A 264,229-nucleotide genomic window follows, 5' to 3' on the forward strand; every position below is an offset into this window, starting at 1 on the left:
CTAAATAACTGGCCTTGTGGTGTGAACAGAAGTGGTTTCCCATGCAATCTGAGAACATCTTCTGAGGTTCCATGTCCCGTGGTATTGCCTTTTAAATGATGAAGAAATAAATCATGTTAAAGATTTGAATTTCCGTGGCTGTTTGGTTCAGGTGTAATGATCCAGGCAGGGAATTGAGGCCGACCAGGTAAAGGGTTACAGTATTTTCTGCAGAGAGATCTGTCCCTTCCACTGTGTGTGTGTGTGCAGTCCAGGTCAGTGCAATTTGCTCAGTAGGTGAGTTCATTTCAGATGGTATTAAAATGCATAGGCGTGCTCCACCACACATCGCCTGAGGTTTGTTTCCTCTCTCTCTCCTGTCTCTAACCTTTTTGCATGATACAATTACAAAAAAAAGAAATAAATTGGCCCTGATAATTAATCCTTGTGAAATGGCTCCTTAATATCCATAAACTGCACATAACAGGCTTTAACTTAAGACCACTCTCTCAAATCTAATCACCGTACGTGGCTAGGGCTTCAAAAACAGGGGTCAGTGTGTGCCAGTGGCATTAAAACAGGAATATACCTGCTCCTCCTCATTTAACTATTAACCGAATATTTATTTCAAAATACTGATATGTAAGAACTCAGCACACACGGAACATTCCGGAGTACTCAGTAACACATTTGATGTTGTTTGTTTTACTAAAGTTACCAACAGTTACCTTACCATAATCTTTCAGACAAACCTGATCTAAATCAGCGCTGTAGAGCAGAAGAGTTTACACAGAACCAACCAAGAACTGAAAGAAAAGGACAAAATTAGTATGGACTGAATCTGTATCAATAACATGGAGCTGTTACCAAATATATTATTATTATTATTATTATTATTATTATTATTATTATTATTAATAATAATAATAATAATAATAACAACAACAATAATAATAATAAAGGCTCAATCATAAGTGGCAAGATGCAACATTGCTTTTGACAGTTGGGGACAAATGCATTTATTTGCATTATTGCATTTACCATAAAGCTCTTTGAGAGTGGTGAAGCATCAAAAGGGCCTTCTATGCTGACAAACACCACAAATCCCAGCATCTCCAACCCGAACCCCCATCTGTCGACTCATCCACATTATCTCACTCATTGCAACATGCGATAACTATACCTCTAATTTTCCAAGTCCTTTAAATGCTATCATTTGACTTTGATCTAGTTTTTCTTTTTTTCGACCAACGGGTGTAGTTTGAGGAATCAAATTGTATTTGTAGCGCAGAGAGGCTTTCAGTTGCAATCGGAGTTGTTAATTATGATAGGTGTGTTATTGCTCGCCAGAGCATAACAAATCGCCATTATGTTGTTTTGCTGAGTCTAATTTAATTGGCACATTGTCACAAAAGTAATTATCTCTCATTTATATTGATGCCATAAGCACAAGTAAGAGTGCACCTGCTGCCACCAGGCACTGCTAAAATTAAACCAGGGACATGAGTCCTGCTTTCACACTCTGGCGAGGATCTGAGACCAGGCTGTTCTTCCACTGTTCCTCTCCTTGTGTGTAAGGAAAGTCGTCATTATTGTTTCAAGAATTTTAACCAAAGCACATGCCTTCTGGCAAGGTTAAGAGGTCTGATACGCAATATGCTGTCTGAAAAGGTTAGAAACTCATCTTTCCATTTTACAGACTTTTTAAAAGTTATCCTTCAAGGTTTAACGCCCTTACTTCAAGCAGCGACGGTTAAGTTGTCCGCCTTAGGAGTAGTGGTTTTATGAAGGAGACACTCGTACACAAGAATAATAAAATGACGGCATGAGAGGTTAGACTAAACAGTGTTTTCTAACCTGTTTAATGAGATGGCTTCATGTCCTTGAGATGTCGTATAAAATTTTGTTCTGTCGCTCGACTAAATCCTCACTGTCAAGCGATCACAAAGGTCTTTATTAGTACCATGATGGTACAGAAATCAGGTGAAAAGGCCGGAAAGGACTAAGGAAGTCTCTCTGAGTCGGTATCGCTATGTACAAGAACTCTTACAAAGTTAAGCGAATGACTTAAATAATGTACTTTTGCACAGTTGTGAACTTTAATCCATTTGTTTGCCACACATGTCGTAGCTGTCAAAATATTACTTCAAACAGTTGATGCTAATGAACACAAAGACTGTTGCTTGACTCTGTACTGTCACTCAAGGCTATTTTACTGAGTGTTTCCTTTATGTTCACACTTTCCTTCATGTGAACACTTCTCATTACCTGTATAGTCTCTCAGGCAAAATAACAATTAAAAAAAAACATACTTGAGTGTGTCACTGCATGAATCATGAGTTCTTTCTCACCTCCTATAGAGGATACCAAATAACCTTTACATACCTGATGCCACCATGAAATCTCTTTGGTGTTATCTGAGGTTTTGTGATGAAATTCAGAGGGTTTGGAAACTGAACCGCATAGAATTTTCCTGTATATTTTTTTTTCTTTTTAAACAATGTCATTGGATTTAGATTAAAGTTGCATACACAAGGAAATAACATTTTATGTAAAATCTACATGACTTGTGAATTACCAGATTCTATGTGCACATTTCTTTTTATTAAAAAACTGCTGCAAAAGTTTTTTTGTTTTAAGGCCAAATACAATAATAATAACAAGAACATCATTTGAAACACAAATGGTGTCATCTTAACCATATTGTTTACTGATCTAACCATCAGTACCCAGAACAGTGCTCCGTTCTACTACCTGAGCTAATCAATAACTACCATCATGATTTATTCTCTTAATTTTTATGCTCTAGAGTGGAACTGTATCATCCATGTTGACTGGTTAGATTGGAGTGTCTATGCTGTGTTTTTGGTCACAACCGAATGTTTTTATCATTCATTTCTGGATTAAAAATGACTGGAAAGGAGGTTGGAGTTACTGAGGCCAGGTAGGAAGGGAAATTTTCAGCCATGGCCTTGGACAGTTTCAGAGATTAAGTGAATAACATAACCCCATTTGAGCCTTTTCCCTTCCACTTATTAGGCTTCTCATTAGACATACACTCTTCCAGAGCACAGTCACACTCACCCTATCATTACTGCACATAAATGCCACTGTCAGACACTGGATATCAATGAAACCCTGACTCTCTTTTCTAGGTTTCTCCTCAACTGGAAAAATTCCCCTCGACACTCCTCTTAGACAGGTACTTCTCTTCAGGGGACAGAAAAATACCTTTTGCCAGGCAATTCTTCGCATTCATCTGCCCGTAACCCCCACCCCAACCCCCAAACAACAACAACAACCAAATAATTTGCATTCACTGTCTTGACTAATATCTCGGCACTAATGGCAGGAGAGGATTCAGATGGGACTAACCTTGCCCAGAGGAGAGTTTTAAGATAGTGAATCGTGTAACGGAGCATTCTTTTCATTCCCCCACCCCCCCGTCATATTTCTAGTCAGCGCAATGACGAAGGCCAAGGTATTATCATAAACCCTCATGGCTACATCTGAAACAGACAATTTTGCCACCCACGAAGACCTGTCAATAACAGGCTCCGCTCTCCCAATAGCCAGCCCAGCCCTTGACGCGTTTACTGCGGACGCGTCTCTCAACGCTCATTCCACATTAATGTTTGTCAAGAGCGATTCGGTGGCGGTCCGTCTCAGGCGGGGATTGACTGAAGACACTTGGAGGGCCGCGTAATGAGAATCTTAAATATCGCTTGTCTCACTCGACTGCCGATGAGATTGTTCGGCCTAAACTCAAGAATGCGCTAAAATACTATTTATTTTCTGACGGGTATCTTTTTCCCCCCGGTCTGTTCTAACAACTCACTTGGCCACAAGACCTCGGTACCCTTGTGAAAACTTAGCATCTCTGGGGAGAGAAGGGGAAAATAACCTTGGGAGAGTAATTTGGCTCCGTCACTCGTCTCCGTCTGGCAGGAGAAGCGATTATAAGGCTGTGCTCTCGGCACACTTGAGTGTTTGCAAATACAGTACTCACATACAGTTGAGAGGACAGATGCGTAATCAGCTCAAAAGTAATGCGACGCTCCTTTACCGCGGTAATAAGGAGAGGAGATTTCATTTTTCCCCCTCTCGTCCCCATGAATAACATTAAAAATGGAAACCGTGCCGAAGACTGTGATAAAGCTCCCTCTTATTAATTATACCTTTAAATAAATAATGAGGTCTCGTCTCAATCTATTCTCTGTCGTTCTGTGCCCCCGCCACAAGAATTCACCACCTCTGAATCCTTCAAGGACAACGGAAGATTTGGTCAGTAAGATCAGCTTTAGCTTGTAGATTCAAGAAATAGCCTACCATTTCAACGATTCTTTGATACTTTCTTAGGCTCCACTAATTTTTCATTTTCTAAACGTGTTTTTACCTTATAAACAAAAAAACGTACAGATGAGGGTTGGTCCCCGATCCACAGAATGTGGGAGTATGAAATTCCTGGATTTAAGGAAGATATATCTAAACACGAGAGCCTAACATGCCAAAACAACGAGGCCAATCCAGTAACTGTCAGGTTCGTTCCATGGTGTTTTCTGCATTTAGGCCCACTCCATTACAGATAAAAGTCAAGGAAATTTCTGCACTATTTCTTGTTTAAAATATTTCTCACTTTTACTGGTGTGCATTTGCAAATAAAGAAGCCTTGGCTACTTTTTTACTAGTTAACATTTGTTGTTTGCTTCCGTCGCTCTAAAAGATTAAGATTATTAATCAACCTTTGTTGTATCCCAATAACAAGACCCGACACATCGGTGTTCGCAGACAAATTAAAAAGCAGAGGGCTTCTTCTTCGCGTAACCATGAGCTCATTATTTCCCTCACACGCCGTCCATCAAAATGAACATCAGAAAAACGTGAAATTAAGCACCTCCACCAATGTGTTCCGCACCCTAAAAGTGACAGCGACCGAGTCCATTTTAACCCATCAACTCGTCTTGACAGAAGCGTGGAGCCGAGATGACACTGTTCCTTAGGAGTGCTCCCTATCAAACAGATATATATATATATATATATTGATCAGACTCGTCGACACTTTTATGACAATATCTATGGACATTGTCACGATAGTATCCGCAGATGACAGGAAAAAAGGGGGGCAACCCTGCTCTACGCACTTTGATTTCTTGGGCGCTGATGCCGATAACATATGTCGCCGACAAAAACAGAAGAAGAATGTCTTACAGATCGGACGTGGGCAATGCTTTATAAGACACAGAGGAGACGAAAACTAAGGGAAAGAGGTGAAAAAACCCTGCCTCTTGTTGTCCTCTTGCAAGCTAAAAGACTGACCTAAATTCAGTGCATGTTCTTACCTCTTCTTAATGACTTTTGTGTGTACCAAACAAACTATGATTGGGGCCGGCCACCCAGCATCAAATCACTAGCAAGCCATGATTAAGTGGCAGGTTTACGGCCCACCTCGCTTAAACGAACGTCAATCTAAAGCGTTTAACACGCATCTGCTTCCTCTGTTTTCACATTTTTCACCTTTCGCCCTTCTCTCATATAACTCTTCTTTAGGCATTGATGTTAAGCTTTAAATCTTCCAGATTTACTGTCAGATAAAGTTGCTCAGGCTTTGTGCGTGGCTGTCACTGTCTCTAGTCAGATGAGTAGACCTGCCTTGACATATTGGGCTTTAAACAGCAACGTTTAGCGCTGAGAAGGAAGAAAGACGGGAAAATGCAGGCCGTGGACACAGGGAATAAACTATGGGGGAAAAAAGGAGATTAATAAAAGCGTAACACCCTTTTCCTTTCTTCCCCTCGCAACATCCAAGTTGAGGTTGTCTGTGATAATCTTATCGGGCTATGATGGGTGGAAGAATAGGACAAAGGAGGCTGAGGCACGTTGAAGGTCTGATGGGCCACCGATTGCCGAGCTGTCCGGTCGCGCGACAGTTTCCATGGAAATGATGAATGACAAGTGTCCCGCCCGATACCCTGAGCCATCGGGAGAGTGACAAATAGGAACGTCTCGGCTCCAAAGATGATGGAGAGCCCGAGGACAGCACATGTGACACGCCACACATTCAGTCATTTCGGAGAAACGCGGTGGTTTTTATATGTGTCCTGTTGTGTGAAGGTCCCTCTCTCTTCGCAACTGCTTCACGCCAAAATACAGCGATGCTTAGTTAGATCACAGCATTCACAGAAACGGATTTATCAAACCGTTATCCATCCATCGCTCCTGTGGAAAGAACAATGGAGTAATGAAGTTATTGATGCGTAATAAAAATTTGATTTAACGTGGCACTTTGACAGAAATCATTGCTGAAATGAAAAATGTAATGGGAATGATGGGAAGAATAAATGAGAATATACTGTATTTTTATGGCATTACCAGAAAAAAAACAGCAAAAGCGTCATAAATCTTGACTAATACTAAAATCAATACCAAATTTACACATAACATTCTGATAGTGTTAGTTTACTTTGGCATTAGTTGACCTATACTTGTAAGTCTTGGCTTGAAATAAACTCAAATTCTATAGTTTTAACAGACAAGTACCAAATGGTATGACTTGCATACCAATGTGATATTTGCTGCAAGGTTGGATATTTTCACAATTAACTCTTCATTATGTAACCATAAGGATAAGAGCAGAGAAAACTGGAAGGGAGGATAAAAGATAAAAAAAGACAATAAGCTGCACTATGAGTGTGTTTGCTAATACAACAGACACCCCTCTGCCTCTGGCTTCTAATTCATCTCTGACTATGATAAATGAGAGCAGCAAAACGTGGAGCTGCACAGAAAACTCAGTCACAGCTGCAGTTCAAGGAGGAGTATTCAGGTATTTTTGGAGAGCCAGTGATTTCTCCTCTCCAGACATTCTTCTTGTAATGCATTACAAGACAATTTATCATTAGGCCCGCTACCAGTTTCCAGGGATAAATATTCCTTTCTTACAAACCGTACATAATCAAATTCTGACCCTTATAAAGGAAGTGTTTTCATCATTACAAGAGCTAATCTGTGCTGTTTATCTCTCTCTCTCTCTCTCTCTCCCTCTCTCTCTCTGATTGCTATCCCATTTTGAGTGCTTCAGGGGTTTGGGCTCACTGTACCATCCTGAGAGTCTTTGATAGTGAGATTAGCTTCGGGAGAGAGGGAGGCCCAATCCAAAATCATCTCTTAGGCCTAACCACCTTCTAGCAGTTTGAAAATGACTGAGTCAATTTAAAAAAAGAGACAGGGAGCATTTAATCAAGCAGAGGAATGATGTGGAGGTATGACCATAGGAGTGATGGGGAGGTATAACGGGGTGGGGGGGGGGGGGCGTCTAGTGAGATAGTTTGGATTGGATCTGATTTTGGGCTTAACAGCAAGTGTAACTTAGAGATCTCTCTGTCCGCATGAATTCAAACCAACCTTTAAAAAACAGTTCTATAAGGTGCTTGGAGTGGTTCTGATCATGCTTTTAATCTAATTTGGTGGGCGTTTTTGGGCCAGTGTGCATTACTAATGTCAAACATAAAAGAAAGGATGAAGACATACCAGTAATGGCATAACTGACCTGATACAACTCTCTTGACATAACTAGTTTCCTGATAAAGCACATCATTTTTTTTTTTGTTTTTTACGGGTAGCGACACCCGTGTCTTGCTGTGTCACTGTTTGACACCACAGTAAAAGACTGTCATGTATATTACCATCTGTCTCCAGAAATCCCACCAGCCCCTGTGTCCGGCCCTCCTGCCATATACATCATGTGGTTGTAGACAGTGGCTCAGAGCAGAGCTGCCAAAGACCGGCTTATTGAGTATCTTCAGGGTTGATCAATATTTCATGGAGCCTTTAACGAGATCAGATTTAGCAGGTTGTTTCGACTCTCTGCCCTCTTTCCTGAACATAGCTAGCATGGCCTTGGGTGAAAATGTGTGCAGAAGAGCCAGAGTCTTTTTTGAGTGTTACTAATATAAGTACTTGACCTGTGTCTGGTCCCCTCTCTCGACATTCCCTGTGATATGAGGATGGTGCTATTATTTGGGGAGCTTGTGGATCTCATGAGGGTTTTTTTTGTTTTGTTATGTTTTTTTTTTTAGCTGAGATACAGGTTTTATACAAGGAAGGGAAACTGTCTTCATTTTCAGCCTAAACCCTCGTTCACCCAAAGCCAAAGTGCTTGTAAATCGGCTGTGCATTTAGTAAGCGTTTTGGTGTGCTCAGTTCACTCAACCAATAAAGTGGATATTTAACTATTAATCTATTTTTAGGTGCAGTGAGTCAATGGGTTCCACATTTCAATTAAGGTGCCAACTGCTCAAAACTGAGTCAGCAGCCTCTACGCGAGCGCACACCACAGTTACAATGTTACAACATGTTAAATAAAAACACAAAGAAGCATAACTAGGGCTCAGCTAACAATCTTATCACAATACATTTTTGTGTATTATTTTCGCACTGATAATTGTGGCATTTAACAATGACCCATTAAAATTTAAAGAGGATTTGGGTTTGGGCCTTTGATGATTTAAATTCCGAAGATCGATATCAGCTGCACAGCAGCACTGTGAAATAAAATGCCTCTTGTTTCTTTGTTAATACACAAAATGAGGTTACAAATGACTTTTAACAGGAAAACAACCGCTGATCTGTGATTGCTGCCACAGGAAGCCTCTTTTCCACAGAGGTCAGTTTCTTCGTTTTTTTGTCTTCTCAGTCGCTGGTGCTATTGCTTTTGCCCTGGAGCTGTATGGTCTGTTTTATCCCAACACTTTACAATATCGTTGTTTCACCCAGCCAGTGAATCAAAATCAAATCTCTACTTTATTCCCATATGTTTCTCCTCAGAAGCAGTATAGGACTCACAGTGGCCTCCAAAATGAATCACACCATCAGTAAAGATGAACGGCAAAAAGGACTTTTCTCAATAAATAATGCCGGACTACAATTTCATTTTCAAACTTGTGGAAAATACACTGCTTAAAGATTAACAAAATCAACAATAATAAAATCAACAACCAAGTAACTCAGCAACTGGGAAAAAAGAATTACAGATATGCTCTTGCCTGTTTTGAACGAATACCCCTTAATGTCTTATCATGTCTTGTAAAGCTACATCTTTGATCATTCCTCCATGAAAAAACAAAATTTTCAGGATGCTGTATAGAGTTTTTGAGCATTCTCTAACTATAGGACTTAGTTCCAGTTACATTTCCTATATCATTTAGCAAAACACAGACATTTCATTTTCATTTCGCTTCCATTTGGACCCATCCATCTGCCTGGAGAAGGCATTTGGTGCTGGACTTAGAGACTTCGAGTCCTCACGATGAGGATTCCTTTTCCTTTCAGTACCATCAGTATCACTGCATACAGGGACAAAATACGCTCAGATCTACTCTTAGAGGGAGATACCACTGTTACAGTGTATATAAACGTCTGAATTATTGACCAAATAGTGGAAAATGGTGTCTTCTTCTTCCTCTTCTTCTTAATGTATTCATGAATTTTTGTAATTTTGTGAGGGCCAGCACCATGAGTATTCTGTCTTACGAAGGTCCTTTTCTCCATACAGATGAATGACAAACAGATTTTACATCAAATGCATTTCACACAGTCAATCAGAAGGCCATGGTAGGATATGAAACATCACCCCCAGCCTAACACAAACATCAGAAATTAGCATGTTATTTCATTTCATTTAAAGAGTAATTAGTCATATGAACAATTGTGCTACATATTTTTGGCACTTGTTAAATGTGTAATTTGTTTGCAATTCTTTCATAAATTATTATTTACTTATCAAACAATGTCATAGCTTTTCAGGAATGAACAATATTGGTGGTCAATGTCTATGAAAGAACAGCACAGAGTATGAGAGCAGACGGATGTTTGTTTGTGTGTGTGTGTGTGTGTGGCAGGCAAGCAATGATAGGGGTGATCAAATTTTACCACGGCTGACTGATGTCCCCTATTAAAACGAATCTGCTATGTTGATCTGACTAGCCTCGTCCACAACAAGACATCCCTCAACTTATCATTCCCCCTGCCCTCTTTTACCGCTTCCCTCTCGCCCTCCGGCGCTCAATAGCCTCAGGCTTCAAGATTTGATCATCTGGCTCCATATTCAATAAAGCTCATCTCCGAGGTAGGGGCCTCCGCCTTCGTCCACCCCCACCCCCTCCACCCCCCCTAAACCGTTACCCACAAACCACCCCCCCCATCCCTTCATTTCAGCGATAATTACCTGAGTTCACACAGCCGAAGCCCTCCACCAGAATGCAATCTGTGCCATCACCCTGCAGTAAATCTGACCCAAGGCATAAATAATGAGGAGTGTGCAAATGAAATGCCAAAGATTACATTTGGTCACATGAAAGGTGGTGTGTGCGTGTGCGTATCTGTGTGTGTGTGTGTGTGTGTGTGTGTGTGTCGGGGGGGGGGGGGGGGGGTGGTGGATCTAGCCAACCGTCTTGGAGTCTGTCTCAGATCGAAAAAATATCTGAAGGTTAATTTGTTTTGATGCCTCCAGCCCACCCCCCACCCCCAACACCCCCCTCGAAAAAAAAAACAAAACACAGCATTACAAAGAATCTTTCAGAGCCATCTTATCGCTCCCAAGGTTCCCGTTGTCGTCACAGAGGTCGTGGAGACAGTCAGTAAGGTTAATAACCGCGATGCACAATCAACAGAAATCAGATTTAAGTGGCCCTGCGCCAATGGCCGAGGCCAGATGTGGCGCTAATGGTGTAAAGGTTGTAAGACTGTGGCTAATGGGTGTAATTCTATAGGAAGGGGTCAGAGAAACAAGGTAATTAGATGAAGAAATCACATCAACTGTGTTTAATGCTGATGTTTAAGAACATGATATAAGAGTGTCTAATTATTCCCTTTTTTTTTTTTTTTTTTCTGTGAAGTTCTGTGAACAAAATTTGTGAGTCACTACATTTGCTTTCAGAGCTCCCAAGTATGCCATTAACCATCAGTATTGACTCACTGAACATTCGTGGACCCTAAATGTGTTACGGAAGCGTTAAGTTAAGGGGCTTAGAGTAATTGTCCTCTCCCAAAGTTAGCGCTTTAATTGAATTTTCACAAAATAAAGAACTGAGGTCAGATGAATGTGTAGTTCCTGGGACAGAACAGAAGCTTGCCAGACAAACATTTTTTTCCCTAAAGACTGTCCAGATGTTGGCCCTCTGGCAGGCGGTCCGTTATTTTTTTTCTGTTCGCCATTTTTCACCTCTGCCAAATGATAAACCCACAACTCAGTGAACTTGTCCACGTCTAAGATTTAAACACAGCTCCTAGTTCTCTCTCTCTCTCACACACACACACACACACACACACACACACACACACACACACACACACACACACACACACACACACAACACAAACAGGTCTCTCTGTTACTTACATACATACATAAGAATGCAAGCAATCTCTCTTTTTTCTTACACACACACACACACACACACACACACACACACACACACTAAACGCCCTGTTATGTTCATGTGGCTTATTCCTTGAGGGTATGACCATAACTGATTGCATTACAGATTTATACTTTGCATTATCAGCCTAAACTAATTCAAAACTCAGTGATAAATGTCTAATTCAATTTGTTCATATTTGTATCTGTCTCATAAACATTGTCTATGATTTCATTGTCTTTGCCAAGAATGACAGATACTTTAACATGAGTCCTGTCTGTGGCTCACGAGAGCGGACTGGGCCGATAGACTCCACTGTTTGATTTATTATGCTGCCAGCCTGTAAAAGCAGTTTTGTGAAAGGCAGAAATCACCCAGGAGAGAGCTGTTAAGGAAACTCCGTCTAAAAATAGCTGCATTACACCCATCATGAGACAATTGCTTTTTATATCTACAACTCGCTTTATGCATGCCTCACACATTTACCACATCAGGATGTAGCCTGATTTCTTTCAGACAAAGTAAATTCTCCCACTCAAGGCAAGAGGGAATAAGACAGACAACACTTCTTCAAATATGTAACAATCAGACGTCATGTTTTGACACAATGTAATCCACTGGTGTTTACATCGGTGATCATTGTATCAGTCTGTTGTTTAAGCCAATTATCATTGTACACACGTCCTTTAATTTAGTTTAATTAGCTTTTTGGGGATTATGCATACTCTCATTCTAAGATGATGAGCAAGAATGAGACTCACATGAAAGGCAACTTGGATATGTGAACAGGTTCAAAACCAGGAAGACAATGAACTCTGACTGTGATGGAAATATGGAAGCAGTGGAAATATTGCTTACAGAGGAAAAATCTAATTAACAATCCCAGCAGCTGTGTAAGTAAACAAATTTAAGTGTTATTTCTTTTTAACAACACAAGGCAAAAAAACCCCCCAAAAAAACAGGACAAACAGCTAGATCTTATGCAGTGCTCCCATGCCACAATGACTCACTGACTTACAGTCCCAATGACAGGGAGAGAGAGAGAGAGAATTAGAGAGGAAAGGAGAGGGTGTGAGCAAGAGAGAGTGAGAGAGAGAGAGGAAGAGAGAGAGAGAGAGAAAGAGAGAGAGCATTAGAGAGGAAAGGAGAGGGTGTGAGCAAGAGAGAGAGAGGAAGAGAGAGAGAAGAGAGAGAGAATTACAGAGGAGAGGAGAGGGTGTGGGCAAGAGAGAGTGAGAGTGAGGGAGAGAGAGAGTGAGAGAGTGTTCAGGGTATTTTACTTGAGGGACAATTGAGGTCTATTCAAGAGGCAATGCTGGATTAGTTGAAAAAGCGTTTAATTAACAGTGACACAATGCAACCTGTTCCATACGAGCAGAATACCAAATATTTAACCCTCTGATCTTAGTATGGGAATAAACACACAATGTGTGTGTGTGTGTATGTGTATGTGTGTGTGCGCGTGTGCGTGCGGACCTGCAGTGACTGCTAGCTGTGCCAGGTAAATGGCCAAACAAAAGCTCTATTTTCCAGTTGGCAACCCTTGCACCCCCTCCCCCCCCCCTTCATATGCCCTCACACTTCGTGACTAGTGCTGTCCAAACTCATTTACCCACTATAGGAACAAATAAAGCTGCCTTCCCTTTCCTCCTGAATCTCCTCTAAAATGGGACTGATTGCTAGACTTATTTTATTGCAGCTGAAACAAATGTGAGTGTGAAACCCTGTCCTCAGGCAATAGAATTGTTTCTATTTACACAGGCTGGTAAATACAGTACCCAGTGACAAAACATCTGAATCCGGTCATTGTGACATATGTAAATTGACATCTCTGTTCCTTTCAGATCACAGAGCATTGACTGCCCAACTGGATAACATTAGCATCACTCATGGCTTGCCAAAGATTACTGTCCAACTGTCTCAGTTTTTAAGGTTTATGTCTAAAATTAGAGAGGTTCACTTGACACCCCCCCCCCCCCCCACCGCCAACACACACACACACACACTCACAAAAAATGGATTCAGTTTTTATGGCCATGACAACCACACACTGTAAGAGATATTTCATCAATGAAGACTTGCTTTCGCTGCACTCTTTCCTCAAAACTTCAATTCCACCTCTCTCTCTTACTCTCTCTCTCTCTTGCTCTCTCTCTCAGGATGAGTATCATCTATTTCCTGTTCTTTATATAGTTCCAGTGCCTTTTCCAGCTGGGTTAATTGGGCCAGTCCATCAAGGCCAGACAAACGTCTAAATGACAGTGTGAGGGCTTTGGCATGGTCTCGCTCCTCAATTTGAACCCAGATGACGCTCTTGTGCCCGTGTATTTTTGGTCATAATTACATAGTGTTGTGGTAGACGTCACCAATAGGGCCAGTAACACCAGCATCTAAACAGCCTCTCAAAACAATGCCAGTCCATAGAGGGGATGAGTCCTACTCACAGCTTCCACTCACTAGGACACGCTAAAACACCCCAAAACATCCTAAAATACACTAAAATACACCTTCTAATATAAGGAAAATGCTGGCATTACATGACTTTTTTTTTTTTTTCATCAGAGACGTTAATCAGTACCTAACTAGTCATAACATGTTATGCCATACAAAAATTTCTCTGCATGGAAAGCAATGCAATCACCTTATCATTTCAGTCACCTCGATTTATATATATATATATATATATATATATATATATATATATATAAAAATTAGCTTTAAAATTAAAGTGTTGGTTTGAAAGTTCACTGGTAGATTTCCAAACACACACAAAAACAGTTTCTGCTTGTATACGTCTTCATGTAAATATAATTGATAAACTCCACACAATTAACATGGTGACATGGCTATGAAAGACAGATAAGGTTTAGTACGAGGGCAAGGTTCAGATTTTAGTACGCTTTGCACAAAAAGCCTTGTTATAAGAGCTGACTACACAGTGGGGAGAGGGGGACAGAAACAAACATAATTTTTTATACTGCTATATACAGTTATATATCCACAGTGACACCATCAACCATCAGTCCTTCCTCTGGACAGCTCACCAGTTCAGAAGTCATGTTTTGACCTTGGAACAAAAGCAGGTTTTTGGTGTAATAGCAGTAAACTGCTTTATCAGAATTGTTTTTTTCCCCCTCCTCTCTTTTCTACATACTAACAGCTAATATAGGGTTTAAATAAAATATTCAAAAGTTCTGTCTCTACAGTGTGGGGTCAGAGTAACAGAAAAAGGGCAAAGAACACTGTTTTACCATTTCACAGAGTGAGAAGTGGAAAGAGAGGAGCGGATCACTGCTACAGGACCTGTTGGGAACACAATCAGGGTTTACTGGGAGGGAGGTCAAGAGTATGACATCACTAAATCACATCCTGTCGATGTCATAAATACACGTTCTCATGTCATGACAGACTTCTGTCAAATAGTGAAATCAATTTATTTACCAAATGTCAGTGTTCATTCTTACATTACCTTGACATGATCTGTGTGTGATAAAATTTATATTTAGCAAATGTTTTGATCATAAACGATAAAAAAATTGCTACTTACGTTTGATAAATAGATAAATGGAGATGTGGTTGTCACTGAGTGATAAAGAAAGGTGAATCAAGTTAAGACACCAGAGAACAAAGTTTCACCTGCTGTTCACTTCGACCAAGATCATGTAATATCATACATTATCAACGTCTGTTTTTATTTTGTCCCACATAAAACCAGCTTATATTGATGTAATTTAGTTCGCATTGATTTTATGTCATATCCAGGCAGTGTGGCGCTCAGCCTGCGGCCTGTGTTGGATTTAACCCCTTCTCTGAGGTGGAGTGTAACTGGCTGTCCCACTCTCTGTAGTTTGTAGCTTGTCAATGACTGCTTTAACTGCTCTTTAATGACTGCTGTATCAGGGAATCACAGAGACAGTGTGTGATGATAAAAAACGCTGGCTGTTCCAACATATTATTCATCTAACTCCAATATTCTTTTCCTATTTAAGTGCAAGCCAAAAACTGATTTCTCTTCGCTGCTTGTGTTATGTGTATTTTAAACTTTAAACAGAAGTATTTCACTGTGTTCTACAGCGCACGCAGCAAAAAACCCTGCCCTGCCATCTGAACAGATGTAGCCAGACACGACGGTTTGGTTTAAAGAAATCTCAATTCATGAATACAGTGGGCTTTCTTGCAGTGTCACTTCAACAGCTTTATTGTTATACGACTTAAAAATTCAATTCTTTTGTGATTTATAAAAATTTTCTCCACTATATTCTCATCACAAAATGTTTTAAACTATTGTTTAACATCCTGAGTTGAACTACCCAGAGCTCCACTCATCCAGCTGCATTGTTTAACAGTGAAATGCAGTGTAATGAGTTTTGGAGAGTGGACATTTCAATAGCTTTGGGCTTTTACTGAGGAACTGTTGGTGAAATGCAAGAGCACACAAGCCCACGCCTCTTGGGCTGTAATACATTGTGTGAGATTTTCATACAGTGATGTGTGTTTGAGGACTCTCCAGAGATGGCAGTTCCACACAGCCTGGATGAACAAATACTGCTGTCACTCAGACTGACTGCACTGGCATCTTCTCATCACATCCTCTGAAATACTTTGCCGTGATGCGGATTTCTCTGTTTTTAAATTTACCACATCATCAACTCATAATCCAAACTTCACATAAACGTGTCAGTGGCAGATTGCAGCAGGAAAAAGAAAAACATGACTGTTCTAAGGTATGGGGACATCCATCAGAACTAGTTCCATTTGCAGTCAACATACTTACGTTTCCAAACGTAACAGGTTGCAGGTGGTTACTGAGAAAAACAGAGAGAAACAAACAAAAGCACACAGAGCTTAATAGTGTTTGTTTCAGTACCAAGACGTTTTACATATTTCTACTGGCATGCAATCGTACTCTCACTCCTGCTTCACTCTCACACCAAAATCACATTTCAGTCAAACTCTTCAGGGACGGCGACTCTCTAAAAATAGCTCGGCTCACTTTCATGCACATCTAAAATATGTTTAATTGACAATTAAGCTTGCCTGAACATCAACCTGCTATTTCATTGCGGTTAATGAGCACTGAAGAGAGGCAGTGGGGTACGCGAGGGGCCTGCCATGCTAACTGCCGAATATGCAAACAAGGCCGAGCTAAAAGTGCAACGGATTGGCCACACACACACACACACACACGCGCACACGCACACGCACACGCACACGCACACGCACACGCACACACACACACACACACACACACGCACGCGCGCACACACACACACACACGCGCGCGCGCATGTTGAATAAGCATCCAAACCCAGACACGGTTTCTCCTGAGCTGTTGCCTGCCGCTGCTGGGCCCTCGCACTCCCAGCGAGTCAATGTAGCTTGATTACACTTCACACTCGCCAAATTATAATGCAAATAACGTTCCACCCATTAACCATGCAAGCGGTTTGGAATGTGCACACGTCCCTACGGCTTGTGATGTAAATTGCTATGTCACATTAGAATTGACACCGGTAATTCTGTGCATTGTGAAGTTATTGGGTTCCGGATAAGATGAGGCATTGTGACAGCTATGCAGATGAGTGCATTTTGCTTTTACTGAGTCAATTTGACACAGTCACAGTAGAGAGATCGCCCCCCTCCTCCTTTTTTTCCTATTTTTTTTTTTCCTTTTTTAAAGACATAATGAAACCTCACAAATGAAGAAATTTCCTTTGAGCACACAAATCTGTATTTCTCCAGCAGTGTGAGCTTTTCAATGGTGAAAATAGCTTATTTTAGATTCACGTTCATACATTGCTCTGTAAAAAAGACCCTTAGTACTAAAACACTATGAGAGTGAAGCCAATGGACAAGCTGTATGATTTGCGTATGCTTTTAAATGGGCTACCATAGAGCAGAGGAGAAAAGCAAATAAAGGTTACACAGAGAGCAAAAACGTTTCCCAGTTATGGTTCACAGCAATTGTGTATACTTTTGAAAACTGGAATTCAAATGTAGGACATTCAACTGGCAATAAATTGTTGATGGAAAAAAAAAAGACTTCCAAGAGTTATTTGATCTTTCTTTACGAAAAGAACAGTAAATTGAACAGCATCTTTATGAAAGATTTCAGGTTAAAATACACAGTTGTATGGGTACTACCCTAGAGCAGCATGAAAATGAATGAGGAAAAAAAAGAAAGAAAAATGAATACTGCTATAATTTCAACAACCGGAATACCACCAAAAGACCACCACAGTTTTAGGCTTATTCAGAATATGATGAAAGCAAGAAAGGACCTCAGTTCAACGGATTACACATTAGTAAAACAGAACACTAGCTTTTGTATGAAGTTCGAGGAGTAATGTTCTACAAATCTTCTAAATTAAAGCAATTGGCCCATTTCCTCCAAAATTCAAATATTAGTCTTCCAGAACCATGTTATTAAAAAGGTGATAATTCAAGATAAATAATGTTTGAATTAATAATAATATTTACAGCATACATATTCTAAATATATAATAATATTTGAATGAAGTTATTTTAGGCTACAAAATTGACATTGACGGAATACATTACTCTCAAACAAAACCATGGTACAAAACAACTGGTGTGGAAAATCTCTAATTTAATTGGTTTTAATTGAAATAACTGATTACAAATATCAATATGTGAAAACATATGGAGCTAATTAAGCCCGGGCTGAACTTTCATAAACAGATTTAATACAGATTTTAGAGGCCAACATGATGTCTTTTTCTTAATGACATTTTCTGAGGAACATTAATCCTTTCCTGGCACAAAGAGGTTCTTGGTGCAGTCATGGGCTTCTTAAGAAATCTGCTTTTCAGATAACCCACTGGTATTTCAATATTTCCACTACCTCAGACTCAAATGTTTTAATAGGTAGTTACTCCTGGAGAACCGACTTCAAATAACTGACTTTAGCTAAGTAGGCTCTTCCTGTGAATTACATTCATATTTTAACTCTATGGAATATGTAGTACTCCCACTGTGGTATTTCTCTTCCTTTTAACCTTCTTGTAGATTTTTTTTCCCTCAGCTTGAACCAAAAAAAGAAAAAAAGCTGTTATTTTACAACTTGTTATATTTTTGGATCCAGTATGTTCTTCTTTTTGAACTAGGATCCTTTCAGAAATTTGGTAACAGCCAGTTCAAAACCATTGTCTGGCCAGCAGCAAAATGTGAAGGGTTTTGACGTTCCTGTGAGAGACACATTGTGTGTGTTTCTGGCAGGGTGAAAGTGAAACATTATTAGCTTTGTTTGTGTTTTTTTATGGTTTTATGATCTGCTCCGATTAAATAAGTCTCTCAGGGACTCATGGTCAAAGTATTTATTTCATATTTGGTCTGATATGCTCATTGGGAAAGCAATGATATGCATTGGCTCAAGTGTGAGTCTCTCACAAATGCATTCTAAAATACTCTCTCAGGTGACATATTCCATTACAGTTGACAAGACAATCTCTGAAAAAAAAGTCACTTTTATTCTGAGAAAAGAAACTGAAGAACAATCCAAAGAGGCAGAGTGAGAAAAAGAGAGAGAAAGGGAGAGAAAGAAGAACACATTTCTGTGCCCAAAGACATTTAAGAAAAATTACTTCAGGTATGGAATACTCTACAAAGTACAGCTGTTGTCCTATGTTGGCTGTACTCTCACTTTTCAGGACAACAAACGCTGTTCTGTATCACAGTTCAACAAAAGTCGCTTTACGACAGAACAGAGCAGGAATAAGAGGTCAAAACAATTTGAGACGTTGATGAATCATAGAATGTTCTTATGAAACCATGGCAAACATAGGGTAAAACAAGTCCTGCATGTTCTGTCAATGATCTAAGGAATAATACAGGTTTCTCTACTGCTCCAATAAGTCAGTGAGAAAGAGTACACCTGGACTGAAGGAAATTTTATTTTTCGACACTAATGGTGAGAAAAATGTCATGCAGAACAATCAAGGTGAAAGATTTGTCAATGTTTGTGATCTTTCGATCTTTATATGTTATGAGTGGGCAAGTCAGTTATGTAAACAAGCACCTGGTTAGCGAGAGAATGTTCTCCTGCTCCAGTTATTAGATTCCACCTGTAGAGTTTAGATATACATACTGAATTATATTAACATTTAATAGTGAAACACAACTCTCTGTCCCGGCTTCACTCGAGGACGGAAAACTATTTTATAATGCGGCCCATGGAGAAAGACGTCATCTTTGAAACCATATCTCTTGGTGCTTCAGACACTCATGAGCCTTAAGAGAAGCAAAAGGGCGACATAGTCCCACCAGTGTGACCAGTTTCCCCCAGTGTGAAAAGCAGATCATCTCCCCAGGACCTCTCTCTCAGGCCAGGCATGAAAACAATAACACAAGGCCAAAGGAAGCTAATTGCTACTTAAGTGATATCCAAATGGAGGTTACTCTTCAGAGAGACCATAAAAATGTTATAACTGGTCTGAAAAGACCTACCCAGCATGAAGAACCATGGAGGGCCCTGACAGAGCTGGAAATTGATTATGGAGATGATAAACAAATCACAAGATGCCTGAGACTGCCCCGTCGAAAAAAACAAAAAACAAAAGCAAAAGCAAAACAGTGGCCAAACCTGAGAGGAGAGGCTTTCAAAAGAGTGTATTAAAACCCATTCAGAGAAATTACTGTGGGACAAGCGAAGACCTTACTTAACAACCTCAGTATGTTACTTCAACCATAAAACAGAATGACTCACTTGAATGGTTTAACAAGGTTTTTGGAAATGACCCAGTCTCATTCTTTGTTGCGTTAAATACAATGAAATTTCAGTATCATCAGACAGTCAAACAGTATGACAACTACGACAACAATATAAAAAAAATCTATTTTGAATAATCGGTCTTAAAGTGAGGAAAGGTAAAAGCAGACAGTTCAATTTAAACAAAACAAAAAAAAAAAAAACAACAAAAAAAAGAAAAGACAAAATTCTCCCTCACGCCTGTAAATGAAATCTGTCTGTTTTCGTCGAGGTAAAACAGCTGTAAAATACAGAACTCAGCAGGGGGCTTCAAAAAGCATCACAAGGGGCTGTCAATTTTCGTCCATCAGTCATAGTACGAACAAACTCCAGGGGTTAGAGAGCTGCTCTCTCCACTCCACCATGTCTGCAATTGGAGTTGCTCCCATCCACCAGTGCTTAAAAAGTGTAGTAGTTTGGAGAGGCCTCCTGAGAGAGCTGATTGGGTCCTAATTAGAGAGCTTTGTTAATGACAGGTAGTGTCAGATGCTAATGAGAGGTTGATTGGAGTGTGGGGGAGCGTGGATGATTGGGATGTCTTGCAGCTAAAAGTCGAATCCTCATCAGCACAGCCAGCGAGACATAACCGTTTTCTTTCTCAAACTTTCTCGAGTGAAGACACGTCAAGAGTGAGCAAGGTTCAGGTCTTACAGTGTCACAATACATGAATGGGATCTGTCTAACATCCTAAACTCTTGTGGATTTAGTTGCCGTGATGGTCGAGGAAAGTTATACTTTCTCATTCAGTCAAAACTGACAACCATGTCAGATTAGTTTTCTAAGATATCAGTTGACCGAGCGTTTAGCTATCATTCATGGTTTAAGAGAAATACACTCACAGCCATTTCACAACAAGTGACAAGAATAACATGGTTCTTTTTCAACCAAGTAACAGTGCTTGGAGTTTGTCTGTCTGTTTATTTATTTTAAATTACTCTTTCACTACCTCTATATCACTTTTTGATAGCCATGACATAAGCCTCACCTAGCTACTTTATTAAAAAGGTCATTAAGAAGAACTTATAGCCATCTGCTTCCTGCAGCCAATCACTGTTTCTCTGATAGAAATACACGGGGCATGTCACGATGATAAAATGGCACTTACACAAACCTAACTGACCCTCCTCTTTTCCACAGAATGCTGTTTTTGTTTTTTGTTTGTTTGGAATTTTTTGGTCAGAGTCAGTGCTGCTCGTGAGTTAGGTTTGACTACGACTCATCACTAGAGATACTTTGAGATGAAGGAAAGAAAGGAGGTTGGGAGCCAGTGATATTTCAAAGCGCGTACAAACACAACAGCAGACCTTAAAGGTAGGGCAACTCAGTCTTAAACAGACACCAGAGAACTCACAGCTCCCTCAAATGAGTTCTCCAGAGACAGCCCTCTACACACGCAGTCATTTTTCAAACAGTATAATTGGTTTACTTAAGTCAGCTGATACCTACGGCACTGCTTTGTTGCTTGTCAAAGTGACATGAAGGTCTCCAGATACAATTAACCTCGCTCTGACTCGCTGTATGGAGTGTCTTCTTGGGAAGGAGCAATAAGGCAAACATTACCTGTCATGTGATTGAATTAATACAGTAACAACGTATGTGGGACTCACCTGAGGAATGCGGACGAAGATGTTCATATTTGTCTGGAAACATATCGTCGTCTTCCTGTAAAAATAATTGATCATTAAAGATAACCTCTGCCAAGAGGTGCTGATTAGTCGTTTCCTCACAGGAAACAAGGTGAGGAATTTGGGGATTCATTATGCAATAAATACCCTTTAGTGATGGAATTTGACAAATTAGAGGGTGTGTAACGCTGTGGATGAGACAGATTAGTATTCTGCAGTGCTGAGGCCTTGTCTCTACCTGGCTAAAAGTGGTCTCTTGACTGAAATTCCTCCCAGCTTTTCTCTGCTGGCAAACAGCAACCCCAATGAGTCATGACACCTTCCAAAGGCTCGTCAGTGCAGCGTGGGTGGACAGGTGGTCTGATGGAGAAGTATATGAAGAGAGCTCCCACGGCCAAGAGACAAGGGCCAAGGCAAAAGAGTGAGAGGGAAAGAAAGAAAGAGGGAGGGAGGGAGAGAGAGGCAGCAAGAGAAAGAGAGAGCGAGCAGGAGAGAGAAAAGAGAAGGAGCAAGAGGGAGTGAGAAAGAGAGAGAGAGGCAATGAAAGAGGAAGAGGGGGAGAGAGAGAGAGAGAGAGAGAGAGAGAGGAGGATGGATTTCCACACATTTATAATAGCTGTCACACCTTAAATTCTCCAAAGCAATTTCCCATTTGAAAATGGGACAGCGGCTCAAATTAAAAATGACATTAATTTCTGCTGGCCCCACACATTGCATTTTTCATCTCAGGTTTAAAAAAAAAAAAAGGCTAGATAAAGCTGAGGGACAGGCCAGTGCTGCCCTGCTGAAAAATGGTGAATGTTGGCTACTGTATCCACTCTAGGTGTCCATTAACGTGTCATCCCAGAGTGTGACCTATTCCATTTCAACATGTCCATTTCACCTCTCTCAAAATCTCACCAAAATCTCCCCTGTTTTTCATTTTTTTCCCTTTGTTTCTCTCTAAACACAGAGACACTGAAATATTCCAAGCCACTGTGAAAAGTAAAACGTGTGTTAAGCTAATGAAGACACCTATGCGAGGTGATAGGATCCAGTCACGTAAAACCAGACAAGCTTGGAACAAATGACAGGTCACTGCGGACTGATTCACACTGCTAGCATGAGAGTGCTGATGAGAAACCGAGCTCTGTAGAAACGGGCCGATAAGAGAATGAAAACGAATAAAAAGGCAGGATTCCATCACGGTGCACACACAGGGCTTTGGATCATCTGTGGTGTGAGGCTGCCTTCACCGGCTCCCCCCATTCAAGCTTAGCATGGAAAAGCATTTCTTTCTACCAAACAGAGTTGTGACAGGCAATCATGTTTTTTTTTTTTATTATTGGTTTGTTTCTTTAACTCTCATTAATATCACAATAAACTCCACGACCTGTCAGTACTGGATAAAGGGATCTGACTTTTGGAAATGTTTCTACCTCTTACACCAATTCAAGAAAAAAACAAAAACAAAAATAAAAGCAAAAACGAAAAACAAAACAGTGAAACAACCTATACTTACATCAAGTCGTTTTATTGCATTTGAACGTTTGGAGGTGTTAAGAGACATCTAGCATGTGCGGCCCGGCAGTTTTGGAGAACTGTTTGCATACGGTCAAGTGCATGTTACCATCTCCTATTTGACATTAAGCACACGTTCTTATTTACCATATTCTTGCCTGTGCTAAAGACTGTTTACATCCAATCAAAGTACAACGTGTCTCCACGGCCAAGTTCGTTAACGGCAAACAAAAGGTCCTTGTTGACTTTGTTTCTAGCTTTCATTATATTAATGAATAAATTATCCCTCTGCACACAAGAGGCTCTTTTTTTTGTTTTGAATGGTGTGTTAATGCAGTGGAAAATGTCTTCACACTTTCATTTCCATGTAATTGCTGCTGCTCACTGTCCATCTGAACAAAGATGAACCAAACTTTTGGACTGACTAGCCGTTCTCTCATTGTTCAGGACACTGGATAGGATTCTCACAAGTCCAGGTTAGAAGATGGACACAGAGTAACATCTACGGCAAAGCTCCAGGGACAAAAACAAACTTAGACAAGCGTTAAGCTATGGATTCAGTTTTGTGCATTTTAATTTTTGTGCATCTTCTGGCATACAGTCTTTTTTCATGGATATTCAGGAGTTGTTGAATCACACACCATTTTTCTCGAAAAAATGGAAAAAAGCAAACAAACAAACAATCAAAGAAACAAACAAAAATCACCTAAAATAAAAACCATGAGTGAAATGGTTCAAAACAGTTTATTTTATTTGATCTTTTTCCAGACAAACACATTTATTTCTGGACCACAGTAGAGGATGGAAACCTTTCACAAACATTTTTTATTATTATCATTATAATTATTTGAAAATACAAATATAAAATTATACTTTCCACATCTGAGATGTGAGAGACCCCCATCCACTTTAGTTTATTTTACAACAGGGCTTGAGCAAGCCATACAAGAGGACCTGAAAGATGCTTTCAAACATCAGTCCTTTCTGTCAGTTCTGGCGGTAAAAAGTCTGGTAAGGTTATAAAATGGGCAAGTGATAGGAATGGACAAGGCAATCAGTGACACTAAACCTTAAGGAGAACATATGAAGACATATCGTTGTCTGAGACGATGTCAAAAACAAAACCATCCCTTCTGTGTTATGCAGCCCATTTTCACCATACTGCTCTTTAAAAAAAACAAAACAAAAAAAACTCAAATGCGCGCTCGCAAAAATAAAATAAAGTAAAATGCCCCTGTCCACCACGCCATCAGCTGGTTTTCCGGACACGGCGTGTTCTAGAAAACTACTCACTCACTCTCCTCACTTTTACGCCTGCTCCAGCACTGCCCTGTCATTACACAGCTCCTTATACGACAAATCGACGCAGCAAATTCAAACAGCTCCACAGCAAAGAGAGACAAACAGTGTTAGCTACTAATGTGAACCACATTACGGTAGAGCAGTTCATCTACACGAAAATGATTTATTACCACTGAGGCAGCTTAAAACAATTGAACAAAGATATATATATATACACTTTACATATATATCCTGTAGCTGTATACAAGTATATACATATGTAATTACAATATGAGTGCAGAGTTGGTTTTTATCAATGGGGTGGGGGGAGGGTGTGTGTGTGTGTGTGTGTGGGGGGGGGGGTGATCGTGTTGGCCATTCCCGAACACTTGCCTCCATATTCAAGTTTACATGGATACCGTAGTACACTCCCAACATCACCCTACACCTTCCAGGTCTTTTTTTTTTTCTTTTTCTTTTTTTTTAAACCAACATTGAACCAATAATTCAGCTAGTCTAGCAAGATGTGTGACATTCATCTGCTGTAAATTGCTGTTCAGAAAAAAAAAAAAAAGTAGAAAGAAAGGAAGAAACAAAATGGCGGCAATACGGCCATGCTACCTTAAAGTCCAAGCTACAATTATGAATTCAAAAAACAAAGCTAAATTTGTGTCAGAGATGGAACAGACTACTCAAAAAGGGTTACCAGCCTTTGCCTTAATCAAGAGCTAAAGCATAAAGTGTGCTTTATGTGTTGGTTTAGACCAAAGTCAACTATTTCCTTTCTGTTCACAAACACAATCGACTCCTATTGGCTCCTTTTCTCCAAACACCAGCATCTGAGGCGTTCCTAATCTGTCACTAACATACCACAGACGGATAAACCACATGTTCACGATGCTGACACACACACACACACACACACAACGGCAAACAGTGTGACTACACAAGGTGCCATTGAGTGAGTTCTTACAAGCTAGAAACAGAATACAGAAGAAGGCACACCACTGAATGTTGAGATGCACTGAAACCTAAGAGCAGTCAACACAGGCCCCTCTATGATACAACTGACACTGAAGAGCAGTTAACATAAGCCCCTCTAGGATACAACTGACACTGAAGAGCAGTTAACATAAGCCCCTCTAGGATACAACTGACACTGAAGAGCAGCTAACATAAGCCCCTCTATGATACAACTGACACTGAAGAGCAGTAAACATAAGCCCTTCTATGATACAACTGACACCAAAGAGGAGTTAACATATGCCCCTCTATGATACAACTGATACTGAAGAGCAGTTAACATAAGCCCCTCTATGATACAACTGACACCAAAGAGGAGTTAACATAAGCCCCTCTATGATACAACTGATACTGAAGAGCAGTTAACATAAGCCCCTCTATGATACAACTGACACCAAAGAGGAGTTAACACAGGCCCCTCTATGATACAACTGACACTGAAGAGCAGTTAACATAAGCCCCTCTATGATACAACTGAGGGAAGAACTTCAGACTCACCAGGCTAATGCTAGCTTCTCCTTTTTTTTTTTTTACCTTATTTGGGTAAATGTTTAAGAAACAGGTTTAACTTTGATTAAGAGAAAGAGCTGGTAATGTGTCTGAGGAGTACAAAAATAATCACATAGTCTCTTAATGTTTTCAATGACTGAGAGAACTAAAATATTGAATAATCTAGGTCAACCTATTGAGAAAAAAAAATCAGTATTCAAAAATAGTAGAGCCATGGGCCACCGGGATATTTTTAAGAGTACAAACATCAAAATCTATTAGAGTTTTATTGATATCTATAATTATTATGTTATTATTATCCTAATAATTATTTAGTTTGAACATATTAAAAAAATATGATTTTTTTTCATGCGTGTAATAAAATCATTCTCTTCATAATTATAGTTTGTGTCCCTCTTGGAAAAAGAATAAAAAATAAGAATTTGCATATCTAGCAATAGCATTTAAGGTAGTATGGCACACCCCCTGTAAAACATTCAAGGGTGGAGATCCAATTAATGCCTTGTTTACAATTCTCTCTTACACCAAGTTCTTTTTATCAGTGAGAGCTTTGGTTAGCTGAAACCATATGACAAAAGAAAAATGAAGGAAAAACAATGACTCTGAAAACAAATGTCAGCAATTTTTTTTTCCTTTTTTTTTGGTCTTTTTTTTTTCTTTTTTTGCTGCAACCGATTAATAAGAGAAAGTCTTATCCTTACTGGTCCTAAAATTGTCTAATCTCTACATCTATGTCTTAACTATATCTACATAAGACCTATCACTACTTCCTAAGAGAGAGAGAGAGAGAGAGGAGAGAGACTGATATAGAGAGAAAGAGAGAGAGACAAAAGGAGAGTGAAGGTGAGGGCAGGAAAGGTTGGAAAAAGACCCCGATGAAGAAGTGTGAAGAACAGTACATCAAAGTGGCATCAAAGACAGCACTCTTTACAAGGTTTTTTTTTTTTTTTCTTTTTTTTTTCCTTTTTCTTTTCTTTTCTTTTTTTTTTGGTACACACACTACTGAGATACAATGATTAACATAATATTACTGCATGAGGTGATAGGGAATGGAGAGAGAATCAAATAATAAAATTACTTTACATAATCAGAGTATTCATAGTTTAGTTTTATAATTAGTATAATCAATAACATCCACAAAAATATTGATAAAACACCCCGATTCAAATTGCCAAGGAGTTCCTCTTTGTGTGTGTGTCTACTATTGTCTTGTGCACTTGCATGGACAGTTAGTACAATGTTTTCTTTATCATTACATATGTCAGTACTTTGTCAAGTCTCCATTTCTAGAATAATCCAGCATTTTGCCTAACTTGCTAGTCAAAACAGTGAAATAATGAAACAAAATGAAACCAAACTGAAAATGAAACAAAAACAAACAAAAAAAATCATCACAAATATACATTTTCAGCAAGGATGAACATCCAAGCATACATCAGTCAGTTTATATATTCTTAAATACCATCTCCACTTCTTTTAAATAAATCTGAAATGCCATTTCTCTGTCTAAACCCATCCACTCCCCCCAACGCACAATCAAAGAGCGCAGCAGCAAAGGTTGAAAATCGTTTTCTTTCAGTGTTTCTGAGAATTTTGTATGCTCTATTGCTACTAATGAACTACATGGTCACATCTGATGCTAGCAAATTATCCCCATAAGAGATTATTCTCTGTGTTTGGCTGGGTGAAAACAAGTCTATGGTTATCTGGTGTTAAGAAATATAAACCTGTCGAAAACAATCCTTCATGTAACTCTTTTTTTTTTTTAAATGACCTTCATTTAACATGTGCAAATAGGAAATGATAATATTCTTTCTCACAGTGCAATGATTTACTTAATTTCAAAACAATCCATTGATTCTTTCATCATTTAAACCTTAAAATAAGTTAATTTGCTATCTGCTCTAAAACACACCACAGGTCTGAGGTAATGGTAGAAAATGTTTTTTTTTCTTCCTAATTAAACCACTTAAAAACCTAAACTGTAAAATATTGCCGTTGTTACGTTGAAATCAGGTATTTTTTGTGTAAAAAGATTTTGTATGAATACAAGGGAAAACACAAAATTACAAACAAATGAAAAGAAAAAAAAAACATTTTAAAAACATCAATGAGTACATAACATGACATTTCTCAATTTCTCAACACAGTTCATAATTAGGTATCTTGTAACTGATAAAATGTGAATGTGTGCTTTGGATTTCATGTTCTCTTCTTACCATGTTAGTTGTGGAGCTCTACATCACCAGGTATTACGTCTTAATAATTCTTCTTCTTCTTTTAGTTTTTAAGCTGTGCACATTTGAACTCACTACCTAATCAGTATGCTGGTATGACATATGCTGAATTATATAGTCAAAGTTATGTACAGAGCAGGTTTACCAGTGTCTTTATAGGATAACGTTTTCACTGGGGGTATTCATGGGTTTTGTGCTACAAATGGATTGGATTTACAGCGTAGAGCCTCCAAAAAAATCTTTTTGCTTAAAGCATTTCAGATCATGAACAGTACAACCTTAAGAACACCATCACAAAAATATGATTCTCTTTCAGAAACGGTTTGATGCAATGACTGGAATAGTATGTACAGTTTCTTTCTTTCTTTTCTTTTTTTTTTTTAAAATCTCATTTCACAAAGTATTAAAAGGAAAGTTATTTCTTTTTTTTTCTTTTCCTGACAACAAAAATGACATTTATAAAAAAGGACTGTGAAAATACTGGAGTCCTCTTATTGCCCCAAATAGGTTAATAGGGAAAACAAGACATTACAAGAAACAAACAGCTACTAAGATTTATTAGTTAATTACCCTCTTGTCTTTTTTCTTTTTCTTTTAATGTTGTATTAAAAACGTCTCCTTTTTCAAGTTAAGTCATTTCATTTTTTTTTGTTTGTTTTTTTTTGTTTTTCTTGCATGTGCAAAATGACACCTGAAAAAGTGACAGCCGAGGAGCGTTCCCAGCAGAGAAAAGAAAGAATGAGCAACACTGAAATATTCAAACAGAAAGGAGGGAGAAAAGAAACCAGAGAAAAGTCAGTGTATGTCGACATAGTTTCTCTCAGGAGAGAAAACACATGTACAATAGAAATTATTTCATAGACCATAATCAGGCTGAAGTCTTAATCCAAAGATTATGTGATAAAAGATGGTGAGAGAAACCAACAAAGGGAAATAAATCAATAAAAAGAGAAAAACAACAAACAAACAAACAAAAAAACAACATTAGAATCCTACATCAAGTTATGGGATTACAGTAGGATACGAAGGATCCAAAAGACAGGGTTCAGTTATAATACAGCAGATTGGTTTTTAAATATTATTATTATTATTATTATTATTAATATTATTATTATTATTATTTCTGTCTTTCTTTTTTCTGAGATGATTTTTCATTTTTTTTCTTTTTCTCTTTGTTCTTCACGTGCCATCTCAAACATCTTTCTCTCCTTTTGGAGGCTGTAGTGTCTGAAGCTTTGTGGCTGTTACCTGTACACAGAACCAATTAGAAACTCCGACCTGCTTTCCCCGCGCCTCCTGACACAGTCTGCTGGACCAAACACACAGAAATCACAAGCCAGTTGAATGAACCAACTCTGCTGGAGGCTGGAAACACATACACTGCATCTGAGCTTTGTTTGCCTCTACCTGCCCACAAGATTTCTGTCAGAACTAAAATGCAGATGTGCTTCAGATTAAACATTTATATATCCTATGCTATATAGCCCTGCAGAAAGTCGTCCGTGCCCCACCCCCCCCCCCCCCCCCCCCCCCCGGATTGCCATTGTATAATTCACACTCTGTCAAAATGTTCTCATTAATTTATGAATCCTTTTCACTCTTTTTTTCAACTTTATATCTTGTTAAATTCTTAACTTCAGACGTGTCCCACTGGGGCTCTACTGATCACCAGTGATTACTTCATATCAATAAACTATAACTAATGCAAACTCACATTCAAGCATGTATTTCATAACTGATATACTTTTATGAAAAGCAAAGCCAACAAATGAAAAAGTCCCAGAGTATTACTGATTTCCCTCAAAGCACTAAGAATTTGGAAATTGTTTGTCTAGTCATCACACAGTTATATCTGACTCAGAAACATTGTTAATTAAAAGGCATAAAAAGGCACATTTTTTTTTTTAAACAGACGCTCAGACACAAAACACATGACACAATAACACTATAACATGAGTTTGATATACACAAAAGAGGAGAAACAGATGGGATGTATGTGTTAGTGTAGCATGCAACAAACAACACAGACCCATTTTCCTTTGGATATTTATCTTCATGGAAAATGAGGGGTTAAAAAAGGCTGGTTTACAGAAACTGCTCAAAACTGTTGCTTTCTCTGCTGTCTTACTGTGCAACAAAGTCAGTGTCTCTAAGTGACAGCACTGTTTCTCTCTCAGACAACGGTCACTTGTCAACACCAGCTAGAAAGAATCAACTCAAGAACTTAAGTTTGTTTCTCAGAAGACGTTGAACTTGATGGGAGAAAAACCCATGATGCTGAACAAATGACTCAAGTTTCTGAATGTGAGTCTCAAACCCACAGCACACTATGAAACCATGTCAGAGGAGAGTCTTTAGGCAGGTGGCAGGCAAATGGAACAGTGGAAGCAGTAGTTTAGTTCATTCACAAGGAATTTCAAAGTTTGAGGATGACTGAGAAGACAGAAGATCGATGAGACTATATATTCAACACAGTCCTTGGGCCAAACACACACACACACGCACGCACACACAAAATACCTGTCTAAATATTATCGAGCCCAGAGCAGTTAAATTTATGAAAATGTAAACACTTCCATGGATTATTGAATAAAATCAAACTGTATCACTTTAATGGAACTGGAAAAGAACTCTATATCACTAATGTGTCAAAATCAAGCTAGCTTAATCTATCTCATGACAGGTACAGACATCACGCTAACAAAACGACAGGACTCTCGCACCCCCACAGTTCAGCTTTCTCTACTCATGACTACAAGGATCGATATATCATCACTCACATATCCATATTAAACTTTACTGTATACTTCCACTTCCACTTTAACCTGATAACTATACTGTAGAGGATTACTTCCAATGGACATAAAAGGGCCGTAAAGATTTGTACATAAAAAGGACTCAAAGTATACTAATATATACCAAACTACACAGCAGTCTGATGAGGTACTGTCTGGTTGAATAAGGACACTGAGAAGGGGGGGGGGGGCACACATTACATAAGCAATACCTGACATAATACACAAGAGATGACTAAACGATACTGTTAAGAGTTGGTGGTGGGGGGGGGGGGGTATTCTCTCATCCCAGATACATCTTGATAAAATACCCAGAAGGTTCCGGAGGCCTGAATCCACAGGGCACCGAATCAAAGACACAGAGTATGGTTCACGAAAGCCCACAGACAGCACTGGGGAGCAGAGCACAAGGCTAGACTCTCACATTAGATTTATAAGTACTGTCTGTATAAGAGAGCAACAGCTCAGATTAATAAGTATAGTCTGTATAAGAAAGCAACAGCTCAGTTTGGGTAGACCAAACAGAAACACATGCTTAAGAGAGTAGTCTAGTCAAAGACAAGCGGAAAAACGAAACGGTGGTTATTCAAGACAATAAAGCACAAGATTTAAACCAGCATGTTTTTTTTATGTTTTGTTTTGTTCAAATGAGAAATGGAAACAGAACAAAACAGGATTAAAAGTCAAAAACTCTTAAAGGGTTTCTGGGTGGTATGAATCATAAGAGAAACACACCATAGTATTGCAAATATAGAGACTAGGCTGCCGAGGTGTACTCTGTGTGTTATTAAAGAGTCGATATTTGGTGTGCGCTATTCAGAAACCCTGTAAAAGCTTTTCATTGTGTCTTTGTAAGGGGGGAAAAAAGGCTATATACAATGTGATGGGGGGAAAAAAAGGGAGAAGGGAGAAAGAGGCAGACAAAATGAGATGAAACTAAAATGGGATAAACGAATGATAATAAAAGGGAAAACTATTACATTTTATAAATGGTACAAAATATCTACCTCAAATGAGATGGCAACCAACCACCTGTTTGATTTTCAATGGTATCCATTTGTGAAAGCTGTGGCAATCAGGGGACCCTAAAAGTGTACAGTTAGTGACTGTGTCAGTATGCATTGTGGGTAAAAAAACTCTAATACAGCTATTACTGGTCAGTAAATTTTTATTCATAATGTCTGTTGCCAGCATGAATGGAGCGACGTTTACTCTTTGAAATCCAGATTTGTTTTGACAATAGCAATGTAACACAAAGCGCACATTTGAGAATATCAGAGGCGTAATCTGAGCCAAATACCAAGAAACATTTACTGAAGGGGAAAGATATAATGGATGGGTCTTCATTGCATATAGCTGTGATTCTTGATACATTATAATATTATAAATTATTGGCAGAGGCAAAGACAGTAAAGAGAAAAAAAAACTGATATGAAAAGATTTTCATGCCAGCTGCATCTTATCATAAGGGTTTCCAAAATTCAGTTCAAGTTTTGCACATTCATGCTGGCATTAACAACAACCCCCATAAATATCAGCAGTAATCACAGATCATGCATCAAAATATCACTGGTCATCACAGTTCATGCGCCGAATTCTACAGCAATCACGGCAAGATGAGCACCATTGAAAGGCAAAGATAAAATTTGGTCTTCTAAAGCTAAACATTGGCATCAGCCATTTCTTTTCTAACAGTTCCAGCAGTTGGTGTTTTGTCACTGTAAATCACCAAAAGACGGGAAAAGGTTACTGAGCGGGAAATAGTAAGCAAGTTTGGTTTTTTTTAAATGCTATGACTATGGTGTAGCTATCCTGTATTCAGCCTTGAATTTAAATATAACATACAGTCACCTCCAACATTTCTGACACTCTTGATAAAGATGAACAAAAAAAAGAGACTCGTTTTTTTATCATTTGCATTGTGCTTTAATGACGCTGACGTCAGTAAGCACAACCGCTGTTTTTCATGGTCTGTCGCACTAAGCTGAGGAGCAGGACACAAGGGGTTCCCATGTTACCCTGGAGTGACCTGGGGTCAAGGGCCTTGCTCATGGGCATGACGGCGACAACCGGAGGGACAGCAGAGATGTTAAGACCAGTATTAAGGCAACTCGCACCTCTGCCTGGACTGGGTTTGAACCTGCAACCCCCTGGTTCCCAGTGTGACCCAAACTGTAGTGCTTTCCCCAACACAAATAATAGAATCCTAGTCCCGACTGCCCTCCTCAACTGAAAACACAAATTTTCAGAGGCATCAACTAACCATTTCTAATCATTTCATATCTTACATATCTAGGGTCACTGGCTTGAAGACGATCCACTTATATCTAAGTTTAAGTCTTCTGGCAAGAGGCTACTAAGTGTTTAATTAAAATGTCCTGGTCTTTGGTAGAGATCATAAGGTCATTACCATTAACAAGAACCCCAGGACCAATCACTGGAAATCAGCCAGACATCAAAGACCAATCACCAGCACTGTATTATATGAGGTATTTGAGATTATTTTCACTCACTTTCCTCCACTGATGCCAGATATAACAGTAGCATGCATGGCCAAAGAGATCCATTCCTGACCCTGGCATCTGCTTCCAATCCCTTTGTTGGTTTCTCCCAATAAAGGATGCTTTTCCAACACACCTTTCCAAAACATCTGCTAGCGCTGAGGTGATATCTGCTAGTCGATTTGGAAACTTGGCACGTCCAAATTTGATCATTTTTCTTTTCTTTGGCTGCTAAACTTTTTCTTTGCCTCAAAAACTCTCTTCCTGACTGTGTGTAGTAATGAGATTGCACACCACTGTTTCTGAAGCGTTGAATGAATGTGGGGTTTTTAGCTTTCTTTTCACTTGCTCTATTATTTAAAAAGCTCAACAAACATTTGTCTCTTTTCATTCGGCAGGTTCTTTGCTTTTGCTGAAAGTGAGGAAAAAGTTAATGAATACATGGATGGGTGGACAAAAAAGCCACATTTTCTTTAATTTTATTTACAACAAAGTTTATGGCTGGCAGAAATGTGGTCTTTTCTGGACAGAACACCCTGTGAATAAAATAAAATTCTAATTTTCCCAACACTTATCCTCACATTTTTCAGCAGAGTTCCGTTGCCTGTGTATTTTTTGCTTATCTTTATCAAAGGTTTGGAGATGACTATGTTTCGGTGATCCTATTACAATGTAAATCAACTCTTAATCATATAAAGAAAAGATGAAGCACACACCATTGTTACTTTTTGTCTAAGAGCCTACACACTACCACTCTCTAATAGCTAGGGTCTCTGTTTAAGATGAATGGCTTGCAGCTAGTAACAAAACTAGTTAGAGCTATCTCATAACAAAGGCAAAGGTGACACACCCTGAGTAAATTAGGACTGGGTCAACCAATCAGATCACAGGGATTCATGATTGACACAGTAAAGATTTAAAAAGTACTTAGGGAGCTATAATGCAAAGTCAAATGCAGTGTGAAAGATGGTTTAGCTCCATTAACACACTGTAATATTAATAGTTTCAGAAACGTTATGTTCACCAAAAAAAAAAAAAAAAAAAGAGAAAAACCCAAACTGAAATTATCAGTGCACTGAGGTTCAGCAGCTGGATTATTAAGGATAACTTTCAGTATTCACAATGATATGAAACATAAATCAAGTTAAACGTAGAGGAAGAAAAAATATCTTCCCTTACTGTCGTCAGTTACACTGAAAATTTTCAGTCAAACTACATTTGGTTATATTTAGGTTAAAACTCAATTTGAAAGTCAAGGGTAAGGTCAAATTGTTATTCAGAACATTCATTGAAGAATTAATGAATAACCACTCTAACTTCTCCCTCAAAAGCCAGTGATTTATGGGCTTTTCACAGCTGTCCAAAAGAACGAATTTGAGGTGTGCGCGCAGACACAATAAACTCTTATTCATTTTTCAACAGACCTTGATGTTCACTTTTTTGCAACGGCGTTAAGAAAAGCAAGAGCCAGGGACTCTCCTGCCAGTATTTCTGTCCTACATTCTGCATTCCTAGCTGGCCAGTGTTCCTCACCACCACCCCCCCCTCACTCCCCACTCCAAACTACACTCATCCACTCTGCAAAAGGTTAAAAACCAAAAGCATAGAAAAATAACAAATGCAGATGGCCTTAAAGGGCAGGACAACACGTTGTGAAGGTGGGGATCCTCACGAGTGCCTATAATGTCCTCGCTGATTTACATATGCACTTTACAGCTGAGGATCTTTCAACTGCTGAACCATCTGAAATCTGCATTGCTTGCCTTCAGGAAAAAACCCCCAGCTGTAGTACAAGTGAAACCAAACACTGTTTGAAAACTGAAAATTAATTTGCGCTGTATATGTTGATTTGCCCTGTATATGTTGACCCTGACAGTGTAAGTTCACAGTTTGTTATATCCAAACTGACAGGAGAAGGGAGTCTGACTGAGAGAGGGAGCAAAGAAATGTTGGCAATGCACCTTTCTCCTCCTGCACCACCCGCCACCACCCAGACCCACCCAAAATACCTCAAACTGTTTGCCAGAACACCTGCCCAGTAACCAGTGAGAGAGAGCGACCTCACATTTCAAGGCCCGATGTTAGATATTCAACAAAATTAAGGACGCATTCAGTGCATTGTTCTCACAGGTACCAGTAATTAGGCACAGTGGAACATGCACATCTATCAAAAACTCTCAGACTGCATTTTTCAGGTTTTTTTTTTTTTGCATTCTTTCTTTCTTCTCCTTTTTTTCTTTTTCTTTGGCTTGGTTCATATCATTGACATTTTCACAAGGTCTAATTAGGGGAGGAATCCTCTCTTTGTCGGTGCGTGTCTGAGATAACTCTGTCACTGGATGGCATTTATTTAGTCTGAGGGACTCAGAGCAAATCTACAGGCAAATTCATCTCATTTTTTCATGTTTTGCAAATATTCTAAGTGAAACAATATCTGCTGAAATAATGAAAAAAAAAAGAAAAAAAGAACTGAGGTTTATATTTAGAAGCTTACATTCTATCGAATTGTTAAACCAAATATTCAACATTCTGGAAGCAAAAGAAAAACAGCTCTAAAGTACCCCATATTTTGATGTGTTTTTGACACTTTTCTAAATTTCAACAAACTATCTCAGCACCACTTAGATTTATCTTATTAAACACTGTCATAACTATGAGGAATTAATTGTAGGCATGAAGGAAGAACATTAGGAACAATATCATGCAACACTAATATAGGCATAAAATTTTAAATTTTAAAACATTTAAAAATTTAAACTTAAAATTCGTATTCCAGCACCTTATTTAAGGGGAAATCACCCCAAAGACTCATTGGTAACGTATGATGTAAAAGTACATACAATGGAAACTTGAACCAAAGAAATTAAATCGTGCTTCTGTATCCATTATTAAATAGGCAAGCTTCATCTACATTATTCTTTTACTTGTTTAAAAATTCTAAAAAAAAAAAAAAAAGAAAAAGAAAAAAAAAAAAAGAAAAAAAAAAAAAGAAAAGAAAAATAACATTATGTATCATCACTCGGTCTGTGTTAATGGAGAAAAGGCAGTTAAAACCGTATGGTGAGAAAGCATTATCATCAGGTAGGGTGAAAGCATGTGGGGGTCCGGTGTACTTACAGCAATGCTGTGGCCAAAGCCCGATCCGGGCTGGGGACTGGCGGCGCTGATGTAGTTGCCCACTCCGGAGTCCTGACTGGCCGGGCCGTACAGGTCAGCCACGGGGCCCGGGCTGTTGGCGCCGGGGAACCCGCCGGGCCGGGCTGGGTTGGAGCCTGCCGAGGAAGCGGGGGCGCCAAAATTCGGATGAGCAGTGTAGCTATTCAGGACTGGTGTGCAGAGGTAAGAGCTGAGTATGAGTCTTGCATGCATGTGAACACGTGACCAAAAAAATAAAAAATAATCACATCCAACAGCAATACACGTCAATAATATACACCCCACTAAAGACCAGAAAGGAGACAAGACACATTCAGAGGAGAAGTTACATGTATATATCTACAGGATTAGAATACATTTATGTTAAAAGTCTGATAAAAATGAATGATCCTAGGCATAAAAATGCACTCAGTACTCTACTTACTGTCATAACGCTGAATAGATATATACATATAAACAGAATGTACAGGACAAGCAAATTAACACATCTTAAAAATCTGAGATTACAGTTGCTCATTTTTTCCACTGGATTTTCTGTATATAAACAAACAAAAAAAAAAAAATACAAAAAGTATGTATGTGTGCATGTATGTATGTATGTATGTATGTATGTATGTATGTATGTATGTATGTATCTGTTTCAGTACATATCTTTCAGTGCTCATGCAGATTAAACAAATCGACTAATGTCAGACACAGCATTCACGTTCCATGCACAGTCACAAAAGAAATAACATTGAGTGTGTAGTATGCAGACGGCAAAGGTAAGCGACAGGGGTGAGTTTTTTTGTTTTGTTTTTTTGAGAGGGCCCTCGAGGTTCCCCAGTGGGGCTCTTCTCATGTTAAGGCATTCCAGTGAGAGCGAGCTCCTTCCCAGGTCTCAGTTATTTTTATAACCTCTTTCCTGTCATTTCTCCCCCCTCCCTCCCTCCCCATCCACGGCTTCATCACACCCAATGCTCTGTGCTTGCTGTCCTCGAATTTTGACTGCCAGCTCTCTCTTTCTCCCTCTCTCTCTCTCAAAAAAACAGGCCTTTGAAATTGCACAGGGGATTTTGCCACAACACACCCTATCTAATCAACACCTGTCATTTGGAGAGTGGTCTCTCCCACTACTCCTTCTTTAAATATATGATAGTGATTATCTCGCCGTTAGCGTCAGGGGTATCAGGCCCAGCCACTGCCTGGCAGCCAGGAAATTACTGCCGGGGTGTCTTGGGTAATGTGTGTTAAAAAACTGCACCGTCGAGTTCCACCTCCAACACAGAGTGAGGAGCACCGTCTCCTCCAAAGATAGAAACACAAGCTCTGCGTGTCGGTGAAATGGAGTCCGACGAATTTGGTAGGCAAAAGTCTGAACACTCGACCTTCACTTTTTGACCTTGCAAACGTACTTTGGACAGGACAGGCGGAAAAAAAGACGGTGGGTGTGAGGGTGTACGTAAGGGGGAGGAGCTAAAGAAAGGAGTTGGGGAAGGAAAGAGAACTAGAGAGTTGAGAGAGAAACTTCTGAAAAGTAGAAAACTAGAAGACCTGATGGATATCCCAGTCCAGGAATGGAGACAATTAAAAGACAGATATCACAGTGGGGGAGGCAGAAAGTAAAGAATCCTGGGGTTTTATTAAATCGCTCTAATTGCGACAGAGCGCGTGACCCATTGCCTCTGTCATCCGCAGGTGACCTCCTGCTTCAACTGTACCGCAAGACAAATGAAAACAAACAAAAATAAGATCACAGATTCAATTAAATTAAAGCAAAAAGAAATCTATGTGTCCCCATCCTAAGCCAGCCTCATTCTTCTCTCCGCACAGTCCTATAATGACACTCCCATTAATACATGAATATTAAATTAGATTCCTCAGAAACTATGGTTTAGTCTTTTGCTTCAGCTTTCACTGAACGGCAAGTCAGTTAATGAGCAAGATCTGAGTGTTCACGATGCAGAACCAGATTACATTCCACATTACATGTACATAGACAGCACTGACGCAGATCAGCAACATTAAAATGACTGAAATACGGAGAATAAAGATTTGGGTTTTTCCACACAGACACTGGCTATATCAGGACGAGATGACGAGGCTTGAAAAGTCTGTCACTCAAACTTCTCACCAAAACATGACACAGTACCAAAACAGAGCCAACAACTACAGCTTCCTCAGCTTTTTGCAGAGAAAAGAGAGGGGGAAAAAACAAGCTTTTCAAATAAATAAACACGTTCACTGGTGAATCTACGTGCCAGAAGAAGATAAGTATCTCTCTCTCACACACACACACACACACTGATACTGGTATGTAACAGCAGAGAAATGACGCTACGTTTGACACTTGGCAGTGAGATCTGCTTTAGCTAACAGCCCCCTTTGCCAAAAGAATAAACAGATTGTACAAATGCCTTCAAAGAGGAGTGTAAACGTGGAGACGACTGCCAGCACGTAAAGAAAATAGCAGTGTAGTCGACAAGTCATGGGACACTCTGGGGATTACGATTAGGCACTGGAAAAGAGACAATATCCCATTAGACAATAATGCTCAGAGGATGCTAACGCATGCTAATGAACTATTCCACTCCACAGTCACACATGTGTACACAAGCCTGCAATAACAGATCAAATTTGTTCACATCAGAGCTGATAAGAGTTCCCAGTTGAGCTAATAACTGCTCTGGCTTTTCTTTGCCCTCTCTGTGTTCACAGAAAACCAAATCGTTTCCCAAAACGAGTATAAGCAGCAGGGGGAGTGGGGGTGGGGGGGTACCATAGGGTTTGTCTCATGTAAGTGAGAGTACATTCGGATATCAAGCTTCTCTCATGATTTCTGCTTTTGTTGCTCCCATGGGAGCGGTGCTAATAAGACTGTCTGAAGTCCAAACAAACCGTCGTTCAAACAGCAAATCACGGCCCATAAAGCTAGTCCGTTTCGCTGATTGGTGAGATTCAAGCCCAGTTTTTTATGAAAACAGGGTGATAATTTTATTTCCATGTCAACAGCTGTTTAAAGTGCTCAGGCAATTGAAGCAGGTAGCCTGCTAATCTTTGGATTACAGGTAATCTGAGCAGTGAAAACCGTCTGCAATTTACTTACAGTGTAATTTGTTACACTTCAACCTCTCAGACCCGTTTTTTTCCCCCCACTCAAATTTGAGTCCCCTGAGTCACTATCACATCCTGGGTGTCTTTCACCCCTTGATGAACTAATATTGTTTGTGCTCTTTCGGGTTATCCTTCCACAGGCACGACTCTTAAACTCTTTCTTGTCGTGATGCATCTTGATTACGTTTACATACTAAGCACTTTTTGCTCTACAGACATAGTACTGTATTACTATAGCAGCAGTCTGCCATTTTTAGTTTAGGAGATTAGGAGATCATTATCCGGGTGAACTAGGACAACACCGATATCACGGCAGAACTACAGCCCCACTGTGTGTACAGTCTCCTTTTACTGGCTGCCTGGATACAGGCAGAAAAAAACAGTCTGTGGATGTCTGGAGAAATGAGAAATGAGGGGAAATCATATATTTCTTCCAGCAAACGGTGGACAAAGGACATTGTTCAGGATCTAGAAACTTCTGTAGAGACCAAGGCTTTAGACGACCTTCCAAATGCTTTCACCAATGAAGAGAAAAGGAGGATGCTAAAGAACAGTGATAGACTTTTTGTGGAAATAAATGCATAATTTGAGTTTCATTTTGTTTCAGTTGTTAATAAAGTAAAATCTATTCTGCACGTTTGGGAATCTACAGTGTAGTATGATTTTATATAGAGTGGATAGTATGGATTTCATATGACAGTTTTTGTTTTAAATCAGAGTTGCCAATAACTTCAGACAAAAGTTTAGCAGGTGAGATTGGCTTTCATTTCAGTAAACTGTAATTAACTGTCAGCAACTATCAATCCTAACTCCAAAAAGACAGCCATACAAATATGATTACTAAACAAATGCAATAAATCTACGACACACACACAAAAAACAAACAGACGAACGAACAAACAAATAAACAGTGCTACCGAGGTTCACTTTGCTACAAATACATTTAAAATAAATAAATAAACTGTGAGGTACCGACAGAATCAACAAATGAGTTTCAATCAAAGATGAACGACATATTAGATACCCATAATCATTAACTCCAGAGCTTCATCATGCCAAATAGAAAAGCATAAATGATGTTTTGTTCTTGCAAACCAGACAGAGAGTCATAACTGCAGTGTGATAACTCAAACTAATGGAATGTATGTAATACATATACATGTATGATTATATATGTGCTATACTGAGCATGTGCACATTTTGTGTGAAGAGAACCAAAGATCTCGATGTGAAACATCAATTTAGACACGAACGTTAAGAGTCAGTGCACTCTGCAGTACAGTACATATGTGAAAAAGAAAAAAACAACAACAAAAAAACCAAAAAACTCATACATGTATATCTGCCTTCTAGCAGCATAGCCTTGAAAGAAAACAAAAAACCAACAAAACAGCATCTGAATACGGCAGCAATCAACATGCAGGAAAAGTCAGGCAAAGTGCCAGAGAGTGCTCCACGCTCTTCTCTCCTCTCTCTCATCCAAATACTCCCTCTTTCTCTCTCTCTTTTTTATCCCTTCTTTTATACATTTTTTTTATAAAACCTAATGAATGGCTGAGTGATGAATCAACTTGCATGAATCAAATCAATCATTCAGTGAAAGAGACGCGGTACACACCTGGGCTCTTAAACTGATCCGGGCTCTGCAGGTGCTGGAGGGGGGAGGTGCAGGCGGAGGAGGCGGGCTCGCCCTGCAGCATCTGAGCCGCCTGGGGCCCCAGGGAGCCATAGTCCGCAAAGGAGAAGGGGGGCCCCCGTTGGTCGCTTGGTGAAGAATAGAAACCGTAATCGGGGAAGCCTGGGAGATACAGTATAGGGGTGGGGGAGGAAGGAAGGAGGAGGGGGGAGGTGGGGTTGGAGGTGGTTCTCCATCATTGTGGATACTTCATGTACAGTAATGTCAAGACTTGATGTGTCTTTTTGGTTTTTTTGGATGCCGTTATGATACCGAATGAGACAAGTGTTACACGAATTCGCTTTTCTGACATTTTCTCTGGAGCATTGCTATCCTCTGTGTGTGTGTGTGTGTGTGTGTGTGTATGTGTGCGTGTGTGAGTGTGTGTATGTACAAGGAGTACACATGCCTTTGGTCTAGCCTTTCTCTGTATTTGACACAGCACTGAGAAAAACACTGAACAGATGAAACTCAGTACAGGTTACATCAGGAGAAGCAAAGGCAGGCTAACAGGTTTTTTTTTTTTTTTTTAAGAGTTTCCATTTTCCAAAGAGGATACCCACCGTCAGCACACATCTCTTCAAAAGGACCTGACCTCATCTGACCGTAAGAGCAAGAGTAGCAACTCATTCAGCAGCTGAGCTTGGTGTATCTTAACATAGGTTTAGAATTAGCTCCACCTCTGATCTTAGTGTATGTTAACATAGGTTTAGAACTAAGCTCCACTTCTGAGCTCGGTGTATGTTTAAAAACAAAAACAAAAACAAAAACAAAAAACAAACAAAAAGAAAAAACAGATGCAGCACAATGTTTCAGACGGATCATTTCAAAAGTCAGATCAGAAGGTAACAGCTGGAATACTGTTGTTTCGCGCACATTAAAGGTTGAGACACAATTTCTGTGGGCCTTACGGGAAACAGAACAAACCTCACGCTCACAAACTACAGAGCGCAGCATGAATTAAACAGTTCTTTGCACCACTGCGGTCAACGTATTTTGGGATAGGGGCTTTCTGTAGTATTAGATGAGTTACATATGCAATGAGCGTAAAACGTCTGTGTTTGTTCTGTTGTGTCAATGTTAACCAAACAGACCACGTCATGCTTCACAGAACCGTAATAAGCCTGCCAAAAAAGACCAAAAACAAAACGACGGCAATAAACTCTTTATGTGTTGTCACAGCAGTTAGACACCTGGTCAACTCTTTACACTTCTGATTTCACTGCCACATGACAAAGACCCCGTACCCCCAGATGACAAGGTGCAACAAATGACAGCTTTGTCATATTCCACACGCCAAGCGTCTGGTTGAGTGTCATAACCAGACACTTAATATCTCATTTAATTCAGAGAAAGAAAAAAACAAACTTAAGTTAAACTAATCAAAACTAAAGAATATAGAGTAACACATACATGTGCATAGAGGATTTGGCATTTACGCTGAATGACTTAGAGACGTGATCACATGGTCTGGACATGAATTCCACCCTTCATAAAGTTCCATTTGGCTGACTGTTGGTCCCCATGGTGAAGGCAAGAGGCAGAGAAAACTGCTAAACATCACATTGAGTGATCTTGGAGGAATACAAGTCTTGGTTTTTCTGCTCTCTCTCTCTCTCTCTCTCTCTCTCAGCTTTACACAGTTAATTAGTTTCAGAGGATCTGGGATGTAAACAACAGAATAAAAAAAGGTCTTCAACCTTCAATATTTAAGATACAGAGCTGAGAAAAGGAAGGGACAACACAAACGAAAACACTGGAAACTTAATCGTTCATCTTTGCCTAGTCCCCAGAGTAAAGGTGATGTTTTCTCCTCTAATTTTCACACATTCATTGGTAATTACAGTCGCTCCAGGAGGTCGACAGTCTGCCTCCCCTCTGAAAGCTTTTTCAGAGTTTCCAGTCAGAAGTCATCAAACAGAATGTGATGCTGTCTGCTGTCGTTTCTCTCACGGTACGACGTGTATGAAGCTCATCGGAGATGACATGACCTGTACATCGCTCACATGCCGCCACCCCCCCCCCCCCCCCCCCCCCCCTCCTAACTGTGACTCCAAAAACAAACCACTCACATTATACCGCTCACCACTGAGCAAATGCATGAAACTCGCAATGTCTCCAAGTGAAAGTCTGCTCAAAGAGAACTCTCACTTCCCAGAGATAGAGAGAGGGAGAGAGAGAGAGAGAGAGAGAGAGAGAGAGAGTGTGTCACAAACACTTTGTGTTTGTGGAATTACAAGCAGCTAAACTGATGATGATGATGGTAATATGATGATGTTGATGATGATGTTGATGATGACTGTGAATCTCTTGCCAGACTGTACACAGAATATGACTCAGCGATCGAGCTGTGCATGGTCACATGATCAGAAAGCGGTGAGCTGTTGTCGTTTTCTAGGCCGTGTCCCCCAAAGTAACACACAGTCATTTCTCATCGGCACGGTTTGTCATCGAGACTAAACTCTCAGCACTGGGTGTTACATCTCGTTTACTGAGTCGTTCTGATAAATCTCATTAACACTTAGTGTTTTCCTCTCTTTAACACATACGACGGCTTTGGTCTGTGGTTACGGTAAAGCGAAAATTTATCCACAGAGGAGCAGAAATTTGCATAGCACTAAGTACTTTAAAAACCCACTGTTTTTTACTTTTCTTTGTTAAATATCTTGCACTAATTTTAACTTTATCTTTCTTTTTTTTTATTATTTGATTTTTTTTATTATTGTTAATATGCTGCTGTAACTGACATGTTAACATGTAGAGAACATATGATGTGTGTTCTTTGTGTGTTCTACCCTGTCTGTAACAGTTTTCTTGCTGAGAGACAATATAGATGAACTCAACTGCACAAGCATCTCACTAACTTTTTTTTGTAAGATGAAATGAAGGTTCAACTTGCGTGCTGTCATATAGTAAGACCATTTGTTAAAGTGGAAGACAAAAGACGTGAATTCACACCAACTTTGTCGTTTATCGCCCGTCACCTGAATAACAACACGCTGTCACTCCACGCATTCCCAAATGTAACTCAATGACACATCAATGCATTTTCGCGTCTACCATCGGGCTTGTTTTGAAAATGGTGGGGGGGGGGGGTTGCAGGTGAAAGAGAAGGACAAGGGACTCTCTGAATCCTAAAGTGTTTAAATCACAGAAAGGTCTGGATGCCCAGTCCAAACCACCAGCCCTGAGTCTTGCGCCATTTAAAAGGAAAGAAATCCAAAAATGCACTACAAATTTAATCCATTTTTGATGTGCATCAGCAAGTTGTCCTTGAGGTTCAAAGTGAGTCCCCCGTCTGCTCGCCAATTAGACAACATGGCATTCCATTCGCTACCCCCACATCCACCCTAATTAGATCTTAAACAACAAACAAAACGAAGGCTTCGACAAAGCCCACGGTTCTGTGTCCCCATTAGCCTGACAGTGGAGGGAGGCTATGGAGGTCCCAGCCCCCCTCCCCCCTTTTTTTGTCTGTCACTCCATCCTTACAACGCACAACAATGCCATACAGACCCACAGGCTTCTGAATAATGCACCCACAATTTGGACCTGTATGGGGTGATGGTACACACAAAATGCAATATCAACACTCATATACACACACACACACACACAGAACAAATACACCTGGCTGTTTTGTTTTGCTGTGACACAAAAATCATCCCACCCCCCCACCCCCACCCCTCCCCAATCACAGCTCCCGTGTTGAAGCCCTAAAGGCCTATTCTAATAAAGCGAAAGCAAAATTACTTTTATTATTCTAGTAGATCCTATCTAATGATAGTGCTATCTGAGAAAAATGTGGAACAAAACATGGTTTAAAAGCTCCCATTTACAGCCTACAGAGACAGACATCTGGCAGAATGGGACTGCTTGATTATCTTCTGTGGCTAAATCTCTGTTCAGTGCATGCAAATGATTCACTTTGACCAAGTTCAAGCAAAAGGGAGGGGAAAATAGAGCTGAATTAAACACTGTCGTTTTAAACATCAAAGATCCCGAAATAATCGCTCACCTCTGATGTTCCACTCATGTCCTCTGTGAGTTAGTTAGAGAACAGCATTCTGGGTGTTTAATATACTGCTGTGGCTGTATAACACTCTGTGTGTGTGCATGCGTGTGTGTATGTGTGTGTGTGTCTTAATGTCTAGGTTTATCTGGGCATATTAGAATTTATCGCAAACAAAAGAAAGCACACATTTTATTTCTGCCTATATCTCAGCCTTGCCCCCCACCCCCAAACCTTTTTTAGTGAACAGATAATTTGCTGCATTTTGTATAACTGATGTTTGAAGCCAGCCCCCACCGCCACCCCACCCCCTCCAAAACCTCCCCAGCCCCAGCCTCCAATCCCCATTACTCCAGGATGGCAGACTGCGCGAGCGGTTGTGTCGTCAACAGGAGATGGATGCCCAGACTCACTTTCCCTGACTTGATAAATAGCAGTGTGGAGACGAGTGTGGCGATCGCTCTTTCGTCCCACCGCATCTATTCATCATTCGGCTTAGTGCCACGCCGCCCGAAGAGGAGCGTCCGACTCCGGGTCGTGTTCCGAAACAGCTGCGATTAGGTTGCCCAGATGTGTGGGAACATCTGCACGATCCGCTCGCAGCCCCAGTGTGGATGGAAAGCGTGGGGGCAGCTGACACCCACCTCAACCACACTCTGGAATGCTGTCAGCAGCCCCATTATGGACCCCATCTGGATGCTTCAAACCCATTGCAGAGATGAAAGAGGCTTTGCTCTCCCTCTCCCCCTCTCTCTCCCTCTCTCCCTCTGTGTCATTATATATAATGTTTGACAAAAAGCATCACTGATGCAAAATAAATAAATAAATAAAGCATGTGAATAAAAATAAATAAATAAATAAATAAACAGGCTCTTTTATCAGCTGTTAGGAGGAACTGAGAGGGGCAATTTGTCACCACGACGCGTGTCCTTTTGGAGGTTTCGAAACCCTCTCGTCTCTCTCCTTGCTTTAAAGTCTATCAGTGTCCTCTTTGACTAACTGTACCAAAGAGGTAGCATGCCTGGCATGAATGAGGCCTCACAGACACAGACACAGACACACACACACACACACACACAGGTGCCAACAGCACACGCTGCCTCTCTGAATTTTGTCATGCTAATAAAGATGGGACACCGTGGCTATATTCCTGATGCATTCTACACACAGACTTCAGACAGAGCTGAAAACAAAACAAAGCATTTCCTCTCTGGTTCAGATTGCATAGGCTGCACTGGGACCCAAAGATACCATCAGGGGCCCCAACAGTCAGACAGTGTCTCCTAATTCCCACAGCTCCGCACACACAAGCTCTCTCACTCTCTCTCTGTCTCACGCTCTCTCTCTCTCTACAGGGTTCTCTGCTACGGTTACTTATCAAACCAGGCCTCTGCATGGTTCCTCTGTGCTTCGGGCCGCCGGCGGTTTCCTCTGGAGCATCAGTGTACACAGTTGCGCGTTGTTTAAATTGACTTTATCAGGCTCTTTCAGAGTGCTGAACTTTGAAGAAGACTACTAATGTGCACTTCAGTCACTGACGTGCTTCTCACTCTGAACTGGGAACTTAGTAATACGGGCTCAGAGAGTTTCCATACTTAGCGTATCAAAGTCAGTAAGTACTACACAGGGCTGTGTTACTGCATTTATTCTACCTATACATGTGTATATATGTTCTTTGATTATTTATTGTGATTAATTAACAGATGATTTATACATTCATATCTTGTTGTCTCAATAAAATAAAACAAAGCAAAGAATTGTTCTTCAGAAATGACTTGACTAGACTGCTACACCAGATCAACAGTGTCTGTTCTCATGCAGCCCTAAAAACCAAAGTGGTCACGTGTCACGTGTCACAGAGGACACTCTGCTTTCAGTACTCTTTTTCTCTCCGTTTCAAGAGAGCTCACTTTCTTCTATTTTTATTTATTATCTTTTAAGTTTAACTTTCATTTGTCCAAAATTTACACTCATTTTGATTAGTCATTATGCTTACAGGATGAACAAAGGAGAGTCTGGAGATCCGACAGAGTGAACATGCACAGAAGTGCTGTTTAGTAGCAAAGGAACATTAATGAAAGGAGCTAATTAATCGCGGCCTTTTGTGATTCGTTAACCGTGGAGGCCAAAATCATGATTACGCAATTAATTGTGCAGGCCTGCTGTCACAGAAGATGTGACCATAAGAAGAACTAATATTTAACAAAATGATTTAATACACAAGATAGACAGGAACAAAGAATAGTGTGTCACATCTGCCGCTGTGTTAGACCACCTCAGTGTAATAGCCAGCCCTTAATTCTATGGATAAACTGTGACTCATCCCAAAATATAAAATAAACTATTACACTCACCAACACTGTATGTAATAGTGTTGGCATGTCCTGCATGAACAGCAGAATTGTTAGTGTTGGTTTGTGTCATAAAGAGTAAAGGTGTTAGTGAGGGCTACATGCATTATACGAAGAGCAGAGCATGTGGCTGTATGGGCAGAAGAGATGCGAGTATGTGTTATATGAAGTGTAGAGATGTTAGTATGTGTTATATGAAGTGTAGAGATGTTAGTGTGTGTTATATGAAGTGTAGAGATGTTAGTGTGTGTTATATGAAGTGTAGAGATGTTAGTATGTGTTATATGAAGTGTAGAGATGTTAGTGTGTGTTATATGAAGTGTAGAGATGTTAGTGTGTGTTATATGAAGTGTAGAGATGTTAGTGTGTGTTATATGAAGTGTAGAGATGTTAGTATGTGTTATATGAAGTGTAGAGATGTTAGTGTGTGTTATATGAAGTGCAGAGATGTTAGTGTGTGTTATATGAAGTGTAGAGATGTTAGTGTGTGTTATATGAAGTTTAGAGATGTTAGTGTGTGTTATATGAAGTGTAGAGATGTTAGTGTGTGTTATATGAAGTGTAGAGATGTTAGTGTGTGTTATATGAAGTGTAGAGATGTTAGTATGTGTTATATGAAGTGTAGATATGTTAGTGTGTGTTATATGAAGTGTAGAGATGTTAGTATGTGTTATATGAAGTGTAGAGATGTTAGTGTGTGTTATATGAAGTGTAGAGATGTTAGTATGTGTTATATGAAGTGTAGAGATGTTAGTGTGTGTTATATGAAGTGTAGAGATGTTAGTGTGTGTTATATGAAGTGCAGAGATGTTAGTGTGTGTTATATGAAGTGCAGAGATGTTAGTGTGTGTTATATGAAGTGTAGAGATGTTAGTGTGTGTTATATGAAGTGTAGAGATGTTAGTATGTGTTATATGAAGTGTAGAGATGTTAGTGTGTGTTATATGAAGTGTAGATATGTTAGTGTGTGTTATATGAAGTGTAGAGATGTTAGTGTGTGTTATATGAAGTGTAGAGATGTTAGCATGTGGCTATAGGGACTTCAGAGACGTTAGTGTGTGTTATATGAAGTATAGAGATATTACAGTTTGGGATGTTATTGTGTGTTATGTGAAGTGGAGATATTAGTATTTGGCTATTTGGACAGAAGAGATGCTAGTATGTGTTATATAAAGTGTAGAGATGTTAGCATTTGGCTATATGGTCATTAGAGATGCTAGTGAATGTTATATAAACTAGAGGTGGTGATACATCCTGGTTTTATGGCCAGTAGCAGATTCCATATTTTTTTGAGTTGGAATAACAAGAGAATTATGTTTTCTTCTATGACTGACAGAATGACTTCTCTCAGTAACGACAGTAAAGAAACATGGCCATGAACAATGCTCCTGTTTGCTCAGAATAAAACATGAACACACATAAACCCCTCCCCCCAGAATAAGTCCCTTTCTCCTCCAAACTCCTCATATAGTCCTGTTCTATGATTGGTAATCAAACATCCAAGCAAACAAACAAATAAAAACAACGAGCATGCTTCGTTTTCCATGGGGACTGATCCCAGAACAAAGGTCAGCATGACATTTGCATGAATCGTGTTGACCAATGTTTGATTTTTGGGCCATTCAAAACAGGAATAACGCCCCCCCCCCCCCCCCCCACCCCCCAAGAAAAAAAAAATCATATGGTGTCACAGAAGCTGGTTATTGAACATGCCCTATTTCATATATGTAGGTATGAACTGAGGCAGGTGAGGAAATGTGATGGCTTGCAGGGTATTCACACAATAAGTTTGTTGATGCAGCTAAAATACCACTGTTTAAAAAAAAAGGCCTTTTCCCCCCCTTAGAACCGCAGGTAAAGCTGACATTTTGTACTGACACTTTAAGAACCGTGAGGAGCACGGCAGAGCTCCGAAAAGAACATTTCACACAATCATCTACTGGAGACAGAAATGTCAGACGCTGTAAATATATAAAAGAAAACCGCAGAAAGATTCAGTACACAAAATTCCATTTACCTTTTTTTTCCCTAGAAAGAACACATAGTTCCACATATGGAAATGTGCAGCTTTATTCCATGTTCATTTCCGTGTAACTATTATTCTGTCTCTCTCTCTCTCTCTCTCTCTACCATAGAGAGGGAGAGGGTAAACTCTTTGAACAAGCTTCGAAATTAGCCGTGAATCAGTAATTAGCCACCCCATTTCCACCTATGTCATCCCTTTTAAAAAATGACGTGCTGCCTTCACTGCCTCGAGTGGCAGTTCTCTTCCCAGCCAGAATAGGTCTTTACGAAGCGAGTGGGTGACTAATTAACGGTACCAGATCCTTCTTCTCAGCCAAAGGCGGCATCTCATCAATAATCTATAGATAATGGCTCTTCACTGGCTGCTCAGATACTGTAGGCTTAGAAAATGATATTTAATAGAGGAAATATCCTGGATATTGCATGTGAGACATTAACGTCCTTCCACTGACCAATCCCCCTTTGTCTCCTGCACACACTCACATACACTGTCTCTCACACACACACACACACACACACACACACACACACACAGGTGGAGAGAGGGACCGAACGATGACTTGCGCGAGATGCCAGAAAAACACACATCTGTCTTCATCACAGCGAACGACAGACGCGTATGAGGTCCATTTCACATTTCCAGCTCCGGCAGCCTGTCGGCAAGGAGACGGCCTGGCCTACTTTGCACCTGCGGCCGTTGCGCTCCGTGCCGCGTTGGCACAGCTGCGGGCCGGGCCCCTGTCTGTCAGCACCGGCGCGGCTAATGGAGAATGACAGAGCCTCTCCTCACTCATACTCTCTAACTCCTGCCTGCCTGTTACAAGACAGCAACTCATCCTCAGAGAGAGAGAGAGAGAGAGAGAGAGAGAGAGAGAGAGAGATGGGGGAAAAGAATGGAAAAAGAAGGAAAGGTGTATAAATAGGATAGGGAGGAGAGGAGAGGAGAGGAGAGAAGAGGGAATCACAGAGTGCTGGACACACAAAGGAAAGGACAGGAGAAGAAAGAGAGAGAGAGACAGAGAGAGAGAGAGAGAGAGAGAAAAAAAGAGCAGAGAGTGGAAAGGTGAGTGGAAGAGGAAGAAGAAAGGGAAGAACAGAGAGAAAGGAGAGAGAGAGAGAGAAAGATGAAAGGCTTGAGGAGAGGGGTGAGGGAGGTGTAGAGCCAGTGAGGAGGCCAGATGGCCAGTTTCTGCCGTGAGGAGTATTGCTTTGAGCACAACACAGCCTTCAGCTCTGTCTAGGTGAGTCAAGATGCTGAGGTGACCTGTCTTCTACAAGGCCTCCAAAGTGATTTTGCTTTTTCCACAGTGTCGGGTACATGTGAGTCATCCATCTCTTGCCGCAGCATTGGCAGGGATGGAAGGAGAAAAAAGGAGAGAACAGAAGAAGAGTCACTTTCTCTCTCTGCTGTTCATCATGTAAGATCCCTACATATCTGCATCAAAGATCACCACTGCAGTGACACCTAATCTGTGTTTAAGATTAACAAGACTCGGGAGTCCAGCCAGGCATGCATCAACAGTAAAATAATCAAACAAACAAACAACCAAAAACAAAAAACAAAAATGAGGTCTTGATAGGTACAGAGCTGCCTCACTGCTATAGCACTGCAAATCTAACCCCTGTCTTACTCACAGCACTCCCCTCTAGAGGGGCAAACAGGGGACAGCATTCACACGGATCCCTCTATTTCCATCAAGAAAAGATGGTAAAAGTGAACAATAGCACTCGTCTAGACAGTGATGAGCTACACACACACAAGGCACAAGTCAAGGAACAGTCTGAGATGCCATATGTCCAATGGATGGATGCGGGTTGGGGTGTAGCAAGTGGTTCCAAAGTTGTATAGTGAATGGCCAGATTATTAGGCATGCCAAACCTTTGGATGAAAATTGATTTAGCAGTGACAGACCTTGAGTTATCTGGCTTGCTTGTTTGTTATATAAGGCAGGTACACAGACGTGGAGGGATCTAGTTACTGTTCGACTGAACATTAGACTGAACATTAGAATGGCAAAACCGGTGCAGTTAAGGGACTGATGGTATGATCACTGTCAGCAGGTACATCTGTTCAGAGTTTTTCAGAAACCAGTTTCTCAAACACAAAGGTTTTACCGAGAACCGTGCAGTAAACAACACAAGCATCCAGTCAACGACAACTCCAGCGATGACAACAGCTCGTCTATGAGACAGAATAAAGACGAAGAATTGTGCAAGCCAGCGGGCAGGCTACAAACAGAATGCATTACTCCTCTGTCCATATCATCTGATCCTTTACGCCAGCGGACCACCAAACTGGGTTCCAGTCTCGTCTGCCGAAAAACAAAAAGAGGTGTCTCCAGTGGGCACATGATCATCAGCAGTGGAGGAAAAAACGATGGAGGTAAAAAGAAAACAAAACAAAACAAAAAAAACCAATCACCTGCTCTAACCGAACATTGTTCCCATTGCTGATGATGGAATCAGAGCGAAATGGTGTAAATCATTATGACTCATTCAGCGCAGGGTCAACGGGTCAAAGTGTCACTGACAGCATTGCGGCAGTGGTGTTAGCGGCATATGGTTTTCCTCAGCGTATTTGAACAATGTATCTGACCTGCCACGTCCAGCCATGGTAAGAGTTTGGCTTTTGTCACGTGGATATCTTCAGACAGGACAATGCACGATGCGTTATAAGGGAATGGATCCAGGAACATGGCAGTGAGTTCACCTTATGCAAACTGCCCACATACTCAGCACACCTGAACCTGACACAGTGTCCTTCGGGATGGGATGGATCAGGCTGTTTACAGTATGAATGTACTGCCTTTCAAGCCTGTGGAAACTGTGCGAGACCACTGGATTGCCACCTCTGGATTGTTACCAGCAGTTTGTGCTATTCTGCCTGTACTGGAGACAAAAGGGATTTGATCTGGTACTAGACAGCTGTACCTAATAAACTGGCCTTTGAGTTTGTGTAGTCGTCATTTTAGAGGCCTTATCCAAAAGCAAACATCGTAAGTGAAATGAAGAAGAAAAATGTATCTAAAATGCCAAATACGGGTGGGAAAAAAAAAAATCTGTATGTTTCTCTGCCGATCAGCAGCGACTCTGGTTCAGAGATACAACAAGAAAACAAACCTCAGTCAACAAGAAGTGAATGAGTAGAAAACAAGAGGAAGAAATGAACACAAAAAGAAAAATCAAAGGAATGGTCCTGACAAAATGGGTTGGAAATAAAAAGTGAGGAAGAAAGAAGACAATTAAAAAAAATAAATAAATAAAGACAGGAACAGAGGAAAGCGGGCAGAGGAATTAAAGAGGCTGGTGAGGACCAGTGTGGGCTGAAGCGTGGCCAGGGAGGACTGTCTGGGGTGTAATCGTACAGTCCGACTCTCAAAAAGACCAAATCGAGCAAGAGAGAGACAACACATATGTGACTGTTTAGGCTCCATCACTGGACCAGGGGTGGTGTCCTAATCTAACTACCCACGTCTCCTCTCAGCTCCTCTGGCCAAGAGGCTGCCTCTTGTCCCTGCCTTACACTTCCACTGGGGCCTACACCGCACTCTACACTGGATTTGATTTGATTCGATTTGATTCAATTCATAGGCCTGTCTTACTTCAGGATAACAGTTAATCAAATATTACGGAACCATGAAAGCACAAACTGCATTAGTCAGGGATTTGATTCTGATTTAAAAGGAACATTCGTGAAAACTTAGCGGCGTAATTTTAAAGAGCAGCACAGATGAATGGCAGGCAAAATGGGTTGTGATGCACCAAACATTTCAGATTGTTCAAAAAGAAAAATAATGCCATCTCAAGAAGACAGAGACGCAACTGGGCTGCAGTCTCAGGTGCCCAGAATAAAATTTATTAGATTAGGAGATTAATAATCTTACGTTTTTCTTAACCACCATAAAATGTTCCTCTAAGGTTCAAAGCCAGGCTGGCAGAGAGTTAGAGACAAGCCTGTTTTCTAAAGGGTACAGTGAACATCCGTCTTGTTTTACTTAAGCTTTATGGAAGAACAGATCAAAGAAAATGTCTCTCTTTTCTACTGTTCTTTATTCCATTCCCCCCCATTCATTCCCACTGCTCTTCTTCACGGCAACAGAAAAACGACATGACTGAGGGGCTCGTGAGAAACACAACACACATACATCATAAACACAAACTTACACCACAAACAACATGTTCATCCTAAAATATATATGAATTAATGGGACCACATAAAGATATACTATGAATTATGACTATGATCTCATATATTATTATCACATGACTATGATTCATAAGCAGACTATGAATCAAGATAATTCATTCTCAAGGCTCCTGCTGTGAAAGTTTTATGTGATATGAAAGTGGCCTTTAGTCTCTGAGTGAAAAGTCCAGTGTCATTTAACACTGTAAGTCAGTGACTGCTCCTGCAGACGACTAAATCCTACAGTCAGACCAAAGGCCTCTCCCTGACTGACGCAGCCTCCACCCTGGGCCACTGATAGTCCAAAATCTGCGTCCATTTATGTCCCCCCTTTGTCCTCTTGCCTCTCCAAATCCAAGGACAGTCACAGAGTTGACATGCGACACGTTACGATATAACCCGACCTTATGAGTAAACTATAAACTAATGGCTCCGCATCCCATAAAAAAAAAAAAAAAAGAAAAGAAAAAGGAAAACAGCCGACCTGTCTCTCCGTTCTCCACAGGCCTTTAATTTCCCTTGTAAGTGATTCAGAGCTACATACAGGTGTGCTGATGAATGATTTCCTACCTTCGTTAAGGGCCATTCTGATTACTCTGATGGGGAGAGTGCTGGGTACGATGTACATTACACAGCTCCAGAAAACTAACCAAATTTCATGGTCCATTTCACCAGGCTATAGCTTTTACATCGTTTGTTTTGTGAGCACATGTCATGTAAATTATCATAAAGAGGAGACTACTTAGAGACATTGGAAAATTGTGAACAAGGAACATCTAAAGGATCTAAAACAGAAATCTAACTGCAAAAATAAAGGAAACGATGGCGGTGGAAAATGGTGTTTCAGGTGGCATTCCAGAATGTTCCATAAGTGACCAGTTGGACGGAGATCTGACCGAGACGGCCAAGGCACACGGCGCATGTCGTTTTCCTGCTCAGCAGACCACTTCAGCGTCCGCTCATGTTCTGCTGATGGGGACTTGCTAATCCGACAAGAGATTCTCATTAGGACAGAAATGATGCTTCCTGAGATGAAATCATCACATAGAATTGCTTTGTATTTACCTGTGTTTCCCCATGGGAACTGAGTGGACTTGAACCACACCAGCAAAATGCACCCTACACTAAATATCAGAGCTCTCAGGGCACTTCACTGTAAGAAACAAGCACCAAACTTGTACGTTTCTTTTGGTGTCCAGCCCACACGCCCTCACATAAATGTTTAGGTGTAAGAACAGGTCTCCACCCTGCAGTCCAGTACACCCTCTGCTCCTCTGTGAGGCTGTTGAGAGTCTGTTGTTGATGAGGCTGCAGGCTTGTCTGTCATGACTTTTATCTAGAAAACAAACGCACGGACCCCACAGTCGTGGTTCTGACCACAGTTCATATCTGTCTTTCCCTCACACTTCCACGCCAGCATCATCCTCGTACAAAAAAAAAAAAAGTCTTTCCTTTGTGTGGATAGTTACCTGTACTACGTGCAAGGGAAGCACACTACATTAGAACACATACCAGAACGTAATACAAGCTCACGGACCTATTGGAAAGAGGCCAGAGGCCTGTTGGCTTTGTGAGCATTACTGGTTCGACGGTAAAATCTGAGTGTTTCTATGACATTAAGTCTGAGTAGTGTGTGTCAGCCCTGACAGCACTATGCCTGATATCCCCATCTTCTGCTCCTCTCACCTCCCTTCTCCTGCTCTATTAGCTCCCCCAAGCATCTCACACACTTTAAAATGCAGCCAAAACAGAAAGAAGAAAAAAGAAGAAGAAAAAAAACACTTCCTCTCTCTAGGCATAACAGCTAAATGTATGCGTGGCAGGAGTGTGTAAATTCATTGGCAGAAGCACCATGCTGAGGAGATCAGTTGGGTAATAGATTATGAGGTTCCAAGGAAAGGTCATGTTTAAATGTCAGTGCACTGTCTCAATGGCTTTCCGCTCCATTCCTGTCATAAACGCGGCCCTGAAGTGACTAGATCATTCAGGACAGAGAGAGAGAGAGAGAGAGAGAGACAGAAAGAGAGAGAGAGAGAGAGAGAGTAGGCTCCATGTTGGCTGAGTAAAGAGTGATAAGTGACAGCTAGAAAAAATGACCTGGTATGACTGTCATGCCGTCGCAACTCTGTAGCTGGATGTTCCTTTATTTCTAATTAAAAAACTATTGAATTGACTTGAATGCAATCAAAATAGTTTAAAATGAAAACTTGCATCTTGCTGAGGGTGGTACTTTTGACACATTTCAGGGTAAACTTTGCTTGTTGAAAGTGGATCAGAGTATACCACTGCGTGTGTGTGTGTGTGTGTGTGTGTGTGTGTGGCAGCTGGATCAGGCTTCAAGATGATAGGTGTGTATTCAGCTAATTGAATGCTGCCCCTTCCCCTCACTTTGCCCAGTCTGACCACAGCCTGTGAGCCCCCAGTACCAATATCACTCACGTTAAAGTGAGTTCTCAAGCAAAGTCCCTCAAGCTACACACTGGTGCCAAATTTGAATCAACCTGTGGTCAAAAACACTGCAATTAGGGGAAACCCAATAGACACTTTAAACTCGGTGACTGGAATCCATTTAGCCAGAACCAACTAGTTTCCAAACCAACAAACTGCGGGGAAAAGTACACCACATAATGAATTCTCACTGAAGCAGCGTTTAACACGCATGCATTTATGTGCTCTAAAAGATCCCCTCGATGTTCATACCTGAGACATGAATATGAAGAGATTTCTTTTGGGCTAAGCAGGTTTCTGTAGTGGAGCGTAAGTGAGAGTCAGAGAGGGCTGGTTAAAGTGGAGAAGCGTAACGGATCGGGCCACGCTTCACCTACGCTACTTTCTGCATGCCTCAAATGGACTGCTTAACACTGTTTTAACGCCTGTCTTGGAATCAAACTTGGGTGGATGGCTGCCTGTGTGAGAGAGCAGGTGTGAGTGTGAGTGTGAGTGTGTATGTGCGTGTGCGGAAGTGAATCCAAGCTGATGTCAAACATTCACTCTGGGGCTGGCTTTCTGATGACCAATTAGACATAGCCTATTTAAATCCCCACAAAGTGAAATACCAGGCATCAATTAAAAGCAGAGGAGCTGTTTCTCACAGCTTGTTTACTCATTTAAGTATGCCTGCGTCCACAGACAAAGTCAGATTGATTGATTAAGCCGTCTGGCTCCTGAATTGATAAGCACAGGGCAGGATTTGGGGGGGGGGGGGGGGGGGGGCAGAGGGAACTAAACCTTCACTCTTATGTATAGTCCTGGTTAGACGTTCTGACTCTGACGACCAACTGGGGCAAATTGCTTTTGCCAAGCGTTATTAATAATAACACAAGCGATTAAAAGTCTGTGTGAGCGAGTAACCATAAACGCAAAGACTACCCGGCCAGCAGCCAATCACACAACGCCAGCCTCTGAGACTGAAGACGGGTGAAGGCTCGGGAACTCCCATCTTTACTCCTACACAGTGTGTGTGTGTGCGTGTGTGTGTGTGCGCGCGTGTGTGTGGTGTGTGTATGTGAGCGTGTGTGTGACGGAGAAGAGTGAGTGGACAGAGGCGACCAGTTAAGCAGCAGAGAGAGCAGCAGCAGACACAGATCACACACCACCACAGCCAGAGAGTTTACCTGGCCCTGGCCCTGGTTCTGTGTTCTGCGCGTATGCCATGTGGCCGCCTCTTCCACGGGCCCCCCTACCTGAGCCGCGTGCTGCCGCCACCGCCGCCGCTGCCACCGGTCCGTACGCCGTCGCCGGGAAACCTGATTGCAGAGCAGAGAGGGGAAAAAAAACCCCCACATGTCTTAGTATTAGTCATATTACATCACAGAAAACATGTCTCACTAACATATTCAGATCACAGGAAAAAATGTCTCACTCAGAAATATCATCACAGCCAATTGTGTGTGTGTGTGAGAGAGAGAGAGAGAGAGAGAGAGAGAGAGACAGAAAGAGAGAAAGATAGGGTGGAAAAGTGGAAGAGAGGAGAAGACAAGATAAGAGAGAAAAGAAAAGAAAAAGAAAAGAAAAGAAAAGAAAAGAAAAGAAAAGAAAAGAAAAAAGAGTTTCTACATCATTATCATGCAGCTTTTTTTTATTTGCCTCTCAAACGTTCTCAAACCTCTGTCAACAAAAGCATCTGTAACCCCGTTACATCATAATGGGTGAGCTCTCTGTATCTATGGGAACAGGCCACAGTAGGTGGCTGCAATATCTGCAGGAGGTTTCAGTGGTCCTCATGCACTCTCAGTCTTTCTGCCTGGCTGGTGATGTCTTGATTCTCTGCTTATCAGCCCAAAACACACAGCGGGAGAGCCCTGGAACTGGGGCGAAAGCATGAGATATGACAGCCTGCTTATACGGCCATTTACCATCATAAATTAATTAGGCCTTTAGTATCATGAGAATCAGGGTGACACTAGCATGGCTCTTCCAGGCATTAGGAGACAGGCAGGGGGCAGACATAAAACACTCTTACAGACCCTCCGTTACACAGCGCTCCACAACTGACTTGTCTCACTGGTGGCACTGGTGTGACAAACCTTCCCAGTTTGCTTTTTCCAACACGTGGCAGTTTAGAGTAGAAATTATATGCCAGGTGGGCTGTTAATTAGAAACATAATGAATTGCTTATTGCACAAGAAAGTTCGAGACTTGTGCAAAAATCACGAGAGAAAATTTTCAATCTATGAAATGAGATAAAAAAAAGTTATGCACAGGTGTCAGGTTTACATTGAACATTCATAAATACATATAATAATAATAATAATAATAATAATAATACATTTGAATTTCTGGTGCTGCTGAGAGCCTGGAGGTGACAGTCTAGCCTAATAATGAACAGAAATGCAGAAAAACAGTTATGCACAGTCAACACAGACTTTGCTCAGTGAAAGCAGATGGTTTGAGATGGGAGCTCACGTGAGCGTGTCAAAAAAAAGCATCTTCAGCCCTGTTTTATGGAAGTCTTTGTGTCGTTATGATGAGATTAGACATGTGGGATTAATTGCTTGATGTTCAAGAGTCCTTTAATTCACTTCACGCAGAATGCAGAGGAAACCACTATGCCCCCAAAGGCACAGAGAGATCAGACTTGTGTGTGTGTGGGTGGATGGATGGCCTATGTGCATATTTGTGTGTGTGACTGTGCGTGTGTGTGTGTGGATGGGTGGCCTGTGTGTGTATTTGTGTGTGTGTGAGTGTGTGCATGGATGGATGGTGTATGTGTGTACTTGTGTATGCATATGTGTATTTGTGTGTGCGTTTGAATGAATGGTGTATGTGTGTACTTGTGTATGCATATGTGTATTTGTGTGTGTGTGTGGATGGGTGGTGTGTGTGTGCGTGCGTGTATTTGTGTATGTGTCTGATACTTGAGGCAGTCACATTTGTGTTCAGTGAGATTTTTATATTTGGCTCACAAGCTCTGGCACCTCATAAGCAAAGAAGTGAACAGCTCTTTTCAGCCAGCTGCCTTCTGTTACTGCCACAGACACAAACGATTATGACACAACAGAGCAACACCAGAGAATAACACTTTTTTTTACCAAAAAATGACAAAAAGCAGAGTCATATTCCGTGTGTGTGTGTGTGTGTGTGTGTGACACACACTTACACACACACACACAGATGCAAAAACAGTTACTCTGACTTAAATCTGTAGTGTTAAAACATCATAATTAAATATTATCATTCTTGTGAACAATGTAGGACATCCACTCAAAGAACAGTGTCTGAGTCATTATTATAATATAAATATAATTACAGACTAGAGCTCTAATTAAACACACACACACACACACACACACACATCTCTGGGCTGCAGTCGTCTATTCATGATTGAAACCCAATAGACAATACACTCCTGACACGGGCAGATGGTTGAGTTCAGATACAGAGATGGCGTGTAATTAGCCCTTTCTCTAATCCACTCCCTCCTACCCTTTAACAAAGACATATCCCCCACCCTAACCCCCCATCCCACCATCATATTAGTACTCTTAATAACCTTTTTACGTTCTGCTTAATGTGTAATCAAAAATGAGTCGTTACCACAAAGATTACGGGCAGGATGGAACAATAAGGCTAACGTTCGAGTTGAAATGAACTACAGGAAATGGCACAAGCTGAATATTTTAGCACAGATGCACACCCTGCCAAAGCCTATTCATCTGAAGAAGAAGGGGAAAAAAAGAGAGAAAAAGGACATTTCAAAGCAAAAGTTCGAATGAGTACTTTCACTTCCCTTGTTCTGTTGTTTGACCCAGCCTGCAGACAATGCCCTTAGACTGTACGTTCAGTCAATCTAGTACTGCCTGCTCCACCACACGACTGCGTCTGCATTTGCGTCTGCGTCTGCAGACTGTTTAATGTAAGTCACAGCTTGGCACAGTATGGTACAGTGTGCAGAGCCAGGTAAATACCAGTTAAATCAAACTCTTTCACTTTATTCACTTTTTTCCCCTTTATTAAGCATAACCTCCTGCAGAGTCATGTCACATGCCTGCTTTCCCACCAGAAAGGGTTAAGAAAACAAACAAACAGACCAACAAAAAATAATCAAAGGGAAAAGAACAAAAAGTTGTGGTGCAGCTCAGGTGAACAGTTCACAGAAGAACAAACATCCACTGTGTCAGTAAGTATGGGGCGAAGAAACTGGAGATACTTTGTTCTCTTCTGTACAGGCAGCGCGGATCTTTGAGTTTTAACTGTGTTGACAGAAAGCCACTGGATCCAGGCTGGCTGTGGAGTGTGGGGTCATTGGAGGCCCAGGGACTACACACTGGGCTCAGGCCAAAAAGGGCAGCATGACTGCCTGCCCTGCTGGGTGAGCGAAGAACTGGCTGGACTGCCGACAGAAAGTCTCATAGAAACCTGGGAGGCAGGAGGCACCTGAGCAGCTAGTGGTCTGTACGGTAAAACGATAGGAAAACCACGTCAATACGAAGATTACATAAGGCTGTATCGGTGTCTGACATCCTAAAAAAACACGAAAAGATGTTTCATGTCCCGCATCCAACACCAAATGCTCTCATGCATTTTCGACATTTCCTTTATTCCTAAAAGAGCTCCCATTTCCTTAATTCCTAAAAGAACATCCTCTTGCACGAGGATCTCTAGACAACGAACAGGCCTGGCACCCATAGCTTACCCTAAGTATTCCTTTAGATCCCATAAAAAAATATTACACTACAGTTTCCTTGCAGACACGTAATCAATCTCACTGCTGGTAAATATTTGATTTAGCTCTCCAGCTCCTAAATCTCTACAGAAAGAAAAAAAAAACAAAAAAAAAACACGGAATCCTTGACGCGAGTCAAATATTTAGCAGTCGATGGTGAACGTGTGCATCTGCCTCTTGTCAATGTCATTGTTCCCTGTTTGTTCGGCTTAACCGCTCGGCAGTCTAAAGGGACAACCCATTTCCCTTCCCCATGGCTGTCTGCTGGACTCCATCGCTTTTGTTAGAGGGCATCCAATGGACAACAGGCCTTCTAAAGTTAGAGAGATGGGCAAAGTTCTTGTGAGAGAGATTAACTTTGCGGGATTAGGTGAGTTAATTAATGGAACTTGCTGGCTCATTGTTTTGCCTTCACAAGGGTAAGACACAGCCCAGGAGAGATTCTGCTGCTATAAAATCAATTTCATGGACCTTTCATTACTGGAGAGATAAAGCCAATATTTAGCTTTCAATTTTTCTCCATTTTTCCGCCCTGTTCAGTGGCTGTGCTCTGTGAGGCCGTGGTGGGCTGGAGAGGGGACAAGGACACATCTGTTCCAAACTGCTGCCCGGGGGGCCGTCCTCTCTCGCTCTCGCTCTTGCTCTCTCTCTCTCTCTCTCTCTCTCAGTTTTCTTCTAGTTCTCAATCAAACAAACTCACTCTCTAACTCAATCATCCTTCCAAATACTCCCACTTTTTTCTCTCTGACTCATTCTCTTTTTCATTCTCTCCTACTATAGCCATCTTTCATTTGTTCCACCCCCCCTCCCTCTCTCTCTCTCTCTCTCTCTGTGTACTGTACTGTTTCTTTTCAGCCCAACAATCATGAGGATTTTTTGACTCTTGCACAGAAAATGAGAATGAATGAGGCTGAGTTGCACTGTAGGAACATTCTGGAACATTACTAATGCTATGCTATCTTTCTGATGAATAAATCTCAGACAGTGAGGGAGCTTCTGCTGAACCAGGACTCCTAACAACAGGAAATGACATGAACGTGTCCAAGTAAAAGGAGATTTTGAATGATAGTAATGAAACGAATGAATACATTTAATAACAAACTTTTTCCAAAAGAAAAACAAAACAATATCACTACTGAACGAACCTTTTACTGACCATATTTTAAGTTTCTTTCTGAGCAACTGTTTTTGCTTTCATTTTGCAATGTGTAGTTACGGCTATGGTGTGTGTCTGTGCATGCGTGGGCCTGTGTGTGAGTGTGTGTGCGTGCACGCATGTGAAGGAGAGCACCTTGGGTACTGCAGAAAAAAAAGAGAAAAGAAAAAAGAAAGAGCAGTCACTCAACACAGAGAGAAGCCCACTTCATTTTTTTTGATGAAATATCTCTTCTGCTACTCTTCTTCAGTCTCTCTCAACTCCTCTCTTCCTCCTTCATGTACTTCTCCGCCCATCTCCACACTCTCCTGTCCTCCCTCTGCTCCCCAGCTCCCCCCAGTCACTCCACACATCTCTCTCCCTCTCTCTCTCTCCATCCTCCACACACACACAGATAGCTCATTCTTTCCATCTCCTAACATGACCTGGGCAGATTACAAAAACATATACAAGCACCTTAAAAAAAAAATCAAATATGCACAAATGAATGATCCTGATCTGGTCTGTACTTTCAAATCTCTCAAGTCCAGAGTCTTACGGACATCATTTTGCTTTACCGTTCCAGGCACGGTCAATGAGAACAGCATTACAAAATCACTGTGTCTGTCTCAGTCAAGGTCAAGATGACACGAGCTACAAGGTGTCACATCACAATACAACGGCTATGAAAAACTCACCACATAGCATAACAATCTCTCCCTTTTCTTTCTCTCTCCCTCTCTATTCTCTGAGTCTTGATCTCATTTTCATTTCGTGTCATCGTAACTTGTCATTAAAAGAACCATGTGAAGACAGTTAAAGATGTGTCACAGTGAAAAAAATATTTAATTATCTATGAACATATCGATAGAGATTACTAAGAATTACGAAGAATCAAAAAAGAAATAGTAGAATTATCAGAGCACTGGCCAAGCGTGGTATTTACACTATGTGTGAGAGGAAACAGAAAGAATGTCAGACATTCCGTCTCTACGTTCAATCCATTTCATTTCCCTTAACAGCACTCGAGAAACTGCCATTAGTCATTAGGGAAAAAATGTGTAAAGGGATGGATTGAAAACGCCAGTGTTCAAAGTGAGCATTAGAGAGGGAAGGTAGATTAAAAAGAAAAACAGAAAGAAGAGAGTGCAATCTCCCCCAACAATCTTTTTATCTGTGGAGAGAGAGAGAGAGACAGAGAGAGAGAGAGAGAGAGAGAGGAAAGGGTGAGTCATCCTACTCTAACAGAGGCCCTTGACTTGCATTGCTTTCAAAAGGTCTCTTTGCAAAGCTATCAAAGAATGACTCCATCTGTGTGGTGAAGGTTCTGAGACACATGGGACTAGGGTGGTATTCACAAGAACTGTACTCTTACACTGAAAACAAACCTTTTGCTTCTTGCTCTAATGAGTCTGCTCTTTGATAGTGAAAGACACACAGAACACCAGGCAATTTGGCTCATCACAGAACCACAACTGTCAATTCCCAGGAGAGAGACAGCGTAAGAATTCAGGACCGACGTATCAGCACAACAACCGTTTTTATTTCTGCAGCAGTGAGAGATTTAACAACCTTCTAGGTGACGATTCCCCCGTGAGTCACATACTCGCCGTCATTTAAACCATCACCGAAAACAGAACCCTGCAAAGTGAATGAAGGTTTTTTTTTTTTTTATTACGTCTGTAACTCAGTAATTGTTCTGATCTTAAAGAAATTTGTGATCCATCATGGGCGTTTCTAGAAAATTCTCTGTTATGTTTAGCGGCGTTCTCGGCAGGCAAGGAGAGAGAAGGCGGTGTGTGTGAGGAGAGTCTGAGAGGATCAGAGGGGTATAATAAAGTGTCTGACTAATAGTGTGTTTCACAAAGCTATTTTAGAGGGCATTAGCCATAAGCAGACGCCAACAGTGCATCCATCATCTTCAATGCATTTTCCATCAGGTCAGCGGACTCTGTACTTGTCTCCATGGTACATGTCTACAACAACAACAAATACAATGCAGAAGAAGAAGAAGAAGAAGAACAACAACAACAACAGCAACAACAACAACAACAACAACCACAACAACAAGATGCATGACGAGAAATACTTCCAAAGGAATTATTGGAAAAAAAGCTGAGCTATGTTTCACAGCAGCTTGGATAATGTCAAACACAAAACATTATGTACATACAGCAAAACAGATAGTCGGTATCGGGCCAAGCTGGGTACATATCACAGTACCTGTCAGAGTTTGCTAAATGACCGGTCCATAGGACGGTAAGAACAAGTCGTGCCCAAAACAGAGGACACGGGCGCCCGCCGAGGAGCCTTTTTTCACACAGAGCCCCTGGCAAAAAACTCCACTGCACCGCCATCAATTTAAGACGTGTGTCCCAAAGCACCAGGGCTTTGGCTCTTCCCAAGCAACATGACTCAGGACAACGGTGAGCTGGCAGGCTGTGTGGGGGTGAGAGAAAGGAGAGGCTGGAGGCTCCAGGCTGGACCTCTGAGAGGAATAAAGGGAACGAAGAGAAGAGAGTCAAACCCAGGCCCCCGTACATTACACTGGGCCTCTTTTTAAGAGTCAATAAAAGTGTTCTTTGGACACCAGAGCTTTGCTCTACGCGTTCGACATAGATGTGTGTGCCACGTGTTTGCACATAAACCTGAGCTGTGGTAGCTTATAAAGTCTGAAAAAGACTTGGTAATCTGTCACAGATGTGGAATTCCTCTAGGCCTTTACTACAAGACTGAGTTTGGTCCATATGTGAGGTGGTTAGCGACTATGCTGGCAGTAATTAGCTTTGGTTCACCAAATTATGTATTATGGTAATAAAGTGTTGTGTGTGACGTGGCAAAGGGCTGATGGGAACCCTTGGCCAAGAGACTTCATTGCGTGCTCCAGGAAAGGTAAGATATTAAATGAACCATTTCTCTCTTCAGTCCAACTACAGCCTGTCTCCCCACTACTGCAAATCGCCACAACTCCCAAGACACTTGGGTTAAAGATATTGCTATGGCAACAGGTCACACTGACAGAGGGGAGAGGCGCCACCCCAACAACAGTCAGGACATCCCACCGGCCGCCCTCCACTGCCCTCCTTCATTAGCCCAATCACCAGGGGAGGAACCTCATCTCCCTACAACTAACAGATCAGACCGGGCCAGGACAAGTGGTCTAATCTGTTGGCCTGTTAGCCCAAAGTGTGTGTGTGTGGGGGAGAGAGAGACAGAGAGAGAGAAAGAAGGAGGGACAAGGTCTCACAGATTCAGTGCTTGAGATGAAATGAATGTGATCTTAGCTCTTTGCATGGCCCTGCACCGCAGGAAATTAAAACGTCATCAACGAAGATGAGACGAGAGGCTGAGTAGGTATTTAAGGCAGAACAGAGCTGAAGTATCTGTGTGTGTATGTGTGTGTGTGTGTGTGTGTGAGAGAGAGAAAGAGAGACAGAGAGAAAGAGTCATTTCAATCATTACTGTAGGCTGGGGAACTGACAGCAGCATTTAACTCCATGAAATGACCCTTCCGTTGACCTGTGCTTGGAGTCACACTGTCTGCTCAATAAACACACACAGACATCTGCCTCCGGTTTTCCATGCCATTCAAAATGAACTATAAATGTGCCAACAGGCATCATTCTGAAACAGGCATGTGTGTGTGCTTTGTGTGTGTGTGCGCTTTGTGTGTGTGTGCGCGTTGTGTGTGTGTGTGCACGCGTTTGTGTGGGTGTGTGTGCGTGTGCATGTGTGTGTGTTCGTGGGTGTGTGTGTGCACGCGTTTGTGTGTGTGTGTGTGCGTGTGCATGTGTGTGTGTTCGTGGGTGTGTGTGTGTGCATGTGTGTGTGTTCGTGGGTGTGTGTGTGTGTGTGCTTGTGCTTGTCCGCCACCGCAGTCTCTCTTTTTTTTTTTTTTTAAGCCCATAACATGCTGAACGCATTTGCCTCTGTACGCCTACTGGGTTAATAAGCAGGCTTTTCAATTAGAGGTAATTTGGGCAAAGAGCTGGATGAGGTGCCACATCTGCTGGAGGGACCACTACTCTCTCCTTCTCTCTCATTCTCTCACACACAAGCCCCTCCTGCAAGGGTGATAAGCTTTTTTTTCACTTCTTAATTTTTTCTCCTTCCTTCTACTGACAATCAGCAAAAAGCACAAAAAGTCCTGCTTGTTAAGGCAAATATTGTAAAAGGTTAAATGTAAAAATGTATAAATGTATTTTGATACATTACATTGTTATGTCTAACAGTCATAACTACCATAACAATGCTAACATTGCCATTAATAAATCTGAGTCAAGAACAACAACTATAACTTGGTCCTTCTCTCTCTCTCTCTCATACACACTTTAGCCTCTTCTTCTCTCAGAACTCCACATCCACATCCAGAGAGAGTCTAACAGGGGTGTCCTTATTTGTGTGTGTATTGTGCTCTAATTTGGGTGAGGCTTGCTGTGTGAACCGTCTGGCAGGCAGAGTTCGGGGCCGGGCCGTGGCGGCAGGCTGACATGCCTCTGTTTGCATAACTGATTGGGCCTTAATCAAAAGTGAAGCATCAATTCCCTCTTCAAACCTCCCTCAGAAAGAGCCGGAGTAATGGAGGAAGAGACGTAAAAGGGCCCGTCATTACAGATGCTCCGCTCTCTGCCACGGGTGGGCTGTGCGGAGCAGTGACCTTGGGCGAGCGGGCGAGGGGGAGGGGCTCTAATGAGTCACGTCCTTCAATTTCCATCAACACTACCTGCATGAAATGCCGGAAAATTGGTGTAGAAAGGGAAAGGAAAAGACAATTGGTCTGTGTTGAAATGAAGATGGAAAAGGAAGCCAGTGATGTCACAGCGGGGTTAAGAGTGTGTTCTGTGAGCAGGTATTTTCGAGACGTGTCATCACAGAGGCAACGCTCTGACACGCAGCATGTGACTGGTGCAATAACGACATCTTCATCTGACTAATTAAGATGCATCACCAAGTCTTCCTCCTCAAATTACTGTTACCACAATACCGGTGCAATGTCAGAAAGTCAAAGGCAGCTCAGTTACAGAATCAGCTATAGAATGGGCTATACAACGAGTCATGCCGAATGGGCTTTAGAATGTGTTACACAGAATAGGCTATACAACGAGTCATACCAAATGGGCTTTAGAATGTGTCACACAGAATGGGCTATAATGGTTTATACAGAGTGGTCTATAGACTGAGTTATAGAATGAGCTATAGCATTAGTTATAGAACATGCTATCCAGAATGGGCAAGAGAAAGAATAACATAGTGGGTTTGCAACTTCCGAAAAAGTGAGTGAGCTTGTTGTTTTAACTTAATCATGTAAGAATCTACCATGTGTTAAGGGAATTTTTAAGAACTGACAGAAGAGGAATTTCTGTGAACATGAGAAACAAGAGAAGAAAAACAAGAAAAACCAGAGATCCTCAGGGGTACCATATACAGAACTGCTATAGGCAGAATCAAACTGCTCACCACTGATTCACAGATGCCTCATTCCTGATTTGTTACTGTTTTTACCTGTTAGTGGCCCTGCAGCTTGGCAATGTCTAGTTTGGAGGCATTAAAGCATCTGTGTGTTCACGTCTCCCTCTGCTGTATTATAACAGTCGACTAGAATGTGTTTTTTTAAACTGAGATGCTAAACTTCTCTCTGGGACTTGCTGGAGATGCTGCATCTGGATATACAGCCACACAAAAGATGAGTGTCTCTCCCATTAACATGAGGCAGAGCTTTGTGTTTGTAAGTCTGCAGCTGAGTGAGAAGCTTTTGAAGTGGAGAAAATGGACAAAGCAGTGGAGAGGAGCGACTGTTTTCACCGTTTCCTTACTAACCAATGAACTGATGAAGGTTTTGATATATAATTAAGAAGAGACTTGGCTGACATTAACGATAATTTAAAAAAAATAATCAGCTCCCTATACAAGGAACTATCACAGGTCACTGTACTGAAAATGCAGAATAAGTAATTGATGGATATTGATGGTGGGAGACTATTTTGTTTGCACAAATGTTATGTAGGACACAGCAAATATGAAAGATGGAAGAAAGTAGGGACAAAACCAGGCTGTGTAATATCGAAGCAAAAGATTACATTTTCTCTGCTGTGCTGTTGCACAAAGAGTACCAAACACAGGCATCCGTACACACGAATGTATACACGCGCATGCGTGCACACTTATACGCACACAGACACACACCCACACACACACAGGCACAGACAGACCGACACACACACACACACACACAGGCACAGACACACAGAACTCCCATGTGACCCCTTTCAAATCCAGTCACCCGTGTGGATTACAAGAGGTACCTTGAAAAAAATTACCTTCTTTCTTTCCAACAGTCAATTTTTAACCTTCGTTGCAACTGAGCTTATAGTAAATCCCTGGATGCTGAAAAAAAGCTTTTTCACCCAATGTGTTCAACGGCAAGGTCATTGACAACATCTGAAATGGAAAGAGAGAGGAGGCGGCGAGGGGCAGCAGCACTGAGAGGGGTGTAGGAGAAGATCATTTTACAGGGAAAGCCGGAGGATTAAGTAGGAGCAAAAAAGCCACCTTTCCTAACAGTTAAACTTGACTGGTATGCATCTCACTGTCAACAGCGAATATGTGACAGACCAGAAAAAAAAAGAAAAAAAAAGAGGAGGAAGAAGAGGAAGAAAAAAGGACCACACACACACACACACACACACACACACACACCCCTGCAATATTTGTTATGTCATTGATGTCCATGTTATGAAGTGTAACTGACTGGGAACGCAGAACAGATTGAACATTTAAATTTCCATATGGAAGAAGTGTTGCAAAATTCAATGTATGTCCATACAGAGTAGCATGGAGTCACATTCAAGCTGTGGACCAGCTGTGTACAGATGGTGCCAGTTACACAATAGGAATAATGGTCGTGTCTAAAGCCATATAGAGGGCACAACGAAGGGGCGGGGCCAAACTCCGCTCCTGCGTCTGTTACATGGTGGCACATGAGTGTCTAATAAACATTAGCTCGATGCTAATTGCTGATGTAGAGAACAAACCCGCGCTATATGTGTCTCAGTCTTTTCTCGTCCAGCCCAGTCACACCAGTAGGCTCTAAAAAACCACTCCCTCACTTGATGCTCTAGTTATTCATCTGTATATTTGAGACACATTTGAGTTTTGTCTGTATTAAAGATTTGCTGTGTGCTTTCAATGTGTCAGGTGTATTACCATCGAACATGGCAAAGTTGCTCTGAGTATCTGTATACCGCAGCAATGTGCTTGAAAGTCGTTGATAAGCCACACTCAACATAAACTGATGTGATGTGTTATTGTGATTGGATGCAACTTGACACATTTTATTCCTTGTGAAAGTGTCTCTATTACTTTGGGAAGGAAAAAATCAAAACCATGCAAATATTTCATAGTACATGTTCTTGCAAGTGGTCATCTAATGGGGCTGAGGGCTAACGTACGATTTACATAATAAACAAACACTGGTAACGTGTTCTGAGTAATAACCTGTTATTCCACGTTTAATCTATGCTTAACTATATGGATTCATTTAAGTTAAAATAGTGACAGTTAACCTCTGTGCGCAAATACAAGTTATACAGTGTTTTGTGCTTAACTGGCATTGCAGTGATAATACAGTGCAGTTGAGACATTAACTTTAATAAAAATGAACCTGACTGTAGCTGTATCATCTTTGGCCGCAGCCTTTCTCCTCCTCTTTAGTATAACCATGACAGATTAATTAGCCTATCCAATGTGAGTGTAATTCAGCTGGCCTATGGCCAAGGCATGTTAGATTACATACTGATGATGTGGCCTGAGGAGAGCACTTCAGTGGTGTTGGCAGCCCCTGGATCTGACTCAAAGCATCTGAGTAAGTGAGTCATCATAATAAAACATGGTTATAGTGTTGAATAATTTTTGGTTAATAGTTCTCTATGACTCATTTGGCAGTCGGCTGATGTTCTGTCATTAGGTCAAAATCTACATGAAATGAGGCTTTCACTCCAGGCTTAATTAAGAGAGGAATCAAGTGATGGGTTTGTGTGTGTGTGTGTGTGTGTGTGTGCGTGTGTGTGTGTGAGTGTGCGTCTGTAATGCTATCCAAGAGCTCCTCAGCATGATGCAAGACCAGGTTTGTGTGTGTTTATGCAGAAAGTTAGTTCAGCATTGGTATAGGTATGTCTGCATCCATACACACTTTGTATATGTGTGGGTGTTTGAGAGAGTGAGAGAGAGGGAGAGACAGAGAGAGAGAGAGAGAGGGAGAGAGTCTGTCTATCTCCAAGTAAGAACTCTATGCCTTAAAGCAGTGATATCAGGCAGTGTTCAGTGGCGTGTGTGTGTGCACGTGTACACACACAATTCCACCTAAGTTTTCCCCATTGTGATGCTCCTGAGTGGGGCAGGGTAATGCTGTGTATGCATAGACGCAACCCTTATTTGTGTGTGTGTGTGTGTGGGTTGTGTGTGAGAGCTCTCCAGCGTGGGGCTCCAGTAGGAGGCAGGGCCAGGGTGTGTGTGTGTGTCTGATGGCCAGCAGGGAGGCCATTACACCACAGCAGTGGGAGAGAGAGGACACACACAGAGACTAACAAGATGGAACTTACCAGGGAATTGGTAGCTGTAGCTAGGAGCAAAGCCAGTGTATCCACGGCCATACGTTGCAACAATGTTTGGGTAACCTTGGGGGAAAAAGAGAGAGAAATGTGTTAAATTGTCCCCGGGCCTCCCAGTGTTTCTCTATTACACAAATAAAGCATAACATAACATGCAATTACACACACACACACATACAGCCCAAAACATCTACTCACACTCCAACTCAGGGATCAACATCTATTCACGTACACACACCCCCAAAACATCTACACACACATACACACACACACACAAAGACATACACACACCTGCAGCTTCAAGATAGCAGATTAACACTCGATTAAAACTCAGTCTTTTGTGATGTGCCACAAACACATCTATAATGTAGAATCTGTGGAATTTTTTTCTCAGGAAGTCAGTTGTCTCTGCTTTGTCTAGCAAAGTGAGAACAGACATGTCTAGCAGTAGCATCTCTCTCTCTCACTCGCTCTCTCTCTCTCTCGCTGTCTTTCTTTCCTCCCTTCCGCTGTCATTGATCGATAACCTTTCTTTTATAGCCTGGTCTAATCGATCACAAAACACACGACAGGGGGAGACAATGACTGGCTGATAGTTGTGGCAGGACGTCAAGGATTATAGTGGAGTAGTGCAGCGTTTTCAATGCTACAGAGCTTTACCTCACTGCGGACAGACACCACCACGAACAAAACACACAGCTTTAGACTCAACTGCAAGAGCACAGGAGACAGACCAGTGCTAGCTCCACAAACGGATGTTATTTGGGAATTTCCTCGCAATCTGTTTTCTTTTCTTTTCTTTTTTTTTTTTTCCGCCGTCTTTGCTGAGGCAGAACTTTTTAATGACGGTCGGGCTGAGAGTAGTTCCTTGGCTTCCAGTCTTCTATTTGAGTCTCTCCGGTGTTCTCTCTGACAGATTCACAAAAGAGGTCCACCAATCTAAACACCTATTCAGCATTGTTTGCCACTCTGCCTCTTCCTCCGCTGGAGCGCATCCTGGTGCCAGCCGAAACAGCCTGGGACCAAGTACACACACACACACACACACACACACACACACACAAGCTCAGTTTTGTCCCAGTGCCAGTGCAGGCAAACACGCCACCAAATGCGTCTCCGAGCGAACCGAGAGTTCGACGAGCTATTGTTCTTATCCTGTCATATGCAGTATTAGATCCACGCCCCTGTGTTAATTATCTGGACAGCGTTCAAACAGCAGCGCTTTTTGTTTAAGCCATATGTGCTAACGCGAACTGCTGGGAAAATGCGTCGGGATACGAAACCAAACAAGGTTACGCCAGAGGACAGTCAATCGGCAGCCCACACAGTTAGCCTCGGCTAACGGAATATTTACTAAAGCCTGTACCATAAGCTAAAGGTGTTACAGTGTTAAAACAAATGAGAAGAAAACACAAAGATACAGACTGGTGAACAACATCTCCTTTGACCTATCATTGACTACATTTATAAGAGTTCAGCTGCAAAAGCTAGAAACCTCAGCGCACACATTTTTAGCTTCACTAAACTAGGCCCACAGACATCAAGGCAAAGAGGCGGTCTCCCCTTTCTATCCTTTCTTTTCATATATTTATTTGATCTCTCCATTTATAGCACTTGCTTCTTATCTTTCCTCTCACACGGGAAAGATCTGAAAAATCTGAGAAATTGGCTCTGGCTGTTCGCACCACGAATCTAAAATATGACAGATTGCCTGTGTCCTTTCCATCCATTTCACTTTCGTTAGGTGAAGAGCAAAAAAAAAAAAAAAAAAAAGAAAGAAAGAAAGAAAAGAATAAGAAAAAACATGTCACTGTATGTGAGACTGGACTTGTCTTACATGAACGGAGTCTGACAATCCAGAGGTGCTTTTGAGAGAAGCTTTCTGCCAGGAGAAACTGAATGTGTCCAAGCTCCCTCTGAGAAAGCCTTGTACACACAGTAACAGCTTCTTACAAGCAGTAAGTTGTTTTTCTGGTGTCTTCTTCCTGTTTTCCTCGGTATGAAAAATAATGGTATAGATATCTGGTGTATTAAATGGTTAAGCCTGTATTTTGAGAGCTCTGTCAGCGAGGAACGGGAAGATAAAGACGGTGTTAAGGTGCACTAGTTTTAGTCCTTCTCACTCATGATGTTTCTGAACGTGACACATTTGGAGAATTGTCGCAGTAGTTCACTTGATGAATGTAGTTGCGATATGAGAGGGTTTTTTTATGATAATCCCACAGATTTCGTGTAAATATGTATCTTGACAGTTTGAACTTTCTGAAATCAGCAAAGGGACAGTTTCAGTCTTGTAAAAGTATGACTCTCCTTTGAGTGGTATTCTAGTTTGACAGAAAAAAAATGATTTTAGCTTTTGGTGCTTAACTGAGTTTTTTTTTCTTTTGTAATTGTCAGAAACGTATGGCTAATATAAAATAAATGTACATGAGGTACGTCATTTATCAAAGAAACTGACTGTTTTCCTGCTTTTCAGATGCTTAATATCTTTTAATCACACATCACAGCTTACAGTTGAATTGATAACTGTCCACTGAATGGATTTACAACATGACTTTAATTCCATGCTGAAGTAAACTATATATAGTGCAGACGTTAGTAGTTGACGTTAGTGGTTGATTAGGCCGTGCTAAAGTGCAGGTTGCAGTACATGAGCCTTAAACAGTTGCTGTTTCAGAGTGCCGCACTGTTTCTTTACAGAGGCTTGTCCATCTAGCCTGGCCCTTCACCATAGAGGAAATAGCAGCTCTGTGTACTTTCTCTCCTAAAGAGGAGCAAATGCCAGATGCTGAAGCTAAACACACACGACACGCGCTTTTTTCCCTCTGACATTTAAAGAGCTTACTTTGAATGTACTGTGCTGTGCTTCTGTTGACGCTGGGAGATTAGCGCGCTGGCGGGGGATGGCTCTTGATGGGGAGGGACACAGGCAACAGCCAGTCAGCATAAACGACAGAGCGACACACACACACACCCAGGTCTCAGCCATGCCCAGTCTTTTAAAGAGTTAGTGATGCAATGAAAACTAACATCATTTACTGAAAGCAGAGGGCTGAGGGGTTAAATGAAGAGCACATATGGTGTACACATTCTGTAGGCGAACAGGTGGAGAATTCTGTATTGTGAACATAAACACATCTTGGGTGCACGCCACACGCCCGTAACCACACACAAACAGAGATGTTTGTCTCAGTCACATCCCTACCTCTCTGGTAAGTGAACAGATGAACACAGTAATTGTATCTAAGCACTCTGGTTTTGTTTTCTTTTTCTTTTTCTTTTTTTGTACTAGCATGAGGGTGCACACAGACAAACACAAACATGAAACAAACAAGTCAACCTATTTATGCTGTTTTTTTTTTCTCCCAAGCTCATCTTAATTGCTATACAACACGCAACAGTAAGAGAGAGGACTGTGGCCCAGAGTTCCTTTTTAATTACACAACTGAACGTTGATGAGTTCTGGGGTCAAAATGTGAATGTATGCTAGATGGGAGAGGGCCACACGAGAAAGAGAGAGAGTGAGACACAAAGAGATGGAGAGAGAGAGAGAGAGAGAGAGAGAGAGAGAGAGAGACAGCTGTAGCTAGTTGTGCATGCTAACAGGTAAGTGCCTTGGGGGTGAGCGGCCATCACATCCCCCCTGAAGCGAAACAAGGCTAAACGAGATGGCGTGAGACGCTCGAGATGCAAGTGAGACCTTGTGGAGATAGGAGAAGAGCCTCATTAAGCGCTGCCATTGCACGGCATCCTGTGTGTGTGTGTGTGTGTGAGAGTGTGTGTGTGTGTGTGTGTAGCAGCACTGTAAATAAAGCCTGTCATTTTATCTGTTGCTCGCCTTGCTACCTCGCCCTCTTATTCGGTTTATTAATACGCATACTAATCTACCCATTTTATGGCTCAACAGTTTGGATTCACTTTAAAATCAATTACGCATCAAGGCTCACTTTGCATGAGCTTAAATGTGTATTAATTTCTGCAAACATACATGGAGCTTAAGACTATAAAGATAAATAGCTCGATTAGGTGCAGTAAACAAAAGGAGCTGAGAGTGCAGGGCTTAATGAGATTTTGGCAAATAAGAAATTGCAGTTCCTTAAATAACGAACCCTGATTTCATTTATTTATTTTAAATGTAAATTACCAAGAAGATCATTTCACTGCCCTCTGCTTCTTAATTCGTTTAGATAAGAGTGTGAGGAGATGAAGGTGGAGTTTGACCTGTACACTCCTCTTTCACTACCTCACTCCATCCCTAACTCCTATCCCTCCACCTCACTCCATGCCTAACTCACTCCATGCCTACCTCACTCCATACCTACCTCACTTCATGCCTAACTCACTCCATGCCTAACCCCTATCCTGCCTACCTCACTCCGTGCCTACCTCACTCCATACCTACCTCACTCCATACCTACTTCACTTCATGCCTAACTCACTCCATGCCTAACCCCTATCCCTCCTAACTCACTCCATGCCTACCTCACTCCATGCCTACCTCACTCCATACCTACCTCACTCCATACCTACCTCACTCCGTGCCTAACTCACTCCATGCCTAACCCCTATCCCTCCTAACTCACTCCATGCCTAACCCCCATCCCTCCTCACCCCATGCCTACCTCACTCCATCCCTAACTCCTATCCCTCCTAACTCACTCTATGCCTAACTCACTCCATGCCTAACCTCTATCCCACCTACTGCTGTCCCCATAAATTATGTCTCTTGGGTTTAGCACACACACACACACACACACACATAAAGACGTGGTGACATCGATACCCCTAACACTGGGACACCTTGAGGTCAGTCAGATGAAATCACACGTTTATAATTTAACATTAGTTCGATTTTCCTCTTCATTTCGTGCTTTAATGCATAGCCGTGTTCTGGTGGATTAGGGCCGTGAGAGAGTGGCGGACAGGCTAGCAGGACTGGCTGCATATCAATAGCATATTTCACACAGGGCCCTATGAGGACGCTTCATCAAACCAAATTACGGGCGGGACGAACTATCCCGCGGCTTCCATTAGCCGACACTCACATGCTGCACTAGGCGTCAAACCATTTATTTGCTTCACTTACTTTAAGCAGACGATCAATCTCGCAGTAATTATCTCTCATCACTAAAGCTGGGCAAAGAGCTAGAAAAGGGGGTGGTGGCGTGGGGAGGGGGAATCCTTCTAAGACTGCATCTGTCTTTTCTTGAGATCCCTGTGTCAAATTCTATAGAAGATGAAGAAACTTTCCAAAATTGGAGGGGTGGGGGGTGGGGGTAACTGGCTGTGTGATGGGTGGTGTGTTAAGTGTGTGTGTGTGTCATGCACACACCTCATCTCTCCGTCTCTGCCTGTGCTCTCAGATGAAGCTACAGGCCTAAGGACTGCGGTTTTACCAGAGCGATGCAGCATTAGCCTCAGTGTCAGCAAGTAACTCGCAGCTCAAGTCAGAGCAGCACGTTCGCCTGGCCGATGACTTCCCGTGTCTGACCAGTCAGTCATTTCACTGGGATATGTAAAACGACCCTCTCGACCTTTTCCAACACATCAAATCCAGTTCAGCGATCAGCACTCTTTAATGTGGTCCCCATAAACTCAGATATGTCTCAGATATATACTCCTCTGCTTTTCAGTCACTTACGAAAAGCGAAAAACTTCACTTTGGCACTAGATCAAGCTCTATTATCAAAATGTTACAGTTGTGGAGCCAGTAATTGGGCAATAATGGTGGTGTGTGAAAGACTGATGCAATGATAGTCATTCTGCCAAAGGTTGTTTTTCTTTTCCAAGGTTTCAGAGGAAAAAAAAAAAGATACTTAAGGGAACTCAGTCAATAACTTAACGCTTGCAGACTTCACCTTAACGCCGTCCATCAATCCTAACAGTGTATTTCACTCAGCTCTTAGAGGCAGTGACAGCGTCGGTGTGGAAACCGAGCACAAAAAGTCAGTGAAGGGGTGTCAGTGCAGTGCGGGGCTGTTGTCAGAGATACAGCCAGAACATTGACATGCTGTGTCAAAGTTAAAACAGGAGACTTACTCAGCATTCCCATCCCTAACATGAAGGCGTCCATTGTGTAGGGCAGACTCCGTCCCCGTCCCCGTGTCCCCGGAGGAAACATCACTTCCTTCGGTTGCGCCTTCTTGCATTCTACCTGTGAACCAATCACAAAAAAGGGGAAAAAAAAGAAAAAAAAAAAAAAAGAGAAGAGGAAACGTAATTACAGATGTGTGATTGGTTTGGTTTTCAGTGTTTGGAGAGATGACAGTTTTCCCCGTGGTTTCGGCCCATCAACTCCATGTCACCTGGTGAGCCAATGCCATTAGAGTCTCTCCGCAGACAGCACATCATTCATTTCAGGAAAGAAAAGGAAAACAATGGAAAAAACAAACACACGCCCGCTTTCCGTTGGCGGCATTGCTCTGTTGATGTTCCTCTGTTGTTAATACAAGGCCCCTGCGTTACCATGTCAGTTTTTTTTTGTCTGTTTTTTTTTTCTCTCCATGTCTTTCTGTTAGCTGGAGCATGGCAAGCTTGTGTCTCCAGGCAAACTTTTTTATTATTATTATTTATATATTTATGCCCCCCCCTTTGTTTCACACACACACACACACACACGCACACACTCCCATCTCTCTTCGTCTCGGTGCTTTCTCGTCCGGGCCTCATCACCGTTCCAATTCCACCCAGGGAGCTTTCATTCCTCCCTCCCTCCCTCCCTCCGTCTGTGCCTGCCTCCATCACACGCTCATTTTCCTGCCGCGCTGATTGCCGTTTTGCCCTCCTACACAATGCATAGCTAAGCGACTGCTGCGCCAAAAAAGATTGTGACAAACCCAAAACACGGCGACGTCAAGACAAGCGCTGCTGCCGTCCGTCGCCATGCAACCGCCTCCCCTGTCTCTGTTGCTGAGCACCATATCACCATGGATACACCCTCATTTGAACATACTGTACATTTACAACGCCAATACAGGTATTTATTTAGTTGAAAATTAAGACGCAGCAACTAATATATAGACTGGTATCCAAAGAATAGCCTGTTTGTATTTGTGAAGCCCTGCGTTGTCCACTTGTCCAAAAGTCGTCCTCCACACCTTAATGGTTGACATGGAAGAGGTCCTATCAGATCAGCTATGTTATAGCCACGTCTGCTCCTTGCCGCAGCTGCTAATACTGTGAGATAATATGAATTGCTGTTAGTCTAGCGCTTCTGCCATTAGCACAGCTGTCAGTCTCTACATCGCCCCCGTTAGCCAAGTTCCCTGCCTTTCTTCTGTACATTGCTTAAGAACACTTTTTGTCTTTCCTGTGTTTGCGAGCTTCTCTCTCTATGTCCTTCCAGCTTTAAACTTGGTGTCTTTGGGTTTATTGCTGTTGAAAGCCTGGCTCTCTACTTCTATTTCTACTGCCTTAGCCTAGTTCTCCCACCGCCGCTAACAACCCCAGTCCCTGTCTCTGCTGCTTATGGCGTTACTTTACTCCTTGCTTCGCTCTTTGACTTCATCACAGTTTGCTTCTCCCACTGTAAGCCCAGTTTTCTAACTCTACCTCTGCCAAGCCCACCATCTCTGCCTTTCTCCGAGATCATTGTTATAAACCAGCATTTCGCAGCGCTGCTGTCATTGTAAACAAGCTGTAGTGTGCTGTCTTCCCACTAGCATGTGGCAGGTTGGCCTTTCACTGCACTCCTGCAAACACACAGTCAAACAACCTTCACTGATAACTACAGCACAGAGCTGGCACCATTCATTTCCCCACACACTCAGACTTACACAACCAAGCCTCTCACATCGAGGTGTACATAAAGGGACAACACTCTTATTTGAGGACAGGAGCTCTAAACCCAAAAAGACACAAACTGCATTAAGAAAGAAGAGTATTCACTTTTTTTTTTTTTTTAGATGAACATAAAAGGTCATAGGGCTTTGAGGTCTTCACATGGTTCTGAAGCCTAACTGAAAATGAGGTAATGAGGGTAAAGTGAGGGTAATCTCAAAAACAAGGTGTCCCCCAAGAGGGATTAAGTAAATGACAAAACATTTTAATCTCATATCAGCAAGAATGTGCTCAGAAACGAGAGGTCCAAAACAGGTCCAGCACCCAACCATCCAACCAACTAACCAACTTAACAATCTTTTCTGACACATAACTCAAAGTGAAGCAAATAATAATGTCACAGTGGTTCTCCACACAGAAGAGGAGCTCGCATTTTGTCTCTTCCAGGAGCAGAGTATCAGCGCCGGTGGAGCTGTCACCGCCGCGCTGCTAAGAGCCATGTCAGGAGCTCCCTATTATTACTTAACTAATTACATGGACGGCTAAGGTACACCGCTGATGAGCTCCTTCAGATCTGAATGAAAACACGAAGCTCTTTGCTAATGACCCTGAGAGAAAGAGTCCATGCGCTGTTATCAGGCACATGCAGCAGGGGAAAAAATGGAGAGATGGGAAAATGAAGAGAGAGAGTGAGAGAAAGAGAGGGAGAGCAAGCGGGAATAGCGGTGATCTGAGTGGGTCATGAGTGGGTCTCTTCAACGTGGACCCCTCTCATTAAAAACAGTTGCCGCCGGGGAACCATTCTTATAAAGCGTGGTTTAAAAACAAGTCAACAGGAACCAAACTCCAGAATGGGTCTCCATTATTGAGGAGTGGAGGGGGAAAAAGCATTTGAGCTTGAGTAAAATAAGCCCTTTTAACATTACAAACAGGAGGGTTAGCATGGCATCGATGACGGGCTGGAGCTGCCTTAAAGCGTGCGACTGCGCTTAGCACAACTCATTGACGTGATTTATGTTAATAAATGTGAAATAATCACCATCCAATTACCAAGACCATAAAAAGAAGCCATAAGGTAAATCTTGCTGTGTAAAGAGACGTTTTACTCAACAGGACAGTAGGCCGGTCATCCAGATGGTTAATTTAGAGTAATAAAGACTGAATGTCTTTGCTAATGTTTAGGAGGTGTTTTTTTTTTTTTAACATACGGGTGTACAGTATGTCTTGCAGTGACAGGTGTGAAAGAACCTTAAACTTTTGACCCGTAATGTCTCAGTTTGCATCACATATCCACAGTAAACTCAGGACAGAATAATTAGGATTGTGAGAGTTACAAAACACGTGAAGAGCAGGCTGACCCCAGCCGTTCAACGACCGGTGTTGTCATAAAAACATGGCGTCCTCTAATGCCTGCTCAAACGCATTTGTCACGTGTCCGGCGCCACGTTAACGTCAGGCGTGAGAAATGAGCGGTGCCCAGAGTGGCACTGTTTCCAGGTTAAGTCACCGTGGAAGTCTCGGCAGGAAGGGGGGAAGATGACGACCAGAGAGGTCTTTGCTGACTCTCTAATTGTCGGGAGATGACAGGCCGTGTGGCGCCGACAAGTCGGAACAAATGTGGCCATTAGGGCGTCTGTGTCCGCAGCCGACACGGGCTGGACCCGCAGTGCCAGACAGCGGCATCTGAGATGGATCAGCTCTGGAGAACACATGGCTTATTACCAGGCTGGTTAGTTATGTATTAGCTCCAATCTGCTAATCTGTATCTCCAAAGTGACCTTGTGACGCACGCCGAACGCTCACAGCAAAAAGTTTGATAAAATGAGACAGCTGTTTTTGGCAAGGCTGCTCCGTTCAGTTTTTAGCGTGACACGCTGGTGGGAACGTTTTTAGATGGGGAAGAGGCTTTTTTCACTGCTGACTAATATGTAATATTATTTGGTGAGAAGTCTCAACATGTTTAGAGACGGCCCTGAGAGTTTGACACACGAGTTGTCTGCCATGTCCTCCCTAAACCTGAGATCCAGAATCACCTGCGTCCTATGAACAGTCTAATCGTGTCCTCTGCCCAAATAGGAGAACACCAGCTGACGGGACAGAACAAACTGATAACCAAAAATGTTTTGATTCATTATTTTATTTTATTTATGGAAGATTGGGAAAGCGGGAAAATGTTACCTCAGTAACCTTACTGAGTAACACTAGGAAATCTGGAGCTATTTTTTTTTTCTTTTGCACATTTGCCTGTCTTTTATGGTTCTTCTGACGGAGACGATAAAGCCACGGAGCTTCAGAGCACTTCTTCATTCTTGCGTCCTCTCTTTGAGAACTGCAGCGCAGCAAAATGTGCCACAGAGGCCTCGCGCAGGAAAACTCAAAATCTCATAATGCAAGGAAGGGGGACATGAAAGGTGCTCTAACCAAACCCAATGAATAAATATGCATGCTAAACAGGCAACCTACAAAAAAAAAATATATGAATAAATAAATATATAAACAGGTTTGGTCGCCAGACCCTTGTATTGAGCTGAAACTGTGACAAAGGAGGACGTCGCCTATCTGTAGTGTGCCTGGTCGCGTGAGACTGTCTACAGAAGGTTTCTTACCGAAGATCCCAGCGCTGTTTGAGAAGCAGGCACAGGAAAACTAGAGGGAAGCTCTCAAGAAATACTTTCATTAATTCACCAGCGTTATCACTCAAACCAGTTCTGTTGAGGCACACATTCACAAACCAAACTGACTGGCAGCAAACAAGCACAGGTGGCTAACGGGGCCATACGGAGAACTCGTCGTGCCAGGAAAAAGAAAAAAATCATTGCATGACCTCCATATGGCTGTGCTTTCCCTTCTCATTTCATTGTGTGGCCCTGCCATTCCCAGGTCAGCGCACTGTAGGGGGGTCCTGTCTCATTGGCTAGGGTGAGAACAAATTCCAAACCAATGAACTAGCCCTGCTACTAATGATCACTCAGTTATTCCTTTCAGCTTGACTGGCCAACCCCACTACGTTCAACAGGCTGACCGTAATCGCCTTCAAATTCACGGTTCAAAATAGACGCACAGGCAGGCTTGGTATGGACTCTGCAAAAGGGTGTCTTTTTTTTTTGACCCAGTGCTTTTACATTAAACATAAACAACAATAACAAAAAAGAGTAATGTACACATTGCATCGTATCTCATTAACAAAACTGGTCATTAAATCATTCAGATTTTTGTACCAAAATAAGAACTGACTAACTCGAGCTGGTGATTCGTGTTCCATTGGACAGGCTGTGGCTGTAAATTATGTTATACTGACAGTGATAGCGATAATCCCAGTAACTGTATTAATCTCTGGACCTCCTATTTATTTCCCTCTGGTTCTGTATGCTACGTCTCAATAACTCTCAAACTCTCAAACATTTATTTGTAAACCTTTAAGAAGTCACAAGTGAACACTGTTCTGTCTAGTTTGTAAGATGCCCACAGATAAAACAGATAAAGCAGAGAGAGAGACAGAGAGAGAGAGAGAGAGAGAGAGAGAGAGAGAGAGAAAATCTCTCCACTCTTTTGCCCCGAGGCAGTAGAATTCTCGGTTTAACACAGAAGCATAATTCATCGCAACTGGAATTAAATTACATTGGAGACTTAGGGACCCCTGTGCATTATTGATACACTTACAGCGATTTCGCCTGACACAGAAATCTATATTCGCTGAACAAAAAAGAAACGCTGTCAGAGGCTATTTATGCTTGCTAAACAGAACAGCTGTTTCACTCAGCACTGTAGCAACGAACAAACCAAGTTTTTTTTGTTTTTTTTTTTATTTAAGAACCATGAGGGAATCCTTTCATCAGAGCTGTGGTAGATGAGTGTGTATGCTGTCCATGTGTCGTGGGGCAGTGTTTTATCACACTTTCTCCCTCTGAAAGATCATGCCCGCTCTGATTTCGCTGCTTTTCTTTGTTTATGTGCGACATCAGTCACTGTTAGGAGGCCATAAAATCCAGTTAACTTTATAAGGCTATTTTCTTCAAGTGTTTTCCCGCTTCGGCAAGGTCAGTTCTATGGAGTGCTTCTGTACTCTCTCTCTTTCTCTCTGCCCCTTTTTCATTTTTCCACCTAGCTATTTAAGGAGTAAATGCATTGAATCTTGTCTTACTTTGTGTTTTGACATTTTCCAGGCTAAAAGAGCACTTTTGGCATGCTCCATTACAGCACGACTGAATTACTGTAATCTTTTCAAATATCACAATTCCCCCTCCATTGGCTCAACCTACACCATAGACACTGCAAAAGCAGTGTGTTAATGTACCTCCGGTCACCACGCTGGCAGTGGCCAGAGACTGCCAATAGTGTAAAATTCAGATAAATTTACACACTATGAAACAGGGACACAAACACAATTCCAACGCCCTTGACTGATAACAATTTTGCTTGGCTTTGAACGGCTCTTTTTGAGATTTTGGGATTGTTCGATTCTGTACGAGGGTCTTGGAACTCATTTCAGGACAAGACTCCTTTTGAAGGAAAACGGGGATGAGAAAAGGGCTCATCTTTCCCCCTGCCCCAAAAAACTGCAACCACATTTTTTTTCTCTCTCTCTCTCTCTCTCTCTCTCGCTCTCTCTCTCTTTCTTTTTTTTGTCGCCTTTTTCTCACAGCGGTAGATTATCTGCCGCTGATATTGTAGGCCCCAAAGCTTCAGCGTGGCAGACTTCTAAATTGGCCCACTGATACATCAGGCTCTTATCGTACATGCTAATGGGCCCACACGCGGCAGGGAAGCACCAGGCGCCACTGGCTGGGAGACTGGAGCAAGCTGGGAAAGGAAAAAAGCGGCAGAGGGGTTTATGGTGGGGGAGATGGTGTCAGAAATAAGCCAAGAGACCTCTGAGCACTCCAGCAGGAGGGAAGGGCAGCTCTGGGGGGGTACAAAATAAAAAAGAGAGAGAGAGAGAGAGAGAGAGAGAGAGAGGGAGGGAGGGAGAGAGAGAATTCAAATCACCCAGCTGCAAGCACTGATAGGGAAGAAGCCACTGTGTCCTTTATTCTGCATAGGTCAAGATTGTGAATTGCTGGTGAAATGGCTTTACTTAAAGCACCTCTGTTGAGGTCTGTTCCGCATCTGAAATAGCGCATGGAATCGTAAACGGATAAGCACAGAAGGCCGAATGTTTTCTCAGTCGCTTTAGACAATTACTTTGCCTTAGGACTGGGTTTCAAAAACTTTTTTTTTTTAAACTTGAGACCCAAATAAAAAAAATTCAGTGCCTTCCTGGGACCCAATTTTCCAAAATCATACAACTACATCAGTGAACAGCATTGCGCAAGTAAGCTTTGTAGTGATAAAAACAAACATACACACAGAGACTTGAACTGAATAAGTTATTCTGGAGTTCTAAACAGAATGTACGCAAACAGCAGAAGTGCTCAGAGATCCGCTGAAGGACAAGTACGCTCTCAGCCTTAAGTATCTAAATATCCATCTTCAGTGACAACTGTAAAAAGTCCACACTAAATAAAAATTCCTGTGAGAGCTAATCTAAAGTGTGGTTTTTTGGTAGAAGCAGCTAGCTCAACTCTTCAAGTCTTTTATAGTTAGACTCTTCAACAACAAATACATCAACTTTTCAGTGGACTAAAGGCCAAGTTCAACGTTTATTTTGCAATAATAACCGCCACACTGTACATTATCTCGCTTACTACATGGCTACCCACTAAAGAAATCAATATACACAAAATATTGGTTTAAAAAGGATTTTATTGCTTCCGCTAAAAAAAAAAATAAAAATAAAAAAATCAGTCTGTTAGATTCAGAACTGCGTCCATAAAAACAGTCTATTATTCATTTCAGCGGTCTGCTATTCAGAAATAACAGACTATAGAATGCCATAATTGACCAATCAGAATCGAGTATTCAACAAAGCCGTGTCATAAAAGACAATAATTACATCTAAATTCAAAAACTATTCCATCTACAAAGCAACACAGCAGTCATAATGTAACAAAAAAAAACCCATAAAGACATCAAAATATCAGATGCTACAGAGGGGTTTTTTCCATCGCTATTTCTTCACCCATATTTTTCATGAACTGAAATGACAAAACTCTGACAGCCAATCAAAAACAGACATCCTACAAAACACGAAACAGCTTCACCATCTGTAGACCATTACAGTTCATAATTTCGGTTTCCACACCAGGTATGAACGGGCATTAATGACAGCCGCTCTCAAAAGCACAGAGCATGTTCGGTGGTTACCAGCTAACTGGTATGAAATGAATGAGCGATTTCAGACAAACGTCTCCTGACATCTTGCCTGGAGTCTTGATGGGAAGTTTAGTGCAGTTATAACTGGCTTTATTTGCCTGTTGTGAGGAACCAGTACCGTCGGACCCGGGCCAGACTCCCTGCCCTCATAGGCTGTGTGGGGAGCGGACCGACCTGCCACAAAATGGCAAATTTGCATGGAAGGGAAATAATTTCTAGTCGATCCAGGTACCGAGCAGCAAGCATCATAATATACCTATGGCAGGTTCACACCACTAAGGTCAAGTGAATTCATAACACATGATAATAAAAACTGTACTCTCAGTCAATCATCCACTCTGAGTTATGACTCACAGTTTTAATAAATGTCAGCCCTCCTCATGCAGGTCCGGCTGCCATGTATGATTTGGTACCAGTCCCACTCTCACTGGCTTGGTTCTGCTAAAGAGATGTGTATGTAAAGACTGTAATGGTCTTTGTATTCTAAATATCCGGATTTGTTGTGTGGGGTGAGTTGGGGGGGGGGGGGGGTTGTAGTTATGGTGGTGGAGATGCAGGTGAGGGGAACAGTGAGAGAGAGAGAGAGAGAGAGAGAGAGAGAGAGAGAGAGAGAGACGGATGTAATCCTGTGGCCAAGGGGATCTCCCACAGAGCTGGGGTTTTAAATGGAGTCTGGAAGCATTCACTTCCTTCCACGATGGCCTATATATAGCAGTTCCTGAGTGTTGGGGCCAGGCCAGCGTTCACTGCCTCTTCCACAATTCAAAAGCATTTTCCTCTGATCACAGTGTATGGGACATCCAGCCAAGCTGCAGTGGCCTTAGCTTAGCCCAGGGGACAGGGACCTTTCAGCCAGTCTCAGGGACCAGGCTTGGGCATATTTAGTCTCATGCTATACAGAGGGAAAAAGGGAGATGGGGGGAAAAAGGTATTAAAATTGTAAGAATGTCTGGCGTGCGACTGCAGAACGTCTGCAACGAGCTTTGCAAAAAAAAAAAAAAAGAGCACAGCATACTAGAGATAGCGAGTGAGAAAAGGAAATATCAAAATTAGCATGTGAGGTTTGTGAGGAGGCCAAGGATGGGAATTTGGAATTTAAGCCTGAGCTAATTCAAATTCATGCAGTTTTTATGCTTCAAACTGACAATATGATGTCTAATACCTGCGTATTTTTCACAAGTTATTTGCATGGAAGCACGCTGTACCACAGAGCTTCGCTTAGCTATTGATAAGTTCAAGAGCAATGTGGCCTGAAAATCTTTTAATAATCTGTTACCACTGACATGTTACATTATTTGCATTATTTTATTCATTTAGCAGACACTTTTATCCAAAGAGACTTCCAAGTCAGGCAGACAACAAACCAAGCATGTAGTCATTAAGGAGCTGTCCGTGTCATAAGTGTTGCCACTAAGTTCACTCTTAGACTTGATACAAATGCAAGAAAAACTGAAGGAAGGAAAAGTGAACTACAGACAGACACAGGTAGTCACAGTGGTAATGTGCCGGGCTACAAGTAATTATATATATGATTATGTGCACTTTATAATTACTGAAGCAATATCTGTGTAAAAACATAAGTGCTTCCTTTGTATGGAGAGAGACAGTTAGAACCTCTGCTATCTCAGGCTGCTCCGCACACTGTGCCTTGTTGCTTTCCTCTTCTCGCTGAGGCTCCGTCCGCTCCGTCAACATACCTGCTTGTCAAGTGTCTGTTGGGGGCAGGGGCGGGGCAAGCTTAACTGGAGCAGGTGGGGAGGATGAGAGATCTGGACTCCAACCTCTTTGCGAAAGAGGTTATCTGCTGAATATTTAATGATGGCCTATTCGCCCCAAGCAGGTATCAAAAGGCTCTGTGGGCGGGCCCCGAGGTCTGAGGAGACCTGGAGCGCTCCGAGCTTTTTCCTACTGCTTGGCTTCAACTGGAGCCATTTATGGACTCACAGGAGTCCCAACAGCACTGCAGCTGAGCTGCTGGGTCAGATTTGTCCTTTGAAAACAGCCAGTGCGGTTGGCTCCTCTATCCTCCATGGCTTAGGGTTGAAGGTCACAGATGGTGCTTTGAAGAGATCGCTCCAAAAAATAAAAAAAGAGGGGAAGATAGCAGTCTACCATAGCAGGCTCACACACACATCCAAAAACTGGAGGGACACATCACTGAAATTTAATGTCCATTTCTGCAATAACACTAAAAAAAAAAAAGACCCTTAAATTTTTGATTATGTAATGATGATGAAAAATTCTGCAAGTCTATTACGCACACAGGCTGTGAACAGATGATGCATCAGAGAACTTTGATCTTGCTGGTTAAATCAGTCCAACAACAGCACAGGAAATGAAAACGCACAGAAGAAAAGGCAGTGGGATTTGGTTAAACACTCGATTCTCTTCCAACCAATTATTACTCATATCTAATTCACTTTTTCCTACATTTTATTTTTCTGGCATCTATTCACTCTGAAATACCTCAAACAGCCCTGGTATTGATTATGAGATGTAGAGACAGACAACGCCTGACTATCTCCAAAGGGAGGGGAAAACACACCGTAGTTTTCCAAACTCCTGCTCCCCTTTCACCTCTTTGCACAAATCTAGCCATGCATGTCATCATTCTCGTGTGACCCAGTTTAATCCCATCGGCTGACGGACAGGCAGGGCGCTCCTACGACAGATCAACGAAAATAAAGAAATTACGGTCCCCCTGAGCGATAACAGCGTTTGATGCAGCTATTGTATAAAAATCAATAACGTGGCAGGGAGTCTCACAGAGCTGAGGTCAGGAGCTGCGTTCGGGACAGGCCCGTCTTGACACGTCGCCCATCTCCAACCGAAATAACCAGGAGCGACTCTAGGGCCCATTTGACTTCTTCCAGCTCTCGTAGGAGTGCACTGAGATTCCAATCCTGACCGGCCGGTGTCGGGCTCACGATGGTAAACGTTATAGGACGTTTTTGTTTGTGAGTTTTGGAGTGTGTAAGACAAATGTCTTTTCCTGACCAGACCCTCAACAAAGGGAAGGCTTCAGGTTTTTGAGTACATTTGGCAGGAATTTCATTGATGTGTTGATTGTGAACCAGCAGACTGGGTGAATCTCTGACAGGATGTTGTAACCTAATCCACAAGTCATCTCCTAACCTTCTACCCATAACCAACAGTGATGTCTCTGAAATTTAAAATTTAACAGCAAACACATCCAACAGCTTGAACTGCCCTTTACATCACAATGCACCAAGTCCTACCATTCCCCATATAGCATTCCTGAGCCCTGTGCACTCTGGAGGGAATCAGGGCCATGAGGAGACAGTGGGTGCCTGGCGGACAGGCCTCCAAGACACAATTTCATGGTCTATGGCCAGTGCACACCAGCGACTCCTCATCCCTCTGAAACCAAGATGGAAGGAAATGGGAGGACACCCTGACCCCCCCCCCCCCCCCCCCCCCCCCCACCCCGACACACACACACACACACACACACACCTCCATGCTCTCAGCCAGCTCTCTCAGCGCTGTCACACGCGGCCGTAACGATCACCCACCTGGCTTGTAGCAAGAAGGATTAAACCTGGCAGGATTGGGGTGAAAAAAAAAAAATTCAAGAAGTGAAACCAACTCACCATTTTATTATTGATTTCGTGGAAATGAATCTCGCAGACTTTCTCGACGACGTCCTCATTCTCGAAAGTTACAAAGCCGAATCCTGCCGAGTGGGTGGCAAGGGGGGAAAAGAGAGAGAGAGAGGAGAGAGAGGGAGAGAGGAGAGAAAGAGGGGAGATAAGAGAAAAGAGGGAAGGGGGAGAGTGAAAGAGAGGGGGAGAGAGAAAAAGAAAAACAGTTCGTGATTGAAGTGAACTTCCATAGAATCGGTTAAATGGACAGGAAAAGCAACAAATATCTGCTGATTGCCATTATCATATAGCACAGGCCTTAAATGAGCCGTCCAGTCAGGCAGCCAGCCATCTCTGCTTTATCAGCTCCTAATGATGTGCAAATTATGTATCTGGTACAGAGCAGAACCTCTTTTTGCTCTTAGAGAGATGAAGTCTGGGGCATTTAATAAAACGACGGTGAGTCTGCTCCTCTGAGAGGGAAAACGCTCAGAGCTTGTTTAATGAGATTCATAGAGCACTGCCTTCCTTTGGAATTCCATTACAAACACATGGATATTTTGTATTTCCATGCCAGTATTTCACTGCATATAACATGCAACTTTATTTTTTAAAGAACCTGAGAGATTCAGCTATGGATGATATTTTTCTCCCTATAACTGAAACAGAATGTCACCTAAATGACACTGTGCAACTGTGAAAAAAACAACTGTTGAGCTGGATGGACATTGTTAAGGATAAAGTATAAGTTGATCAGATCAAAAACGAGATTCTACATACATAAAACAGATGCTTAGACCATCGGACACAAAGACAGTCTCTCAAATGCACACACCCCCACACACACCCACCCACACACATACTCACCCACCCCCCCCCCACACACACACACACACACACACACACACACACACACACACCCACACACACACACACACAAGCACACTGCCGACAGCTTAACGCTAGTGAGTTGGTAGTGAGTTAATCAGTACACACTGATAACTGATGGACAAACAGAGAAACAGACAGCCCAACAACTTGCATGCCCTCTCTGCTTTTAGACAAAGCTTTTGGCTTTTAAGAGAGTGTGCGATAAGCCAGGAAGAGGTCAGTAGGTCACCAGAGTTTACAGAGAGCCTGAAACAGGAAACTGAAGTGCCCCCTCTCTTTTTCTCTGCTCTGGCTGTGATAAGATGAGATAAAGAGGTGGGAGGGATGATAAGAAGCCTGCAGATAAACAATCCTGTGACCTCCAGCCTGGCCCCGCTCAACCTTTGAGTGATTATTCGCAGAGTCCACTTTGTTTAGACATGAAAACATAGACCGCTACATACGCCACGTGGCAACATGACTGAGAAACAGTACTTCATCTCTGTTCATTCTTCCTGGCCAAGGCAAACAGTCAAGTTTTCTCCTATGATTTAAAAAGAAAAAAAATAGCAGAGGCCACTAGTCAGACTGAAAAGATCACTGGTTAACAGTGAACCAGAGTAAAGGGGCTGAGAAGATCACTGCTTAACACTGAACCAGAGTAAAGGGGCTGAGAAGATCACTGGTTCACACTGAACCAGAGTAATGAGACAGGAAACACCACCAGTTAAGACTGATCCAGTGTACTGCCTGACTTGGGCCAGGATTTGGCTCTCTCATTCAGTGCTGTTGGGATGGTTTTCAGGATTGAGACTGGGTCAAATGTATGCCCAGAGTACAGGTCCGTCAGTGGGCATTACCCTCTGTTAATCTATAGAGCCAAGCCCTGAAGCCTGTGAGTGGTCCGCTAACATCTCGTCCTGGTGAGGGTGAGGCAAAGTGTCAGATTTCCAGTGACTTCACAGCAGTGATGAGAGTAATCAGAGCCTCTGCCCTTGGCCTCTCTCTGGGGGATTTCCTGCAGAGGATCTGAAGCCAATTACCCAATGACCTGCCCTCTTACAATGGTTTCCTCTTTTGCCCCATTAGGAGCTCCTGGTACTGCCCTGGGTTCGTGCTTTTGGCCGGACGCCTGGTCTGACTTGGTTTCCTCCCCATCCTCCAACAGCCTCTCTCTCGACTCTGCTGTCTTTCCTGAGAGAGAGCGTCAGCTGGTGGATATTTGGGCCTGAAATTAGGGCTAATATTAAAACACACCGTTCTGTCTATGCCCTTCTCTTCTTTCACTTTGACAGGGTTGGCAATTCCATTCCCATAGCTACATCCACAATCACCGCTTTTATTCTGTTAAACAGCACAGAGCTAGCATGCTGTGTCAGCTAATCAAAAAAGATGTTAGTGTTTTTGTATCTGAACATGCAGTTGCACTCTCTCTCTTTGGGCCTGATTATCACCGGCTTACGTCCTTTGTTCTTCTTTTGTTCTCAATTAAAAGGATTCAGCGAGATCCATTTTAATGCATGCAAATAAGGACAGGCAAACAAATATACGTAAGCTAATAATTAATACGTCCAAATGTGTTTGAAAGTAGAAGCTTTCCAAGATTCTGCTTCTAGAACACTGTCCAAGCAGGCTTCAATGGAGAAAAAAAAAACCTCCTAGATGTGGGTAGAACATGAATGCAAAGAGCTTCAAAAAAAAAAAAAAAAAAAACCCTTTGGTTAAGCCTACGCAAAAGAAGGTCCTTTTTAAACAGCATCCCATATGGATGAGGAAACGTCCCCTGTGATTTCTGCAGAGAGACATTTACATGTGTATGCAGTTCCTGGGCATGATGGCCGTGCCTTTGAAAATCATGAGAGGCAGTTCGTTTTCCCATCTCAGGCCCCCGCGCCCTTATCAGCCGCCCGGCGACCACTTCTGACAACCAACAAATCAGCTGTCAGGAGCAATTTCTCACCAGCCGCGCCGGAGCCGGGAGTGCATGCTGGGTGGCTGGAGAAGCCCGGGGGCTGGAGCGAGGGGTTAACGCGTCTAGCCTGAGGCGGGAGGCTCCAACACATCCACGCTCCTCAACCACAGTTAGACGTGGAGCCGACAGCACCGGCGGAGGAGAAAGTTAAGACTGCCGTCTTGCTGAGCAGACGAAGAATAAAAACAGAATAAAAACAGATGTCTGAGAAACGTGAATGTAACCGTCACCGACCAAAGGCAACGCGGGGAAAACAGCAGACTATGTTTCGATCCACTTCACACTGTCTCACACACACACACACACACACACACACACACACACACACACGTAATGGTGGTCGAAGGGAAGTGTGGATGTGTGTTTCCTGACGTATCAACATCTCAGGGTTCTTTTCACACCCCTCGATGACAGTGTAACTTGAACACTGACAAAGAGCTGATTATCCCTTTAACGAAAGTTCTCCAGAGCTGTGGCTAGCACAGAGAAAAGTTGTGTTTCGTTTAAGACAGCCTGTGTCAGGCAATGGCCCGTTAGCTCTTATAAAACCCAGGCAAGATGGATGGGTTAACGATCACGCCCCATGTCTCTGTCAGAGTTCACAGCACTATTGGCAAAGTGAGCTCATGTCTGGGTATCGGAGGAGGCAGCCAATCAAACTGCTCCGCACCGCTCAATGATGAGCCTGGTTTTCGTAGCGGCTAATAGGACCTTCTTAATGAAGAGCCCTGCTTCTAAGTGCCTGCTCTATAGGCCTCATAAAGCCAGGAGAGAGATGCAAAAGAACCTGAGGAACAGACCCATACACACACACACACACACACACACGTGCGCAGACGCCTACACACACACAAACACCCATACATACACCTTGACGCAAACGCGAACGCGAACGCACATGCACACGCGCACGCGCACACACACACACACACACACACACACAAAAGACAACAGCTGTCCAGTGCTTGTGCAGACATCATGTTTTCTGCCTCCACTCCCCAAAGTTCCATTCCGTTCATTTAGTTGCCTAACAACGCCGAAACAAGACATTTCTCCCCCTCGAATGAAAACACTCGTCTTACAACCCCCGCCCCCCCACACTGACAGAGTGCTAGAAGAGCATGTGAAGGGAAAAAAAAAAACACAACAACTGGAGAAAAAAAACAAGAAACACCTCTTCTTCAAGTCTGAACGACTGTTTTTTCTTGTTCCCTTTTTTCTTGTCTTTTCCCTTCTTTAACTTTTCTTGCAATCCCTCAATGACAACACATGGGTTTTCAATCTCTGGCACGATAATAAGTGTTAGTAGCTATTACAGAGGCGTCTGGACGGCTACTCACACTTATTAGCCCGTCGGCAGGTCGGGTCTGGTCCCGGCAGACAGTCCCCGACATTCACAGCCTCTTACAAAAAACAAAGAGCCCTGCGCTGTTGCCTAATGCCAGTCCCCTTCGGAGCTGAGCACAAATAAAATTAAAATGCTAAATCAATGGGTCTTCCACTGACCTTTGCTTAAAAAGGCGAGAGGGCCCGAGGCTGTTGGACGTATTTAAGGGGAAGAGATACAAGACTGAAATCAGATATTATTACCGACGCGCCGTTTCCTTTCCAGACGGGATAGTAAATAGATTGTGCGTTGAATATTAACACGAGGAGGGATGAAAAAAGTCTTCTCCTGACCTGATGGGTGTGCGCACGTCCTCACGCACACGCACACGCACACACACACACACACACACACACACACACACACTCACACACACACACATATAAATGGATGAAAAAAGTCTTTTCCTGACCTGATGGGTGTGCGCACACACGCACGCACGCGCACACACACACACACACACACACACACGTATATATATATGGATGAAAAAAGTCTTTTCCTGACCTGATGGGTGTGCGCACACACACACACGCACGCACGCACGTCCTCACGCACATGCACACACACACACACACCTATATATATATATACACACACACATATGCACGTAGACACAAACAAAGACATATCCATCATAACTGAGTGTTACATACATTCACACGAGATTTCACAGTTTTGAACAATAAATGGTTTTCCAATTTTCCAATTTGAATATGGCTATCTGCTTGGCTCCAGACAAAAACACTCTATTACCCAGGAAAATCCTGGTATTTTTTGCTTATTTTTCTCTGTTTTCAGAGAGTAAAAAACCTGCAAAATCATAACTACAAACTATGTCTTTTAATAGGTTCTTAGAAGCTATGATAAACACAGTACATATGGTCATTAATTCAGTTTCACTATGAGATGCAAAATTTCACAAAGTCTTACTTCTGCTATATAACAACATCCTAACACACTCCTAAAACACACACACACACGCACACCTCTTTCCACATGAAGGACTATGACAATGCAGACACAGCTGCCCCGGCAGCGTCTGTTTAATTCCATTAGCGTGTGTGGCTGCCTTTGGTAGAGCTCACCTAGATCTCTCATCTATAATGAATGCACTGAATGCTAAAAAGCACTAACTCACATTCCTGTTTCTTTAAGACTTAAAGAATGATGTGCGAGGAGGTCCCTGAGGGCCACGGAGTTCATACTGCCACTGTGAGGGGAAATGTCGCGGAAATGTTTCTGCACCTCAGTAATTTTCTCCCTCTCTCTCTCTCTCTCTCTCCCCTGATCATTTTGAGAACATCTCTATCCAACCTTGCATCAAACTGCAATCAAACACTTCTAAGAGAGGTTTAAGGGAAAAAAAGAAACAGACAGTTGTGGATACAATAAAATCAAAGACTGTGTCCATTAATTTCACCCCTTGCTTTGATAAATATACCCACTTCTCCCATCCATTAATAACAGTAGTTGAAAGCAGTGGAAGAGAACCAATCAATGACCCTTATATTTCTTTACTGCTGTCAGACAGATGGGTGTCTGTGTTTAACACTGGAGATGAGCCGAAAGAGCAGATCTCTTTCTCTCCTCAGAGGACGAGGAGGGGGGTGCAGACTGGCGGACAGATTCTTTCCGCTCGATAAATAGATTGGCACGCATCAATACAGAGTTTGCCGTCTTATTTACACCTGCTCCAAAAAAATAAAAAATAAAAAAACAAAAAACAAAGGAGAGAGAGGGAGAAGGAAGGGGTGAAAAAAAGGAATGCCCTCTCTGTAAGCTCTTTGGAACTTGGGAACTCCTTGTAAACTAAATGAGACTGGACAGCGTGATCGATAACAGTACCAGCCGCCCCTCCCAACATTAGAACGATTCCAGTGAAGGGGTCGAGAGAGAGAATATCTTTTCAGACAGAAAGAAAGAGAGAGAGAGATAGAGAGCGAGAGAGAGAGAAAGACAGACAGAGATGACTACTGTTATTTCCACTATATGAAACTTTCTTTTTAATAGCCCTGTGTCTTTATGGCTCACTCCAGTGTTTGCAAAAAAAGTGCTTCAGGTAGAAACAGTCTGAACTACAAACTCATACACTGACTTCAAAGGTTTATACTTTGTCTTTTTTTTCTTCTCTTTTTTAAATCAAGAGATGTTAAATGACCCACTGACTGTGTGGTTTTGCGAGTGTAAAAATGAGTGCTTTTCCCACTAAACAAATAACTCAGCCTATGGCTCAACTATTTTTTTTTGTTTGTTTGCACATTAAGGTCAACATCTAACCCACAAATCCTACATGGCATCTTATAAGATTTATGCCAGCATTAAGCAAACCCAAAGCCGCTCTGCAAATTCAAACAGCACATGTCTCAAACCAAGCCATCCCTCCACTGCTGCTAACGATCCAGGCCTGGCCTCCTTCATTAGAGGAGACGGATGAGCGGGACGGTACGGTGCATGCTGATTCAGCAGGGCTTCTCCTCTTTTAGAATGGATTAGGAGGAGCACTTCCACTCCTCCTCCTCTCTAAATGAGTCTAAGGTTCACCTGAGGGAACTCCGCTCCCCCAGTCTGAAGTGACCTCTGACCTCCTTCACTCTGAGCATTGCCTTCTATCTCAATGACTAACACGAATCTGCCCCACTCACAACTCACAGGAGTTGCTGTGGCCCCAATACGTCAGGAAATATGGACATAACGTCTGAATACTCTGTTGCTACAACTCGTCCGTCAAGGGATTCCAGGAATAGAAAAGAATAGAATAGAATAGACCAGAGTAGAAATGTAATTTAAGCCATACTTTTAGAATGGAACACAATACAATCGATACAGTATGCTATTTGATCCATACTTTCAGAATAGAATAGAATAGAATAGAATACAATAGAATAGAACGGAGCAGAACAGAATAGATTAATATATTTAATCCATTTTTTAGGGCAGAATAGAACAGCACAGAACAGCATAGAATAGAATAGAATAGAATAGAATAGAATAGAATAGAATGGAGCACAACAGAGAAGATGAATTATTTAATCCATTACTTTTAGAATAGAACAGAATAGAATAGAATGATAGAATAGTATAGAAATTTGCATGAGCATTGAACAAAATGTGAAAACCTCTGTCATAATTCATGTAGTCACTTTACTGACTAGTTCTGATATTTCAGCAGTAACGTGTACTTAGTGGGATTGATAATTACTGATCACCTTGTCACAGCCACCTCTCCCAAACACAAACCAGCGTGTACGTAAAAGAATGAGCGGTTGACTTGTTCTGTGTTTAGACAGCTCCACATTAAGCCCGCTGTAACCGGACTCCTCAGTCAGAGGCCTGCAGGAGTGTGACACTGTAGTGAGTGCATTACACCATCTATGGATCAGACACACTACCCCATTCAAACAGCAGGGAAATCATTAATATAACTGTCAAATGGCTCTCAGAGATTCTTCCATTTACTGACCAGAACAGAGAATGGTCTGATTCACAAAGATCTCATTATAAGGTAAAGGTTGATGGCGTAACCTCTGTAAGAATAAGACAAGGCCAGCCGACGGCTTCTCTGAGAGCCTCCTCTTGTTATTAAATAAAACACAGAACTGCTAATTCAGAAGCACTGAGAATCAATGACACCTGAGACATGCCTTCACTTGTCTGCACGGGCACTGCAGAGTAACATGCATGATGAGAAGAGAAAGCTAATCATATCACTAATGAAACCGTGGACTCAATACACAGTCAAAAGACAAGAAAAACAAAAACAAAAAATGATGAAACAGAAATGAACTCCTCACCATAGGCATACAATTGAGCCATCTTTTCATATTGTCGCAACACTGATGATATTTTAGGCTTTAACCGGCAGAATGACTGGGTTATTGTGTTTGTGGTTCTCTGACTGTCTCTAACAGGTTAGGTAATCAAATAGCATATGGATAGGCCAGCTGAGGATGATTCTTTGTGACACTTCTTTGTTCAGAATGCATAAGTTTGTACGAGACAGCCACTGAGCCCGTTGGCGACTCAAACAACAGGCCCAATTTCACCCCTCTCCCGTGAAAAATAAATAAATAAATAAACAAACAAAACAGAAAAAAACAGTCTAATATGATTACACTCGCATCAAAACAATTTAGGCTTTAATTACACGAGACACATCAAGGCGAAAGGCATGATGGAGAATTCACAAAGGGAGCAATTGGCATGACAAATTAAGATGGGGGGGTGAAGGGGGGCAGTATCGGATAAACTGATGGTTTGCCGCTGTGAAAGGCATCGGTGCCAGCAGAGACAGTGAGCTTGTCATCACGGTGTAACCCAGGCAGAAAGAAAAAAACAACAACAAAAAAAGAAAAACAAAAATCAAATACGTCTAGATGAGGCCACGGACATTATGGAACAAAAGCAGTCTTCATACGATATGTTCCCTATGGATTATGACAACGCAGGCGACTGTTTTGAGCTTTCTGTTATTGTCACATCATACATAGACATTTGGCTATTATGTGAAATGATGTCAAGAAAACAGTAGATTCCTGTATTCAGTATTAACTTGAGAAACAGATGACAAGATGGAATTGTAGGTGGACTCCGTTAAGCACCACCTCATTCTTCAGAAAGCTGAAGGTCAGCCAAGGTCAGCGGACTGGCTTCCATTGCCAGCTGTGCAGTCACTTTCTTTTTTTCAATCTTATTCAAGGCTTTCACCTGCTCTTAGTCTCGCCTCAACCAATCATTGCATCTAATTAGCCATGTCAAACTACCTCCCAACACAGCAACGAAAAACACCCCCATACAAAACTGATGAGATAAAAGCAACTGTCCTTGAGTTGGACAGCAGAGCAGTGCAGCTTAGCAAGAGCTAACTCAGCATGTTGTACAGACGAGAACAGAGAGAAGGCTCTGAGACACTCACATCATCCCTATGGGGGGGCAACCATAGATACTGGCCAAAGACGGAAAAACAGCATCTCTCTTCTCCTTCTTCCTTTTTTTCATCCAGTCAATCACGGTTAGCAATAGGAACAAAAATGTACTGAACTTTTTCTCTCTCCAACAGCAGGTTAGCATATAATGGCTTTTATATGCAACATTTCTGAAGTTGCATTTATATGTGCGTTATACACATATAAGTGTGCTATTACATGGTTGTTACACATTTAGCATGTAATTAATATCTTTTTACATCAGCATTACAAGGTAATAGAAAATAGACCACTGAAAATGTCATTTGTGCAGAATTTTGATAGTGATATAAAAGACAGATAACTTTTTTTCCCCCCTCCCTGCCAAACATGCTCTTGTCTCTGCAGGTGTCCCGCCTCAAACCACATGAGGCAACAGTGCAGGCTGACGTCTTTATCTCAGCCATTTTAAAAACATCAGCGTTTGTGTGTGCTGTCTGCCTCTGCTGAGTTTCACAGCTACAGCTCCATTTGTGTGGGTTCTGCGAGTCTATTTTGTCCACACTTGTGTATGTAGGTCACCTAGTACAGGGCCATCAATTTTGCTGTCCTACTTAGAGAGACATACGGTACGCCTGAGAAAGTGGGATTTTTCACTCCGAGTGGCGAAACACCAACCTAGCATCCCTCCTTTAGCTAATTCCTCATTCTCTGCTCCGGAAACTTTGTCCACATTAGTGACAAAACAGAAAAACTAATAACTTTAGTGGGGGGGTTTGAGATAAAGAGGCGCAACACATAAAAACAAAGCCAATTTAAAGCAGCTTCAGCATAAAAAAAAAAAGACAGAAAACAAGACAAAAGGTCCAGCTGTGATCTTATAATGAGGGACCCCTTCGAGTGAGTTTGCCGTTGCAAACTTACTTACCCAGTCAAAACTGCAGTTTCTACTAATCAGTAAACACACAAACGCTAGCAGCAAAACACACAAAAGCTAGCAACACAAGAGAACGGGCATATGGCAACGCTGAAACAGCCCCGTTTTTCTCAGGCAGAACTTTGAAGTGCTTCACCAAACATAGTCTATCAAATGGCTCTGTTATAGTTTTAAAAAATTAGTAATAATAACAATAATCAGAAACGGGAGAGCTCTTTTTTGTGCAGAGCTAGTCATTGCTTACACAGACCAAGTACATCTTTGATGAAGGAGTTTTCGTAAACTTGGCATTTTAATGACACTTACTACAAAGACAGCTGTTTTTAACTGAAGGCTTATTTTTCGGAAGCAAAGATCACAGAGCCAATGAGCCAATCAGAATCCAGAGATTTAAATGGATGATCAATGTACTCACTGACAAAACTAAACGATGAAAATCTTAACGTATACAAGGTTACAGGCAAAGTGTTCAAATCACACAGACCATTTACAAGAGGAAGGAAAAACAAAACCAAACCAAAACAAAACAAAAAAAAAAAAGAAAAAAAAAAAGAGAAAAAAAGCAGCATGCCTTCTTAAGGGCAATCACACACAACATTAGCCACATTACAATCTTAGGAAATCTTCCGAAATGACTGTGTGGGCATGACTGATGGCAGTGACAGGGAAGGGAAAGAGAAGAAAGCCACACTCAGTGTTCCTTTAGGAGATGAATATCACTGCATGTAAATGGGCCACTCTGCTACCAGTGTGACCAGACTGTTTATATTAGCACACATATGGTATACTCAAAGTCGCCATGAAGGGAACAGCTCACGCATAATCAGCCATGCCAACCATGGAGACCGTGTGGAATACCCCTTCACCATAGATGCACTCACTACACTTTCCCTGGCCTTCAAAAAGGCTTTAGATCTCTCCTAATATCTATTCCAAACCACTAAGAGCATGTATAACTGGAAACACCATACTACACACACACATTCTGTTGTATGTACACTGTAGCTTGGCTTCTGACACGGTTATGACTGTCAGAGCATTGAACATAACTCACGTGAGTTTCTGGGGTTTTTTTTTTTTGTAATCCATTATTTATTTCCCTGGGGAACGAGTAATCTGCTTTTCTTTTCTCACAACAGTAGATGTATGACGCTCTGTAATAGCGAACAATATGACAAAGACATTATGGACCAGCAGTTGTCTGTAGGGCAAACCTTGATGACTTGGGCGAAGAGATGAACTGGAAAGGCAGAATGAATTCAGAGGAGAACCAGCACTTCCAGTAAGTATAGCAGAGGCGGGAGGGGGGAGGAGGTGAGCGAGAGAGGGGAGGGGCTTTACTTTACATAATATTTGCATATTCTGCATATGCGCCGTGTTCTGTTCACAGCCTCTTGAGCTCATTTGGAAATTTTATTAAGTGCAGCATAATTGCTTGTATAATCAAATGTGAAAATGTACATTATGGAGCCATTCCGACACATTGCCAATCTTTTAATCGCTGCATTTTGGGACGAGTGCCAAGGTGGATTAGACAAAATTAAAAGCTCAGCTGCCTAGTGAGCATCTCGCACTTCTTCTTCTTCTGTGCATCTTTTTTTCTGTTCTTCTCTCTCTCTCTCGCCCAGTTTCCGTATAGAGACACGGGGCATGTTTGTGGCTTTCCAGTCTGAGGAGCATTGCCGGAGTAAGCCAATCAACTGGAGGAAAACTAGCAAAAACCAGGCATTAAAACTACGTGGTAGAGAGAGTGAGGGTGAAAAAAAAAAAGAAAGAAAAAGAAAAGAAAAAGATGTGTTTATAGCGCAGCTAAGGAATTGTGTTCATTATGTAAAAAACTGAGGGACAGTTTAAATAGAAATGTTGAAAAGTAAGATGGCAGAATCTGAAAGGGGTCAAAGCAAAACAGATTTTGCTATTCAAATGAGAGAGTGTGTCCGAAAGAGTATACAACAGTGTTTATAAACCTCAAAAATAGCTATGATACAAATGCTTAGGACCTGGTCCACTGAAAGCTAACTCATAGAACACAAGTTAAAAACAGTACGTCTCTGAACTTTTGAACAGCAAGTGTTCCCACGCACAATGTGTGACTGATCCCAAACGCAGTCCCTTTGATACGTTAGGTCATTGGATGCCAGTGTGTGTACTTTAGAATGCTTCCCTGTCCTCACACACACACACACACACACACACACACTCCTCCTTTCCCATTCATTCGACGGAGCGATGCTTACACAAGAGCTCCTTCCCTGAAGGGTCTCTGCTTTACACGGCTCCTCAGGACCATCACTCCCCTTTTTTTAATTAACTGGCTCTGTTTGTTAGAGCTCATTTCAGGCTCAAAGCCCCACATCTGTGAAGGCAAAACACACTTTTAAACCAGTGAAGTTAATCCCCTGCCACAGGGGAGCACCCGAGGGTTCCAGCAGGGAGAGAGAGAGAGAGAAAGAGAGAGAGAGAGAGAGAGAGAGAGAGAAGCACAGAGGAGCAGTGTTTGTTCTATGGATAGGGCTATGGCAGACTTTGACACAACATTTAGAAGTATGGACTAAAGACCAAGGAAACAGAGGAGGGAGGTGCTCCCTGACCTCAAGCATGTACAGCATGGGGTACCAGCACTGTTCCGGGATCTGTCGTGCTGCCGAAGATGAGGCCAACCTGAACATGGCTCGAAGCTTAACACATCATCACAAGTATGTGGTCCACCTGGCATATATGGTACGTCTGCACCATAACCCGGGCCAGCCCAACATGACTGTGTGAAGACTATACAGAGTATTGACTATCATAAAAAAGAAAACCCACAGCGGAGTTTCATTGCCTTGTCACGCTTCATTAGTTTGCCATAATGAGCTACTAGTGTCCTATGGTGATCTCCCAAGAGAACAAAAAGATGCAGATGCGTTTAAATGGAAAAAAAAGTCAAAGGGGAAGACAACAGCACGCTGTCATTGTTATCATTATCATTATTATTACTATTATTGCTATTATTATTATTATTATTATTATTACTATTATTATTGTTATTATTATTACTAAGTTATTTCTCTGCTGATTCTGGGCCCCTAAAGCGACTAAAAAAAGAGCAAAAAGAAATCTTTTGCAGTGAGTGAGTGAATAAATTATCAATAAAGAAGCAGTGCCATCACATAAGGACCATAAGGATTAATCATTTCTCCAGTCTTAAATCAAGCTCTGATTGCCATGGGTCAGCACATACAGGAGGAAGAAAACCGCCCAACCCCCTTCCAGTTTACTCAGGGAGTTTTATCCGTCTTTAATTGCCCTTTGGGATAGGTCTGATCAATTCCGTGGCCTGGCCCTCCAGCTGTGTGCTACTATTAGACAACCTTTGAACATGCACTCTGAGGGGGTCTCACAGTCGGCATCCCGCCCCTCTACTTCATCTAAAGGTTATTCAGATAGGCCGTCCGCCGGATGCCCCCACAACTTTATGTACTGCTTCGTTTTATTTTTTCCCCCTTTTCCTCTAAATAAATAAATAAATAAACAAACAAACAGATTCCAGCTCGGCGCTGCACAGGGCCTATTAAAGAGGCAGTGAGATAGAGGCCAGATCTTTATGGCATCGGATGTTAGGGCTGGAGGCACCCGCGGCGGAGGCTAATGGTGTCGCTAAAAAGAAGCCAGCTGTTATCGCGGCCGTACAGAGGCGCTTAGCGGAGGTCAGCGCCTGGACGTCAGGAAGGGACAAACAACCCCCCCCCCCCCCCCCTTCTCTCTCTCTTTCTCTCTCTTTCGCTCTTTCTCTCTCTTCAGCTCAGATAAATATCCAAGACGACAGGACCCCGGTAAACCCGCTGACGCTCGGTTTCTGAATGAGCCGAGTATCCTCGCCAATCGACTTTCACACCTTCCCGAAGAGGACGAGTCCTTCAGCATCCTGCGCGGTGCAGGGTACAGCTTTTGATTTTTGACCCTCAGCAGGAGAAGGAAACGGGTTGGGGGGGAAACCGGTGCGCGAGCTAAAAATAGGGCTTGGCTCATCGCTTTCTTCCCGCCTGAGATAAAATATGGAGAAATGTCGGCCCGTGTCCGTCACAAATTCCAGCCCCGAGAGCCGAGCGCATCTCATTTCTGTTCCCATTCGATGAGAGTCTCGTCTGAACCCCTGGGTCATACTGCAAGCCAAGCCGTCTCATTAGGCTCAGACAACAGATGCCAAAGAACAGTCAGTACAGCTCAGGTGACTTGGTGACATCATAAATCATAGAATGACCTGCACCCAATAAAGAGGTTATGTCCTAATTTGTAATATAATTTGACACATTAGACACTAGCCAGGGTGGCATAACTACTGTGAATGACACCAGACACACCAGTTCAGTGGTACATTGTACCACCAGAGTTCAGTGGTGCATTTCTGAGTGACATGGAGAGATTCTGATACATTCCTGTGGTCTGAAGAGCTCTGAGAGACTGAAAAGACTTCAGTACATTAAACTGTACTGAACACTGGGGTTGTGTCAGATTTTGTGTATTTTTACGGTTTGTGACTAACATGTTTATTGAGTTTTGACAAACATTGGCATTTCTGCTGGAGAGAAAAAAAAACAACAATGAAAGCAAAAACAGCTACAGCACTGCCTTCTGAAAACAGTAGGATTGAAGAAACACAGAAACATACACAAAAAATAAATATAACTGAATCCAAAAGCAGACAACAGGAGAATAAATGCTGTCAGAGAACTGCTGAAGAACCATATGAGTCATCACTCTAACTCTGGTCTCCAGGCTTCGTCAAACACTCCGAGTGTAAAAGCCATCTCATATCCCACATTCTCAACACGCTGGATTTCACCAAGTCCCCGGAGCCCCATCTCAAAGGTACGAGTGAAACTGATTTAACACACCTGTAAAGTCTATTTGGTGGCCATACTATTACCGTGCTCAGAAAGAGCAGCCCATTTTTACTCTCATTCACTTAGTGATTGTTTCTTTCAGACAGAATGGCCTCTTGATTGCAGGATTCCCATGGCTTTTCACATTTTTGGGGGAGGGGGGTGCAAAGGTTGAAATATAAAGACTTGGTGGTGTGGGGTGGTAGCGGTGTGGTAGGATGGACTGTAAGGAGGTTTTCTTTGTTTTATTTTACTTTGTTGGGGGGGGGGGGGGTTCTCCTCATTACTGTATTGATGACATAGTACTGAAACACCACATCTTACTCACTCATTCCGACCTGTATACACTGAAAAATGACAATACATCTCCAATATATCCCTCTATACCCATGGCTGAGGGAAAGGTGTACGCTCCCTGCATCCTTCACCATCTTAACTGATCACTGCTGCGTAGACCTGACTCAAGTTCAGGTTGTCTCTGCTCACGCTGATGGCAGGAAGACAAGGTTCTGACTCAGCACTCTTGAACACCGAGTTATTTTTAATATCAGAGTTGAAGACTAATGTTGTCAAACCACGAGCAGAGATGAAGGAAAAGTTTGTCGTGGGAGTTAAGTCCGAACGAGCCAGTCGACAGGTTGAGAGTGTGTGTGTGTGTGTGTGTGTGTGTGTCTGCCATGACAAAAGCAGCTCAGAGTTTCAATTTAGTACAGCTGGAACTGTTAGAAACTGAAAAGAAAGAAACTGAATCTAAAATGCACAAAACTCATTCCAAAAAAAAAAATAATAAAAAATAATAATAATAATTTAATACGGGCACTGTACTGGCTGTGGTTGACCGTCGATTGATTTGTTTCATTGTAAAGCAATTAAGCTTTTAATTTTTCCCCCCAGTGGTGCACACTAACTCTAAATAGCTCAGAATAGCTATAAAGTATTAAGCTGAAGTACCTCCAATTCATCCAACACACACAACGCATCCTCACTGGTCAAAAAAATAAGGTTGAGTTCCCCCCCCCCCACTCAGAATCTCAGGCATGCAAAGGAAGTCAACAAAAACGCTGTCTGTCAGATCTAAATAAATAAATAAATCAATAAAATCCATGATGGCATGTAAGAAATGGGCCTTCCATTAGCTGTATGCGGAGGGCATTAGCTGAGCAGTGGGAGAAAGCCACTCCAGACGGTCTAAGGGAGGCTAGCTTTCAGACAGAACCCTTATCCCCACTCCGACACTCTCTCTCACCTCACACACCTCCTGGAGAAAGGAGGTCTGGAGTGCATGGCAGAGAAAATTACACCCTCATACATACATATCATACGCCCAATCAGACGCGGCTTTCAGTGCTATCAGGTCCTTGTAATGCCCTGAAAAGAAGCTGCCCTTAACAAGGTTTATTGCCTCTGAAAGCCAACGCAACCTTAATAACCCATAGAAGATAGCAGAGGATGGACTGGACGGGGGGGGGGGGGGGGGGGGGGGGGGGCAGAGGGCATGTAGCGGAGTCGAACTCTGGTTCACTGGGGCTTGTGTAGAAACTGCCCCGTCAGAGACGGAGAGCACTACAGGGAGCACTTCACATGATTCATCAGGGCCTAACTCAGCACACATGCTTAACACTCTCTCTCCATGTCTGTGTTCAGGTATTTCTCAACCCACATACTTATTACTGTCTCTCCATGTCTGTGTTCAGGTATTCCTGTCTCTCTCCACATATGATGCACTCACAGAGTCTCTACTGTAAAAGAACACAATCCTAAACATCCACAGGTTCACTTTCACTTCAGTTCTGTCTAAGTCTCTCTCTCTCTATCTCTCTCTCTCTCGCTGACACATATACTTTCTCTGTACCTATGGATCTATCGCTCTTTCTTTTTTTTCGTGATATGTTCTCTGAAATATCTAAAAGTCACTAAAAGTCACAGGTGCCTAGACAGGAATGAGTTTACTTTCATTACACATCTGTGAGTTGTCAGAAGAGATGGGTTGAATGTAAATGTGTGGAGATGAGAAAGTGTGCATGAAAGTGTGAAAGTGTGTCCTTGTGTAACAAGTTTGCTCATAAAAGACAAGGGGAAAAAACCCAAAAAGGAAACGAAACCTAAAACGAACACATGGACACACAGAGTCGTTACATACAGACCAACACTGAAGCTCAACCTACAAGTAATCACATTTTTATATTTCAGGCTCTCTACCCGAAATATAAACATCTGTCTGGAGAGAAAAACAAAAAACAAAAGAGAGGCACATGTACCAGTCCAGAATAAACTGTCATTTAGACATATCTTAATGTATGAAAGTTATTCAAATTTTGCCTGCTATCACTGTTGTGATGACTGTGACATGAGCTGTGTTCTCATTGAAGTGACATAGGTTATGTTACCATTTGACCTTTGACAACATCCACTGTGGCAGGTTAGTTAATGTGCTCCGTTATCTGGGCCATACGTTTTAACCATTTCATATGCGGTTTATTGATGACTGTTTCATGCCTGTCAGTCCTCTGAGATGGAGAGGAAATGAATGTTTGTGGACTGTCACTATACCTCACTTTACCACCGGGTGTCCAAAAAAAAGTAGCCTCCAGTACTGACTGGATTGAATAGATTTCTCTGCTTTGGTTATGGTTATCATGGTTGTTATAATCTTTAGCAGCAGAAAACTAGAAGTCAAAGTCCACACTAAGGTAAAAGGACAAAATATTGTGATTGTGAGTGTGTGTGCGTGTGTGTGTGTGTGACACTCTGGACAACACTGTCCCATGTCCACTGTCTACAGTGACACTCTGGACAACACTGTCTCACGTCCACAGTCTACTGTCTACAGTGACACACTGGACAACACTGTCTCACGTCCACAGTCTACTGTCTACAGTGACACTCTGGACAACACTGTCTCACATCCGCAGTCTACTGTCTACAGTGACACTCTGGACAACACTGTCTCACATCCACAGTCTACTGTCTACAGTGACATTCTGGACAACACTGTCTCACATCCACAGTCTACTGTCTACAGTGACACACTGGACAACACTGTCTCACATCCACAGTCTACTGTCTACAGTGACACTCTGGACAACACTGTCTCACATCCACAGTCTACTGTCTACAGTGACACACTGGACAACACTGTCTCACATCCACAGTCTACTGTCTACAGTGACACACTGGACAGCACTGTCTCATGTCCACAGTCTACTGTCTACAGAGACACTCTGGACAACACTGTCTCACATCCACAGTCTACTGTCTACAGTGACACTTTGGACAATAGTGTCTCACATTCACAAGCAACTGGCAACTGACAAGCACTGTCTCTCTTTGTCTGTCCAGCCCTCAGCCCCACTCATGCAGAGAGAAGGAAAAGGAGGCATTTGAAAGGTGCTCTTCAACACACCCTCTGTCTGTATCTCTCTCTCTCTCTCTCACTGTCTCCCTTTCTCTCCATCTCACGAGTGCTGGGATTGTTCATTGGAAATGTCACTGGCTGTCATTTTTATAATTTGATTTATACCTTGTCAGGAAATCTCCTTACGCTTCCGCAAGCTGCCAGAGTCAAAGAGCCGCCCAGAGTGGCTAGAGGTTAAACACATCACTGTACATATTCCTCTCACACTTTCCTTTAATAACCCTTTCTGAGCGCAAGGAGAAAAGGAAATGGAATTTTAATGATATCCTGACCCCCCTCCCCCCTACACACACACACACACACACACATACAGACACACACAGACAGCATGCATACTTTAGCTAGTTTTGTGCTGAAATTTTTAGAAAAGTACCAAAGTACCATTCATAATGTCCTTCTTTCTGGCCTTTACTTTTATTGCGCAAATACATTTCCCTAACTAACAATTGAACCAGCGGGCAATTCAGCTCATTCTGGTAAAAACTTTGCCATTTTCACACATTTGAAATGCAGAGCAGTAGTGGTTAATGAATGAAGCACTTTTACAGCAAACGGCCTGGCGTAACAAGGATCGTTCTCCTTCTCACCACAGCTGAGGGACAGATGAATTCAATTAAGTCTTATTTTATTTGCATAGTGCTTTTCACAATAGAAGTGGCCACAAAGCGGCTTTTTACACGATACCAGCTTTGGGCCGTTTGCTCATGGAAGGCCGAGGCTTTCAAAGGCAAATTCTCACGGGCTCACTCAAAAGCCCTCTCATTTTACTTCTCACTGACACCAGTTTCCCCAGTGCTGTAACCACTCATAACACACCCACATAAACTGGCCCACTGGCACGTACATGTCTTATCTTTTTACTAAAATAAAACGTCACAACGTACATCAGACAGGTTGTGAAAAGGACAGCTAGTTAAAGACTATGAGTGATAATAATTAAAGTGTTTTTTGTTTTTTTTTATTATTATTATTATTAATGAAATGCCAGTAATGCAACTGTATTATTCATAACATTTCAGTCCATTTCACAACACTACAAACACTCAGCCTTCACTCCACTTTGGATGAAATTAACCATGAAGAAAAGAAAGAAAAAGAATTAGCGGGCAGTGCTGTTGCAGAACGAATCCGTCCACAGTCCTCCGGAGAAACTCTGAGGTAAGTCTCTGCAATCCATCTCTCTGGAGAAAACAAGACGCGTTCCCAAACTGCAGCCAGGTATCCGGCACACTTTTCCCCATGCTCCCCCCACACATACCTCCCCCTCCCAATGAAATCACCCTCCACAGAAACTGTCTTTCTCTCTCACCCTCTCACTCTCTCTCTCTCTCTCTCTTCCAGGCCTTACTGGGAATTGTGCCTTCCCTGATCACTCGGATCCAGTACAAAGCTGAGGGAGATCACTTCTTCTTTAAAGAACAGAGGCGGCAGCAGCAGGGGGGCAGAGGCGTGGACTGAATCAGAGGTTTGGGGGTACGGGGAAGCTCTGTCGTAGACAGGCGCTCATACTTGGCAGAGTAAACTCTGAGTGCCATGCCTCTGTCTTACGTGATACCCAGAGGAGACGAGGGAGAGAAGCTATAGCACATAACAAACGGAAAGCAGGGCATGACTGTCCATTTGTTTGTTTGTTTGTTTTTGGTTGCTTTGTTTGCATTTCATTTCCAGAGGCCTGATTTCATCCAAACTCTCTCTCTCTCTCTCTCTCTCTCTGTCACTCACATGATTTGCCAGATAGACAACACAGATATTAAATTAAAAGGGAAAAAAAAAGGTTTCTGTGCCTGAAAACTTTAGAGTATGCTGCTCTAACTGCAGAGCAGAGAGAAGCACCGGCCTGCTCTAGTCTGCTATGGGAGTATGTACTGAGTGTGTACAGCGTACAGGGCTAGAATGTACTAGCTCTCTATGGGGTGAGTGGTGAGTACTAAACATGGTCATATTGAGTAGATTTCTGTTAAGACACTGTGCGGAGAAAGTGGGACGGTGAAAGTCCAGAGGACAGTGCTGCTATGGGCCCAGAACACCCTCAGCATCCTCATCTCCTCTGATCTGATCCGGTCCGGTCCGGTCCCGGCTGCGTCTTGGTGGCAGTGCTAGCATGGAGAGTGAAGCTGGTACATTGGTGGGAATGGTGGAGTTTGACTACGGCCTAATTTACCTGACTGAATACACCACCACGTCATATCACAACAAAGACACAGTGGAAAACTGGTCAAATATACATCTTTCCTTCTTCTTTTTCCTTCTGTTTGAAATGAGAAGACCACACAGACGCTTACACATACCAAGAATGACCTGAAAACCTCCCCCATCTCTCTCTCTCTCTCTGCCTGTCTGTCTGTCTGTCTGTCTCGCCTCCTCCCCTTCTCTCTGTATCTCTCTAAAGTGCTTTACTGGAATGACTGTCCCTTCCGCAACACTGCCGAAGCACTAATGACATGATGATATTAAAATTATAATAATAGTAATCATCATAATAATAATAATTGAATAAACAAAAAAACACAGCGATGGATGATAATAATCTCTTTCTTTCTCCCGTTCCCCACACTGATTGATTCAGAAGCCGGCAGAGTCCTTATCTCCGTGCCTGCTAACGAGGCCCGTCATTAAGCGTTGAGATTGCCTCAGTCACCATGGCGACTTCGCCGCGTTGTCATTCAGCCCTGGACGTCTTTATCGGGCTAAAAGTGACAACGAGTATTCTTTGGCTAGCTCCTCACATCACTGGCTCTTAAACAAGTCCTCACGCTGTGAAATCAAGCTATTCTGAGATTTCAGACTAATTGGTGCGTTTTTTTCCCCCCTCTTATGGACGCTGGATTTTGTATTAATCCAAACGGCGTAGGTGTAAATGCTGGCAGTCTCTGAGCAAAGCCAATATGCTCGAGGATTCAAACTGATCAAATGAAACATAGAGAGACCTGACATTTTGCTGAAAACATGCCAGTCACATACACACTCTGTCTCTCGAGAACAGAAACACACACACACACACAATATATGGCATAACTACGATGGACAGATATTCTTGATTATATCGCTATCTTCATGTTTCTATATCAGGACCACGATCTCAACACTGACTAGAAGGGAATGATTTTTAGCCTAACCAATAACATTCCAACAAGCTGAACATTAATACAGTCTCAACACTGACTAGAAGGGAATGATTTTTAGCCTAACCAATAACATTCCAACAAGCTGAACATTAATACAGTCTCAACACTGCGAGGGGGAAAAAAGAAAAAAGAAAAAAAAAAACCTCGCTGAATGTGTGTGTTTACTCGTTCTTCCATCCTTCTTCTCGTACCTGCCGTTCTCATTAATCTCACTCAGAAAGTGCATATCAGCAGGGTGGTCTGGAGCCTGAGAGATGGAGAGAGAGCTGAAAGTGAGCTATATCTGCTTCTCATTGAAAGTGACACTGTGTAAGAGAAGCCCCGGTAAACACCACAAAAAAGTATTTCAGACGCACAGCCTCCGTGATTATTCACAGAGTCCACACAAATAAACAAACAAAACTAACTAATGTACCGTCCACCAGGATAACAAAGCTTCGTCCTGTTCTCGCCACCATGGAAATCAGCCCGCGGCAATGCTAAGAGGCTGCGAGATTACTTTTCTGTTTCAAAGGAGAATGGGGGAAGACGTGACAGCGAGACATGGGAGAAATGTACCTCTCATTTATACTAATGTTCTCTCATGCTCGCTCGCACACACAAACACACACACGCACGCACACACACACACACGCACGCACACACACACACACACACAGACACACAGACACACACACACACACACACACAAAGATGCGAACACATAGTCAGCGTGTGAGGTTCCAGATTTAGTTCTCATAAACACCATGGCGGTCTGATAAACAAGTAAAGAGTGAGTATTTCCGAAAGGTCAGCTCCGTGTCCTACCCACATATAGAAGACTGAGTCAAACAACCTGTCGACCCCTACACCCAAAACAGCCAATAAAGCAAAGACTGTCTGACACAACTAACTGGACATAACCATCACAGAAAATCACCACTTCCTTCTGTGCATCCTTCTGTTTCACTGACATGAGTAGCAAAGATGTAATTTCATGTTTAACCTGGAGAGTCTGTTTAATTTACTCATTTAGGGTCATATTCTGAACAAAAAGGCCTTAGCCTAAAAAAAAACCCCAAAATGCCCCTCTGCAGCACCCCTGCCTGTTCCACAAGGTGCCCCCACAAATCAGACATAAGAACCATTCAAACCCAAAAAGCATGAACTTCACCGAAGGCCGGCTTCTTCATTTCTTTCCGTCCAAGCGGCGGAACAATAGCCGGAATGTAATGCGCGTTCTGTCCCTGCCTTTAAAAAAGCCAAGCACTTAACATACTTAACGTACAGTAAACACACAAAAGGTGCCATGTCAACACATGCTAATAAAGGCGGGGGGGGGGGTGTCGGAGCAGAGCGGGTGCACACGGCGTTTCAGTCCAGCTCATCTCTGCAGGGAAGAGGCCCTTCCTTTCTCTGACCACTCCTGATAAGCCTCCCTACAGTCATTGTGTCTCAGGTGATAATGCTAAAAGAAATGAAATCTAAAGGCTCCAAAGAGTCTATTCCTTCTCTTTTCTTTCTCTTCCCCCCTCCTCTTCTCCTTTGGCTTCCCCTCTTACTTCGAGCTTATCTGTCTGGAAGACAGAGGAAAATGGGCAAGGGGGGGAGGTGGAGGAAGAAGAAGAAGAAGAAGAAGAAGAGGAGAAAATTCACTCCATTCTCCATTGCTCTAGCCTTTAGAAGACTGGCCACTGTCACTCACTGAGTATCTCACAGGGACAAGCTTTCCGTGCACCCCCCCCCCCAACCCCGTCATAATCATGCAGCACGGCCTTAAGAACAGCTGAAAGCAGCGGACAAAGCCCCAGTTATCCCAGACGAGGGGCTTCACGCGATAATGCGGAGCAAGAACGACAATTTCCAAAAAGACTTTCCAGACCCTTTCAGCCAACAGGTTTGACTTCTGAAAAGAGTTTTTATTAAAAGCTCTCTCATCCCCGCATCTTTAAACTGTTTACAAATGTGAAAAAAGAGTGAATAACTTTAACCTAACGTGTTGATCAGTTGCTTTTCATCATCCTAGACTGTGAATGTACTTGGGATGTGGGTGGGGAGGGGTTGAGTACTAGTGGTAGGTAAATCAGGCAGTAAATCAGTCTCTCTCTTTTCAAACTGCCGTCCTCTTTCTCTTGTTTTCTTCATTCTATATTGCCTTCCCTTCAGCTCTTGCCACCTGGGAGAGTTGTTCTCATTAACCTGTGCACCTGTACTCAGCAGCCTTTAAAGGCAGAAAGAGAGAGAGAGAGAGGGAGAGAGAGAAAGAGAGAGAGAGAAAAGAATTCACCCCGTGTCAAATCGATTCTTTCATGTGCTTATGTTGCTTACAGCTGATTCAAGCTGAACGAGCCTTTTTTTTCTTTCTTTCTCTCTCTCTCTCTCCCACCCACTTCCACTTCACCTGAAGGAAAAAGGACTAGCTCAATTTTTCCTCTCAGCTTTTTCAGCTTTTCTCCGGTTCAATTGCAAAGCACTATTCAACATTTCTTTCTGCTGCTGGATTACAGGGAGTGCTGCTGACGGCAGGCAGCTGGCCGAGACGCTTCAGGGCTAAGGTGATGCAATTATGCTAACAAACACGCTGCTCGAACAATTGGTCCTGGGACAGGCTTAAAGGTGAAGAGGAAGAGAGGGAGGAAGAGGAGGAGAGCGAGGGAGAGAGATATATAAAGCACATTACCTTTGGGATAGGCCTCCTTAGCTATCAGGTGTTAAGGGAAGCTCTCGGCCATGAAGACGGTATAGATAAGTGGGGCATTACAACATTAGAACACTAGAACATTAGAGCATGCTAACATTAAAAAACTGTCTCGAGTTCACAGGACGCGAAAGCTTATTCTTGCAAAGAGAGGCAAATGGGTTAACTTTTATGTTGAACACACACACACACACACACACACACAGAAGGAGAAGTGCCTTTGAGTGGTGTGTCCATACAGTGATGCATGACACTGGGCTGGATGGACGAGAGAAGAACTCCCTGGGGAGAGCAGCAGGCAGCAGCTTCACTCTGAGCATGGACACATACACTGACAGATGGGAAATAACTCTGGGCCTATTAATTACCCTCGCCTTTCCCACAAGTCTCCCATCTCTGATAGCGCCGCTGATGTATCGGCAGACAAGGGAATCTATTTTTTTTTTTTTTTTCCATATCGGACCCTGCACAAAGATTCACAGAAAAGTCCAGTCAAAAGATATAATTAGACTCAGTGCAGGAGGTATTGATACTCACACACGCGGCCTCAGGCCCTGCTGACATCCACATCTGCAGATGACAGCAAAGTCAATTGCTACTTGTTTCTGGCAAATGGTTACTTCAAGGTTATTACTTTGAGCTGTGAAAAAAAAATGTAGAATTTCTTTCTTTCCTTTTTTTTTTTTTAAGACTCTGGAGGCCTGGAGGTCAGAATCTGCAGAAAACACCACGAGCCATTTTGTCACTTGCGCACCCTGGACACCACAAAGAAAAAAAAAAAAAAGAAAGAAAAAAGAAGAAACATATTCAGAGAAGAATGAAAGAAACCAACAAAAGCACAGTCCCTCTTACTCACAGCCCCAGTCGCATTTTCTGAATGTCATTTGCTGAAGAAATGAGGACCATAGAAAAAAAGAAAAGGAAGAAAGCATAAAGTAAATAAATAATGTATACTGTTTATTATAAAAAGGGGGGGGGGGCACTAAACAACAAACTACTGCTGCCACGGCAACCGTCTAGCAATTTGTTTCCCTTTCATTTCTGTAATTGTAATTAAAAAGGAGTTTGAGTGAGAGCCGGGGTGCACGCACTAGCTGCCAGCGCTAGCCCCTTCCATCTTTCTCGTCTTATCAATTAGTGCTACAATAATATCTCTCCCCTGTTGCAAGCGCCATTAGCATTTTGATTGAACATCTCAAAACACAAAGTGCTACGGTGTTTTTAATGCCAGCGGATTGTCTTCTGCTGCGCGGCGGTTCCTTCCCTCTTTTCCGTCGGGGCCTGTCACTTTCATCTGACAAAAGCGACAGAAGGGGAGGAGGGAGAGATGGAGTGACAAAAGGCAGAGGGAGGAGGGGGAAGTGCGAGGGGTGGGGGGGTGGACCCTTGAAGTAGAAAAAGGCTGAAGTGGGAGACTCAGTTAACTGTTTCTATCTCTTCTCTCTCTCCCTCTGTGTGTGTGTGTGTGTGCGTTTGTGTGTGTGTGCGTGCGTGCGTCCGTGAGCAAGTGAGAGCGAGAGCAAGAGAGAGAGAGAGAGAGAGAGAGAGAGAGAGAGCATGTGTTTTTATGTATGAGAGAAAGTGTGTGTTATTTATGGATGAGAGTCAGAAAGAAAAATTGTGTGTGTGTACATATGCATGTAGGAGTGGAGAGAGAATGTATGTTTTTATCTAGCAGTATGGATTCTGCTCCTCCGCTCCTTTTACAGGACTGTAGTGAAGAGAGAAAGAAGAGTGAATATAAAAAAGAAGAGGGGAAAAAGCGAAGACAAAACCCTCTGCATCCCTGCAGTACCAGACCCAGCTGGTGTCAGAGCAACTCAACTGGGTCTTCAAAATATCCACTTCAAACGAACATCTACAAAATAACACCACCTCCAGCTCAGGTCTGGGGCCTACAAATAATCCCAACAGGCCAGCACAGAAAGCGAGAGAGGAGAGAGAGAGAGAGAGAGAGAGAGAGAGAGGGAGGGAAGGGGGGGGGAGAGAGAGAGAGAGAGAGAGAGAGAGAGAGAGAGAGCGCACAAACAAGTCCCTCCACTTCAAGTGCTTCAAATTAAAGTCTTTTAAGTCAATTTGTCTGACGGTAAAGTTAAGTTAACCATTTAATTTATGCACCGGGGGACCAGTCTGCAGTCTTCACCTTTGGAGCCTGAATTTCACAGACGTAGTGATTTAAGCGCTCCGGTGTAACTGTCGCATCATTAACGTCTCCTTCACCACGGCGCCGGCTCCTGGTTTGACACAGCCGCTTCCTCAGAAAGCTTACAAGCCTCTGTGGGTGACAACATGAAAGTGGCTGCCACTCCAGGCAGTCTGAAACACATAGGCTCCTAAACGACATGAATCCTGCCAAAAAACCTCACAGAAAACTCCCTAAGAGCTGTCTGCCAGGGCTACACCTCGCCTCTCCGCCCTAAACTGATTCTCTTTCACAAATCACAGTCTTATTAAAGCTACATATAGCTTTACAGTCAAAGCAAAGGATTTTTTTTTTAATTCTTCCCAAAAAGAAGTTGTGCGCTGTTCTTAGTATTTTTTTTTCCAGTGAAGCAGATAAAATCAGGAGAAGCTAGGGCATTGTGGATTCAGGGCGGCAACTGAAGGTGACAGGAATCGATGTGGAGAAGTGGGGGTGTAAACTTGCGGAATAAAGCGCTAAAGAGGAATCCATACCGTGACGCCCCGTCCACAGTTCACCACATTGTCACCAAACTGGTGACAATGGGACAACGTCTGTCATTTATTGACAGCTTCAGTAATTGCTGGACAACCGTTAAAGCCTCCAGTAACTTCACACAAAACAAAGCGTAAACATTCGAAAATATTACTGTTATAATACAAAACTGCTTTTTAAAGGATCCACCGCACTCAGAACGGACTCTAATTCCAGATGACGGAGAAACTGGCTCATCGGGCGAGGCTGTCCACTTTTTGATTTTATGCTTTATACGTTAATGTTAAATTATTTTTCATCTGACAGTTTGCCAAGCAAAATCAATACAATATCGACGGTACTAAATATCAAGTTTCTTTTATTTATTTATTTTTAAATGACTATAAGATTGTAAGTGACAGATGCTTCAGTCATTTCTCTGTTATGGTTTTTATTCAAATACACAGACACCCTGTAAGGTCTAATGCTACACATCATCGGGTTAATAAGTATTTGTCTGTAGTGGGATATGAGTAGAGCTACAGTGAGTCTGTGTACAGTGCCCGTCCAAAGACACTGAAAAAGCCTTAGATTCTCCCCATGGTCCCTCTTTAACATTACAACAAGTCAAGCCAGAGATTCTCAGTTCTCTGAATGCCCTTGTCTAAACAAGAGGAGTGAACATATGCCAATGCAGGCACGCAGACTACAAGCTCAGACAGTAGACAAACGGCAGCACCCTCATTAGGACCGAGAGACAAATCTTCACCGGTGCCGCCCCACTCCGGCTTCCTGCACCGGATACAATAACCTGCCACTCTCTGCTCCCCGCAGGGGAGAGGGACGGGAGGAGGCGCGGGTCAGGGGAAGAGGAAAAAAAAAAAAAAAAAGAAGAAGAAGAAGTAGAAGGGGAAAAAAAAGCAAATGATATTTGGATCATCAGGGAGGACACCTGTGGCTCTGTTGCGAGGTGGACCTAAAGGAGGTTGGGGGTTGGCCTAAATAATGTATGAGCCAATCACGTTGCCGGTAAGTCATTATTTGCATGACGGGTGTGCCGGAAGGTCACATGACCTTGGAAGCAGCTGGTTATTACCAGTGTTTTATTATTTATCAAAACCATTTCCAGATCTAAGCGGCAGGACCCTCTGATGCAGCTGCTCCCCTGCACCCCCCTGTGCAGCCAGAGAGAGACCCCCTGCCAGTCCAGCCCCACCTGCCAATCAGCTAAAGGCAAATCACAACCAGAGGCAGCCAATCACCAGAGGGGAGAACTTTTCACTCAGCCAATCCCCTGAACAGAAAGGTCAGAGATGTCAATCAGTCACGGATATTCTTAGGAAAATTGCTTAATGCAGTTTTTGTAAATAAAAAAAAAAAAATTGAGGGGTGAAGTCTCTTGAGAAAAGATACTCTGATAACATCACGGATGCTGTGCTGGCATTTAAACAGACCAGCCTCTTAATGTTGCAGACACAGAGTCAACGGATGGAAAAATACGCGTGTTCTCTAAAGGGAGCTAAAAAAAAAAGAATGATCTGCTTTAAGAATAAGGATAAAAACATTCTCAGTGAATGCCTCTGAGCTGTCGCATTCTGGGCAAAATACTCTCGGTATTTTTAGCCCCTGGCTTCACTGCTTATGATTATGAATGATAATTGTGCAGTGGATAGCCGCACACTCTCTAAGATGGTGGCTCTGAAGAGTCATCAGGACTAGTTAGAGACGAGGGGAGAAAGTGACAAAAACGAATAAAGCCACATTTACAAGTCTAATGTTTGCCCTTTTCCTGAGCGAGTGAGTGGATGTGAAGGGAGAGCGGAGACCTGGGGCATTGTGAGGGTATTTCCAGGGCTGTGCGCTCCCTGAGACCACAGCAAAGCAGTCAATGCTCATTTAGTGGTCTTAATTCACTGTGTGTATGAGTCAGTGGCAGCAAAGCCAAGACAAGAGTTTTCATAACTGTCGAAATCATTAGGAACTGCATCTGGTTATGTGCACTTCTCCATTTCCCTGCACCGTAACTTAAGTTTATTTATATGTGTATGTATGTTCTAGGGCTGGCCCCGACCAAAGATTTTCCAAGTCGGCTAGCAGTCGTTAGTCCAAACCACTAGTTGATTAGTCACTGCACGTTTATGATATTAATTTAATTGTTGAAATATATATTTTTCAGTGTGATTAACCTAATTTTATCAGTGTTGTAGCCAGTGCAACTCTTGCAAGCCAGCTCCTGGGCTGGCTGGCCGGAAGCCAGAGTGTTAAGTTCCGTTAGTGAGCAGCTGGCCAGCTCTTTTTCGTAACTACCTAATGTACACAAATGCTTAAAAATGGACAATATCCCGCTTGTCTTCTTAAAAACTGTACACACCATGGTTAAGTATAGGGATTGAAGTATCTGAGTGGGAACGACATCCGACAGGTTTTCCCAGGTCACCACACAATTAGGCCATTGATTATTTAGCATAATGGAATAATAGTGTTAGGCTACTTGCGTGTTTCAGATGATAAGTCAGGTTTGAGGTCGACGAATGACAGGTGAATTTTTGCATGCAGAGTTTACATGTCACCTACTTGGGGTTGTCGTTTACACGCTCAAAAAGATCCCACACTTTGAATGATTTCCTGCCTGACACAGTCTAATAACTTTTTTATAACCTAAAAACGTTTTAATAGTCTAATAATTTTTTATTATTATTATTATTATTATTAATTTTTCTGCGACTAACTGACCGATGCAAACTTGGTCAACTGAGACTCTTCTCATCAACTAACGGTTTGGTCGACTATCAGGGGCAGCCCTACTATATACAGTATGCATGTATGTATGTAGGAATATATGTATGTATGTATGTATGTATTTACTTATTTATGTAATGATTTATTTATTTGGGAGGTGGGGGAGGGCATTATTTCAACCAGCCACTTTAACAGTTAGAAGCACTTTATACAGACATCACTTTGCTGGAGATAGTCACGCACGGCTCAGGGAGCGCGTTCTTGGAAAGCTGGAAAGCTCCATCTTTAATTTGCCAGCAGAGGGAATTTTATTTACACCTCAAGCCAGCTGATGATTTACACAGTGTATCAAGACCAGGAGGAGGAGGAGGGGCAAAAAACACAGCGCCGAGAAATACCGCCGATGCCGAAAGCTACAGCGCAATCTGTCAAGTTAACTCACTCACACGCATAGTCATAGTAGTATTATCAGTCAACTATAAAAGTAATTCACAAAACACACACGCATTCACACACACACACAGACACACACACACACACACACTCTCCAGACAGCAGCGGGCTTCCTGTTTCCTCCTTCTGAGTGTGTATCCTAGTCCCCCACAGCGCTTAACCTCTGGGGAAAAAAAAAAGAAAGAAAAAAGGAAAAAAGAAAAGAAAAAAAACTGTGATGGAGACTCTATGAATTCTGATATGGCAAGCAGTTCGTTCTTCTCCCACCCACTGCGCCCGCTCTGGGTTTCTCTCTCTCTCTCTCTCTGACTGCAGCGTTTTGCCATGCCACGAACGGAGAAGCTGTGTGTATTGAAAGGTCAGCGATTGCGTAATGCCCCATCCAGTGACACTTGAGTTGGCGCCAGTCTCATTTCCTGAAGGGTTTCTCTCCACTCTCCCTCTCCTCCTCTCGTCTTAGCATCGCCCACTGCTACTTACTCATTTTCCGTTAACCTGCTACAATATCTGAATATAAAGGAGAGACCGGCCTCACAGCAGAGGAGGGAAAGGCATGGGTAAGCCAAAGGAAAAGGCTTTGTGTCAATGAAGTAAGTTCTAAAGAAGCACTCCACACCTGGACCAACACGCTCTGAACTCATTTTCATCCTTGGTAATCTGCCTGACCGTGGGATGTGTATACACACCTAAATAATACTGCAGTCTTCCTCTTCACTGACAGCACTTCTGCATCTTTTACTTCTATTTTACAAGCAAGTAAGGAACTTTCTAAAGGCAAACATGTTCCACTTGATATTTGAGAGGATTTTTCCTTTTATGCAGAAAGAGAGCCAGGGAGTGACCTAACCTTCTCCCATAACAGCGCGGTGTCGCATTCTGTTTTTCCAAGTCAGTTTCAGAAACATCTACTTTCTTATCTGTGATGTGTTTGGGTTGAATTCAAATGTGGGAAGTGATTCATTTTTCCTTTCTCCTCCTCCCTTTCTTTCTTTGTTTTATTCTTCTCCTCCGGCTCATAATGGATGACATTTTGTAAATGTTGTATTTGGGAGAGTCTGGTTCTGCAGCTTTTGGGCTTGTGTATGCAGCCATATGTTCTGCCCAAGTCTGACCCCACGGCAGAGAGCAGCTGACTCCCTGACCTCCCCTCTGGTCTAACCTATTTACTATTAGCAACTGCACCTGAGCTGAGCTCCACTGGTGAAGTTTCTCGAAGATTTCCTTTACAATCTGTAGCACTCAATGTGTAAGTCTAGATCTAGGAGGCAACCCTGCAGGTTAACAGGGCTGTCTGACTGCTTGGTGTCTACAGCAGCAGCATGAGGACAGTCACTGTATGGGTAGAAGACTGAGTTAAAGATGTGTGTGTGTGTGTGTGTGTGTGTGTGTGTGTGTGCGCTGGAGGGGTCGGCGGTCACCGTGGTGAGTCTGGAATGGCTGGACTACGCATACAAGTTAACTGCAGCTTTATGGTTTTACATTCATCTGCCTTAGTTTATGAGACATGATAAATACACACACACACACACACACATATGTATATATATATGCATATGTATATGTATATACATAAGTAATACATATAAAATATATACGTATACATGTGTGATTGGGTATATCAAGAAAGAAGCTGGTGATACATGACTTCACCTTGAGGAGTCCAATCTGTAATTGTAGATCACTGTGCACGCACGCACGCACACGCACACGCACACACACACACACACACACACACACACACCACATGGTCCTAACAGCCTCACAATCTGAGAGCCAGCTTACCAAAACTCAACACATTATTTCCTTGTCACTGTAATTAGCACGGCTGTGAGCGTCCCATTAGACGGGTCGGGGAAGGGAAAACGTGTGTGATTAGGTATGATATTTTCAATGACATTCCGTACCGAATGTTAATATCGGGACAAAGGAGACGGAATATATCTCCGCTCCATCCATCGAGGATATTAAAAGCTAATGTAGCCGGGAAGGGACGCGGCCCTTTTGAAAGCGTGCCAGAGGAGGTGAAGGTGTATCTAATTAGATTTACTCTCAGATCTCCGTCAGAGGAGAAGAGGGAGCATTGTGGACTCGGTAGAAATTGCAGCCATTACAGCGCGAAAGGCCAGAGTAAACCCGGCTCACCTTTGGCGGGTTTTAAAAGGCGTTGAGCGGATCAGCGCCTCTCATATTGTTTGCGCACTCGCCACAACATTATTGCTCCGCTCCGTTCTCTCTCAGTCAGCAGAACCGCGATACTGCCAGGAGAGGAGACGGATGATATGAAGACGACCGCCCGACGTACGCTCTTGTCGGAAACCGAAGTCAAACAGAAGCCTCTTTGCCGAGTACACTACTGGTGACACGCCTGAGGTCAAGAGCACTGTATGAGCACGCAGACGGAATACCTTAAGCCCAGAATATTCCAGGAAAAAAATAGGGTAGCCATGTTTAATCACAGAGTGGGCCTGACAATTAGTATGGTGTGCTGTGCTTAAACAAAGGCAACGACTTAAGGTGTGACAAAGTGACTGTCATCTTTCTATCTGTATTTCTTGCTTTTTTCTTTTTTAAAAACAGACTATTTTTCTTTCCGGTGTGGTAATACAGAGCGTAAGTAAGTTGAGATAACACTGAACGGGGTCTGCCCCCACAGAATGTTCCATGATGTTCCGTGAGATCTGTGGCAGTGTAAGGGAAACAATAACATTCACCAGATACAATAAAATGTCAATTTCCAGGCTCTCTTCAGAAAAATTCACACACACACACACACACACACACATAATCATTATCATCATTATTATTATTATCGTTGTTATTATTATTACTTGAATTGGTGCAAGGCTTTCGCTGAGAGACATCAGTTTTTGGGGGGGGGGGGGGGGGGGGGGGGTTTCGTGCCTGTGTCAGGTATGCGCAGGTTACAAGGTGGAATGTAAACTTGACTAAAGTGATGATGTCATCACAGTTGTTACCCTACATGTGCAATGCTGCAGCTGTCTTCATTATGGTCCGACTGGAACAGGAGGCTCTCCATCAGGTTATTCATCACAGAACACACTGTATGTACCAAGGCTGAGGCACCGTGCCTCTTCTGTGCTGTTAGAGTGTCCCATTCCGTTTTATTGAGATTACAGCAGCAAGGGATAATGTAAGGAAGAGAAAAATGAAGACTGGTAGCCTATTTATAGCGTCTCAGGGGTACACAAAAAACTAGTTTACCAGAGGGAGCTGGAGGGAAAACTAGTTTATGGGATGTGTTGACGACAGAAAGAGCGTGAGTCTGCCTGAGCTGTCAGAAAACGCCTGCCGCTCCTGGATCGTGTTTATTGATGTTATTTTATCTTTGCTTTTTTTTGCTGTTGTTGTTGGAAGCCCATGCTAAAACATCACTACAAAATGGTCCAGATTTAAAAGAGGATCAAGATTGACTTCTTCATGGCAAAAAAAAAGAAAAGAAACACATATGAACGAACGCCCTTCTGACGGTGACACTGGTCGTTGCTATGGAGATGTCACTCTTCAGGGACATCTTCATTAGGTTCAAGTGCAGCAGTTAGTTTTCAGCCACTGGGACCCAACGAGCTGACTCAGAGGTATAATTCAGTGGATTCTCCAGAACTGTTTCCACCTATTTTTGCATCATATTCATCAGTGAGGCTAATTGGGTCTCATCCCAAGATCTGGACATGACCCACGTCAGACAGGACATCTGTAAGAGACTGAAATGATAGAACTTATTCTCAAATAAGGGTTTATTTTCCACCCGGCTCCTTCATTACTGTTCTGTAGAAAATGGGGTTCTGATTACAAATATGGAGGGCAAAGGTCAAAAAGCTATTGTTTCGGCAAGCAGGATAACCCTCAGGAGCTGAGATGAACTGCTGGAAACACACAGACACACACATACACACACAAAGCATCTCTCCCAATCATCCCCCAGCTGTTAGCCAAGAGACTCCACTGACAATCAAACTCTTACCCTGCTCTATCTCTCTCTCTCTCTCTCTCTCTCTCTCTCTCTCTCTCTCTCTCTCCTCTCCAAAGTTTGTTGTAATCATAATCAAAGAGTAAACAGAGAGCGACAGCAGTTAAGAGGAGAAGATTTCTCACCTGCTGTTCGTAAATACATCTTCAACAATCAAGTCTCAAATTCTTTATTTTTTCTCCCCACAAGTTTGCTGAAAAGTTTAAGCTCAAAGTTGTTTAACATACACATGTGCCATTGCATATTTCCCTTAAAATGCAGTTGGCTGGACAAGCAGTGGGCCCATGGGATCAGATCTGGTGGTTAATCTGACACCCAAATAATCCTGTATACGGGTGATACTGCAATATGGACAGCATCCAGGGTGTTCCCATGGCAACACAGAACACACGCAAGCACAAACAGGCTGTGTGATTGGTTGGCAGATGAGAAAAGCCGTGACACTGACTAGGTCCTTGCAGCCGGTAGGAGCAGTGGTTTGTCCCTGATCCAGCGGTCTGTGGAAGGTAAGTGACCCGTCAGCTAAACACTGTAACCTTCAGTGTGCCCATGCTAGACAAAAATACCTGTGCCAGTCGACCTTTATAACACACAGCCTTCTGCAAAAGTCCTGCTGCACTCAGCCAAAGTCAGCAGGGAATCCAGCTTTACCCTGCTGTGATCGTTACCATCAGCGACAACACTGCCATCATCATCATCATCATCATCATCAGCATTATCATCATCATCATCATCATCAGCCTCAGCATCGTCATCACGGTGTGAACTGTTTAAGATTCTCCTTTAATACTGTAGGGTTTGAAGTGCTGTGAGACTCCTCTGGGCCGGTTTGCTGTCCTGATGTCCGTGGGCAGTCATTGATTACTGAGTGAAATGCATCAGCTGTTTAGTTACATCACAACTGGACCATCAAACCCTCATAGCATTGTCAATGCACTGTGTCACTCTGCCTTTACTCACATTACAGAGATGCAGAAAGGCACTTTTCCTTTTTAGTTCCACTGTAGAGTGGCCAAAAAATTAAATAAACAATAACGATAATGTAAGCTTTTCAAATGATGTTTATTAACTTCTCATGATTTTGAATAATAGTGAATAATATCTTCATGCATCAATAAATACTCAGCTTAAACGAAACATTTGTTATTGATGGTTAGCACAAATCAAAAAATAAATGAAAATCATAATGATCCACCATATAAATTACTCAAAAATGCTGAGTATGAAAGATTACACATACACAATCATTTCCTTTAAAAGCAGTTCATTCATGCACAAGAATACTCACACACTGAAACACACACACACACACACACACACACACAGATAAAAACATATATCAAATGTCCCCACTGTTACTTACACACACACACACAGACACACACACACACAGCAAGCACTGGTCAACTATGCAGGGGGGGAAAAGGCATTTTCCTGCGAGAGGAAGCTCTGCTTACACAGCCTATTAAATAACAGTCAGACAGGGCATTAGCCGATGGGTGGTCGAATGTGTCCAACCACACTGTGCCACTCTCTCTCGTTTTATTCCACTAAACCACCCCACAGAGAACTGGGGGCCCATCTCTCTTTATGACAGATGGAAAAAAAAAACAACAAAAAAAAACAAACGCTATAATACAAAGCTTATTTAACAGATACACAAGGTTAAGATATTTAATGTTAAAAGCGTCAAACGTCAAAAACAGCACTGTTGTGAGGTCCTGTGAGCCACTGTTGTGGAGAGATGGTATTTATATGTGGATTGTGCCTTTAAGGGTATTTGAACTCACTGAGGGGAATTGGTTCTTTCACTAAAATCTAAAAGGTGTCTGTCTGAAGAGAAGAGTAACTATTGGAACAGATCAGAAGAGAATTGTGTTATCTGGTGTACAACCAGCTTCTCACACAAAGATGCTATTCTTCCTCCCTGCATGTAGCACAGATGTGAGAATATTCACTAGAGAGTTCCTCAGCTACAGGACAAAGACACAGAGAGAGAGAGAGATAGTGAATACGAGAGAGAGATAGAGAGAGAGAGCGAGAGAGAGTGAACGAGAAAGAGAGAGAGAGAGAGAGAGAGAGAGAGAGAGAGAGAGAGAGAGAGAGAGAGAGCGCACAAGAAAACCTGGTAATTCATGGGGAGGGAAGAGAGAGAGAGAGACAGACAGACAGACAGGTAGTATGTGTGCAGTTCCACTCTGAAGTAATGTTGAGCTTACACTATGACCCCACCCACTCTAATTTATGGTCATACGACAACTCTCAGGCTTCCTCCAATCAGCTCCATTTCAACTCCAATCACTCTTATTTGCCATTGTAAACACCACCCTTCCCTTCCAAAAGCTATCCCAACAACCCCAGCAAAGACAATCCCAGTATGGTTTAGACTGCATCAGAGAGAAAGAGGGCAAAAAAGATTGAAAAAAAACCATCCTCTGTTTTTTTCTCGTTTCTCTGGCCTTCTGCCTTTCTCAGTACAACAGATATTTGCCATCCAAACCATTCACTGGAGTGACACAAGCTATTAAAGTCACGACCTTGAACGACCTTGTTCAGCGGCAGCTGAAATTCAAAAGCGGATTGAGCTGCTTGACAATGGTACCCAGTTGTGTGTATTTAAACTGCTAAATAAACAGAGTCAAACCCTTCCACAAACAGTAATGAGATTTGCTGTTATGAATCACTATTGTAAGGTTGACTTTGGTGTCTTTGGTGGACTCTGGCCATTTTGCTTTTCTTTTGTGAGCATATTTACCAGTTATATTATTAATACCACTGAGAACTCCTGACCTTGCTGCACACATCTGGTGTATGATAAAAATAAGGAAACAAACCAAGCAAAAGCTGAGCAATGAAAACTCCTTAACTGTAGTTCAAACTTTCTCCTGATTCAAACAAAAGTCTGGTTTCTCCAAAAACAAATAAACATATTAATAAAATGTTAGTGCGTTGTTTCCGTAGACACGGATGCGTTGCCCTCGGGGAGTATTTACAACCTCTGTTCGTGCAGGCATAACGGAGGCTATGGAACGGGAGGGAACTCATCTTGGATAGTGTGGGGAAAACGCTGAGGGACTTTAGCTCTGCGAGCATGTTTGCACGATGCAGCTCAAATCCCCGTGGCCTGCCTGACACCATCCTTCTCTACAAAGCTAATCACAAAGAGAGAACGAAAACATATTCAAACATAGCCTTTACTTCATAAAACCTGTTCCAAAGAAATTGAAAAAGTTCAACTTAATTTAACTTGATCTTTTGTGACAACTATGAATGTTTAACAAACATTTTAGGGAGTGGAGCCCCCACCCGTTTTAATACAATGTGTGTTAAAATACAATTGGCCATGATTGGGAGAACTGTCCTTTACACAGCTGCTGGTACAGAAAAGAGAGGAAAAGAGAGGAAGCAAGTGTGAGCATGTATTTTTTTGTGTGCAATTGTGTGTGTGTGTGTGTGTACATGTTTGTGGGTGTGCATGTGTGTATATGTGTGTGTGTACACGTGTGTGTGTGTGTGTGTGAGCCAAGGAGCAGACAGTCTTCTCTATCTGTTACTCTCTATGACTGACAGGTGTTCCAAGACTGACTGAACACTACCAGAAGCTCTTGACACACACACACACACACACAAACACACATATACCTCCCTCAGCCGGGGAATCACATACACACACACACCACATACAAACACACATATACCTCCCTCAGCCAGGGATTCACACACACATAAACACGCATGTACCTCCCTCAGCTAGGGAATATATCTTTTCTCTCTCTGTCTCTCTCACACACGCAACATATGCGCACACGCACACACACACACACACACACACACACAAACACACAACAGCCTCCATAAGATCAGACTGTACACAAACTGTCTCCAGTCACACAAAGCACTCTGCACTGCCGTTACATTCCCTGTCTCCAGTCACACAAAGCACTCTGCACTGCCGTTACATTCCCTGTCTCCAGTCACACAAAGCACTCTGCACTGCCGTTACATTCCCTGTCTCCAGTCACACAAAGCACTCTGCACTGCCGTTACATTCCCTGTCTCCAGTCACACAAAGACCAGCTCTTACACACCAGGCACTGAATCACGCTCAGGTCCTTGAGGCTGGGAACCAGGTACCTTCAGCTGAGACCTCACTTGTTTAAAACCTGCTAACTGTTCAAGGCTCAACTGGTGCTCTTTTCATTTCTTTTTTCTTTCTCCTTTTTTGCTCTCTCTCTCTCTATCCTGAACCAGCGCTTGGCTTTGCAAAGTCCTCCTCTTTGGAAAGAAGCCTCCCCTCGGAGCCAGATTAAGAGCTGATAAAAAAACCCCAGAAACACCTGCTATGACGTAGATTGTTATCAGCTCTTATTAAGAGAAAAGAGCTCTGGAACCCTTTCGCCCAGTTAATTCCACTGGCAAAGGACAACACAAACAACAACAACAACAAGAACAGGAATAGGTGGTCCAATCATTATGGCTCTGAGCGCATCGCGTGCCTTCCCAAGATTCCACAGGCACGGGAATGTGAGATTGCAAAACATCCCGCATAGAGTAAGAGAGCGGGATAATCAAATTTAGAGAGAGCGGATTGGTTGTCGCGGAATTTCTCTGCGCCTTTATTGGGCGAGATTCAATTTGACCTTCCGGGGGTAGAGTGAGACGTGTAATGTAATGATACAATATAGCAATGAGAGGCAACGGTCTTGTGTATCCTAAGAGACACTGCTCCGCTCTGACATACAGACTTCTCCAACAGGCCTCCCTCTCTCTCTCCCTCCTCAGCACATCCCGTTCTGTTCCCATCCATAAAAACACAGCAGCTTCACAGCACAGACATCCTCACAGCCGACCCCGCTGGGCACTGAAGATCAATATTCAAATGCCGCATTTTTCACTTCTTTTTTATTTAGCATGTCTTTATACTTCTTTGTTTCTCAAACCATTTGTTCATTTTTAAGTCCTTACATTTTTAATATTTCGAAAATTATGTTATTTTGACTCCACAACATTTTCAGACTTTGCAAAAAGTATGGTTAGCTTTTCACCATTGTAGAATGTGTTGTCAAACAAAAAAAATGAATTGAGGAGTTTAAGCTCCTCAATTCATGAAGTTTAAGCTCTCAAAAATGAATCAAAACACTCTACAAAGACTGTTTTGAATAAAACATAAGCACTGTAAAAACTAAAGTAATTTTTAAAAGGTGATACATTGAAATATTTATATTCATTGTCCACTCCTGCAAACACGCACAAAAAGACAGAATGTTCTCTTACCTCTGTGTCTGTTTGTAGTTTTATCAAACATAAGCATGGCATCTTCTACCTGTAAGAGAACACAGAGATATGTTTTAAGTGCCTTCAGATGGGTAGAGGCAGCAGGCCAGCACACACACACACACACACACACACACACACACGCACGCACGCACGCACGGACACACACGTGCGCGTGCACGGATATGAGATGCTGTCCCTGGTACTGTCTCTGGAATCCCAAGGTGAACATACACTGACCCTGAGAAACGACCTCAAACCGAGAGGGAACACACACAGAGTCTGTAAGGACACCTGTCAGGGCATACTCAACCATGACCATCATATTCTCTCTCTTACACACACACGCACACGCACACACTCTTCAGAGGTTCCTGCTCTCTAGAGATTAGAGTCCTTGTGCAAGCTGCTGTCACAGAAACACAGTCCTTTTACAAAAGAATCCATTCCTCTGCTTCAGCAGGAACACCACCACCCATCACTATTCATCTGTGTCCATTACATACATTATGGCTACTATCTGCCTAATGCACACACACACACACACACACCCTTTACCCATGCCCAACGCTAGAGAGCAGCACCCTAATCCTGAATTAATGTCCACCTATCACAGCGGAGCGTTAATGCTTGAGGTTAGGACAAGGGATATTATATTAACACCTTCAAAGATCAAGCAAATGGTTTCATTAATCAGCGATACAATGGTACCATGCATTCTTATCATGGCGTCATCTTATAAGGAAGTCATAGACTGGGCCATTGTCTTTCTCCATATCTAGGTAACCATCCAGGGACCGGGGAAGATACAGAGAAACAGGGAGGAATCACGGGTGTTGTTTCTGAAACAGGGTATGATGGGAAGAGACAGCCCCTGAGCTAGGCTCATATGTAACTGTCCATCCTCATTAAAAACCGCCGCGGCCAGGCTAGCATAGCGTCATCTGCTCCTCGGTCCTCAAACGTTGTCTAAGCCTCCACCGTCAACCGTCAATGTCCCTGTAATATTACTCCTACACTACAGCCAGGCAACCTCATTTCTCTTTCTTTTCTCTACCTGTCTCTCCCTCTGATTTTTTTCCTTCTCTCTACCTCATGTCGTGGTCAGCGGTGGTAGAGCCCTTCCCTCCGAGGAGCTGTCTCTCCCCTTTCCCTCTCCCACCATCTCTCTATATTTTGCACTAGCGCTCTCATTCGCTCTGTCTCGCTTTCTCTCCCCTTACTCCTCCCTTTGTGTGTCTACCCCTGACTCGGGTTTTTTATTCATTTACTTTTTTTTTAAAAATGAAAGTGCCAATTCTATTCATACTGCTGGCTATAAATAGTGGCTTTATCTTTTCATTGTCACCTTTAACAGTCCTAACAAAGACATGTTATTGAAGGAATAGCCATGTTTCCATAAAGCACTGGTCTTTCCTCCCGAGGGCTTCACATAGAATGGCAGAGAGTGCAAACGCATGCAGACGTCACGCTTCAATTTCTCCTCCGCTGGGCTCTGGACCACCGCTGTCCATTCAGCCCTTTCAATGGGGAGAAAAAAAAGAAAGGAAAAGAAAAAAGAAAAAAAAAATCAGGGAGGCATTCTTTCCAGAGTGAACCTAACCTCTCAGCCTTCATCAGATCTTTGGATAAGGAGCTCTTCTTCAGGGCACACAGACACACACACACACACACACACAAACATAACGGCACACAAAGGTAAGCGAAGTCCCTCACTGAGGCTGAGACAAATCTCTAACCCCTTTCTCTTTTCTCCTCCTTTTCTGAAGAGAGAGAAAGGCTCAAAGGATAATGGATGTCTCTTTGGCATGTAAGGGGGCAGGTGGCCCAGACAGATAACTCCGTCTTTTTCATATGGAGATGGAAGAGAGAGAGAGAGAGAGAGAAAGGTAAGAGAGGAAAAAACTGATACTTGGAGAGCATAAAAAGCCTTCTCCTGCAAGTGCTCAACCCTCATCCTTATTCTAAGAAATTCGGTGGCGCCTTCGCAAGTCAGAGAGGGACCTTTGCTTGGAACGGGGCAAGAGGGGGGAACTTTCTGGAATAGTGTGGATAATCTTGGTGTAAGCAAGGCGAGGCTGTGGTGCGTTGAAAACAGGCCTGACCTTTTGCTTGTTAGCTCCTGGTCCTCATGGCCAGTCACAGGGAGGAGGGGAGGGGAGGGGAGGGGAAGGGAGGAGAGGGGAGACAGGGCCACGGAGAGAGACTGCGTCTCCGGGCCCCGTGGCGCTGATCGATTGCAAAACGCCACTTTAGCCGCCATTTGCACAGGCTGCTCTCGCGCCGCTGACAGCCGCTCCTAATGCTTTCAGATGTGTGGGGGAATTAATTAGCCATCAAGAGCCAGAGAGAGAGAGAGAGAGAGAGAGAGAGAGAGAGAGAGAGGCTCTCTCACTTTTCACTTTTGTCAAAGTGAAGTCTGGGCCTTGAACACTGTTTAAAACCCCCCCTCCATCAGACCCCATCAGTGTTTTCGGGATGTTTTCGTCGTTATACACCATTGCCATTAACTGACCAAAAAAACATCGCTCTTTCCACTCCTCGGCGACTCCGCTAACGTCTCGTATGTGCAGAACCCCGGGCGCGGTGACTAATGCCGTAATAACGCGGGTTTTATTATGAGCATATACCAGACAGGTCCTGTCTGGGCCGCCATAAAACTGCTCTTAAACGTAGTTTGTGAAACCCAAGTGTTCGTTGGCGTGGGGCGAGGGGCTGAGATTTAGGCCACTTATTAAGAGGGGGACCATACACCCCCCACCCCCTCCCTTCACCACTTTATGATCTTTGCCTGCGGATTTATTATAAAACAAAACTCAGCACTGGCGCTGACAAAAGCACTGCTACCAAAATGATGTTCAACTTGAAAATGTGCATCCACATGTCAGACTGAAAATGTCCCTTAAAAAACGAGGCAAAATGCAAATTCATACAGCGAGAGTCTGTCTTTGAATAACTTAAGCACCTCCAAAAAAACACAGGGTAAGCCACATCATAATAAACTGTCTTCAAAAAAAAAAACTTTTAAGGTTTACAGTAAAAACAAGCAATTTAACTTGGCACAACTCTAACAGCAGTCTCTCCATTACAAGTGGCTTTGGTCCAATCTGACACTCCCTGTCAGATTCTCTCTAGCGGTTGTGCAAAGTTACCTGACAAAATTTTTTTATTTGTGTCAAAGAGTATAATTGGAAAAACTGGGGCCTGTTTTTTTTTTTTGTATCAAATCCAAAATATATCAGTTGAAGACACGAGGGAATACCTGACTGTAGATACACAGCCTAGCACATGGAGATTGTGTTCACATCCAGATGCAGGAGCGCGAGAAGGCAATCCAACACTTGCTTAAATTTCTGCCGCCACCTGGGAAAGGTATCACTCCCTAATCATTTGACTAGACACAAAATTTCTCCGAGTCCCCTTCTTCTCATATCAAACAGGAACAAACGTCCATCATGCGTGACAGAAATATAAAAAAATGCAGTAAGAGAGCTTTTTAATCAGACACACTGAATTATTTATCGGGAGACAAAAACATCAATATGCCCGACGACTGGAAGCGTTTTCACGGAGCACAGACAACCGGAGCGAATTTAAGACACGTCCTAACGCGAAGTGACAGCTGTTTAAGCGAACTGCAGCCTGATCATTTTCACGTCCTCTCGCTGAAGGGGAACTCGGAGTTGTCCCTCAATCACCGTCCAACACGTAACAGTAATACCACATATTTGCAAAACATTTTATATTAAATGTAGATTGAAAAGGGGATCTGTATCATCCATTGGGGTGCAAACTTCATTCTGAGATCTACAGAAGTCAGAGAAAATCACAGAAAATCTAGAAAGTTCTGGATCTTTGTCCTAGCCTGTATGACAGATGCGCGAGATCCTCAAGGATCGATCGCTTGATTAGCTATGAGAGACGTTTGAACACATCTCCGTGATTCATCACGGGAGAGCCTGTGCCGGCAAACAAACAAACCGCCGATGAAAAATAAACAGTATCTGCGGAGGAAATGGATATTCAAAAGGCAAGTCTCATTTGACAAAACATTGCGGAACAGAGAACGAAGGTAGGGGACGTATATTTGCATAACAGAATTGGAAATGACTGCCAATGTCAGATCACCACCTACTCGCTCATCTCCAACACTCAGCCTCAAGCACCTATATTCTCCACGAACGTTTGTTCGCTCGTGTGCCGTTCGTGTATGTAGGAAATCGGTACCGCGGGACCGCAGGGCAAAATGTCTCTCAAGGACAGTGGACTACGTTCCTTCACTCGTATTTTTGTTCACTCTCGGAAACAAAACAGGTCCAATCTGGACTATAAAACCACTGGAAAGCAAGCGCTGTCTGTCAGCTATGACTTGAACACAGAGACACACTCCGTTCATTTTTTAGTGCTGGTGATTAAACACTGTGCTCTGGGCCATGCGATTCTCTGCGGGAAAACAACACAATTAATGTAGATGGGGATCAAAACAACACAATAAAAAAGTCAGGATGCCCTTAAAAATAAATCTCCACACAAGACGCAAGGGGAATGTGGGAGAAATAGAGAGGCGTGCTCTCTCATTGACAACAAGGTTAATTCACAGCGCCGAGTTAGCAGCCATGCTATATATACTGAAGTCACATCGCGGTACACTGAGCTGTGTCATGCTACCTCTGTACTGTAAACGTTCAGTTGCACACCAAGTGTGCACTTGTAACAAATATCTTTGATATGAGATTCCAGAGCGGAAAAAACCCACATAGTTCATGTTTTTGAGTGCCTCTGTGACATTGATCAGATTTAGTTTCAGAATCTTGACAGAATTGAAACCCCTGTGGATATCTGTGAATCTATTGGTCTCCATATCAAAGTTTTCGTTCAGTAAAGGACTCAGAAAAAATCAAGAATTTACAACACACATTGAGACCTGAGCTCATCGATTATCAAGCGAGTTGTGTGGAGGTCAGTGAAGGATGGGTTAATGCTATACAAACACACAAACTGCAGTGTACAAACATTCATATCATCCACTGTATCTGTATCCCCTAGTGGAAATTCCAGTTGAAAAACCAGTAGCTAGTCTATTGGGATGAACTGGTCTCTAATGGTCTGTACTGGTTTCAATTCGTTCAGATTCTAATGGTTTGCCTATACAGAGATAATCATTTACCTCAGACACCGTGCTCCTGTTCACCCTTAATAAATAAATAAATAAATAAATAAACAGATAGATAGATAGATAGATAGATAGACAGATAGATAGATAGATAGATAGATAGATAGAAATAAAATAAAATAAAATAAAATAAAGTAAATAAATAAATGAATAAATAAATAAATAAGGGAAGAGAACGGTTAGTGGGTGACATTCTCCCCAGCACTAGTTCCCAGCCCTGTTTTGCAGGGGTCAATAAACGGTCATTTCTGTTACAGGCGTAAAGCCAGGCCAAGCTCAGCTCTCCGCTCAAGCGTCAAATGTATTCTCTACTTTAAAGTGTTTTAGTAACACACACCACCACCAGACAAAAAAAAGGAAAAAAAAAACTGCCACAGTGGCCGTAAAGAGAGAGAGAGAGAGAGAGAAGACAGACCTTTGTCAAATATGTCTTAATGTGAGAGAGTCAAATATAGGCTTAATATGTCCTAGAAACTACCATAGCTCTGTGTCCTTTTGTTCTGTTAACACAGTTTTCTGTGATGACTCTCAGCTGTGATTCTGCTCTGTCAAATCTCAGTGTTAACTGTACTCTCACATACACTCATTGTCATGAGTGTATCAAGTGAGAGTTACATAGTAGTAGTCAAAACCGGCAATCCGCTGCATCCATGTCATGACACTCTAGCACAGTACATCTGTGTCAGTTTTGGCTCATTTTATACCTTTTACAGTGGAACTTTCAATGACTATTATGATGACCAAAACATTCGTTAGAGTCTCATCACCAGCCACACCCACACAGACTCTTATGAATCGGTAACAGACCTCTTTCTGAATCTGTCTCTGTGTGTATCATCACTGTTATATGTACACTGTGCTGCCCATCTTTACCCTGGCTTTTCTTATGTTTGGCTTGCAGAGATGAATGAATTACTCTGTACTTGAATTAAGCAGTGCTTCTATTCTTCTGTTACTACAAAGAGTACTGGGACAGAGCCAAAGACTCCCATAGTCCATTATATAGTCATCTCCTGGTTGTCTGGAAAGCAGAATCTCTAGCTGGGTTCTTGAGAGAGAGTGAGCGAGTGTGTGAGAGAGAGAGAGGGAGAGAGAGAGAGTGTGAGAGCCTCTGTGTACACGCGCACACGCGTGCATGTGCGCATGTGTAAGTGTGAGTGTAAGAGAGAGTTTGTGTGTGTGTGAGAGAGAGAGAAAGAGAGTGAGAGAGAGTATGTGTTGTGTGTGTGAGTGAGAGAGAGAGAGAGAGAGAGAGTGAGTGTGTGTGTGTGTGTGTAAGTGTGTGTGTCTGAGCATGTAAGAGAGAGAGAGAAAGAGAGCGAGAGAGAGTGTGTGTTGTGTGTGTGAGTGTGAGAGAGAGAGAGAGTGAGTGTGTGTGTGTGTGTGTGTAAGTGTGTGTGTCTGAGCATGTAAGAGAGAGAGAGAAAGAGAGAGAGAGAGAGAGTGTGTGTGTGTGTGTGTGCGTGAGAGAGAGAGAGAGAGAGCGAGAGAGAGAAAAAGAAAGAGAGAGAGGATGAGATAGTGTGTGTCTGAGAGAGAACACACTACCTCTAAACACCAGCAGCTGCCCCAGAGGCAATCCTGCTCCGTGCGGCGTAAGGCAGAGGATTATTCGCCCTTCGTTATCCTCTCATCAGCACTTGGCCGTGTCACTCTTAACACGCCCAGAATGTAAATATATGTAAATCCATGCACTTAAATGACAGTCTAAGGATGAGGAGCAGATGAGATTAGGTTGAGAAGATGGCTTTTGCAGTCTGCCCCCCGCCCCTCCCCGTCCCGTCCAATAAGCTCATTTTACCCTTAAAAGGTTTAATTATCGAAAGCATTTCACTTGAACACAGCACACAGAGCCCTCGGCTAAAATCCCGGGCAAGTTCCGCTGTGCGCTTTACGCGTTTGTCGATACGAATGAACGAGGACTTGGTCAAAATTCATACGCTCTCAAAACATTTATTACTGGAGGAAAAGAAAAGACAAAGCTTGCTAATGTGTCTGTAATGATGTATCGGCGTGAATTAAGAAGAGCTTCACTGGTGTTGTTGCTCTTAGAAATGACTTGCCAAGCTGTCGTATAATTACTGTTCAAATTTGACTTTTGCTGGAGCCAAACGCGCAGTGGGATGAAACGAAAACAACGCCGGCGATGAGAACAATATACCATCAATCCAGTATCCATCCAAATACAACACACAGCTTACTTATTTGTCTGTTTGTTTGTTTATTTATTTATTTGTTTTTAAGCCTACCAGCAGCAGTGGAATAGCAGGCCACATACCAGCAAGGAGACTTTGAGACATCTAAACGCATCATTTCCTGAACGTCACCTTGGCAAGCAGCTCCACCTCACTCTGCTTCCTGGTCAGCCTTTCTGCATTTATAAACAGGCTCACGTCGGGCCGCAGCCGCTTACTGGAATTTATTGTGTCCGCTGGCTTTGCGGAACGGGATTAGTAATCCGATCCTGAAACACAAAGCGCCTGCCCTTTGCTTAACCCAGGCTAACAGAGAGATGGACTTTCACTTTTCTTTCTCTTTTTTCCCCCCCTTCCACATCCTCTCACTTTTGACATGTTGATGGACACCACAGACAACAGCTCTTCCAGACAACTGAACACATATCACATTCTATCTTCTAGTGGCTGCTAAACACAAAAGCTTTCTCACCACCTGAACACAACACACACAAAAGCTTTCTGAATACACTTTTGAGTCATAATCCATAAAAATCAGAGAAGTGTGGTACCACATTACAGACAAATGTCAAAAGCACTCATGCTTTATTTTAGGGAATTCAACTGCGATCTTGTGCAAAGAATTTTACAGCAGTCAGTGTTTAAAAATCTAATTCTCAACACATTTTAGCAATTTAACTTAACCTTTTTTATCTATTTAACACATTTTGGAATTCACTGTGTATGTAAAGGTTTGGCTGCATTATGATTTGACTTGGAGTTGAAAATCACCTCTGTTCTGTGGGTTTCAAACAGGATAACACGCTATGACTTTTATAATTTAGTCATCACAAAATACTGCTTATGGATTCTGCCTGGATCTCCTCCTTCTTATTTACTTTCTGGAGGGGACACTTGTATTCCTCTGTGAGCAAAGAATTTGAATGCTCTGTCTAGAGTAGTTCACCAAAAAAAATGTTTTAAAATCGGCCAGGAAAGACAGGTGATGGCCAAAAGAGAGAGGAAAAACTCTTCCTCTCTCTCTCTCTCTCTTTCTGGTCCCTTTGAATATTCATGAGCTCCACACGCATCACAATGCTTTGAGTCAGAATGCAAGCTCATGCAAAGCAAGTTCCAGAGGGATGGATCATAGCACACTTCCAAACTCCATGGCAACCGCTGCCCACAGACCCCACCTACTTCCCGACGCATGGAAAGTGAGAGTTGGACCTGCAGCCTGAGACGGGCTGTGTTAGGAGAGACCGGCCCGAGGAACAGGGGAAGCAGGTGACAGCGCGGTGCATCATTACAGCTGTCAGCCCTTGGCATGGCGGAAAAACGACCCCTCCGCATCCGTGACAACTGATCCGACAAGATTTATACGCGCAATCCCAAAAGCGTGAGCGCTGACCACATGGCAAAGTTGACGGGACATCTCAGAGTCTGACTGCAAAGCTGTCTGAGAGTGATTATAACTGTGTTGTCTTTATGGGACTTTAACTTAGCAAGTCCATGCTTTTTCCTGGTCCTTTAGACCAGTAACCTTTCTTTAGCCTGGGCAGAGTGAGACACCCTCCTCTCTCAGTCCAGAGAAGAAACGCTGACAGGACTCACATTGTTTTCGAGCTGAAACAGCAATGTGAGGTTTAGAAAAACCCATTCAGTCCCCAGGTAAATGTTAAATATACACGACATGCAAAAAGAAACAATTAATTTTCTGTTTCTGTCAATGTGGTATTATGTTACCTATCTGGTCTTTTTTCTCTTCTTCCTCTCCTCTCTCTGAATGTATGTGCGGGTGTCTTTACATACAAACACACACACACACACACACACACCTGTGTGATTATAAGACACCTGAGTTTTTCCATAATTAAGCCTGCTATTTGTATGTAAATAAGCTCCCTTGAAAATTGACAAGCCTGGAGGTCCAAATCTACACATTTAATAAAAAATAAAAAAAAATACAAAAGCTGACAGTTTACATTTTGGCACACGAACAGAGCAACTCACTACTGCTTGTGTATAGATATGTGTGTGTGTGTGCATGTGCGCGTGTGCGTGCAAATGCATCCTGGAAATGACAGTGACACAAAGACCATCTCATTCCTAATGGGAGAACGTGTTGAATCAGGCAGACTGGCTCACCACGGAGATGCTTCCGCTAGCCCTGGGGCCAGTGGTGCAGACAATGAGCTAACCTCCCCAACCCCCCCCACCCCCCCTTCTCCCTCTTTCTTTCTTTCTCTCTCAATTTCTTTTTCTCTCTGTCTCTCTCTCTCTCTCTCTTGTTTTTCTTTCTCTCTCTTTTTTCCTCTTTCTCTCTCTCTTTCTTTTTCTTTCTCTCTCTCTCACTCTCTCTCCCTCTTCACTTCCCACCTCCACTCCCTCCTTTCAGGTCGATGGCAAACCACACAGCTAGTGGGCCAAGAGTGCAAAAATCCAAGTTGTTCTCAGAGAGAGCAATGTAATTTTCAGGGTAATGAAAAAAGCAATAACATTTTTGCTCGTCCTTTAAGAGCGAGTGATACAAAAGGGGGTCTGGTGTAAGAGCGGAGAGCTCGCCCTCTTCTCTCTGGGTCTGTTATCAGCCCTGCCAAGCACTCCTCCGGACACAGACAGAGAGAGAGAGAGAGAGAGAGAGAGAGAGAGAGGGAGAAACAGAGAGAGGGAGAGAAACAGAGAGAGAGAGAGAGAGAAACAGACAGAGAGAGAGAGAGAGGGAGAGAAACAGAGAGAGAGAGAGAGAGAGAGAAAAACAGAGAGAGAGAGAGAAACAGAGAGAGAGAGAGAGATAAACAGAGAGAGAAACAGAGAGAGAGAGAGAGAGCATCCTCAGCCTGTTATTGTGTGCAGGAATGGGAGCCTGATAGGAAAAAGAATGTACTGATATTCCTTTGTAAAAATTTCAATATCAGAGAAAATATTAAATCTGTCAGAGGACGCAGAAAAAGCGAGCTACTGATCATCAAACATGATGAATATTACTTGGAGTTGTGGATATGAAGAGTAAATAAAATACAGCAAAAAAAAAAAAAAAAAAGAATTTCAATAAACAAAATATCAATCTTCTGAAGCTATGACAGGGTTGATGTGGATCCTGTTACTGTAGATAGAGAAGTATGTGACTGATATAAATGCATTAGAGCCTTCTACCACAATGTTCATTTCAATTAGAGCTCCTGTCAACCCTTACCCCCTGTCGCTTTTTGGTTTTTTATTTTTGTTACATTTAGATTAGAGCTTAAATCTGCTTTAATGGGAGATTCAATAACATTTCATTCACTGCTAAAGACAGAGAGACAGTGAGAGCCAGACAATCAGATGCCTCTCCCGTACAGACAATGCTGCAACCCCCCCCCCCCCCCTCCCCTTCCAAACTGCTGAAATGAGAGAGGCCCATTTGAATGCTGTTACATTTTCCATCTATTCATTAAAGTTTGAATGATGGCGACAGGAGGGATTATGTCAGGGGCGTCTTTAGAGCGACTCAGGGAATGGTTGTGTATGACAGGAAGCGTGCATGGTTAATACACGAGAGTGACACTGATTTCTTGCTGCTATAAGGCAGAACAAAATAAATGTATTTGAGGTGTGAACACAAAGGTAGAGCTGTAAAGTGTGAAAGGGAAGAAGGGTTGAAAAACACTAGAGATGTGTTATCTGAGGTAATGTCTAGTTTGACTTGTTGACGAGGACGACCAAACGCTTTTTTATTCTCTTACTTTTTTTTTTTTTGACTCTCTGAGGATTCATTCTCTCACGCTGGTAAAAGAAGTATTTGATTCTTTCCCTTTACTGTGTTGTATCTCGATTTTTTCCCCCTTGCTTTCTCAAACGTTCCTCAAGAAAAGACATTTCTCTCCCTTACTACAGATAAAACATTTTATGCTATCAAGTCAAAAATCACAGCCGAGGAACAAATGAAGCCAAAGCCGACTCAACCTCAGTGTCTTACTGGCACAGGAGAGATCTGTTTGAATAGGTCACAAGCAACACAAAAAATGACCCGAAATCAAAGTGAAATAAGAGATACTAAATTCTATGCACATATCAGAGAACCGACCAGTTTTCATTTAAATTTATTATTTCCAAATCTCCACATCTTTCCAAAGATGCTTTCAGAAAACACTGCAGTTTTCAAGCAGAACGGAGATCTTCTTTGAGTTGCTTCTCTGTCAGACTGGCAATCCTCTCTCTCTCTCTCTCATGAACAATGGATGAAGATGAAGATGCATCAGAGGACAGTGCAGAGGTGTCTAGACGGAGAAGTCCAGGCAGCAGTCCAAAGACCTGAGAGCAGGACACAGGGATGGCCAGGGGGTCTAAACGTCTCTGGCCGTTTACTCTCACCAGCCTGACAAACAGGCCGCACCAGCCAATCAGTTAACTGCCCCGTTACCCGCCCAATGAGACACATGGAAAAAAAAAACAAAACATGAGTCAGTGCGGTTCAGAACCACACCCATTTTTATTCTACAGTGAAAATCCATTCAGCACTAGGATTTTCCTCTTGCGTATCCAGTCTTTCGTCCAGTCAAATTCAATTAAGTTCTTGGATCAGCGAAGGGCAGAGGAGCTGAAGGAGTATGGTTCTGGTTCAGGACCATGAGCCTGCCAGGCTGTGGAGCAGGGGGAAAGGTGTTAAACGGTAAAGCGTGAAGCGGAGTGAAGGTGTGTTCAGTATTGGATCTCTTCTCCGTACAGCTCCGTCAGCAGTCCTGTCAGTCAGGAATCGCCCCACTCAGCCTGAGTGTCTCTGCTCATTTAGTGTTCCTAAACTGGCCAACGCTCCTAGACTGGCCAGCACTAACAGGGAGGGCAAAAGACAACGATGACGATGATGATGATGGTGATGGTAACGAGGAGATGAAGTGAGTTGTATGGTATTGTTGCGGCCGATGACAGGGTAGCGTATATTGGTTTGGCGGGTTCCGTAGACCTCACATATACTTGAGCGAGTTTAAAACCCTATCATCTTTAAGATTGAAGGGGGCGTACGCTCATTGTCCCTCTCTCTCTCTCTCTTTCTTTCTCTTTCTCTCTCATGTGGGAAGAGGCCACAGAATGGCTATTGTGTGTCTGGGCAGAGACAGAGCACAGTGAGACTGGGAGTAGGGAAACAAGAGGCAGTGAAACAGGAGATAGTGAGACACAAAGCAGTGAGACAGGAGGCAGTGAGGCATGAGGTAGTGAGACATAGAGCAGTAAGACAGGAAGCAGTGAGACAGTGGTTCACTGTTGAGGGTCTGAGGCAGTTTCTGCAGCAGATTAGATGATCTTCACTCATTTTAGACTTCCTCCCCACAAACACCCCCAAGACCAGACAATAATTCAAACACATTCTCTCTGCAGACCTCGACATATAGAGAGAGGAAGCAGGTATTCCAGCACAAATTAAAAAGCAATACAAGTTACTGATGAACTGAAAAGAGGCTCTTAATTACATGCATATTCACAGTTTAGCTGACTGATGAAGTAGGGAAGAGGCCAACAAGGATTTAGAGGGTAAGGGATATGCGGACAGGGCACATCTCAGATGCACTCTGAACCGTTTGATACAAAATTTAAAAACAGTACTCTGGAAGAAGAGAGATGTAAAATTTAAATCAAAGTCCGTGATATAAATGGAGAGAGAGAGAGACAGAGAGAGAGAGATAAAGGGAGAGAAGTCCCTGCTGAGTGTGAAGACAAATGCGAACCTCAGCTGTTCTGTTCGGGTTTCCATTATATTTCTGAAATAGACTGAACAGGCAAAAGGCCTTCCTCACAGTCGAAAAGCAAAACCACGAACAACTTACGATGAACAAATGCATCAAACTGGATTATTTTGCCATATTGCACTGTTCATTTTAAAAGAGAGAGAGAGAGAGAGAGAGAGAGAGAGAGAGAGAGTGATACAGACAGAGAGGGAGAGACAGAGAGAGTCTCATGAGGACATGTGGTACAGCAGCTGCCGGGAATTGACAGAAGAGTCGAATAATTCACATTCACAAACCAAAGCCTGCCAAAAAGAAAAAAGAAAAAGGCAAAAGTACAATACCTTTTCTTACAAAGCTGTTATTACTTTAGCCAAACTAAAGCAGCACATTTCTTCTGGTCGACTATGCAATGTTCTACTCTATCATCATCAGATTTCTTTTTTTTCTTCCTCTTTCTCTCTTTCTTTCCTTCTTTCCTTTTCCCATTCCCTCTCATCGTTTTCAGTGATTGCATTGAACCAATTGTGACGCCTCTAGACTGAATAATTCATTCATTACTTTCATGCATATGCATTGTTTTAGTTCATGAATATCTATTACATTGTCATTTACATTTGCTCCATATTCTTAATGCACAAAAGCTTATTTTAATGAACAAATGGTGTGACTAGAGCTTGTAGACAAAGAGAGATAGTAATATGCTAATTGTAACAGAAAATGAGAGAGAGCATACAAGTTCTCCAATTAGCGGCTGACAACGACACAAGCCCAGCTCCAGTGAATCTCACAGACTGCATTATTCACGGAGACTCTGTCAGAGGCGTTCAGACATGTGAAGAACATGTTTAAAAAGTGGCGAGAACGTTGACGTGTTGAGAACGTCGGGAAACGTACGGAAAAATGGGCATGTGTAAATGCTACATCGCGGGTTTCACGGCGTCGAACCGCAGGTTTCGAAAGGAGACGCAGTAAGTCGTTAACCCGTACACATGGCAGGTTTGGGACTAATGGGGATAAAGATATTTCTCTGCCCACTCATTCCACTCGTTGTCAATGAGACGTGAGTGTGTTTAGAGGAGAGAGCAAGACCTCCTCCAAGTGCCCATAAAAATAAAAAAAAAAGAGTGCTGTGTGTAGCACAGGACCCCAAATGCCTTAAAAGCAGTGAAGGCAGAGAGGGAGGGAGTAAGAGAGGGAGGGGAGGGAGAGACCGAGAGAGAGAGAGAGAGAGAGAGAACACTTTGCCTAAGGGCACCTCTTTGCTCTGACTGGGAACATAGAGTGGAGCTGTTTAGCAATAAGACCCCTGCACAGATGATGAACAGTGGGAGGTGTGTGTGTGCATGTGTGCGTGTGTGTGTGCGTGCGTCTGTGTGTGTGTGTGTGTGTGTGTGTGTGTGTGTGTGTGTGTAAAAGAGCAATTCCGCTGCTTCTCGCTTCAAAATTACAGACCCCTTTCTCACCTCAAACCCAGTCAGAGGCGGAGTTTTAATATGTATAGACGGAGGGAAGATTCTGGTGTTAGCAGCTATAACAGCCATACCCGAGAGCTATTAGATACAGTGAGATAGCAGAACCATTAAATCCACCATATTCCTCTAATAACCACAAACGCATGACATCACACCGCCAAACTCCGCTCCAGCCAATCAGCTGCCACCAAAGCAAAGATCCAGAGCAGGAAAACAAGTATTTCAAATGACTCTCCTGAACTGATCTTTTCTGATGTGGATCACATCACACGCTACAGCTGCCCAGCACGCAGAGAAAGACATAGCTGATTAGAGAGAGAGAGAGAGAGAGAGAAAAAAAAACATAGTATTTGTTCTTAAAGCCCTCGGTAGACACTGTCAGCTGATAGGCCCACAGACAATCACACTTTCAGAGATGTGTGTGTACCGACGAATGTGGGAATTGTTACATGCAGGATTTGTTACTGTGTGTGTGTATGTGTGTGTGTATGTTTTTCTCTCTCCGATAATGACAGATCTCTCTCTCTCTCGTTCTCGGTGCTGACAGCGGCAGTTCGGTGCTGTCCAGCGCGTCGCGTCTCTGCTCTCGGACAGATAAGCAGGTAATTCATCATACAGCTGAAGGCTACACACGCTGTGTCTTATCAGACCTTCACAAGGATCCGGCCTCCCCACGCAAGGTCTCTGTTTGGAAAGTGACCCGCAGCCTCCGAGCTCCAAATTACCATGACAACGTTGGAATCATCCAACCAAATGACAAGAGATGAATTAATATATTTCCTCTTGCTTGCCCCCCCCTCCCCCCTTCTGTACTCTCAATCTACGCTTGTATTTCGGGTAGTGAATAAGAGCATCCAATAGGCTGCAGGAATGGGGGAGGGGCTTAAAGAATGCAAAGGAAGGCTCCGCCTCCTCTGCGTCTGAGACCAGTTCTGAAGGGCAGGACCGTGGCTTTATTTAAAAGTCACTCTCCAGATTTGTTTGCCCGCCCTTCTTTTTTTTTCCTCTTCGCTGAATTCTGTAGGTTATTCTGCATAAAAAAAAAACAACAACAACAAAACACTCGACAATAACACAGTATTAAATTGAATCATGCGGCGTGTGTTTTGCAGTCAGATTCATAAAAGAACTGTGCCACCATGAGTGTGTAACTGAGTCAAAGTATAAATAAGAGTTTGTAATAACAGACTGAAGATGTTCAGTGTGCTGATGATTGAACCCCTACAATGAGGCAATAATACTTCTGTCCTCTGTCTCTTTATCTCTCTCTCTCTCTCTCCCCCCATCCCTCTGTTTCTCTCTGTCTGTTGATAGTATGAGGATACCATAACCGAAAATTGCCTGAGTGGAAGGGGGAAAAAATATGAAACTGTTAACAAATGTCTTGCAGTCTGTCTTCTTTCTGACATTTGAAAAATCCACAGAAAAGGAGTAAAAACTGCCTAGCTTTTATAACCTCATTTACAGAGAGAGGAAAATGATGAGAGAGTGATAAAACCCCTGCTCTATTTTTCTACCTCACTCTCTCTCAGTGTCTGGGTCTCTCTACCCACTTAGCATAACTGAGGGGAGCTGATAGAAGGGGTTCCATTGGACAGTAACACCAGGATGATCTCACACACACACACACACATACACACACACCCTAATGTAAACACAGATAAACTAAACTTCATTAATAATATAGTAATAAAATAGATGGCTTTTTGAGAGACTGTGCAAGTTGCGGATCACAAGAAAATCTAAAACACAATTTGTCATCGTAGAGTCAAATATATTAATAAAGAGATACGAACAGACAGAGAGATGAAAACATATAGCACATTTCCATACCGATGTGTATCTGCACTAGACAAACAATCCTAAACAAATGCATAAGAGGAAAGCAAAGCAGCTTGAGTATCATAATGTTTTCTCTACAGCAAAGTCTTCCATCAAGTTTGATTTAAGTGGACACATTCAATAGCATCCCTGTGTGCTGAATCATCAATCCACCGACTGCTATACAGGCTGATTAGAGCTCCGTTCAGAGGCGCATGGGGACACAGCCTTGAATCCTGTGAAAGTTTCCCCCTGCAAGGTATTTGCTCTGTTAATTAATGAAGCCATTAACGAGGAGAGCACTTACTGACAAACGTTAGTGGGCCGTTCGCATCGACTGCTGCGCCTTTACAAAGAGCGTTTCTTAATGCAACCATACAGTTGCAGTGGAGATCACTCAGTGTGAGAAGAGGGAGAGAGTCACTGAGGTAAACATGTTATGAGTCCAGTTAGGACTGCTCTAAAAACAGCACAGAACACAGCTGAGGTCTTCCACACCAAACTCCTCTAAGACTGGGATCATTTCACAGGCAAGGACTGGCGACAAAGGACAGTCACAAAGGACAGTGGTTTGGAGAGACAGGGCGATGCTACTTTTTGACTCTGTCCTCATATACTCCATTGTTCTCTTTTTCTTCTTCTTTTTTTTTTTTTTTTTGTTCTAGTGCTACAAAAGCAGAATTAGCTCTCACAAAGTCTCATCAGCTCAGTTCTAATAGCCGCTAACGGACTTTTATTTAGCAAGTGTTTGGCTGAGGTGCGGCAAGATGTCTTTTTAATCTGCTCAGAATGTCGCCAAGAGGCACGCTGGGCAGGCCCGCGCCGTTTAAAATTGTCCCCGTGTCCTGTTTGAACAAATGCATCGCGTGAAGGACGCCTCGCATCTCGCCACAGCCGTTCCTCTGCCAAATATGCTCTGTATGATATTCTTACCACATATGGTCTATGATTTGGTGTTTACTGCCAGTGGCTTCCACTGCTCTTCACCTACTTACCTGTCTATGTCACTTTATAAATGGCATTGTCTGAGTGAAGGGCTAGATCTAGAATATGTGCATAAATAAATAAATGTGCTAATAGGGTAGAGGACATTATCAGCTCACAAAGCTGGGCCTAAGCATCCTCTTGTGCTCTCTTCATGGACAACAAATCCAAATCTGGCATGGATTACAATTTTCAACGAGGTTTTTTCTCTTTCTTTTTTTTTTCTATCCACTATTAATCAAGGACATCACAACAAAAGGTATGTTTTGTCTCTTTTCAGAATTCCCTTTCAGAAATCGCTCCAGTCATAAGATATGTAAGTGGCTTTCAGACTGACGAGCTCATCTCACGTCGCATGAAAGAGAGAGAGAGAGAGGGAGCGAAAAAGAGCGACAAGCAGCCCAGAGGCTCCCTACTGAATGGAGTGGAGAGGAACTGCATTTGGCAGCACAGGCCTGTATTAGTTGGCAAGCTCCAGAGCCTTTTCCAGAATCATCTGTTGATCACTTAATTACAGTATGTTTCAAAGAGACACAGCACACACGCCATCGTCAGGGGCCTTGACACGAGAGGAGGGAAGAAAAAAAAAAAATAGAATCCCACAGGTGTCACAACCAAGCAGCACATGTCATCCATTCAGACCTAGAAATAAAGAAATAAAGAACTAAAACACAGATGACTCAGAGTCACGACCGTGCACCACTGAACTGTGTCTGTGCGACAGAAAAAAAACAAAACAAAACAAAAAAAAACCGACTGCGTTGGCCACTTCCTCTGTGAAATTCTAAGAGACTGTGATCTCCAAACGTTATGGTAGCCTCACAATTTTCCCTCCAACACAGAGTACACTCTGTAGACATTGACTGACATTTAGACAGTTCTATAGCATCAGAATCCCAAACAGAGCACGTCAGCCTGGCGCAGGAAAAACAGCCGAGCATTACCTCTAAATGAAACAGACTTTATATGCCCTGATCACAGTCAACCCACATTCTTCTTGGCACAGACAGTTCAATATACATGGGCTTGAGAGAAGTAAGATGAAAAAATCAGATTTTATAAGCCTGATGCCTGAGATGGATTGTATTACAGACATTACTGTGAGGCGTTCGACGGGGGGAAAAAAAGGAAAAAAAAAAAAAAACGGAGCCTGGTGATATATATGCAGCTATCTACAGACAAGGGGGAGCAATTCACTTTTAATAATTATGATTGATGTAATCACCTTCATCAATCAATTTAACGAGAGCGTGGTGGTCGATTCGTCCTTGCAAACACGTTAGGGCTGACAGGATGTCCCATTTTGAGATGCTTCGTCATTGAAACTTGCTCTTAGAGGTTAATGCATTTTGCTACCCAGAGCCTGTGATTAAAATAGCACAAAAGGAAAATAATCCTCATTTACTGAGGGCATTCTGGTGCTTTTCTGTCGGATTTGAATAAAAACACTGAGTTAGCGCGGAATGGAGAGAGACAAAATTACAGAGTGCTGCAGAAACGACCTTGAACTTCACGGCGAGTGTCCGGTTTTCTCCTGAGGCGTAATTGAGTGTTTTACAACTCCAGGCGTTGGCTAACAACTGTTTCCATTTTATTTTGAGCTCATTATTCTACTGGAGCACACACAAGCTCAATCAAAAGACATTTCTTGTTATATTCATACAAAAAAAAAAATTAAAAAGCTGTCTAACAATTACAGCGCTTGTCTAAAACGACTGGACAGCAGAGCCCTGAATGTCAGTCATTGTGCTGTATCGCCTTGCTCAGCAGACGTAGTTCCTCTCTTTGTCAGTTCAAACTCAACTGAAATGAGCTTTTTGATTCATTATGTGGCCATTTATGGTTGCCTACACGAGTCTGTGAGTCACAGCCAAAACACTATAGTCTAGACTTACAGTTAACTCTGTCAGACAACAGATTTATGATCTACAGACACTAAAAAACCACACAAACAAAACAAAACAAAACATAGGCATATTATGAGTTTAGAAATAACTTGTATCATAAACTATCTCTTCACTGGAAATGTTTATTACGGTAGAATTATTGCTTTTCTATCTCAAGAATTCTGCTCTGTTAAATTTTAAGGCAACTTAAAAATCAGTGATAGGGCAAAATGCCTCATCTTTATTCAGCAATATCAAGTCTGGAGGGATGAGCATAAAACTAATACAGCCTTGCAGTGGGAGAGAAAACCAGCTGTAAGTTGGCACTGTAAAAGAGGAGAGTCAAGAACTCATTTTAAACTGTAACTTGAGAAAACAACACAGAGAAAGTGTAGTAACAGACATTAACTTGAAGAACTCTGAAGTCTGTCAAGAGAAATCCCCGAGATGGATAAAATAACATCTCCCTCTTACTAATGTACTATCAGAGAATCTAGACCATAAATGCCCCTAGCCAACAGGCTAATGGTTTCCGTCCATTCCCACCGTGTAGTTAAAGTTGATTTAGAAAAACTAGGGAGCTGCTGGCACATCCGGACAGTATCCACTGAGTCACACATCCTGTTCCATCAAATCTCAAATCTGAGCACTGAAAGCCGACCGCCGCCGCCACCGCTGCCCTGGGGCATGATGGGAAGGCTGCCACACTGGCAGTGGGCACCAGCCACTGCCAAAATCAACACAGCCTGCTACCACAACAGGCCGAGCACACACACAGGGTAATATCAGGTCACATTCATCAACATTGTTATGTTATTTCAGAGCTTACCCATGTACACTGTTACTTTACTGTTAACAGATATACTCACGCTGTTACTCTAATACGGATACATTCATACTGTTACTCTAATACAGATACATTCACACTGTTACTCTGATACAGATACATTCACACTGTTACTCTGATACAGATACATTCACACTGTTACTCTGATACAGATACATTCACACTGTTACTCTGATACAGATACATTCACACTGTTACTCTGATACAGATACATTCACACTGTTACTCTAATACAGATACATTCACACTGTTACTCTAATACAGATACATTCACACTGTTACGGTAATACAGATACATTCATACTGTTACTCTGATACAGATACATTCACACTGTTATGGTAATACAGATACATTCACACTGTTACTCTGATACAGATACATTCACACTGTTACGGTAATACAGATACATTCACACTGTTACTCTGATACAGATACATTCACACTGTTACTCTGATACAGATACATTCACACTGTTACGGTAATACAGATACATTCACACTGTTACTCTGATACAGATGCATTCACACTGTTACTCTAATACAGATACATTCACACTGTTACTCTGATACAGATACATTCACACTGTTACTCTGATACAGATACATTCACACTGTTACAGTAATACAGATACATTCACACTGTTACTCTGATACAGATACATTTACACTGTTACTCTAATACAGATACATTCACACTGTTACTCTGATACAGATACATTCACACTGTTACTCTGATACAGATACATTCACACTGTTACTCTGATACAGATACATTTACACTGTTGCTCTAATACAGATACATTTATACTGTTACTCTAATACAGATACATTTACACTGTTAGTCTAATACAGATACATTTACACTGTTGCTGTAATACAGATACACTCTCTTACTCTACTCCAGATCCACTGGCACTGTTTCCCCAGGAAGTTGTGGGTTTGAGTCCCGTGCATGTCAGCTGACTAATGTGTCCCGAGCAGGACATGTAACCTGTATGCTATGGCACAGTGGTGTGAGAGCTCTGATACAGGACCTGATCTAAAGAGGTCATACTATATGAGAGCGAGAGCTGCTTGAACTGAAATGTAGACGTGAGTACTGGTTCATCCACACTGCAGTGCGGTTATATACACAGATGGAGACTTTGGGATTATAACTTTTGACTTGACTTCATTAGGGGGGAGCCCGCCAGCTGTGGAGCCCTGGGTCTCTTTCCTTTCCCACTTGTCAGAGCAATTTTATCAATGAACATTTAACCGAATTTAAGAGCTTTGTTCCAGAACGAGAGCGAAAGAAAAAAAAAAGACGAATTCAGCACATCTCGGCGGTCTGCTGTGGCTTTCTCGCCTTATCCGTAAAACAAATCTGAGTGAACTGTATTCTCACTCCTGTGATGTATAGCTTACAGCAAAGCTCATCTCTCATAAATTTACTAACTATAATAAACAGACCGCAACATAGAGCCTATGGGTTTTACTAATAAGCCCCAACAGCACACTTAATCATAGACTGAAAACCTCCATGTTAGCAAAAAGAGGGGTAGAGAGAGAGAGACGTGTGCTACAAGCATTGCATAAGCCTTCAATGAAATAAACTGGTGCTTGAGGTAAGGACAGAGGGCATGCTTTTGGTTCAAACAAATGACAGTATCTGGTTCGGGGGGGGGGGGAAGCACTTTTGTCTCTGCTGAATTTAGATATTAATGAACGCAGAGGTTTTGTGTGGTCGGCAATAGGCGATTTCATGGAAGTGCAAATGATCCGCTCTGACGCGCGCTGAGCGGGGCTTTGATCTAACATTTGACTAGAGCCAATTCCACTGAAAGGACCAAAGGGGAAGGGAGGGGGAAAAAAGAGAGAGGGAGAGAGAGAGAGAGGGAGAGAAAGAGAACCCTCAGAACGCAGAGAGACCCTCGTTTAACAAGGCCTTTCTCTGATCCTACCGTTCTTTCTTACCAACCTCTCGCCCTGTGCCCCAAGTGTGTTCTCTCTTTCTTTCTCCAAATCATTCGCATCTCCGCTCTCTCTCTTGATAATGTGTAAAAGCTCCTTCAGAATACCCATAAATTGAATGGTCTCACAGCAACATCAAATGTATCAAAATGACATGAGAAAGAAGCCTGAGAGCAAACACGGGCAGCTGACGGAGTTGAGGGCGCTGACAGAGGTGACGGAGGTGAAAGAAGTACAGCTCGTCTCCGCGGGGGATTCGGAAAAGTCTTCCAATCAAACACACGTGGAGGCCGGGGCAAAATTAGGACAGACTAAAAATAACCAGAACCTTGCTCACTGCCCCCCCCCCTTCCCCCTTCCACACAAGTCCAAACAGCATTGCAACCGCACAATCCAAATCACCGGCCCGAGGCTTTATTTAGACGACAAAACAAATTCAAACCAGCGTTTACACTACCTTTACACTGGCCCCTGCAATATTTTACATTCTAGTCTTCCACAGCGTAGGAACTGGAGCCTGTTTCATTTGTCTTTGTTTTCATACTTGTGGTGGAGGGAGGTCATGAGTTAGTGCAACAGCACTGTCCACAGTCCCCACACCATGAGACTCTTAATCTCCATTACAGAGCAAATCACACACAACAATATCTGACTCACTCCTGTTCCCTGGCCACCAATACTTCTCAATGATTTTTTAGCGTTAGAGACAGGACAGACTGTGATATCAATCATTTAGCCATCGCTGCCATCGGAAACCCAAACACAGGTCAGAGAATGAGATGTGGAGCAGCTGGTGATTAAAAAAAAACAAAACATTTATACTTAAAACCAGTAATAACTACTAAGTCATATAAGGAGTGTTAAAAAAGAATGAATGACTCAAAGGATTTTAAGAACTATGTTTGAAAACCTGCACCACATTCTCTCTGAGAGAGTACATACAGGAAAACCTTCCCATGGATGGTATTTCCAAGGTCCTAAAAAGACCCTGGGTGGGGGGGCAGCAGAGAGGAGACTGGGATACATAGTGACCTTCAGGTGGTAAAATGGCACTCGGCTTACACAGTCTGGGACACAGTGTCGCCATGGCGAGGTGTCTGACATAATAGACTGGGCATGAGGCTGATGGTAGTGTAACAGGCCTGGGTAGAGCAACTCCACACAGGGTCATCTGCTCTCATTCAATACAGCATCTCAGCTTGTCTAATTAAAGTGTCCTTACATACCATACCACTGCATGAGCATGGAAAAAAAGCATTTAAAAGAATGGATTTGGATGCTTCATGCCCACTACATGTTACAACAACTTGCATCTTAACAACTTGTATCATGACATGAATATTTAAACAGAGAAATAAAATCAACAAAATTATGACACAGACCTCAGAAGCTTTAATGTCGTAATTCAAAATATCATAAAATACTCATATATTTCAAGAGTATTTCTTTCAGAAGAAATGAAGGTAATGCATGTCTAAAACATGTCTAAATTTCAGCTGCTAGACTGCTGCAGATCAGCCAATCAGAGAACCACAGGGAGATAAAGGAGTCTTATAAGGACAAGAGCACATTCACTCTAATGCAGTGAGTATGCAGTCAAAACAGCTCGCTTCAATGCACACTCTCACTACATGAATAAATGGGTTTGAGAGAGATAATACATGTGTGTGTGTGTGTGTGTGTGTGTGTGCATATGGGTGTATACATTTGTGTGTGTGTGTGTGTGTGTGTGTTACTAGTGACCCTTACTGTGAGAAACACTATTTTTTCTCCCCACCAGTCAATGTCACTGGTTAGTGTTTAATAGCACCACCATAATCTGCATCATTGAGCCGGTACAGTCCAATGACACAGCAGCGTGACCAAAAACGCTCGGGACGCCAAAACCCAGAACACAAAAACATAGACCTGAGGTCATATCAACCCCCTAAAAGCCCCCGCTCCTCTTCCCTCACCCAGACCTGACAAACAGCTGGAGTGCCATCCAGTCTGAAGTCCTGCACTCACTGACAGATTTCCATTTATCTGTGGCACACCGCTGGAAATGGAGTGTGTACGCGAGAGTGTGTGCGTGTTTACGTGTGTAATTGTGTGTGTGTGTGTGTGCAACTGTGTGTGTGGTGAGGTTCACCCACGCCTGTAGGCTTAGGGACTACTTGCGTAGACAGCCTGCAGGCGGACAGAGCAGGTATCTGGTTAGAGGAGGGTACAGTGAGGAGAGTCCTGCATGTCTTTCCAACCAACATCAGTGAACCTTTGAGTTTTCACAAGATTAACAGAAACATGGAGTAACACAGCCCAGTAAAGGGCTAAATAAGGAGAAAGACTGTGTTACTGACATAGTTAGAGATAGGGCCTCAGGGGTGATGTTCAATAGTACATCAGACAGAAAAAGAAAAAATCACAATCTCTCTGAATGAGAGAAACAGACAAACTCAGAACGAAAGAAGAGGTTTTGAGGGCGTGTCCACCCGAGCTTCACGAACGACTTGTTTCATTTCTTTCCGTCATGTTACGAAGTTACCGTGACAATAGTGCTGTCACAGCGAGGGGGACAGGGTGGAATATCACGACGTTGGTGAGGATACCTTGGGATTTCGTACATTTGCATAAATTGCCAATTACATTTTACAGTTTCTACAAACCTGGCTAATCGCTTGTTTCCAGCAGTTTAATTACAGCTTGGAGATGACTACCTAATGCCATTAAACATCACACCTTATTGGACCTTATCACACAGTATTAAGGAAATTGCATTAGAGCCTTTTGCATTGCATTATTGTATTTTTTTTTACTGAGGTGTGTTGTTTGTGTGTGTGTGTGTGTGTACGTACTGAACAATAAGTAATTCACCTCTACCTTGCAGTAGCGCCCCTTATCGGCCTGAGACTTCATTCATCTGTCTGTGTGTGTGTGTGTGTGTTTGGGGGGGGGGGGGGGGGGGGGTATTACAGTAACTCAGGCCCAGACAAAAATAACCCAAATCAAACAGCACCACATCATTGCAGGGGAGCTTAGATTGCTGCCGTTATTTTGCATAATTGCAATAAAACTATGTATCGCCCTGGCTGACTGAACTGCATCCAACTCAGCAGAGGCAAGCATAAACAATGTTGTCATCTGTCACCACACACAACTTCTATACTCCCTGTCATTTTTTCTCTCTCTCCCCCTTTTATTGACACGTCTCACTCGACTCCAAACTGGCACATAATGAAAATAATTATGGCCTCTGTGTTTGTGTTTGTGTGTGTGTGTGTGTGTGTGCGTGTTACCTGTAGGTTTTCCTAAGACACTCGTTTCACTCTCACTTCCTCACACACACACACACACACACACACACACCCCTCTACGTGAGCTCATCTTTCTTGGCCTGTCACTCAATCAGTGTAACTGAGCAACCCTGTAAGCTGTGGAGCTCATTCATCAACTGCTCCAGTCAATCTCTCCCTGCGCTGCCTATTAATGCTGCAGAAAACACCCGCCACTACCGTCAAGTCCCCGCACCGCACAGCAGCTCCAGCTCCAGCAACATCACCATCCTGACTAAATAAACCCGACAACAACTGACAACAGCCAGAAGAAAGTAAGTTATTAATATAAAAATGAACAGAGAAATGACAGGGTTTTTTAAGGCAGGTGACTAAGAAAGTACACACCCTACTCCCCTAACACACACACTCACTCACTCACACACACACACACACACGCACACTCACACACATACACACACTCACACTTACTCACATACTCATTCTCTGTCACTCTCTCTCTCTCACACACACACACACAGTCGCACAAGAGCTGTCAAGAAATGATGCGTTCATTCTCTCAAGAAGCACAAAATGTAAGGAGCAAGCTTAGGTGTTTCTTGCCTCCACTCCTTCTCTCTCAAATAAAAAAAAAAGAAGAAGAAGCTGAAAATCCATCAGGCGCCTACATCCTACTATAAGCCACAAAACCAAAGCATGTCAAAATAGTGGTCACATCATCCAGAGATGACAGCTTTCGCCCCAGGTAAGAAAAACGATATTGGCTACATCTAAGGTAAGGAAAATCGAGTCCTTTTTTTTTTTGAGGGGGTGGGGGTTGGGGGGTGGGGGTAGAGGGCTCCTTCAACACAACCTAAGGCAGCCTGGCAGACTGACCGACTCTGTTGCCACGGGGATGCAGGCTTTTTAAAACGCACTTGCCAAGCTTTCAAACTCTGTCAAACAGAAATGGAACGCGTCAAGAACAGACTTCTGCCGTAGTTTGCAACCGTTACTCTGGTCTGCTTTCAAAAGTATTAGAGAAATGAGTCAAAGCATGGCTCTGTCTCTGAGTAATGGTGCGGCCACAAGGTCACTGCAGTCCCACAGTCCAGAGAGAGAGAGAGAGAGAGAATGGGATGTAGGTTAAGTCTGAGAAGTGATCATGTTCATAAGTTCTTCATGGCAGATCACTTCCTCCCACACTTTGAATCTGCCATCTTGCCTTGGTTCTACTGTGCTCCGTTGGGATCAGTGGTGGAGAACCGAAACACAGACTCTGTGCCACGGCTCAGGTGGGAACCGGTTCTTAGTCTCAGTTTAGATCTCCAGTCAGCCTAAAGGGCTTCAGCTATTTCCATCTCTAGCAGTTCCTCTCCAGAAAAGCTCCTCTGCCAGACATAGCTTCAAGGATGGGTGGGGGTGTTCCCATATTCGTCATCTACCGAGTTAACAGGTTCTAAATGGGCTGTGTTGGTGTGTTCAGGACTGTCAACACACCCCAGCTTCTAGTCACCTGACCTCATCAGTGTCAGCTCTCATTAACGTCAGTCTGGTGATAGATGGCCTCCGACAGCAGCCACTGTGACACACTCTGAAGTCTGTCATACAAATTTTCACTCTGCCTCTACTCCATTGCTCTGACACGGGGTGTGGGGCGGGACGGGGGTGGGGTAGGGTGTTTTGGGATCTGTCGTGTGGAGGAGGGTATGATATAAAAACTGTGGGTTTGTGTCGAGTTAAAGGGTAAATTTGCTCCCTCCTTACAATCCTTACCTTTTCTTGTCAGTTCCTTGGTGAAACACTCAGATTTTTTAGTTTGTTAGATATTTCACCGAAAACTGCAATTTTCCACTCCAATCTAAAACCTACCGAAAGCTGCATTGATTTAGCATGTCAGTAACAATTGGGGCTCTGCTGGCACTTCATTTCCAAAGAAATGATTTCTTAACAGCCAGATGGATAGAGAAATAAAGCCCTATTATTTGCAAGCAAAGCGTTTTTTCTGATCGCTATGTCATCACACTGATTCTGTTCCCATTGGTTGTGACAGGATGGCAAAGCCGTTTTTGATTGGTCAGCCGCACTCTGATATGCTTACTCAAAGTAAAAACTTACACAATGCGAAACATTCGTAAATATTTGTCCACTGAAACAACGCATCAAAAAATTAATGCCATTGGTTTAACAACAAGACTACGATTATCAAAATGGACCCGAATGTCAAAAAAGGTGAGCTGTTTCTGTGAGTGAAGTCTTACTTTAATGGTCGCTATAGGTAATAAACAACAAATCTGAACACACCAGTTTTTGCATTAAACCTTTAAAATCTAGGGCGCCTGAGGAATGCATTTAAACACATCACAGTAAGCCACTTGAAAAAAAACCACCTCTTGGATGATGACCTCTCCTCTGCTTCCTTACAGAGCTGTAAGTATATAAACTCTCACACCTTTCTACCAAAGTTAGCGAAAGAGACACCTTGTACTACATGATTTTTGGAGTAACCGTACATGAAGGCAGGAGTTAGAGTTACCTGCCAGTCACTGAGAAGCGTTTTTTGGGGTGGGGGGTGGGGGGTCCTCACTGAATTCCACACTAAACAAGTCTCATTGAATCTTTGGGTTGTTATCTGACCAGCAGAATTTGAAGCTTCGTTCTGTGTGCGTGTGTGTGTGTTTAAGTGAGTTGTGGGGACAACAGAGTCATTTAAAGTAAATACATCAAAAACCACAGTGGCTGTGTCAGCATGCTGGCTCTCAGGCCAATTACTGCCTGTCACTATGGTTACCCAACACCCCCCTCCCTCACCCGACCGGCACTCCCCGCCCGTGACTGAGCAGTAAGAAGGCTTACACACAGATGAAAGGAGGCTGAGAGTCGGGGAGTTTGGGCGGCCAAGGCTGGGCGATTAAACCCAGTGTGCTGTGGTGTTAGACCTGGAGACAATGGAGCAGAACAGCGTGGAGATCAGAGCTGGAAGTCACCGCAGGATTAAGCTTAAATCATCTATTATGGAGGAGTCCTCTGCAGTCAGGACCCCCAGAGTTCGTTTACATCTCGTCTGACTGAAACGACGCAGATGAATCTTTAAATCCCGGCCTCCAAAATCCAACACATGTAACACGCACATACACTTATGTCATATAGGATAAGTCCCATTGTAGCACACGCATACACTTATGTCATATAGGATAAGTCCCATTGTAACACGCACATACACTTATGTCATATAGGATAAGTCCCATTGTAACACGCACATACACTTATGTCATATAGGATGAGTCCCATTGTAACACGCACATACACTTATGTCATATAGGATAAGTCCCATTGTAACACACACATACACTTATGTCATATAGGATAAGTCCCATTGTAACACACACATACACTTATGTCATATAGGATAAGTCCCATTGTAACACCCACAAACACTCATATAGGATGAGTTTGAATGTAATACACACACAAACACACGCACACTTGTGTCATATAGGACAAGTATGAATGTAACACACACACAAACACAAATACACACTTGTCATATAGAATGAGTCTGAATATAACACACATACACACACACACACTTATGTCATACAGGATGAGTTTGAATATATAAAACACACACACACACACACACACTTATGTCATATAGGATGAGTTTGAATGCAACACACAAACACACACACACATTTATGTCATGTAGGATGAGTTTGAATGTAAGACACACACACACACACACACACACACACACACACACACACACACTTATGTCATATAGGATGAGTTTGAATGGAACACACAAACACAAAAACAGACAAACACACACACACACACACTTATGTCATATGGGATGAGTTTAAATGAGCTTTCGCGGTGGCCACTGAAAAGACAAAAACGCAAAAGGTACAGCAGAGTAAAAAGAGGTAGCTCTATTAATGAACAAGAGGAAAGAGAAAGAGACAGAGACAGAGAAAGAGAAAGAGAAAGAGAAAGAGAAAGAGAAAGAGAAAGAGACAGAGAAAGAGAAAGAGAAAGAGAAAGAGAACGAAAAAGAGAAAGAGAAAGAGAAAGAGAAAGAGAAGCGAGACTGATCATTTGCCCGTTATCATTGGCAGGTAACAATGTCTCCATTAAGGGAAAAGCGGGCAGAGGATTGAAAGACAAACTGACCCGGCTTGGGCAGACGCTGAACCCAAACTGCCATCAGACTGCCCTGTCTTCCAAACCTCCCCAGAGCCCAGACACCCAGCAGCACCCCACCACAGACTCTCCATCTCATCCCCAAACAACCCAGATAATACGGACCAGCTCTGTGACTCAGACTTAAAAGGACAAACGCTTAAAGAAATGCACTTCTCTGCTTTCTTGTTCAGAATTACCCCCTTTTTAAGTTTAAGCTGCGTTTGAACTTGAAATGTAATCTCTGGTGAGTCTAAACACACTTTGAGAGGAGGGAGAAAAAAGTGTGGATAAAAAAAATGTAAAATTTCTCAACAAAGGGAGTCAGGTAGCAGTAAAATACTAAGGACAACCATGCAGAAACTGTATTTTCAGGGTTTTTTTCTGAAGGAGAAAAAAAAGCACTTTGAGTTGTCTTGGCTTTCACAGCCCAACCTATAAACTGTATGCAATTGGCCATGCAACACCCCACCCAATCACCGCACTCCACTCAACACCCCCATGCTAGTGGCAAAGCTCTGCCCCCCAGCCAATCACTGCAGAAAGAAATATTTCCCTCCAAACAACTGCTGACGTGGGGGAGGATGGGCAGCAGTAGCTTTGAGCAAACGTGATTTAGCTTGTACGCCGGAAGGCATAAAACTTGCCCCACAAGAGCAGAGGTAGGGAGGAGAGAGAGAGAGAGAGAGAGAGAGAGAGAGAGAGAGAGAGAGCACCAATGGCTGCTGTATACCGCTGACAGGAAAGAACAGAAAAAAAAAACAGAAACAGAGTATGTCTGCCAAATCAAATGTATTGAATTTGCTCAAGGGACCAATAAATCTGCAACTAGTGTAGTGCGTGTCCAAAAACCTAAGGGGGGGCGGGGGGGTTTCCTATGGGTAAATGTCTGACAAGCCGAAGCACTTAACACAAACGCTTACTGACAAATTACTGGAAGGTGTCCCCATCCCCCCCTTTTAAATAATCTCAAAGCCAAACACAGATGCAAGTGAACAGTGAGAGTACACACTGGTACAGAACTACCGCTCATTTACACAAAGAACTATTAAAGAATAACCATAAGACGCATTCATTTTTAATTTGACCAGCTATACCAACATAGATACCTGCAAAATGCAAAGTAACACTCACGAAAGGTGTTCAATTACAGTGATAATTACAGTTTAAACTCTAAGCAAATACTTTGTGTGGTAACCCATTTGTTGGAGGGGATTTTTTTTTTTTTTCAATAAAATGGACATTGGCATTCTGAACGATGCTGTCATTCCGCGCAGCCAAATTTCTTGGAGATTAAGAGGGCATTTCTAGCTCTCCCGTGGCCGCGGTAACCGACTCACAGTGCAGGGCAATTAGCAGTGAACGAGGGAATAACTGAATGAAGGGACTAAGTGAGTGACTGCTAATCTCTCTATTCCGTACGATACTGCACTGCATAGACTAGAGCCATAATGGCTGGGCTCTCTGGATCACTAGAGAGTCTGAACCCGGTCCCGCCCCGCAGGTTCTGGGAAATGAACCACGTACTGCAGCTTGTGAAATATGACAAGTCAATCAAGAGACACTCTGGGTCACACCAGCGAGACTTCTTCGCAAAGCTTTTATTGTTATGACACAAAATCAGTGACAGACACAAACACTGGCTATGAAGTTTGCGTTTACTGTTTTTTTTTTAATTTGTCTAGCTGACACATTGACCCGGAGAAACCTGAAATAATAACAAAATCTCACTATAATCACTATAATCTGCTATAATTCTATAGCAGAGGTCTCTCTCACACACACATGCACACTTATACACACACACACACACACACACAGGAGGAGCCTTAGGGTTAAGTGCCCTGTTCATCAACAAACGTTGACAACTTGGTTCATCGATGAACGTTGACAAACCGTCACACACAGGGTTCCGACCCACAGTTCTCCAGTTACTGGGTCACTTCCATACTCACTATGCCTTCACCACCCTCAAGGAAAAAGCTTGTACATCTATTAAGTCTGTCAAACATCAGCCTTCTTCCCAGTCTTCACTCCAATGGTAAAGTGGTCTTAATTACTCATCCCTGCTCTTCTCAGATCTGTATCTATCTATATCTATATCTATATCTATAATCTGTATCTACCAATCTACATATATATGAAATCGAAGTAAAATAAAATTCCCAATTTCAACACGCCACTCAGAAATGTTCCACAAGCGTTCTCCGACTCAAAAGGCCCCTCGGTGCCTGCTCTGCGCTCTGCTCTTCAGAAGTCCTTCCCTGAGCTGAGTGGAGGGCTGAACTCCTGGTGGTGCCACATTTGGTTAAGGGGGTACTCACACCCATATCACTGACTCCCACAGCTCCTGCTCTTCTGCAGACTCGATGGGGCTAACCCAGATGGCAGTCAGGCCCTCAGGGGCCTCCAGGGGCCGTCAGCATGTGAGGGCCCAATCAACCACTAGTCTGTCTGTCTGCCAGCTACGGCAAGAGTGACAGGTCGACTGGAGCAGAGCAAAACGCAGTGACATCAGCATTAACCTTCTCCTAAAACAGATGGCACGATGATTAGAATAGACGCCCCCTCCTTTTCTCACCTTCTGGGACCTTTCTGTAGGGCGCAGCGCCTCCAGGCACTGCCACCACCAGCAGTGGTCTGGCTGGCACATCCCCTGGCATCCTCACCACTGGCCTGCCAGTCACGGAGAGGAACACGGCGGTTGGCATAGAACGCCACTCTCACGGAGACTGGGACAAGAGCACAACGAACGCTCGCAGACACTAAACCAGAGGATTGGAGCGGTAGCTATCGGATAGGAAAGGTAAGATGGAAGCTCTCAGAGGGTGGTTGGGGTGATGCTGCAGGTGTGTCAGGGTGAGGAGGGGAAGATCAGCGGGTGGTAAAATAACAGACTGCGTCCATTCAAGCAGACACTTACTCTACTGTCATTACTTATTTCTCAATAATAAAAAAACCCCTCTAACCTAATAAGTGTATGTGTGTGTGTGTGTGAGAGAGAGAGAGAGAGAGGAACATGATCAAATGCAACATTAAAGGGGCTGAGAAACATGTAAAATGTTTGAGCCATGCTCAGAATAGTTTGATAATCTAGAAGCTTTACTGAGTCGAGCTTCCGAACAATTGCAAGACATTACGCAAGGCTGTTCTGAGATTCCCAAAGATAAAACATGAGAATAATGATTCAAAATTAAACAACAGCAGAAGAAATGTGGTTCAGTTTGACCTGGCTGTGCACCAAAACCACACAACCGTTCAGTCTTCCTCTTCATCTTGACTCTCCCTTCTGGCTTCACCTACTCTCTTTCATTCCTTTTCCAGACTCCTATTATCCCTCCTTCATTTTATATCTGTCTGCTCAGTCCTCTGCTGAATTCGCTGGGAAGGATTCAGTTACATCAAAAGTGAACTGTTAAGTATGCCGTAAGTTTCATCAATCTCCACAAATATTATACCCACTGCTAAGATTTTTTCCATTGTCTCATTCTTCTAAAACCAGCTCAGCATTTTAACACACTGAAAGCCCAAGAAACAGTGGTAGAATGTCATGAAAAGCAGCAAGAATATCAAGTAAGAGAATGAAACAGACAGACTTAGCAATTTAAATGGGACAGAGCGAATGTCCAAAAGTAGATGGGAAAAGAGAAAAGTTAACCTGAGTCACAAAAGGCTGTAGTCTTGGTAGTGAGCGAAAGGCCTATGGACCAATCAAAGATCATGATTTTCCCCTCTCCTGTCCAATCACAGTGAAGGGCCAAGCAGGTCGAGGGGGAGGGCCAGAATATGGAGGGCTCCAAGTTCATTTGGAGACAGGTAAAAATCTACAAGCCACATACATCAAAACAAAGTCCATATATGTTTAATGGCATTTAAAGTCATGGTCTTCACACACAAATGATCTGCAAACCTGTAAACCTACGTACACACAGTTTTTCAACCCACTTCATTGTCTATTATTGTGGCAAGCTCAAAAACAATGTGTGTGAATATAATAAAACTTCTAAATCCGCATAGGTGGACTGTGACACTGCTCATGAATATTCAACGCTGAATATAATATTCATTGATCATTATTCACGCTGTGGAAAAAAAATGAAAATGATACCCAAACAGCTGTTGGATGCGTGTATGAGTGAAATTAATCTGTGGAATCACATTGGAGAGGGACACGTAATACAGCGCCGGACCGAACCCTCAGAACAAAGCGGTCTTTCACAAATCTAACGATAAGCAAGTGCAGCTGTATCTTCAAAAGATTCTGCTCTCTCTCTCTCTTCTCCCTCCCTCACTCCCTCCCTCCCTCGCTCGCTCACTCACTCACTCATGTTTTTATTATTACACTGTAAAAGACAGGAAGCGTCTGTTCAGCTGGGCCATCCAAACATGCCCCATGGTTAAATATCAGCCCGTGTCTCTAATCTGCTTCACATGTGGGAAATATTTACATTAAAGCAATAAAGAGGACAGCCGTGTCCACTGGACAACGTGAACCAGATGTCACTAAGTCTCACCCATCAGAGTGGCCTTAATCAGGGCTTCATTACGTTACTCACAAGGCAGGAACATGACTGAGAGCAGAGTTTAGGCCATGCACTCATGTATATATTAATCAGTTATGAAGAAGTGATCAAACCCAGGTGTGACATCTCTACAGTCAGACTGATAGAATCCAAATCTTCAACTGCCTTTTATAGCTTTCTGATAAACTTCTGTGCTGATAAACTAACTGGTCTAACTTTTTATTACTAACTGGTAATAAAAAACATTCTTCTTCTTCCTGTTATTACTGCTGTTACTATTGCTGCTACTAGAAGAAGAAGAATGAACAACAACAACAATAACTATCATTATTATTATTATTATTATTATTATTATTATCATCATCATTATTATGTGTTTATACAGTGCCTAAGTACATTTGACAGTAAACATGGCAAAAGAATGGGAGATGTGTGTACAGAGTGACGGTCAGCAATGAGCTCTGGTTCACAGATAGATTTAGTGTTTGGTTCCTTCATCTGAAGGTGTTAGAGGGGCCAGCGCTCCTCTCTACCGGAGCAGAGACCAAAACATGTTCCCTCAGCCCACCGAACAACACACCACTGTGCAACAGGGTGGACACCACAAAACAACACACCGCTATGCAACAGGGTGGATGCCACAGACCCAAGGCTGCGGAAGAACAGGGCTGGGGAACAGGGTGGACTCTACAGAACCAAGACCGCAAGAAAGAACACATACCTGGAGCAGAGTCAGAGACACAGAGCGGTCCAACCTCAGCTTTGAATCTTACACTGGATGAAGGGCTGAGCAGGCCAATGTGGATTTTGTTTGTTCGTTTGTTTGTCTGTTTTACAACAGGATTGATGCACGAGTAGCCGTTTTGTTTATGACATAGTTTATTTAAGAGAACATATCTGCTAGTAGATGTTCATAACACATTACTACATATATATATATATTATCATGACAGCTACTGCTTCCATAGCAATTGTTACTTTGGCAATACGTAAGTGCTCCCAGTTCTTGCTATTGACAAGGCCTGGGTGTGTGGTACAGTGTTTCTGACTATTACTGTTCTTATTTTGGCTCATATTTTTTCTTTTTCTCTGTCTTTCTATAGACGAGAGGGGAGGGGTGGGGGTGAGAAAGGACAGTGTTGGCTGGAGGCATTAGCAGTCCCAAAGGGCGCCAGGCCAGTGTCTAAAACAGGATGTGCCTTTACAGAAACAGGAGGATGGAACAGGCCTTACGCCTGTCAGTCTGGGAGGTAAGGACTCTTCAGAGGAGGGAAGTGACTGGAGTGAGATGGCGCCCCTGAATCAGCAAATGACTCCAGCCACATCTGTCACCACCCATCTACACATCGCCCCACAGGACAGGACAGGACACACATGCCGCCACCTGCCGTAGCTATAGTTGTAGCCTGTTAAGCAGCGTTTTAGCCGAACATGGTGCAAAATTTACAAGCAATGCGAATGCATGAAAAGTCAATGGCGGGAGGCGAATGGGCGGAGTTAATCGCGCCGAAACTACAAGCGACACGAAATGGGCGAAATGAGCGTTCGCTTGGGTTAAAAAACATTCAACTCGAGTGAAAATCTCACCCGGCGAAAGCCAATCACCTTCAAGTAGGGCTAGAAACCACGTCCCCTTCCCAGAAATCTCTTCAGTCAAGATGGAGGACAAGCTGATCGTGTATAATCTGATTGGTGCAATCAAAAATGCTTGCTGTGATGTGGTGCAAAATTCACTTGTTCATTTTTCAGGCAAGCAATCAAACCCACCCAAAATTTCGTTTTGCATTTGGTTAAAACGCAGCTTTAAACATTCAGTCTTAAAAACACTCTGTTCATTCTGTGGAGCAAAAGTCACAAAAAACTTTCTCTTTTTTTCTCTCGCTCTCTCACACACAAGACTACAAAGTGAGTCTTTATCCTTGGCTTACGAGTGTCTGATTTATACCCTCTCGTTCAGTGATGCGAAACCCAGGGGACAGAACCACCTTCCCCTGTCAAATAGAACTGTCTCCAGCCCTAAAAAAATATCCCAAGCTGACATGTTGTTCTGCTAATTTTGCCTCCTGTCATCTTCCAACCCAAACCACCTCTGAGTAAGTCATCATCGTGTAATGTATGGCTACCGTTTCTTTTCTGCTGGGCGGGGCTTCTCTCTGCCTGACCATTGCTTTCAGGTTCCCACGACAACCCGTCCATGACTGAATCAGAGGAATGGCCAATTACAATAGGTCCACACAGTTCCCCCCTGGTGCTGTCAGGTCCACCAGGGAGGCTCCAAGCATATGAGGACTCAGAGAAAGAGAAAATACTGGAGTGTCTAGAAACTTCTCTAAGGGTGGAGGGGGGCAGCTTAAGTTCTCTTTAAGCTAAAAGATTTAAGTCTTTAGTCCAAAGTCTGTTTCACAAAAGACTTAAGTCTAAAGAATGTTTATTTTGTGCCATCACATTCACACTGATTCTGCAGGTTAAAGCTCTCTCTCTCTCTCTCCTTTTCATAAATCCTATAAATGCATATTTACTGTTTACTGCTGTGACCGAAATCCTTTTATACGATAATCCAAAATTACTGATACATTCCTATGATAGTACACCTACCTTTATATGACTTTGGTGCTTTGCAAATTATAACACAAAGTCAGGTAAAGGTCAAATGGAAACCTGAACACAACCTTAAGAAGACAACATTGGTCTGCAAGGACAGATAGGCAGACAGACAGACCAACACACACACACACACACACACACACACACACAAACACGCACAATATCCAATCCCATTAAAGACCAGTCCAACAAAACCCATTTAACGTAAGCCCTAGTTCCCAGTCTGGGGGAAACGTGCACTGGGTCCTTTAATAAATCTTTATTAGCATTTTTAAAGTGAATTAGCACTCTGTAAATTGCGTTGACCCTCAAGTCTGAGGCAACAGAAATTAAATTGCTTCAGTCTATCAGAGTTACGCCATCAGGGTGATTACATTTCGGTGGTGCTGGATTCTTGTCAGCGTTGAGCATAATTAAAGTTCATGTTTATTTATGCTTTTATTTATATGTTTAAAAAAAATAAACATATACAGCTAAAGGGTCTTTGCATTATTACCATCACTGGAACATCAACTCAGGCTTATATAAGCATTCGCTCCCGATACATCTTCAGTGACGAAGACAAAAATGATTGCGTATTAAATTAGTGTTTTGACACAGACACACACACACAGACAGGCAAAGACACACACACACACACACACACACACACACAGACTGAGAGACAGGGGAGCTAAGGGTTCTTAAGAGAACACCTGGTTTTGTACAGCTCAGGTTTGGCCTGAGTGGTGACCAGTGAGCGTGACAGACTACATTGTGCTTGGTCACAGAATTCTCTTCTTCTTGTCACCCAACGCCCCCCCCCCCCCCCCCCCCACACACACACACACACACACCCACACCCCCCCACACACCCCTTCCCCGTTAGCTCAAAGCAGTAGGATATCGTGGACAGGAAAGTGGTACTCATTGGTTTAATCAAGCCTTTTTAAAATCTGCTTTTCATGCAAGCCTGGATTTCCAAATAGAGGCTGGTGAGGAGAGAGTGAATTTAGCGGGCGTCCCTGAAAAGCCTGATGAGAAAATGAAGAGTGGGTGTCGTGTCATACTTGGCCCTGGACTCAGGTTTATCTGGTTCGGACAAAGCAGTTGACTTGTTCTTTCTTTACAAAATCAGTCCGTTTTTCTTTGTAATTTATCAACCTTTCCTCTGCTCTTTAGCCTGCTCCAGTAATGGCCCTTCAACAAGGCTACTTCACACTGAGAGAGAGAGAGAGAAAACCAGCCAGAGAGAGAGGGGAGGAGGATGGAGGAGAGAGAGGAGGAGGGAGAGAGAGAGAGAGCGAGAGGGGGGGGGGGGGGGGGGGGGGGGGGGGGGGGGGGGAGAGAGAGAGAGAGAGAGAGACAGTCAACATAAGAGATGGAGAGACAGGGAAAGAGAGACAGTGAGAGAGGGGGGGGGGGGGCGAGAAATAGGGGAGAGAGAGAGAGAAAGAGAGAGAGACAGTCAACATAAGAGATGGAGAGACAGGGAAAGAGAGACAGCAAGAGAGAGAGAGGGGGAGAGAGAGAGAGAGAGAGAGAGAGAGAGAGAGAGTGAGAGAGAGCGAGCGAGAGAGAGAGAGAGAGAGAGAGAGATGACTTTTTGATTATTTTTCTAAATGACACTTCACTCTCCACCCAGGCTGTGTAATTGTGATTACTGTGTCTCTATTTTTGGGCAGCCGTCTGCACCAAGCCAGCCCCGGTAAAGAGCTCATGTTCTCTCTCTTTCTCTCTCTCTCTCTCTTTCTCTCTGAGCCTCAGAGTAAAAAGCCAGGCTGCAAGGTGAAAATACACACACAAATACACAAACGCACACGCTCACACACACACACATTAACTCCAATCTTGTCTGTCCATCTAGAGAGATACAATAAAGACAGACTGGGAAACAAAAAAGTGCATGCACACACACATACACACAGACACATACACACACATGTACACGCACCCATACACACACACACACACACACACACACACACACACACACACACACACAGACACATACACACACACACAGACACATACACGCACCCATATACACACACACGCACACGTACACGCACCAATATATACACACACACTCCTACACACGCACACATGCTCACACAAACACAGCACACACGCACACACGCTCACACACCCATATACACACACGCGCTCACACAAACACAGCACACACGCACGCACACACACACATAAACACACACACGTACACGCACCCACACACACACACACGTACAGGCACCCATATACGCACACATGCTCACACAAACACAGCACGCACACTCATATATACACACACACACACAGACACACACGCACACACACACACGCACCCATATACGCACACAGGCTCACACATACACACACGTACACGCACCCATATACGCACACATGCTCACACAAACACAGCACACATGCACTTGCTCACACACACACACACACACGCATACGCACCAATGCGCGCACGCGCTCACACAAACACAGCACACATGCACATGTACCCATATATGCACACACGCTCACACAAACACACACTCAGACAAACACAGCACACACATACATACAGACACACACAAACACACACGCACCCACATATACACATGCACTCGCTCACACACAGACACGTACATGCAAAAGCACACACGCACACACAAAAGCACACACAAAAACAGACAAACACACACGCGCATGCACACACAAACACAGAGTCTTTTTTTTCATCATTTAAAGGCATTGGAAGAATGCCGCTGCTGCCAAGCATGCTTGAGTGTTTGTGGTAATTTCCAAAGCAAACAGGGAGAAGTAACTTAAACAATCGGATCATTCCTGTGACTGTTAATCAAGTTTGTAGAAGAGAAAGAGACGCGCCAGTGGATGATTAATTGAATTAAGCCAACAAAATGAAGAGAATCCAACAAACCCCCCTCCACAAGCCCCCATACACACACACACACACACACACACTGGTGTGGAAGATGTTTGAGTTATTTCCGGCATTCTCTGTGCGTCGACTGAGTGTTAGTGAAGGTCACAGCCTCATAACCAGTTTCTCAGCCAATGCGAGCGAAACAGCCATCGCTCCACAGAGTGGAGCAGCCATCTCTCTTTAAGGTCATCTGAGACAAACACTTTCCTCGAAAGCAAAGCCATGTGTCCAGACATGTGATCTGCCCCTCTTTCACTTCTTTTTTATTTTTTCATGCTTGTCGTCGGTGGGAGGAAAGGGACTGCCGGGTGGGGGGGCTGGTGCTGAATACAGTTCAATAGCTGGGGGGGGGGGGGGCCTTCGGTCTGAGAAGCTAGCAACTCCACTGACCACTTCACCTAAAAGACTTCACACTGTCATTCGCAAGGTTACCATGGCAACACTCTTTCCGACCATCTAATTACAAGCTTCCGTCAGGAGCCAGCGATTTCGCCATCACACCCCCCCCCCCCCCCCCCCCCCCCCCCCCCCGCACACACATCCAGCGCTGACACAGAAACGCTAATACAAGCAATTTAGCCCCGCCGGCAGCCGGCCCCGTGGATGCAGGGTCTCAGGCGGCAGACGGGGGTCGAAGGTCACTAAAACAGAGACAAAACTCTTTGTCTGCAAAGATACGAGTCTCGATTATTCCTCAAAAACACGCGCTCGCGCTTCATTACTCAGAGCAAGGCTGACGCAAAATGCCAGGTCTGTTGATTCTACTTTTTTTTTTGCCTCTGTATCTGAGCTGATGACAGACGACTAACCGTTCTCAAAGCCGTGTCGCAGTGGAGGAGAAAAATGTGATTTTCGGTGCTGTTCAGATTATTGTATCACCACCCACAGCTGTCATAAGTGTCATTTTGGATTCGGAGCACTCGAGTGGATTAATGCAGGCTTTATCATCCATTTGACAAAATGGCACTTCACCTGACCATGAACCACGAGAGGGGTTTTTTTTTTTTTTTTTTTTTTTTTTAAATCACACCCTGTACCTGAGAGATGATTAGGATCACATTCTGGTTCCGACGAAGTGTAAAAAGAACCCAAAGTGCGCGTTGATTCGACAGACTGCATCGAAGACACGCACTCCAGGCACCACTCGGGTTTGTATAAACATTAGTTACATCGCAGAAACTCTGTGATTTACAATTGGCCGCAGTTTCTTCAGAATGTTACAATGAATGACATGTTTAACTGAATTTCTCAGCACATCTCACACTGAGGAATGGCTGTCATTTCTATTAGTGCTGGGACAAAGTGACTCAGTGATGTCTGACAGGTTCTAGAGCACATGGTTTTTACTTTTGAGTCTTATTTGGCTCTCGGTCCTAAGTATGAAGCTGGAGGGTAAGAGCCAATAAAGTGACTCACATTCATTATGATATTATTAGTCATTACCAACATAATGGAAACGTTGCACACGAAGAGTCAGACTAGGGCACTGGGTCCAGGGCAGAAACATTGCGCTTTGGCACAGTTTTGGTGAAATGTTTCTCTACTGGACTGCTGTGAAACCATTCTTCCATGAGAAGTCTTCCCTGAAAGCTCCCTCTTCCCTTCCTCTGTGTTTGACTGGTTGAATCGGGTGAGTCATCAGAGGGAGCTTGAGATATGGTGACTGAGACGCACGTGGAATATGACTTGTGTTCTTTTCACGTTCGTTGAACTGTTTAGTGACCTTTCGTCATCCTGGAGGAGGCCACTGGACCGTCCGACACAGACACGATTAACCACAGAAATGACTTAGAATTGACCGGCTTCACCTTGCCCGCGATTGGTCTGGGTGGTCTTATACCACACCTGGAAAACACTACACACAACATGAAAGTCACCAGAGCCCCTCACCATAGGACACATGCACTCAGGCCCATCAGGTTTTGTCTCATTCATTGGTCCGTTTATTAAGAACAGGGTGTGAGGAATGACACATCTCACCAAATGACTTCTGCCCAGCGCTAAGAACACCGATGCCTGTGTTCCTCATATCACTTGACTGACTGAGGTGCATCTGTAGGTCGCTGTGCACCTTTAGACATAACAACTTCCTTCTCTCTGATGTTTTCCACGCAACGCTCTGGATCAAATCACCCCATTTATGTCCGAGATACCTCCTGCCACCTCGAACCAACACAGAGGACATCACATTAAAGAGATCTGAGCTCTCTACCACCGTTGACCCCAGGTGACCCCATCTGTCCCTAAGACATCTACACCAGTGTGACCGTACAGAAGGTTCCATGAGGAACATCAGTGAGTTGAGCATTCACTGGGGGGCGGGGGCGGGGCCAGGGGCGTCCTCACAATCACCCCTCTCTCTGAGATCTCTTCCTTTAGCCATTGTCACCAACAGAAAAGGCGACTGGGCCTCTGTTAATTGCTCATTCAATTCAGGAAGCACAGCTGTGTGGAACCACCTGCTTTCCATATACAGCATCTCCCTCATTTACTCACATCTCTCCTTTTGGCAGTTACCTGCATTGCACTTGTCAGCCACTGCCTGGTGGAATTTACTAGTCAAGTGGAATGCTGTAATTTAGAGTTTTGGTATCTGAGAGGTTCGAAATGCCCTAAGTGTAAAATAAAATTCCAATGATATTCTCACTTAAAACGTCGGAAAAAGGAATAGACATAACCAGGCGACTGCCTACACATAACCCCGATGAGCTGCTTAGGGAATGAGTAAGTGAGTGAGTGTGAGAGAGAGAGAAACAGAGAGATCGAGAGGAAAAAAGAGAAATCGAGACAGCGAGAGAACAAGAGAGAGAAACTGTGTGTGTGTGTGTGTGTGTGTGTGTGTGTGTGTGTGTGTGTGTGTGAGAGAGAGACAGAGAGAGAAAATGTGTACATGTGTGTGTGTGGGGGGGGGGTGGGTTGTGTGTGTGTGTGTGTGTGTGTGAGAGAGAGAGAGAGGGAGGGAGAGAGAGAGAGAGAGAGAGAGAGAGAGAGGGAGGGAGAGAGAGAGAGAGAGCGAGAGAGAGGGAGGGAGGGAGAGAGAGAGAGTGGGTGTGTGGGTGTGTGTGTATGTGTGTGTGTGAGAGAGAAAGAGAGAGAGAGAGGGAGCTGGAGGGAGGTCAGTCGGTGTTGAGTCAGGCCGATTTTTGGGCTGGGATGACTGATGTAGGCTGTAGACTGTATAGTGTATCACATGACTGTTGTCCCTACACTGTTCTGTGGACGTCATGTCTCTGCCCTGCTGTTCTATTTATATGTGTGTGTGTGTGTGTGCTCAGCCTCCTGCCACGGCAGAGATGGCAAAGACACGCAGTGATTCGCAGGAACTAAACCGCTCTTTACACGTTTCAGGGAGGTTCACCCATCAGCAGGGAAACCCTCCAAAGTGTTGATGAAAGGGCCATCCATTTACATCACAAGCTTATTTTATAAGATAATATAACATTGCAAACACATCAAAAAGTAGCTCAGAGTATGAGAGTCAAGAGAAGAAAATTTGATATATATATATATGTGTGTATATATATATATATATATATATATATATATATATACATGTGTGTGTGTGTGTGTGTGTGTGTATATATATATATGTGTGTGTGTGTGTGTGTGTATGTATGTATATATATGTGTGTGTGTGTGCATATGTTTGGTAAATGTATATGCTTATCTTTATATATTTACTTATGAGTCAAACTTTTCAGTGAGTATATACCTTAAGTTTAAATACTGTAAGTATTTTACTGCTGTATTCTAAACTTAAATAACATTTACCCATAAGTCCTATACAAATTTGTCACGTACAGTTCAGCAGGTGCCTCTACATACTTATCCACACACTCCACACACAGTCAGGAGCTAAAGGCTGAGACGCCATGAGATAAATCTGAGAGTTTGACTCAGAGAGGGTCGTGTCATCTGAGGTTTACAACACCATGAATACATTGGTTGGATGTAAATAGGAGAACTGACAGAGAGAGAGAAAGCAGGAGGAAATACAAGGGGGAGAGAGGGAGGGAAAGAAAGACAGAGAAAGAGAGAAATAATAAAGCAAGCCAGGAGAACCATTGGACTGTGAGAGAGACAGCTAAACCAATTACTAAACACTGTACACCTGACAACCAGTCGAAGGCATCTGGATTTAGACCTGACAACCAGTCGAAGGCATCTGGATTTAGACCTGACAACCAGTCGAAGGCATCTGGATTTAGACCTGACAACCAGTCGAAGGCATCTGGATTTAGTCCTGAGAATCAGTCGAAGGCATCTGGATTTAGACCTGACAACCAGTCGAAGGCATCTGGATTTAGACCTGACAATCAGTCTACTGCATCTGGACTTAGACCTGACTCCCAGTCTAAGGCATCTGGATTTAGTCCTGAGAATCAGTCGAAGGCATCTGGACTTAGACCTGACTCCCAGTCTAAGGCATCTGGATTTAGTCCTGAGAATCAGTCGAAGGCATCTGGATTCAGACCAGCACACTCTCTCTCTCTCTCTCTTTCTTCATCTCTCTGCCTCTCTCCCCCTCTCCATCTCTCTCCGTCTCTTTCTCTCTCCATCTCTGTCTCTCTCTCCCTCTCAGCTTCACAAAGGCACTTTAAGCCAGGCTGCGTTGTTGGCCAGGCTGCAGTGAAATGCCATAGAGGTCAAGGTGTGTAATGAAGCATTGGGAGATTGTGAATGGTTATTAACTGGCCTAGAGAACACACTCACTCCTCAGGACTGGGCCTTACAAAAAAAAAAAGAAAAAAGAAAAAAAAAAAAGAAAAAGCATCAACTCATCATAACAGTCACAAAGTACTCAGACTGAAGGTCAGTGGTGGAAATGGAATCAGGTTGTGAATGTGTCATATCCAGTGAAGACCACGTGTCTTAACTCTTCTTACTTACTGAGATATCAACGAGGCCAAGTTTACTGATGTAGAATGACCTGTGAGAACTCATCTGGCTTTAGTGCACGCGCGCGCGCACAAACAGACACGCACACAAACACACGCACACACGCACACACACAAACATGCACAGACATACACACACAAACACACACACGCACAAACACACTCACACACCAATACAAAAATACAAATGCAAACACACAGATGTGCACAGACACACACATGCATGGACCCACACACATTGAACCAAGCCAACACCATCCTTCCCAGCGATTTGTCAAGGAGTCGCACACGTCCTCTCAGGACCGGACAGCCAATTAAAAGGCCTCTGAGTGAACGTGTCACAGGCGAGAGGGAAGAACGGACGCAGCAGATGGGTGGCACCGTTCGCATCTCCATCGACAGTTAAATATTGAGCCATTAGCCCCTTTGTCAGACTGAATCAGAGGTGATAGGTGGAGAGAGAGAGAAAGAGAGAGAGAGAGACAGAGAGAGAGAGAGAGAGAGAGAGAGAGAGTTGAAACTCAATTCGTGAAGCTCAAGGAGCAGAACTGCCAAAAAAAAAAAAAATCCCTGTGCCTTCGACAGCCGCGCTCTCTCTCTCTCTCTCTCTCTCTCTCTCTCTGAGGCAGCTGCGCAGACAGCCAGCAAAGTGCATCGGCAACTCTCAACAGCAAAATCCCCTTCTCCACACAAGCTCCCAACCCTTTACACAGGGCCACCGTTGTTTAACGCTCAAAATGCGAAATGCAAGACATGCCAAAACTCGGGCTAAAAAAAAAAAAATAACAGAGAGAGAATATCTCTCCCCTGGCATGCATAAATTGTATGAGAATTAGAATATAAAAGACCTGGTGGAATGCGATCTATCCGACGACAGAGCAAATGTGTATGCGTTCCGACGCCTGTGAAAGGTCACATTCAGGCTTGGTGTGTTCTGCTCTGTGCAATTATTCCTTCACTAACAGCATGGAAATGCATTCATTTTCATTGCAAGCACAGTACCATAGCTTTGCTACTCCTGCTGATATTTGGCTTCCATTAGAATGTCATTGTTCTGTATCGGCTCATTTTCATGCTTTTATTTTGAGAGTGAAAGTCTTGGTCACAAACCCCAACAAATGACCGGAGTAAAAAACCACTGAAGTGCAGTCAGATACATACACAAATGCAAATCCACTGCAAAAACCCATTCATTATGCATACCGTGTGTGTGGGGAGCAAGACAAAGTGTGTGCGCTTGTGCTTGTGCTTGTGCGTGCAAGTGTGTGTGTGAGAGTGTGTGTATGTGTGTGTGTGTGTGTGAGTGTGTGCTTGTGCGTGCATGTGTGTGTGTGAGAGACATATATTGCACATGAATAATTTGAAAATAAATGCAAATATGTGAGCAGGTTACAGAGTACAAACAAACAGAGGTAGAGAGGGAACCCAGGATGGGGAGTCTGAGAAAGAGAGAGAGAAGGGGGGAGGGGGGGGTGGGAGAGAGACAGAGAGAGAAAGTGAGAGTGAGAGAGAGAGAGAGAGACGGAGAGGGAGAGAGAGAGAGAGAGAGAGAGAGAGAGAGAGAGAGAGATGTATGTTTATGATGTGACTGAACATTGACACAGATCCTGCTGCATGAGTCAGCATCAAACACATCCCATCCTCACATGTGCTAACAGGCATGGGGTTATCTGCACGCATTAATGTGTATGTGTGTGTGTGCGTTTGTAAGTCAGAAGCTGTTTCTGATGCCCCAGTGACACAGTAAATGAAATGTGCTGTTTACAGGGCCACACACAGACTACTACACAAACTCAGCCCTGAGAGAGCAACACACTCACACAACACTCACACACATCCACAACACACTAACACACATCCACAACACACCCACTCACATTCACAACACACAACTCATAACTCACAACACACTCACGTACAACCACAACACAGAGCAGATAAAATACAAACACACAACTCACAATGCACAACTCAACACGCTACACACTCCACACAACACACAGCACACTCACACTCCCAGACACTGCCTGACTGAGCCTCTCTCATTCTGCCAAGACACACACTGAGGATTTAAACATCTCTACGGCTGCCCATACAGAAATGCCACGGCTGTAATATCATTATATTTACCTCTCATTATTAAACGCACAATTACAGTTAGAGGCTAATATTTAGAGCGTCTTTCTAAATGACTAGAATATGGTGAATACAAAAATCGATGCACTGTCTGTGCTGTAGTGTGAAATAAATGGACAGATAAAGGCTGCAGTGAGAAGACATTTAGCCATTGTAAAACTACTGAAAATTATAAGAATATGAAATGGTTTGGTAATTAGGGACGACCAATTGGATCCTTATTACCCATCAAACACCAGGCTGTACACACACTTCCTTACACACTCATATAAGAGCACTGACTGACTGACTGACTGAATGATTGAATCAATCTCTCTCTCTCTCTCTCACACACACACACACACACACACACACACACACAGACATGCGCGCACGCATGCACAAACACAGGGTCTTACACACACACAGGGTATCACACATATATACACAGTGGAGAGCTCAACCACACAGAGAATTTTCCATGTGTGCATGCATTCTTACACACACACACAACCACGCATGCACGCACACACAAACACAGGGTCTCACACATACACACATGGTCACACACATACATACACAGTGGAGAGCTCAAACACACAGAGAACCTTGCATGTGTGTGCATGCACTCTTATACACACACACACACACAGAAAACATACACACGCACACATACACAAACCCCAGGGCAATTATTAAAATCCAAGGATTCTATAAAACACAATGGACTGTGAAGTGGGCCCACAAGGTATAGAAATAAAATCCATCAATGCTTTTATTAGTCTCTGTTTAGAATAATGGGCGACGGCAGTGCTTAGCTCTCCAGGTAGGGTGGCTCTTTCAATTTACTTCCTCTATAAAAAAAAAAAAAGAAGAAGAAGAAGAAGAAGAAGAAGAGCTTTGCAGAGAGACCTGGAGTGGTCAGAATATGATGAATTTTCATCCAGGGAGAGTGAGAGAGTGCTGGGAGGACAGATATCTGAAAACAGGAGGTTGAGAGGAGAGAGGGGGAGAGAGAAAGAAAGAGAAAGGTGGGGGGGGGAAGAGAGAGAGAGAGAGAGAGAGAGAGAGAGCCTTAGAGTAGGAGCTCATTACCCATTTCAGAGGAAGAAAAGAGGAAAGTAGAGGGACAGGCTATAAAATGACTTTGGAGCCAAGGTCAGTTCCCCTACAAAAAGAGAACATATGAAAAATCAAGTTCTGTTACACACCAGCAGAGAGACTCAAGCCCTCTGCAGTGGTACCACAGAAACCTCTCAAGGCCCAACGCACACCTGTCCTACCTTCCCAAACTCCCCTGTGAAAAACAGCTGAATTACAGTCAAAGTACTGCACATTAATCTCTTGATGTAATTACTCAATTGCAATTACAACCCAGATGACAGTTTGCTTAAGTGTTTTAACATTCAATAACATTCCATATGTAATTACAGAAGCGTACAAAACCGCCATTACACTCAGAGCTCTTGCAGTAAATCGTTTTTTTGATCAAATGAAACACCAATGCACAGTCCATGCAGGGAGCTTTGTGCATTTCAGCGTAAAACAAAAGCAAATATTTTACTGAAAAAAGGAAGAAAAAAAGGAGTACAGTGGGACTGTGTTGACTGTAATTTGCGAGTGGTGTGTAGCTAGGCAGGGATTTACAGCACAAAGCTTTCCAAATCCCCATCCTACTCAGGCAGCGTGCGCTAGCTGGCATCCGCATGGTTTGTCCATAAACATAGACTGTAGGACCGGCAGAATGCGCCAGGCAATGGCTGGCAGGCAGGCACCCTGGGTGGACAGCCTATCGATGCCCGTGCCAGTTGGGAGAGAGAGAGAGAGAGAGAGAGAGAGAGAGAGAGAGGACTGAGGAAAAGTGACAGGAAACCTGGCGAAAACAGTCTGAAGCATCCGTCTAGTGACTGAGCGCAAAAAAAAAAGAGAGAGAGAGAGAGAGAGAGAGAGAGAGAGAGAGAGAAAGCAGCATCATAAAACCATCTCATTTCCCGATGGTAAATAATTAGCAGAGGTACAGATTCCGGCACAATGAAGGCTGTTCAAAGCTATTAGTGACTAACAACTGCGAATGACTTGAAAGAGGCTCCTCTGACAGCCAGAGAGTTGTGGTCAAAGTGTTTGGGGGGAGCTCAAGGAAACTGATCAAAACAGTGGGTATGGTGCCAAAGCCTTTTTATTTTCCTCTAGCGCTCTCTTTTTCCCCCCGTGATCATCCTTGTTCATGATTTATCGCCAGTTACCACAATTTGCACCACTTGTTTTATACTTCTGCCTTGCGTGATAATTTTAATTAAGTTCGGACATGCAAATGAGAACAAATCCACAGCCTTTCTTCTCTTCAGACTGGCGCTACTTGCTGGGAATGTTTTGGGGGGGTGAGGGGGGGGTGTTTTTTGGGGGTTTTTTTAGCTGCCACTTGGAACTCTCAACTTTTATACTTCACTCACTCAAACAAGAATGTTCGGTTGAGCCAGCTTTTTTTGGGGGGGGGGGGGGGATAAGTGTTTTTTTTTTTGGGGGGGGGGGGGGGTGAGTCTTTCAGAAGACTGGACACCAAGGCTCCGCCAGGACAATACATGCCACCGCCTTACTCCTCACTCCGTTTTTCATCATTCTAGTGATTCCCTCCTTCTTTGTGGCTTTGACTCTCCAGGCTGTAATCAGTCAGCTCCTGAATCCCCGCCAGGTAAATTCACAGTCCGTCTTTTTTTTTTTTTTTTTTTAACTTCAGCACCATGCCCCCAACGTTTTTTTACACAATGCACATATTTTAATGGACAAAATAAGTAAATAAATAAAAATAAGCATTATACTGACTAACAGTCGGGGGGGAGGGGGGGGGGGATGTTATCTTCTCCTCTTTAAAATCTAACTCAAGGTGACATTGAGCCATATTCTTGTTAAAGCATTCGGGAGGAGATAAATCGCTCACACATATCGTTTGACTTTATGGGCTGCAAATTTTATTTTCCTAAGACAAACCTGGGAAGGATGTGTCTGGGATAAGAGCCAGCAGAGGGGGGCCTAGCCAGTGGAGGGGGGCGTAGCCAGCAGAGGGGGGCCTAGCCAGCGGAGGGGGCGTAGCCTGGCCCTCTGGCTCAGCTCGGCAGCTGCTTTCCTGAGGAAGTGCAATTTCCGTCAACCCTGTCATATATCTTACATTACAAATGCATATCTGTCACTCAACAAAAGGACAAATTAACCAGTCCTTTTTCTCACTCAGACTGAAACCTGTGACTCACTCTCTCTCTCTCTCTCTCTCCTGACAGCACGTTGTCAGGGAGACCATGGTGGAGTGGCACATCCCTGGTTGAGTTTGTCCAGTGATGATCTCACCACACAGGCATGAGGACACTTGACCTTGCCTTCCAGCTAGCTCACGCCACAGGAGCCATCTCCTCAGACTGCAGGCCCATCTCCCCACTGTGCGCATGTGTGTTCTTTTAACATTAACTTACTGTGTGGCACAGGCCTCTGTGCTCAGCATCCAACAGACTGGACAACGGTTTAAGGGTTTGTTTAAAAAAAAAAAAAAAACAGCCAACATGATGGCATTTCATTTAATTAGCACTCCAGCCTCCGAGTGCTTCGCTGTTTTTCCTTGTGCACTTGACTTAACGGCGGGGAACACTCTCCAAGAACTTGCACACACTCCAAGAGAGAGAGAGAGACAGATTACACACTTACACACTTACACACACACACCAAAAAAAAAAAAAAACCCATGTTGGTACACTGCAGGCCTGTGTGTCAGTCCAACCTGCATCCTTTATTTAACTGTGTCTCTTTTCTTTCTCCTGCCCCGACCTCCCGTCTGAGTAACCAGTAAACCAGCAAGCCCTACGGCTCTTGACTCTCCTTTAAAAGGACATGCCCTTTCAGCGAGGATAAGGTTTCTTTTGAGTTCTGTCTAATAGCCCAGTGTACTAATCAATTTTTATTTTTATTTTTTTTATAACACATATCATGCGTTGAAGTTTATTTATTTATGTTGGCAGAATTCCCTGAGAATCCTCATGGATACTTCTCCAGAGCAAGAGCGTCTACAGTTGTTGCCCATTATTCAGTCATTCTCCAGTGTGTGGGCACGGTAATTATATATGATGCCTGATACCTCTGAGGAGTCATTAAACCATCGCGTTAAAGTACAGACAAAAAAGCCTTACCTTTACAGGGCTGCACTGGGCTGGGAGAGAGAGAGAGAGACTTTCCAAGTATTTTAGAGTAAGGAAAAAGATAATCAGGTTTTTTTTTCCTCTTGTTTTGTTTTTACTGCTACAACACCAATCTATGATGCTGCATCAGCTCTCGAATTCTCTAACTTCCCTCACTGAAATTCCTCAATAAATATGATTTAAAAGAGGGGAAGGCACTCATGAGACCCCTCCCAATACAGGCTACTTGTCTTATCTTCTTTCATTCTCCATTTTTCATTCTGTCTGTTTTCATGCTGAGCCTTCAAGTTTTGATTTTTGGCATTCCACTTGCACTTGGAAAGAGTACGAAATCCCATACGTCTCCCTCTTTTCTCACAAACAAACCTCTCTAAAATACAAAACCTCCTTCAAAAAAAAAAAGAGAGGTTTACAAATTACCACCTTTACAATAATCTCATTCCAGCATTCTGACTTGAAAAGGAGTTTGTGGTTTTCTAGGGCGAGCCGTCAATCAACCCTGAACCAGTTTCTGAAGCATTTCCGGGAATATCAGTCACATGCAGCACTCTGGGTCCACAGAGGGCTTTGTGGGCAAGGTTACTTTCAAGAGATCTTGAAGGTCGCCTCTGTAGCTTGAACATCACATACTGACCCCCCCCCCCACCATCTTACCCTACCCTGGTAAAACATTATTACTGTTCCACGGGCAGTCTCCACCAACAAGCATGTGACGTTTTTTTGTGGGACTGGAAATACCATGGCTCTCTGGGAACTGTTTTTTTTTTCCTTCTTTCTTTCTTTCCCTCTTTCTGTTTCCCCCCCCCCATTTCTTCCCTTAAAGCTTAATAGTGTTCCGGGGCTGATTTAATTGGTGCACTTCATGTTTGTGAAGTACCAGAGCAGATCGCAATCAGCAAGAGCTCCTTCAGGCTCCATGGAGGAAGTCAAAGCAAAGATCTGATAGCACGGAACGCTTGTAGCCGCAAAAGCCCAGGGAGATCTTATTTTTGACAAAGATCTTCAAAATGTGGGCAATCACATTTTCCCTTGAAAGCTTCTACCCTCATCCCCTTCCAAACCTGTCCCAATCACCCCCTAAAGATTGAGACTTTCTCGCTATCTTTCAGAGATTTTTTTTTTTTGCCTCATGTTAGGCAGGCCTGAAAATCCTCTTCAATCGCATTCAATCTTCTTAAAAACAGCTGGTTCTTTCAACAAGACTGCCAAGTCCTGGAGGTGTCTCCAACCAACGACAAAATGACTCACTTCAAAGGCAGTCCCAGCTTACCGAAAGAGACCCATTTCCAAAGATTTACTGAGTTGAGCCTTCGCACAGGTGGACCAAGTAAAGGGCAATGACATTATGTCCTGGTGAATCGCTCCGCAACGTCTCAGAGGAGAAAAAAAAATCCATGAGACATGAAGGCAGCTTAAATGCAAAGGACAGGTAAATTCACTTAAGGAGGTCATTCAGAGGACACTAGTTCCTCAGGATACCATGACACCCTTCAAAAATACAATGTAAATACGAAGGTTCACGTCCTGTGTATGACACGTTCTGAGAGACACAAGGGCTTGTTAGTGTCCAAAGAGAAATCGGCTAATGGCTCCTCACAGCCTTCTGTACCAACGCAAACACAATCGGCCAAGAGCACTTCGATCTCTCCTATACCAGGTGTCTCAAGCTTGACTGATCTCAGGTCAGGTCAAAGGTCACACTAATAATAATAACAACACACACTACAAGCTGACGACATCCTTAAAACCAAGATTCTTTGCATGCTTACTCTGCAAATCATCTTATGACACCAGGGACTTCCAAGAAAAAAGCAATTAGTGAAGACAGCGATTAAAGGGTTAGATTAAGTTATAGGGATGTGGGCAAGCTATTTAATTGAGTGGTGGAAGAGCCTATCAAACACACACTGAATAGGTGCTGAAGTTAATGTTTTCCTCCCAAAATAATTGGCCTTTTTTCTTTATATTTATAATACTGATTAAGAACTCGGTTCTGTTCAAACATCCTTTCGGATCAATTTGGTACCATTTAATGCAATAGAGGGTCATCAACAACAGCTTCAAATGGATAGGGTTACTGTTCTACGAAGACAAATTTGAGCTGGAAGGGGAGAGAGAGAGAGAGAGAAATAGAGAGAGAGAGAGAGACAGAGAGAGAAACACCAGACTGAATTAAAATGGAAATCGTTGCCAAGAAGCCGAATAAATTTCTATCCTCAAGTGGGCGTTTTAAAAATAGTCCCCCCTTGACTTGTGGAAATACTGCCAATACTCTGGGTAAACAAAGGTCATAGAGAATATTAAATCATTTGTCTCTGTTTTTCTTTTTTCCCTTTTCCAAACAGCGAAAACAGCTCGGTTTGCTTTCATTCTCCGTGTTTTAAAGCCAATAACAAAAAGTGATTTCCCCATGTTTAAAGCATCACAGTAGCACACCAACAAGGGATGCAAAAAAATCGAGAATGCAGGTCTGAGTTAAAGACCATCTACTCTGGGACAGTGATAGTGGACGGTTTAGGCAGCTCCCTCAGTTCTCTGAGCCTGCCAAAATACATAACGTAGCCTTTTTATTACATCAAAAAAGCCCAGCGTGGCATTCAAATATGATTGTGGGGGAGTTACAAGGCTGGGCAAGCAGGCTTGAGGCAAAGGTTGGGACCGTGGCCTTGGGGACGTGGTCGGAACACGGCAGGGCTAAACCAGAATGGGAACTGAGGTGAAAAGGAGGACAGATCGCAGGTGTGAGGCAGATGCAGAAGTTCGGAACGGGGGTGTTGAGGGGTAAGAGTCGTGGTCTGTGGGACGGACGGGGATCAATCTGAGCTCACAGAGAGATCGGTGACACGACATGCGAAAAAAGGGGGGATGAGTCAGTGGAGCCGCGGTCAAGCCCCGAGGCCAAAATCAATTGTGTTTTCAATCTCTCACGAGAAGATTTGGTTTTTACTCGTCAGCACACCAGCTATGAAAACCATTCTGAGAGCTTGTTAAGAGTTCCTGGCGAGACAAATACAGCTGGAGGGACCTCTGAGGGGGCAAGGCAGAGGGGTTGGGGGGGGGGGGGGGGGGGGGGTGGATTGGGTTGGGGGGGGGGGGGGGGGCTTGGTGTGCAGACGTCTCAGAACTAATCCTGAGTATTGAAGGGGTTGTTTCTTCTCCCTCTCCTTTTTTTCATCCTTCACTAACTCCTCATTTGTCCTCTCCATCTTTCCTCTCTCTCTCTCGCTCTCTCTCTCTCTCCCTCTCCAGAGGGCAGTGGAAAGCCAGAGAACCAATGATTGAGTATTTCAGTCATCTTAAGATTCTCACCTTTTGTTACCTACTTCCCAGTTATGTGCCACCACTGATGTGAAGAGAGAATTTAAGGGGTTTGGGCTCCATGGAAACTCCACTGGGACTTAAAGGAAAATACCCAGACTGGGAATAGAGAGAGAGCTCTTCCATGATCCGTTTTATGACAGGAAAGACAATCTGAAGCATCTTAAACCAATGAATTCAACTGCAAGTCTCAGGGGGGAAAAAAACGGTTTATCGAAGAAAAGAAAGATATGTATTGGACATGTAAACATTCATTTTGGGGACCATGTGAAGCAGATGGTCTTAAATACAAACTAATAAGTAATTCATAACAATGCTAAACAGGTAGCGCTAATTAGCCTGAACAGTTTTAATTGACTCTTACTCTCAGACTAGAATCTGTCTAGTTTCTAATGCTAACAAATAAACCCTTCTGTAAATCCACACATTTTTGTACAATGTGACAGTCAAAGGGAATTCAGAGATGTTTAAATTACAATATCAGATCTGATGTTAGCGTTTAGCTGGAAACAGTGACTGTCATTAGGCTCTAATGGACTCCAGCGATGTTTTCATTGTTCCCTGTACCTGAATTAGAGCCAACCCCTGTATTAAATCTTGCACCAGGTATACTAAATTAACTAATACAGAGTCAGTGAAAGCAGTAATTAGGGGCAATCACTCTCTCTTTTTGTGTTTGTCACCAAGCACTTTCACAGCCACCAAAAAAAATGAAAAAAGGAAAAAAAGAAAGAAAGAAAATGCACAACGTTTCATTACTGTAGCATCATGATACAGCTTCCTTCATCAAGCTTGTCATTACTGTTTTCCTCCACACTGCACAGAGTGGGCATACCAGTGAGTCATCTCTCTAAAAACCACGGCAAAAAAAAAAAAAAAATCAATCAAATTATACAGGGAACACAGCAAAAATAACACCTAACACTGGAAATGTCTTACGCTTTTTTTTCCCCCCCAAGCTTTATTACACTCTCAGGCATGGGCCTATTTTGATTATGACTCCTGCACCAATATAAAAAGAACACTTTGAATGCAATGGAGCACACACACACATACATACACACACACACTTATAGGGGCTTCAGTTTCGAGAAACACTTTCCTCTACTCTTTCGTCCACGAACTCTTGACCCTCACAAACAGAGCCAGGAACAGCATTCATTACCATCTTTCAAAATTTTAAACACTGTAAGAAAAAAGCATTTGCTGATCCCAGATCAAGAGCTGGGGCGCGCGCGCCTGGCCTCACTGGGTCAGAGGTTAAAAGCCGTAGCAGAGGCCAGCTATCATCTAGGGCAGATATGGGAAGCAGATGGGGACATAACTGCTCTGACTGTGAGTGAGCATTGGCTTGTAAATGGCATGCTGGACTAATGGAGCTTAACCCAGGTTTCAGCCTGCAGAGCAAAGTCCAACGCATGCACCAACAGAAAGAGAAGGTGAGGGGGGGGTGCGGGTGGGGTGCATGGCATGATGACTTAAAGCACGAGTAGCCTTTTTGGTTTTGTGACGCCCTCCAGCAGCAAGCTGATTACAATAAACCTATGACTAAACATAAGCCCTGCCAGCTAATTAGGCCTCTCAGAGCGTTCTCTGGTTGAGGAAGGAAAGGGGGCGGGGTTTGGGCCGTTTTTTTTTTTTTTTTTTCCTTTTTTTTTTTCTGTGCTCAATCTAAGTGGAGGTTAATCATGGCTCCTTACGTAATCCCAGGAGGTTCATTTGTAACCAAAATTTAATTTGCTGGAAATGACCAAATCTGTCGAATTTTCTGAGGCATGCAAGCATTCACATTAAATTTGCAATACATGCAAATGTTTTTAAATGAAAGAAAGAGAGAGACTTCTGACTTTAAATACCGCCAGGACGGGACTTCTGGCTTAAATTTCATTTCTGCAGAGGATGCACTTTGCTGCAGCTGAGGAGGGATGGGGAGGTGCGGGGAGGGCGAGGAGAAGGAGGAGAGAAGGCCATCCTCCTGAAGAGCAGGCTGTCATGGCATGGTGAGCAGGATCAGAAGGAGTCCAGCGTCTAAAGAGACATGTCCCATAACCCCGTTGACCTCTGCCACCTGTCCACTCCCAGGCAGAACACTCTCTCTACTGCCCACAGCTCGACAGCAAAGACTCTGCTATTCTCTCTGAGCAAACACACACACACATACATATACACACCTACATACATACATATACAAACACACTTACACACACACACATACACACACTGATTACCGACTCTACTGCCACTGTATGCCACGACTTCCAGATGGGCATACCTGCTGACTCCTTAAGAAAACATTCCTTACAAATGAACACCCCAAATCTCCAGTATCCTCAAAACACAGACACACACACACACGTATACACCTCCCCTGTCGCATTTCTCTATTCTTTTTTTTTCTTCTACTCTGGGACACTGGCAGCTGCTGGATTAGACCATTCGAAATTTTCACCGAGGAGACAGTAAATTAATTGGTTTATCCACAAAGATCGACTCCTCAAAGCAAACACAAACACCTAAGCAGCTAACAACACCTGTCAGACCTGATTGGACAACCAAGTCTTGCTGATGAATTACTGTGGGTCTGGACAGACGTTGGGGGGGGGGGGGGGGATGGGCACACAAACGTATCTCACAGTTACGCCCAAAAGATTGTTTGCAACGTGACCTTGGAGGTAACGAGGATGCAGAAACTCCTTCAAACAGCCAGAATTAGCTGTCTCCTCATACTAGAGGAGACTTCTAAACACCGCCGCTTGAGGGGGTTGGGGTGTGTGTGCGTGGGGGGGTGGGGGGGGTACTGGGGGGGTATGGGGTAATGTATGCATAATGTAGCACTTCAATCGTTTCAAAAGGTGCATTAAACCCTCCCTTGATTCAGACACTTTTGTTGATTACAGAATTTTGCGTTAAATATTTACACAGCACTCTGCACAGGAAGTAGCCACGCTAAGAAACACGTAAACGATGTAGCAATTAGCAAGAGACACCCTAAGGCTCTTCAGTTCTGACATGGGAGCTGTTTAACAGCTTTTTAAAACCAACGCTGATTACGGATCCAGAACTAACGTTCCGCTAACAACTTTCACCATAGCCTCAACGAAAGAGAAGTCAGCACAGAGCACGGAAAACAACGGAAAACAAGCTTCTTGACGCCTCAGAGAGTTTGCTTGGGAAAGCTTGATCATTAAAGTCCTGATTGGAGACCAAGGATCTGGGCGAAATCAGCGGAGGACCAGCCCTGATCCTCCGTCGTGGTGAGAAACAGAAAGAGATCTTACCTTGCCAAATTGTTCAAAATACTGCTTTACATCTTCAACTACTGTGTTGGCAGATAATCCTCCTACAAATATTTTCTTTGTTCTTGTGACCATCTGGAAGAGCAGAAAAGACAAGAGATTAATGCATGGGAAAAACGTTTTGGAGCTGATTTCAAACACATGCAACGGGCTTACACACACACGCACACACACACACGTATGCAGGGACACAGGAGAAAAAAAACACAGAGAAGCTTTCTGTTCCTAAGCACAGACCAGACACATAGTTTACCCTGTGGGAAACTGAGAAGGTGACTTGCTGAGATATTACGGTGTGTGTGTGTGTGTGTGTGTGTGTGTGTGTGTGAGAGAGAGAGGGCAAGAGAGAAAGAGAGAGAGAGAGAGAGTGTGTGTGTGTGTGTGTGTGTGTGTGTGAGTATCTGTAAGAGAGAGAGAGAGAAAGAGAGAGAGTGTGTGTGTGTGTGTGTGTGTGTGTGTGTTACTGTGCATTTTGTTGAGAGCAGAAGATAGCACTGAGGGACGATGTTGCACCTCACCCTGCTATGCCCATCCATGCTGTCACTACTAGTTTCTCTCTCTGAACCTTACCCACTGATCTGCCTCTCCAGAGAGAGAGGAAAAAACATCTGAGTCGTGAGTACAGGCCTGTAAAGAGCCTCCTCACGCCCTCTCCCTATTCCAGCAGCAACCAAGACACAGGCTTTTCACAAACTCTAAAGAGGGTGCAGGAGTTTTAGAACTCAGAGCTTTCCCAATGTGAGGGAGGGGTGCATTTAAGAGAGAGAACTTCTGAGACGCAGTTTTATTTTAAATGAGATCCTGGACGAGCGAGAGAAGGCTTAGGAAGAAAAAGAGCTCGAAACACAATTAACTCGCCCTGGAGGAGCGAAGCACGATTCAATTTTTTTTTTCTCACAGTCAAAGTGTGGGTAAGGCATTTAAGACCACTGAAACCTTGTGATGGACGACAGTGACAACAGCTCATGCTAACAGTCAATCGAATGAACGGAGCAAAACAAACAGAACTTCCCCTCACATTAGAGTAGATTTATACTATTTGTGAGTTGAATAACAAGCGCCAGTGACGTGCACAAAACATCCAGAAAATGAATGAAAGAAAAGTAACATTTGAAGGGGTAGACTATGACTACAATAGCCGTACTGGGGAAAAAAAAACAACAAACAAAAAAGGTGACGGCCTCCTCAAATCACACATTTACAGCCAAAAAAAAAAGCCAAACATTTTGGAAAGATCAAGATCAGCGTTCTCGGTGGTGCTCTGCAAGGCGACGGTGGCGGTTGGGAAAAGAGTCGAGGTTTCTCAGACTGAATGGATGGAGTGAAGCAGTACGGATATTTGTCTCTGCCAGTCACATTTATCATTGTGTGCCATCTCTGCTATGGAAACACATACCAGCTTGACCCCTGACCTCCTCTCGCCTCTGCTTCCCTCCCCCAACGTCTTTTTAACAGCTCCTTTCCACTCGCTCCTCCTTGATGGATAATCTGCCCTGTCTTTTCCCTAGTCATTTTCCGGGACCGAGCTAGCCGGGAACGTCAGAGACAGCAGCTGGTTTAAGTTTCTGGCGTCGTTTTTATGCCCCTTGACAGCGCTACCCGTAGCTGATGGGATTTTTCAGGCCAGAGGAACGGTGCAATTACTTTGTCCATTTCTCTCTGCGGTGACAACAGACAACACGCGCGTGGCCTTCCCGTTTTCCTTTCTCCCGCGGGAAATGACTGCGGCTTAACTCCCAGAATGCTCCCTATCACTGCCTTTGCATACAGGTTGCTGGTTAGGGCAAGCGTTTCAGCCAGTCAGATGAAAGCAGAGGACGGATGGTCGGAGATGGACAACAATGTGCGGATGTTTCCAGGCTCCCAAAGCCTTTGTCGGCCCTTCTTGGCGACAAACCGCTAACGCGGGGCAATGTGCAGAAACAGGCGGGTTTATACCCTTTAAGAACTACACGTGGGATAGGATCTCCTCTCCCCTCCTGTTATCAAATCACATTTTCATCTCGTTTCCTCCTCCCAAGGTTTTCTACTCTGACAACAGTGGAAGAGCCTCCAAAAACACAAGACTAATGTGACCAGAGGGGCGAAGTCATCAGAGAGAAGGCGAGCGGGCGAATTAAGTGAGGGCGGTGATGGAGATGGCGGAGGTGGCAGAATGAAGCCAACACGTCTTGTACCAACATGCTTCAGGAAGAGAAACAGCCCTGGTGCTCATGTAGCTCAGGGATTTGCAGATTCAGCGCTCTCTCTTCCCTTAATACCACTACAGCTCATTATTTGTGTAAATTTGAAAAGCTCTATCTGTCAAGCAGTGAAGTGTGTGTGTGTGTGTGTGTGTGTGTGTGTGTGTGTGTGTGGTTGGTGGGGGTGTTGTCAGTCACGAGGGCGTTTGTTAGACAGAACCGCATTCACAGCTGTAAAAATGAAATAGGATCCGCAAACAAATTACTGCGACAATAATGGATAGTCTCTTGAAACAACTGTTGACTCGTGAGGTTGAGATGAGACAAGGTCAAGCTACCGGCATCAATGAGCATTAAACCAAGGGAAAATCTGAAAGCCTCTCCACAAATCCGATTGCCGCCAAATTTGGCCGCACAAGTGCCATGAATTTGAAAGAGTGTGTCTGTGCAAGGGCTGAGAATTAACACTGGCGCTGTAGACCCTGGGGTGACGGAGAATAAGCAGCAAAATTCAAATTTGTCTGTAGATATTTATATTTATACACAACAGCTGAGTCTGTAGGTTTGTGTCTGTTACTGCTGAGGTTGGAGTTTCAACTCTGTCGCCTTTTAACGGGGCGATGTTTGATCATTCTTGGTCTACGCCTACAGAGAGGGGGGAAAGAAAAAAAAAAACGTCTCGTGTCTGTTGAATATCAGAGTGTCAGCTGTCTGCCTGGTTTTGAGAGATACTGGTAAGAACACTGAGACCACATTCAGTAGAACATCTCTCAGGTGTTTACGGCGCTGACGCTGCTGGGTGGTGCTAGCATGCGTATTCTGGGAGAGAAAAAATTGTCATGTTTGGAGAATATGACACTCACACACACAGAGAAATGGTGAATTCTTTTTTTTTTCTCCGCACCTGTCTCTCACTACCATCAAATACACAGGTGCAGCTTAAATATGTCAAACTTGCGTCCAAACTTATACTTGAAGCAGCTCTACTCTGACAGGAAAAGAGCCCTGTCTTCAATAACCACCGTAGCTGGAACCCAGAACACACATAACAGAAACAAAAAAAATCACAAATATTATAATAATAGCTGTTTTAACATTCACTCAAAAAAAACTCTTAATATGAAATTCAATGATGCAGTATATGGCACTGTAATGCAATATTTTGTTATATTATTAAAAAAAAAACTGAATTGGTTCACTAATATCCTCAAGAGGTTTCTGAAATGAAGTTAAGATTCATCATTTTTGTTTGGGGGGGCGGGGGCATGGGGGCAATTTGTGTGAGGAAACAAGACAAGTTGTTCAAACGCATACAGGGAGGAAAATGGGGAGAAAATGAAAATTCACAGAAGTTTATGCTTAAAAAAAAAAAAGAGACAGAATCACTGAATGTGATTAAAAATAAACAAGACAGAGTGAGACAGAATGAGACAAGGAGGAGACACAATGAGACAAGAAGGAGACAGAATGAGGAGACAAAATGAGACAAGGGGGAGACAGAATGAGACAAGGAGGAGTCTTTGCTGATAAACAAACAACATGAACAGAATCCCATCTTTCTTTTTTTCTTTTAATTCAATGTTCATCCCTTTTTATGATATCTGTTTTTTATCCAATTTTTACCTAGTTTAACGTAAGAAATGAAAAAATGGCTGATTGTTGGATTTTTCTCTCTTTGAAAAAAAAAAATTGAAGTATTCGAGATGAGCAAAGGTCACTGCGCTTCGAGAGAGACTGACGGATATGGATGTGTGTCCTAATCCAGACCCAAGAGGAAGGTAGTCTATTGGAGATTTCAAAGTTCACAATTTATCTGAACAGCAAAATGAGTGAGAGAGACACAGAGAGACACAGAGAGAGAGAGACAGAGAGAGAGAGAGGGAGAGAGATGTGTCCTGCAGCCCAAATTGAAGGAATGTGATAGGAGTGACAATTTAATATTGCATCCTCTCTCCTGTGGGCACAAACAGATCTAATTAAGATCTTTCATTAGATGTGCTGCACTAAAAGTGCCCAGAAACATGGATCCTTATCTGAGCAATGGACAATCGCAGCACCACAGACAAACGGAATCCAGTTATATGCTAGCTCAAAACAGACGAGGAGGATATGGGGGTGTCGGGGGGGGGGGGGGGGGGGGGGGGGGTTTGGGGGGGGCGCAGGATACACCCAACCAATGGCATGGAGGTTATTTAGAGTTTACCAAAGAACAGAAAGAGAGAGAGAGAGAGAGAGAGAGAGAGTGTGTGAGAGAGAGAGAGAGAGAGAGAGAGAGAGAGAGAGAGAGAGAGTGTGAGTGTGTGTGAGAGAGAGAGAGAGAGAGAGAGCGACAGAAGAAAAGTCTCATTCGTCCCCAGACACCTGTTGAGTTGCACCCAGACTATCTTGTCCAGATCAGTCCTCTCATAGCGAGGCAGCAGTCAACACTTGCATGTCACTGTGTGTTTGTGGTTATTCACCTAACTCTGATTAGACCCAGCGCGGCCTCTCTCTGTGTTGATTACGGTTGACTAACATCGCCTCTCCTCTCCGAAACAACCCTCTGAGGCCTTCAACCAAAGATGCTCTGTTGCTCTGACGACACACCTCCTCAACAACACCCCCCCCCCCCCCCAAACACACACTCTTTCCTAATCAGAGTCCTCTTTTTTAGCCACTGCCATTTTCATGGCTGGATGTCCCTGATTAAAGAGAGATAATGAGAGAGGTCCCTCCCCCCCTCCGCCAAGCCCCTTCATCATCTCAAATCACACATCCATTCGTTGATTGCCGGCCCCTTCCATCCAAATCACACTTTGCCACCGCGGGCCATGCCGCGCTGACGAGCTTCCCCGCCAGCCTCCGCGTGCCCCTCCCCCTCACTCCTTCCCCCTCCCCTCCCCGGGTTCACGAGGCAGGTTCGCCCGTAGTCTGTCACTTGCTTGAGTGACGAGATCCAGCACGCTTGCCACAGCTAGTTCCCAGCAATCTAAACTTAGCCCACAGAGTTCCAATTTGTACAAATTTGTGATGCAGAATTTTTAATACCAGCGCTAGAAACTGCGCTGGGCCAGAACACACGAGCGCGCCCACCACTAAGACCTTGACTGACAGCCGAGGAGACGTGTGACTGAAAGCTCAGATTAACTGATTAGTTTCGTTGAGTCTAAAAAAACCTCTGGATGCACACGCTCCCCCATTATTCTGCCCGCCTTCCCCCTCCCCACACAACACACACACACCCCTCCACCTAAATTACTCCAGCCCCTCTGTTGTCATGGTATCCAGACACACATCCGTCACATTTACATTGGACATGCTTTGACATCTGTGTCTTATCTGAGCGCCTAGGAGAGGACACAGGTGATGCTGGTACCATTAGGATAGCACGTGTTTGTGTGTGTGTGAGTGTGTTTGTGTTGGGTGTGTTTGTGTTGTGTGTGTGTGTGTGTGTGTGTGTGTGTGTGTGTGTTGGGTGTGTGTAAACTGGGTTTATTTATTCTGTATTACTGAACATTAAGGGACTTCATTTGTATGCCAAAATAATTCAACATTAGCAAACCAATGCTCAACCTTCCTTTCAATGTAACACAACTTTATTCTGTAAAATAACCTAAAAATATTTTGTGACAATGTAACATAGCAGAACACAACAACTCAAGTATGTTTTGTGAAGGATCAATATAACCAATGACAGGCCTTCACATTATACTGTCAGCTCCACCAGTGGAGTGGAGCTACACAACACACACATGCAGCAAAAGAGCATCAAACAGTAGCCAGGCGAAAAGCTTACATCTTTTTTTTTCTTTTTTTCTTTAAATAGTGGGCTGAACTTTGGCAGCAGAGGGAAAGTATCTCATCCTCTGTGGAACAGGTCCAATCCTAGTCTGAGCGTATATAAATAGAGCCCTAATTGATAACCACAATACAATTACGCTGAGTAGATGAGAGAAGAAAAGGTGATTACTGCAAATGGCAGGTGACGGACTAAAGGAGCCCAGTGCTAGCTTACTCCTCACTCAGACGCTCCTTCAAGGACACACACACACACAGCCCGTCGTGAAGATAGCCTTTCTCAGCCTTTCTGCTGGAAGGGAAACGTGCTTCTGGGTCTTTAAAGAGAGAAGATCTTTTCTGCCCAGACCACAAAGCATCTGATAGCACAGCGGAGTTAATGGTTAGTTTGTTTGTTTTTTTTGGTTTTTTTCAGACGCATTCCTACTTTCAAAAAACACACAGACCGACCATGTGATTTATTTGGTCACAATTTACGTCGAGGGCCAAACACACAAGGTGTAATCAGAAAGAGTGTGTTTTTAAAAGTGCCTTTTTAAACAAACAAAAAAAAAGTTGTCAACCAGTGTGGTCTTACTTGCCATACGTCATGAATCCATGCCTCTGTTTTAATGTTGTGTATTATGTACGAGGGTAACAGAAACCTTTCATAAACTGTACGCTTTATCTTCTATTGTTGTTCTAGGAAATGCTTTCAAAACGGGGGTTTTTTTTTTTGTAAAATGATTGGTTGCCCTCCAGAACACAAAATTCCAGTTTTCAGGCAGACCCACAGATTTGCCTGACAGGTCATCCAAAACAGTCGCGTATGCTGTGGCTAAAATACGGATAACTAATCTTGACTGGGTTGACTGGGTAACCATAGGTTACCGGCAGCTGTTTTCCACGTCTTCTTCAACAACAACCTCTTAATCCAAGTACATGTGAGTGAATATAGATCGATAACGTTTCGATCCCTCCGAACAAGGTCGGGTCAGTCTGCCGTAACTGGTCTCCACTGGAGGGGTCATGTGAACACAAAACGGCAGATAAATCCTCCAGTAACCCAATCCCCCAGGTCACGAGAAGTTCAGCCTGCGGGGAGGTCAAATTCACTGAGCTAAATCACCACAGCGGTCAGGTTCAAACCCTTTCCCCACCGTCTCATACAGCATAGATACATACATACAGTATATATATAAATATATATTGCTTTGTTTTTTCTGTTCAATTTTCTGCATTCAACGGCAAGAGGATTTATACAGCTGAGCTTGTTTTGTTTGGCTTTTACACGGCACCTCTTTTACACGGTGCGTCTTTCTGCCGGGTGGGCTGGTGTCCTGACATGAAAATGCAGGGTATGAGTCTATAGCAATAACACGCAGCTCTGCAATAACTTTCTATCAAAAATGATGTTGATGCCATCTGTAAATTTACAGTGGAGCCCATTACATAACCATTACCGCGTGAAGGGGGAAAATCTACAGCAAATGAAAAAATAAATAAATAACTAAAAGTCACGTCTTTGCTGCGGCATGCTTTCCCTCACAGCACCAATACCAATATTCCTCCCATGACAAACTGCAGCAATACAATTCTCCGTTCCTTTATCTTAATGATCAGCTGTGCTTTACACACAAAGCCATAGTCAATAGATTATTGTACAGTTATGAAGAGTGATGGAGGCGACACATGCTGGCTTACAGCACCCAAGAGATGGCCCGGCAGACACACCTCCAGGTCTCCCTCAGAGAGCACACCAAGCATCCCAATGAGTCCCCATAAACAGTCACCCGACAGAGGAACAAATGCTTTCACATTAAGGGAGGGGAGAGAGAGAGAGAGAGAGAGACAGAGAGGGGGGGGGCAGAGGGAAAAAAAAACAGAGAAGCGCTCCTCAAAGCTATTCTGAAAAATTAATATGCTAATTAAGCGGTTGCTTCGGGCAGAATCTTCGGAAAACTTTAGCAAGGGAGTTATAAGCACTTAACAAATTACTTCCACCATTATGCTGGGAGCCGTATACAATTTTAAAGTGACTGTATTTTTTTTTCTCCCCTTAGCTTTTCTTTTTTTGTCTCTCTCTCTCTCGCTCTCTTTTTTTTTTTTTTTTTTTACAACAGACCATGCTATTTCAGAGAGATATTTCCCCAACTGCCATTTAAGAGCACAAAAACGGATATCAGATTTCAGTGTTGTTCACTGAAATGTTAGGGGGGAAAAAAAAAAGAGAGAACATTGAAGAGTTTATCTGCCCTGCACATCATTTCAAACCAGGCACACTTCCTCAGCGAAGCCTGGATTTCTGAAATGTCTAAACTAATACTCAAGTAATCTCCACAAGCCATTGCAGTATTTCAAATTGCTCAAACTTAATCTACGCAAGGAGAGAGGAGGAGGAGGAGGCAAAGAGGCAAACAAACAAACACATTGCCAAAGCATCTCCTGATCTGTTTTTGGTCCTCTTCAGATATATATATATATGAACGTGCAGTGTCGGAACTGAAACATCTGTGCGTGCTTTGACCTCTCCTGTGGTTTTCAAACATGCATGCCTGTCTTCCTCAGATTCCGTTTTCAGGCAATATCAATTTCAGGTTTTTTTGTTGTTGTTTTTTTTTTGGGGGGGGGGGGGGGGGGGGGGGGTTATGGGCCTGAGAGAACATTCCCATCATCCAACGTTCTTCCCCAAATATTTGGACAAACAATCTAAACAACCCTTTTCGCCTCTCCAGGCCGCATAATGATCAGCAATGTTTCATATTTTACAATACTGTCATGGCAGTTTGTGGCTATGGGCCTTGTTTTGCCTTTTGGTTCCTTCTACTCAACTCTACAGTTTTAAAAAACAAAATCGCCTCGGCAACCATTTGAGCTCTGAGGGCTCTGGATTCAGCCTCCATGAGATGTATTTTCTTCCCAGAGCCGGAACAACAAACGACAAAGCCTCAAGGCAAATTCCCCCTTATCAGCTTTAAGGTCATCTTTACTCTGCATTTAAAAAGAAACTCATACACACACATCAACTTCTGCGATGGTAACTGGCTGACTAAGGACAAAATGTGATATATACACACATGCACACTCATGCACAATCACACATACACACACACACACACACACACACACACACACGCCCGCACAGATGCATGCAAACATACACGCACGCACGCACGCGCACGTGCACGCACACACACCCCCATAAACCCACCCTCTCATGCACACACACACACACACACACACACACACACACATACACACCCACACAGAGAAAAACACTTTTCCTATCCTCACAGGATTTATCTATAAAACACAACAGCTCGGGGAACTGGTAGGCATATGCCACAAAAATACGATTGGTGAGGAGAAAAACAATCTTGTTTCTCAATAAAAGGACGATCTGCACATAAAGTGGCAATGTGGTCGGCTGGCCCTAACACGGGCCCAGCTGGCCAGCGGACACACGCGGTGGCTGATGGGTTAGCGATGACGGGCGGGTCAGGCACGGCCAGAACCGACATCGGCCACCGTCCGCTCCACATTCAGACCCCCTGAATAGATTATCCTTCGCTGGCCGTCGCTATCAGGGACGACTAAGGGAACAGGAGCCTAAGGCTACACTTTCTCTCTCTCATCTGAACAGCATGAGGCCACTAAAAGCAGACTAAACCACCCTGGGCGCGAGTGGGGAAAAAAAAAAACACTGACCAAAAACTTTACACTAAAACGAATTGGCGAATGAATTTAAAAAAAAAAAGAAAAAAAAAAAACAGATAAGGGTTATTTCCTCTTACTTTATTATTACCATTTTTTCAAATACTTTTTTCTAATGAAGAGTTGATACGGCTTGAAGAGTGGCACCATGGTGTGTTTTATATTTGGCTCTTTATTTCATTCAAAATGAACGGGGGGAAAAAAAATCATGCTCCTATCACTAGATCCAGGGCAGAGCTAATTGAAAATGCTAGTTTCTCAGACGGGGATGTGACCGCAGGGGGAGAGAGGAGTAAAAAACTTGTCTGTTAAGATGTGCCGTCAGGAATACTAAACACAAAACGCTAGGGTTGGCCTTTTATACTAGAGTCCCGATCACAGATTACCCTTCAGAAACAGTGTGTCAACGTAGAGAGCTAACAGATTATATTCTTATACAGTGCATCACTCTTGAGAATCCGCAGACTACCCGTCTGAATGTTGTGTCAATCCGGTGAAATTATAAAACACTGTGTAAGTCCAAAGACATTATAAAACAGGGTGTCAGTCCAGAGAAATTCCAAAAGTGTCAGTCCACAGAAATTATAACTACTCTTGAAAGCAGGCATGTAAGTTTAAAGAAATTATGGATCCACATCTCACTGACACTGTGACGTTGTCTAAGTAAAACTTTCCAATCATCTCACAACTTTGACTCACACCTGCAAATTTCAAATCTTCACAGTTTCTGTAGACTGTTCCATGCTTTTGCTAAGTAAACCTTATTTTGTTGTTTCTGTTCCACACTTTTGCTAAGCAAACCTTTTTTTGTTAAAGACAGTAATGAAGTAACACTTCCTCATGGATCTTTAAGTATACCGCGCCTGTGGAAGATGATGTTCTTCGAGGTCGAATTGTGGAGAAAAAACTGGAACGGCGTCACACCAAACCAAGTTTAAAAACACACATTCTGTCCTTCAGAGTTGGAAACAAGCTGAAGCTAAACCCATTCTGATTGGCTGACAGATTGACAGACTGATTGATAACTGAAGTCTATCCTGTTGCTACGTATGATGACTTTTTCCACTCTGTTACGTTACATGGTAGTCCATTTCACTTTGGGCGAGATCTTGAGCAGTTCCATGATCTCTGTTGGTGTTTTGGCTGTTGTTCTTCTATATACGCTATTTGTAAACCTGTGGTCAAATTGAGGAGGTCACTGGCCATGGACAGAAAAACACTCCTAAGGATCACATTACCATTCTGAAGGGCACTCATCCATTCCTCATCAAATCAGTTTTTTCTCTACTCAGTTCAACACAGTCATGAGCAGTATTGTTTGTGTGTGTGTGTGTGTGTGTGTGTGTGGGTGGGTGCATATGTCTCTGTGTGTATGTGCACATGTGTCCTTGTGTGTGTGTGTGTGTGTGTGTGTATACCACACACCACAACACCACAAGCCCCTGACATCTCTCACTGTACACAATAACTGCACAGCAATGCAAGCGGCATAGAGGAGAAGACTAAATAATGAATAATATATGAAGTGAGATATAAAACAAAGGGGAGAACTAAAATAACATTATTTCATAAGTTAAGAGACACCTTCAAACACTGGTGCTGGAAGAGAGACTTTAGCCAATGCAAACCAAAACAAAATGGGTTTTCCAGCAGCAAGCAGCATAAAGATCAAACAAACCTCAGCCTAAGGGGATTAACCTACAATTATGACAATGATGATGATGACGTTCTCTCTGTTTAGCTCTGCCTCTGGAAAGTTCTGTTCACTCAGAGGACACAGCACACAGCTGCCTGTGTGTGTGTGTGTTTTGTTTGTTTTTTTTTAATGCTGATGATGACATCAGTGCTAACGTGGTACATGTGCGTGTGTGTGTGTGTGTGTGTGTGTGTGTGTGTGCGGTGTGTGCGTGTGTGTTATCCTGAGCTCATCAGCTGGGCCCAAACAGGCAGTGAGCGTCTCCTCTCTGTGACGTCCTCACCCATGACTAAATATCGCCATGGCATCAGTGCACACAAATAACACCACGAGACAAGTGACAAGTCCCTCTAAAGCATCAAAGTCATTACAACCACACTGATATCATTATGCACACACACACGCACATACACACAGTGTTATGCACATCTACACACATACACATACAAACACACACTCACACACGCACATATACACATATGCATACGCGCGCACACACATACATAAACATTCACTGCCAATATCAGGATCTGCTGCCCAGTCTATTACTAATAAATGATATTTAAACATCCTCCTTCACACACACACACTCACACACACACACACACACACTAGGGATGTTAACAATTAACCGTTTGACCATTAACTGACAACAAGTATTTTGACTGATTAATACTATCAGTTAAACAGTTAAATAAAAACAGTTAACAGACTGCACACCAGACTAACCCCACAGCATCTCAAACTATTGCTATTTCTGACTAAAAACTAGTAGACAAGCTGTCCGCTGTGCTGAGGACTGAGGTAGGCCTGGTCTGTTTATTTATTTTGAGGTCAGAAAATGCGACTACTGGTTTCCGTTTTGTTAACCTGCTGGTTGTTTTTGATCATTAATTAGCCGAGAGTGGAGGAAGAGCTTTTCGTTGCAGTGCTCCCGGCACTGGAGGATTCAATGTGTGTATCCGTTTTGTTCAAGTGCTTATGCATTAGAAAGTCTGGTTACTATTTGCTATTTATTTTAAGTTATAGACTATTATGTTGGTTTTGCACATGTAAAAATAAACCCATTTTTATGGAAAAAAACAAACAAAAAAACATTTGTTGTATTGGTATTTTTTAATGGGTCACTGACAATCGTCCATTCTAAATAGTACATTTTAATCTTGTCAGTTAGCCTAACGAGCGTCAGTTACAGGTCAGAAAAAAAAATTCAGAATGAGCATCCCTAGCACACATACACACATACATAAACATTCACTGACAATATCAAGATCTGCTGTCCAGTCTATTACTAATAAATGATATTTAAACATTCTCCTTCAAGATTACATTTTTCTCCTATCCCATTCTCCAGCAGGTTCATTTTAACCTTTGTCTGAAATCTGTTTGTGATGACAGCTATGACAACAAAGAGCAACCTGAGAGTCACCACTGGGCAAACAGGGCCTTCAAACAGACTTTCCCAAACCACTGCTTTGGTACCCCTGTTCCTTCACAGACTGGGTTTTTTTCCACACACACACACCTTCAGAATCATCTCAGTGAGTCAGGCAGAAACAGGGGTGCTAGTTAACAGACAGGTGAAACAGTTCAGGGATGCTGAGCTCCACAGGAGAACGTCACTAAACCCTTAAACGCACGCCTATCCCCACACCCCCTGGCCTGGGCATCCGCGTGTAATCTCTGGCTATACTGTTCACACACATTATATCCCTGGCTGCTGATCTCAGATCAGTGACAACATTTTTCTTGTATGGCTAAGATTAGGCCTAAGGCTGAGAAAGCTGATCCCAGCTGGGCTGTAAGGAGCTAAGATTAACTGGAGCCAGTTGGACTGCAGTACAGCCATGGGGGGAAATGTTGTTTTTTGTTTTGTTTTTTTCCCCTTTCTTCTCTTTTTCTCTATAAAACTCCTTTGACGGCAGTGTTGCTTTTCACAACCCGTTTCTCTGTAAATACGCGCGATTACTTTTAGCTCCTGTTGGCAGCCGCAAATCAGAGTACCTCCATATGTCAGGGGGTGCTGGAAGGAGAAAAGCCCGAATAGAGGGACTCTGTTGGGCTAGGACTGGTAGAGAAATCCCCTTTACCTTTCCCATGTGTCAGATGGATACACAGAGATTGTGTTTGTTTGAGATGTGAGTATACAAACCAACACAAACCGGAAGAGACCTGTGTCACAAGCCTCCATGAAGTCATTCAAAGCCTCAAAAACGGCAGCTACGTTCGCCGTTCTCACAAACCTGCTTGTCTCCTGCCCTAAAATACAGCGGCAGGTTTCTGTACCTATTGGCTCTTCAGGTTTCCAAATACTCCACTAGTAACTTTAGGCGTAAAAAAAATTACTATAGAATGTCATTTAAAACATTTAATGTTAATCCCACAAAAACATACATTTAAACAGTGATTTGAATTCCAATTCAAATGTCTACCTCACCATCTTGTGATTTGGGTTTTGTATCTTGCTCTGACAGTTGAGTTCCCCTGAGTCAAACAGTAGTAACCTCACTATGCTGATCAGCAGCCCATGAACACAATTACAAATATAAATTCTGACATTTCATCTCATTCATCTTATTTTGGTTCTCTGATTCACTACCCTCTCACCAATGCCCCCCCCTCAAAACCCCCACCAACAACAACTCCTCACTTCAGAAATAAAGTTAGACTGTCTCCAGCTGTCACAGAGTGATATCAGGGAAGGGAGAGAGGGAGGGAGCGGGGGGGGAGTTGGGGGTGAGAAAAAAAAACTGACTTTGAGATTTATTTGTACTCAAACAGTCTGCCTGGTCTAATTAATAAAAAACTCCACACAACATGCAGTCATGATCAGTTTACAGTATAAACAGCGCGTGGTACTGCCTTTGCCTGATAAGGCTTGTTCAAACCCATTTCAAGTGCAGCTCTGAGGACACAGCCATCGGCCTCTCTCTCTCTCTCTGTCTCTGTCTGCGACAGAAACCATCGTGGCTAATAGGAGCCATTAACGCCAGGGAAGGCCCTGGTTCGGTCTTGGATTACTGCGCTGTATAATTATGTGGAGAGAAAGCGCTTCAGACCAGAATTGGGATTTCAATGGCGTGGGTGCAATATTTGGATGAGTAATTTCAGAAAGGTTCCTACTGCTCCCTCAAGCCTCACTGCACCCCCCCTTCTCCCTCCTTCCCCCCCAAATAGCCACATCATATTTCAATTTTTGGTCCAGAGGTTTATCGCACAAAAAAAGTCCCATTTTTTCCTCAAGCTCAGGCAACAGCAGTGGTGATGGAAAGAAAACTGCAGCACCAACAACAAATGCTTGTGTGTGTGTGTGAGTGTGTGTGTGTGTTCTCTCTCTAGAAATCTGTCTCATGTATCCTCTTGTTGCTTTAATAGCCAATGCAGGAACCGTCAAGCATCAAATGAATGTGCACACACACAGACATACACATCCACACACACACACACAAACACATATACACGCACATGCACACACATTTACGCACGCGCACACACACACACACACACACACACACACACACACACACACACAACGCTGCATAAAAGCCCAGACATTGTATCCATTTGCCTCTACTTGAAAAAAGCCTCCGCTCCTTTTTTTTTTTTTCCGAGAGCAGTTCCTCTCTTTCTTTTTTTCTTTTTTTTTTTTTTTTTGTCGAGAGCGGTTCCTCTTTTGTTCTGCATAAATGCCAATTACCTAATTCTCTCTAGCATGCAAATCAGATGGAACGGGGGCACGGCAGATTGCCCGCGCACTGCGCCGTGGTTTCCAAAGTGACGAGAAGAGTACCTTTTGGGACAGTTCTCCACTTAACACATAAATCAAGCTTCATTTGAGTGAGGCCAAAGCTTGGGAAATAATAGATTTCTCATTATTCTGTATCTCTCTCACACTCACCAATAACAACAGCCCTTTCTTAAAAAAAAAAAAAAAAAAGAAAGAAAAAAGCTACAACACCGTCTTCCTAAATGCGAGGTAGAGAGGTAAGTCAGGGGAAAAAGACAGTCAGTAAGTCTGTAGCTAAGGTACTGAAACAGCATCTGGTTTCTTCACTGCTAGGAATCATAATTACCATTTGTTAAATGTACAAACGGTACAAATGTCTATCAAACGGAACAAATTCTTGCTTGAATACGTGACTATATCAAAGCCACGTGCAGCATTTGCTCTGAGTAGCACCTCCATCAAAAGTATAATAAACCAAATTATCAGCATCATAAAGTTATTAAAATAATCAAAACATGTGTCCCGATTGTATCTAATGACTGTCTATGGCAGCGTGTATAAAACCCGCCAGATTCCTGATAGCGCTCCACAACACCTGATCCTGGGTCTCACTCTCAACAACAGTGAAACGTTACATATTGTACTGACAACATCTAGCAGTCCTGAAAGCCCTCTGCATTTTCAACAAACAAGGGGCAAAAGCTATGAACACGGTCCAAACAAGCCCAGAGTGGAGCATCTATGTCAGCCACATCTCACAACACAGCATTCAACTAACATTCAAACCCCATCTCATTAGCTCCATGACAATGCCCCAGCAATGAGAACACAGCATAAACTGCCACATCCCTCCAAAATAAAACAAAACAAAAAAGCCCTTGAAACTTTTTTTAATTTCTGTGCTCTCGTCCAGACCTGAATACCAATCCTGGACCGTGATCCCTGTTCTGATACATTCTCGGCGTTCCACAGGTACCCTCTGACACGTTCCCGCACTTCCTCGAGTGCACAGCCCAAACTCCTGGAGCTCAGGCTGGGGGGGTCACGTCAGAGCCGTCCACTCCACGGAGTGACCTCGCTAATGAGGGGAGAAGGACGTCCGCCCAGGCCCCACAGGGCACACACAGAACCAAGCATACTAATTACAACACTGACAGCAAGGTTAGAGAGAGAGAGAGAGAGAGAGAGAGAGAGAGAGAGAGAGAGAGAGAGAGAGAGAAAGAATAGTTGCTTGAAGGGAGAAAACAATTTAAAAATAAGAACATCGTTAAAAAAAAAAATTGCTCCACCTGTATATTAAACGGCTCAGAAAAATACCAGTCATTGAAAACTTGCACTACATTCTTCCATGGCCATGTTTTTTTTTCTTCTTTTTTTTATCTTTTAATGCTACTGACACCTCACTTAAGCTGCATACACAAGATAAAAAAAAAAAAAGAAATTCTGCCATTTTTCTGGAGGGAAAAAAAGTCCAATTTAAGCGGGGCCTGGTTATAATTCGGCGTGTTATTTGGTTGAATGACAGTGAGAGCCACACTCTCTCTCAGACTCAGAATAGCGAGTGACACTGACTTTTGAGGAGAAGACAGTAGGACAATAGGAGTTTGAGAGGATTTAATGGACTCACATTCACACAATTATCTCAGCTCCCATGAACGCACTGCAATTCAATTTCAACACCCACTGGGCGTAAGAGACGCCTGTTACCATAGGTGTGAACGATTATAAACATACGTTACACATTTTGTGTGAAGACCACACAGTGAAATAAGGTGTGTACTGTGAGGACCAGTGACATAACGAGGACATGACGAGTTTAAGTGTGGTAAATGGCAAACGAGGGGCAGTCCTCTCAGTCCACAAGGTGTCCTGCGGGTTATTTGTCCAAACTCTGCACAACAGCACCTGACTACGCCTCTGAGCTCATGTCTTACGCCAGTGGAGGCAATGAATTACTTAACGAACTAGTTGAATTTGGTAGTGCTATTCTTGAAAGGACCAAATATTAGCTTCCCCTAAATTTTCTTTAGACAACAGGCCATTTTCAATTATAAAGAGAAGAAAAACGGTAAGAGAGAAAGAAAGAAAGAAAGAAAGAAAGAAAGAAAGAAAGAAAGAAAGAAAGAAAGAAAGAAAGAAAGAAAGAAAGAAAGAAAGAAAGAAAGAAAGAAAAATCGAGATGTCTCACACTCACCTAAATTACACTAAAAGTCTAGTGCTGATTCCTTAGCTTTGAGGATTCTGCTGCTAAAAAAAATAGTATCATAGTTTCATATTTTTCATAACTGCAATGTAATGATTAACGAAGTCTCTTCCAGGCTTCATATAAAGAGTTGAGCTTGTAAGGCACACATTTATATGCACACAAAATGTCCCTGGTTTCTAAATAATCTACTCTATACACACCTAGGGAATTGCCATATAAATGATTCATATGTGAGACAAAAACAGCAATTAATATTCAGCTGTTGATTTACTGTTTACGCCCCCATTTTCTCCAACCGTAAGAGACGCTCAGCATAATCCATCACCACAATGCTTCACATGGAGAGGGGACAGGATATTTACTGCACGGAGAGAGACAGAGAGAGAGAGACAGAGAGAGAGACAGAGAGCGCTAAGGAAAACACTTGCATTCACCAACTGCCGCTGCTAGTTCCTCTGTTTCATATTCTGTTGAAGAGACAATGTTAAAACTTTGCTCTTCGCTGCACATCTCTGACTACACAGACAACTAAAGTCTCCTTTCATTCAGATGTCCACTCAATAATGATCAGTACTACAGAAATAAAGGTTTAAAATAAACGTTCTAAGCGGCGTAACTCGAGCTCCTTTAATAGTTACACTTTCTCAGTTCAGCTCTTATCCTTGCACCACAGGGCATTCTTCTTTCCTTTGAATTTTCACGATTTGTTTGTTTTATTTTACTTCCCTAAGCATTTCTGGCTCTTAGAATTGTCAACCCTGTTGTTTACTGTTGTAGTTAATATGTGACTTTTAAAAAAAAGTAAATAGCAGGGAAGATATTCAAGGCTCATGTTCTCGTTCTGGTTTGTGTATCTAACAATAAAAAACAAAAACGTTTAACTTCAAAAAGAAGTAGCGTGTAGTATCAGGGAATCAAAAAAAAAAATGTTTATCTTCAAAAAGAAGTAGCGTGTAGTATCAGAGAATCAAAAAAAAAAGTCTCTTGATTTTCTGCCATTCGTCTTTCCTAACCTAACATCCACCCTTTCCACTTTACTCCCTTCTCCCATCGGAAACTCTACTTTCTTCATTCACCTCCATTTATAAATATAAAAAAGGTGAGGAGCAGACAGGAGGAGGCGTGAGGAGCAGTCCATTGTTACATCAGTACACAGATGCTTAGGGAGGTGAAGCTGGAGGAGTGTGAAAGCCAGTGGCTGGCTGTCTTCATGTCCCACTACACTCCACCATGCCAATTGATTTTCCTGTCTCCCCACTTGTTCAGCCCACTTAGACTGTTCAGTGCCTACCGAGAATCTGTTGTGGTAAATTGTATCCTACAGTATTTTTTTTTTTTATATATACCAGACAGAGAGACATAGGGATCCTTCAAGGAGTACGCAACCATTCAAAAAAGCTCTTCGGTATCATGAAAGAAAATATGAGTTACCGTGGTGACAGGGAGAACAAAACAAATTCAGATATCTTCATTATGAAAAATTTAAATGATTTATTTTAGTAAAACAAAGACAATGTGCTGCCTTGTTCTGAAACATACATGTTTGTGAAGACCATATAGAGTGTTCCGTCAGGGACATGGATCTGGCTCCTTTTTGGAGCTAAATAAACGGAGTATATTTGGAAGCTGTGAAGACCCTGTGTGTTGTAGTAGCATCCCTTGGCCGCGAGTCAGGTTCCCTCTGGCCCCACTGGAGCCTTCAAATAAGGCTTACTAAAGCACTGTCCTCATTCTGCTGAGGATTTAGCAGTGCTTTCCAAGCACAGCCAACACACACACACACACACACACACACAAACAAACTCATGTATGCGTGCACGCACACACACACACACACACACACACACACACACACACACAAAAACAAAGATACATCAGACAATGAAGCAGACATACAACAGTGTTCACCTATTCATGTCGAATCAGTTACGCCTTACATCAAAGCAGGCATGACTGGGGTTAACGAAAAGGCAAAACAGCTACGTTACGAGATGCCATATTCTCAGCTGCACACAGTCGGAGATTTCTAGATGATTGAAAAGGACATTCTCTCAAATGTCAGCCTATAGCACTGGGGGGCAGAGAGAGAGAGAGAGAGAGAGAGAGAGAAAGAAGAAAAGAAACCCTTCAGCTCTCCTGAAGGCTAGCATGGTACTGTCTTGTTCCTCCCTGTTATGTGGTGCACTTCATTTCCACCTTTCTCAGCAAAATTGAAGACAATGCAGTTGTAAAGTAATATGTGCCAAGTACACAGAGGCAGACCTGAAGGGCACAGCTCCACTCTGCAGATCCATGCCCTGTCCAAACGCTCATTACAGCTCCCTGAAGCAGGGCCTCTCGGCCAGTGTGGGGGGATGGGGGGGGGGGGTGTTGTTTATCTCCCCGCGTGCCCCAGATTAAGGCCTAAACTTTGTATCTCTATGTCGTGTTTCACTGGAGCAGGAGGCTCCGTGGGTTTTATTGTTCGCTTACCTCTCGGTCTTAAGCGCTTTATACTCTCTCTCTGTCTTAACATTTAACACAGTCTCACCTTGGGGGCCGGGGGGGGGGGGGGGGGGGGGGGGGGGGGGGGTAACCAGCGGAGTTCTGCTATTAGTCCAGCTGCGGTGGATGATACTAGTTTCACTTCAGGTTGTCAGGGTCTAACCCGTCTCTATCCTTGACAAGTCGCCGTCTCTTCCAAAGGTTTTGCATTCCACTGGGTAGAGGAACTGCAGCAATAACCACTACAGGCCTAGTTTTCCACGTTTGTCCTACTAACACGAAACCCCTTCGCCTTTTTCCCATGAGCAAGTTCCAAAAAAAAAAAACTTGTACGTGAGGACGCAGCAAAATACAGTTCTCAGGTCCTCTCGCTGAGGAAACCAAAGCAATTATTACAGGCGCAATGGAAACTGTGCCGTCAAGCTTCCCACACTTCCCATTAATAAGCATTCTCTTCCTCCTCAGGAGCTACATCTGTGAAATGTCACGGGGCCTGAAGATAATGAAAACCAAAAAAAAAAAAAGAAAGAAAGAAATAAAGGAAAGCAAACCACGGAATGGATGGAGAAGGACTGGAGGGGGGAGGAGGCAGGAGGACAGAGAGGAAAATGGTTTTCTTATGCTAATGCTAACGAGCCAAAAGCTAGCAGGAAACATCAGAGCAGAGATGGTTACTCGTAGTTTGTGAGTGTGGAGGAGGGGGTTGGAATTCAAAGAACGGTGGGAGTAGGATATTGGGAAGTGGAGAATCACTTCATTAAGTGTGGCTACACCTAAAACTAGCAACTCACGTTGGTTCCACCAAAAACAACCATGGTGCTAGTGTTTTGTGTAGGCATATCTCCCACTGGCATGCCGGCTTAGCCCTGCCCTATGGTAGATAACAGACAGATATTTCCAGAAGGTCATAAAGAGCTTCCCATTGGCCACAGCAAGTAAGACACACACACACACACACACACACACACAAACAAATCGATCCCCCCACACCCACCCCACCCGGTCAAATGCTAATCAAATGCTAACGGTTCTCTGCATACCGTGATCTATAGTCTACAACCTACTGACATCCAACAGTACCCAGCCTCTCTGCTTTTGTTCCATTAGTGGCCATGTACTGTTACCTAGGCCTTCCCAAGCCACACTGCGTGTTCTGCTCTCATGTGCTTTTGAAACACAATATCAGCACAGCTCCAGTGGTGGCGTACATTTGTGTCGATTCAGCAGAATCAGAAATCAGCAGAGGAAGAACCAATAGGACGAAAAAGCCATATGTCCCACTGTCGGCTATTTCTGTGAAGACGTAGGACAGGACACAGAACAGCACAGGGGGAGAGAGAGAGAGAGAGAGAGAGAGAGAGAGGGACACTCTCTGATTTGCTGTGTCGTGTTGCCTGGCATCTTTCAAAAGCTGCAGAAACAGGAGGACGGCTCTTAACGCTGAGAGGCAGATTGTATTACGCCCCGACCCTGAGAGAGCAGGGTCAGGTTGGCAGGGCTGGGCACGTCTGGAAAGAGAAGTACATCGCCAACAGGAACGCAAAGAGAGTGAAATCTGCATTACACCACAGACTTAAGGATGTCGGCAGAAACACGCAATCTTCTTAGGATCCAATCTCTGAACCCCCTTGTCTTATGTTTCAGGATTCAGTCGTCTTACTCTCTCTCTCTCTCTCTCCCAGCCAGGCCTCCTGCAACTGAATCATTAACGCGTAAGAGGTTTTAACATATAAATACTCCAGTGACTGAAGCGAACTGACAAACTGTGTCTAAATTTAGAGACTTTTTCCATGCACTGGAGAAGTCACAGAGTAGGACAGGGTCCTGAGTGAGCTGGACTGGTGTCTCCCAGGGGCCCTGTGTGTGTCAATGTCTGGCCGCTCTGGCCACCCACTTCTCCAAGCCTTATCAGATGGAACCAGGGAGAGGTGTGGTGTCTGTATTCTCACAGGCCTCTGGGAGAAAGTTTGTTCTCTTTCGCCTGTTTTCAAGAACAATGTCCTTCCACCCTCCATCTGATCTGGCCCATTACTGGCAGTATGTAGATTTACAGAAAACAGACAGACAGAGAGAGACAGACAGACAGACAGACAGATAGATAGATAGATAGATAGATAGATAGATAGATAGATAGATAGATAGATAGATAGATAGATAGATTTGATGAATAAGGGCCAGGGAATGACTGACAGACATTTAACAACAGATCAGCACCAGTTTCAGATTTATCATCCGACAAACGAGGAGAGGGAGGGAGGGAGTGAGCAAGAGAGAGAGAAAGAGATACATAGAGAGAGAAAGATTAGTCAGGGATTAAAGAGCGTGCATAATTCATATGCCCCTTTTCCAGAGATGACTTTGCACATCTTAAAGGAGAGATCACAGTCTTAATCTCAAATGGGTCTCACTGGAGATCTGAGTGGGGAGTCAGTTCCCTATTTTAAAGGTGCACTCGGGAGACGCGTGGCAAAGACTCCTCCTGTCAGGGCCTGTTCACAAGCACAAATCAGTCTTAATAACATTTTTCCCCCCTCAACAAAACCACCAACTGCCCCTTCAACACATCCCCAGAGAACAGCCACACCAGCGCCTAGCTTAGAAGTACCATCAGAACAGCCAGTTTCCTAAAATAATAATTAACTGGGCAATTTAGAAGAAGGGGAAAAAATCACCCAGCCCCCGCACTCAATTATTCCTGGTCTCTTTGCACTTTTCTCCCACTGAGTCCCAGAATAGCACAACATTCATATTTCAAAGCAGCGAGCAATAGAAAATGACTCTACGTCAAGCCAAGGGAGTCCACACGGTCTTAGCCTCAGCTGCTAATGATACTGGGAGTAAGTAAAGAACTACACTTAACAACTGGCCAGTAAAAAAAAATAAGAAGAAGATTTGTAGGTTACAGCCACAAGCTCCAAAGTTTTCCGCTGTATGACAGTGGACTGGAAAACTGCAGGTCTGAATCTCTGAATGCACGAGGTCAGTAAAAAATAACCTATTTCACACTGACCTGCTAAACCTATAAAATTATTCACATAAATGGTGTTAACATGCATTTAGCGACCATCTACTAGTCCCAGTAGGATGTACATCAAAAGCCTTTTTTTTTATATACAAATGAGAGTTTCAATGTTTCCAAATCCAGTCTCTCAAGTTTGGAATGTTGCTTTGAAGTTTATTTGATTATTTTTAGCCGTCTGTTTCCTCCTCTACTCCAAAGTGTTTACCTAACACGTTCCGCTGAGCACACAAAGCCAGTGTGCGTTCAGTTTGGCGTTCAGTGGGTATTGGAAACTAAATTAATAAGGTGTTTCCTTACATCTCCTCAGAAGAGCATTGTGAGGAAAGAACTTGACAAACTGGCAAGGATTTTCAACTTGACTTTATTGCGCCTGGAAATGATCTATTTCTGCAACATCTGATGCATTGCTACCCTTGGCAATCGTATCATAAATAGAGGGGTAAGTAACAACCTCTTCTGGCTCTAAGAAGCTCCATGCTGCTCCCACACAGAATCCCCGCCACCTAAAATAACCCTCTGTTTCCCTTTCCTGCAGACACCGTTACTGAAAACACTACAGAGTTGGAAGCGCACACTGACGCCATCGCGGACCATAATGGAGAAACGGCGGTATAGCCAGATCAGTTTAGTGTATCTGCTCTGCATAAACCCCCCCCCAAAAAAAAAGGAAAGACAGAGCGGCAGAAACGTAATGTAATGAAAAACAGGAGTACTGCATTTTCTCTCAACGCGTTCATTACACTTGAGAGTGAAAACGCCGCCATCTGAAAAAGATATGCGCTATATAAATAAAGGCCACGAGCGATGTGATTTTAATGTTGTGATTTTGATTCAGCTCCTCTGTCACGTTTGCCAGAATAAAATGGCTACGCTGAACAACGCCAGGTCAAAACAAAAGAAAATGACAACAATATTACTGAACTACATTTTACAGAGATGAGGAGGAGGAGGAGGAGGAGGAGGAGAAGCGGGGGGAGGAGGGGGGAGAGGGGGGACCAAAAATACCCTGAAATGGCAAATGGAAGCCCTTGGTTTCAATTACTGAGGCAACACCTTTGCAGGGAGAGCTTCTGGCCTGGAAAAAAACCATCCAAGTAAAGAGCTTCTTCTGATTCGATTCCTTGCTAATTAGTACTGCTTGCTGCTTGGAACATGGTAATGGAATCCAGGGGATTCATTGACTGGATGCACAATGTTTAAGGCCTGCAAATTACCCAGAGTTCTGCTTTCCGCCGGCTGGAGCTCTGCTCACTGAAGCTCAAGAATAGTTCCAACTGGAGGCAAGGAACAGCACAACAGCACACGAGCATGAGCATCGTGACTGGGCAAGCTTTAACAGTGAGTGTGTCTAATATTTAACTCACCCCACAATGATGGCTTTACTCTGTAACCTCACACCCACAGCATATCTAAACCCAAGTGGGTTTATTAGTATAGTATACACCATGGAGACACAAACTGAAAGCACACACACACACACACATATGCATGCACACGCACACGCGCACACACACACACACACACACGCACACGCACACGCACACACGCACACACACACAAACACACACACAAACACACACACAAACACACACACAAACACACACACAAACACACACTCAGTGTAGACAGAGGTCAATATTAATACAAAGGTATTAAAGAGAGATTTAATATAAAGTTTACAAGGAAGGATTGGCTCCTACACAACACTTTAATTATCATCCATGTCAGTGTGCTCTCTCTCTCTCTCTCTCTCTCTCTCTCTCTCTCTCTGCTGGAGAACTGATTGACCAGGGCAGACTCTCTTGGGCGTAGAGACTTGTCTTACTGCCAGGCCGGGAAGTCTTCTCTTATTCCCACAGTTGTTTAGTTCACTTTACCCAAACTTTCCCAAATCTACAGTCATAAAAACATCACTATCCTCTAGAATCTATAGACAGTAAAGGCATGACTGTTTCTCCACATGTTGAATGGCAATTTTCTGGTCTTATTGGAAAATGCAGGTCAGATGTTCAAAAATATTTGCATAGAGTTCTATATCAGAATAAAAATAAATACTCACATAATATTTGTCTTTCATTTCTAGCCATGAGACGAGTGTTTACTGGTCAGAGCACTGAGATATGGGGAAATCATGACCAAAACTTTCAGTTTCCAAGGACCCCCACCCCACTCCCACCCACACCCCCTCCCCGTCCCCCTCGGCTGGCCCACCCAAAGCCTACCCTGACACATCACAGCCTGCACCTGGAGATCTGGAGCCTGTGTGCAAGGCCCACTTATTCACAAAACAAGCTTTAATCTTCCTACAGTGGTCTGTTCACAGGCACCTGTGTTACAGCCTCCTTTGAACCAGGCCGTGCCATTAGCTTTTAATAGCCAGCACTGCATCCGCTGCCTGGGTTTTTCCTTTGAACAGAGACATTTCCTCCACGCAGGGCTGGGAAACGGCGGGAAAAGGTATAAATAAATAAATAAATAAATAAATAAATAAATAGATAGATAGATAGATAGATAGATAGACAGACAGATAGATAAATAAATAAATCAGAGAGAGAGAGAGAGAGTGTTCAACATGGAGACTGTCTCTCCTGCATGAGAGCTCTCGCTCCATCTCGGGCAACTTCAAGGGTGGGATTTTGGCTTTGATGCCAAACGGCATGACAGCTGACAGAGTTAAAAAACACAGCACTGCTTAACTCAGATGACGGTGCCTTCTGCAACATGATTTCCACAGCACCTGTGGAGGGTGGTGGGTGGGGTTTGGGGAAGGGGGGTGAGTAGCGGCTCCTTCATCCTCCCTACAGAAACAGCTGGTTTGTAGAATCACCAGCATTTGAAATCTTTCCTGTCGCCACAATGAAGGAGGCCCTTGTGGAATCTCTCCACTACTTTCATCATTACCTGAGCAATTACAATCACCATCAGTCTAGACAGCAGGGAATCGACAACACGGCAAAAGAAAAACAGGCCACCCTTATGTTCACAAACCCACAATAAGCTTATTTTGAAGTCTGATGAAGCCTAACAACAAAAAATTCAAAAATCATAAGATCAAAAACCACATGCGCAGCACATCTAAAAACTCCTGAAACCTGTGTTGTTGTTGGGGGTTTTTTTCCCCTCCATGTTCAATCCAACTATTTTTCAAACGGAAGAGTCTAGGATCTGTATCTGCCTTGAGAAAACGCACATTTTATCACGACTACAAAACGGCTGGATGGAGCCATGTAAATGAGAACCATGATTAAAGAATAACTGAAAAGGGGGGGGGGAGAAGGCAGGCAAACAGACAGGGTCACCCAAAATCTGAACCCCATAAAGGCAAACTCTTATTCCCAAACATGATCCTCATTTGAATGTTACCACGGCAAGGCCAGGCAGGGAGGAGAGGACAAGCCCAGACGGTCAGCTCCAGGCCTGAATCCGAGTGGAACAAACTGATATTCAGTTTCTGCCATTGATTGGCAAGCACTGATAAGCAGGAAATACCCAAGAGCATGATTGAATAATCTAAGTGATCTCTCAATAGCCCATCTTTCATACTTAACCTCAGACTTTTAGATTCAAACTTGCAAGGATAAAAGACACAAGAGTTATTTCAGTCTTAAAAAGGACTAAAGGTTCAATTTTAGCGTGGTGTGGTCAGCTATAGTTATCCTTATAATTTGATTCCTGGACTTGAAACGTAATCGTCGCCAAAAAACTTGGTTTCTATTCACACTTCTCTCAAGTACAACCAGGCCAACGTCTTTCAATTGATTTGCGTTAACTACATTGTGGAAGTAAATTAATCCTGTCCACTGAGCCTACTTTGCAAAGGATCTTCACCCAACTCGCAGCACGAATCTGTTTAGTTAAAGAGGGGACAGCTAAAAAAAATCTTTGCTCAGTTTCTTGGTTGACGAACGTCCTGCGTAACCGAGTAAAAACGGAAAAAAAGACGTTACAAGTAGCCTACTTACTACCCACACAGATCTCCACTAACCTTTTAAGACTTAATATGCTCGCAACATTTCAAATTCTTCCAACAGAAAAACCCTCCGAAGCTGAACAATTTAATGACCTTCCTACACAAACTGCTCATATTGGTTACATGTAGGCTATTCCGTCAAAAATACATCAGTCATTTTGGTTACGAAATTCTATTTACAGTAAGAGAGTGAAAAAAAATTAACGTGTTTGTACAAAAGTTCTGGTTCGACTTTCACTTAACGATGACAGACCAGCTGCCAACTTCATTACGGGCAGACAATACAACCCGATAGGTTCAACTGGATGAGAGGAGCCATTAATGGAGAACGTCAATCTAACCGGGAAGTGCATTTATAATAAAACGGAGGGGAAAAAAAACTTAACAGGCTCCTAGGGAGAGCAAAGTAATCTGTGGCGCAATTTCGCAGAGAGTAGAAAGGAGCATTGATTGGTGGTTGTTAAGGCACCGAGTAAGACACTGACAGACAACGCCGTAGTATGCTGAAATATTCAATCGGCAAATCAGGTAATATAAATAAATAAATCCTACAATTATTGAATAAATCATAAGCCGTCACCACTACTGTTCTCTTGGCTCCTGTGTCGCTGAGGGACTGGCTGTGGTTTGTTAAAGATATACTCTGTTTTTCGATAAAACTGACGGAATAACAGGTAAATGGGAAACCGTAATGTAACTGGTAAAAACAGGTTGTAAATCTTTACACAGCTGTCGAGTATAGGTATGACGGCGGTTTCCAGAATCCGAGGAAACGCATCTATTTATTATTATGCGAAGCTAAATGAACTGACAGAGAAAATCGAAATGCATTCCAACCTAATGATAATGGACTAGCGAAACACGACAGCCAACAATTTCTCATTTTACTACCCTGCATTTGCATTTTACTTAAAGTGATAAATGTTTCGGCAATGCAGGGAAAAACAAATTTGAAGAGCTATAGAGACAAATCAATGACACACCATTGTTAGAGAAGCTCACTGGACAAGGACAAATTACAAAATAACTAGTTTAAATATCCAAGATATGATAATCAGAAAATTATCATGTACAGGAAAAAAATATTTAAGTGCAAAAGGAAACACCCTCCTTTTAGGTGCCTAAGGAAGTGGTTGATTCTGCTTTGGACAGACCCCAAACACTGAGACAGACTATAACAAGAGTGAGGGCCCGCTGGTCTGACTGAGACCCGGTGGTGTGAGAACACTGCAGCCAAGAATTTGAGGACTGAATGACTGGCAACACTGTCATAGTGTGGGTAGGCCACAGAGAGAGAGAGAGAGAGAGAGAGAGAAAAGAACTGTTCTGTTTCCTACCGCACATGCTCTTTGGCTTTTCAAGGCCTGTAATCACAGTCAGAAGATAGGGGGAGAGAGAGAGGGGGAGAGAGAGAGAGAGCCCCACAGAGATAGAGATTAAGGAGGGGAGGAGCACAGCACTGTGTCGTGAGAGATGGCTACTTTTAGCATGTTTCCTCCTCAGCTGTGGTGGCTCTTCTGATCAGACTGACAGCACTAGAGAGAGGGAGAGGGAGAGAGAGCACTCACTCAGCCATCACCACAGAGCCAGGTTCTCCTCCACTGGTGATTTATCCATCACAGAGAAAGGGCAAAAACTGATCAACCACCCAAACACACACACACACACAAAAACTAAACATAAGAAATCGCAAAATCACCAATACCTACATCAGAAAGCATCGAAAAATTATCTGCTTTGTGGAGCTGTGAGTGAATGTGTTTCTGCCTAACACTGAAAATAACTGGTTTTTCCCCTTCTTTCTTTCTTTCTCTCTCTCTCTCTCTCTCTCTCTTTCTCATCTGTAACACTTTGGCTGAGGAATGCAGAGAGTGTGTGCTAGTTTGTTTAAGCTTCAGATGATGCAGCTGATAAAGTCTGGCTCTAAAGCTAAAACCTGCGGTAGCCCCCAGTGTCCAACCAATGGACTGTCATGAATCATTCACCCAATCACCTCGCTGTAACCCGCGAAGATGCCCGCCCTCTGTTCTCAATGTTCCCCTGGAAACACACCAGTGGGGGGTTAAAATGAGTCAAAGGCCAAGGCTAACATTCCCAAACCTATGTTTTTGTGAATCACTAGGGCTTTGTTGTGAAAAAAAAAAGAGTGATGGACTGAATGGTTCCAACATGAAAAGGTGAAATGTGATCTCCTGGGATCTCTCCCACGCATCACCAATCTCTCAGAGTGAAAATAGCAAAAATAGCATGGCGCTAGGCTAAGGGCAACACCTATCAACTTACGCTCCATTGGTTGCAGATGTAGCCACCCCCCTGGAACAGCTAGCACACAGAGGAAAGGTGAGAGAAGCTCTCAGAAGGCGATGGTTAATAGTCGTGACCAGTTGTGGACAAGTGGGGGAGTACATCGGTGGGAGATCACCTTGGCTTCACCATTCTGCGGTGGTCTTTAGGTTGGCTTCAGTGAGCCAAGACTGCGGAGAACTAGGGGGGGGGGGGGGGGGGGGTGTGTGTATAAAGCCATGTCCAGCTTAACATTATGGCTCTCTCTCTGTTACTGTGACAAAGTCTCAACACAATGCAGGGTAATCTTTCTATTCTACTCTATCCTATTCATGCCTACCATTGAGCAAGTTACCATCCATAAAATACAATTACACATACGTAAAAAACAGATACGCACAAAGCCATTCTGCTCTGCTGGGGTCAGCCATTCAAATGCAAACTCAGGATTACCTCAGCATAGGAAACAGCATCTACAAGCTATACAGTTCACAGAAAATTATATTTATAAGCAACAACACATTAAGTTATAATGATGAAATCGTATGAACACAAACTAGAGCGATATTCAGAGAAACAAAGAGATGCGATGTTTAACTTTATCAGTCCCTAATCATCTTCTTTCTCTCCACACCATCCGCTGATCCACGTCTAGCTGAACCATGAGGAGGCAGAATTACTGCTGCAGTTGCTCAAAGGCTGTAGCTTTTCAGTGTTAATCATTTTGCACAATATCTGCCTGAGTGTTCATCAGCCGTCTGCTCTGAGAGACATAGTGACATTAAAAACCTCAGTATGGACTACTATAAGCTGCACAGCAGTGTGTATCATGAGCAATAAATCAACTTTAATTTACTGTCTTTCCCAGGCTATTAATCTTCGCCGTGTTACGCAAAGAGCAACACCCAGGACAGCTGCCGCTCCGGAACTTGAAACACACGCATAAACACGACATCGGCCATTCAATAATTTCACAGATACCAACATACATTGTCACACAAGGGTCAGCCCAAACCCAGTGAATAATGCCAATCAAAACTTCAAGTGCATGTCAAACTGTGTTCTGTTTTATTTTGTTTTGTTTTGTTTTTACTCAACCCTTTTTTTGGTCTCCTAAAGTCGGTTTTTCCTTTCTCTCTTGTCCTTCTTGTCCTTTGGAACAGAACTGTGATCTCTCTGCTTGCTCTCCTATGACTGGTAAAAGCAAGTTCACACAAGAACTTATACCAACTTTGAGCTGGAACTTTTGCATGCACTGTTTGCAGCTAACAGCATAGACCTGAGATTTGGGGAAATAATAAAACTCCCTGGGAAAAAAATGCGATTTAAAAAAAGAATAAAAGAACACTTTACTTTAGTTTCCAATCACAGAGATGACTCCCTCAGTGGTGGAACACATTTCAGCCATTCATTTATGCAAGCACTGAACGATTTGACCTTTTCTGATTGGTTATATTAAAAAAAAGATACCTTCCAAAAATGAAACTTATTTTATCTTTTACTTTTCAAAGTGAATAACCACACAGTCAAAACCCCTCACAGTCTGTGACCATAAACTCTACCTTCTCTATGCTTGAGGGGCGGAGCAGAGCCTTCTCAAAGTGAAAGCACTTTAAAAAAAACAAAACACTAAGTTATATGCTTGAGTGTTATTAGAGACATTGCTGCAGCAGTTACAAACTTAAGCAGACAGCAGTCTTCGTCTGAAGAACCGCCAACAGCCCCATGTCCCCAAGATCAATCAAAGATATCTCACCCCCAGCCCCTCAGAAAAAAAAAAGAAAAAGAAAGAACATCTTCACCACAGCAGCTGTGGAAACAACTTCAGCATTTACTGTCACCCATCAACAAACATTCATCCTTGGAGCATCCCTCTCTCCCACTGCTCAGGCCCTTACGAAAGGACCTACCTCCCCGATTCCACCGCAAGCCAGAACCAGGGTCACAGCTGCAACGGGGGGATATCTTCCCCCCTTGGTGAGGTGGGGGGTCTTGGAGAAACAGAGGGGGCAACAGGGTGCAAACTATAATCAATACATTCTCATATTCCTACCCTGGGCAGCTGAGGCCTTCCCCGTAAAAACAAAGGACGGGTATCGACCCAGGGCATTTTAGTCCTGGCTTAAAAGCAGGCTAGCCTTGAATGAACATCACTCAGCCGCACTCCCATTATAAAAAAGTCTAATTTGGGAAATGGCAAGTTTTATTTTAGGCTTACTTTGATACAGTTTGTTCGGGGAAGCTTGCATTTGTGTACTGTGTGACTATGAGTACGCCGGCCCTTAGACGTCCGGGTGTTTCGACTTCCAGAGCTGTCAAATGCATGAAGGAGTTGAGTGTAAGGAAGAGGAGTCACAGGAGAGGATGGATCACCGCTATCAAATAGACTTTCAGCATGAGAGCAAAGGCGGTCAGAGAGAACATTATATCTCCATTACTATCCACTGTCTTTCTCTTCTTCAAAAGATTCATCCCTATACTTTTCCCATTAGCCCGCCTTGCACTGACTTCATTTCCCCTGCCGGAGGAAGAGTACGACCGCCTGACCCTGGAGTCATCTTCCTCCAGCTCTCAACACATTCTACAGCATCTCACATCATCTCAGCTCAGTGCCTTCCCTACGGTCTTTTTTTCTTTTTGAGGGGGGATTTAATCCTGGTCTACACTTTTAAACAATCACAGACAAGCAGATAATCTGTGGTTTCTCCCTGTTTTAAACGGGCCGAATCCCAGAGCGGGTGATCTGGACTCTTAGTTCTCCTCAGTCCTGGTGTTTAATTGCTGGCAGGCAACGATTTGTACTTATCTGCTCCGAGGCACACTCATCAAGGGGGAAGTGTAACTTGCAGCGTGGAACTTGGTAACTTAGCAACCGAAACCACATGACCTACACACACCGCGGGGATTTGACATTTACTCCTCCGAGTCCACCAACTCCAACGTCGAAGTCTATTGTGCCTGCCACCGTTTTCCTCCTCCTAACACATAACATTTTAATTGCTTTTTTTTTCCCTCCACCCCTTTCTGTGAGTGAAAGACAGCAAGACATTCAGATGGAGGTGTGCGTCGCTCTCGGTGAGAGACAGCTGTTGCAGACTGCAATGATTATAACTGTTTTGTCAAAATCAACTTTAAATTGACGTCGGTGGCTTGGTAAGGAGAGAGATTGGGAAACGGTAGGCCATGCACAAACGTTGCAATGCCACGGAGAGCGAGTCGTCTCTTTCGGGAATCGGGGAGCGTTATAATGAAGCCAACAGGTGCTAAAGAGAACGGTCTAAAAAGCCCTTGGCCTAGAGAGCCAGGCACTGGTGAGATGTGGATAGCTGCTGGAGAGGATGAAGGCGTAACCAGGTCTGTGTGCTGCTGCTGAAGAACAGGAAAGGGAGATAATCCAGGTGTGGGTGACGCAGCTGGGACGGCGTGGAGGTCAAACACCGTCATGCCCGGCTCTTAACAAAGGAGACCAAGGCTGAGGATGCTGCCGCAATCAAACATCAAAAACCTCCATTAATCCAGTTGTTCCCTTGCACACACACACACACACACCGAGTCAAGATTGATAATTAAAATTTCATGTCAGGAATGGGAAGTCCTGTCTATTAGGGGTAACTCCATTTCATTCATAATTGATTGCTAATTAGCCTGTCAATCATCGACATAGTTTGTATGCTTCACTCGACACTGACTACCTCTGACGCTTCAACAAGACGCAGAAAACGCCGGAGAAAACCTCAAAGCTGCCGTGAGATCGCACAACAGAAATCACGCAACAGATCCTGACGTAGAAGAATTCCATTATTTACCCAAAAGCACCTCAAGGGCTTTAACACCATGAAGCTCTACAACACTGTTCGTCTCATCAATAAAAAATGGTTTCATTTAATGGTGGTTTTTAGTTCTTGTGAGGCGCGCAAGACTAAGCATGGCTGCATGCACAAGTCTCCATAACTGGAAGGATTTGGCCGTTTATATGTTAATGGTGCAGTGGTCCTATGGAGCTTGCATGGAATGGCTTTCCCATGCCTTGTGATTACACACTGTGGCCTTCTCTATGCTGTGACGTATTAGCATGTTGTAGAGATGGAGCAGTCTCAGTTCACAGGATCCCAGGCATGACAGAGGAAGACCAGCACATAGAGAGGACGATGGTGATGATGATGATGATGATGATGGCTTATCAACACGTGAAGGCCCAGCAACCTCATCTTCACTGTGTTTCTCAGCATAGGGACCAAAATACAACTCAGGAATCCTTACAAAACCACTGCTTCCCGAGGTCACCAAGAGCATAGACAGCTACGTGTATTCACACACACTCTCACACTAACACACAGACACACACAAGTATACAAACTCACCCACACAGGTACATACACATACAGACAAAGAGGCGCGCACGCACGCACGCACGCACGCACACACACACACACACACACACACACACACACACACATATACAGACTCAAAGAAGCAGTAGATTATAATCAGGATGTGATGCATAAAAAACAAGGAGCTGCAGGTCACACCCACAACCTCCTGAGCAGATCAGAACCACAGACACAGTCACACCCACAGAAACAATGACACACTACCGACACAAAAAACCCACAGGCTGACACACATTCCGGCAGAATTCTCTGTACACCTTCTAAAACGTCCTTTTATTTCACTGCACGCAATAACTGAACGTGAACACGCTGCATGCTAGTCCGGAGACATTTGTTTCAAAGCCGAAAGAGCTTTAGTCAAATAAAACTCCGACCACGCAACTGATGATAGCAAAGCGATGGAGAGACACCTTTGCCTCTTTAAAATGGGTCAGAGTGTGATTTGAAAGGCATCCCACGGAGATGCGGTCCTGCGGAGTTTGCAGTTTGTCTTGGCTAAGACATGATTAGTGAAGACCTGGGGAGGCCAGTTCGGTTTACATTCGTTTCATAAGCACTGTCTCTTATGTTGCTTCAGCTGCATCGGTCACGGAAAACACTCTCCGAGCCCTCTTCTCTCGAGACCAAAGCAGAGCCTCCGCTCTCCTGCAGAACCAGGCCTTCGGCCTACTGCCGCTCTGCAGTCTGTAACAAGCACACAGGACTGCAAAAAAAATTTGTTTGCGTGCGATTAGCTTCACGTAAGTGTTCATACTCTATACAGTTGCGCAGACAATTTAACTCTGAAAACTGTGATGTGTCTGCATTGTGATTTCTCAGACCAAGGCGCTGGCCTTGGAAATGAAGGTGAGTATTTTTAGAGATACCCATCAGGTTCATCAGGTGAACAGAGTGAAACATGGTTCTGATCCCTGGCCTGTGTAAGGCAGTACTGGTGTTACATCACTGCTTTATCAGTGGAATGACTACAACTCCAGTAAACTAACCACTGTACACTCCCAGCCTGAGTGTCACAACTTTTACAGAGGGGTTCAGAACACTGTAGAGCATCTATAGCAGCTACATGTAAAAAGTAATGTTTTAACAGCTACCTGAAAACCTTTGACACTGAAATACTGTGATAGTACAAATGCTTATTTGAAACAGAATAAAAGATTCGTTTTAACCACAAGATTAAAAGATAAATAAATTAAGTAAACAGCAGTGGGCTGAACAGTGCCAGTGCTTGTATTGTATCTCAAACTGATGTCTCAGAGTTTCCTCAGTTTCATTCATGCTATTTCTCCAAAGGGACCGATGCCGCCTCCAATCATCATTTTTCTGTCTGACGATGCCTGATTGTGCAGTCTTTAATTGGAATGCACTGAACGGGACAACAATACGCTGCTAAAATAAACAAATAAAAACATATCCCACCACTAAAACCACAGACGAACAATGGCCTTTTAAACTGCAAAGGAGAAAGGTGGGTGAAAGAGACAAGAACGTCTGTTTTCCAACTGCAAATGGATCTGTTTGTGAACAGAAAGCTTGCTACTCTTGTTATTCCTCTCCCTCACTACATGCCAGTAATCTTTTTCTCTCTTTCCCTCTCTCTCTCTCTCCCTCTCTCTCTCTCTCTCTCTCTCTGTGCCCACGAAAGACACATTCTAAATTTAGCATCAGATTTATCATGCTGTAGGAGAAGCTCCAGAAACCCAGGGAGGGGCGGGGAGAAACACAGGGAAGGGGCGGTGCCAAAGAGGTAGGAGGGGGTAGGGGGTTGTCCATCACAGGTCCCGCTCAGAGCCAATGAAACATCACAGCCCTTGACTTCAAACAAACAGCACACACACACACACATACACGCACAGGTGCATGTGCACGCGCACACACATACACGCACACACACACACACACACACACACACACACTGCAGCCCTGGTCAGCAACACTCCCCCAACTTGTCTGCCACATGGTAAGAGACACAGAGAAGGGGGGGGGGGGGGGCTTTGTACCTCTGAAATGAGCACTATGGAGTGGTCAAATTTGGAGTAGGAAAAAAAAAAGCTGTTCTCCATAGAGAAGGGAAAATGTGGAGAGAATGAAAGGGGGGGGTTAAGCAGGCAGATGAGTGCGCTGTGGTGGAGTGGAGAGGGGAGAGAAGCAAGGCACTGCTGCTGCAGTCGAGTGAAGGACAATCAGTGAGGAAGGACACAGCCACTGAGGGTCAAGACTCATCATTTGGGGCAATGCACGATGGCAAACAGCAAAACCGTCTGATTAGTCTCAGCTCAGTTCCCTATGTCCATCATACAGACAGTGAGAGAGAGATAAGGAGAGAGAGAGAGACAGAGACAGAGACAGAGCGAAAGAGAGGGGGGGGGGGGGCAGCCTCTGCCACCCAAAGAATCTACGAGCTCTATCTTGAGTCACTGTAAATTTATTATCATCTGTCATGCTGTGACTCATAAACAACAACAACAACAACAAAACTAAAGCTCAAAAACATCAACAAACTACACATACATATGCATCACTGGAAGACACCATTAAAAATTCTAACGCAATTTCTGAATTATTTCCAGTGCTAACTACGGAGAGGAAAGCTAATTCAGAGAGGAGAACAATAATGAAAGCATTGGCCGACGTGGAGGAAATAGATGCCCAAAACAGTCGCTCCTCGAGGAGTCACTTCCTGAGGAGGTCTGGGAGAAAGACTGTCAGAGAGGAGGAGTGAGTGGCCCACGCTTTGAGGCACAGAGAGAGTGACACACCAAGTAACAACAGCATCAAAGCCCAGGGAAAATCGACTCAGGCCACGCGGGCTAGATTTGGAGCTCTGTCTGTCTGCTCTCACAAGCGGCCGAGGCAGACTTGGCAGGCATCCACCATGAGAGAGAGAGAGAGACAGGGGGGTGAAATGAAAGCTCCAGGATGCTCAAAAAACAAGTTTGTCACTGTGTAATAACCTGTCTGGATGTTGACAAGTTTCCAAGTCTGACAACCAATCAGCAAAAGTTAAAGTTGTATTAGAAAAGTAGCACAGAGAGAAAGGAGAAAAATAAACTCTGTAGTTTGTTTATAGTCAGGTCACTCCAACAGACAACACATTCCACATCAACAAGCACTGTCATTAAAAAGCCAATTTAAATTATAGGTTATTAGCCTAATTATTTTTTCTGAGTATTAAAACACAAAAAAAAACAACAGCAACATTACAGAGAAGATGATAAGAAATCACACTGATAAGTCTCCTTTTTAAGTTATCTCCAGAGAAAGAAAGAAAGAAAGAAAGAAAGAAAGAAAGAAAGAAAAATTCACCACCATTTCTGACCAAAAGCAAAACTTCTGCTCTGCGCCATTGCAAACAATGGATTCTGTTCGGTTCACTTTTTATCCACTACCACCTACTTAAGCGTTCTCCAATCTTCTGAAGTCACAGAGGGAACAAGGATGGGGGTGGGGGGGTGGACTAGTGCCTGCAAGCCGAATGAGCTGACTCACTTTTTCAAAACACCTTTGAGTCTTTGGGGGGGGGGGGGCATTACGCATCTCAGAAACTGTCTGTGAGAACACCTTACCCTGACAAAAATCTGTAGTGTTTGTCACTCTCAGCTGATACTTAACTGCTATCCAATAGTCTCTCTGTTTAATTCACTTTGTACCTTCAGAACTCAGATCCCAGACTAAAGGAGATTTCTGAGTATACTGTGCGTCATTATCAAAGCGAAGAGAGTGCACTGTCCTTTAAAACCGCCATCTGCTCCCCTGCCTTATCAATCTTTTTCAGGCCTTTCACAGAGCTTAAGGTTGGGAGGGGGGGAGAGAGAGAGAGCGAGAGAGAGAAGGAAAGTGCTCCAAAATAAGTCAGACACTTGACTGTCTCCAAGTCTGGAAATGCCTCCTCACCAAGTCCTTCTGTCTGAGATAAGGACCCTCTGCTCCCAGACCCTTAAAACTGAAATTCATCTGGACCTATCTGGTCCCTGCCTCATAGTCTCTGGCCCTCACCCTGACAAAGCTGCTATTCCCACAATTTATTAAATTGAGTCACCAGCAAATCAACAAACACAAACACACACCAACGTTCTAACTTATCAATGAGGTAAACATTGACAATGCTATAGAAACAAAGACATGTTTCAGGAAGGAGGGTCTGATCAATACAGAGGACCGTGGAATATGGCGCTTCTGAATATATGTCTAATGCATGTATATGTCATGTCCTCCACCTCCAGAAACACAAGCAAACTAACTTGCACACCACCGTATGCCTGTTCTGCTCGTTAGCGTCAACACCCAAGGCCGGCCTCTCACAGTAGTATGGCAACATAGGAGCAGATAAGGTAGTCCTTAAATATGCCTTGGGAAAAACAGAAAAATCACAGACCAGGGGGAATCAACTTGTCTCCCAAACCCAGGCCCCAAGCGTTTTAATCTTCAACTCATCTGAACTTAAACCTTGTCGTAAAAAGACCGTAACGTTGGCGCACGCTAGCCTTTGCCAAGCAGCAGCGTTCGAGGTTGAATGGTTTATCTTTGATGTTGAAAGAGCATCTGGCTAGCTCACGGGCTGAAGCACCTTAGATAAAAGTCAGCGCTGTGGTTAAACACAAAAGGACCACCAGTCCAAGTGTTCCTTCTTCTTTGTTTAAAACCAATCTCTCTCAAGGGACAAAGATGCCGCGGTACCAACATCAAAGAATTCTGCCAGTTTTTGCACACTGTACTTTTATCCAATCTCAATTCTTAAACCGTCCTGTATGAGAAACATAAGCAGAAAACATAAAGAATAAAAAAGAAAGATGGGAAAGGCCTGTGCAGAGACGCAACATGCAGGATTTGATACCGGTGCTAGCTACACTCTTTCTGAGGGACTGAGTCGTCAAATGTGAGACTAGCGAATGGTGTTAGAAGTGCTGAGAGAAAGAGGTTTGTAGGGAACTCTCGGAGCAGCTCCTCTCACCTGGAAAGTGAGAGGCAGCCGCCAGATAGAGGCCTTAGTACTTCACGCCACATCACCTATGGACTTCATTAAAAACTTGGCGCCGAGTTTTCACACCCCGCTATGTGCAACGCACCGCACCCCCCCCCCCCCCCCCCCCCCCCCCCCCTTCGAATGCTCATCATGGGTCACAGCAACTCAGCTGTTTTATTAGTACGTGAGGGGAAAATATTTTTATACAAAACGAGGGGGCGTGAGCAATATTGCGAGAGAGATATGGTAAAATTAAATGGTAAAAAATCAGAGACAGTTAAACTCGTTTCCAGCCATGACACGCTACCTCTGACAGTCCCATGCTAGGCTGTTGTAAAAGCAGGAGTGTTGGAACTGCAGTTCAGAGCGCGGCGTCGGCAGAGGTGTTGTTTTGACAGCTCTCACGGCGGTAGAAATGCCAGAACATCTCAGCTCAGACTCGCAATGTGTTCAATGCATAACTGGAGGATCTTACTTTACAGTGCTCCGAGCCATGTCCCTCTCATTTTTCCTGTTTCAAGACCGGCAAACACTGAAAGTTAAGCTCAATTTTTTTGTCGATAATACCACTCATTTAGCTAATTATGGTTCCTGACATAACAGTGGATAGTAATTCTCTAATGAGCCGTCCGCTTCAGAGCAGATAATAGCTATTCTTTTTCCTTAAACCGCAAACTCAACAGAGCTCTAGTGTTTGCTCTCAGCAAAAAAATGACAATAAGGTCCAGAATTAGTGGAAGAAAGCCAGAGAATTGTAGAAAACATCCAAGGGATTCGCACAGCTACCAAGTCTCTTCCATGCTGAGATTAATTGGCACGTATTCCAGAGAGTCCAATACCAAAGAAGTTTTCTGAGCCAAAATCATTTTGGTCCCCGCCTGTGTAAACATCAACAGGTTTCCTGCTTACATTGCTCTAATTGACTAAGACAACATGTTGTTTCACTTATCTACGACCTTCAATAACAAATACAAAAGGTTAAATCTCAACATAGATTGCATCTCTTCCAAATCACAATCACAGCATGAATTTCTTTAATGCAAAGGGGCCAGCCGTCTCTTAATTACAACACCTTCAACAAGATTAGAACAAGTATGTTTGAGAGCAGATGTATATCCACTTCATGGCACGAGCATTTCATTTCACATTGCAGTGAGTGGAACACAGCTACCACCTCCTATGGAGTGACCGCTGGCTAACAATGGAATGTTGAAAAAATCTCTCTATGTAAAGCAAAGCGGTAAAAAATAAAGGGGAAAAAGACTCATGTGAGATTAATGTGAGTGAAATCAAGCACGTTTTTTTCCCCACTCTTGTTCCTAATGATCATGTAGTAATGCAAAGTAATGATCTGAAACATGATATCCAAATTACAGCCCTGTCATCATGCCCATGAAATATAGCCAAGGAGACGTCACATTGGACCGATTCAACTCGTCTGGAAATCACTGTCACTGCCTCATGCATTCACACACATAAGAAGCTTCTGGAAGAAAAAAAAAAAAAGACACATGGCAACAGTGCAGTTCTGGGGATAAAAGTCCTGTTTATCCTGAGACATATTAAAATGAAATGATTGTTTCCGCCATATGATATGAAATGACTGGGTTAAGCAGTACTGCTTGAGTTAATGAGAGAGGGTTTTTTCTGTCTTAGGGACAATAACGGACGCGGAGGATACATCTCAAGTGGTCACAGCACCAGTATCAATTAAAGTCTTGTTGAGACACGCCGAGATCTGCAGTGGAGATGTGGTGTACAACAGCAATGCCAATAAGAGCATCGGTAAGGGCAATCTTGTCCTCGTTCGGCCGTAAACATCTCTCCCGTTATAAATAATAATCACAAAAAGAAAAACCTCTATGCCTCCTCTTGCCTTTTTTCTGTCTATTTCTTAAACAGAGAACAAAACGCCCTTGGAGCAGTAATGCAACACCAGAATAACCATTTTTTATTTCTATATTTATTTATTTTTTAAATGTATTTCATTCTCCTCCAATATCGCACGGTTCACACATCTCCGGTTCTCTTGATTAGAGGAGAGGGCAGCAATTCATTTGCATAAAACTTATTATGCACTGGTTTAGTTAACTCAGAGAATGAGAGAGTACCTACGGGCAGTGAGCTAACTGCGCCTAGAAACTGGCCGCATTAATGCTTCCATTCATTCAGGATGCATGCAGAGCCAAAAACCAGCATTAGGCCTGGGGCCTTGAGGCCTGCTATTTGGACCAGTGTGTGGTTGGCATGTGCATTCGCAAAGAGTGCGTCATTTCTCCTCCATTGATTTCCTCCTCTGGACAGTCCGGAAAGTTCTTTATTTCAATTAGCAAGACAAGTGTGCTGTGGACACCTGCCACCCCTCTCTCTCTGCACTAAAAAGTGGGTAACAGTTTCTGGCTTACAGAGGAGGCCAGAAGGAATCCCTACACAGCCCTGAACAGCCTTAAAGGGCAAGAGACGTCTGTTCCACAGACCAAAACTGGGACACTGAGCATGGCTGACAGTGCAGTCTGATGTCTAATACCTCCAAGGGTATTTACTGCCAGCGAGGCTGACGTAAATTAAAGTTAGATACTTACATTTGAAAACAAAGGCCATCGCTACTCAACTCAATAAAAATCACAAATTTATGTACCCTCAGAGTTGCTTTTCACACAACGAGAGAAAAAACACGTCTTCATACGGCTGTGAGATCTGAACACAGCCCTGTGTATGTATGTGGGGTTTATTTTGTGTGTGTGTGTGTGTGTGTGTGTGTTTTATACTCCCTGGGCTGAAACGAGCACGAGCCATTTTGCCACTAATGAGGCTGCAGCTTCAGCAAGAGATTCATCTCGATGTTTGCTGTAACCTTCAGACTCCCCCAGAGTGTCACAATTCCTTATTTAAACCCATAAACAGGTTTTAAAGCAGTACACAGTGTTAAGATCTTTAAACAGCACTCATATAAATCCACACAGACGACCAATGCCTAGCTCTGGCCCACATCCGCACCGAGTCCCAAGTCCTTCTTCTCACAAAAGTCACAAAGGTTTGGACTCATGTACATCTTTCACAGTTTTAATTTGTGTAAACAGAAACTTTGATCCTGTGCGTGTATCTGTGAGAAACGGTTACTGTTTCCAGAACAGGTCGACTGATGAACGACGGTTTTTGGTTTCTCGGCGGCCCATGGGCGAAACTCTCAAGGTTGCGTGAGCTAAGGCTTAGAGCTTTCCACTGGCAAATCTTCATTTGAAACTAGAGCAAACAAAGGCCTTTTTTGTGCCAAAACACAAGAGGCAAATCCACACACAGAGGCCACACTGTTAAAGCAGCTACACGCCACTCACCATCATTATATCACCAAGCAAGTCAATCTTCCATATTCCTTTTACAAACAGCACTGTGGACTAGATCCTGCTCATTAATGTCAAAAGGATCCCAAAAAACCCTTATGCATTCTCAGAATAACCAAAAACATTCTCAGGAATTAAGCCGTGGTTTTCATGACACCAACAGGCCAACCAGAGATGTGCTATGGTATTTTTTGGTTTGTCCAAATGAATGGATTTTTGTTTACAGAGAACCTAAAATGACTGCTGAAATCTGGCACCAAACGTCTCCTTCTCACAAAACCTGCAAACCCAGCAAAGACCAAATACACAAGGATATAAAAAGATTTAACTTCAAAACAAGTGAATGTAAAAAAAAAAAGAAAGAAGGAGAAGAAGAAGAAAAGAAAGTAAGAGGGTATCCTGCTCTTACCTTGGGTTGAGCGCGTCTAGGGAAGGCAACTTTAGGATCAATCTGAGGAGAGAGAGAAGACTGAGTAAGAGACAGACAGGCTTTCCACAGATATAAAGCAATTCTCTCAAAACTATCCCCTATTGTTTGACACAGAACCCAGTCACAGCTACATGTCACATTTTTCCCTTCATCTATAACACTGTAAAGCTTTATAGTGTCCACCTCAGCCAGCACACCTCAGAGAACACCGTTTCAGTAGTCAGTGTATATACAGTCACTATATAAAATTATTATATTGTGTGTAAAATTACATTATGTGGGATTACATTAACTACATAAGGCATAAATTCATACAGACTGTCTAAATTTGGGTGTTTTACAACATAGATTTGTAAGTATTGTGTAATTATGCAGGTACACAGGGTTTATGGTGTAAAAATGAATCGGGAAATTCATGCTCGTCACAGTAAACAGCATTCAGTGCCTTTAGGGAAGTCAAACTGACATAAAGGAGTTTGTATTAGTGAGAACTCCAGCCCTAGGAAGTCCTGGAGATTCAACAGAGGGCATGCGATCAATATATCCACAACCTGCTCTTCCCCTCGGGGATTATCCTCATTATTGGTGACTTTCCTCGCCACAGTTATTCCAAGAATAAAGGACAACATCCTGAGTCAAACCCGTTTTTATGCCTCCCTCATATCAACTCTCAGTGACACAGTCAGTGGATTAGGTTTATCATAACTCTCAATAAATCATTACTTCACTTATTCCACGAAGATATGAACAGCACTCCTTTCACATCAGCGACTCTGGGTGATATTTCTTTGCGGGGAGAAAAAAAATAATCATCAGGTAATATGAATAAGCCTGATTCCTCTATTTTTTTCATTAAAAAGACGGAGCAATATCCTCAGTGAAATAATAATAACATCAGTGATAATAAGCATTCATGTTCCAGAGATCTTATTGATCTTCAGTAAGCGCGTAGTTTGAGCTGTGTTTACTGCATGTCTTGAGAATTGCAAATATTTTCTAACATTATTCAGGTGTGCTGCAGGGGCAAACATTTAAAGACCAAACATTTTCAGACGATAGCGAGTAAAGCTTTGTGCATTTGCAGAACGGCTGAATGTCGAGACGCCCGTCTGTTTTCTTCACTCATTTATTTTCTCACGTCACTCTGGGTTACCCTAAGTAGCTTCACTCAGTGGCAGAACCTGTGCGGCTTCTCACTCAGACGAAATTAAAACTCCATGAATATGAACAAACAACATGTCAGGAGCGTGTTTCTACACCACGAGAAACGACAGAACACAGGAGACGCCATGGCCACCAAATGTTAAAGCGTTTTGAGGAAACTGAGTTAGAGACAGTGCGCTTAACTGGGACACAACTGGTGTATAAGACTAATTCACAGCTCTGCGAAAAAGACTGGTCAAATTTAAAAATAACATATAAAGAGACTGGTCAAGATTACCAAAAAAAAAAAAAAAAAACCCTGATCAGGATTCTTTCTGATGATATTTTTGTGGAAACTGTCACAGCACTAATACAAAGCCTTGTGAAAGCAAATAGCACGGTCATGGTTTGTTCATGCCTGGGCGTGAGACGGTGAAAACACAGCTTCTCCAGCCACATAAAACACTGCAGCTCATCTATGTAATATTACATAGCGACATACAACATCTCTCACCACTGCTTCCGTCTGTTTGCTACTTTGATACAAAATAAAAATGAAATGGTTTGTTTGTTTGTTTGGTACTTTACAAAATAAAAACGGAATGGCAAGAAGTGAGAGTGTGCAAATGGAAAAAAAAAGAAATAAACATGTTTCAGAGAACAAGAAAAAGAAATTAAAAAAAACACTCTGGTAAATAAATTAATTTGGTGGGAATGGAAGGGCTACGTAGCACAGTTTAAAGACTGTATCAGGGAAGAATTACGCCGTTTTGTCATACTCTAATTCATCCAGAAAAGTGTTTAATCTAAAACAGATTGCTTTTAGAGAGCACTACAGCAGGCAAATAATTGTCAACACACAATACAATTTTCACTCCTGGTCCTTTCAGCCACAGCTTATGTAACCATTTTTAATCAAATATGAAATATTAAAGTATGTCAATAACTTCTCTTCAGGTTAGCACTTACGCCAATTCTCATATCCTGATGAAATCTGAAATTGCTAAAAGTTAACAACTCATATTGCTAGAACCAAAAAGAAAAAAAAAAGACAAAAGAATTGAAAGCAATATCTTCCTAACAGCATAGCATTTGGGAAATGCATATCAAAAAAAAAAACCTGACAAATCAGTTGTTTTAATGAGATGCCAACAATTTCTATTTCAGTCAGACTGATGAAGTTGGCTGATTAAGAGTGACTGAGAGGAGCTCAGAGTGAGAGAGAACTTCGTTCTGCATGCCAGCAGGACGTTGGACATAAAAAAAAAAGTGTAAAAATGTTTTTTTGTTGTTGTTGTTGTTGTTGTTACTCCCCCTGTGAGAAACATCCAGAGTGTCCTTTGGGTTTAGAGGCCAGTTCTGAGTTTCCTCAGTCCTTAGCAAGCACAGTCTGTCACATGTCCAAAGCAACTTCTGTCCAGTCCAAGCCAGATCTGTGTGTTTCACCTTTTTTCCAGCAGGGTCATGCATCAGTGAAAGCCATTCAGCTGCAACTCTCACACTCACACACACACACCACGTATGCCATCACAATCCACTGGGAAAACAGCTAATCCCACCCATACCAACCTGCACTGTTCAACTCTCAAACCTCAATCCTTTTTCAGACAAGCTGTTCCAAAGCAGTCCAAATGTCAAACCTTGACCCACTTGTTCTTTTTCTTTAAAAAAAAAAAAACTTCCATACATGTAGAGCAATTACGTAACGTACACTGGCCCAATTCTGAAGCATGCGCTCAGCTGACACAATGACTCAAAAACATTCAATCGTTTTTCACTGCCCCTTTCTTTCTTTTTTATTTTTTTTACTATCGACACACATTTATTTCAGACTACACTGACAAATTTGATGTTAAAGTAATACACGCAACAAGGCAAGAACATCTTTCAGTCAAGGAGGCATTTCTTATACACTCTGTAACCATTCCCATAGTCACAACCATAACCTCACATTAATGTACGGTTAGAGGAATGCTATTAAAAAGCTGTTGTCATTTGTGGCACGAAACCATTTAACAGGTTAATCTGCTGCTGGCTGAACCAGTTACATAATCTTATTTCGTCTGATCAACCAAAAGCAAGACGCCCTGCTTCATCTTGTTCTTAATGCATTTCTGTTCATCCAACAAAGAACAAAAACAAATGCACTGATGACCGGTGGTCATTCCCATGGTCACTTTGCCCTTTGACAACAGGACAGTGTGTTCATACCCATACCAATTCCTTAAGATCCTAATTATTCACAGGAAGGGTTTTTCTAAGCAAACATTTCCTTCAGCTTGAATCTGGGAAATAAACAATTGAACAGTCTGGCTATTTTGATAGATAACAGAGTAGATTTGTACCCGTGGACTGAACCAAAAGTTTCAATACTTGCACAGACTTTCTGTCGGACTAATAAATCACATAAATTGTGCAACTGTGAAACGACAGAGAGTTTCTCTGCATTTCCTCCAGCGACTGTGGGTTTTTTCAAATGTAAGCGTTCACCAACATTTTATCCATTGATATCGTTCTGTGAAAACAACACTGGGCTGTTTGTTTTGAAGTCCAGCCGTGGAAGAGAAAAATCTCTCTCGCAAAGCTGTCTGACGCAGCTCAGACTCCAGCCTTGAAAAACTTCATGTAGTCATGAAAAACACAGTCATATGTTTATATGTATGCTTAATTTCCACCAGATTAACTTCAATTTATCTGATCCCCAAAAGCTCCAACTGAAGGATTAGATATCAGAAGTTGACTACAATAAACCAGAAAAATTCATTTTACAGCTAAAAGCTAAAAAATGGTTTAGTTTATATTCTGTTTATCTGAACCCGTTAATCATATTCTGGAGAGATACGGAGTAATTTGGACTCTGATTTCAGTGTGCTCCTCTTAGCTAAACTCACCCTCCATCCACTAGTCGAAATAGTCGAAGCACTTAGACACTGTTGATGCTGTTCTGATGCACGATAACTGTCTATAATTTAAATAAAACAAGCAATCATTGTCATAGTATTGTCTGAATTTCACTGTTATTGTGGAAGAACGGCACGGTAGCTTATATTTTCAATTGCTACACATAAAACACACTAAGAACTCTGAACATCTTTTGCAAAAATTATAATTCTTTATTCTTTATTTTAAAGTCGTGCAACACTTCAGCAAAAATCACTGACAAGATTTTACATTTTTAACAGTGAATGTGTTTGTGTGTGAGTGTGTGTCAGTGAGTGAGTGAGTGAGTGAGTGAAGGCGGGGGGAGGGGGGGAGAGACCTTAATATGTTCTGTGTGCAGAATGATCAATAATTTGAAGTTCACTTCTCAACATTTCTCTTACAGAATATGACAGTGTGAATGTCTTTTCAGGCAATAGATAGATACAAGGGTAATTAACATGACAATAAGGATAAGCAGGCTCAGAATAACTGCATATAAAATCAAGCCGTAAAGTTATGACAATCTCATATACATGGGCCAGTGTTTAAAAATATCAGTAACACATAAATGATATAAATTTTTAAGCACAGCTTTTTGTCACCACGCTGCCCCTACTTCGGCAATAGTTCGATAAAGATTAAATTATCATCCTTATAGAAATCATGGGGGAAAAAATGTGTTAAAGTGCGATGACACACAAACGTTCAGTTAAAATCACTGTAGCGAAAGCAATCATTTGGACTGTTATGTGCGTGTGATCGGATTCACTTAGAACACAAAACATTCAAAAATGTCGAGCTAACGACACATTCGGAGTTTCTTTAAAAGACAAAAGGCAAGAAATAAGCAATACCGCCACAAAAGTCCTTCATATACTTGTACCGGTCACAAACTTAACATCACATCTGCCGTATGTTCTTGGTCTCACAAATGTGGAATAACGGATAGTACGGAGGGGGTTAAACTCTTTCCAGGCATGCGGATAAGAACTGGTCTCCAAAGCTTAATTACTTCGCTACTTATTTGAGTCAAGTGCGTATTGCAGTGTGAATGGTAGGCTGCAATGAAAATGACAAGGAGTGTGCACACTCCGAAACATGATGATACACGAGGGTTGACATCTATTTCAAAAGTCATTTCAAAAGACACCAGCAAAAGCAAGAAACGTACCGTTTTTGAGTCTAATTCGTGGTGAGGTTGAGCTAAGACTTTATCTACACTCGCCGCATCCGCAAACGTAACGAACCCAAATCCCCTGGGAAAAAAAACACAAACACAGTAATCACATTTAGAGCACAGAGTGGGAGGAGCTTCAACATCACTGCATGTCATAAGTTAAATGAATACGAATATACATTTTAACAGGTTCGGTTTAATTTTGTCCGTTTTGAAATCAGGTCATAACTCTGGTTGATCTGACCTCGCACACATTTTCGAGTAATTCAAAACAGCATAATAGTCGGGCTATTACTTTTCAAGGCGAAGAGAACCGGCGGGAAAGCATATCGTAAAATCGTATATTAAAGGACTGCACAGATTTCATCAACATTTTCGCGAACAGCAAACATCATCCTGTTAAGTCCGCAGTCAATGTCAAACTGAATTACCGTTGCAAAATCGCTAACTCAAATGGCTCGTAAAAGCGCATCGCAAGATGCTTGCTCGGTTACTGATATTCTTATAACGGACAAAAACAGAACCTTTAACTATAAAAACCATGAGAAAGTAATGGAATAAAACAAATCCGAGCGTGTTACCTGGAGCGTTTCGTTGTGGGATCTCTCATCACCATACATTCTCTGATTTCCCCGAATTTACTAAAATAGTCTCTAAGGCTGTCTGTAAAGAAAGCAAAAGATATATTAGAAATTTACATCTGTTTCGTTATCAAACAAGAAGAGTTTACACGTCTCCTTGATGCACACAGGGGTCGAATAGAGGACTTCAAATGATTGGAAATCAAAATAACCTTGCGCGCACAGCGTATCCCATACTGCACACCACACTCCGTATATTCTAACTGCCACGGACAGGCTGTGTCGGCAACACAACACAATCTCACAAAGCGACTCGGTTGAGTGCAAATGATTCTCTTACCTGGTGAAGTTTGCCAGCTGAGGCCACCGATAAACATTTTACTGTAAGAAGAAAACATAGCAGAAGTGAGTCCAGATGTCAGATCGGCCATTTTGACGTGTAGCTAAGTACTTAGCTAGCCACTAAAAAAACGAGCTAAACGAAGGCAGAGCAGCAGCAAGAGAGCTGTTTTACTTAGCCCAGCAAGCTATCTTGTAAAGGGGCAGGCCCGCACGGTAATATAATCAAAGAAAGGTGTAGTTGAGCGAACCCGGAAGGCTACTAAAATGATACTGCAATAATCAAAACAGTTTCAAGCTTTTTACTAAACACCGGAATAAAACGAATAAAACTTAAGTGGCGTCCGTCGTTCGCTGTCTTACCCCGGGTCGTGTTGTGAATCATTAGGGCTTCCAGATGTGGCTTGGCTCCCGTCTCCCTCCATTGCTAACCCAACTACAGTCAGCAACTAACACACACTGTCACTGCAAAAGCTACTCGAAGCCCCGCTAAGAGAATATTACTGAGCCGGGAATGCTATCGTCACACGTGGGATCAGCTCAGCTTGGCTCCCTCCCCCTCCCTTGACCCACATGGGGCGGAGAGGGGGCTCGTCACCTAACCAATTCCATTGACGTCATTAAGTTTACCCCGCCCCCTTTGAGCTGAGACAACTGTGCTGATTTTTTTTTTAAATGCGCCTATGGGGAGCACGAGGCAAGGGAATCATTACGTCACCGATAATACCAATAGAAATCCATTCCTATTAGTGTTCGCCTCTCCTTGACGCTTTGTCTCATTACGCACGGTACACGATATTTGTCCAACGAGTTCACAGCATATCTTTATGCCTAAATGTCATTTCAACCAAGCCATTATTTATTTCAGTTATGACAGTTTACGAGGACTAATTCCTCACAGATTTTTTTTCAGTTGACCTAAATTTGGCGAACTCTCTCGGTTTATGGATGTTTACGCAAGCCAGTTAGCTACTTTAACTGCTGAGTACAATACCTTCCACGGAGAAAAAATAGAACTTTTGGTTTGCTCTTATATAATTTTAGATGTGTTTGTCTTCTTGAAAACGTTTACTGTGCCACTGTCACAACAGCAAACATTTTGTAAATTTACGTTATATGATAAAAAGAGAAATTTTCACTAATCTTTTCTCTTTTCTAACTTATATGTGCTGTATGCATCAACCCCTAGTTATGATATCTGTAAACAGATCTATTAATTGAGGATCCTGGAGTGGTCTTTTTCCATAAACTGAAAAGTGGCGAAAAAAGAAATCCTAATCTCCGATCTTTATCGTATAGATTAGATGGCTGATAATAACTCGACCAAGATTGCCTACAACATGAATACTTTCTACCTGAGCATCCACAAATTGCTTGAAGGTGTAGAAAATTAATGAGTTTTTTTAGACTCCCTGTCAGACACATTAATTACTTCATGTTCCGAAGAAATGTGAACGTGCCAACGTTTGGGGTTGTGAGATCTTGTATTCTTGTAATAAGCGTTGGAAAGGCATGCTTATTATCCTGTGTGTGGGGGAAGAGAGTTCTCCATTAAAAGGGGGAAGAGCGAGAGAGAGACAGAGAGAGAGAGAGTGCAATTAAGGCAGCTTTCTCACTGGATTCTCAGTCATGCTACAGTGACTACAGTTTATTTCCTCAGGCTCCATTTGAGAGGGGAGCTCCATAGCCAAAAGACAGCTTATCATTCTTTTTCTTCTCCAATTTTTTTATTTTTATTTTTTCCCTCCTATTCTTATTTGCCGTTCTCTTTTTTTTATTATTTTATATCAGCCACTCCACAGATTGCTGTGGAATGACAGTTTAACAGCACAAAGTGAAGACCCCACATCAAGTGGAAGTCCAGGCTTCGCCTGGGTGAGAGGCGGTTGATTGGCGTGTGAGCTCCGCTGTCTCACCTCACTGCTTGGCAGGCTTCTTGTTGGTAAACCATACACAAGGCACCTATGGGGCAGAGCATAGAAACAAAAACATCTTCCTTTCCTTTTATCAGACCCCCCCGCCCCCCACACCTCTTCAGGCAAGAACCACTGATTCATGTGCACCCAGTCATGTTCGTCTTCAACAGTAGTTTAGTCAACCGCGGTCATTAGAATGGCCCTTTAAAACCAGCTTCAGACCTGCTTTATATCTTTTATTACTTTGGACTCTATTAAAACGGTCCCTGAAAAGGGGGAGGGAGTGGGGGAGAGTGAGCTATAAATCTGATGCACAATAAATGGTTTCAAGGGGTTTTCAGAGAGAAATAGAGTGTAATTATGTGTTGTATTAAATGATATTTAGATTAAAATCAAACATACACAAGCTTTGCTCCATTTCACTTCAATGTTTTGTATAATTACACTTCAGATGGAGCTTAGCACCAGTATTATCGTACTGTTTTTTAATAGGATTGTTAAAGGCCATAGCCCTTCATTCAAGCATTAACTAGACAATAAGCCCGGTCTAATCTGACTCCGATAACTATGATAAAAAATATGCATTCTGTGGCATTTTATTTATGTCAGATTTCCATAAGAGCAGTTGCAGATACAGAGATTCCACAATGAGTGATGTCAGACGAATTTGCTTTGATAAGAGAAAACAATTGGAAGTGATAGCAGTCTCGTTTAGGTAATAACAGTGTTTTTTCCCATATAATGTATGTAAGTATATCTTGTATCTCTCAGGCAGACAGCCCATAATGAGAGAATTTCTTAATTGTCAATTAAACAAAAGAAAAACATTGAACAGATTGAATTGCAGATCATTACCATAAACCAGTTGCATTATGATCTTGCACAAATTGCTCTCATGTTCTGTAATTTGGCATGTCATTACTTATTCATTCTAAATTAGGATTTATTTACATACTAAGAACAACGTAATAACTTTTAACAGGTCCGGTCCCACCAGTTGAAACCATAATGAAACGATTCGTGTGTGATGTGTGTTTTAATTTGTGTTTCCACACAAACATACATTCATAAAATAAAACACAAAATGCATGGGGTCCATATGTTACGAGAAAAACATTCACCCATGAATATGCATCAGAGATTGATCTGCTCTATAAATATTAATGACAGAAACACACATTGACAGCTGAATGAAATGCAAACTTCTGCCCTCACTAAGTACATACGTCAGTTTGTTAATTATTACCACCACTTTAGCAATCACCAACTCCAGTTACTCTGAAAATCAATTCTTTTTTCAAAAAGAGCATCGTAAAACATGTGATTTGGAGAGTTTTTTGACAACAGAGATTTTTCTTGGGTTCTAGCACTATGCTGTTCAGCTGAGTTGAAAAAGGCAGTGCCTTTTTAAAAGAAGAGACAAAAAAAGCAAAGCACAGACTTGCTCCTCCATCCAACAACTTTCTTGCAAAGAGAGAAAATACAAGGCTGCACAAATGGGTAATTGCTCAGATTAAGTGGTTAAGAAGAAATCGGAGAGTTATGTTTAATCCATGCACTTCTTAACATTCCTAAAATTTAAAAAAGAAGAACTTTACATTTCCAACAGAAAATAATGTTTAAGACACTGCAGTGACAAAGAGAAAGTGTAATATATCTCAGTTCAGACACACTAGCCCTTTTGTTAAACATTACCATACAGTTATTTGTTAAAAATCAAATCTTGTTTTCGAGACAGTGACAGCTGCACACTATCTGTGGTCTTCTGCTGGCAGGCGATGCTGTCACATTATCAGGACAGGGGCTGATGGGAAATGACAACCTGTGACTTGATTAATCTTGGGGGGTCTAGGGAAGGGCCACTTAATTTGAAAACACATGGTGCAGCTACCTTAGCCAAGAGAGTGAATTCTCCTCAACGTGGGTAATTCAACCCCATTTAAGACACCGTGGAAAGCTGGTCATACTCTCTTGGAAAGAGAGCAGTTTCGCCTGTAGCTTTGTTTGTCAGGCATAGCTGCTGTGGAGTAAAGGTTGGGCTAGAGTGTCTGTCCTCTGTCGAAACACAGTGTAGAAGGAAGCATTCTATGCATGTGTAATAAAAACACAGTGTAGAAGGAAGTGTTCTATGCATGTGTAATAAAAACACAGTGTAGAAGGAAGTGTTCTATGCATGTGTAATAAAACCACGCTGTAGAAGGAAGTGTTCTATGCATCTGTAATAAAAACACAGTGTAGAAGGAGGCATTCTTGGCATGTGTAATAAAAACACGATGTAGAAGGAAGTGTTCTATGCATGTGTAATAAAAACACAGTGTAGAGGGAAGTGTTCTATGCATGTGTAATAAAAACACGATGTAGAAGGAAGTGTTCTATGCATGTGTAATAAAACCACGCTGTAGAAGGAAGTGTTCTATGCATGTGTAATAAAAACACAGTGTAGAAGGAAGAGTTCTATGCATGTGTAATAAAAACACGATGTAGAAGGAAGTGTTTATGCATGTGTAATAAAAACACGCTGTAGAAGGAAGTGTTCTATGCATGTGTAATAAAAACACAGTGTAGAAGGAAGTGTTGTATGCATGTGTAATAAAAACACAGTGTAGAGGGAAGTGTTCTATGCATGTGTAATAAAAACACAGTTGCATGTGTAATGTGAAAACTGTGTTGTCCTGTTCTAAGGGTACACAATGCTGCTACCCAAAAACTTTAATCAGCCAGTCAGTTTAGAAGTTTTATGTGGCACTGGGTAAATTGGAAATTTGACCTTTTGCTTTTCTCCAAAATAAACAAAACACACAAAGTATGGCAAAGTGCAGTAACAGTGTACAGTTTGTCTGTCCTGAGAAAAGGGAATGTGAGGAGACCAAATCTAAAAAATAGCCAGACATAGCACTGCAATAATTTACCCATCGGCACATTGACCAAGAGCACAACACACCACTGATCCCAGTACAGTATGTTATGCTGTTATGCCCACAGCATATGCATTTCTCATTTCCAGCTCTCCAAAATGTATTTTTAATCCTGTTTCCCACAATATCACTGTTTCCTATATGTGAAATCCTACAGCAGGACAAAAGAAAAGAAAAGAAAAGAAAAGAAAAGAAAAGAAAAGAAAGACATTGACAGTAACCCACAAAAACTCTGGCTTTGATTCCCTCAAATGTTATTTTAATTTGACATTAAAAAAATTAATTTTCATCATTTTCATTTTTTTCTCATATACCATACGGAATTTCTCACAATAAAATTCGTTCCCATCTCCAAATTTTGTACAAATATATCAATTTTTCTATTATCTGATGAGTGGTTCATTTTGTGATTTAGCAAAAAGTTTCAGTGAATACTTGCTATTGTCATCATCACATATCAGAGTCTGACGACTCAATAAACACCGGCTCCACTCACAAATAAACATTCAGTTTGTTTATTTTCTACTGAAGATTTGAACCTATGGAAATGAACAGTCTCTATAACTTAGTAACTGAGTAATGAAAAGTGACATGTGCGAAGCAGAGATCGGAAATATTGGTTTCATGTTCTGAATGACTGACAGGCCTTTACCTGTCATAGCTCATAATCTGTAAACCCATAAATATCTGACACATATCTGATATACTGAATACAAGAGACACGCTACGAAAGCACCACAGCAAAACAGCAAAGAGGCCCATAACTGCTGGTAGAAACAATTCGGTGTCTACAAAAAAGAAGCATGCTTCTATATGTAAATAAGAGACCTTCTATTATCCAGTCAGAAGCAATATTTCACTGACATTCATTTGCATGCATGTGAGATAATTGGTAATGTCATAATAGGTTTCACACATGTCCAAAGACAATTTGAAAATTAGGATGACTGAACATTCAGCATTTTGGAGGATTCTTGCTGACTGATCTTGTTTTGTTTTACAAAATCTACTCACTTTATTTTCACGTATTTTGTAGAGAATTGTGTGTGGTGTTTAAAGGAAAAAAAGCATGCAGTTTGGTGTCTTACGCAAGTAATTACATGCCCTCTTTGACAGAATTGTGGGTAGTACAGAAAAATGTGTGTCCTGCTTAGAGAATACTTGTTCATCATTTTGATTTGGTAAGAAAATGATCATAAATCAGTGGCTGTTGTGTAAAAATATCTACAGTCATTCAGGTTTTTATGCTGGTTCTCTAGTTTCATTCATCTTGCTGCAGAGGGGGAAAAAAAGCTACAACGCATTTCTTTAATTCCATAAAGCAGCTCATCAACTAGCATTTTGGTTGCGGTGTGTTAGTGGTTTGAAAGAAACAAAGGTAATTTTTTTGTTGTTGTAGTTAAAACACATTTAGAGACTCCATTCCCTGAAAACACTTTTTTTTCCTTTCGTTTTTTTTTTTTTTTTTTGTCTCCCCCAAACAAGGATGACTAAATCCTAATGCTAGCACTCTAACTAATTTTCGTCCATCAAAGAGCTGCTCTGTTCACAGGCAGAAAAAGGAGCCTCACACACACAGAGTGTGTGCTCACCTTCTCCCATCAGTGCCGAACAGATGGCCCCAGGAGAAACATGCCTGCTGAGTGTTTGACACGGCTCCTTTTCTCTCTCTCTCTCTCTCTCTCTCTCTTTTTTTAAGTAAGATTCAAAGTCAAGTCTGTAAATATCTGATAGACCTGCTCGTCCTCATCATTTTTCTGTCTTTTCCACATTCACTGTTACCGTGTCGTCTCTAAAGATATCTGTGAGGTCAGACGACTTCTCTCTTTTCCAGTCTCTTTGTTAGCTTTTTCAGTAACCCCTTGGATGTCTTTTTTCTTTCAGTTATTAATCAGAGACGGATCTATACACCTTTTAAAATTGCTGCAAAATCAATCTGGCAGAAATGAACATTAACCTATTGGTCAACTTTTAAGTTTCATGTCTGTGTCTTTATTAAGGTCACTAAAAGCCATTCTGTTCCTGTGATGTTGTCTGTGATGTTGTCTGTGATGTTGTCTGTGAGTTATGAGCCGTATGTCAGTCTGAATTTGAGACCCTCGGTCATCATCGCACAGGCAATTATCTATGACAGTCAATTAATTATTAATGGTTAATTCTCCTCATGAACTGTGTCTTTCAATACGTTGACAGACATAGACAAATAAAGGCCCTGTTGACCTTGATTTCAAAAGCACTTGAGTGTATTAGTCTACAACACAACAGAATTAGCTCTGATGACAGAGGGGTTTTCTGTACCTGTTTTACCATAACCATGTCATTTCATGAGAACTATAGAGATGACAAAACGACCGAGGAGCGGCGGGGAGGAATCAGAGATGAGTCTTTACAAGGCCAGCTCCATTTAAGACAGGGACATTAGAGCAATAGACTGCTCCAGCAGAGAGAAACTGCTCCCACAGCTGGGGTGTAAGGGATGGTAGCCTTTTGAGAATGAGGAGAATGGCCAGCAATAAGTTCTGTGTCATTTCCTTTAGGTTTAACTTACTTCAGTGAAAGCCTTGCAAGTCTTGTGATAATTGGAACCCTTATTCCAATGAGCGAAATGCATTGGAAGGACACTTTTCAAATATCTATTGTACTACAAGCCACGCCACTGATGAAACCTAATGAAAAGGTGAATTCAATATTTTTTCACTTATTCAAATTTTTGATAAAAGGATGAACTTATAAAAAAAGAAAAAAGAAAGAAAAAGAAAAACTTGTACCGTCCGGTGAGAAGCACAAAACGAGCCTTATCTACAGTGTCCCATGGGTATAATAAGAGAATTCACATATATAGCTGATTATTTTCATCAGACTTATCTTGGCTTATGAGCTCATTTCTGTCATGTTAGGCTTGCAGTACGATGGACATGAATCAAATTTACAGGTTATTCAACAGGCTCAGTCTGAACATTCAAAGGGCTGATGATCTCATTTGGAAAGAGGACTTTTTTTCCCAAAAAGGCTGAAATGCTAATCTCCTACCCCATCTTGTGGTCATATGATGTTCTCTCACCAGCTCCATACCAGTTTGTGAAATAATACCCTAAAATTAGCATATGCCATGATTATATATATATATATATACACATGATCTTTTAATAGAGAAAATAATTTGATTTCTGTTGTTTCAAGTGTGAAATCTAATTTAAGAATCTGAGTGGATTAGTTTGTGCTTCCAGTTGAGCTAGAACAGTAGGACTTTGCCCTAGATAGACCTTCTCAGCATGTCAGATCCAAAAGAAGTAATAAAAGTCTAAAGCACTAAATTTAAAAAGCTAGAGAATGCCTTTTCACACTGAACTGATGTATAGAAGCTGACAAACAGAGGAATGTCGAGGTTAGGTCAGGGTTACAGCTTGGTCAAAACATCATTAGAGCAAATGTTGCACTCTAAAACTTTTCCTGTCCTTACCTGCTATGTCGACTAACTACAGAGATTATCCATCAACGGATATTAAAAAGATTTTTTAAAAAAAGCATTGAGGAAAAGGGCCTCATTCTCCTGTTTTGGCCATCAGCATGCCACTCACATTTTGAAGCATTTTGTACGTTACACTGGAGTATAAGAAAAGCTAAAAAAAAAAAAAAAAAAGACTGACTGGACCGGGTAACCCAGGACAATGGCTAAGCCTTATTCTTTTTTTTTTATGACTTCGTGTCGGTGGTCCTTCTCTCTCTGTGCCTCTCCTTCAACCCTGCAATGAATAAGTGATTCATCTGGGCCAGGGTACTGCTGGGCACAGCCCCACAGTCTGTGGCACCTCACTGCTCACTCATAATAGAGAAAGAGAGGGGTTCACAGGTGTCGCGAGTCAAAGACCTCACACACTCTCTCTCTCTGTAACTCATGAATGTTTCAGCAGAGACTCCAGCTTTACCTGCCTTCAGTCTACTGAGACAGAACACACACACGGAGTAAGAGAGAGAGAGGGAGAGAGAAAGAGAGAGAAAGAGGGAGAGAGAAAGAGGGAGAGAGAGGGGAGACCTTTCAGAACACAAAAGACAGTTTAAGACAACACCTGGAGGACTGAGAGAGCGTCTTTTATCAGGGACTCCACACGCTGTACACCAGTTTGGTTTCTTCATCACTGATCATTTAGATTTCATTTTATTTCTTTTATATATATTTTTTTCATTCTTAAAAGGGTGTTAGATTGAACCAAAGTCTTTTTAGACGCTGTCCATATGTGACCATTCCTCACTTTAAAAGCACATCTGTATGCGAGTGAAAAATAAGACGATAGTGAAAACAAATAAAACAAAACCCAGCTGAACTAACTTTACTGAAGTGTCCTGCAGAGGAGTATTGGTACAATCATAACACCCCGCTGAAAATCTGTTTATATTTGCACTTTAAGCCTATTTATTATAAAGGAGTATTTCTTCCGTCATATCCAAATTGAGAACACATACATTCAAGCCAAATGATTACTTTTCCAGTTTTCTCAGCAGACACATGCTAAACTAAATGTTTTTCATAACTGCAACTGAAAGATGGTAAGCAACACCTAACGTCTAATTTCATATTTTCTTGCAACATTCAATGTTTTATTGTGTTAACAGTATCTTGTGTTTAACAACTTCTGTGTGACTAAAATGCTCTATTCGCCGACATTGCGGAGCACTAGACTTGTGAAGCTCCACAGCGCCCTCCGCAGGGCAGCAGATTTTTATTTTTTTTTCAATAGAGTAGATAACAGAATGAGAACATTTATCAAGAAAAATGTCTCTCAGTTACAATAATGTATTTGAATTTTGGATCAAAAGTGCAGAAATGTCAGCATTCATAACCATCCCAGGTGAGAGATCTAACCCAAATAAAACAACATAGAGAAAAACTAAACATTTCTAAATTCAAAACACAGGTGTTTTCATATATAAATATGAACTTTGTATACAAATAGGGATTCATGTCTGGAAAAGCACAGCAGTTTTGGTATCACCCAGGGAATGGCATGAAATCAGGATGTCATCAAGAACTGACAGCAGGAATAAACAGGGCTCGGAACACTGAAGCTTCCAGTGGGTCACGTTGTGAATGGACAAGTGACGGAAGTTCAGGCACTTTTAACGTATTCCTTATGGTGACACAGAGAGAGTAAAGACAGAGAGGGCTAACAGGCCAACCTAAGGACACTGTACTGTGTACTGTGCACCAGCACTAATACTAGTAACTTCATACAGAAGTTCAATAAAATGCCAGTCAAGTAACGTGCCAGAGACTAAGCCCTTAAGTGTGTTTAAAAAAGAAAAAGAAAAAGAAAAAAAAAAAGCTTGGCGAGTCACGTGTATTGGCATGCCACACACCAATTTATCATTTTCCCTTCAGGCTCTGTTTTTCCAGAGTAATCCAACTGTCCAATCAAACGGCTCATAAAACAACTCAGCTACTCTACACGTGGTGGCTGCTTTACAACAGCTTTGTGCTTTATTTTTCTCTGATTACTACAGTGATTGGGTTCCTGGCAGTTTGTACTGCTTTTTTATTTTTTTTTTTTTAATGAGATCAATGTGAGAAAATACACACACACACACACACACACAAAGAACACATTTTTAATAACTTTATTCTCTTTTCAATAGAACTGTACAACCAAAGAAAAAAAAATCAAATCAAACCTTTCATGAGTCTAGCAAAAACCGACCTGTACATTAGCTATACTCTGGGCAGAATTGCTTACACTCACTTGAATAATCAAATGATTAATTAACTAGCTAAGCAAAAACACTTCAAACCAGTTCTACCAAACAGAGAACACTGAGCAGATGTTTTTGGAGATGCAGGGTGGAAAATACACACACACAAAAAAATGTTCCCTTTTGCTTCCGACTCTCTCTCTCTCTCGCTCTCTCAAGTGTTATACAAAAGTAGAGTGAAATATTTTATTTACACAGAAGACCTGCAACAATCACAGAGTCATGTTCAGTGAAGCGGTTTAGGAGGGAAGAAGCAGGTGCTGGTAAAACACAAGAAACAGGTCAACCTGGAGACATGGGTGTGACAGTTTTCTTCCTTTTTTTTTTTTTAAACAGACAATAAAATGCTCAAGTATTGAAAAAGATGGACGGCCGCCACTTCGCCCCCAAATCTAACTCACTTACACCCGTCTGTAGGGTTCAAAATTCAGCAGAAAATTCCTTATTTTTCATCTGCTTCAGTAAACCAGACAGACAAGATGCGCAGTCACAGAGAGAGAGATACACATACGACTTAGTGGGTTACTGCCTCAAAGAAGTTCATGGTTATAATTTTCTACATGACTTTGTACACAGGGACTGAAAGACAAACCATTCCTGAGATGCTGACAGACATTACCCAAAGCTTTGAAAGACGGCGACAATGGTGCTACTTTGGTAGCAAGAAAGAGAAAGTGCTTTTCTTTTTTTTTCTCCTGTGTGGTTACTTTGAACGGTCAAATACCTTATCTCATTCAGGTTTCCCATACAGAGCTGCCTGTTTCATGATTCCCATTCTGAGTCAGTCTTCTGCATAGCTACATCTGATCCAAAAGGTTTACATTTTTCAACAACAACAAAAATTCAAGCACAATGTTTTCATTTACAATTCGCTGAGACCGCAGAAATCAGTTATGCCAAAGGATTTATTACCAGAGCAATTAAACCAGTCATTTTTTTCACCAAAGGGAAAAAAGAAAAATACATGATTGGTGTGGTGGTCACAAAGAGCTTTACACAGGAGAGAAAAAAAAGAACCATTTTAATCTCAAACATAAACAGCACTTTCAGAACTTAAGATTAAACTTTGAAATACACAGACCACAAAAAGAAAAGAAAACAAAAAACCTGGGGACTCCCACAGGGACATCAGACACAGAGGTTTGATGGTGATGCCAACATTCAGAGTAGTGAAAACTGAGGGGAAGGTGGACTCTGGCCAACAAGTCCTTTAACCCGACACAAAACAACAGAAGCCAACAAATGAAATGCCGAAAGACGACAAAAAGAGGAGCATGAGTGCATACACACACATTATGTTTATATATATATATATATATATATATATATATATATATATATATATACACACACACACACACACACACACACACACACACACACCCCCACCGCACACACACACTCAACAAAAGTTGCGGATACAGTAACAAAACATACCTCCTCAATTCCAATTTCAAACAAAAACAAAAAGCAGTGAATGTGACATTTTAAAGCTTTTTTTTTTCCAAAACAAGAAATATTTTGAGCGCCAATTCTCAAGACTTCTTGTTTCACCTCCAATTCATGAACCATCTGCTAAGACAGGGCAGCTTAACTTCCAGACAACAGTATGGGGAAGTAACAGAGTGCATGGTCAAATCAAACTCAAAAATATGGAAGCACAGAAATGTTGAAGAGTGTATGTGTGTTTGTATGATAGAGAAACTGTTTTAATGGGCCAGGGATCAGGCTGACTTTGAATAGAGCTGTACTGGTTTAGCCCGGCTGACAAATGCTAACAGACTGGAGAGCTAGTCTAAATTCTGACGCGACTCAACCAACAGAGTGAAAAACTACACCAAAGTAAAGCTCCGGAGCAGGATAACATGCGTAACAATTAGACACACAGTCTCGCCATTCCAGAATGGGACCAATTTCTCCACTGTCTTCCTTCTGTAGTGTTCTCCTCTGGAGCTCAGTCCAGCCAGAGGTTTAGTGATTTCTGATCCTGAAATAGACACGTAGTGACGACACCTCTTGTTCTGAGCAGCTGGGTGCGGCCAGGAGGAGCGTTCTTCAGATTATGCCACAGAGGCAGTGCTCTGTTCGCGGAGTCACTGCCAGACCTCCCAAAAACTGATAGCTTTCCTCACTTCCCCACCTCCTCTGACGGTAGTGTTATCAGAATCACTGCGCCAGATGCCAAACACGATGGTACAGTGGCGCCTGGGTAAGATGCCCTTACACACTGAAGGCAGTTTGGAAGATGTTTACCAATGGCTGAGAGTGTATGCACGTGTAAGTGAGAGAGAGAGGAGGCAGGGGTGTGGTCTTGTTTTCCCCCCTCGTAAGGCCACAGTGTATTACAGACAGAGAGTTAGGGTAAAAGAACCAGACTTGCACAGAAGGACATCAGCCACAGCTCTTAAAACCCTCTCACACCCCCACCGAGGGACGCCTGTTCTCAAAACCCAGCCCCCCAGCACTCTTAAAGCAGCAGTCGTGTTTTCTCAGTGACTACAGACACCAAACCCAGACAAGGCTTTTCCAAGAAAAACCATCTCAAAATAATTCAGTGAGCATGTGGAATTGAAGGTAGAGGCTTGCAAAAACTGAAGTATGCACAGGACAGAGAGATAGAGTTCGATTTCTCACTGATAGCTTCGACAATCCCCTACAGTGTCGAGACGGTAGTAGCATCAAAAATCCTACTTTTAGTGTACAGTACTTGCGGAGAGAAACACCTCCACAGCGTAGTACTCCAAAGTCAGTTTTGCTTGGAAGGTGTCCGGCTGGACGAAAAAACAAAATTAAAAAAAAACAAAAAAAAAACCATGAACCTTTTATTTAGTTACCATATAGATTCTTCTTTTCATCTCTTAATTTACAAGTACGTGACGGAAAGTTCACATCTTTCCGTTCCTCAGTTCTCAGGGTGAGATTACTGGTGGGATGTTGGCTTACTCTTCATTTTTTTTCAATACAGTACATTGATATCTTTTGCAAACAGGTGCTTAAAAAAAATTCCATAGCCAGTGATGTGCACTTTAGGTATAGAAGAAGGGCTGGGGGGGGGGGGCATGTCAGGAGGGCAGAGATGGCGGGGGAGTGGAGGAGGACAAGAGCAGGGTTAACCGGGGGGGGGGGGGGGGGGGGAGTGGATTTAGAAGCTGTCCACCCAGGTGCCAAAGCCTCGCTCTGCCAAGGTGCGGTTCAGCAACACAAGCTGAAGGAGAGACGGGAATAAAAAAACCCATCAATTTTCAGCATAACTATAAAAATATAACACTTTCAGAAATAGCAATTTAAGTAAACACTCCCAAACAAGCTCAAAATTGACTGTCCCGAAACCGGAGGAGGACGTAATTACATCTGGATCTATCCTGACTTTTACAAGCCCTCTCCAATCAAAAAGGGTCAAAAGGCTTATCTGCTGTTAAGTAACAACACATTACAATACCATATTTTACTAAAAAAACAAAACAAAACAAACACTCACCTCATCTCCAACCATGTTCCATAACTGTACTAACGGCAGGCCTGTGTTATTGTCGTAATTCGTAACCTAAAGTTTAAGTGCAGGGAACTCAGTTAAAGTGGACTGTTAAAGCTTTGAATATTATTGTGAAAATACTATCATCCTCTCTTTTAATTACACAGGTGCACGCACACAGACACTTGCACACACACGCACAGATACTCACAGTCGCACACCTGCACGGACACAGACACTTACCTGTGCAAGCAAAGCTACCCCTCTCGTCATCTCCTCAAGTGCAGAGTTAGCCTCAGCTGAAAATCTATCTTCTCCTACAGAAGATAATGTAACATATAGATAAGTGAAAATGAAAAGACCATTCTATTAGCTAAACACAGCCAAAACCAGACAAACGCTGCACTAATAAAACAAACACGCCTTTACTAAACCAAACACTGCTCTAAAACACTATTTTAATAAACCAGACAAAGGCTTCTCTAACAAACCAGACAAACGCTGCTCTAACAAACCAGACAACCACTGCTCTAATAAACTAGACAAACACTGCTTTAATAAAGACGCAGGAACTACTGAGAAGATGGTTTGATGGTTTAAGTCCAGAGAAGAGCGTGTCTGTACAGTACCTGGGAGAGGGGCGATGTTGTCCAATAACACTTCCGTGCCCTGGAACGGTAACGTCACGAAGTCCGATCTAACATTTGAAGCATAACATTCACATAAATCAGCATGAACTAAAACACATAAAAGACAGCTCCATTAATGCAGAGGAATGAGTGCTAAAAGACCAGGATTCAAACCTTATCTGACGCAAGGTATCGATCTTCACTCTGTCGTAACCGCCGTAGTCGACATAACGGATCTCGACTTCGTTGGAATCTTTGTAGAAAGAGATAACCTGTGCTCTCCACCATGCTCCATCCACAGCTGGTGCAGCACAGATCACACCCACTGAGAGAGAGAGAGAGAGAGAGAGAGAGAGAGAGAGAAATGGCCAAAGCTCTTTGTTATACAAACCTGAGTAACCAACTCTCAAGTGGTTCTTACAGTGGCTGTGTGTGCATTACCTTCAACAGGAGTGGGCAGGGCAGGTGTGCCAGGCTGAGAGTAACACAGGAACATCTGCTGGTCCAAGCTCCGTAGGGCGTGGTACGTAGGGTGAGTGTGCTGCTGGACAAACACATGACCCGCTGACACAATATTCACCACGATCACCTCCACTGTCACGCCACTCGGCAACAGGAGCTTCGGACAGGCAGAAAAGAGAGAGAGAGAGTGTGAGGAGAAAATACGGAGGGAGAAAACCAAAAGAAGAGGAGCCATGATGTAAATGATGAGGTGATCCCAGTCATGACGTCTGGGGGGGGGGGGGGGGGGGGGGGGCAGCCTTACCCAGGACGTCATGGGTAGCGAGGGCAGCGTGAGGGGAAGAGGAGGTGGTGCATACAGGTTGGTCAAGTCCAAGTCTTTGAACTTCTTTCCTATCAAAGCAAGAGCTTTGTCCACTTGCTGTTGTGTCCCTGGATGGAGAAGGAGACTTTCAATACTCTAATCACTTTCAAGATTCAAAGGTAAAGAAAAAGAAAAAGAAAAGAAAAGAAAAAAAAAAAAAAACACACAAGGCCACTGACAATGAACGGTGCTTACGAAGGCACTCTGAGAACCAAGACTCCATGTCAAGAGTCCGTCAAGTTTACAATTATTTCTCCTCAGTTTTTGATCTTCATCATCGACGTCTCTGCCCCAACATACAAACAATACTCCATGTTATGTCATGCAAACAAACAGAACTAAAACATGACCTGACGCTGCTGGTATAATGTTTGGAGGAGGCATTTAGATATTTTCTTTTTGCAGGTAAGTAGCTATTGACAGTTCAAACAATAAACACCTAGACTTCTGAATCTTTCACATGCCTTTGCCAAATTTATATGGGGTTTAGCTGTAACTGGGTGTATGTTTGTATGCATGTTTAACTGTTTGTTATGGAACCTTATGTTTGGTGTGTACTGCCAGCTGAAAAATTTTCCCACCGGCCAAGTGTTAATACAATGTACAGAACTACACAATGTGCGAGAAAATTCACACAAACAGCACGCGATGAAATTCAGACCATGGGACTTTTCTGCACACACTGAATGTTATTTCAAAACTCTTATCCCATCAGATAAGTTCACTTTGGCAAAGCAAAGTGTCTGTTGGTCAGCCAGCAAATTAACATTCAGCATTTCGCCCCCTGCCATATTCAAAATGTACTGAACTGTGACCTAGTACATTGCAATCTCTGAACCATTATGTCCCTCAACACACACCTGATGGACAGCAGCCTTACAGTCAAAGTGCAAAAACTGTCTAGATCCAGGTTGCGGCTCTCAAGGTCATTCAAGGTCATTAACCTTTTTTTTTGTTGTTCTTTAGCCACTTAAACAGCATAGCTCTGACTTTGTGCTGCCTGTGATCAGGCTGAAAGGAAAACCTGCTGGCCTCTGCAGAAAAACTGCCTCAGATAAGCTCACCTAAGGACTTTTGACTGTACTTTGCTATTTTTGTTTTTTTCTTCTTTTCCCAGCGTTGCCCAGCAGTACCAAACAGAAACCTGATGCCTAAGGGGGGGGGGGGGGGGGGGGGGGGGGGGGTGGCGTTCTTAGAAAGCCTGGCTCTGAGAGGTCAATGCCAATCCCAACATATTCCCTTCAGAGCCACTCATTTCCAATGGACATTTCTCATGCAGGAAAATCTTTCCTCCCACATGGCCTTGGAGTCTTATTGGAAAGCTCAAAAAGCAATTCACATCATTGCTCTTGCTAGGGTTCTTACATTAATCAAGCTCCTCCACACTACTGGAGGTAGTTAGAGACACTTATATTACAGATAGTCAGCTAACCAGCTATCCAACTGAACCAATCCAAATTTCTCACTGACTTGGCAAAGTTGCACTTGGCACTTTGCACTGAAGTGGCCAAGAAAGAAGAAGGAGGGGAAAAAAAACACCCTGATCTTCCAGCCTGGTAAAACTGGAGCATGTTTTACTCTTTGTTGTAGGATTCACAGACGCTTTCCAAAATCTATTAACATACAGCAACCCGCTGACCAATGACTTGCCAGGGCATATGTTTCTCCACCAATCACAGTGTGTCACACTTACAGGAAGGCTAACTCACCTTCTATGTGGCAGATTTGAAACTCTTGAGTGTAAGGCAGAGTGGAGATGTAGATCTTTGCTCCGGAGCTCTGTTTTAGGAAGCTCACATATCTCCCCTGTTTTCCAATCAGTCTGCCCACCAGATGCTGGAAAAGACAGGGAGAGGGAGGAACAGATCTGTTACAGACTTACAGTTTTGTTAGTTTAAAAAATAAATAAATAAAACAAAGTACAACCAAGTTGTGAGGTGCTCATTCTAGACAATGCTGCCATCCTGTTATCCACACTCACAGACCGACCTAGACAGGCTCAGACATTGTGGTCAACCAAGCAACTGTTATCACTGACTTTCATTCACAAACAAACCTCTGAAGTTCTGTCACAACCATGAGAACTCTAACAAATATTTAAGAATGTTTCCGTTTGTCAGAGATATAGACACTAGACTTTTTACAAGGTTTATCAATACTGTTTCTTTAGGCTGGCACAGAATTCAGGATGTCTGAGGTGGAATCTGTGTTTGTGTGTGTCTGTGTGTACGCTGAGGGGTGCAACCTCACCTTTGGCACCTCAATCTCCCACACAATGAGTTCAGAGTTCTGTGATTGGCTGCCACTCTGTTGGCCTTCTCCAGTCCCCAAGGTGCATCCGCTGTCCACTGAATCCATGCTGTTCACATCTGAACCTGGTTTCAGAAAACACACACACTCACATTTATATTTATTTTACTGTTCTAAGGAAACCTTTGAAAGCACTTTACCACCAAAAATCCACCACCCTCCTTTTCCAGAAAAATCTACCATGATGAGAAAGACACCAAACCCTCGGCTGAAGACATTCCAGTAGATCTGAGCAGCATGACCTGACGACACAGGTTGAGTTTCCTTCCCACTGGAGGGAGAAACAAACACCACCATCTGAAACTAACTGCAAGGGACAGGCTCTGCCTTCACACGCCCCTGCAGGAGTGCTTAGGGAGGAAGGCCAACAGACACCTGCCAGTACTACCTCTTCCCAGCATTAAAGACGCACAGACAGTCACTCTATACCGGCTCTTCCTCCTTTACCAAGCAACAGGTAACTACAACAAACAGACCTAAAAAGGCTCTGCTGATACATGATTGAAAAAAAAAAAGGCTCAACTGTAGCAAATGCATGACTGTCAAAATGCAGATGATTCTCCACAAACAAACACTCTCTGGATATGAACATGCTGTTGGTAGACAGATCCTATTCAAAAGCTCTTCCTGCAGATGTGCAGAGAGACGTTATGCCCTCTGTTTCTACCCTAAACACAGCTCTTAACGTGCGAGGTGCACTTCACAGGCAAATAGCCTCTGCCTGCAGGGACAAACAGAGCTGTCTAAATGTAGCCTGACAATTAGACAGCTCTAATTCACCTGACAAAACTGTGAAGTAAAACTGGTGTGTCTGGGAGAAGCTCCACATCACAGTCAGTGTTTCTGTGGATTCTGAATCCTTGGATATACCGAGGAAAGACGAAAAAAACACAGGCAGGTTCACAGGTCAAGTGTGAGGAGCCAGTATACTGGTAACCAACTGAAACCAGCTTACCTTGGCAAAATGATAATAATAAACAGATGATTAAGAAAATGATTCAGCTTTAGTACTCCTATTCAGTTAATTTAAAAAAAAAAAAAAAAAAAGGCCGAATGCCCCTGTACTTTGCACTCATATCCACGTTACTTTTGCAGGTCGACAGCTCTCTTTTTTCCAGATCCATCCTTTCTGTTTCATCAGTGCCACAGTTCATGGTTTGACCGCCAGCAATGTCAAATGGGAGTTTTCTGCATTTTCTCTTTACAGCCAGTGAGTCTAAGCCTCCTGTGGTTGTCTTTAGTCTGCTGTTTGCATCTGGATGGGCTGTACAAACCAGACAGCAGAAGGGTTTTTTTTTGGCAGGTGAACCCCTGACCTGCTGACTTAAATAAGTGGAGAATTAAAGAGTTTAAAAATATTTTTGCTCATCACTTTTATATTATTTGCTTTCAAAGCCACTACAGATCAACACGGATACAACTCTAGAACAAAAAAGTGAAAGGATAAACTCAGTGACAAAGCACTTCAGTGACAATAGATAAATAAACCGGCAAATAGATAGGTTAGTGAAAATGGACAAAATAAAACCAATTTCACTCAGCCCTGCTCTTATGGTACTGAGTACCACTGGAACCTGACCTACAGTCAATTGCTATTCTTTTTTTTTTAAATCCTGCACAAATTACTACTCATTTCAGTTGGGATTTTGTTTTGGGGTCGTCTTGGGCTAGTTTTGGGTATTTCTGGACCAATTCGACCAAACCAGTTCAACTTTAGAGAGAATGAAAACCCCTTTTAGCAGAAATGCATGTGTGCTTTTTCACTGACAGGCGGCTTGTCGTGGGGATCATGTCTTTTAAGTATGTGGCTTTTAGGAGCTATATCAGTTCTCAGGGGTCAAAGCTCAGCAGGGGAAGGTCACAGAGGAACAGTAGCTGGAGCTCACTTCACACTCAGCTAGTTCCACTCCAAATCTCCCCACACCAACACAGGTGCTTCCTGTCACCAATCAGACGTGAAATTACACCTCCGCCCACCCACACATGCCAAGCTGAGGTGACTATTCAAATCCGACCAGAACCGGCTTCGCCGGGTTAGGAGGCCGTAACAGAACAAGCTGTAAGCATGGACCTGCGCAGACAGGAGAGGTCTGATCGCGTGACCTGTGGCACTGGGAATCTGAGCTGTTGAGACGACTGTACACAGGTAATAAAATTAAACCCACAGTCTCTGAGTTTGGAGAAACACTGATCCTTACACACACTCACACACGCTCTATTGTTTCAGACCACTGTGCGCAACATGCTTAAAAAAAGAAAAGAAAGATGCAAATCCATCACAGAGTTACAGGCCTATTATTCAAAATGGCAGGAGCACATGAAAATTTCATTTGAACAACTACTGTATACCATTACTGTATATGGAAGACAGGGTTTGGAGTTTGAATGATCATTTTCAGATGTTCAGCTACATGTAAATCAAATCATGGCCTGATACTTCAATAAATTACATCTAAGAGAAAGCAACCCAATTTGAGATTGTCCATTTTCTCCATAATGTATTAGATCTGTCATTAGGCCTCCCTTAACATGCATTGCAACGAATCTGCCATTTTAGTTAAAAATCAGAATAACAGATATAAGAGGTTTGTGAAATATGCTACTACCTCTTTATGGTTCAAAAACCTGATTGTGGCTGTACAATGTGACCCTAATGTTCACTTTCATATTGGTATACCACCAAGGATCAAAAAACAAGGTAATTTCTATGACTGAGCTGATGGACGACTGTCTATAGCCAATGAGGACACAGGACTCACCTCCAGACTGGTCAGCGTCTGTCTCATTGGTTGTGTGTGCTCCGTTCCTGAGGCCTGTGCCGTTCAGCCTGGTCTCATCGGCAGCGGCCGCCGCAGAAGCGGCAGCAGCAACGTGCTCCGTCGTCAACGGCGATGTAATCTCCTTGAGGGCTCCAACCCCAGGGCTTCTCCGAAAGCTCTCCTCCTTGCCTTCCGAATCCCTTGACATCCCTGATATCTGCATGAGGTCCTCTTTGCTCTCAGGCAACGCCGAGGACAACCCAGAGCTGTGAAGGAGGTCCTCCGTGCTGGTGCCGTCCTCGGACTGACACGTGCTACATCCGGAATCTTCCGCCACTGCTGCCGCGTCTTCAGCCTGGAGCTTGGCCAACACCGGACTGGCCTCTAGGACTCCTTGTGCACTCCTCACTGAATGGCCTCTCCTCTCACTCTCCTTAGACTTGCTGCTAGTGTCCTTCAGTGGATCCCACGCTGAAGTTGCTAGACAGCCATTAACCACCTCTTCCCTATCTGTGTGGGTCACTGAGGAAGAGGTCCTCTCAGTCACGGGCTGCGTCCTTCCCCTCGCAACTTCTTCGTGTACTCCACTCAGCCTCCCGTTGAAGGACGGCGTGCCGCTGCTTCCAGGCTCCGTTGTCCTAAAACTTCCCGACTCTGCCTCGCGGCTGTCAATCGTCATGACCTCCTGGGTGGCTGCCGAGATGACCTCTGTGATCAGACCTGCCGCGAGGCGCTGGAGCTCCTCTATGCTTTCACCTCCCTCCATTGGCTGAGCCGGCACTCCATTCTCCTGGAGCTGCTGAGTGCCCAAGTCCTCCGCAGTGGAAGCCTCAGTGGCAGGTGTGCTGGTGGAGAAATGAGAAGGTGAGGCAAGCGCTGAAGGGGTCTCTGGACAGAAAGGTTCTTGTTTGGATGCAAGGGGGGTAGCAGACAGATCTCTTTCAGCAGCTGTGGGGGGTAATTCTTGTTTGGTGGAAGAGAGGCCGTCTTTCGCCAAGTCGGCTTGCAGGTTTTCCGCAAACGAAAGAGTAATTTCCTCTGCAGCCACCTCCCCCTCCGGTTCCGGTCTTTCCGCTTTCGCCAGCTCTGCGCTGGTGGTAACTGCACTGACTACTCCAGAGACAGCAACAGGTACTGGGGTGGACTCCTTGGTGGTAGGTTCCTCTCTGTTTACCGTCTTCTCCAGTGACTGTGTATCCAAGGCAGTGATGGTTGGCTCTCTTCCTGCAAGTGACTGCTCTAGATCGCCAACAACACTTCCCTCTGGTCCCTTCTGTTGAGGCTTGCCGCCCACCGTCTCTGAGAGGTGTGCGGTTAAGACGGGCTGTTTTTGCCTGACAGTCTCCGGAAGGCTCTGCTGAGGTTCTATTGTCGCTTTATCGATATGGGGAAGGGAATCCAGCTCTCTCTGCAGCGTTGTGGCCAGAGAAGGCTGTTCTTCTGACACTGCCTTTGAGGCTGGGACGTGGACTTGTGCTACAACCTCCTGCTGTTCTACAAGCTTCTGCTCTTTGGCCTTCGCTTTGTCTCTGCTCGTCCTACGGTGTGTGCCGCCCGCAGACGGGCAACCCTTGTCCACCATCCCATTGCTGCCCTCGCTAGGTGAAGCCAACAGGCTCACCGATCCCCCCTCTTGGCTGTCATGGCTGGTGATCCGTCCTTTCTTACGGGAGATGTACCACCACCAACCTATTAGCGCTAGGACCCCAGGAAGTGTGTACGGGACAAAGGACCGGAACCTCAGCGGCATCTCCTCAGGACCCTATCTACTACACCTGTCGGAACAACAGAGAAAAGTGCATTACCCACAAAATACTATTCAAAGAAAAAAAAAACACATTTGAAATTGCCATTATTCCACTGTACTATTACAGCACTCAGCCCTCAAACAGCACACAGAAATTAAGCACAAGGGGTTCACATACTGTCATGAAATATCAGAGAGACTCTACAGCTAACACAACTGTACACTCTCTGTACAAGACACTGCAAGGGTGGGTCAGATTCTCAACAGGATGCCACATACTACGACCATGTTCACACAGCTCTGAGTACTACTGCGAAACTGATACACGCTGCCGCTACGAGATATTATGAAGTCGCTTTAAGATGGGACAAAAACAACTCTGAAATGTTTCAAAGGCTGCAGGCAAGGTCAATGCAAAGCACAAAACAAAAATGATAACTGGATAAAGAAAGGGGGGGAAAAAATACATTTCTATCAATAAATCAGATGGATTACCATCAAGATGTAACACAACAGACTTAACCATTCAACAGAGGGCAGGAAATTATTTATTATCTGGCCTGTATACGATGCTACTCAGCAGTTTGCCCCATGTCTAATTTCCAGCAGCAAACTATTAAACTATTTAAATTCAAATACCTAAATGGTTTTGGGAGACAAACATAAATCATATTTTACATTACTGGTGAAATACCAGTCAATGCACCAGCCCGTCATTTCTTGCTCTGTGGTACATGAGCGTAGATAACCACACTCACGTAACACGTTCTCTTACAGCAGAACGGTCTCAAAGAAAAAAAAAAAAGGGGGGGAGGTTTCTCCAGAGCTACGACGGAACGTTTATGTTAGTGCCACAAGGACTGAGGTTTGAACTGACTGGCTGTCAGAACTGCCTGTCCAACTCCACCAGCTTTGATTGGTTGAGGAGAGCACTGTCTCTCTGTGTTAAAAAAAGGACATGGAGGCATGCCTTTCCTTAACTGAACCAAAGCAGCATAGCCTGTACAAGGAAGGAATGTGTCGTAGGGGTGACACCAACTCCCTCCCTACCTCCTCTCTGAAAGGCTGCAAGGAAGCACGGGGGCTTCCACTGCCCTTCAGCATTGATATTCCGAGTCAGGGATGGCAGGCAGCTAGCCACTGCCATTCCACCTGGACTCTGATCCTACAAGATCTGGGCGTGCCAAAGCCTCAGAGTGCAGGGCTCAGAACACACCGTGCCTAAACAGTAAACAGGCCTGCGATCTAGCTCACAAACCTGAAAACACATAGGGTATTTTTTTTTTTTTTCAACGCATGCTGAAGTTACTCGTTTATATCACAAATAATCAGATGCACTCGCAGTGGATAGCTGAGGTGCCAACTTCTTAAAGGACAACAAATGCATGCAGACAAAATAAGTTGACAATTCTGTTAAGGGTCACCCGAGGTAACCTGCCTCTTGTCAATATACAGATACAGAGCAAGTCAAACAAGCCTCACCAAATCAGAGACAAAAAAAAAAAAAGGACCACAGAATCTCCAGAGCTCAGTAATATGTATGTCTCAACGGCAGGCTAAGTGCACAACGTAGTCAGAGGACCTTAATACAGAGATTTCAAGGCTAAGAGGCTCAGAGATGAATGACGTTAGATTAAGAGCGACACCTCAATGGTGTGATGTGCTGGTTCCTCCTTCAGGTCGGACTGAGGTCACTTACGACAAAAGGAAACCAGGTCGAAAGCCCAGCTGAGAATACTGGACAGGTTGAAGCAAGGAGATCTTTTTTTACTGGGTTTATAGGCCAACAGACCAATGGTTACTAGCGATAAGCAAAGCAAGGAAATGAAATGCAGTTACCAGAGGAAACAAATGTTTGTGACTGACAGCTTTGCAAGTCACCATAGGAATGCTGTAAATGACATCTGGTTAATCTTTGAGGATCAATACTTGACACTGAACAAAGACTTCCTTTCACTTGCCAAATGGCATATCGTAATATGCAAACAAAATCAAAGCGGGACCAACCAGATTTGCACTGAATTGGTTCCCATGTCCCTGAAATGCATGTGTGCAGTCACTGAAGTTCCAGTGAACAATGCTGCAGACGGCTGGTTACTGGGAGTTGTGAACTGGAGGGAAATAGACCTAAATGTGACTGGAAAAGGGTGGGTAATCCAGTACTCACTCACTTTTCCCTCAGTAAAGGCCCGTTGGGGCACCCATTTGGCCTCCTTACACCCCCAATACACAAACAGACGCAGAAGTGCAAAGAGAAACAGGTGACCATGAAACAGAACATGCCACATCACAGGTGATTCGTTTCCATTTGAGGGTCAGGTCCTAACATCAGCGCTTGACAGTAAAGATAGCGCAATCACTGGAGAAGGCCAGCCTCAAAAATGACACAAGGGCTACTATCAAAACTGGACATCTGAGATGCACCAATAAACAGTTAGCACAACCCAACTGTGTCACAGAAGTAACACCACTGAATTTTTAATGTTCAGTCACCTGCACTGCTTTTCCACTCAAACCGCTTATATGACCTATTCAAGAGTTACAGAAATAACTTCATTTTCATCCAATGAAATTAACAATGACCTTTGCATTGTCTCACAGTGAGTACTGTGTATAATTTACTCCAATATTCATATTCCTAATACTCTGTACAGGATGCAAATATTTTAACAGCAAACTAGAGTTAATGAATGGATACATACAGCACACAGAAGCGTTTGAAATTATTTACAACGTCTAGTTTAACAGAAGGAGAAAAACAAATATTACTCTTCCCTAACTCTGAGGAGTTTATATGGAACACAAAACAACGGCAGACATCTAGAAACACAGAGTTCACCTACAGTTCTACCTTGCTGTTCAAGAGCAAAATCACTTTAGCTTGTCAACCATAACGATATATACACAGGTGCGATGTGAATACCTTAATATATCGGGATGAGGAGACAGCGTTAAATACATTATAGTTAAAAGGAAAAATCCAAAGGCAGGGAGCCGTTATTACTGCGGTTTGCGGTGACAAACTTTATCCTGTACATAATCGGCAACCGCGGTTCCTCAGACATTCACCTTCGATAAGGTTAAATAAACGCCCACAAAGTTACAACTGACACTACACGCACACCATCATGGCCTGAGCGCGTGTGTGCAAACTTGAGTCAGGAATCAAGCGACGCTCCTGTACGACCTTGGGGGTAGATAACGACGGGGTCACTGTATTTGCTCAACGCGTTAGCTGCAAACCACAGAGACGACTGAGCAGCGGCAGTGTAAGCAGCTTATTAGTGTTGCTGCATTTAGAATACAAAGCAACCTTCACCGTGAGCCCCCGATGGTAATTACGCACCAAATCGAATCCAGCTTGCCGGTTGTCTCAGCTAGTTAACCGGTACATTGAAAACGTAACCGCATAGATCATTTTTAATGCTGTCGTCCGTCAACAGCAGTTACATATAAATTATGAAACAAGTAGCATGCACATGCATTTTGTCCTATTTGCAGTATATGACAAAGCGAGGGGAATTAAAAGTACGATTTACCAAGATCAACCTACCAGGACTAGATGCTTCGTTACTTTAGCTTACCTCGAGGTTGCAACTGGCAACATAGTATATGCTAGCAAATTAGCCGACTACTGTAGCGACCATTCAAAAATCCCGAATTCTGTATGTGAATGGCAAAATACAGCAAGGCGACCTTGTCAGTCCGATATTACGCAAGGTTCAGTTAATTAATTATACGAGTGAGATGCTAAGTTTACCGACAGCCAAACAAATCAAATAACGAACAAGCTATTGAACAGATGCTGACCTACAGTAGTAATATGACTGAAGCATGGTAGGCCGCGGCGCGCGATGAATTACAACGAGTCCAGCAAACTACACCGCGAGGAAGGAATAGTCTGATGATGTCATCCAGAGGTATCCTAGAGTGAGCGTGCAAGTACACAAGGACTGCTAACCGCCGCGTGTAGATACTTCTGTCTCGTCACCTGCATGCGAGAATACCTGTAAACAACTCGTAAACATTTTGAGGCTGATGGCTCTGATCGTTTTGGAAAGCCTGGTTCTTCAAATATTGCTCTCAATGCCTAGCACCACCTTAACTACTGCAGCATGTCAAGCTGTAAACGTGCATGGAGTTTCGCAACAGTCATATATAAGACACTTGTGAGAAAACCAGTGTCTCCGAAAAAAACTAAAGCAAAACGATACAAACAGGCAATAAACAAAAATGGTTCATGTATAATAATGTCCCCGACAATGGAGACTCGGCCGAAACCTTCAATGCAAGGGACTCCTGGTTATGCTAGCCACACAACTTGCCTGCCAAAAGGCAGTCAGAACACTCGTGGAGGTTAGCAAGCTACAGTCAATATTAGCAAGAGAGCTAATGAACATTTTCCAAGGCTGGGGTGGAAGCCATAATTAGTTATCTAACAGCCCCATTTTATATATAGATAGCACGCGTGCAATCTTGGCAAGGATACAGATATAAAAAGCACTGATTTTTTTCATTGTAGTGAAGGCAATTGGAATGGCTTGCCCACTTGGCCATATAAATGTTACATAGAGGGCAACACGATACAGTAAATGAAAGAAGCTAGCTAGCTAACTAGCCCGCAGAGAGGCTAGCGAGCTAACTTGTTTGGTTAAACGTTAAAGAATAAACAGGTCGTTTGCCGTCCTGTATGCTGTCAACGCCACAGAGCATACATTCGAAATATACGTACTGTGTTTAAATGTCCTTGGCACCGCCACTGTGAACTGCAGTCTTGTAAGATAATGTTACGTATTCTCGGCCCTGTACAATCCCAGCGTGTCCCCCAGTTCAATGTGTCTGTCTCTTTCTCTCACCTCCCCACGTGTTGACCGTCCGAACGGCACACTCTAAAAACAGATCCATCAGCTGATCAAATCCCGCGATAACTGCAGCTGACGAGAGGCTTTGAAGTCTCGTTAAACTATCTACCTCAATTCAAACTATTTTACTAAAATTATCCTCTCAGTAAATTGCTTAAGTTGCGTTCCAGTAGTTGATTAACGGGACTGACTGCGAAGCGACAAACTCAAGACTTTTCCGCAATTGATAAACAGTCCTTTTTCATCATTCTTGTGGCTGATGACGCTGAATGAACACATGTCCCATCGCCCCGGCGTTTCATTCATCAATTTGTGCATCCTACTTTATCACTCCAACATGTTTTCACCTGTCTTGTTCGTGTGTGAGAAGACCTAGGCGGATTACAAATGTATCAGTTTGAGGAGCGAAAAGTCTATAAACGGGATGATAGTTACGATAAAAGAAACAACGTTTCTATAAGGAAGCCCTTAACGATGAAAATTCAATCATAAACATTTTCATAATGTTGAGATAGACACCTTGGACTTCAAGGGTGACTCCAATAAGACTGACATTTAACTAAAAACATCCAAAAACAAAACAAGTAATATTTCAAAACCCCACACACAGCCCACATCTCTGTAGGGAACGTTAAAGCCAAGGGTAAAAGCCCTTTAGTTTATTCATGTTTACATTGGAATTCCAGGTGCTGTGACGTCGTTCCATCACATTGTCATCCCTTCGACAGAGCACGTTTATTGCGCACACTCTACATCAAAGCTCCACGAGTCATGTCAAGAGACAGAAGAAACTACAGAAGTATCCAGGAGACAGTCCAATATCCAAACGGACGGATTTTTTTTAAAAAAGCCCTCTAAAATTTACACAAATCAATACATTTTGTTTTCATTTACAATTTGGTTGAGACAAGTTTTTTTAATGATTTTTTTTTCCCACGGGCAGCTGTCATCTATGTTTCGAATGCCCCCCCCATACAATTTCACTGCACACTGTAGTGACAGGGTAGAGGGAAACTTTTATTACCAACACTGGAATAATTAAATTGGCATGTTATACATGTACAGCAACTAACCGCTTTACAAAAAAGCAAGTAGTACAATGTCACATATATTTACAGTAGTATATATATACTTTCTTCCAATTTTACACAAAATATTTACAGAGGAAACATGTAATGCTTAAAAAAACAAAACAAAACCAAAAACAACAACAAACAACAAACAAACTCATGTGGCTGATGCTTCAGACAAACACTTAGTCTTGCATAAAAAAATGACACTTTTTTTCCCTTCCCCCTCAGGGATTCAACACGACACAACCATTGTCTGTGATAAAGAACAGGGTGAGACTTCCACTCATTGCTCATTCATCCTTCAGGAGGCTATGGGTGAAAACACGCTTCAACTTCAGCACAACCTCGGTCAGCAGCCTCAGCAAGCGTACCATGCATTGACTTCACGTCGTAAAAGTATGCCAGAATAAAGGCTCTGACCTGAACCGTCTCAGTAATGACAAACGTACCATGCATTGACTTCATGTCGTAAAAGTACGCCAAAATACAGGGTCTGTCCTGAACTGTCTCAGTAATGACAAGGGCATGGCAAGAGTATGGCAAGTCTAATGTGGTTAGCAGATTAATGAAGGTGCTGAGAAAGCAGTGATGTTGTTCAGTAATGTGTTGTGTCCTGAGTGTGTCCAGCTTCTATCTGTACATATACTGCCAAGTGTTTACTCAGAATGGAAAGTTCCTTTCACTCTGAGACAAAGGGCTCAATACAATGCTAATGAGCGGGAACTGGGAACAACGCTAAATGGGTGACGGACTGAGAGAATCTGAACTGTGTTCCAACTCAACTGCTCCTCAGAAGCAAATTATAAATCTGTGATGAATATGTCACACCGTTAATTTATTTGGTAGTGGGTGGGGGTATGATATTTCATTGTTTAGGAGTTGAATGTGTGTGTGAGGGGGGCAAAAAAAGCTACAGAGAGCAGCACAAAAAATCACCTTTGTTTCATTATTCTTTTTCATTAGTTGAGGTACATACTGGAGAAAAAAACTGTCACTTTTAGTATTCACATCTGCATAAACGCAACACCAAACCAACTAACCACAGTGATCTGGGGTAGAAAAAAGATTACAATGTTTTCCAATTTTGTCACTGGGAAATGAGCCATATTTTAAAAGAAAAGGAAAATGGCCAAACAACAAACGAGAAATATTGACAAGGTAAAAGACACTATAATAAGCACTCAGTCCTTTGGTCCGTGTTCCCTTAAGATAACTCAAATGGCATAAGAACAATTCTGAATCATGTGAGGGTATCTCTAAGATAAGTTATTAGAGTTTTTAAGGCAGACTAATTCCCTTTGTAAGTCTTTTCTCTCTGAAACGATGGACCAAACGTGACAACCACACAAGCAAACTAAAAGAATCACAAAACAAAGAAGGAACAAACCAAATAAGCAGAGTGGAGTTTGTAAAGGCATGCAAACATACTGTTACACAGAAACTGTAATCTAAATGAGGCTATGTGCTTATGTCCTTATGGTTGACTTTTAGCCTTCCTTCGCTATTTCATCTTTTCCCTGGCTGATCTGATATTTTTGGCCTTAATTTGGCTTGAGCTGTATACATAGTATATTTTCCAAACAAAAGTTGATTCTATTGTTTTGAATTTCCTCTGTGGTCAACCAGCCCGACAAAGACATCCAAGGTATTCCTGTGACGGCAGTGGAGAAAACTAAACCCTGGCACGTAGTTGAGAAAGGCTCATAATGCGTCAGAAATCTCAGACACATCCAGCGGAAAACAATGGCATTTCTGAGACGTGGACACAATTCAATTTCATACTGAAGAGTGATGACACAGCAGCCAAGTTAATACACAGAGACTGTAAGCAGTGTGGTGACTGACTGCAGTGAAGACATACAACCTTCGCTGTGGCCAAGCCACACCTGGTTGCCATGACGTCAGAACAATAAAAGGGAAAAAGATATACACACACACACACACACACACACACACACACACACACACACACACACACACACATATATATATATATATATATATATATATATATATATATATATATACATACACACACACACACACATACACACACACACACATTATAGTAGTAAATGATCAGTCATGGAAAAAGACAAAAATATGAAAACATACATACAAACATTTAGAACGAAAAAAAGGCTAACATTTAAATGTCAGTTTAAAATACTTTCTTTTTTTTATGAAAAATAATTCTTTCCCTATTGCAAACTAGTCTTTGGTGCCATGCCATTGCTAAGTCTGTCTCTCTGTATCAGGGGGAAAATGGAGACCAATCCCGTTAACGAGATTGAGATCAGCAGACAAAACAATCCCTAATCGAAAAGGCCGACTGGCAGCTGAGTGTAAAGACCCCTTTCAAAGGGCACTCTCCGTTTAAATATTAGTGCCGTTAGAACGCACAAGCTCATGGCAGATG

General features: G+C 42.8%; 2 protein-coding genes across 5 annotated transcripts; both read right to left on the minus strand.

The window, feature by feature from the left end:
- Window positions 1-29,516: 29,516 nt before the first annotated feature.
- Window positions 29,517-234,106, minus strand: msi2b (musashi RNA-binding protein 2b). 3 transcript variants are annotated; one of them, XM_030776712.1, is made up of 15 exons: window positions 233,920-234,106; window positions 233,558-233,598; window positions 233,218-233,299; window positions 232,631-232,715; window positions 227,374-227,415; window positions 185,214-185,306; window positions 127,935-127,983; window positions 88,682-88,764; window positions 77,076-77,190; window positions 71,028-71,102; window positions 57,814-57,876; window positions 41,500-41,679; window positions 36,750-36,958; window positions 32,139-32,216; window positions 29,517-29,642 (listed from the first exon to the last, which is right to left on the minus strand). In XM_030776712.1, the coding sequence occupies exons 1-14, from the start codon at window positions 233,979-233,981 to the stop codon at window positions 32,175-32,177; spliced, it is 1,221 nt and encodes a 406-aa protein (XP_030632572.1). In that variant the 5' UTR covers window positions 233,982-234,106; the 3' UTR covers window positions 29,517-29,642; window positions 32,139-32,174. The 3 variants fall into 3 exon arrangements, with proteins under 3 accessions (XP_030632572.1, XP_030632574.1, XP_030632573.1); XM_030776714.1 differs by lacking the exon at window positions 41,500-41,679 and having other exon boundaries at window positions 57,745-57,876; XM_030776713.1 differs by lacking the exon at window positions 32,139-32,216 and having other exon boundaries at window positions 29,517-29,645; window positions 36,750-36,904; window positions 57,745-57,876.
- A 13,160-nt stretch (window positions 234,107-247,266) lies between these two features.
- akap1b (A kinase (PRKA) anchor protein 1b) lies at window positions 247,267-260,709 on the minus strand. 2 transcript variants are annotated; one of them, XM_030777132.1, is made up of 11 exons: window positions 260,608-260,709; window positions 254,129-255,903; window positions 251,310-251,434; window positions 250,769-250,895; window positions 249,000-249,127; window positions 248,675-248,852; window positions 248,408-248,558; window positions 248,234-248,301; window positions 247,848-247,921; window positions 247,611-247,676; window positions 247,267-247,337 (listed from the first exon to the last, which is right to left on the minus strand). In XM_030777132.1, the coding sequence occupies exons 2-11, from the start codon at window positions 255,876-255,878 to the stop codon at window positions 247,275-247,277; spliced, it is 2,730 nt and encodes a 909-aa protein (XP_030632992.1). In that variant the 5' UTR covers window positions 255,879-255,903; window positions 260,608-260,709; the 3' UTR covers window positions 247,267-247,274. The 2 variants fall into 2 exon arrangements, with proteins under 2 accessions (XP_030632992.1, XP_030632994.1); XM_030777134.1 differs by lacking the exon at window positions 260,608-260,709 and adding an exon at window positions 258,799-258,822.
- Between the last annotated feature and the right edge of the window lie 3,520 nt (window positions 260,710-264,229).

The sequence above is a fragment of the Chanos chanos genome, chromosome 6 (assembly GCF_902362185.1).
Source record: "Chanos chanos chromosome 6, fChaCha1.1, whole genome shotgun sequence".
In the NCBI taxonomy this organism is placed as follows: Eukaryota; Metazoa; Chordata; class Actinopteri; order Gonorynchiformes; family Chanidae; genus Chanos; species Chanos chanos.

Coding starts and splice junctions, on each gene's coding strand:
- akap1b (XM_030777132.1), bottom strand. CDS start 255,878: ATGCCGCTGAGGTTCCGGTCCTTTGTCCCGTACACACTTCCTGGGGTC. Junction 248,559..248,674: donor CCTGCCCACTCCTGTTGAAG/GTAATGCACACA, acceptor TCTCTCTCTCAG/TGGGTGTGATCTGTGCTGCA. Junction 247,338..247,610: donor GGAACATGGTTGGAGATGAG/GTGAGTGTTTGT, acceptor TCTCTCCTTCAG/CTTGTGTTGCTGAACCGCAC.
- msi2b (XM_030776713.1), bottom strand. CDS start 233,981: ATGGAGGGAGACGGGAGCCAAGCCACATCTGGAAGCCCTAATGATTCA. Junction 233,300..233,557: donor CAGCTGGCAAACTTCACCAG/GTAAGAGAATCA, acceptor CTTTCTTTACAG/ACAGCCTTAGAGACTATTTT. Junction 36,905..41,499: donor GGATCAGTTTAAGAGCCCAG/GTGTGTACCGCG, acceptor CTTCCTCGGCAG/GCTCCAACCCAGCCCGGCCC.